The sequence below is a fragment of the Balaenoptera ricei genome, chromosome 3 (genome assembly GCF_028023285.1).
Source record: "Balaenoptera ricei isolate mBalRic1 chromosome 3, mBalRic1.hap2, whole genome shotgun sequence".
Lineage (NCBI taxonomy): Eukaryota > Metazoa > Chordata > Mammalia > Artiodactyla > Balaenopteridae > Balaenoptera > Balaenoptera ricei.
The window spans coordinates 39,006,217-39,294,574 of record NC_082641.1 but is presented as its reverse complement, the minus strand read 5'-3'; the positions used below and the strand labels follow the sequence as shown (position 1 = coordinate 39,294,574).

General features: G+C 37.9%; 2 protein-coding genes across 4 annotated transcripts; one reads left to right on the top strand and one right to left on the bottom strand.

Annotated features, from left to right (window-relative positions):
* The first annotated feature begins 84,166 nt into the window (after positions 1 to 84,166).
* Positions 84,167 to 85,248, top strand: LOC132363596 (RNA-binding protein 4B-like). The gene has a single exon (XM_059919274.1). The coding sequence runs from the start codon at positions 84,193 to 84,195 to the stop codon at positions 85,246 to 85,248; it is 1,056 nt and encodes a 351-aa protein (XP_059775257.1). The 5' UTR covers positions 84,167 to 84,192.
* A 20,315-nt stretch (positions 85,249 to 105,563) lies between these two features.
* On the bottom strand, positions 105,564 to 273,358 carry PARP8 (poly(ADP-ribose) polymerase family member 8). 3 transcript variants are annotated; one of them, XM_059916361.1, is made up of 27 exons: positions 273,232 to 273,358; positions 272,580 to 272,681; positions 271,552 to 271,606; positions 185,542 to 185,579; positions 181,348 to 181,437; positions 180,709 to 180,779; positions 179,135 to 179,212; positions 177,445 to 177,539; positions 167,990 to 168,050; positions 167,463 to 167,553; positions 155,602 to 155,668; positions 153,480 to 153,605; positions 152,388 to 152,952; positions 150,698 to 150,748; positions 150,497 to 150,592; positions 138,312 to 138,404; positions 131,807 to 131,932; positions 130,476 to 130,541; positions 127,604 to 127,671; positions 125,766 to 125,814; positions 124,533 to 124,645; positions 124,224 to 124,296; positions 122,524 to 122,593; positions 119,526 to 119,599; positions 118,324 to 118,393; positions 117,374 to 117,458; positions 105,568 to 105,900 (listed from the first exon to the last, which is right to left on the bottom strand). In XM_059916361.1, the coding sequence occupies exons 2-27, from the start codon at positions 272,668 to 272,670 to the stop codon at positions 105,798 to 105,800; spliced, it is 2,565 nt and encodes an 854-aa protein (XP_059772344.1). In that variant the 5' UTR covers positions 272,671 to 272,681; positions 273,232 to 273,358; the 3' UTR covers positions 105,568 to 105,797. The 3 variants fall into 3 exon arrangements, with proteins under 3 accessions (XP_059772343.1, XP_059772344.1, XP_059772342.1); XM_059916359.1 differs by lacking the exon at positions 273,232 to 273,358 and adding an exon at positions 272,768 to 273,095; XM_059916360.1 differs by lacking the exons at positions 272,580 to 272,681; positions 273,232 to 273,358 and adding an exon at positions 271,989 to 272,202 and having other exon boundaries at positions 105,564 to 105,900.
* Positions 273,359 to 288,358: the final 15,000 nt, after the last annotated feature.

Below are 288,358 nucleotides of genomic sequence, written 5' to 3'. Positions count from 1 at the left end.
CCCTGAAGTAAGGTTGTTACCTCAGGGCTTTCTTTTGTTTACCCACGGGCTTGTTGCCCTTAGCATCTCAGACAGCACCTGCCACCTCACCTTAGTGTCCGTAGTTACCGCCGAAAGCTTGGTATAAAGAGATACTACACCCAAGGATAACTTTATAAATGATAAACCAAATGGTCCAGGCAAAAATCAAATTTGTCTCCAAAATATATCTCATAACTAGTTCATTTTTATAAATTTCAAATGCCATGGAATCTGATATCTGCTGAAATAGACAAAACTCTTGATCCATTTTGAGATGCCCATTGTTTGACTGGTGGGTGAATTGTGATGAAGGTTTTTTACAAGATTTTCTTAAGTGGACAAGTGGTCATCTGGTCCAGTTTGCCAGCACCTGGCCTAGGGTAGTGTGGCCATGAAAACCTAAAATTGGCAGCCAAACATTTAAAGAGTAATTTTGAGAGCCTTACAATTTAAAGTTCATTTTGTGGAATAAAACAATAAATAAATAAAATTAAATTAAACTAGAGGATGCTTTCTGAGGAAGCCACCGTCACCAAACTACCTTTGAAATTTTTCTGTGTGAATTTTAATTGGGGTAATAATAGGATCATCCACAAACTCCACATCACTCAGCCATATTGAATCATGATTTAGTCTAGTGAAGAAATCAATAAATAAACCAGTGAGACCCAATAAGGAACCTGAGGCTATTCAAGACCAGAATTCAGGTAAGCATCATATGGCCAGGAGAACTGAAGTGACTACATATTATCTGTAGTCAGGGCAATGAAACGACACAGTATCTCTGGGCTGGGCGAGACGTATCTTGTAATGCCTGGAGGTAGAGGCTGGGCGACGTTAGGCACCCCCCACCCCCCTTCAACTATGGTAGTTTTTAAAAGTCCAACGAAGGCAGAGGGCTCTTTGAGTTAATTCAGAGGCTGCAGAGGGTCCGATCTGTCACAACAGCTTCCTTGTAGCGCCCTAATGCGGGCCGACCCTTTCTGCATCAGGTGGCTCCTCTAAACGTCCTGTCCTTTGAGTACTGGGCAATTAATTAATGCAGGAACGCAAATCATGAATCCTGGGCTGAAAACGTACAAACTGATTTGGTAAACAAATGATATGTAAAATCTATACACTGAGAGTGGCAAGTGACAAAGGAAATTGCAAATGCCCCTAAACACTCTTTCCCATCGATTGGCAGAGAGAATGTAACACATACACAAAGGAGATGGAGCGTAAAATTGGGCGGACTGATTCAGAGGTTTGTTTTGATTCTTTAAATCATTTATGAAAAATAAAAATGAGTGTGCGTACGTGTGGGGAGGGGGAAGCAAGATTCCCTAACACGAAGAGGCTGTCGGCAGACGATGTACAAACGAAAGCGTGCTCTCTAAATCTCCAAAGAACTAAATGTACAGAAATGCGCAATTATCGTGGAACTCGCCCGGAGAAGGCAGCTTCGGGAGTTGAAGGCGATCCCGTCCCTGCCAGAGGAAAGCTAACGACTGGGCTGGAACTTCCTGCGACCGCCTGAGGTGAGCTTCTGGAGGGGACCGGCCACGCAAAGTCGGAGACTGTTTTTAACAGGAGAACCCGCCCGTGCCCCGCGCTGGGTCGGCGGGCCGGCGTCCCGGCAAAGACACCCCGCAGGAGAACGGGGGAGCCCCCGGGGCTCTGCGGTAGCCACAGGCTGGACAATGAACTAAGATACTAGTAAGAAAAATAAAATGGTCTGCAGAGCAGGCAGAACCGGAGTTCGCCCTTTAATGCGGGGGTGCGGGGCGTTCAGGGTCCCAGGGAGGCGATCCTCCCCCACCCGCGGCGACGTCTCTTCTGAAGGCGCATCCTCCGGTCCTGGGGGGAAACAGAGGCAGAGACTCGGCACGGAGAAATCGAGCGCCACCTCTTTTCCCCAGGAGCCCCCTTGGCCCAGAAGCCCTTGGCACGTGCGCGCTCGCTGGGGACACGGCGAGTCCCAGGGCTCGCGGCTCCGCGGCGGGAAGGCTCCCGCTAGCACTCGCGTGGCCCCGGGGCTCTGTCCCCCGCTCCCGCAGGCCCGGGGATTGGCTGCATCTCGAAGCTGTGGTCCAGCTCCGGAGCAGCCGCGCTTCGTCTCATTCCTTCTGATGCTCTCCCTGATACTTTTTCCCCCTTTGCCAACTGGGCTTTATTAATTTTTACGTAGTCAGCTGTTGGGGGCAACAGTGAGGACCTCCCGTATCCGCTGATAATCAGCTAACCTCACTCCCGCCTTTGTATTCCTGCCTCCTCAGACCCCACAAATATTGGTGCCCCCTCACGGAGAAGGCGTTCCTAAGTCTACCGCAACCTGTCCTGAGCCAACCTCAGGCCAGATGGGGGTCTCTTGTGTCCCTGCAACAATTAAACAGAGACAACTAGGTTTGGGGTCGCTGGTTGCTTTCGTTTGAGGGATATGTGTATATTTTATGATTTTTTTTTTTTCTTTTATCGTGCAGCAAAGGAAAACTCTCAGTGTTTTAAGAAAGCTAATTATTCTCCTCCTCAGGGACACGACTTCCAGTCCTGGACACTTGACTTTCTTCCTCTGCTCTTTCCCTGCCTGTGTCCAGTTTCTTAACTATAGTTTGTCCTTGATCTTTTTCCAAATTGTCCCGCCCCTGGTTGCCCTAGCCCCTCCTACGATTTGCTCCTCTCTTTAATTTGTCTTGTATGTTAGCCCTGGGTCAACGAGCCTTTTGTGCTGTGGTCCTGGACCAGTGTGCATGTGTGTAGCGTGTTTCTTTTGTTATTTTCTCCCCTAACACTGCAGAAATGAAACACACATGCAGCTCTGTCACCTCATATTTTCAGATGTTTTTCACACTATTGTCTGCTCCAGCCCATTGAAAGTGCAAAGTGAAAACAGATGCATCCCCCCCAAAAATTTTTTTGAAAGGGGACAATCTTAGGATGGAGACTAACCCCTCAAATAAAGATAGGCAATAAATATAATATCAGGTTTATAATGTGCATCGAGCACTCTTGATTAGCACCAAGGTGAGCTTTTTATTTTTATCATTTCCATGTGTCTGGACTACAAGAAGAAATCAATGGGGGAAGAGCTTTATAAATCAGCATTTATGTCAAGACAAATCAAAATAATGCCTCTATTATTTCAATCAATAAACCATTTTTATTCCCAACATCTGATATACACGGTGCATGTCTGTCTGTTTGTGTTTAGAATTGGCAGCTTTGCCTTATACCAAAACAAACCTTTCAAAGATGTGTCAATAAGATTAAAAATTTAAAAAGAAGAGCCCAGTGGATCTCTCCTCTTTCAAGCCACTCTATTCTCCCCTTTTTAAACCTGGCACCCTAAGTCAGCAGGAGAGCTTTGCAAACTCTGTGAAGCATAGAACTGCTCAGAGAGAGGACAGAGAAAAGAGGTGGCAGGCATTGGTTGATAAGAGAAACTGAAAGTGGCCACGGGCAATGACTCAGGCAGAGGAAAGCCTGTCTGGTTTCTGGCTCCAACATATTCCTGAAGAGGATCCTACAGGGGTTATAGGCAGGTTTAACAGGGTGCCTCCACGCTCTGCTGAAAACCAAACCCACGACTTCCCTCCACCCCACCAAGATCCCCCCAGCAGGTGTAAGACTGACTTGCTGTTGGGGGCTAATTTGGGCAAGGCTAGAAAGATGGGAGAAGGGAGGGTGAGAGGGAGAGAGAGAGGAGAAGAGGGAAGAGAAAGAGGCGATCTGGCTGACTAGAGGGTTGCTTTGTTAGTTTCAGGCAGATGTGAAGCCTTATTTCTCAAGATGTCCTGCAGTTTTGGCTTCCTAGGCAGCTTGCTAGATGGGGCCACAATTCTTGATCCATGAGAGGAAGGTAGAGAAGGAAAGAGATAATTCATTTACGAGTCAACATTGTAAATATCTCCGGAGTGTTGGTATCTTTATCACTTCCTTAGTTATTTTGTTTGTTTCCAAATTTGTACACCTAGAAACCAAATCTCAATCATCCTTTTGTTGCTTAAGGTTCATTCTTTCCTGTTTCACCTGTCTGCCATAAACGCACAATTTTGAGGAGCCCATTCCTAATCCGTTTCTTTCCACTGCAATGGGAAGGAGAGGAAAAATCCTCCTAGATGGAACCCCAAACAGCGTGGAGTCCAGTATAGTCTTTGTTTGCATTCAACAGCTGTCTGCCCACCACGCCTTCTGTCCCCAAGACCAAAGCGCATTCTCGGGGTTTCATTTGGGAAAGAGGGAAAAAAGAAACAGTGTAAAAAAAAAAAAAATCGGTATATTTACAAGCAGGATTCCACAATCAATGGGAACTTTGAGACTTTAATAATCTCTCAGGCTAAATTATCACTCCAACAACTGTTTCCAAATAAGTCGATGCAAAAGGAAAAAAACATGTTGGTAATCTGGATGCGCAGGTTTATTTTTTTACCCTGAAAAGCTTGTTGGTTTTCTCTCCCTGACTCCCTCCTTCCCTCCCCTCTCAGCCACGGTGCTTTGTGCGTTGAAGGGGCGGGGGAGGGAGAGAGGGAGAAAGCTTAGGCGACGCGAACCTCGAGGCCGAGAGATTTCAAGGAAGGAGAAATAAACCAGGAGGGGAGGTGCGGGTTCTCTGTTCATTTCTCTCTCTAATGCATCTCTCCTCCGGGTCAGAGCGCTAATGATGACCTCGTTCCTACGATTTAGGACGCGGGTACCTTCAGACAAAGGATACGGGTCCTCTTGCTTTTCCTCGTTCGCTCCCCTAGCTTCTTTTTCCCTTCTCCTTTTCCTCCCTCCCTCCCCAAGGAACTCCCCCCCGCCCCAATACACACACACACGCACGCACACCCACACTCCTCAATCTAAAGCCCTTCCTTCCTCCTCCCTACGTGCCAGTCCTGTGCTATTTCCCACTCCTTGGCCGGCTACTTTCCAGACGGTATTTCTAAATGCATTATATTGCTGCCTGAAGGGCACGCTCCGATTTCCGGAGATCGTTTGCTGTTCCCGTTCTGGACTTGGATTCAGGAGTCCACGAAAAAATCTACAGCTTCTCTCCGGACCTTTCGGATTGGGCGCCTTTCAAGGGCCCCGCCTCAGTCCCACTCTTGCTTGCCTTGCCTACATCGGCTTAGAAACATTTCCCGGGGTCTTGTTCTTTAGATATTTTCTATTTCTGAACATGCCAAAGCGCACAAAGAACTCGAGACGCAGTGCAGGAACTGTTTTTCCTGGAGAAAAGTGATGGGGATGAGGGGTGCTCTCCTCACTGTGGGTTCTGAAGAGGGACAAAGAAGGATACACAGCCGAGATGACCCAACTGGCCTGCGACGACCTGCAGCTTGTTCCCAGTGGAGATCCAAGGTCCCAGCTCAGGCTTGGCCCGCTCCGCCCCTTTACCAGGCTCGTCCGCGGCTTTCCGCAACCCAGCCGGCTCCCGAGGAGACCCCCTCAAGCCCCCAAGAAGGAGGCTCCAAGAGCCCCCAGGATACCCGATCTATCTGGTTTTCTACCAAGATAGGGCCGAGCAACTGCAGCTCTCTCCAGAAATGAGTTTTAAGGGTCACTTGAAATTGAGGCTCTGAGAGCGCGGCGCTTTGGGGAGCAGGGTTAAAACAGAAATTCTCAAACCCCTGGGCCCTGCCCGGGTGCTAAGAGGCACCTTACGACCCCAAGACGGGAAGGGTTCTGAAGCACCCGATTCTGAGATGCAAGCCTGCTCCCCAAGTCCTGAACGCCTGCCTTGGAAAAGTACAAAGAGAAAACTGCTTTCAAATCCAAAAACTCTTTCCCCGTCAACGATTTTCGAAAACTCAACCATAGACCCTTCCCCCGCCTCGCCTACCAAAATCAAGAACTTTCATAGATTTTAAGTGAAAGAAAGATACAAATGATTTATTCCTTTTCCGTTTAAATATCTACATTCTCAAATTGCTCCAGGCAATTTCTGAAGGAAAAGGAGGAATTTTCTGGAGGGATATAGTTGGGATTGTTTGGGGGGGGGGGTGGAGTTTGATTTGGTCTTTATTTTTTTGGTTTGGCTTTAAATATTTTTCTTTTGGGTTTCTTTGTTATTCTGAGGTTCATTTGAAAGACTCGGGACTGCACTCTGAATAAAGCATTTTTTTGTTGTTTCAAAATTTTAAACTGACATAAGTGTTGGATCATCAGTTTTCCCTTTGTCTGCCCTGGTTGTAAATAATGGCTTTGAGATTAGCTAATTAAGGGGCATTAATCATTGATAGAAAGGGAATAAATCAAAGCCTTGTTCTACATTTCAAACTTGCCTGTATAGATGTGCATAGCTACTCTATCTGGAGCAGATAGGTGCTGTTTGAATTACTGTTTTTCAGAGTAAACCAAATCCACTTCACTTTTAAAAAGTGAGTATTGTATTTATACAGCCCGGTTGTGCCGTTAAATTACGGCCCCCTCCCATTCTTATTCCATTTCATAAACAAAGTGTAGACCGGACAGTTACTTCGGGTTAAAAGAGCAAAGTCTTAGCTTTTGCTTAGCATTGTGCTTACCTTTAGGTACGACGTTGGGGGGCTGGGGTCGGAAAAGGGAGGAATAAGCCCTAAGCGGATACAGATGGAAGGAGGATAAATAGATTTGTACTGAGGTTTGTTTTTAATCAGAATACAGTTTCTGTGGAAATTCTTCAACGCCTGCAGTATTTCAGGTGTAATTCTCCAGACCGCATTCCCTTCACCCTCTGCATAAGACATTAAAAAACATTAGGTTCTGGTTTGTGAAAAAGAAAAGCAAGCAGTGTGTGTGTGTGTGTGTGAGAGAGAGAGAGAGAGAGAGAGAAGAGAGTAAGGCTCGCCTCTCCACGGCGTTTTGCTGCACCACTGATGCTCATTGCGTTCCGGCTTGTTCCATGCTCATAGCCCTGCCATGTATTTGGGAGCTTGGACCATTTCAACACCGACAAAAGAGGCTTTAAATAAGTACATGCCATAAAACAACAAGTCAGTCCTTGGGAGCAAGTAAAAATTTATTCGTTTCACGTAAAGCCCTCCGAAACAGTAAACACAGAGCAGGTAATCCGGAGCCAAGCAGGGGGTCTGGCCGCCCTTGGCTCGGCGTCTGTGCGGGCGCGCGCGCGGCTGTGCGCGCATCTCGGCCTCTGTGCGCGCCGCTCCCCCTACATCCCCACAGCTGCAGGTAAAGACTTGTGTGTTGAGATTCCCCACACTCTCCTCCCCATTTTGGGGCCGTATCTCGTTTTCGCAACGACTCTCAGCCGAGGGCTCAGTTCCAGACTAATGCCTGCGAAATGTGCGCGTCTGGAGGGCAGAGTGGGATCCTTGGGGGTGAAATTGGTTAGCCGCTCCTTCCTGCCGAAAGAGCGCCCACCCTGGGTGTGCACCCCAAGAACAACTGGTTGGAGAAAATGCCTCCTCCCAACCCCTAATTCTCCCCACACAGCAGGTTCTGTCCTTAACTGGACAATACTGGCTGCCAAAAGCAGGTGCCAATTCCCTATAGGCTAAATCCTTCTAATAGCCTCGGCCTACACAAACCCCTCCCCTCCTTAGGTTGCTACTGATAATCCTTTTCATGTACTTTTATTTTTTAAAGTCAAGAACTTTATCATTAACTTTAAGGTATCTAGTGGACAGTGTCATTAAAAGGAGGCTCGCGGGCGCCAGAGCCAGAATTGAGAGGGTAGGGAGGGTAGCTGTGGGGAGAGGGACCCCGCTAGGCAGAGGGGCGGCAGGCGAGGGAAGGGACATTTGCATAAAGCTTTGTCTTTAGTGCTTCTTAGGCTGCTGAGGGTTATAACGCTAATTACACAAGATTAATGTGGAGATTGTTCTCCATTGCTCACCAAGATTTATTTAAACAGTGAACTGCTCAAGATCCAAAGTCGTAAACCATCCCGCCCCGCCGCCGGGCCGGATCTCTACCCCTGCGGGAAGTTAAGTTTTTCCAAGTCCAAAGGCTGAAAAGAAGGGGAGCTGCCGTTGGGTCAGATGTGCCGAAAAGCCAAATAGGTGGATATTGTTTAAACGACCACTTGCCGGCTCTCGGATATGTAAATACGTAAGGTGCAATTCCCTGTCTTCTCCCTCTCTGTTGGCTTCCCAATGAACGCCTTTTCTGCGGTGCTGTCATTTTACGGGGGGTGGGGGGATGAGGTGGCCAACGAGTAAACCCGGTGCCGGAGCGCCCCCTACTGCGCCCAAAGAGGAAGAGACGCCGTGGAGGAACGCCTGAGATTCAGCGGTCCGATGCTGTCCCTTAGCGGGCTAAAGTGGGATAGGGACGAGAGCTGAGGCTCATACTAGAAACACCTAGGGAGTTTAATATAGTCGAGCCTAAAATGTACACACACGCACGCACGCGCACACACACACACACACACGCCCCCGTCTACCTTCAGGGATCCTGATATTCTGATTCATTGATTTTAGGTGGGACTCAGGCACCTTTCCCCCACCCCAGATAAGTTAATGTGCAATCAGGGTAGAGAACCAATATTTGAGAATTTCTGTGTCTTCCCAAAATAATTACTGGTTAGAGTGCAAGTGGAAGAGTTCATTGGCTTAACACTAAACTTTTATATATATCCTATGATAATCGCTAATTCTACTTGGAAACCATGGCTCATCATTATCCCCAAACTACTTGGGAGATGTTATTTCAAAGATTTTTTTTTTTTTTTCAGATTATTGGAAAGCCTTGCTCAGAATTTTAATGTCAGATTGTATCTTGAAATAATTTAAGATTTTTGAGACTAGGTTCTTGTTTTCTTCCTTCCTTTCTTGGGATAAACATAGGTAGTGAGAGCTTCAATAATGATGAAAATAATGTTAATATAAAATTGTAATTGTGAGAAAGACTAGAAATAGCAGCTGGTTCAAAGCTAGAGACTGGATACCAGTGTCCACACTGCAGTAAGTTGCTGTCTCACATTGGGCAAATCTTTTAGTCAAGCTGTATCTCAATTTTCTCTTCAATAAATAGAGCAATCCCACTGGATAATTTTAAGGCACTTGCTAGACCTAGTGAATTTATAAACACACCAGAAAAAGCAGGATTCTGTCAATGAAAAAGTTCTATATATATATGTGTCACTATTTGTTGTATTCGTTCTCCTAAATGACAATTATTGTCAATGCAGATTCCTGAGATGTGGCCTTTTCAGTAGTCACAGTATAGTTAGAAATGTTTGCATTGTACCAAAAAAAAAAATCACATATATATGTTACGGAAAATATACCACTAACAATATACCAAAATAAAATTAGTCAACTTATTATTATCTCCATTCACCCAACCTAATCCCTAGTCCTGCAATCCAAGAATACTGTTTTTGACAGTTTTGTAATGATCTCCACAAACGAATTGATATAAAGGAGGGAATAAACAGCTGAATTTTGAGCCTCTGGCTAAGCGGTGAGCCAAGGTTTGTGATTGCCCTTTGAGGGGCCTCTGCATAAAATCTTTGAAGCTTTTTCTTAGCTTCCCTTCCTCAAAAATCAGATCAATGTCACTGATGGAAGCTTTAGCAGAAGAGCCTGACATTATTAGTAACAACAGAAGGGTGTGTTTGGAGGAAGCAACTAGAGATGAAGTATTTCTATTTCAAAAGAAATAGAAAAAAAATGTAAATAGCAACAGAATGGAGGTTCTCACTTCATCTATTCTCACCAAGAATCGTAACATAATTTTGCATTTAGGTGATCTGTAGTTACACTCACATTCATTTTGTTAAGATCTTTTAAGTAAAAAATAAAACATCAAGCATGTAAAATACAGATTTTTTTTTTTTAATCATAAGAGGCATTTTTTTAAGGTTACCATAAGAACGAACATTTCAAAGACACAGCACTGAAACTGTTCACACCCCATACCTCATTCATGATAGCAACTTCAGGACTGGCTTATCTGTATTATGCTTCCCAGCCTTGTGAATTTTTTCCTAGTAAATAAGCACCAGTTTGATCAAGGTGCTTGCTTTGAAGTTTTGTTGATATATAAGACTTTCACAGTATCCCTGGCAACTTGGTTAAAAAAATGTTGTTTTTCATGGTTCCTTTAAAAAAAAAGAACCTTTCATCTGTAATGTTTAAGCAAAATAACAAGCATCCATAATTTGCTTTCATTTTGTAATAATTTTTCAGATAACATAAGAGAAATATAGAAGAGAATGTGAGTGTGTATGAATGTGTGTGTGTGGCAATAGTAGTGGTAGTAATATACACATCTGGGGGTAAAATGACACCCACTCTGAGAACTCCACTTCCAGCCACAGACTTGAACCTGGGCAGCCATGTTTTCACTGCGGAAGCCAATCTGACTCCAAATACCCCTAACCCTCCACCTCCCCACAACTGACCAGAAAAGAATGAATCTCTTTTTCAAGGATGCGGAGAGAAATCAGAGTCTCTCTTTCAAGAATATGACACTGAATTCAGATAAATTTAACTAGATAGTCTTTGCAGCTAGAACAGAGAACTGTGGCCAACTGGGAGCTGCAGCATGACCATCTCTACTTCACCTTCTATGCTCTACTGTTGGCATCTGCCCATAGTCATACCTTGTTAATTCTCCAAGGGATTTTGCTCCATCTGAAGGCAGAATGTTGTAACTAGGAATTTTTGACACTGAGGCTGTCGGTGAGGGAGGTGTTTTGGAGACAGTCCTCAAAATACCTCAACATCTTTAGGAATGTTCCTGAAGAGAGAAAAGAAATAGAATTTATTAAGTAACTAATATGAGGCAAGTATTTTGATACATTGTCATATTTAATCCTCACACGGCCTGGTGAGACGGGGTATTCTTAAGTGCTCACTTCACATTCAAGAAACACTGACTCAGGGAATTTCATAACTTGGACAACATCACACAGTAATTCCAGGGCTGAAATGGCATTTGGAGCTCAGTGGGGATGAGGCCATGACCTAAAATCATTCTACTATGAGACTTTCCTTCTGTCAGTCATTTTAAATGTCTTGGGAAGCACTCAACTCTATCCATTACCCATCGGCCTATTGGACACCAACTGCAACAAATGATATGACAGCTGAAATGTAAAGAAATAAAGTCTAGTCTTTTGCAAAAACTGATCTACTAGGACCATCACTTTGGTTTTCTTGGGAACCTAGAAGCTGTTTCTTAATATTTGAGTCCCCCTGAGTTTTAGTTGTAAGTAGATCCCTTGTATTATAAATATTCACAGACTGTCACATTTCTTCCTTCCCCACTAACTTCAACAAATTGAGGCACATTTTTGTAGTATTTTCATCATTCCTATTTTTAGATACTTTAAGAAGATCCAGAGGCTCTGTGCTCTTTTTTCTCATGCCATTGTCACATTTTCAAAGAGCCCATCTATGCCTAATATTCTTTCATGTTTTCTTCACTTATATCCTTTCTTTGAACGATATTAATATCCTTCCATTATTATCTCTTCTGAGCCAAGAGACAAATCACCTACCAACTGGCACATTTCCACACTGGTCTGAATGATAATTTTTGTAATAAATATTGCATGTCATGTCTTATTACAAAAACCTCTCTTCAGCATAAATGTCCATTTTGTAAGAGGATTAGTTGGGCTTTGTTGTGGGATACTTGTATTTTCAGTAAGCATTTTCAATCCTTTCATTTAGTCAAAAGGTGATTAAAATGACACAAAATTATCTAAACTTAATTATCATGATCAACCTTCCCACATGCTTTCTTTTTTGTATCAGATGCTTTACTCAAAGGTAAGAAAGCAATCACAGTTGAGTGCCTTCTCTACCTGCAACCTGTCAAAATAAGTTTTTCAGAATTCTCCCAAATATACTTGCTGAAGTCACTTTCTCTTACAGCATCCTTTGCTGCCACCTGCTGATCATTCTGCATTTATGAACGTTGTAAATTCTATCTATGGTTGATGGTATATTTGCTAACCTAAGGGATGGGTGCAAAGAAAAAAGGCTGATTCATCCTGGACTCTTTCACATGATCACACTTCAAGATGCTCTTTGAACCTCTTACTGCGTTTAATATTTTCATTCATTGAATTCCTTTGTCACAGCCTTTCTTCCAAATTAATAGCAAGATAACACGAGAAACCCCATTTCTTTTTCTTTTCAAGTACATCAGACTGCTCATTCAGGCAATTAGTCTTTAAAATTTTTTGAGTATGTACGATGTGCAAGGCCATAACTATACGCTCAGACCACCATTTGTAATAGTAAACCACTAATTAGTAGCATTTCTTTTGTATCCCCTGCATCCAGCTACCCTATCTTGACTTGGTACTCAGTGGTTGCTTATACTCCTGGCTGTCAACTCTTTGACAGGAGATGTTGGGCTGCAGCAAATGTTGCTTCATTGCTGTCTCTTCTTCTCCCTTTGTGCTACTTTACTACTTAGTAAGTTCAGTTCTCGAACTCTGGAGTTATAAATTAGATTGAAAATAGAGACTAAGTATATGCCATCCCCAGATCCTTTTGTGGATGCTAGGTGGTTAGCAATATATAATGTTATTTTTTTCTTCTAACTATGCCCACCTCAGGTAATTCATTTAGCAGAAAGTCTCACCCTAACATTGCTGGAGCACCCACTAATATTTTTAGTGCGTCTTCAAGAGATAAAGCATTTGGGACAGAAGTTGCATGGGCTGATTTTCTTTTTAATTTTATTTATTTTTTTATACAGCAGGTTCTTATTAGTTATCCATTTTATACACATCAGTGTATACATGTCAATCCCAATTGCCCAATTCATCACACCACCATCCCCACCCCCCCACGGCTTTCCCCCCTTGGTGTCCATACGTTTGTTCTCTGCATCTGTGTCTCTATTTCTGCCCTGCAAACTGGTTCATCTGTACCATTTTTCTAGGTTCCACATATATGCGTTAATATATGATATTTATTTTTTTCTTTCTGACTTACTTCACTCTGTGTGACAGTCTCTAGATCCAGCCATGTCCCTACAAATGACCCAGTTTCGTTCCTTTATATGGCTGAGTAATACTCCATTGTATATACGTACCACATCTTCTTTATTCATTCATCTGTTAGTGGGCATTTAGGTTGCTTCCATGACCTGGCTATTGTAAATAGTGCTGCAATGAACATTGGGGTGCATGTGTCTTTTCGAATTATGGTTTTCTCTGGGTATATGCCCAGTAGTGGGACTGCTGGGCCATATGGTAATTCTATTGTTAGTTTTTTAAGGAACCTCCATAGTGGCTGTATCGATTTACATTCCCACCAACAGTGCAAGAGGGTTCCCTTTTCTCCACACCCTCTCCAGCATTTGTTGTCTGTAGATTTTCTGATGATGCCTATTCTAACTGGTGTGAGGTGATACCTCATTGTAATTTTGATTTGCATTTCTCTAATAATTAGTAATGTTGAGCAGCTTTTCATGTGCTTCTTCTGTATGTCTTCTTTGAAGAAATGTCTATTTAGGTCTTCTGACCATTTTTTGATTGGGTTGTTTGTTATTTTAATATTGAGCTGCCTGAGCTCTTTATATATTTTGGAGATTAATCCTTTGTCTGTTGATTCATTGGCAAATATTTTCTCCCATTCAGAGGGTTGTCTTTTCGTCTAATTGCAGTTTCTTTTGTTTTCCAAAAGCTTTTAAGTTTTATTAGGTCCCATTTGTTTATTTTTGTTTTTATTTCCATTACTCTAGGAGGTGGATCAAAAAAGATCCTGCTGTGATTTATGTCAAAGAGTGTTCTTCCTACATTTTCCTCTAAGAGTTTTACAGTGTCCAGGCTTACATTTAGGTCTCTAATCCATTTTGAGTTTATTTTTGTGTATGGTGTTAGGGAGTGTTCTAATTTCATTCTTTTACATGTAGCTGTCCAGTTTTCCCAGCACCACTTATTGAAGAGACTGTCTTTTCTCCATTGTATATCCTTGCCTCCTTTGCCATAGATTAGTCAACCATAGGTGCATGGGTTTATCTCTGGGCTTTCTATCCTGTTCCATTGATCTATAATTCTGTTTTTGTGCCAGTACCATATTGTCTTGATTACTGTAGCTTTGTAGTATAGTCTGAAGTCAGGGAGTCTGATTCCTCCAGCTCCTTTTTTTTTTTTCCCTCAAGACTGCTTTGGCTATTCCGGGTCTCCATACAAATTTTAAGATTTTTTGTTCTAGTTCTGTAAAAAATGCCATTGGTAATTTGATAGGGATTGCATTGAATCTGTAGATTGTTTTGGGCATGGGCTGATTTGATTGTGACACTCTACACGTTTAACTGGAAAGAAATTCAACATGGTACTGGGCTTAAAAATATATATAGGACATGATCTCTTGCTTTCTTCTTAGGTTCATCATCTGTCTTAGTCCATTCAGACTGCTATAAAAAATACCATAGACTGGGTGGCTTATAAACAGCAGATATTTATTTCTCACAGTCCTGTAGGCAGGAAAGTGCAAGATAATATGCTCCCAGATTCAGTGTGTGGTGAGGACTGGCTCCCTGGTCCATAGATGACAGTCTTCTTGTTGTAACCTCATGAAGCAGAAGGTCAAGGGAGTTCTCTTTTATAAAGGCACTAATCCTATTCATGAGGACTCCATCCTCATTACTTAGTCACCTTCCAAATGCCCCACCCCCTAATACCATCACCTTGAGGTTTCAAATTTCAATATATGAATTTTAGAGGGACACAAACATCCAGTCTAAGCACCATCCTTTTCTATCAAGCTCGTCAGCAGCAGCAAGTACCTTACAGTTACTTCTAGAACCCTGTGACTGATTCATCTTGTATAAATGTTCACTTTCCTCATGGAAAAGTCATTTTTTTCAATTGTTACTTTCAGGCCTAGATAAGTCACCCAATCCAACCAAGCATTTCAAAACCACCTGTTATCCTTAAATATTCCCGTGACCAGGCTTCCAAAATCCTGTAGGGCAAAAATCTAACAAAGAGAAGTCATCCACAAAGGTCACCGCTCCCAAGCTCATCTTTGGCAGGAGGCAACTATGTGCTGACATTGAAAACTGTTTCTAAAGTACAAGATACAGTTCTGTTTCATGCAAAATTTCCAAATCTGATTTGTCTTTCAAATTTATTGCAACATTTCAAGGAGTGGTTTTGGCGACGGCTCGGGGGGGTGATAACAGTCAAAAAGCTGTGGAAATGATTTAATGATCCAGGACTTTGAAGTGCCTGTTAAAGACATTTAACTAACTTCATATTTCTCCCTACATTTTCCCCAAAATGTGTATGTGTGGAAGTTTTCCAAATTGTTTTCCTTTAAAACACAGGGGCCATCATTTTTATGTTGGAGGGAGGAAATTTATTATTTTACAGGTTCCTTGCTTCCATGTGTTTTTCTTCAAAACTCACCGAAGTTACTCCTTTTCATCGTTTGCTAACAAATTAAAAGACTTTGTTTTCTTAATTTATTTTAGGATACATTATGAAGGTGACCCCCTTCCCCTATAAATCTTCTAGTTACTTCAAGTTCAGCAGCAGGCTATATGAGTCTAAGACAGGGAGTTGGGGAGTAAGGCAGGGAGGGAGAACTAAGATTTTAATTACTTATATGATGCTAAGCATGGAATGAGTGCTTTATTTCATCTAGATTTGCTCATTGCAGGCATGCATTCATTTGATAAACATTTATTGAGAATGGACATTATTCATGGGACTGAAATCTAGCCATCAATTTATCCTTGGTCTAGTAGGAAAAACATACAAGTAAAAAGTAAAAATCAATGCAATATCAAATGCCTTTGGAGAGACAGTTACAGTGGTGAGAGTATGGGCTTTCGAAAGCAGATTGTCTGGGTTTGAATCTGAGCTCTGCCATTGACTAGCTGTATAATCTTGTGCAAGTTACAATACTTCATTCACCTTTCCACATTGGTCTCCTCATCTGTAAAGTGGGAATAAGAAGAGTATCTACTTCAAGAGGTTGTTGTGAGAATAAAGGGCATTAATACACAGAGAGTGCTCGTAAGAGTATCTGTACTGAGTTTATATGTCTGACTACTTCACGATATTTAGATTTCAAAACTCAAATGCCATGTCCTTGACTAGGATTTCCCCATCTGCCCACAGGGTGTCCTCAAGAGTCACTCATTCTTATCAGGTTCTTTGGTTCCCTATAGCCCTTATCACTATGTGGAATTCTTTTTATCCTTTTGCTTGCTTGTTTGTTGCCTCTTTTGCTCCACTAGAGTATACAAAGCACCAGAGCAGAGATCACTCTGATTATATTCATGGCTGCATTTCCAGACCCCAGCACAGTCCCTGGCACATAATTATTTTTCAGTTAGAATTTGTGAAGTGCATTGTTGAATGTTAAGAGCTCTGACAGGGGTAAGCCCAGAGCTCTCTTTGGGAGTATGAAGGTGAGAGAGTTGACCCACTTTCTCATAGTATCACGGGGAGCTGACAACCTTCAGGGACCTGCAGACTGTCCATCACCAGTGACAGAGGCAAGGGTAGGGTACTTCAGAGAGGCCAGAGTAGTATCCCAGCAAGAATATGCATTTAATCCTCACATTGACTAAGATGGGCATTTTTATCCCTATTTCCTGAGGTGAGAAAAAGAAGTGGAGAGACAGCTATAGAAACATGCCCAGAGTCCCAGAGTTAGTAAGTGTCAGAGCCAGAATTAAATCATTCCACTGCACTTAGCTGCAAAGGATATTACTATAAGGGCCTTGAAATCAGAAATGGTATCTAATGCCTGAAATTGTTCTTCATGGACCTAATTCACTCAGAGACGTTGCTGTGATATTTTTCCTCTGCTGTAAAGAATATAACAACACGCCACTCCTCGCTTCGGATAAAGAGGAGCCTTCTCTGGTTCCACTTCACTGTCCGTTTGGTGATGTAACTTTAGAGCTGGCTGCCTTTGTACAAACACAGGTCATACATTCCACACTGCATGGAAAATAGAAGAGAGATTTTCGACACTCAGAGAATTCACACATAGAAAAACCCCTGACGGTACTTTAGAGGAAAGTGAAGCTGGGGCTGCTTAATGACGTGGCTGAAGCCCTGTCCAGGCCATGCTCCGGATAATCAGACTCGGACAGCCTTACCCCTGGGCGCTGTCTCCTGCCTAGTGGGTTCAGCAGCTCACCATCCTTCAGAAATTCTGTAAAGGGGCTTTTTCCTAATAGATTTAACGCTGCCTTTTCTCACTGTGCAGTAAGAATGGCGAAGATGGAAAAGAAAATTGAAGAAAGTCATTCTTAGAAAATCGTGCTCCACGTTTAGTCCCATCCTTGTTACTGTGGCATTTTTTTTTTAATGGCTGCAAATTCCTTGTGCCTCCTCCCATTGAGAGAAGGGGGTTTTTGTCTGTTCCCCGTGAATCTGGGTGGGCTTGTGACTGCTTCTACAAGTCACTATGGGATTCCAAGGCTAGGTCAGAAAAGGCCATGTTGCTTCTGCCTGGGTCACTTGACACGCTTGCTCTTGTGATGTTCTCTCTGGGACTCTGGCCCCCGTGCTGAGAGAAGTCCAGGCAACATGGGAAGGCCGTGGTTAGGTGTTCGAGCTGATCCCCCAGTTGAGCACAGCCCAGGCAGGACGCCTGGAATTTGAGTGAAGCAGCCTCCAAATGATTCCAGTCCCCCCGTGATGAAAGTCACCCCCAACCCTTTGCATAATCATACCAGCTGAGGCCCCAGACACCATGGAGCAGAGACGAACTATCTCCACTGTGCCCTGTCTGAATTACTGACCAACGCAATGCGTGAGCCTATACAAAAGTTACTGTTCTTACCACTAAGTCGGGGTAGTTTGTTACACAGCTGGAGTAACCAAAGCAGTTGTCCTCCATCTGCATTTACTAAGTATCTGTGTTATAAGGATCATTTGAAAGGAGGGTAGACTTCTTAGGCAGAGCTTCTTAAGTAAACTCCTTAGGAGTTTAAAAACTTCTTAAATTAGCTCAGTCAACATCCATTCCAACCCCCCTTCTCTTTTGTCTTCTCCAACAGGCTGGAGAGTAAAATTCTCAAATTCCAAGGCTCTCTTGTGGTTGGAGGTGGCCTTATGACACAGTTCTGGCCAATAAGATATAGAAAACAGTCCCTGCATAAAGCTGCCCTTCCCTAATAAAGGCTTAAGGGGGGGAAAATCCCTTATTTGCCCCCTTCCTCCCACCTGGAATGTGGATGTGTTACTTGGAAGTGTGACAGCCATCTTGAGACCATGAGGATGAAAGCCACATACTGTGGTAGAGCATGAAGAGAGAAGCAGCCTGGTTCCTTGATGACTTCCTGGAGCAGCTACACTCACCCTGTGTTGCAGGGGTTGCCTTCCTCCAGAATTATTGTTACATAGGAAAATAAACAACTTTTTTAAAGCCATTATTTGTCAGGTATTATATAACACATTGATGAATGTATCCTTCAATGATTCAGCTATGCATAATATTATATATTACATTACATATACCCAATATGTGATATTTATACATTTGAACTGAAGTAAGAGGAAAGACATTTATTTGCACCTAAACCAAAAAAAACAGAAAACCAAAAAAAAAAAAAGGAAGAGAGTATTCTTTAATCACATACCTAAAACCCAGACATAAGATTTACATGGAGGGAGAACATTTGATGACTGAGCTTCTTTTCCTAGACCAGCAGTATTGGTGCTACCATCAAGCTCATTCATAGCAAGGTTGTTTCTAGTATGATAAAATAGAAATAACCAAATATTTTATAGACTTAAATTCTCCAATATGATTGTCTTCCTTCAGCATATCTTAATTTCCTGTTACAATCATGGATAACATTTCAGTCAGTTTTGTATTTTTCTTTTTATTAAGACCTCATTTTTTAGAGCAGTTTTAAATTCACAGCAAAATTGAGAAGATACAGAGATTTTTCCCTGTGTCCCCTGACCTCACACGTGCATAGCCTCCCCCATTATCGACATTTACCACCAGAATAATACATTTTTAATTTTTCTTTTAAACAAGAGAAAACATCAATTCTCTTAATTCACTTTGTACTGATTCACTGATTTGTTTGAATCAGTTGTATTCCTCTTAAGCCTCCACTAAGGACAATTTCTATGTTGGTCTTATATTTATACACATACATATGCACTTCTGAATTATCATTTCTTTCATCCAACATAATTATAACCACTATAACCAAGTAGTGTGATGACTTAGGTATAGTAATTAATATTAGGCAAAATATGTCTAAAAATAAAATCTCCAGTGTTCTAAATCCTGCTAATTGCCATCTCTTTTGCTTCATAAAATAGTAAATGCATATAATTACTGGTTATTTTTGTGTGACAGTTATTAACCTTGCCATATAATATACAAGTTGAAAAGTGAAGCATAAAACAATAATTCCAAAGACAAAAGAAAAGAGTGATTACATATGAATGAGCAAAAAATCAAAGAACAAAGAGCATTTTGAATCTCTCCACTCCCCCTAGAGTACCATTTCAGGTTGTAATTTATTTTAAAAGTACTGTGCTTCAAATGCATTTACTCTCTCAAAGGCATTTGTCTCATAATTCTTTAAAATCTGCAAGTAGATCTTGTAGTGTACCCATTCAGGCTTATATTAGGTGGCTTGAATTATATATTGTGGGACAAAGTGATCTTCACAAGTCAGGAACACTATAAATCCTCTCCACATTCAATATTCTTTATTATAAAACTTTTCTGGAAAAGCTGTCCCAAAAAATCTTAACTCCTTTATGGGCACCTACTCTTCTTTGTTACATGCTGTGTTCTTCAAGACTGACTCCAAGCTTTGTTCATCTTTATTCCCCCAGCTTCTACTCTGCTTTGCTCATTCATTCATACATATTAGGCAGCAAGTACCCAGGATGTGTTAGGCACTGCATAATGAACAAAGTATAACTGATCCTCACCCTTTAGAACATGCGTTTTGATCAAGGAGGTAAACATAAAAATATAATTACACGAGTAATTATTTGATTTCAGAGCTGATAAATGCAACAAAGGAAGGAAGTAAAATAGAGAATTAACCAGATCTGGGTCGACAGAGGGCTGAGGTAGAAAAATTTAATTTGAAGCCTAAGGATAAAGCTTTCAAGCAGAGGAAATGCATGTGTATGTGCTGTGAGTTGGACAGATGTTGGTGCATGTTAAATATTTGGCTATTCCAATAATCACGGAGACTGAGAGTGGTACCTGACTACTTATCCTTGAGCATTCAATTTCAACTCATTTTTAAAATACCAGTTCAACCCCTTCTACACCATTCTTCTGGGATTTCTGGCATCCTTTAAATAATATTAAATGCAAAACACAGCCATTATTTCAGCATATTGTTTTCAACCATTTGTAATTTTCTGCATCAGTCTTCAGATTATATGTTCTTTGAGCACAAGAGCCATAGTTTAAAATCCTCCATGTCCCAGTCCAAGGTCTAACACATTGTTGAACAATATATACTTGCAACTTGGGTCTTTGATTGATTTTTTTTCCTTGCATTTGTTTGTAGTTTCCAATTATACTAGTTTGAAACTATCTCTGGAAGTTAAATAAATAGTAAAGTTTAATGTGTGAAAATTATATGTAGTTTCCAAATATGACTTGTGAAACTGTCTCATATCTATGAGAAAACTAAAAATATCATCATGGAATACAAAATCAACTTAGAAACTGGGACAAAAAGTGCTAAATCATTTCCAAGTGATCTCAGTAAACAATGGGGCACAGGCTTGTTCAGGGACCCCCAAGTGAGTTTTAGCAATCTTTCTTTTTTTAAAAAATTAATTCATTCATTCATTTATTTTTGGCTGTGCTGGGTCTTCCTTGCTGCACGCAGGGTTTCTCTAGTTGCGGCGAGCGGGGCTACTCTTCATTGCGGTACATGGGTTTCTCATTGCGTTGGCTTCTCTTGTTGCAGAGCACAGGCTCTAGGCACACCGACTTCAGTAGTTGTGGCACTCGGGCTCAGTAGTTGTGGCTCGTGGGCTCTAGAGTGCAGGCTTAGTAGTTGTGGCAACAGGCTTAGTTGTTTGGCGGCATGTGTGATCTTCCTGGACGAGGGCTCGAACCCATGTCCCCTGCATTGGCAGGCAGATTCTTAACCACCGTGCCACCAGGGAAGTCCCAAGTTTTAGCAATCTTGATGGTAATAAAACATACATAAAGAACTGTAATCGTGGGCTTCCCTGGTGGCGCAGTGGTTGAGAATCTGCCTGCCAATGCAGGGGACACGGGTTCGAGCCCTGGTCTGGGAAGATCCCACATGCCGCGGAGCAACTAGGCCCGTGAGTCACAACTACTGAGCCTGCGCGTCTGGAGCCTGTGCTCCGCAACAAGAGAGGCCGCGATAGTGAGAGGTCCACACACCGCGATGAAGAGTGGCCCCCACTCGCCGCAACTGGAGAAAGCCCTCGCACAGAAACGAAGACCCAACACAGCCAAAAATAAATAAATAAATAAATAAATTTATAAAAAAGTGAACTACATTTGAAATTTGTTTAAAAAAAAAAAAGAACTGTAATCGTGTGCATGAAGATAAAGTTAATACTTCTATTTCATTTACTATAAAACCAGTTTGAATAGTGGGGCAAAAGCAAAGGTGTATCTTGTCTCTGGCTAAAATAAACCATGCAAATCTATAGCCAGATCATTTGAGCTCTGTTTGATTTAAACTCAATTCTTTTCGTTGATAAAAGTCTATCACAATGAAATCTCTCCCCAGTCTGATAACTGTTCACATTCTCAAGATGAGGAATAAGAATAAGGTGGTCATGAAAGAGCACTTACTGCTGAATATTCAGGGACCAAACAACTTGAACAGTCTATGCATATACTAGATTCTTTCCTCAGAGGAGATAAGTTCACTAAAATCATCATTGATATACGAATATGCTTCCATTATCTGAGCAACTACTAAGTACAGCATCTTCTGTTAAACCCAAGAGATAACTTCAAGAAGCAACACACAGTGGTTCTGCCCTCAAAGATTGTACAGTCCTCTCCAAGAGAGGTCGTTTATATAGAATACAACATGAATGATGTCACCTCACGCTTTGCAGCTGGGTGGCCCTAGATAGGACGTGGTCAGAAAAATGACAAATAACTATATAACACATGCTAAGAGCCAAGAAATACTAATGAGGTGTGTGGCACACAGTAGGAGCTCAATAACCATCTGCTGAGTGAACTGTGAAACTGGAATTGTCAAAGAGACAGGTCAGCATGTGTTGGTGAGGTGAGGAGAGTCTTCAGAGAAAAACAGACTTCTATGTTCTTCAGCCAGGACACCTGACACCAACAATTAATGACGCAGTGAGACATCTTTGAGGAAGACTTGGGTATGAGAGCCTATGGCCAGGAGACTGAGTATCTCTTTGCTCTCTTATCCAGAAAAACTTTCTGCTATGAAGTCTCTTTCTTCCTATTCCTTCTCCGAATGAAGCACTTCCACTGATTGTATTAATTTTGAGGAGTCATTGATGCTAACCAAGAGGTCAGTAAATAGACTTTGAAATCTAGGTATCCTACAATTGACAGATGCTAAAAACAAAACAGTGGCCTCTGGGGAGTATTCATTCCCAACAGCACACTTCAGTGCTCAAGCTCTGAGATGGCTTGTATATATGTGTATTTTTCCCCTACAAAAAGACTGGGCCTTTTGTGGAACTAGGACACCCCAGCCGTGGGTTCAGCTCTGAAGGCACCACACGAGCAAAACCTTGACCTTTTTCTCCTCGCTTGCCCAGAAGAGTCTCCACAGCCACCATCAGACTTCACCTTGTGCAGCTGCTGTATTCTTCTTTAATTTTCTCTCTCAGCAGGCTGGCCCTGGCCGCTCGCCAGCCTGCACTGAGAGGCCAGTGTGCTGACTTGGTGCTACTGCACATTTGTTTTTGTAAAGAATCATCCATAGAAGATGGGTTTCAGTTTTCTTACATAAAGGCATTCTCTCCCACAGCTAGGCTGTATGTGTATTCAAACCAGAGCGGACATGCTTTAGCTGCTCCTGAGCGAAATAGTTCCCAGATTTTATTAGCTTGGAGTCACACGATTTCCACGTCAATTCCTTTGCATCCTTAACCAACTGAACTAAATAGATGTGTTTCTAATAAAATCTTTATTTTGATCTCATGTGCCATGGGCCTGAAAAAAATCAAAGTCTCTGCTCACAGATACATTATTTTCTTGTCCAATATCAATATATCAACATCTAAAATATCTGGAGTAAGAAGGCGGGGGGAAACTGGTATTTTTTGCATCAGTTTAAATATCAGATGATCTGGATCTTTAAAATATCAAAACAAATATCTCTTGTTGAAATAGCAAATAATAATAATAATAATAACAACTAACCTTCATGGTTATTTGTTGTTAGTTGCTTGGCCATATTTCCATTATCACTTAGTTATATTGCAAAAATTAATTTTAAATGAATATGTAAAAATTTTTAAAAATTAAAACTGAATATTTAAGAATTTATCATTGAATTAGTTTGGATTCCTCTCTGAATTATGTGTTGGTGCATCATGTAAGATAACTAGTTTTGCTTGTCTATAATAATAATGTCAATAAAATAATAATCATCTACATTAAGGAAGTTGGTTTCCCCTGTCAGTCAGATGCTGCAGGATATAAGAGCCCATTGAGTATTAAGGCTACTCATGTCCACCCCAGGTGACATACAGGCAGAAGTAGATGGGAGGTCAATAGCCCAGTAACGAGAATAGCTAAAGAGACTCCTTCTCCCAGATGACCTGTAACTTTGCTCCAAGGGAAATGAAAAAGCTTATTTTTGAAGAAAGAAAAACTCAACTTAGACTAGATCTTGCTTTTTGATTCTTTTATTTCAAGTTTATATATTATTCATTTTTGTTTATACTTGTCCTGGGGTCACTGTGGATAGCTCTGACTAGGTAGTAGACAGGGAAGGCACATAGATTATGTCAAGGTATAACACCTGCCACCCCCAGCAATGAACTTTTATATTCATGAAATGTACTTTCACTTTCATCCACATGTTTCATCTGACCATCCCTCAGCCCTTGAAATGGAGATGGGGATTGGGGAGGAAATCAGAATTCTGTCCAGAATTTATACCTCCAAGAGTTGCTCTGCATACCAGGGTACTTTTGGCTGTGAGACCCATACTATACTAGGTCCTCAAATGTGGACTAAGTGAGGTCATGGATATCAGATGACCTTTTCATTAATGTGGCCTCAGGGTCACTACTTGGTCCAAGGTTAACTGTGCAGTGAGGAGGTTCCTCTATACCTCATCTTCTTAACCCAACCAAAGTGGAACCCACGGCATTCCTGCCCAAACATCAAGAAAGAAGGAGAAAAAGCCAGTGCATCATTTCTTGTGAACTTTTTAGACATATGCTAGGAATGCTGCAAGTTGACTTCTCCATCATATGTTCTAATTAAAATTCCTCCAAAGTTTTTTTGAATTTTATTTTATACAGCAGTTTCTTTTTTCTTTTTTTTTTTAAATGGGAATTATTTATTTATTTATTTATTTATTTTTGGCTGTGTTGGGTCTTCGTTTCTGTGTGAGGGCTTTCTCTAGTTGCAGCAAGTGGGGGCCACTCTTCAACGTGGTGTGCGGGCCTCTCATTATCGCGGCCTCTCTTGTTGCGGAGCACAGGCTCCAGACGCGCACGCTCAGTAATTGTGGCTCACGGGCCTAGTTGCTCCGCGGCATGTGGGATCTTCCCAGACCAGGGCTCGAACCCGTGTCCCCTGCATTGGCAGGCAGATTCTCAACCACTGCGCCACCAGGGAAGCCCCAGCAGTTTCTTATTACTTATCTATTTTATACATATTAGTGTATATATGACAGTCCCAATCTCCCAATTCATCACACCACCCCCCGCTTTCCCCCCTTGGTGTCCATATGTTTGTTCTCTACATCTGTGTCTCTATTTCTGCCTTGCAAACTGGTTCATCTGTACCATTTTTCTAGATTTCACAATATATGCATTAATATACAATATTTTCTTTCTCTTTCTGACTTACTTCACTCTGTATGACAGTCTCTATGTTCATCCACGTCTCTACAAATGACCTAATTCCGTTCCTTTTTATGGCTGAGTAATATTCCATTGTACATATGTACCACATCTTCTTTATCCATTCGTCTGTCAGTGGGCATTTAGGTTGCTTCCATGACCTGGCTATTGTAAATAGTGCTGCAATGAACATTGGGGTGCATGTGTCTTTTTGAATTACAGTTTTCTCTGGGTACATGCCCAGCAGTGGGATTGCTGGGTCATATGATAATTCTATTTTTAGTTTTTTAAGGAACCTCCATACTGTTCTCCATAGTGGCTATATCAATTTACATTCCTTACAACAGTGCAAGAGGGTTCCCTTTTCTCCACACCCTGTCCAGCATTTGTTGTTTGTAGATTTTCTGATGATGCCCATTCTAACCGGTATGAGGTGATACCTCATTGTAGTTTTGATTTGCACTTCCCTAATAATTAGTGATGTTGAGCAACTTTTCATGTGCCTCTTGCCCATGTATGTCTTCTTTGAAGAAATGTCTATTTAAGTCTTCTGACCATTTTTTGATTGGGTTGTTTGTTTTTTTAATATTGAGCTGCCTGAGCTGTTTATATATTTTGGAGATTAATCCTTTGTCCGTTGATTCATTGGCAAATATTTTCTCCCATTCTGAGGGTTGTCTTTTCATCTTGTTTATAGTTTCCTTTGCTGTGCAAAAGCTTTTAAGTTTCATTAGGTCCCATTTGTTTATTTTTGTTCTTATTTCCATTACTCTAGGAGGTGGGTCAAAAAAGATCTTGCTGAGATTTATGTCAAAGAGTGTTCCTCCTATGTTTTCCTCTAAGAGTTTTATAGTGTCTGGTCTTACATTCAGGTCTTTAATCCATTTTGAGTTTATTTTTGTGTATGGTGTTAAGGAGTGTTCTAATTTCATTCTTTTACATGTAGCTGTCCAGTTTTCCCAGCACCACTTATTGAAGAAACTGTCTTCTCTCCATTGTATATCCTTGCCTCCTTTGTCATAGATTAGTTGACCATAGGTGCATGAGTTTAACTCTGGGCTTTCTATCCTGTTCCATTGATCTATATTTCTGTTTTGTTCCAGTACCATATTGTCTTGATTACTGTAGCTTGGTAGTATAGTCTGAAGTCAGGGAGTCTGATTCCTCCAGCTCCATTTTTCTCCCTCAAGGTTGCTTTGGCTATTCAGGATCTTTTGTGTCTCCAAACAAATTTTAAGATTTCTTGTTCTAGTTCTGTAAAATATGCCATTGGTAATTTGATAGGGATTACATTGAATCTGTAGACTACTTTGGGTAGTATAGTCATTTTCACAATATTGATTCTTCTAATCCAAGAACATGGTATATATTGCCATCTGTTTGTGTCATCTTTGATTACTTTCATCAGTGTCTCACAGTTTTCTGAGCACATGTCTTTTACCTCCTTAGGTAGGTTTATTCCTAGGTATTTTATTCTTTTTGTTGCAATGGTGAATGGGATTGCTTCCTTAATTTCTCTTTCTGATCTTTCGTTGTTAGTGTAGAGGAATGCAAGAGACTTCTGTGCATTAACTTTGTATCCTGCAACTTTACCAAATTCACTGATTAGCTCTAGTAGTTTTCTGGTGGCATCTTTAGGACTTTCTTTGTATAGTATCATGTCATCTGCAAACAGTGACAGTTTTACTTCTTCTTTTCCAATTTGTATTCCTTTTATTTCTTTTCCTTCTCTGATTGCCATGGCTAGGACTTCCAAAACTATGTTGAATAATAGTGGCGAGAGTGTGCAACATTGTCTTGTTCCTAATCTTAGAGGAAATGCTTTCAGTTTTTCACCATTGAGAATGATGTTTGCTGTGGGTTTGTCGTATATGGTCTTCATTATGTTGAGGTAGGTTCCCAAAATTCCTCCACATTTTTAGAAGCTCTTGTTAAATTTCTCTGTCGGTTAGCTCCTTGGACTTTTGCAAATAACCTAAAGGGAGTATTCCTGTAGCAGGTAGCTCTCAGAACTCCATCCCTGAGCTGAGTGTATTTTCACTAGGAAACCAAATGAGGTGCTCATTTGTCCACGTACTAAACAACTATATTTGACTTTGAATCTCAAGTGTATACATTTGAACATAAGGGAAAAAACCAATGAGGGTGAGTAGGGAAGAAAAAACTTAGTACCTGGGGAGAGGGCAGGGGACTGCAGAGTGGGTAAACTTGTCAAGATTGTTCTTTTAAAAAGATTTGTGTGCAGCAAAAATCTGCACTTTGGACTGATTTCACATCTATACTTAGTCATCTTGAGATCAGGACAGTAACTCTGCTTTAAAAAAAAAAAAATGTAATGCTCAGGTAGATACAAAATGGTCAGCTGAAGGCAGAAAGGGTAGGGCAATGAAAATTATCTTTAAGCTCTCTTCTTTGACTCAAGAGAGAGAAGCCAAATTCTACCAGTGAAAACTTGGGACATAAAATTGAGACCAGTAAAAATTTAAAGAGACTTCTTAGGTAAGCCAGAAAGAAAACCCACAGTTTTCTGAAGCCAAGGCCAGTACCATGTGGTCTAGAGGAGCCAGCTCAGTTCAATGGCTCCTCTCTTAATCCAGAGATTGAGAGGGAAAGGAGGGCCTGGCAGGAGCTAAGAGCCATACTACAGTTCCCGCTGTCTTCAGGCAGAGGGAGACGCCACTCACCTCCTCTGTTGGTGATTCCCAACCTTCCAGGAGATTTCTTCCAGACGCTGCAGTTGCGCAGCTGGAAGAGGAATGGTCCCAGTGCTGGGAGAGAACCAAGATCTTGGGATACAGGAATCCCTAAGAGAGGGAACAGGACTTGCCTCATGATGTCCAGGATCATCTGGTCAAATTTGGAGAACTCCAGGATGAATAGAGAAAAATATGACTCTGATACCTAACATCTACGTTCTTAGAAATTTAGTGTCGGAAATGGGAAGAGAGTACAAGGTTTAACAGGAAGAGAGTAAAACATGTATAGTATTTTAAAGTACCTCCAAATTTTGGTTCTCTTATCAGTAATTAAATCTCACTTTTATATCTACATCCAATCCAACATTAAACTTTAGTCATAAGGCTGAAGCTGAAGCTGTGACCAAGGAAGATAGGATCTAGAGGGATGAAAAAGAAGCCTATACTTTCTATCTTGGGAGATAACAGAGAGAAGGAAGACATGCAGGTGCTGATATCCCTTTTCTAGGTTTAAGCCCAGAAGTAATTTGACGGGGAGTGGGAGGGATCCAGAGTGCCAGTAACATCCAACAGAAGGCTGAGTCATTGGGATGCTTCACAGGGAACTAATGAAACCGAGAGAAAAACCAGTCAATGCCTGGACCTGAGCTGAGATGCCAGCAGGGCAAGCAGGGTAGAGAAAGTCATCACCATGGAGATGAGAGAAAAGTACAAGGATATCACATGGATCTCTGGATGCTTTCTTCCCTGATGCAGTGAGGACACAGTTAATTTCACCCACCCTTTGTATATCTGATGCCATCTTAGAGAGCTGCAGGGGAAGGGGGATGGAAATCTGGAAGACTGATTATTTTTATCTAAGAAGGCCAAGCATTACCTAAAGGGATTGTTTAAGTTGCAATGAACTAAAGTTACCAGGTTAGTTCCTGGGGTTCCTTTTTGGTTCATGAGGAAGACCAAAACAATTTTAGAAAGAAAAAAATCTATTTTTTCGCTACATCTGAGAGGAGTGTGGAAAAACTTACAACATTAAATTTTATGGACTGCTAACTGTGCATCAGGCATCCATAGCACCCATAAAAGATAGATGTAATTATCATCCTCATTTAACACACAAGGTTACTAGGACCTGGGAAAATAAGTCCCTTGCCCAGAGTTACATAATCAGTAAGTGGAAGAAGCAGGATTTTAGTACAGGCTATTTTAATGTCAGAGCTCATACTCAATAGCTACCATGCTATATGGTCTTCCTTGAAGTATACCGTGGGGTACCCAGAGCTATTCCTAAGCCATGCCTTGTATTATTATTGAGTGATGTGAAGTAGAGGCTCTTGAAGAGATAATACCTAAGTGTCCTCTATGTTGAGTTAGGTCACTACCTGTAAGTTGTATGGATTCTGCCTTTTGAAGAATATTAATGATTAAGAATACTTGCCCTGAGTAAATGAATTTTAGGGCACAAATAAATATAATAGAAAGGAAAATCAAGAGAGTGACTGTGTAGCAATAGTTGAAAACTTTTTTTCTCCCTAACTCTAGGTTGATTTAAAATAACTTGGAAAGGCTTTTTTTGAGAGAATGCAACCCTCAAAGCCACTTCAAGGGACGTCCCTGGTGGTGCAGTGGTTAAGAATCCGCCTGCCAATGCAGGGGACACGGGTTCAAACCCTGGTCCAGGAAGATCCAACATGCCGCGAAGCAACTAAGCCCGTGCACCACAACTACTGAGTCTGCACTGTAGAGCCTCCGAACCACAACTACTGAGCCCACGTGCCACAACTACTGAAGCCCGCGCGCCTAGAGCCCGTGCCCCGCAACAAGAGAAGCCACTGCAATGAGAAGCCGGCGCACCACAACAAAGAGTAGCCCCTGCTCGCTGCAACTAGAGAAAGCCTGCGCACAGCAACGAAGACCCAACGCAGCCAAAAAATAATTAATTAATTTTTTTAAAAAGCCACTTCAAGAGCTCCAGAAGGACCTTTTTGTAATCACCTTCAGATATGACTGAGAGTGATTCACAGTTACAGAACTGGTTAAGGATTTAGCTAAGAATTGCCAAGAAAAGAACAAGGGATGCTGGAGACTCTGCACAGGCTGGCAGTAAAGAGGGGCTTCTGGTCACAAGCCAAGAACAGTAAACATTATAGGTTTAAACAGTTCCCCCTCCTAAGAGCTGCAGGAAGACGCCAGGAGTCAGGGTCATTGAATCTCACTGCTGAGAGAAGCTGATTCTGAGAGTAGACTACTAATTTGAGAAATCACTAAAAGCAGGGCAGCCGCTGCCACAGAGAGTTGTCGAGAGGCTCCTCTGGAAATAGTGGGAGGAAAAACTGCTGAGAGTACATAGGAGGAAGATACCACTTATGGGCGGAATCGAGGGAGCTCCTGAGAGAGAGTGGAGACTCCCAGAAGTGGGCCTCTCTGTCCTCTCAACCAAAGCTTCTTGGAGAGAGACTAGCAATGGGACAGAGGGAGGGGCAAAAAGCAACTCCATTATTTGCTTGTTAATCATAAAGCATGTACACGATGTGATGTTAAAGTATTGCTCAGTCGGAAGACAGAGTAATCATTTACTTATAAGGCTACCGGATTGAGCTGGAGATCCAGAAATTCTGGGAGTAGTTTGAACCATCCATAGAAAGAACAGCTAAAATCCAACCATCTAACACTGTGAGAGAAATGCAACCTGGGAAAGAGGATTATAGACAATTACATTTTAAGAAAGACTGCACTGTTACAACAGTTTGTATCTGACAATCAATATATCCACAGAACTCTGTAAGGAGATCAGTGCAAGTAACACATTTTATAGGCAGGGAAATGACAGCACAGAGCACAGTGGGAGCCATATTGTGAATCAGGCCTTGAATCGGTTACAGAGCTAAGAATAGACCCCAGTGTTGTTTAGCAGTGAAAGACAATCTCTGACAACACCCTAAAGGCTATTAGGATTTTCCCAGCTTTAGATAAATTTATCATCAGAGAAGTATCTTGCACTTCTGAGGAACTGTAATTTAGTACGGTGACTTGAATTTGATTATGTCCCATTGGTTTCCCAGATTAAGGAAAGAGTGAAGATATTTGAAATCAGTCTTGAGATTACAATTCCAACATTGTGTGAATTGCTGTGGAGAGGAAGTTCAGGAAGCAGCCCAGCTAAAGAGATTTTTATGAAAAAAAGAAGAAAAGATATAAATATTTTCATTTTGATCTTTCAAAAGTTTTACACATTATTACACAAATTTGCACTGTATTTTTTCCAAAATTTTCCTAAATTTAGAAAACATTTTTAAGGGGCCAGGTGAAGTACAAATCTCATTATAAAATAATTTAGAAATGTATTTTTCCATGACAAAAATTGGAAGAATCTTACAGCTGAAAGGAACCTTAGAATTTATCTCACCCAACAACCTATCTCATATATGAATCCCCTCTGCCTCCCCCCAAGGTCATGCATGAACTACATGTCTCTAAACTCAGTAGACATTACAGAGTCTTGACTTCTCAGATGCATGCAACATTGTTGACTTCTTGCCACTTCTTAAAATACTCTTTTCTCTTGGTTTCTGGTAAATAATAGGTTTCCCCTTTGTCTCTGATGGCTTCTCTTCAGATTTCTTAGCAAGCTTATACTCTTTTGCCCAGCCACAAAATAGTGAAGCTTCTCAAGACTCGGTCCTCTTCTCACTCCATAGACTGTATAATTCATTCCCAATGCTGTGATTACAATCTATATGATTTGATTCATAAATGTTAGCTTTGGTCTGTATTACTCCTCTCAGTTCCAGATGAGTATAAACAAATCCCTGGTTTATATCTCTTCTTTACTCCTTTAAAGGCACCTCAAAGCCAAGGTATCTGCATCCAAACTCATGATCTTCTCTCCCCCCCACACCCTCACATTTCATCTAACAGTCCCTCTATCTGAGTTGCAAGCACCTCAGTCACCCTGAAGTTCTCCCACACTGACACCAGAGCCTCCTGGTTGACTTCTCAAGTACTTTTCAATTCTATCCCCTTCTGTCCATCTCCACTGCCACCAGCTAAATCCAAGTAGGCAACACCTCTCTCTTTGATTATTTTATTATTCAAAATATTGTATCCACTCCCCACATCCACTCTTGCTCCAGTCCAATAAATTCTCTACCTCATCATTCACAGAGTGATCTTTTCAAAACCCAAATCTAATCATAATACTCCCTTTAAAAAAAAAATTTTTTTTTAAGTCTGTCCCAGTGTTCTAGGGATAAAAAACAAAAACAAACACCAGATAATGCTTAACATAGCCTGCAAGATCATACCAAGTCTCACCACTGATTGCCCGCTTCACGCTGCACTCCCCCTCATTCTCCCTGCTCCTATATTGGCTTCTTTCAGTTTCTTGAATAGGCCATACTTGCTTCTACTTCTATTGCTTTGCCTCTATATCCAATATACCCAATTAGCTCTTTCTTAGCCTTGCATCTCAACTCAACTGTCACCTCCTTCCCTTGACATTCCAGACTAAGACGGCTCTTGCGTCACGTGCTCACCTGGTCCCACCTCTTTCTACTCCTGCAAAGCGGTAATTAGAACATCTATTCAATTTGGGTCTGTCTCCTCCACTAGCTTGGATGTTCCATGAGGGCAGATATTTCATCTGGATTTATTCACCGTTTTATTCCAGTGCCCACACAGCATCTGATGCACAGGTTAGAGGCAGGCAATAAATATTTGTTGAGTACATAAAGGAATTCCTTCCTGTTCTTGAATATTCCCAGTGAGAGAGATAAATCACAGCCTCCTGAGTCAGTTCATCTTCTTTCTTTTTTCCTTTGGGACAGTTTTGATGGAAAATTCTTTCCTATATTTAGGCTCAATCTATCAGTTCATTCTTTCCTCTGTGAACGTATAAAATTATTCTATTCCTTTCTCCATATGATAGTTTTCAAATATATGATTTCAAAATCATGATGCTATACCCTTCCCTTCTCACTCTTATTTTTTCCTCCACATTTGCCATCTTCTTTATGCTCTTTAACATATAACTTTAGTCTTCTATTAAGATAAATAAATAGGTAATTTTATTAAACACCTAATAATTGGCTTATTTTTATGTAGACAAACTGTCTTACCTCAATACTCAGAGGCAAAGTTATTGGCTAGATTTCTAAACACTGTCAGTATCGAGAGTGTTCCCTAAAAATTTAAGGATGATTTTGAAGTTAATTGCCATATTAGTATGAATATTTTCTATTTGAATTTTATTCAAAATAACTTAGAAGTATAGATTAAAATATAGTCCTTGAAAACACCCATTCAATTGACCATGTCAACATTTATTTGAATTAAAAATATTCCACTTTTTATGCTCTGGCAATGAAATGAGAGCATTACTGAAAGGCCAAGTGTCTTGGCAAAATTCAGTGCACATATTTTGGTTTATTTGTATTTTATATTATGAAAATGGAGGATTTTGGTTCATTGCCATAAAGACTGATTTTGGTGCTTAGTATAAGATCAGCATATCAATCCTCAGTGAATGCTTTTTGGAGGGAGGAATGCACAATACAAAGATAAGATGGCTTTTTACTGTTGGAAAAGTTGGTGTATCTGAGGAGTTGCTCTGAGAAGCTAAGGACCATCTTCTTATTTGTGAGTTTCATTTGTAAACAATATTTAGAAAATTATTGGGAAATAGTCATGACTTAATTTGTACGCAAACTGATCCTCTGTTATCAATTCCAGAGAATTTCATTTCTCAAGTTTAGAAAAAAATGGCATTGAAGACATATTCAAATTCTGCCTTTAATTCTCCTTTGCTCAAAAAATTATCCTAAGCTCTATGGGTTTACTCCCTTACATTATGAATTTATGCTCAACATAGATTAGAATTTGGCCAGATCCAGAAATTATATATTTAGGATTAAAACATTCAAATGGACTTTTAAGGGATCAATACTTTTCAGTTCTAAAACAACACAAAAAAATCATATACTTAGAAAAAAATTAAAGACCCCAAAATTTAGTTTTGCTGACTCCACTTCCTTCCTCAACTGATTCTCAAATCTAAGCTCCTTCCTTATCCCTACTTCCCACATATAAAAGTTCATGCTAGAAAAGAATTATTAGAAAGAAATATTAGTAAAGAAAGAAATACTATCTTTGTGTGTTTACCGGTTTGATTAAAATTGGAGTAAGAGTGTTCTCCATTTGTGAAATGTATGGTATTCATGAACAGAGAAAGTTGTGTGTTTGAGGGTGGGTCTGAAAGAAAGATTTCCAAGGAGGTGCTGACTTGAAATAATACAACTTATTCTGATTATGTGCTGAACATTGACTTTTAACAACAGCAAAAAAAAACTTTATTTATCTTAACTTTAAATTTATACTATTTTTGAAAATATAATTGCCATATTATCTTTTTTTCCCCATAAACTGTAGAAAACACAGCCATTAATATTCTCATGTATCTTTTTTTCTTAAAAAATCTTATTCAACACATTTAAATTGATAAGAATATAAGGAGACTAGATTTAGACTGAACAAGGATTACTGCTGAGGACAGTCAAAGCTACATCTGCCATGTTCACTGATGTCTGTTTTAAGAAAAAAACCCAAACCCTTTTATGCTTCAGCTTGAACTGTGGTTATCATGGTCCTAATCATAGTGCTTATAATCAAGCCTTTTTTCCTCTAATTTTCTCTTTCCTTCAGGAAAGCACCCTCACTTCAAGTCGAGTTCATTCCACAATCTCAGATTTCAGATGCCTTGGCTGGAGGATGTGTCATGTTGTGTTGGAGCTGAGAAGAGGCAGTGCTCGCCAATCAGCATTTTCCGTGTGCTAATCCTCACCCCAGTTAGTTGATTTGGTCCTCTGGATTGTGACCACTGCAATGGTCAATCACACAGCTGCTCTATTCAGCCTCATCATCTCCCTATTCTTATAGATTATTCCATCATGGCCACCAAGACAAAAAGAGAGAAAGGGCATCGAAAATCATCAAAATCATGTGTCCTGAAAGAAATACTCAACGTGACCAGAATTTTTTATCTAATTGACAGGATGTAGAAGATGATTTCTACCAAATACTTGGCAGTCAAATGCATATGATTATAAGAAGTCAGAAGTTGAATGTTGCTGTTGTGGTGGTGGTGATTTGCTGTTTGCTTTGGTTTTCATTCATAATAAATCCTAACCTCGCCTTTTTATTGTGAGGCCATTTCTCTAACCCTCAATAAATCCAGTATTTATTTAAACCTCATGCTAAGAAAGCAATGACTTCAGGAACAATCAGTGTTGCCCTACTTATAATATGCCCAACACATTTTTTCACTCTGAGGCTGACATTGATTTAATCATTCTGTGAAAAATTATTTATCACCTGCCAATTGATTTCTGCAGTAATGGGAATCATCTGGCATTTTGCTGTCTTATCAAATTGCAAAGAAATATAATGAGGAATCACTTATTATAAACATCTTCATTATATTTATGAAATATTTGTTAAACACTTTAATGTTTGTGACAATGTCAGGAGTAATTACTGCAAACATCTTACTGAACTGAGCTCATGACGATCAATTTTTATTACATAATATGTGAAACAGTATTTTCTGTGAAAGAATGGCAAAGTCTTTTGAAATAAGTTTCTATAAAGAGTTTACTTTTTATCTCCTTATCTTGATGAAAAGAAATTTCAGCACTAGGTAGAAGTATTTGCTAAATCTTTCTCCTTAGTGATAAAATGATCCTTACAAAGACGGTTTTCAAACAAAAACAAAATTTCATTTTCTACCTCTTAACTTCTCAGCAGTGCATTTCATCATAAATGCAAATGATGATAAGATGTGGAAATCCCTCTCCTATAAAGAATATTAAAATAAAATAGTGTCAATTAAGATTGTAATTTATTCACAACGAGTCTTATTTGGTCTTTTCTTTACATCACTTTCTCCTGGAAGTCCAACTCCATATTCCAAAGGATTTGCTATGAGCACAAGATTTATAGACATACTGAATCTGCAAATCGAATGTTTCTTTTCTTTTCTTTCTTTTCTTTAAACAGATTTAAAATAAGTGACATTCTCTTAAGTGCATGTTACTTGAGGGGGTGAATGGCACATAATTCCAGCTATGAAATTCTTAGTGATGTACAGAAGGTAGAAAACTACATTTGATCACATTTCCAACGACAACCCTCTGCCTTAGTAGAAAAGAACACATCAGATCTTCCTTGAGGATAAGGTTTGAAAGCTAATAAAATGGAGCAATCCAAAGGTCAGTCAGCACCTGTGGGGATGACATAGTTCACACTGGGAGAATATGTCTGTGGAATGAGTTAACTGCCGTTTCTAATTGTTACGTTTTTATACAAGGTGGACCATCCTAGGTGTTTCCTAAAATGGTGAAATTTGCTGACCTCTCTTTCAGTGTTTTCTCACTACGAATGATAACTCTGCTGCGGAATAGGCAGTGCTGTGTTCATTTACATCATTTCCTATGCCTGGGAGATACTTCCTCCTCCTCTTTGTAGTAAAGTAGACAGCGAGACTGAGTTCTGACCAACGGGATGTGCGTAGTGGTGGCGCACGCTGTGTCCTTTGGCAGAGATCATGGATGCCGCTTCTGAGAAGGCAAAACAAGGTGGAAGCAACCTGGATCCTTCTGTTACCACATGGACAAAAGGTGTCTCGAGAGTCACCTGATCTACATTGGCAATCTTGTGAGTGAGAAATAAACCTTGTTGTGTAAAACCATTGAGTTTTCCAGCTATATCATTTACTTCAGTAAATGGAGTAATGGACAGTATTATTTAGACTGTCCTTTTTAAAGTCATATTTGGTTTCCATGTTTCTATAGTTGCTTTCTCCTAGTCAGTAAAGTGCTATTTTAGCAGGGAAAAATAGAAGAAGAAAGAATATCTTTTTGTCCAAACATTTTGAACAGTTATAATTCTATCAAAAGAAAAGATTATAAAGTGATTTATTCTAACAGGTGCATGCACCAAATAACTTAGCTTCTTAAAATAGTTCACAATGAAATCATTTGGATAATAGGCATTGTGTGAGTTCACTATTGTGCTGAGAATCCTTTTGTGCTTCTCTCTATGATACCTAGGTTCTTACAAACAAATTTCAGACAGCAGGTCACAGTTTTTGAGTTGTTTTCTCTATAGCTCCATCCATTTCAACTGCATCCACGAATTCCCAAGTCTGTTTATTTTGTCATTAGGAACTGTAAGAAATATTGACTCTGACAGTGTGGCAGTTTGGAAAGAGCATGACTTTTAGCATCAAACCTTGGTTTAAATATCATTCTGTCATTTACTAGCCATATAAGTTTCATGGAGTAAACCTAGAGTTTCAATTTCTTTGTATGTTAAAATAAGGGGAAAAAAAACTATCCCATAAGGATTGTTAGATTTGTTTACAGATACTACTTATAAAGCCACTAGCACACTGCCTGGTAGATAATAGAAACTCAACATACAAGAATCCATTTGAGAATTATTCTCTATAGATAAATAATTAATGTCAAAAATGCACAGATTTTAAGATTGTGATAATCTATACATCCATGAAACCATCACCCAAAACAAGATCTAGAGCATTTCTATCACACCAGGATGTTCCTTCAAGGCCCTTTCCAGTCAGTCACATTCTCCTCCCTCCCTACCCCACCCCCATTTAGGCAACCACTTTCTGATTTCTGTCATCATACACTTGCCTGATTTTGGACTTCATATTAAGTTGAATCACAGAGTATATACTCTTCTGTGCCTGGAATCCTTTGCTTAATTTAATGCTTTTTGAGATTTAGTCATGCTGTTTCATGTAGTAGTTAGTGTTTTTCATTGCTGTATAGTGTTCCATTGCATTACTATACCACAATTTTTTTATCCCCTCATGTGTAATGGACATTTGAGTTTTCATGGACTTACATTTTCATTTCTCTTTAGTGAATACCTAGAAGTAAAACTGCTGGGTCATAGGGTAGATGTATGTTTAACTTTAAAATAAATTACCAAACAGCTCTCTAAAATGGTTGGACCATTTTATACTCCTACTCGCAATGTATGAGAGTTTCAGATACCCTACAGCTTTGCCAATATTTAGTGTTATCAATCTTTTTGATTGTATTCCTTCCAATGGTGTGAAATGGTATCTCATTGTAGTTTTACTTTGAATTTCCTTGATAACTGATAATAGTAAACACCTTCTTGTATGTTTATTGGCCTTTTGTATATTTTACTTTATGAAGTATTTATATTGCTATCTTTTTCCTGGGTTATTCATACTTTTGTTGTTGACTTTATATATTCCAGATGCAAGTCCTTTGTCATATATATACTTCAAATATTTTCCCCAATCTGTGGTTTGTATGTTTTCTTCATAAGATTTTTGATGAGTGCATTTAGTTTTGATGAAATCAAACTTGTCTTTTTTTTCTTCTATAGTTATTGATTTTAGTGTTCTGTTCAAGAAATCCCTATCTACCCAAATTTTTCCTCTACGTGTTATGCGTTATGGTGCTGGGATTTACATTTGTTTGTGATCCACCTTCACTTAACTTTTGGGTATGGATTAAGAGATCAAGTTTTATTTTTTTTCCACACAACTAAGGATGATAGTGATTTAATGCTGGGTTTACAAGCTTAGGTCTCTTTTTTGTGTGTTTTGACTCTAGATACAGCAAGGAACATAACATTGTCTTCAGAGTCCCTAAGGTAATGTTAAAAGATTTCAACAGTTTTTGAACAAAGTTTAATTGTATTAGTAAAATCTCTTCTCAGAAATGTTATAAAATAACCATATTTAAGCAAAATTGTCAAGTTAGTGATGATTTCCATGGAATTTGCATTAACTCCCTCTTCATTCCCCAATTTGGTTTTCTATCGCCAACCTTTAAAGTCTTCCTCTCAAACTCTTGCCCTGTGTGGTCATCTATGTGGATTAGGTCTCCACAGGCAGGTCCTTATTCCAGACATTTCACACAGTGTATCCTCTTCTCTCCTGGCTCTTCTCTGTTGCAGATGAGAGCAAACTGATCTGATAACTAATAGAAACAAATGTGCTGATGTTTATTACCCCATTTAGCTAACTTATCTCTAGCTAAACAAACCATATCTTCTGGATGTGATGTCAACTCAAAATGGGAATTTAATGGTAGAAATTTCAGATGCCGTGTAAGTTGATGGGAAGATAAGTTTGGGGTCAGTCAGCTCTGTGATAGTTCTGAAACCCTTCTTTTTGGGGGGTACCCATTGTTTGACTTTGCTTCAGCCTGGTCCTTGTGTTCTAATATAGAATGACCTTTACTTTCATCTGTACATTCACCACGAAAGGTACTTATTCTTGATTTGATCAGAATGATACTAGTTTGATTACATATTACATTATTTACAGTCATTTTTTGAAAGGCCACAGTCTTGCAAAATGAAATAGCTGTTACTTTGGCTGAGTCTTTAAAGTTAAAAGTGAATTCAAGGACTGTTAATTATCTCCTGATTGCTTATTATGTGGTGAATGTGAATACATAGAAAGTCAATCTGGATAATTTTGTACCTGTGCCAGAAAAGAAATTTCCAAGGTTAGTGAACTTCAAAAAGTCACTGTGATGGGAGTATTTTCTCTAAAATGTTCACATTTATTGCCTATACAGTGTTGACTCACCTCGTTATTCATGACCCTACATAAATTTGGTGCTGCTAAAAGTCACTAAAATCAGCAATTCAATCCAAATGTTAATATTTTAATACTTAATACACCCCTTGTTAAATTTCCAATTTATCTTTCATTTTAGTTCACAAGCAATTTTATAATTTGGTGACATTTTTGCTGAGAACATTTTCTTCATAAGCCTAAAGTTCTCAAATTCTTTCTTTTCATGCACATTTTCTATTGCATTTTTACTACCCAAAAGACTAATCAGGCAGCCATTTCTTATCAACAGCTTCTTTTCCTGTTACAGAAGAGTTGAATGACTACACCCATTTGTTTCACTGTTTCTGAGGGAAGACACTCTCCCTTGAGCATTGCCCCCTGAGGCATTCTGAGGACATTTTTTATAAATCAAAACCTGCCACTAATTCCCTGCCCAAACCTTCCTGGAGCTGTGTTTGCACCCAGGGAAAAACAGGGACAAGAACAGCAGCTTCAATATCTTCAGTAATTTGGATAAAACCCATTCTAACTTTAAAGTAGCCGCGTTCCTCTTTGACAATTCTCACATGTTTGCTTTGCCTCATATTCTGATTTTATTCTGCCTATAGATCTACTCTACTACTTTGGGACTCCAAATGCTCTTGAATATTACCACGTTCTTGCTACCAAGAAGGAAAATGACATGATAAATTGTTCTATATTATAATTAGCTTTGGGTATTATTATTCTTCAAATAAAGATGTTTACATATTTTAAACTCCCTTCCAATTTAAAGGTGATCCATTGGAGAGGAGATTTCTAAACTCAGAGTCTCATGGCGGGTTTTAGTCACGGGGAACTCTATGGGAAAGGTATCAAGCAAGCCTAAAATCACACTCCATCTACACAAAGCTAGCCACACTTAATGTAAACCAACTGTAAATGAACCTAGCTAGAATCTCACTTTACTACTCTCACATTAATGAATAATGCTGCTGATCATGTTAATACTACTGATGATAACGATGATGATGATGACGGTGATAGAAGTTCATATTTATTAATCACCTTGTGTCAAGCACTGTTCTGAGTGCTTTCAAAATATTCTTTTTTTAAAAATCTTCACAACAGCTCTCTGAATCAGATAATATAATTATCCCTTTTTACAAATAAAGAAATTGAGGCACAGGGTAGTTAAGTCAGTTGTCTAAGGTCACACAGTTAATGATGAAAATATTTTGCTCTTCTTGTCCACTTTCTACAGGCACTAATGTTAGTGCTTTCCATGTCTTTTGTATCATGTCTTTTGCTCTCACAAACCTGATCAGAAAGCACTGGAGACTTAGGGAGATTAAATCATTTGTCCAACATCACCTTGTAAGTAGAAAAGACTGAAAGCAGACACCAGCTCTGTTTGGTACCTAAATTTATCCTACTAATTACTATGCTGTTTCACAATAATGTACAAAATTATTGCAGATGATTTTTGCTGATATAAGAGCAGGAAATGGCAGTTTCATCTTGAGCTCACAGAGGAATATGTTATGGGGCTGATGTATGAATCACAGTCTTTCCATTTCTCAACACAAATAAGCTTTGTGGATCCCACTGCAATATGTTCCTGAAAATGTCAGTTGCCCCAGTGAGCAGTTTGCTTTGGGATAAGATAGCAATAGTACAACAAAGGAAGAGCCAGAGAGGAGGAGGACTGGAGCCCAGGAAAATGGCGCCTCCATGGCCACAGCTCTCTCCAGCTGCCTGACCTTTGAACTTTCCCCAGCCTAACAAAAAGACAAAGATCCTTTCTGACAAGACAGAATGAAATTCAGCTAAGGTTATGGTCAAGAACTTAGCCATGTGAGGCCAATATAAACAGGCTCTCTTGAAGAATTGGACAGTAGGGAAATTTATCCATCAAAGCTGGAGCCTGTTATCTGATCCAGTGTGTTATTTTTCAAAAATACTTTTCTTTCACTAAGCATTGATCCATGTAAGATGCAGAAGATAAGGCAAAATGGCAATAAGCTAAACATTAAAACATATATACAGGTATATGGGACTGGTAGAGAGCCACAGATACTTTCTCTGGTTTTTCCACTTATCATTTAACAAAATATTTTCTCTTATAATTATATTTATTTTTTTCTATTTTCTTCAAATCACAAGCCTCTGACTTTGTAACAAAAGTCACAATATATATTATCTTTCCTCCATGTTTTAGGGTATAATTATTTCCAGATATTCTACTTAAGCCTGTTAAAAATCATGGTTAGCTTACTCATTTTTCATTGTTTATGTTCATTTATTCTAATTTTGACACATTTTGCATTTTCTTACTTGAGATGATACATTATAGTAAAGAACTCTGTCAGGTTTTTGTTTTCTTTCTTTGCTTGTTTGAGGTAGGGGCAAATTACTTTTATTCCTTTGAGCAACCTTACCAGAAATTATGGCATCTTTTTAAAAAATTCTTATTTTGAGAGTCACATAGTTACTTTTTATGTTAGCATCTGTTCATACAAGCCATGCACCATGGAGCACTTATTTGATGGTTCTATTGGTTGAATCTCTTTATCTTGAAATATATAAACCATGAAGCAAAAATTCTCATGTGTTAAAAACTGAAGTGTTAGGAAATTACAAACACAGAAGCTACATATTTTTTTTCATCTTCATAATTTTCCCATGTGTTATGTTCTTTGTAGCTTAATGGAAGGAAGGCATATAACAGTGAGGAAGGGCTCAGATCTGACAGAATCATTATTCTAACACCTTTAAGCTGCTGACTCCCCATCTGTAAAATTCTGGCTATGATACCTATGTTGCAGAAAGGCTACTTTAGAGATTTGGGATAATGTAGGTAAAGTGTCACATAGTCAATGCTTAATAGTAGTAATACTATGGATACTTCGTTTTGCATACTCACCCATAGCTGCCCCATTGCTACATTTAAAAAAAAAATTTTTTTCAGAATGGAACCCAAACTCTAGGCAAGACTTTTAAAGTTATATTTTCTTACAGGTGTCCCCCACTTATCCACAGAGGATATGCTCCAGGACCCCAAGGGTATGACTGAAACCACAGATGGTATTGAATCCTATATACACTATGATTTTTCCTATGTATACATACCTATGATAAAGTTTAATTTATAAATTAGGCACAGTAAGAGAATATCCGGGGGCTTCCCTGCTGGCGCAGTGGTTGAGAATCTGCCTGCTAATGCAGGGAACACGGGTTCGAGCCCTGGTCTGGGAAGATCCCACATGCCACGGAGCAACTAGGCCCGTGAGCCACAATTACTGAGCCTGTGCGTCTGGAGCCTGTGCTCCTCAACAAGAGAGGCCGCGACAGTGAGAGGTCCGTGCACCGCGATGAAGAGTGGCCCCCGCTCGCCGCAACTAGAGAAAGCCCTCACACAGAAACGAAGACCCAACACAGCCAAAAATAAATAAATAAATAAAAGAGCCTTCCCTAAATTAAAAAAAAAAAAAAAAAAGAGAATATCCGAATTGCCAGCATCGCTTTTCTTGCTCTTTGGGGTCCTCAGTCTGATAACTAAGACGGCTGCTAAGTGACTAACATGACCAACAGGGGAATATACTGGACAAAGAGACGGTTCTCACATCCTGGGCAGGACAGAGCAGGATGGCTTGAGATTTCATCACCCTACTCAGAACAGCATGCAATTTAAAAGTTATGAATTGTTTATTTCTAGAATTTAATATTTTTGGACCGTGGTTGACCATAGGCAACTGAACCCACAGAAAGCAAAACCATGGAGAAGGGGGCAACTACTGTTTTGGGGAACAGACAGTGTGTTCATTTCCTAAGGCTGCCGTAACAGAACACCACAAACTGGGTGGCTTCAAACAACAGAAACTTACTGTCTCGCAGCTCTGGAGGCCAGAAGTCTGAAATCAAGGTGTCAGCAGAGCCATGATTCCTCTGAAACCTGGTGGGTGCCTGTAACCCTTGGTGCCCCTCGGCTTGTAACTGCAACACTTCGGTCTCCGCCTGTGTTGTCACATGGCTTTCTCCCCTTCGGTGTCTATGTTTCTGTGTCTCTTCTCCTCCTCTAAGGACACCATGTATAGAGGGTTAAGGGCCCAATCTACTCCATTAAGACTTCATCTTAAATAATTACCTCTGCAACAGCCTTATTTCCAAATAAGGTCACATTTTGAGATACTGGGAGTTATGATTTCACCGTATTTTGGGGGGAAATACAATTCAACCCATAATAGATAATAATAAACCCATTATATAAAATATTTAAGTTTTATGATACCTATCTCTTAAAGAATAATATACATATCCCTTTGTCCAATTCCTTCTGGAAAAACTTTCCTCCCATAAAGGGCATTATTTTCCCTAAAGTTCTAATTCCAATTTAAAGCAAAATCACATTATGACTTTGCAGTCTGTTGCCACTTCTCTTCTAATACAAAAGCCTCTTGCTAGTTGATTTTCTTATAAATTGTGTAGAATCACTTGACCCTTTCTGAGCACTATCAATTCATTACAATCAGTGCTTTTTCTTTACGCTCATAACATAGCTGGAAAAATCATGTTCACTGGCCAGGTGAGCCTCTTAGGTATGAAGTCTCTTCGGTAATTGTCTTCCCTTTTCTACATCCCACTCAAACTGTGACCTCTTTGAGGTGCTACTTTCTTTAAGTAACAGTTATAATATGAATTATATGAGATGCTGTAATCAAAATGATGTAATAAGAAGTTCAAAAACATACTTTTCAAATATTATTTATAGTCATTTTTATAGTTACATTTTATATCTTTATTTCCATCTCCAGCTACCATCTTTTTTTTTTTAATTAATTAATTAATTTATTTATTTATGGCTGTGTTGGGTCTTCGTTTCTGTGCGAGGGCTTTCTCTAGTTGCGGCAAGTGGGGGCCACTCTTCATCGTGGTGCACGGGCCTCTCACTATCGTGGCCTCTGTTGTTGCGGAGCACAGGCTCCAGACGTGCAGGCTCAGTAATTGTGGCTCACGGGCCTAGTCGCTCCGCGGCATGTGGGATCTTCCCAGACCAGGGCTCGAACCCGTGTCCCCTGCATTGGCAGGCAGATTCTCAACCACTGCGCCACCAGGGAAGCCCTCCAGCTACCATCTTATTTCTCCTTCCCTTTACAACGAAACTCCTTGGGGAGTTGTCTATACTCAGTGTCTGCAACTTCTCATGCCCTCCACTCTTTTGAACCCACTCTAGGTTTATCCCCATCAAATGACCTTATCCCATCTCATGGCATTAAATATCATCTGTATGCTAGTGATGCTCAACTACTTCATGAGCCTGAATCTTTCACCATATAGTCTAACATCTTCACTCAAATGCCCAAAGACATCTCAAATTTAACACATATGAAACTGAATTACTAAACTCACCACCACTCCTAGGCGTGGGACAGGGGAGGGGAATCTTTCCCTGCTTTAGTTAAATATTCCCTACTTTAGTTCAATGAAAACTGTTACTCCAACACAATTAACCCAAAACCTTGGGGTCATTCTTGATGCCTATATTTCTTACACACTCCATATATATATGGTCACACTATCTTGTTGACTCCAACTGCAAAAAAAGCTTGGCTGTTTACCACTTCACCAGCATCATACCTGACATATATCAGTCATTGGGACAGCCTCTCAACTAGTCTCCCTACACTTTCCCTTGCCATACTGCAGTATATTTTAAAGACAACAAACTGATCCTATTGAGACACAAGTCATGTCATCTTGCTGCTCAAAAAATTCCAGTGACTTTCCATGTCTTTTAGTGTAAAAGCCCAAATTCTTACAATGACCTATAAGGCCATGTAAAATCAATTGCAAAGGTAATAGATGCCTCATTGCCCCTCTAATCTCTTTTATTCACTCCATCTTGTTCTCTCCACAACAGTCATATTGACCTCCTTGTTATTCCTGGAACACTTCAAAAACAACCCTACCTCAGGGTCTTTGCATTTTCTATTGCTTTTGCTTAGGAGTCTACTTGTCAAGATATCAGCTATTTCCCAGATATAGTGGTCTGCTTTCTTCAGGTGCTTACTAAAATATCATGATCTCAGTTAATTTTACCCTGGCACCTTATCTAAAAGTTCACACACACTCCCCAACATTTCATACCCCCAATTCTGCTTTATTATACATCCTCTTAGCAATTATTGCTGTGTGGCATGCTATATATTTTATTTATCTTACATATTTCTGTCTTTATCAGCTAAAATGAGGACAAGGAATGTTTTCTTTTTAGTTCATTACCATTTCCCAGCTCCAGAAATAATGTCTGGGACATAATAGTGTTAAAAAATTATTTTGAATGGTCTGTTTTATTCACCAACATATCCCCAGAATTTAGAATAAAGCCTGACACATAGTAGATGCCCAATAAATATTTTTGAATGAATAAATGAATATCCTAAAATACCCATTGCATTGTCTTTTACCTGGTAATAATTTGATAAATATTTCTTGAGTTATTAAAGGTTTCCAAAAATAAAATTTTGATTTTATTTAATTAAATAATTATTTCCTTAAAAAGTTGTCTGAATATTTTTTTAAAATTATTCTAGGTGGTTTTCCTCTCTATTATTTTGATTTGTCTCCAAAATTAGAATGATGGTATTTCTTTTTTCTAAGCAATCAATACCTTCAGAATTTAGCTATCAAGAAAATTATTACAAAGTGAAGTAAGTCAGAGAAAGACAAATATCATATGATATCACTTATATGTGGAATCTAATTTAAAAAATGATACAAGTGAATTTATTTACACAACAGAAACCAACTCACAGGTCTCAAAATCAAACTTATGGTCACCAAAGGGGAAACGTGGGGGAAGTGATAAACTGGGAGACTGGATTAACATATACATACTACTATATATAGAATAGATGACTAATAAGGACCTACTGTATAGCACAGGAACTCTACCCAATATTCTGTAATAACCTATATGGGAAGAGACTCTGAAAAGGAATGGATATATATATATATATATACATATGTATAACTGATTCACTTGGCTGTGCACCTGAAACTAACACAACAATGTGAGTCAACTATACTCCAATAAAATTTTTTTTTAAAAAAGGATTATAAAAGCTAGAAGCTGTATTAAAATCACTTAGACATAGCAATGTTGTTATGTGAAATTAAAAGAAAAAATGCTTCTTTTGCTGAAAAAATCGGTGGTTCTAGGGCCATCATCTAAAATAAAATAAATGAGATTTCTACCAGAAGACTGTCTTGAAATAAATAATATCTTAAGTTCTTCAGCAACACTCACTTCACCATTTCTAGACTTTTATTCAGTATGGTGGTATTTCAGACACAAATTTATAGGAGCTGATTTAAAGACATACAATGGCAAAAACTAAGATTAAATTAATAAAATAAGTAATCATGTGTTTTCTTCCTTAACTAAAAATTCTATTTATACAGAGCAGTGAGTGCCTCAGGACATTCATATTCCATTTTATTGTATTTTTTATTATAGGAATCGTGAAAAGCGAAATAAGCATTGATTGGATTTGTCATACTGTATACAAAACATGAATGCACAATCATCACACTGCTGAAATGCCTATTCTGGAAACATACTGCTCTAAACATTTACCAAAACAAATCCACTCACTCTACTAAAATAAGTTTATTTGCAGATGATATATAGATAAGATACACATAATCTATGATTAATAGATGCTACTGAATGTCTACCTTGAGAATTTAGTGCCATGACTGATTTTTATTTAATCCCAGTGTTCTATTGATCTCATTTTACAAATCTTTTCCACAGGAAAGGAAGGGAAAAAAACAAAAGCGTTCTATAGTCTAGTCAGAGAGCTATCTCTTTTAGTGTGTTTTATATGCAAAACAGCAAACAGCCACAACCTAGAAAAGGGGAAAATGCATTCTAAAACCCAAAGTGAAGAATGTGCAAAAGAAGCCAGATGAGTTTCTCAAGGCACAGACATTTTTTCAATTACAAAGTTAATACCAGGTCATTGTTTAAAACCCAAAAAGAACAATACAGAATTATACATAGGAAAAATTAAAAATTTCCTTCTCAACCCCTGTCGCCATCCCCATCTCTGCCACTCAACTTCTTTCTCCAGAGCTAAGTACTATATACAGTTTCTGTATACCCTTCTAGAACCTTTTCTATATATTATATATAAATATATATATACCCTTCTAGAACCTTCTAGAACTTTTTCTATGTATTTATATATAACATCCTAGAATCTTCTAGAACTTTTTCTATATATATTTTTTAACAGATGATTTTATGCTATCTTACATGAAAGCTACTTCCAAACAATACTTAAGCCAAATAAAGAAAATGTTTTGGCAGACTTCAGAAACCAAGTCAGTCAAATAATTAAGCAACTTGTATATTATATCCATCATTTTTCAAAAGAAAGCAGCAGTAAATTATGAGCAATGCTACCTGATGGGATTAAATTACCAAAAATAACTTTTTTCCCCTACATGAACAAAATTTATCAAAATCTACACACTGAAGAATTACATAGAATAAGTTAATGCCACAGGAATCCATTCTAAGTGCTCATTACTTCAATAATCACAGAGGACATGGCTTGGCAATGCACCTTAAAACACATCAGGAACTCCCATTGCCCTGACAGTTTGAGGACATCAAGAGTCAAAAAAGACCTACTGGGCTTCCCTGGTGGCGCAGTGGTTGAGAATCTGCCTGCCAATGCAGGGGACACGGGTTCGAGCCCTGGTCTGGGAAGATCCCACATGCCGCGAAGCGACTGGGCCCGTGAGCCACAATTACTGAGCCTGCGCGTCTGGAGCCTGTGCTCCACAACAAGAGAGGCCGCGATAGTGAGAGGCCCGCGCACTGCGATGAAGAATGGCCCCCACTTGCTGCAACTGGAGAAAGCCCTCACACAGAAACGAAGACCCAACACAGCCATAAATACATAAATAAATAAATAAAATATTAAAAAAAAAAAAAAAAAAAAGACCTACTTTTGTCACTTGCCAAGTGAAATATCCACATAATGTTCTTAGATACATGTATGATGGAATAAACAAAAGAATTTTAAGGTAATTTGTACAAATTTTCAAAATCAGATTGGTTTTACAGATTGATAATTTGACAATAAGTAAGAGGATATAGGTGATCATCCACAATTGTTAATTTTATCCAACAATGATAGCCCCAGTCTTCCATCTCCTCTAATATGTTATCTGCACCATGCATGCTATTCTTTTTTAATTTAAAAAAAATGGCACTTTCTGGTAGAGGTGGGGTTTCTCATTTCAAGGTCACATGCAGAACCTCCTCTCACTAATTACGTTCTAACATCGGAGACAATGTGCAAATGAATTCTACTTTCTTTGGACAATACCCCGATCACCTTGTTTGGAGCCTACTTTTCAGGGTAACCACGAGAAGGTTTTCCTTGCACAATCAACGTTCAGTGCATCCTCGAATGGTCACTGAACCACGTACAAGCTGATGTGACTCCCACTGGGCTTCCTAGCATTGGCAAAGATGGTGCTTGACGCGGTAGCTCTTAGGCAGTCTCCCAGAACTGACTGGGGACCTTTGGATCTCTTCATATATTCTTCCTCTATGATATAAAGTTCAGACTTTTGGCACTCAAAATATCCAGGTTCATTTATTTGAAAGCTATAGGTTCTGTCGTCCTTGTCACTAGTTTATTTTGAGACTCACAGTGAGCAATTACTCAGTAGTTTTGCAATGTCAATAGTGCCCCGAGGGCAGGGCATATAACAAAGCCTTGGCTGTTTCCTGAATAGTCATAGGAAGTTCAGGAGGAAAATAGAAGCTTGGGAAAGTAAAGACTGGAACAAAAATGTATGACGGCTAAGGCTGACTTCATAATATTTGCTAATCAAAGAACAACGACTGCCATAACTTTCTTATAAATGTTGTGTGGCATGGATACAGCCTTATTTTAAGGATGGCGATGATGGAATTTTGGCTCACTCTTATGTGTATCAGAAAAACAAAACAAACAAGCAAACAAACAAACAAAAAACCCAACAACCTTGTAGAGACTTCTTCGAACAAGAATTTAATTTTAAAAGAAAGATTTAATAATACTACAGGAAATAGGAATTCTCCTCCAGTTTCTCCTCCTATTAGTATTCCACAAACCTTCCAGTGCTTTTATTTGTTCATCCATTAGATTTGGAGCTCCTGGTGAGTAACAGTACTCTTTTAGAGCCTGAATAATTATCACAGATGCTTAGACAGGATTCAGAAGACAGGGGCTGCTATTAAAGGTACTGCCTCATTAATTGATTAACCCAGGTCATAGAACAACTATAACAACAAACACTAAGCTCTGAATGAGCTCCTGTGTTTGCTTACTTATTGCACAAACTTCCTTTGGACTTCTTTGTAATTCAAATTTAAGCCAGGATCCTAAAGAAAAAGAACAGCTCTAAAGTCTTAGAAGACTACCTATGCTGTTAAATAAAAACTTTATCGTTTTCCATAGGACAAATAGTCACATTAAGTAATAAAAGCACAGCAGTAATAAATGACAGTGGTTCACTCCTTCACTGGATATTTCCTTCGGTATTTAAATCTTTCCTATTTTTAAACAAACAAGCAAAACAAATTTTAAAAATCTCATTGACCTCCTTTCTCCTGAAGCTAGAGTCCTTTCTTCATCCTCTTTTTCACAAACTTTCCAAAATGCTGTCTATATTACAATATTTCTATTTCCTCACCACCCTTATTATCTCACCCAAACAGTTCTTTGTAAGACCTTCAGAACACAGCTGACATCTTCAGAGCTCATATTTTTTGGCTTCTTAGTATTTATTTATACTGTGAACCATTCCCTTCTTTTCAAAATATTCTTTTCTTGGCCTCCTTGCCACACTTTTTTCTTTCAGTATCTCTGGCTACTAAAAGTCTTCTTTGCAATATTATCCTGCAGAACTAAGCACTGAAGAATCTGATATCTTAGATTGTTTCGTACATACCCATGGCTTCAATTACCTTCTACAGGTCAATGAGTCTGTCTCTGTGTAGACCTACATTTTTAGCTTCGAATCAGTACATGCAACTCTCTACCTGATATCTCCACGTGGTTGTCTAAGGCTTTTCCTAACTCAAATTTGTTCACTTTTGGCCTCCACTGCTAATACTCAACTGTGTACTGCCCACTTCTCTCTCCAGGATTACGGCATTGCATTCCTAACTGGTTTCCACATTCACTGTTGCCCTCTCCAAGCCCAGCCTCCAAATTGCAGGTTGAATAATCTTTCCAAAAAAGCAAATCTGATCACATCAGTCATTCCACCTCTTCTCCACCCTACAACACCTTAAAAACCCTTCCTGAGGTCTCAGTGCTCTTAACAAAAAGACCAAACATTTACAGGGCCTGGTTACCTCTCCAGGCTCATCTCAATTCATTCCCTTTCTGAATAGCTACACTCTAGGCAATCATATTCTTTCAGTTCCTTGAATCTTCCCCCTTTCCTTCCACCCCCAGGCATTTGAGAAGGATGCAACCTCTGTCAGCAATCTTCTTTCCTATTACCCCTGTAGCAGACTCTGATTTCTTCGTATGCTACTTCCTCACGGAAGCATTTCCTGACCTCTGCTATGTAACAAATTATGATAAACATAGAGGCTTAAAATAACCCAAACTTATTATCTCACTGTTCCCATGGGTCAGGAGTCTGGGTTCAGGTTAGCTGAGTCCTTTTTATAGAGTTTCTCTAGACTGAAATTAAAGTGTTGATATGTACAGCCTCACCTAAGGCTCAAGATCCTATTCCAAGATCATTCATGTTATTGGCAGAATTAATTTCCTTGTTGTTATAAGGCTGAGGTGCTCATTTTCTTGCTGGCTATCATCAATAAGTGAATGGGTAAACATATCATGGTGTATCTATACAGCTGAATACAATTCAGCAATAAAAGCAGTGAGCTATTAGTACACACAATAATATGAGTGAAACTCAAGCTATCTATTCTGAGAGAAAAAAAGCCAGACAAGTAAAGAATACATACTATACGATTTTATTTATATAAACATCTAGAAAATGTAGTCTATCATGGCAGAAAGCAGATTGGTGGTTGTTTGGGGATGGAGCTGGTGGAAATGGGAAGGAGAGTTACAGATGGACAAGAGGAAACGTTTGGGAGTAATGATAGGTTCGTGATGAAATTGTAAGCTTTAAATATGTGCTGTTTATTATGTGTCAAGTATTCCTCAATAAGGCTATAAAAAAGAGTCATCATCATCATCACCACCACCATAGGATGTCTTTTATGCCTTAAATCACTTTGCTTTCTCTCATTTGATCTTGGTCAGGAACCTAGGTCTTCTTTGAGTATCTTTTGAGACATGGTCTTGGGGGTACTTAAGGCTACCAGATGACCAACCATTATATGAATTCCCAATTAGAACGCTGGCAAGTATGGAGCCTGAGGACAATTTGAAGAAAGGAAGAACATGCTTTTAAACATGTCTGGCAAATTTTCATCCTTACCAAAGAGACCTTTTCATACCTCTAAGTCAAGAGGCACCTTGTGTAAAAATAGAGAGTATGCTATAAAGCTTTGCTGAAGGTAGCAGTGAAATCAAACTCAATTTCTAAAATTTATTTTATAGTGACCAATAAATCAATTCAAACTAAGCTAAGAGCTTTCTAAGTATATACCCAATAAATTAATTTTAATTGATATAAAAGTTATGTGTTTTCTGAAACCACTGAGAAGAGCAGAACTAGAAATGTTAAAATGTTACCACAATACTGAACTTGAACTTAAGTTTATTTAGCTCAAGTGGTCCAGGTTCCTGCCCCTGCCCTTGCTCCCCTTGTTACAGGTAAAACAATGCCCATGGTTTGTGGACATATCAGTGGAGCTCCAACTGGATGATATCTTGGTAGAGAAAAATTAGTATAATTCCCCAAGGTGCATGGAATAATTCCCTAATAACTACAACTGATTAAATTCTAGTTAGAGCCATACTGGGCTTCCAATAACCACAATTAGTAGAGTGCAGTTTCACCTCCCAAATCTGAAGAAAAATACCTGTATTGAAGAAAACTCTAGTTACTGTCAACTACATAAATGAAAGTACTTGAATACCACAGCATGTACACAATTAGCTAATAAACTTCAACTCAATAATTATCTGAAATTAGGAAAGCATAAAAGAAAGGAATGTGCTGCTTACCAACTCTACGTTTTCCCCTAAAAGCATTGCTCTCCAGTGGTGACAGTCACAACATGTTTGGGAAAATGTTATTGGACCTTGTGGAGTTAAAGATGTAGTGTGGCTTTCAGCTAGAAGGAGAGCTTTAGAGCAGAGTCATAAGAATATAGTGGTAATTGCGTTCAACACCAGGGAAAAGACGTAAAACAGCGAGATGCTGAGAATAATACGTTTTAATGGAAAGAAACATACAACAAACTTCACAATGGTGCCCTTTTAATATGCTCAAGATAGCTGTTAATTTTGAAAAGGTAAGTAGACTGTTTATAGCATATTCAGAAGTAGAAGGTAAATGTTAAGAAGGGCTATTCGGGGATAATAGAAAGTATGATACTAAATCTTAAAGTAGTAACTGCTTAAAATCTTGCCATTTTCCAAATTTAGTCTATGACCTAAAAAACTTTAACAGCCCAAAGCCTGTGAGCATCCTTAAGCAGATCGAAGAATCAGCCACGCATTTGGAATTTATAATCAGGATAATGAATTCTGCACAAATTAAAGATATCAAAAGGTGGAAACAAAGAATTATTAAAATATGGAATGAATGGAATCATTAAAGTTATAGAAGTTTAGAGCTAGGAAGACCTTTACAGGTAATATCATACAATTCCCTTTTCATACAAATAGAGAAAACGTGGCTCAAGACATTACATGCCATGCTCAAAAGCACATAGCAGAAAACCTTTACAATCATGACTTTCTACAAGTGATTTAAATGCCTGGAACTCAGGAGATCATTAATAAATATTTGCTGACTGAATATATACAAAAGTCCTTTAGCCTTGTATTAAATATTTAATTATGCATAGCCAAATAGTTAGCAAGTAATGCCAGTCTGCATATTAAGATTTTTTGAATACATAGTACTCTTTAATTATTAATTTCATAACACGGTATTTGTAACCATTATGGCCAAGATTAGGGTCTCTGACTCTGAGAGCAGCCACCTACCAGCTCTAAGATCACCAAGGGTTATACGCCCTGAGGATAAGGTGTTCTTTGGATTCAAACTCCACTGTAGTCTCCTTATGAAGTGTGCTGGGCCATGCCCAAGTCCTGAGCATCCCTCATCCCTCTGGCCTGTCCTGTGCCCTCTATTGTCGGTCTTCATCTTGATTTCCGCCAGTGAAATGCAAGAAGCCAAGAGCGGTATTCACAAAACAGGGACTACAGTCGGACAATGAAAATATAAGGAGGAAAAAGTGGAAAGGCTTCAGAGCGCACAGGATTGATAACTATTTGTGAGTAAATTGATGTCTGGTTTTTCTAAAAAGGGGTAGAGCCAGAAAAACACTGATATTCTACCTTAAAGTTCTTAATGCACAGTTGATATGGCCTAGAAAACATGGTGTGTTAGTTTGCTAGGCTTGTTGTAGCAAAGTACCATAAGCTGGGTGACTTAAAAACAGAAATTTGTCTCACAGTTCTGGAGGCTGGAACTCTAAATTCAAGGTGTTGGTTTCTTCTGAGATTTGTGAGGGAAAGATCTGTTTCAGGCCTCTCTCTTCGGCTTTTGATGACCATTTTCTCCTTTCGTCTCTTCCCATCATCTTCCCTCTCTATGTATCTGTGTCTGTGACCAAATTTCCTCTTTTTATTTAAGGACACCAGTCATTTGCATTAGGGCCCACACTAATAACCTCATTTTAATTTAATTACATCTGCAAAGACCCTGTCTCAAAATAAGGTCACATCTGAGGTACTGGGCATTTGGACTCCAACATACCATTTTGGGGGACATGATTCAACCCATAATACATGGGTTACATAAAAAGAAAGATTTAGCTTTTACATTTTTCACTTGAAAAGTACAAATGAAATTGTCAAGTGGCCATAACATCATTACTTTTGGAGCTAGATGTTACATTGAGTTAACAGTTTGCCTCATGAAAACTTGCTCACCTCTAACTTGCCATTGACTTTGGCAAGAAAGTCTTGTGTTAATTTTCTGCTTGTTTCACAAGATCTTGGATTTACATAAAGCCTAAGAAGCCTCCTCTATTGTTAACATTTTCATTTATGCGTAAATGACACTTATTTTTTGTAATGGTGAGAATCTTGCTCAGCAAAAAAAAAAAAAAGTGATTTCCAACATTTTAAAGACTGACTAGAAATTGGAGAAAATTAAATAAATGTAGCACATTTATTTGCTAAAATATTTATGAAGAATTATAAACAAGGTACCACAGTGACTAAGAGATGCCTTTGGAGTCTGATGGATCCAGATTTAAAAGTCTGTCATTTGCTAATTTATGACCTTGAACAATTATCCTACCTCACTAGGCTTCAGTTTACTGCTCAGTACATTTGTATTATTATGTATTATTATGATAATACTAACCTTATATGCATACTGTGAGAATTAAATTAGAAAATGTGTATAAAATGCTCATAATAAATACCTAGCTCCTAATAAGCCATCTGTCTGATAGCTCTTGTTATTAAGTAAAGGATGAGAGTTGGAAAATTAAATTACTATGTAAATATGAGCCCAATATTATGATATTAATAAAGAACTATAACATTCAAAACTTGTGATGTACTCAGAAAACAACAATTTGGAACTTTCATTTCACATTTCCTTCTGAATTAGAATAATTTGTTCAAGAAACACACACATCCTTTTTACCTAGATTATCAATTTGAAGCCAGTCACTTGTATTCACTCTTGAAGTAAAATTTCTCAACCTGTATTCTCTTATTTTTATTGGTAATTTTCTATCACAAAAATAGTAATTATAAAATTATATGTTCAAAAAAAAAAAAAAAGCAACAAAGAGTAGCCCACACTCACCGCAACTAGAGAAAGGAAGCATGCGGCAACGAAGACCCAACGCAGACAAAAAAAGGAAAAAAATCATATGTTTCTAGAAATTGATATTAGAGATAATTTTGTTCAGCCCTTTCAATTTGCTGATGAGAACACTGATATCCAGAAAGGTTAAGGGGCTTTCTTATTATTACATATTTAGTTCATAACGAACCAAGGCTTTTTGATTACAGGCTGATAGTCATTGAAGGCAGTAACCCTTCAAAATAATACTAACATGTATTATATTGAACCACATAGTGTTGAACTTCCAAATTTTTTTTACTTAATTCTACCAAGAAAGAATATTTCACTGAATTTACCAATTGACAATTAAGTACAGCTCTAGCACCTGATACCGTTTAATGTGTCCCCATATGGCAAGAGTTTATAAATCCCTACCTTTTGGGTACATAAGCAGGTATAACTAATCCTATCCAATTGAAATCTAAAATAAAACCATACTAACCTTGATTTATTTAAAAAGTAAAGACACTTCTAAACTGACAGTATAACGAAATGAAATTAAATTGGTGGTGCAGCCTTTGGCTAAATTCACCTGATGGATCAACATGAAAAACTCACTTAAAGATAAGAGACACTAGTTTTTAAGATAATCTGATCTGTGCACATTAACTCCTCTTGGAGACAGAAAACCCACAATGCTTTGCATTATTTGTTTGCTTCTTCACTGATCAAGAGATTAAAAGAAACTGATGTAATATCTATTGACAAGATTTCTAATCACTTTCACATCTCTGCTTTCCCAAGGGTTTCGAGAATAATAGCTAGAAGAACTAGATGAAAATTTAAGTAGTGGTGCCAATTTGGGGGAGAATTTGTCTGTCTTCTTTGGGGAAAAGGGAGTAGGAGAGAATAGTCTGGTTCTTGTCAAAGACATGCTCCTAAGGATGGGTAAATTGTTGACATTCCAGGTACTTTTCCCAGGGCTAGAGGAATTGCAGAGGGCACATTTTAACAGAGGGAGAGGTCAGTGGACACTAATAGTAGGAGGAGCAGGAGAGAGTCAGAGACAGGACTTCAATGGAGAGACCATGTAAGTATGTGCCAAAGACCCACTGGGGTCATGTCACAGCATTAACTATGGGCCTACAATTGTGGACTGGATACACAGGCAAACCTGTTAGGGGAAACAAACAAACACAGTCTCTATGTTGGACTGAGGAAACTTGTATTTGTAACATCACCAACCTATATTGTTTGTTTTTTTTCTTGTGTTTAGAGTTTGCAATTGGCCACATTTTATTTATAGATGTGTTCACAGCGAGTGGGTAGACTCAGCCTAGTTTACAAAGCAATAGAAATAGAAGCTGGTTCTAGTTGTATGCATTTCATCTTTAAAAGTAAATATAGCCAGATGCATATTGGTCTTTAAATTTAAGATCTTCCTAAATAACCTTCTCATTACTTTGGTCTGGTTGCCTGGAAGGCCTGCTGGAACTGTCCTTCTGAGACACTATTCCATGTTTCTTAGATCTATTTTTGTCTCATTTTGGTTTATTTCCTTATTTTGTTGGAGAAACTCTTCCAATAGCTACCCATGAGAAAGGATCTTAAAATTTATTTCTTTAAATTTATACCTGACTGATAATTTAGTTGATTTTAGAATTTTAGGTTGCAATTCATTTTCTTTCAAAATTTTGATTCCTTTGCCCCATTATATTCTAGCTTCTAGTGTTGCTGCTGAAAAGTCTATTATCATTTTGATTCTTTATCCTTTCTGTGGGGAATATTTTTATTTTCTTTCAAAGCTTTTAATATTTTTTTTATTCCCATTATCTGAAATGTCACCATAACATGAGTTGGTGTGGGTCTTTTCTCACTTATGATGCTGGGTTCATTCAAGTTGGAAACTCATGCCTTTCAAATAAGAAATAATGATATTATTATCATCACCATCATTATTAAATTTTCCTTATTCTCTTTTATTTTGGAACTCCTATTATTTGAGAGTTGAATATCTCATATTGATCCATCTCATATTGATCAAAGTTTCATTTATTTGGACTCTTCTATTTTCAATGTTTTTAGTTTTACTTTTTTGAAATATATCTTCAGTATTATATTCCAAAATTATATTCAATTTGTTTACATGAGGAATCATTTTTATTTTTCAAAAGTTCTTTTTTACTGTTATTTGCTAATTTGTAATAGTCTTCTATCATTCCACAGATATAATACTTTCTTTTGTCTCCAAGGAAACTGATCACAGTTCTGATGTTTCCTTATATTCCCAGCATTACCTCTGTTTCCTTCAAATTCCTTTTCCTCTCTGTGCTTGTTTTCATCCCTGTCTCTCAAGGAGGGACTTTCCTAAAATTAATAAAACACTAATTCAGAATCTCTTGTGCTTTGGCAAAACTTTGCAATTGGTAGACTTCAGCACAGAGGGACTGCGTAGAAATCTGACCATTTCATCAGGGCAATTTTCCAAATGCCAGTAGCATTCGATCTTTTTTTTCCTTTGAGAGTATTTGTTTTCTCCAGAGAAGAATCTTCCAGTCCTCTGGCTGGAATATGTGCCTGGTTCACAGTATTCTTGAAACTGAAGAGTGCAAGGTTGCTGAAGAGTTTCATTTCAGTTTGTAGAATTTCAATTAATTCTCCTCTTTCCAGGATAGTGTCTCTTCCTTCCCTTCAATGTCCCAGGTGTCCCCTCATGCTGAGCCCCTCTAGTTCGATTTTTCTGCAGAATCTCAAATACCCTGCTGGGGTGGGGGAAGAATCACCTGGCTTTACAGCATGGGACCCGCACGGAGCTCCAAGCAAACTGCCCAACAAGGTCCCTGTGTTCTGCCGCCTGCCTGGCTCTACCTTCAGCCAAGTGTGATGACACATCCTGAGCCTCTTCCTGAGTCTGCAGTGGGGATTGGCTTGCTTCTCTCTGTTAACTCCTTGCACAGTGTTTTCCTTCACTACCTACATGGGTTTAACACATCTGATAAGGTTTTATATAGGATGTGGGCCTTTAGCAAGACAGGAGCCTAAGTTCAACACTTAAAATAATGGAATGAGGAGAAAAAGAGCATTGCCTGCAGGGAAATATCTTGACTAGAGTCACAGAGCTGAAATGAACTGGGGTTATATGTATGCGTTGGGTGTGTAGGGGGCAGATGCAATGGGAAAACCAAAATGATGAAAAAGGAAGAGATCCTTTGAGGAACAGGGATGCAATGGGAGCCAGTTAATGGGGGCCTTGAAGGCTGAGCTGCAAGATTTGAAATAAGTACAAAAGGCAGGAAGGAGCCATTGTCAACTGATTTGGAGTGAATGTTTCATGTGATTGGACAGGCAGGCTAGAGGGAAGTGCCTTTTCTATAAACCATTTGAGAGCCAAAGTACAACTGGGAAATCCCAAATGAACTGGATATGAAAGGTGAAAGAATGCTATTGGGGGACGCTCTCAGGAACCCCAGTTCTAATTGCTACAGTGTAGGCATCACCCTGTTATTGTAAGGTCTCTTTAAAATGAAGAGTAAGATTGAAGGATCCAAGGTTTGGCTTTATGATTCTGGAATATTTGCATGAAAAGTAAAGTGTTATTCAGTTATTCAAATATATCTGGGAACAAACATCTAGGGAAGATCTGAAAGATGAACAAAAGATTACACACTTATGATAATAGTAGATTTATAAATATTTAAGCCAAAGTCCACGAGAAGAGAGAATACTTCATAGCTTTAGAAGAGAAATCTTTATAACCTAAAGGTCATCTTTCCATATGCAAAAAGAGTTCCTAAATGCATCCCATGTGCCTGGCATAGAAGTGATGCTGAAATGACTTTATTAGAAAAGTAGGTTTGGATGGCAAAGTTAATTCTTAAAATGCTACCTGATGTAAGAGGATTGATTGCTAGTACAGTTTTAGACATGTAGTTATTATTATAAAGCTTATTTGATTATGAATAAAATGAACTTGAGAATAATTATAGACTTATACTGGTTTTACAACAACAAAACAGATTTGAGGTTAGGCATATTCAAGTACAAAAAAGGGTGAACAACTATAGAGAAGATTTTGTCTTCGGTTTTGTGCATTTGGAGACATTCAGGCAAAAGTCCTATTTCAGGTATAAACTTATGCTTCTTAAAATACATTTTTGCTCTGGTCAAACAGAAGCTTTTCTCCTGAAATTACAATGGCCATTTAGACAGACACAGTGTAATCACTAAGTTAGCATTTGGTAGGAATATTCAGAACAACGCCATCCCCAGGGCAAATAACCGTCAGTTATTTATGGAGCTTAGTTCAGGTGCTCAATTTTTTTCTCATCTGAAGGCAGCCACCTCAGCAATTCAGTGTCTCTTGCCACCACAGCAGGACCTTGATTAGTTTGATACTGAAAAAGAAAATGCCACCCACGGAATAATCAGTTCTATTTCTTTATTGGTGGCAAGAGGTTATCTGCTCCTCACCTGGCTTCATGTGGAGAAGAAAGCCATCTGACAGTCTGTTCTTCCTGCTGGACGCACGTCACGCTCTTCCCCCACCTCCAGAAAGAACCAGTGGACTACAGCATCTGCTGCCTCCAGGGGGTCCTCACTGACCTCAGCTGCAGAGCCACTCGGAGTTTTATAGATGGGAGGGACCTGGGAGCAAGCTACGGGGAAGGCCAGTTCTGGGCAGACGTGTTGGGTAGAGAAGTCAGGTCTCAACATCCCCCCCAACTTCTTCGCCCACCAAACCTTCCTTCGTTAAATTAAAGATGTATCGGGTCACTTTTTACATCAACTTCAAAACCTTTTTTCCTGGGATTAATCCTTAAAAAAATAATCAATATAATCATTTCAGTTTTTAAAGCTTGTCATGATTGTCATTTTTTTAGATTAAAATTCAAAATTATTATTTTGGGCTAGAAGAGCCGCACAATCCAACCACTAAACCCCCGGGGCAGCCTCATCCCCCATCACTCCCCACGCTGGTCAGTCTGCTCTGGCCAGACCCCCGAGCTCCTGCCCACCCCGTTTCCACCTGGCTAATTCTGACTCACCTTTATATGCCAGCCTATGCCACTTCCCAGGGAGGATGCTTTTACTGCCAAGTTCGATTCAATTCTGCTAATATGCCCTCTATAACCTCTGTATTTTTCCTCCATGGCATTTAACAAAATTGTTGTGATACAGTGATTTGATATATAATTCTTTGTTTACTGTTTCTCTCTCCTACCTCATGTGAGCCCCATAAGAGCAGGAACAATATCTTCTCTGCCACACTGTACCCCCAAATCTCAGCACGGTGCTTCATACATAATCAAAGTGCACTAAGTATTTGGTGAATGTAGAATGGCACCAAATCTTTACATAGCCTAGTAGGTCCCCCCAAATAGAAATACTGTTAACATCCACACATCCTCTCCAAAGTAAGTACTGAGCTCCCTAGACCTTATTTCTAATGGCTATTATTCTCTGTCATTACAGGAGAGTGGAAAATTTAGACCGGACATTATTTAAATGGCATTCGTATTCTTCTTCTAACTTGCAGAATATATATGAGAAATTAAAGCAGTGTTATTTTGTAATCTTTTCACTGAGAATTTGAGCTGATGCTTTTTGTGTTGTTTAATTGTTCTTTTGGCCAAAAAAATCCAGATGTGAGAACGTCCACATTCTTGGTAGATTTTTCTACTCAATGTATAATTATGAAGTTTGTCAGGTCAACTCAGCCAACTCTGTTTTCAACCAGAATGACAGAAACTAATTCTAACTATATTCTGGTTGTTTATAACCACCTAACAAACCATCTAAAGCTTAGTGGCTTAAAACAACAAGTATTCATTTTGATAAAAAATATGTCTGTGGACCACTCATCTCTGATCTTCAAAGCATAAGCTGGAAGTGGCCTGACCAGGGGTGGAGTTTCCACCTCTGTGATGGCTCATCTGCACGGAGGCAGTTGTGCTGGCCGCCATCTGGGAACTCTGCTGGGGCTCTCAGCCAGGGGTCTTCACTCCTCTCCTGTGGGCCTCTCCGTGGGACTGCTTGAGCTTCTTCAAATAGGGTGGCTCAATCTCAGATGTGAATGTAAGAGGCAGTGGAAGCTGCCAGTCTCTTACAGCATCGGCCTGGAAAGTGGCACAGTGTTACTTCTGCTGGATTCCATTGGTCGGTGATAAAGACTGAATGTTTGTGTCTCCCAAAACTCATGTTGAAATCTGATCCCCCATGTGATGGTATTTGAAGGTGGGGCCCTTTGGAGATGATTAGGTCATAAGGGCAGAGTCCTCACCAATGAGATTAATGCCCTTATAAAAGAGACTCCAGAGAGCTCCCTCACTCCTGCCATGTGAGCACACAGAGAAAAAATGGCAGTCTATGAACCAGGATGTGGCCTTTACCAAACACCCAATCTGCTGTCACCTTGGTCTTGAACTCTGCAGCCTCCAGAACTGTGAGAAATAAATCTCTGTTGTTTAAGACCTATAAAATTTTTGTTATAGCAGCCCAAATGGACTAAGACATCAAGGCAGTTACAGCATCCCCTAGATACAAGGGGAGGGATGTGTCAAATAATTTGATACATTCCTGGCCTTGTCCCTGAAAGGAAGCAGTTGAGTAATCCATACCCATGTTGGTCTCCTAGGCACTGAAAGAAGCAGCAGAAGCCCAGCCATCACTTACTGCTGTTATTGCTTTTGCCTTATTTCCCACTCTCCTTGCTTAGGGTTTTGAAGAATCTTTTGAAGTAGTTGGGAAAAGAGTGTTGTCAGCAATTTGGAAATAGATCGTGACTCTATTTAGTCCATCATTTCATCATCTCTAGGTCTGATTTTTAAAATTATCAATTAAGATAAAATTATTCTGTATTTTTACTCTGCCCAACCTTTTGTCCCAAGTAATACAGATTTCAGCTGGACTTTAAGAAAAAGAGTCCAAAACACTTATTTAAATGGTAGGATTTACAAAGTTTGTAGCAAGACTGAAGTTCTGCCTTTAAAAGTCATCTATGACAGTATTGCAGTGCCAGAAGCAGAGTACAAAAACTAAAAGTTATTGATGTTGAGAGAAAACAAGGCTACTGAGTCTCCATCAGGCCATAACAGAGGCTGCTTGGAGAGGGTGAGGTTTTGATTCAACCTTTCAAGATGGCAACATTTGAGATGTGTGGAAAGGTAAGAAGGGCAGAGATTATTCTAAGCGGGGAAGATGTGTTGGGTTAAAGAATAAATTTAGCCTGAACAAAACGTTCCCATGAGGAGAGGTAGGCAAACAAGCCTGGAGGAGATTGGGGTCAGACTCTTGACCTTGGATGGCAGCCCAGGACTTCGAGCATTGTGACTGCGGCCCCAACAGGAAAAAGAAGTGAGCGCCTGAGGCAGCAGAGGCAGAAGCAATGGGAGTGGAGGCTGGAGAAGGGACCAGATGACTCTTGGCAGCAGAAGCTGCACCAGCATGAGGTGGTCTGCCCTTCAGTGGAAGACAGACACAGACCGGCAATAGGAAGGGATCAGAAGCCCAGGCTGATCTGTCAGATCATTGCACAGCCTCATGGAAGTGCCTAAAGAAAGAGTGGAGAAAAAAGAGTGCAAAAGACTTTGGCGTACAAAGTTGACGACCGCTGAGAGGCAGATGTTGAGTCTAAACAGTATCTATGACCTTGACCTTCAGACTACCTGTGTCAAGTAGTGGGAGCTATAGAAGGTTTTTGAGCAGGGACATGGCAAGCTAAGAGTGGTCCTTTAAGATTCACCCTGTGGGTAAGCCAGTGAGTGACATATATACTCTGAACCAATGAGATCTGTCATCACAAACTGCGCTGTGACCACCACGTACCAGAGATGTTGAAAGTAGTTTTCTATCTGGGTACAGTGCAGGGGGTGTAGGGGTGTCTTCACAACAATCTGATGAAATGATTAGAATCAATATTATTCTTCCCTCTTGGCCAAGGGGGAAAATGTGAAATTGACAGTGTAAGTAGCTTGTCTAGAGTAATAATTCAAATTAGTGTCAGAGCAGGGAGTAAAACTCTTTAGTTCTCAATCTCTTTTCATTAAGCTGATTATGGTTAAGTGTAGTCTGGGGCCTGTCAGTTTAAGGGGTGTCTCACAGGCTGCTCGTGGAGCCAGATGATCCTTGGTCAGAGGGACCCACCTTTCAGTCCTTGTGTGTTGTGGAGCCCACAGGTGCCCCTTTACCTGCAGAGACCTGAAACTTCAAGTAAAGACCAGAGGTTGCACCTGCAGCCAAGTCCACACACCTGTCATGATGATAATTCAACTTTTTATTTTAAAATACCTTTTGTGGAGAGTGGCCCCAGGAGCTCATAATTATAGCTGAAAAAAGATCTTATAGGCACATAATTTCTCACACATGGTAGCCCCATCATTTCATAAAAACTGAAGATCTGCGATCCAGAGAGGTCAAGTGACTCGTGTAAGAGTACACAGCCACTCGCTGGTGGATCCAAGACTAGAATCTGGGTCTTCTATTTTAAGTTGTGGCTTCAATAATGAGCCTTTAAAAATTCAGATTATCCTGTGAGAAGGTTTGAAAAGTCAGAAAATGAATCCGGAATCATTCTTTATTGATATCTTAAATTTCCCTCAGTCTAATAGCATTCTATGTGGCTGCAAGTTCTAATACAAACAAAAAACATTATCATTTTCTGACTGATTGGCTCAAATCAGTCTCGCAGAAGAAGAGCTAGTCACACAGAGCAACAAACAGTAATAGATGGCCGGAAACAATCAACTGTCCCCTGACCTGACCTGACCTTCCTTAGGGTACTCTCAAAAGTCCTTGAGGTCAAATCATGGCATTTTATGTTTCTCTATGACCTTAATGCTGAGTTTATAGGAGATACTCAGTAAACACGAACTTATCAATTGAGGAGGAGAAAACCACTCTGAGTAACCCAGTGCTGGAAAACAGTTATATAGAGTAATCCAGCCTGGTCCAAAGGCTGGCTTCCCAAAGCTATAAGCTGCAAGCTGACAACAGCGGCGGTAAATGCAGGAGGTTAACCATCTCTCCTGATGAATGTGTGGTTTGGTAAATAAACTTGTGAGTGGAACGTGAGGATGCATTATGAGGATGCAAAACTTGGGAGTTTTCAAGAACTTCCAAATTCACTTTGAATCATTGTAATAGCCTGAGACAAAGCAGGGCTGGTGGTCCTCTAATCGTTATCATGGGATAGTGTCCGAACATAAAGTTCCTCTCCAAGTCTCCTTGAGAGACAGCATTCACGCACAGGTGAGTTTGAATGGAGCCAGAAGAAGAGCTTTTATAACTTTAACATCTGTTAACAGATGTGTTTGAGGTGAGCTTTGAGTTGCTAGTGAGGCCACATCTTAGAGAAGGTCAGTTCTTAAAGACAGAACTTCAGGTAAAGAGCATTTAAATGGGACTCTGCTGATTTAATTAACTTGGGGGAGAAAGTCACTGTGTTTGTTTTTGTGTTACTGCTTTCAGTGACCCTTGAGAAGGGTCACTCATGGGCCATTACCAAGGGGACAGTCCTGATACACGTCGGCCCCATGAGGACAGTCAGACCTTAGAAGGGACGGTGAAGACAGGAGAGGTATAGCAGTGCCATGCCAATTTCATTCTGCTTCCTTGTGCTCTGGCTTCCCTGGTCAAAATCCCAGGTAAGTCAAAATGCTTTAGACTTGGAGTCATAAAGCCTGGGTTTGCTGCCACTGGCCAGCTTTGACTTTTGGGAAAAACTCCTAACCTTTCTGTCCATCAGGTACCTCCTCGGTAAAATGGGCATAATATCCATTTCAGATGTTAGTTGTAAGGATTAAATGAGATAACGGGTAAAGAATGCCTACTCGGGGAGCAGCAGTGTAGGAAAACTTAAGCATTTATTATCACTAATTGTCACTGTAACCCTTCGAGGGTGGGCTCACTTTGGAGATAAGGAAACTGACGCTTAGAACAGCTAGCAAATGCAGCATCTCGGATTCAAACCCACATCTCCCAGAATCCTACATCCATGTCCTTAACTGGTATATAATATTGTCTCCTTGACACTTGATACATTGTTTAAAACTCTCCATTCTTCCCCAGAGGAAGGACATTTATCCCACATGATTCTCAGCATTCAACATAGTCTCTTTCATGGTAAAAATTATATCACATTTATGAATATTCCAGCAGAGTGCCTGATATGTTTTGGCATTCTGAATTTTCCTTCCTTCCCCTTCTCTCTCCTTCTCTGTCTCCCCCTCTTTCTTCTTCTACTACTTTAATGCACCTAGCTCTTAAACTGTCATTATGTCTATGTATTTCTACAGAACACAGGGACATTGTGGCTCCAGCAAAGAGAGTAATTAAAAAATATGGAGGAACTCTCATCCCACAGTAGAGGTGGTGATTCTGCAATTCATTTTCAAGTCAAATCCATACATCTAGCTTGGTGCTTTAACACACACAGACACACACACACAAATTGTATCTTGGAAAAGAAGTCCTCTAGTTTTTAGAACAATGGAGCTATTCCCCAACACTCTTTGTCTCCTTCAAGGTTCTCCTAAGGCTAGTCCTAAGCTATCCTACTAATTCCATGTAAGGTAACCTTTTACACTATTTCTGATTCACTTTGTTTCTCCAGCGGAAATCTTTGGTTCTGCATCCTTGTGTCTCTGCCTTTTTCTTTTGACTCGTCTAGCAAGCTGGGATTTATGATCGACGTAACCTTGCACAGGCTATCAAAGATGTAGGTGTATTTACCATCCTCTCTCTCCCAGTGCTCCTACACACCTTTCATTTCTCTGTGAGGGCACTTCCACCACTGGTAAGAACTTCAAGAAAGTCTCCATTCAAGGGGCTCCTGGAACACTTCAGCAAACACAAATCAGATTTTCAACAGCTAAATTATGTCTTTCCAATGTTCAGTCACTGATATATACCAGAGGCAAGTTTATAATAGATTTTGGGTCCCATACCTAGAGGAAAGATTCATTTCAGCACACTGTCTTTTTTTTTTAAATCCATAGTAAAAAACCTACTGTTTTGAAATCCTGTCTTAAGAAAACTGCCCATTTGCACTTCAGCTGATAAGAAAGATTGTTAACGAATGTTGATTTATAATAAAAAACATACAGACAATAAATTCTATTCATAGGGGAAAACCAAAACAAATGAATTAGCTACCACAATTTTTTGTGTGTGAATGCTTTTCAAGAAGGAAGAGAACAAATGTAAGATATTTCTAGCTTCACAGAAATATGTTTCACACCCAGAAACATTGCATCTTGTCCAGATGCCTCATTTTACAAATGCAAGTGAGGTCCTGAGAAGGTAACAGATATGACAAAAGCCACCTAGCCATTGAGTGACACTTCTTATTCAAGTGGACAAGTCCACCTGGGATGAAAAATAAACACCGTGGTTTATCCTTTGGTTACTATTTGCAAAGCGATTGCTCTGGAAATAGAGCCCTTGCTCATATGGTTGCAAGTTTTCTTACACCTAACCAATCATGGGTACTAAAGGGGTCACTTTAATGCTATTTACCCAAAGTTCAGTGAGTCACTACTCATCTCATGGATGTCAATCTTACACGGTTGTAGTTTGAGGTCTCCAGATATTGCTCCTAAATTCATCTGCCTGCACCATTTTCCTTTTGGTAACTACTGACCTGACCCTCAAGGGTCAATTCCAAGTGTCCTTGCACTGCCATTGCTCACGGTCCCCTCCATCAGAGCCCTGTCTATGCCAAGGATGCTTCCATGTTAATGTGTACATGCCTTTCTCCTCTCTGAGCTGCCCTTTGTCACTGAGAACCACTGGAGCACAACTTGTGAACTCAAGTTTCTGGTACATCTACTTCACTCTTCAGCTCTTTTTGCTTCCCTTTCACAAGACAGACTATATTGTTGTGATTACAATGGTTTATATGATTCAGTCCTGTCGAGAGACTTCCTGGTCATCCTGGAATTTCAATTCCAGATTCTCAAGAAAGAAAATCAGACTGACCTATCTTGAGTAGAATGTCCTATCCAGGTCCAATCAGCCATGGCTGGGATTATAGAATACAAGTATATCTGCAGGGCATCAGCCCCTAGGGGATGGCAGTAAATCTGAAAGAAGGGGAAAAGACCGGTGGACTGAACAGATAGCCAATGGGTCCACTATGGAACCCCCTACCTGAGTCAGATACCATGATGCCCATCCCAGTTCTTTCCACTTTTTCTACACAAATATTTTTCTCCATGTGAATCAAAGAATGTGAGTGAATATATGTGTGCTGCCTATTTTACCAACTTATCAGACATTCCTCAACATTTCTGAATCCCAGGAATGAGCTGACCTTCGGCTCAAGCTTACATAAATTAGCCTCCCAATATTTAAAATAATAGCTGAATAGTTCACCCAGAAAGTCTCATCCAATATAATAACGGGTATTGGACTAACTTGCACTGTTTAGCTCTCTTGCTTATCAGAGAAAATATCCAAAGCCAATACACATTGTATGTTAGGTAATGAAAATTATCCTATAGTCATAATTTCTCCACTCTGCAAAATCTACCCTGAGATTCTTAGTCTTTGAACCATACATTTGAACCACAGCTTCTCCTTATATCCAAATACTTCAAAAATCCAAGTATAATTTTAAACATCAGAGTGTAATTATCTCCAAATTAATTCTCCTGTGTTTACTGGGAGAACATCTTAACTTGTTTTCATAGTGCCAGAGAAGAGGAAATCTTTTATCTCAAAATCCAGATGTCCATAATAACTGTATATTTCACTTTTTATTTGAGGCAGAACTTTTTCAGTCTACCCAACCCAGAGAGTGTGTGTGGGGCTGTGTAGCTCCAGAACAACAATGATTTTGCCGCGGGTGCTGGGTTCTGGCTTTCAATGTGGACTATGCAGGCCAAATCGACTCTCCAAGAGAAGAACAATTTGGAGAGAAATTCATCTCATTTATTGTAAAACATGAAAATGCAATTATGTAATTTGCAATTAAAATGAGGCTTTCAGTCTTTAAATTTAAATTGCTTAATCACTTAGCTTGGTGCTTACACATTGCCTTACACATTTTGTATTTCCTGTGATTGTGTCTCTTCTTCCCAGTGATGGCAAAGACCCTGCATTAAACTTTGCAAATCTTCCACAGCTATTTTTGTGGTACCTTATACATAGTAACATCTATTGCCTATCGACTGAAACACAAAGCACTTAACATTTTAATTGCATTTTTTAGATTAAATTGAATCTTCCAACCAAACACTGAAGGGCACAAGCACAATGCTATTTACCATTCCTTATTTTGTGGGAGTCTGGTTTGAATTTTGAAAGATCTTTATAAAATGCTAAACCTCCATCTTTCTACAACATTTAAAATATTTTAAGTAAAATAGAAGACAAAATTATGCCATGCCTCAGGTAAAATTTGCCGTCAGCAATCATAGGTTCTGTCACCAGCTTCACCTGAATTTATCCCTGCCTCTGAAACAATTTTCCCTAATCAGAACAATCTTCTAAGAGGATAAGTAGCATCTCCTGCTGAGAGATACTGATCAGGATTCTTCTGGTAAATGCTATTAAGGTAAACACTTGGTAGAGACTATGTCACTGAAACTCTCATTATCTGCTCAGGGACATTCTCGTCTTGGGTCTTTAATCATCACAGAGCAACCTGGACCAGGTCACAGTCTAAGGCAAGAGTCAGAAGGAAGAACCAGTGTCTTCCTGGTTGTACAACATCGTTGGAACATTCTTAGAAGTTACTGAGGATGCATCTACCTACTCAACTTCTCCCTTTTTTTTTTTCTTTTTTTTTTTCTGAGCAGAAGAATGAATGCCAGGGAAGAGCCCAGCGTTCTTCTGCGAAGCAGAGGTGGGAAAGATGAGAGGGCCATTGCTACCAGGGCATATTTTGCACTGAATGTACCCCTGATACGTGAAGTAGATGTCAGCACAAGTAACTGATCATTATTTGGGTCATCAATGACTGCAGCCTACGTCACTTAACAGAGACCTCTGAAACTTGCTGCCTTTCTTCATCTGTTACTAATCCTTTCCCAAGACAGCTATTTCTTTGTCCAGTCCTTCCTTATAGAATACTTTTAAAAAATATGCTTATAAAGAAATCTACCCTTCAAGCTCCAGTAAGCATCCCATCTTTTCCACAGCATTTTCATTAATTAAAAGAATTGAAAGAAATATGGAAACAAAGTGTCAGTCAACAGATGAATGGATTTTTTAAAATGTGGTATTTGTGTACAATGGAATATTATTTAGCCACGGAAAAGAAGGAAATCCTCCATTTGCAACCACGTGGATGAACTGGAGGACATTATGCCCCGTGAAATAAGCCAGACACAGAAAGACAAATTCTGCATGATCTCATACATAGAATCTAAAAAAAGATGAACTCAGAGAAGCAGAGAGTAGAATGGTGGTTTCCAGGGCCTGGCAGGGGGGTGAGGGAAATGGGAAGGTGTTGGTCAAAGGATACAAACTTTCAGACGTAATATGAGTTAGTTCTGGGGATCTAGTGTACAGCATGGTGACTATAGTTAGTAATCCTTGAAATTAGCTAAGAGAGTAGATCTTAGGTGTTCTCATCACACACACACACACACACACACACACAAAGGTAACTATGTGGGGGAATGGATGTGTTAATTAGCTTGATTGTGGTAATCACTTCACAATGCATACGTATATCAGAACATCATTTTGTACACCTTAAATATATGCGTTTTACTTGTCGATTAGGGTTTACTCTAGAGCTTTACCCCTAGTATTTAGGAAATAAATATTTACATACTTATAAAATGTCTAATTAATAGAGATACATACACATATGCTTTACTAAGACTAAAAACAATAAAACTAATAAAACACCTTAATACATAGAATGCAAATACATGTTCTCTCAAAATCTTTTTCTTGTGGTTACAGTGTACCTTTGCACAAATTTCCCATCATTTCCAGGAACCAAATAAAGTTTTTTTCCTAGAATTTTGGACCATTTTTAATACAGTGGAAAGTTAGAGATAAGATTCATTTTTAGAAAACTGAAATATTGCTTTGCCACAAGCAGACATCCCAAGAAGTCTTGCTCCTGTGTTGTTCATATGAACAACATTACTTACTGGGACTTCTATAAAGAGAAAAGCCAGGGTAGAATTTTTAGCACAAAAAAAACAGTTGCTCAAGAAATCTCTTACATATGGTAATTACTCAAATCTTTTCAGATTTGAAAAGATTTAAAATAGCCATGTTCTTAACAGGAAAAAGAAAGAGTGATTCAAGAAAAACAATCTGAAATCTTTATTTGTACTTGCAAAGTTAGGGAATTTAGAGTTATTTAGGGGAAAGGGGGGCTCTGCTTCCTTGTTTGTGTGTGTAAATTTGTCTTCAGCTGGTACACTGTTGAATCACTTTAAATTCCATCTACAGATGATGCAGGGGCCAAGGGCAAGGAGACCAGACTAGATGGAATGGCCAGCAGAGTAGAAAAGATCAAGCAGACCAATCCCAGATCCCAACCCACACATCTGGTAGAATGGAGGGTATCCTCCCATTCATTCATGCATTCACTCATTCATTTATTCCCAATTATCACTGAGTACACAACCAGAGACACTGCTAGGTACTAGGTCTACACCGATAAGTACAAAGACCACCAGCTACTCTAGAAGAGCTTCTAGTTTAGTGAGGCCAGTCAGGCAATAAAATAATCAACAGACAACTGCAAATAAAAACCATATTCAGTTCAGGCCATGAGAAGGTTTCTCCTTATGAGATTATGTAGAGAGGTTTAACTTAGGGCAGTGTGGTTAGAGAACATTTTGCAGAGAAAGTCACAGTTTTTACTGAAAAACGAAAGGAGTCAGTAATATCGGTGGTGACGGTTGGGAGCGTTCTGGGCAGAGAGAGGCAAGAAAGCCTTGCGTTGGAGAAGATGTTAGTGCCTGGGAAATGGAAAGAAGCCAGTGCACTGGGGCATGGAGTCTGACGGCATGACGTGGAGATGAGGTCAGAGAGGCAGAGGAGAGACAAATTATGTAGTATTTGTTTAAGTCATGTAAGGAGCTTTGATATTTTTTTTTCACAAAGTGAAATGAGAAGCTACTGAAGGTTTTAAGTAAGGGGGAATCATGATTCCATTTATATTTTCAAAAGATTATTGAAGCTCTTGTGTTGAGAACAGAGGGGAAGAGTGGATGCAGGAAGACCTGTTGAGAGCTGTTACCATCATCAAGGTCTATAGGGGGAAGGAGGGTGGTCTGCGCAAGCGGGTGGCAGTGAGGCCAGAGAGAAATGGATGGGCAGGAGCTATATGTCGAAGGTAGAAACAACAAAACTCAGTGATAAAGCCACTGTGGAGGGTAACCGAGAGGAAAGAATAAAGGATGCTGCTTAGGTTTCTGATTTGATGGTGACACCATTTTTGCCAAGGTGGGGCAAACTAGGTAAGGAATGGGCAGGAGATTTTTTTTTTTTTATTAATTAATTTATTTTTGGTTGCATTGGGTCTTCGTTGCTGTGCGTGGGCTTTCTCTAGTTGCAGCCAGCGAGGGCTACTCTTCGTTTGGGGTGCGTGGGCTTCTCATTACGGTGGCTTCTCTTGTTGCAGAGCACGGGCTCTGGGTGGGCGGGATTCAGTAGTTGTGGCTCGTGGGCTCATTAGTTGTGGCTCGCCGGCTCTAGAGCACAGGCTCAGTAGTTGTGGCACACTGGCTTAGTTGCTCCACGGCATGTGGAGTCTTCCCACACCAGGGCTCGAACTCCTGTCCTCTGCATTGGCAGGCAGATTCTTAACCACTGCGCCACCAGGGAAGTCCTGAGCAGGAGATTTTGAGGTGAGATTAAATGTCACAATGCTTTTTTTTTAATTAATTAATTAATTTATTTATTTATTGGCTGTGTTGGGTCGTTTCTGTGCGAGGGCTTTCTCTAGCTGCGGCGAGCGGGGGCCACTCTTCATTGCGGTGCGTGGGCCTCTCTTGTTGCGGAGCATAAGCTCCAGACGCGCAGGCTCAGTAGTTGTGGTTCACGGGCCTAGTTGCTCCGCGGCATGTGGGATCTTCCCAGACCAGGGCTCGAACCCGTGTCCCCTGCATTGGCAGGCAGATTCTCAACCACTGCGCCACCAGGGAAGCCCATAATGCTTTTTTTAAATGTTATTTTTATTTTATATTGGAGTATAGTTGATTTACAATGTTGTGTTAGGTTTAGGTGTATAGCAAAGTGATTCAGTTATACATATACACATACCCATTCTTTTTCAGGTTCTTTTCCCATATAGGTTATTACAGAATATTGAGTAGAGTTCCCTACAGTAGGTCCTTATTGATTATCTATTTTATATATAGTCCTTTTTTATAAACAGAAAAAGCGTAATACAGACAAAATTCATGTAAAACTCCTCTCTCTCTCCTTTCCCTCTCTCCCATGCACTTTCTTTCTTTCATACACAATTACCTGTGAAAAACTACACATTTAGAATATTTTGGAACCTGTTCTTCAATTGGTAGCAGGTACCAATGCAGCCATAATCTCTAGCATAAAGGTTTGCAAACTTTCTCAGTTCATTGTGCCCTTGGTGTAATTTTTTCATGGCAGCAACAAGGCCAAAAGAACTACCTAATAGTTTTTTAAGTAGCTTAGTCCAAACAAATTAGTAAGTATTTTTGTTCCAGCAACTTAATAGTCACTTAAGTACACACACACACACACACACACACACACACACACACACATAAATACACACAAACATATACACATAAACTGGAAGAAAAACTTTATTTCATCCTTAAATGACTAGAATTATATACTAATGCATTGGATGTATGTGCCTCTTGGGTACTGCACTGCTCCTTAAACCCTGGAATCAGACTGAACACTGCCACTTTTATATCCTCTTTTATATTCATTCCTGCATGCTACTTGCTTTTTATCACAGCAACCTCAGAACACTCAGCTTCTTAGATATGACATCATTAAAAGGAATGTAGTACAATTTAATGTTGAAACTGTGAAAGTCCTTAAGTTAATAATTTGCTTGTGTCTGACAGATAGTAAGCATTGCTGTGTTTTCCTTGAAAATTTAAAATATCCTGCTATGACCCTGTGAGTTCCCTGAGGTGCCCTGGGGCCCTGTAGTAAATAGTGTGGGAAATGTGGCTTTCATGGGTTGCAAGAAATTTTATGTAAACCTTAACCCAGGTTCTCAGATTAGGGCAGGCACTAGCTCGGTCCTGATCTTTCCACAGATTATTGTAAAATAGTCATGTAAATAAGTGCATTATTTAATCAGTATTCTCAGAGTTTTATGTAAATGAAGTTTTCTCAAAACTGACTTAAACCCATATGTATGCTGAAACTTAAAAAAAAAAGGAAATCAATCTATTTGGAAGTTTTCTAAAATATTCCTCTGAAGTATTTCTGAAATACTTTCTAAATATTTCTCTAAAATACTCCTCTGCTCTCTTAAAGAGAGGCTACCAAATATAAATTAAACTAGTTTGACTCAATATTACCAATACAGACACCACTCCCCACCTTTGTCTTGTCTGTCATTGTTTCTCCTTGGAACTCTCTCCCCTTAAATCACAGGGAGAAGACCTACAAGCTACCTAGTATATAGCCTCTCTTTTCAAGTAAGAGTCTGTTCGCCAACACAATATATTATGGCCTGAGAAGGCACATACGTGGGCTTAGTGAAGAGCAAAATAATAAATTAGGACAAATGAGGCCACACACAATGGCTGAAATCATAAAGCACCAGTTATAGGTCAGGGGATTTGCAATAGGTATCTCAAGTTATCAGAGAAAATATTAGCTTTTCTCATACTTTGGAGTGTATTCTGAAGATCTGATATCACCCATATGTGAACTACAGAGAAACAAGCCCTTTCCTTACACTTACAATAAGATGTAAAATCGGCACAGGTAGGGGCCAGTAGTGAAGAATCCACTTGCACCCACATACTGTTGTTACTCCATTTCATTGTTTATTTGTTTATGCTTCCAAATTTCATTTGAAGGAAGGGTTCAAGAAGCTCCCACCTCCAAAATGTGAATCCCTTCCATAAAATGGCATTGGGATAGAATCATACATGGTACACGATGGATTCAAAACACCAAACTAATGGCAAGAGGTCATGTGGTATGGTTCTGTGCCTCCAAGAAGGCAAACTTTCACAGTACATAGCCAGTCTCTGGGTGGCCTTCTTGCATGCGTTATATAGCTGGCACATGTGGAAGAGTTCATTATAACACGGACTATTCCCACATTAACATGGCTGTCTGGCAGATCAGCTGACAACACTACCTTCATTGGAGGCCTAAGAGTGGTTAACTTACAGCGAGAACATGAGCCATGCTCTTGGACATAGTGTCACAATGAGTTGTCACCACTGTATTTTAAAATCCACCTGTGATGGTTAATTCTATACATCAATTTAGTTAGGCTATGGTACATAGTTGTTTGGTCAAACACCAGTTTAGGTGTTGCTGTGAAGGTATTTTTGGATGTGATTAACATTTAAATCAGTAGACTTTGAGTAAAACAGATTACCCTCCATAATGTGGATGGGCCTCATCCAATAGGCTGAAGGCCTTAAGTGCAAAGACTGAGGTCCCTGCAAGAGAAAGTAATTCTGTCTTAGACTGTCTTTGGATGCAATACTGCAACATCAACTCTTCTCTGGGTCACCAGCCAGCCAGGCTGCCATGCAGATTTTGGACCTGCCAGCACCCACAATCACATGAGCCAATTCTTTAAAACAGATAGATGATAGATAGATGGCAGATAGATGATAGATAGATAGATAGATAGATAGATAGATAGATAGATAGATAATAGATAGATATAGAGATAGAGATACATTTCCTCTTGGTTCTGTTTCTCTGGAAGGCCCTGACTACTTCTAATCTAGCTTCTCTCTCTGGTTAAGTGTGGATCTTCCTTTTCAAGTATAGAAGCTAGATGACCACAAGTCTTTAAAACTTGACCTTTAGCAGTCCTACCTCCTGGGTAACTCCATTCCAAAATAGCATAGTATTTATTTAAAGTAAATAAAAAAAAATCAGAACAGTAACACTGCACCGACAGTGCCCTCTAGGATACATAAATATATTAATCCATCCTAAGACAAAGAAAAAAGCTCTTCCAATTTCCAATAATAATGCTACTCATTACATCTCAGATGTAATGAGAAGGCTAATGGACATTTTCATGTTTATGTGGATAGAAAACCAGATCATGCTAGAAAAGATCTACTGTGGCTACCTGAGGAGGGTTTTACCAAAATACAGGTGTTAGGGGCTGAACCGTGTTCCCCAAAAATTTATATATTGAAGCCATAACCCCCATTATTTCAGAATGTGACTGTATTTGGAGATAGGACCTTTAAAGAGGTGATTAAATTAAAAAGAGACCATTAGAAAGGGCCCTAATCTAATATGACTGATGTCCTTATAAGAGGAAATTTGGACACACAGAGAAACATTAGGGGCGCATGCACCCAGAGGTGAGACCATGCATGAACTCGTGAGAAGGAGGCCGTCTGCAAGTCAAGGAGAGAGGCCTCAGAACAAACCAAACCTGCCAGCACCTTGAGCTCAGACTTCTAGTCTCCAGAACAGTAAGAAAATAAATTTCTGTTGTTTAAGCTACCTGGTCTGTGGTGTTTTTTTATGGCAGCCCAAGCAAACTAATACAATGGAAAATCAAAAGTCCTATTTAAAACTCTACTTCTATAGAGCAAGAAATACTGCTCTTGCTTTTTTTTCCACACAAAGACTTACGATGTTTTTTCTGATAGAGTCCTGACAGTCTTTTCAGATGGTAGACTATTGAGTCAGATAAATCTGGTCTTTTCATTCTTTGATTACATTTCTTCAGAATAACGAGGAAGAAGAGGAATGTGGAAAGAAGGGGATAATGCCCAGTTCCAAAAAGTTTTGAAGTCACCCACAGAAATGTAGTACATGACACATAGTAGCAGATTGACCAAAGGGAGATGGGGATTATATGGATGAAGAGGATGGGTGGAAAGAAAAAGTAAAACTAAGAAATTAAGATAATGGTGGAAAAGGAAAGCAAAAACTCATCACCATTCTAAATCCAGAAGCCTATAAGCATTTGAAAACCTTGAAGTAATTTTGTTTGGTTTTGTGTCAGACCAAGCAGTTGAGGCCATATGTTTTCTTCCCAAAATATAACCATCAGTTTTGTTATGATCTTCAAACCATGCGAGTAAATGGTTGGGTGAAATTCATTTAATCATGTAAGAGTTTATGCTGAAATTTACTTCAGGCAGAAAAGTTAGAAGCACAAGGAATATGTCAAATTCTCCAGTGACTTATGATAAATTCTTAGAGTGTGAAACTACTCCTCTCTGTTGTTTGTAGATAAGGGCTGTTCAAAGTGGTCTGTGCATTTGATAAATAAAGTGAATGGAATACTTCTCTAAGTAGGGCATATTTCTGATGACTAAGATTAGTACATTATGTCTACTCCAAAGTAAGTCAATAATGGATTGTTCCCAGATAAGCACACAAAAATGGGTCATATGTAACTTAGAGCTGAAATAGCAGACATAAATTTACTAATTTAGCTCCCTACAGAACTGGTCCAAAGAAACACAAAAAACTCCCCAAAGACCCCCAAAATAACTGACTAAGATAGCATGACTTTCATCACGTGATCACATTAAGGTCATTTATAATTGCAGGAAATGACTAACCCATTCATAACTTTTGTGGAACAGCGAAGAGTATAGTATCAAAATTGAAAAATGCTGTTTAACTTTCAAGTTTTTTTTCATGATCCAAGTGAAAAATTAAGTACTCATCACATGAGAAGAAAATCAAGCTAGAGAATGTCACAAATTTATAGAGAGCTATATTGGAAGATACATCTTGAAAGTGACACAGCTATGACTAATGAGAAAAATCTCTTATGTTTAGAACAGTTCTTCATTAAAGATTTTAAACCTTGTGATTTTGTTTTAAACAAAAGTGCTACTGTGTTTTAAAAGGTCTCAGAGAAGTTTGAACAGCAATTTCCAAGTTCCAGAGAAATTGAATTCAAACACTATTTTATCTAGAATTGAAATGAGCATATTTTGCCTCCTTCCTAGGAGAACCTAAGACAGTAGGGCCATGCATTTCATTATGTTTTAAACTATAAACATTTGAAAATGCTAGAGCTTTTCTAAGTATATATAAAACTATAAGATGGAAGTTAAAAAAATCACAACCTCCCTTTCATGAAAATGATAATTATAGGTTACTTGAAACTCTTTCAATTAGAATGTATAAGATGCTTATACAGCAAAAGTTGGGGGTGGGCTAGATTCTTGGAGTGGAAGCTGGGCCAGAGATGAAAACAGAAGTTCTCTCTCCTCCCAAGAGAATTGTTCCTTCAGGAAATATTTTGTGTTGTAAAAACATATTCCTAGGGCACTTACTAGTATTGGTGTAGTCAGTAACAAAGAAGAAATCCATTCTCTGGAATGTAAACCCAAGAATTCAGGTGATGAATCAAAATCCTTGCATTGAAGCTCTGTCTCTTTTATTGTGCTCTTTGTTAGTATTCTCACACAGGTTGTTTCACACATCTATGCTTCAATATTTACATTGGCAAGGTAGAAAGTCTCTTGTCTAAATATTTATTAAGCTGAGAAAAAGAAAACCAGACATATAAGATCGCAAAGTTAAAACATGCTACTTTGTTGCAATATTTTAATGCTTTGATTCACCTATAAAATGTCCTCCACCTTATTTAGACCTTGCAGTTCTTCTTCTTTTTTTTTTTTTTTTCTTACCTCAATAGCAAGGCAAATGTTCCATAAACTCCGATGGAGTAAAGAAACTTCTCTGTCAGGTTCCTGGATTTTCTACTGAATCATGTTTTATCAGATCAAGGCAAACTTGCTTCTCTGGAGTTAGTGATCCCGTTAAAGAAAGTGTAACCAAGTGTTGGCTGGAGGGTTGTGTTCATATATCAAAGCCACAAGGACCACCCGGAGAACACAGGAAAATTCTCTTCACAACTTCTTCACTTAGGATAGGTGCACAGCTTTCATCTCAGATTCATTTGAGACAACCTCTTCAACTCATAAATTTTAGAACAAAAACCAAAATTATATTGTCTTAGTCGAAGTAGACATATTTTCCTGTCAGGATCCCTTTCTCTTCTGTCAAGTTAGGGCTGGAAAGGCCTTTAAATCATCTAGTCCAGTGGTTTCCAAACTTTTTCATGCAAAAGGGCTCTTTTATCAAATGAAGTCTTATCCCAAACTCTGATCTATAAGATGATCTAGAAGTGGCTCTGTCTTGGTTGAGACAGGGAAGGAGGAAGTCTACGCACCCTGTCTCTCATTCCACCTGGAACCACCGTCACGTCTTCAGAACCATAAAAGTCTGTGGAATGTATTTTGAAAACAACTGATCTCCTCTTTCATTTTCCAGACAAGGAACGTTAATTTGCTCCCATGGTGAGAAGATGAGAGCCCACATCTATTGAACACATCTATTAAACACCTGTGCTCTTTTTATTACACTATCCCTTTTGATTTTTTCCATTGTCCTCTAGTTTCTTATTTCCCACAGCATAATTGAGTTGGTTACCTCTGTGGGTCTGTTCCACACACTTGGGGAACCTGGGCGTAGGGGGAGAGTCACGGTTTGTGGACAAAGTAGAACAGAAAAATGTAAAGTGTAGCTTGTATATAAGAGTTAGCCACCCAAAGGTAAATTATAGAAAGAGGAGACTAAATTAGAGTAGAAGAAACTCAGAACAGCCGTTCTCAAACTTCTGGTTTCACTTCAAGATGTTCAAAGTCATTAAGGACTCCAAAAACTTGTAGTTCATGTAGTTAAACATCTCTTTGATGTTTACTGTTATAATAAGTAAAACTGAGAAGCGATAAATATCATTTCAAGTAAATAAGCAAAAACCAGGCAAAGAGGTAGAACTTACTGCCACCACTCTACTTGCAAAATACAAAAGAAGGTTGTTATTACATGAAAGAAAAACCAGCAGAAAGATTTCATAGCCTTTGCACATCTTAGTTCCCTAGAACAGGCAAAGTTTCTATGATTCCAACATGGAATTGCTGTGAACAAATACAGTATTGTAAGAAATCTATTTTACTTAGAGAGAAACTAAGCTCTTTAAAAGTTCTTGTAATTTGTTACAATCTGTGATTATTTGGGGTTCTAGGTACTTTCACCAGAAGCATCTTTGCGGTAGATATCTTTGCTGGGATCATTTTCACTGCATAACTAATTGCCATAAGGCAATTTTACTGTAAAAGATAAAATAACTGTATGACACTTTGGTTTCCTTCCTCCATTGACCCAGTGCTCCCATTTTTGTATTACATAGATCTGGGACCTCATAATGGTCTCTACAGTGATGAGTAAAGATGGTGGTCTTAAAATAGTAGATAACAACCACGTATGTCAACTTGATAGGAAACACGGTGATAAAACTTACTGGAAGTGCGAAATAAGAGGGTAAAGCCAGATTGCATACCTTACAAGAAAATGATAACATACCAGTTCGCAAATCCTTCAGCTGATTTGAAGGTGCAGAGTTGAACCCACATTTCCCATAGGACTTTGGAACATCCATCAACGGACAGGTGACAACATGCCAAGAACAAACAATATGTAGAGGCTCTCACAACGCAACACCTCAGTTACAAATGTGCATCCTGGTGTTTGGAAACTGATACCTCTCTTAACGAAGAACTTTTAACAACAAAGAAAAAGTGTGATGCTGAACAAGGAGATGAATCAACAGCAAAAAAAAAAAGTAGAAAATACTATAAATGAACAAAAAGACTTGGAAGACAAGTGCTTAGGTTCAACCCACAAAATAAAATCAGTTACTTGCACAGTATTGCCATGAGTCTACACACATTTTAAGTGTATTCAAATATTTTGTATTTTGCAGCAAAGTCTTTTTAACTTTGTTATTCACTTTTCATGTTCCAGTATGTCTTTTTTAATGTCCCTCTTTTATTTTTCGTTATTTTATCTTTTACAGCAAAAAATGTCTACAGCAAAGATGCTATGGCAAAAATAGCAGACCGGATCATTCTTATGTGCTCCATGCCAGGCATGTTAAATTCCATAGTCATCTTTAGAGTGACTTAGGAATCTGCCCACTGTAGTCTCTGAACGTCAAACCTTCTACCATTCTCTTTCCTTTCGAAAATGAGTTGCATGCTGAGCCGATCCACTTGCCACCATTCTCCTAATGTTTCCTTTGTGTGCTCCCCACAGCAAACTCTCAAAGCTGTACAAAGACAGGTGCCCGCAGAACAACCCAGGTCTCTGCAGGGCACAAGGATGAACAACTCAGCCCAGGAATGCTGGACCCATACACACACACACACACACACACACACACACACACACACTCACACACACCAGACTTAGCCTCAAGATGTTTTTGTTTTGTGAAAAGGATGCTTTCCAAAATTTCACTCTGTTCAGGAGAATAGCCGTAATGCATTTTAAAATCTGAAATGTAGCCATATTTTTTTCTGCACTAATGCCTAAGAAAATGATAAATATAAGGAATGACACTGTGTTAGAAATTCAACTCATACAACCCTAGGTAAGAAAAAATCAATCATGTGAAACCATACACATTTTTTCAAATTTTCCTTTTCAATGCACTGCAAATAATACATCTTCAGTATATTACAAATAATACCTTGTTAGGGGAAATAAAAAGAAGAGAAGAAAAATAAAAGTAGGAGTAGGAGAAACTGCATACATAAAAACTTTTTAAGAATACAATCATTTCTCTTGCTTCTACCCTCTCTTTGTAAAACCCAATCAGCCAATTAAAAAAAATGATCTTAAAGTTGAAAGAAAGTTATGAGAAGTATCTCTATGATTACTTTTGAAGTTTCCAGCCTCCAGTACTCATTTCTATGATTTGAATGTTACTGTGACAGATACAACATTAACATTTGCAGAATCTGATAGAGATACCAAGAGTGAAATAACGCAACTGTGCACAAATAGAATGTCCCCACAAGAGGAACGCGTCAGGTGAATAGTGACATATACCAGAATACTGCTGGCATTTCAGGACTCGTGTAATATGGAAAAACTAGTGAGGCATACAGGAAAAAAATAGGTTAGGTGAATGTGTCCTAGAGAAATGCTAGTCTGGAAAATTTACATTCCCCTTTTCACTTTTCTAAACTAACAATACACGGTGTGGTTGGACTGGAAAAATGTGTGTGCATATTTTTAATAGGAGGCACTGGTCTGCCATGTAAATGACCCATCAGGGAACACAGGAAAAAGGATCAGCTATAGAGTTAAAATGACCTCATGGAGGCTAACACAAGACAGAGGTGAGAATTGGCTGTGTTCTGTTATTGGTGCCCACTGAGTACTAGCAGAACCCTCTCCCCTCCCTGGTTAGTGCCCACAGCAACGGCCCCTAAATGGTCTTTCTGGGGGCTATTTAAGCAACTGAGAAAATGTGAGTATAAATACATTAAACCTGACGGGAGGGCAGGGAGGCAAAGAACTTGTGTGCTAATCTCAAACTGAGTAGTTCTAGCCATGTGGCCTTGGGCAAGTCTGTGAACCTCCTTATTTTATCTGTGATAATAATACACCCAGGAGCATCGAGATAAAGCACAGGATGTAAAGTCTTTCTTTCTGAGATGCCAATCTCCTAACGTCCCTTTCTTCTCTAAGGGCTATCTGGTCTTCTCTGGGCATCGATTCAGTGACAGGTTTGTTTGCACACCAAGTTTCACAGGTTTTTATAGAATTTTATTAGAATCCTTAACCAAGACTTATAACAAATAAAAGGATCTGCTTCATAAATATAAAGCTAACATAGAGTCCTCATATTTAAGATTCACTCTAGTACATTTTCATGGGCTACTAGAAAAGTCTGAGTGTTTAGCTGTTTTTCAGAGAGAATTGATCAATGTTCTCTCTCCGGAGTCATGGGGACATGACTGGGACCTAAGGACCTAATTTCTCTTGACTTCCCATTCTGTTTTCTTTTTAAATAGTTTTTCCCTCTTCTGGCTCCAGAGGGCTTTCCTCTTCTCTTTGACAAATACTTTTAACAGCACTCAGCCCTTGAGGGGTGTGTGTGTGTGTGTGTGTGTGTGTGTGTGTGTGTGTGTGTGTATGTGTGTGTGTGTGTTTGGGCCAGCAACTGTATTCTCTTTTATTTTTTCTGTATAGCTTATGAAGTTTCCATTTTTTGTCTTGTAACCATTTATGTGAGTTTCTGTTCTCAGCTTGCAAATAACTCTTGCGCTTGGCTCACCGTTTCTATTGTGAAGCATGAAACTCACTTGCCCTGGAGTTATACACACAGTCATAGATCTGCCTCAATCTGCACCAAAACCTGCCCTCTGGAGAATGGAATGCTTCTGGGGTTTTTTTCCCAAGTAATTCTTGGCAGAGCTGAAGGCTCTAGTTGTCCCTAAAGAAATTCTGTTGTCTAGGCTTCCTGGCAAAGGGCCTCTGTGTAAAGCACACCCTCCAGGAAACAAACTTGCTCTGCTGGAACTTTCTGGTTTCATTGGTTTCAAACATCCCTCTCACAGCTCAGAGACAGAAGCAATAGGGCTACTTTGGGAAGCTGCTCTTTTTATCTCATACTCTCTCCTATCTGGGCATTGTTTATAAAATAACGCTGAAATTTATAAAATGCTGTAATATTTGAGTTATTTTTAAACTACCATTGGTTGTGTAGCAATAAAAATACAGGCAGTGATGAGGCAACATTCAATAAAACAGCATTTTATTGCTATAAAACTAGCCAATGGGAGCCTTCCTCTGAAGTCTGTAACTCTAGGGAACCAACAACAAAGTACACCAAGGAAACTCCGGTTTTTACATAATTCCTCTTCCTTCATTAATTAAAATGTGATTTTTAGGCTGTCTGATAAATAGGCAACATTACGTAAGACTGAGGGGAAAAAAACACCTGGAAGCTACTACTACCATAATTTGTATTTATTCCCTAATATGGTGAGCATACTATTTCTGGTCTTGCTTTTTTTTCCACTTAATTTACCCCCCAAAATATTTTCCACGTTTCTATGAAGTCTTTACAATTGTCATGTTTAATAGTAACACAACTGTTTTCCTCACTTCAGGAATGGGATTCCCTTTTGTGACTCCATTTTTGAGTTACCCTAGTTAATATACAATTGTGAGTTCTCTCTCTGATGTATTAAGCAAAGAAGAATTGTTATTTTATTCAGTCTATAGCTTTGATGAAGACTTAGAAGCACAGACCAAAAAACAAACAAACAACAATGGAGCAATGGCAGAGAGCTCTAAAGGATTTATTTTAGCAGTATGCCCACTACCACAGAATCCCTTCCTGGTGTTTCAAGACGGCAATACCACACTGGCACATTTGTATGCTCAGAGATGATTACAGAGTTCCTGGCCTCCAAAAGAGTAGCAAAAAATGACCTTGGTTCAGCCCTAGAGTGCCTAACAAATACTAACACCTGTGAGGGAAACTGAAGGAGCCATAGTGCACACTTGTTTGTCTTTCAAAACTTACCTAAATTCGAATCAAGACGCTTGAAGTATTAACTTCATTGATATTTCAGCAGAGCTGATTTCTGTTGCTAAGCTTCCAATGGTGTGTTACATGATAGGAGACCTGGTAAGATGGTTCAACCAGTATCCTCTGACAGCCCAGTCGAGGAATCCATCGGTCCGGCTCCCGCGAGAGTGAGGGGCGGGGCAGCGCGCACTCGCGCGTGCGTGAGCCGGCGCGCGAGAAAGGGCCCGGTCTCGCTGAGGCTCGAGCGGCCGTCGCCATTTTGCAGGGCTCTCTCTGACGCGGGAGCCGCCGCCGCCGCCGCCGCCGCAGCCACCCGGAGGCTCTTGTCAGGATGGTGAAGCTTTTCGTTGGAAACCTGCCCTGGGAGGCCACAGAGCAGGAGATCCGCTCACTCTTCGAGCAGTATGGGAAGGTGCTGGAGTGTGACATCGTTAAGAACTACGGCTTTGTGCACATAGAGGACAAGACGGCGGCCGAGGATGCCATACGCAACCTGCACCACTACAAGCTGCACGGGGTGAACATCAACGTGGAAGTCAGCAAGAGTAAGAGCAAAGCTTCAACCAAGTTGCATGTAGGCAACATCAGTCCTACTTGTACCAACCAAGAGCTTCGGGCCAAGTTTGAGGAGTATGGTCCAGTCATCGAATGTGACATCGTGAAAGATTATGCTTTCGTACACATGGAGCGGGCAGAGGACGCAGTGGAGGCCATCAGGGGCCTTGACAACACAGAGTTTCAAGGCAAACGAATGCACGTGCAGTTGTCCACCAGCCGGCTTCGGACTGCCCCTGGGATGGGAGACCAGAGTGGCTGCTATCGGTGTGGGAAGGAGGGGCACTGGTCCAAAGAGTGTCCGGTAGATCGTACGGGTCGTGCGGCGGACTTGACCGAGCAGTATAACGAACAGTATGGAGCAGTGCGCACACCTTACACCATGGGCTACGGGGAATCCGCGTATTACGACGACGCGTATGGAGCGCTCGACTACTATAAGCCTTACCGAGTCCGTTCTTATGAGGCAGTGGCGGCAGCAGCAGCAGCTTCCGCGTACAACTACGCAGAGCAGACCGGGTCCCATCTGCCTCAAGTCCAGAGCACAGCTGTGACCAGTCACCTCAACTCCACTTCTGTTGATCCCTACGACAGACACCTGTGGCCAAACTCAGGCGCTGCTGCCGCTGCCACCACTTCCTCCTGTGACAGAAGGGACAGGAGCCCCCTGCGTCGTGCTGCAGCTGTGCTCCCCACAGTTGGAGAGGGCTACGGTTATGGGCCAGAGAGTGAGCTGTCTCAGGCTTCAGCAGCTGCGCGGAACTCTCTGCATGACGTGGCCCGGTATGAGCGGGAGCAGTATGTGCACCGAGCACGGTACTCAGCCTTTTAAAAACTGGAGGTAGGATAACTGCGGACTGAACCCTCGGGCTGCGGTCATATACGAGAACTTGCTCCGCGCGGTCCCCTTTACCGGGATGTTTCCATTGCTTCATGTTTCAGTAAACAAAGGAGTTTGTGACCAACTATGTTTTCTTTCTTAGTTCTTCTAAGTTGACTTTTCTTTGCTCCTGATACTAGTCCCTGTAGCCTTTCACTCTATTCCTTATGTTCTCAGCCTCTGAGCAGCCCTAGGTAAGGATTATGCTGGCATCCCCTTTTTCCTGTACAGTGGAATCCCTCTTATCTTGCTTTCCTTAGGAGTTGAACCCTTCTCCCTGTCTACCTGCAACATCACCTTTCCCTTTAAAATGACCGTGTAGTGGCAAGCAGCCTTTTACTCTTCTCTGTTAGCTCTGGACTCTAACATTGAAGCTAATCTTCTGAAATTGCTAGGACCGTTGGGGTTTTGGTGGTTGTTGTTTTGTTTGTTTTGTTTTTTTATGTCTGACCTGTGATCATGGTACAGCATTAGCTGAAATTTAGCCTTGTTTTACTCCACTTCTCCCCCTTTTTTTTTTTATTTAATATTTTGACAAATAAACGTTTCTAACACTTAAGTAAAAAAAAAAAAAGGAATCCATCATCACCCACATAAGTTTTTCAGCATGGCCATTTTCCTGGGTGTAACAGTGCAGGCAAAGTTCCCTTCCCATCATCCTCAACATGAACTGAGGTGAATGCAGACACATTGTTAGGAAGGCTGGTACTGCTAATCCATGGAGTAAATAAATGATACAGTCTGTCATTTTTGCCACAAGATTTTGTACTGGCTTAGAGAATATTTGGAAACATTTTCAAGTCTTCAACACAGTCAAGAATTCTTCCCCTAAAAACATAGTTCCAAAAATTTCTCCTCTAAGTCTATAGAAAAACATTAAATCTAAATATTAATATCTAAAATATGACACAAATGAACTTATCTACAAAACAGAAACAGACTCACAGACATAGAGAACAGACGTATGGTTGCCAAGGTGGAGGAGGGGAGGGAGAGGGATGGACTGGGAGTGTGGTGTTAGCTGATGCAAACTAGTATATACAGAATGGATGAACAACAAGGTCCTACTGTGTAGCACAGGGAACAATATTCAATATCCTGTGATAAACCATAATGGAAAAATAATTGAAAAGAATATATGTATATATATAACTGAATCACTTTGCTGTACAGCAAAAATTAACACAACATTGTAAATCAACTATACATCAATAATAAAAGAAAAATATTAATTTGAGGTGGCTAAAAGAGTTAAAAGTAAAATAAAATGATAAAGTCATTTAAAAAATCTAAAAGGAATTATGTACAAATGTTTACCTGATATTTGGATAGAGAAAGACTGTTTATGTTTTACGTAAGGGAAAAAATCATATGGAAAAACTATCAATGGATTTAACTCCATAAATATTAAAACTTTTATATTTCAACCTTGTGGACAAAACTAAAAGTCCATCAAAAAGCTGGTAAGATATTTGCAACCAAATGACATTGTTAATAACCTTAACTATAAATAGGTAATGAAATAAAAATAGCAATGATAATTCAATAATTGATTACATAAAGATAATAAACAGAAAATTTATGAAAGAATAGGACCAAAAATCTCACCAAAAAAATGAGGATCAAATCAACTTCTATTTCCCAGGAGATGGAGTAGATAATATTTTCCCTATTCCTCGACTAAGTACAATTGAAAACACTGAACATTCTATATGAGACAAATATAAGAAGTCTATGGAAGGTGAACAGAAGAAAGACTCACTAGAGACCTGAGGATCCAAGGGACAAAATAGTGGTGAGTTCTCTGGGGTTTTTTGTCTTTTTCCCTCATATATCACAGAGCTGAAGAAACTAGCAACCCAGAAGTGTCAACAGATGCAGACAAATGAAGCCCCAACAAAAGCCCTCTCTCCCTAGCCAAAGGACCAAGAAAAGGGCAGCCTAACAAAAAAGAGAAGTTTTAGATAATGATCGTTCCATCGTAAGCATCACAGAAAACACACACACACACACATACACACAAACATACAAAACCAAAAAAACAAAACCGTCTGGTTCCACCCTGCCCACACCAGCAAAGGCCTAGTGGAGAGTCTAGACTTCCATTCCCACCTGGCAGTCATGAAGTATCCCTTCCACTCCCCAGGTGGGGTGTTGTCTGAGGATACCCAGTTGTCAGAGCTTTCATCATTGCCCAGGGAGTGTGGACAGCCTCCCTGTGTGGGTTTAGTGGTGGTCTTATAAGGAGCAGTTGCAAGGCACTCCTACATCGGCCAGCCAGGGAGGCATTAGTGGAGGCCCAGTGTGGAGGCAGAACTCCCACTCCATCCAACAGCGAGGAGAAGTCCACTTGCTCAGGTGTCTATGAGGCTGAGTGGGGAACCTGCACTTCCACCCTCACCTGGTAGTAATGAGATGACAGTCCAACATTTTCATCACATTCTCAAGGGCCCCAGGACCCAAAGATGTTTAAACCATAGCAATATCTTCAATGATAAAATCACTCATATTAACCCCTTAAGCTGGCTTAACTTCTTCAAGGAGTTTCTTCTTCTGGTGGATAAACTCGAATAAAGAGGTAATCATTTAAGAAGACGAACATTTTATCATTTAAATTCCTTGTTAAGTATCCTGGTAAGAGAGCTGATATATAGTGGCTGGGTAGCTGGTGAAGAGCCAGTGAGAAAATCCCAATGACAAAGTGGCTGAAAGGATGGAAGAACTTGCTAATGTTGACATGGAAATCATTTGCATTGCAATGCAGCACCTGCCCCAATGCAAGTGTGGAAAATGAGGAAATGACTGAGTTCCATGTCTGAATGTAAGCATGTATGACACAGAAACAGTACATGTCAGGATCTAGGAGGTGAAGGTGACCTGCTCACATGAACAATCCACAGAAATCTTGAGTCAGGCTTTGGATTTCCATAAGGTTTTGACCTAGGCATTTAAGCCAATCATATTTAAAGTTCAAGGAGGGCTTCTCTGGTGGTGCAGTGGTTAAGAATCCGCCTGCCAATGCAGGGGACACGGGTTCGAGCCGTGGTCCGGGAAGATCCCACATGCCGCGGAGCTACTAAGCCTGTGCACCACAACTACTGAGCCTGAGTGCCACAACTACTGAAGCCCTCACTCCTAGAGCGCATGCTCCGCAACAAGAGAAGCCACCATGATGAGAAGCCCGCACACCGCAACGAAGAGTAGGGCCTGCTCGCTGCAACTAGAGAAAGCCCACGCGCAGCAATGAAGACCCAACGCAGCCAATAAATAAATAAATAAATAAATAAAATTAATTTTAAGAAAAAGTTCAACGAGTATAGAGGAAATAAGATATTTGTAAAAATCCTTTCAATGTAGGTGGGACCACAGAATCTTTGTGCTTCACAGACCCAAGTCATCATGATTTGCTTTTACTCTTCCAGATGCACAAGTAAAATGGCTCAGATGTTGCTTCCAGCAATTGGGGCTATAAGTATTAGTATTCCTAGCAAAGGTTCCAGATTAACATGGTTGTAAAACCACGGCTTCCTGATACCCTGCAGTTTCTTTTCCAATTTCTTTGTGATTCTAGTCTGTACATGACATTTTTTTGTGGAGTTTTAGGCAATTGGCACATTGCGGCCATCTGGCAGGCAGTGGAGAAGCACACTTTTGACATTATAAGATGATGCATCAGTGATTAATTGATTAAAAACAAACCAAAAGGTGGTTGATGTTTATTGTAATGGAGCAGCACAAACCCTGAGGGGATTAACTAATCCGTATTCACAAAGGCACCTTCAGACTGAAGCACCCACTGTTACTGAAAATCATTTTTAACTAGATGAAATATTTCAGCAACAGTTGCTTTTTGAAACAAAAATAAACAACAGACAAACAAAGAAGGTAGAAATTAAGTAATCATAAAATGCTCGCTTTGGTTTTGCAATAGGTATATCACAGGTAGCAAATTTGTGTGTGTGTTTATGTAATTTCCTTGCTTGTAATTTTTCAGTAATTCTGCAGGATAAATCCAATTCCTTAGTTTGGCCGTGAGGCCCTTTGTAGTCTAAATCTCACCATCTTTTAATTCAATTTCCACAATTCTCAGGCAGTAATCTTATGTCCAACCCATGAAGAAATACTAAGTAGGTCCCTAAGCACTCATATCTTTCTCTTATCTTCTTGTCTTTACTCACGTGGTTTCTGATTCTTGGAAAGCACATTACCTACTGTTGACCTGAAAATTTTGCCTTCAAAATTCAATTTCCCTAAACTCTCAGATACACCAAGAACTTCTTTGTCTTTTGTATTCCTGTGGTATATATCCATTTTATCACCCCTAATGTATATGTTATAATCATCCATATATTTGTTTGTCTCCCTTTATTAATTTATTTGTTCATTTAACAAATATTGAGCAATAAATATGTGTGAGACTCGTTCTATGCATAGGGAATACACATCTGTAGTCAGGGTCTGGAATAGAAAGCACTTTGAGTATTTACAACAGAGGGGATTCAGTGCAGGATATTGGTTACTCGGGTGATGGAGAAGATTAGAATCCAAACAGGGCATGAGGAAAGGGTCCAGAGGTTAATAATATCAGTTAGCGTGCAGTGCAGGAGCTAGCTGGAGCCACGAAGGAGAAACAACTTCTGCTGGAGAGGCCGCCAGAGGAACAAATGGAGGGAGGAATACCCCACCTTCTCCCTTCTCGTGTTTGCCAATCTCCTGTTCCGCTTCCCACTGTCCAAGTCCACCTGGAAGGCGGCTGACGCAGGAGCATGAGAAACGAAGTAGGCTCAGCTCCCCCTGCAACGCAGAGCAGTGGAAGAGTGCAGAATGGATCTGAAGGCCAAGATGCCCAGGACTGGCACAGAGGTAAACAAATAAAAAGACATTTCCCTGTCCTCTTGAACATATGAGCATTTCATTGTATTTCATCTCTGTATTCCTAACTCCTCACATAGTAACTGCACGTGATAGGTGGCCAATTTACATCTTGAATGCCTTAATTGATGAATGAAAAAATAATTCAGAACAAATCATCTTTATGATGCTATGGTTCCCTCCACAACTGACCAACAACTTCATGAGAAAATACTTTGGGTGGCAGCTTTATCTCTTGATACCAGATTTACTTCCCGCATGGGTATCTGTGATTCTTATTACAGACTATTTTCTGTGGTGTTTTGCTCTGGACCTCATAAATCTGATACATTCCAAGGCTTTAGAGTCCTGAGGATTATCAAGGTTACTGTATTCCAGGAGATGTGAATTGCTGTGACAATTCTTGGGGTTTGTTCTGTTGTATTTTGCAGGGCATAGTCTGTAACAACAGCTTTTCTGGCAGATACCGTACTCAACATTCTGTGAGTGGAGCAATTAGATTTACCTTCAGCAGCCTGGGCAGGGGATAGGGCATTGGAACTGACCTCAAGCGCTTCTGGAGCAGACATATCCAGGATTCTACTCAACTTGTTGGCAAAACTCTGTAAGTGTTGTGCAAAGTATTTGTATTAGCAGCTGTTCTTCTTACTCTATAAAGATCCTTTCAGTGGTGAAGGTCTTTTTCTGGGCCATTATAAATGCCAAAATTAGTTCAAAGGGCATAGGTTTCATAAACACTGTGTAGAAAGAGATTTAGTTCAGCAAACACTTTGGCATGTTGAGCCTGTGCTTGGAATTGTGCTTGCTGATCAGTGGGTGAGAGAGACAAAATCACAGAGCAGTTAAGCATCTGAGCTCAAGTTGGATGGCCTTGGTTCCACCATTCACTGAGATGTGACCTTGGCCAAATTCCTGTGCCTTTCTGCTTCAGTGTTCCAATATGTAAAATGCGGATAATAATGGTATCAACCTCAGAGGTTACTGTGAGTATTAAGTGAAGTGAGAACATTGCCTTGTATGTAGTGTTAGTAAACATCATCATCATCACCACTCTTACTAATAAGCACTCTTATTAATACATTCCTGCAGGACTGAGGCATCTTCCCCTTTGTATCCACCTAGTGCCCAGTGGAGAACCTGCAGCACGGTAGCTACTTAGCTTTTTTAGAGATATTAAAATGCAGTGAAATGCCTCAAGTTGCTTCCTCTATCCTATTAGAAATGCCCTAATTTCAACCCAGATTCATTCAATCGGGGAAAATCTGTACCATAGACAGCATCTCAGCCTCCAGGGTGTCTCCTAGCTCTCACTCTCTGTCCACCCTCACTTTGCATTTCAGGATAACAGGAGCTCAAAAGAAAGAGTGGAGAAGATAAGGGAGAAAACAGAGATAAGAAAGGGAAATTCAAAGTGGATGGAGCGTGGCCAAAGCAAGACACAGAGCAAGGCCCCCAAGGGGAATAAAATTAACAGAAAACTATACTCTTCTCCTGCTTATGCATTGTGCACTCTGTTTCCACTCTCATGGGGCCCTCACGAAGGTCCCCTTGCTTAGTAGAGGGCCTGCCTGCTCCTTCCTCCAGGCACTCAAATCTAACCATCTCTGTTGGTCCAAGGATGTGCTCCTCCTTGGGCCCATAGGAGAATTTTCAACACAGAACATAATTCCCTGAGAAGCTTGAGTAGGTATTGCTTAGAGGCCCAAATGTGATCTTGCTGTTTTCACTCATTAATTCATCCTGCACTGGGTAACTTGCTCGTTTACGGCATATTGAGTGTCTTACGCTGTAGCAGCCACTGGATTCAGGTGCACAGGACAGACGTATAAGTCTAGGGCTTTAGCGTCAGAAGACACAGAGAGACATCAGTTTAAATGAATAATTATGTTAGTGAGAGAACTTTAAACAAAAGTATATACGGGTGCCTTCCTCACACCCTAACTTTCTCATTCTCTTCTCTTCATGCTCAGTTAACTGGTCAATTCAGTTTGCCTATTCAGTAATTTTTTATTGAGTACTTTCTATATACTGAACGTTTCAGAAATTTGAAGTATAAATAATATTTTCTTTCTCCCTGGGTCTTTACAAAATATTAGGGAGACAAAAAAACCTTAAGAAGCCCCTCTTAACATACATTACAGTCTGGAAAGAGTTCATGGAGGAGGTGGAGCTTAACTTGAGCCTACAGGTAGTGGATTGGAGATTGGTTGGTACCTGGAAGTCAGAAGAAGAGAAACTTCTAAGCAAAGGGAGAAAGTTGGGGCCCTCAGGAGAGTGGACAGGCTCACGGTGCGTTGAAGGGACAACGGGAAAAAACTAATGGCTGAACTCAGGGTGTTGGGAGGGGGAGGTAGTGGGAGATAAGGTTGGATTGATGGGAGAGGTCAAATTATGCAGGACCTAGAAATCCCAGGAAAAAAAAGTCTAATTAATTAGGGTATGTAGTACATACTCTGCCCAAGACCCCATTCTCCACTTTGTGGGAAAACAAAGGGCTAATGAATGAATTACAGGTTTTCTTTGGCAAATTGAACACACTAGATAGTTCTGTTGTGAAGAGAAGTTGATATCTTGTAGCCTGGACTTAATATTTAACTTCTTGCCATGGCCATCTTTATCAAATGTCAGTCCCCACTGCTGCCTTTAAACCTGTTCACTTTGGTATCTCTGTCGTTGTGAGATCTCTTTGTGGCTGCATAGAACATCGTGGTTACCTGGATTCCTAAATTGTGCTCACGTTGCTGCCCTTTGTCTGCAAGTCCTAAGAGGATGACAGCTTGTCAACAATGTCACAACCCAATATGGGCCAACCTTTCACCTTCTCACCTTCCAGAATGAGGCTTTTGAAAATATGTCAACACATATGCATTGGAGTGTGATTGTGGAGATAGAGTGTGGGTAAAAGTGCAGTTTCAGTCACGCTGAGGAAAATGCTTATTTACGTGGATAAATATGAAAAATAGCAGATGAATAGAAACATACATTTTTTTGACTTGAGTAGCTACACAACCTGAAAGAAATAATAGCAGCAGAGCTACAGAGAAAAACCCAGTGAGTTACTAAGCATTTAAACAAAAGTTGAATTTTGTTTATAAAAAGTAGCATGAGAAATGTGTGGGATAGAGTCAGGATTAATATTATTTCTCTAGCTAGAGGGCTGAGAAACAAATTTCTCTTGGAATTCTTCTTGGTTTCAGAAGGCTCCCACATTATGCCAGAGACCTCCTTGCCTTCCCACTTTCCCTGTCGTTTTTCACCTGGGCTCATTTCCTTTGTTGGCTGCATAAGGAATGAAAGGCCTCATGCCCACCTCCTCACCCCACATTAATTAACAAAACAAAACAAAACAAAACACATGGCTAATCTTTCCAGGTTTTCTGAGGGCTTTCCCAATTGTGTAAAAGGACTTTAGCTTATTAAAACCCCCCTTTTCAACACTCTTTTTTGTTTGTTTGTTTGGCCTACAGAAAAAAAAAGCAGTCCCCTAAATACTCAAAGGAATGAAGCAACCTCATCTAATATGTCAAAGGAGATTTTTTGTGTCCTGTGAGTTTCCTGGGAATTTGATACCGAGGGCGAAACAGGAGGTTTATGGCTAAGGAGGAGGGGAGGCACCAGTGGAAACTGGAGGCTACACAGCTCTAAGGGAGAGACTCTTCAGGGTTTACTCCGCTTCTCGTTTCCTTCCTGTAGCCAACAACTACACTCATCCTGACCAGGCCTGGCCAGGCTTTGACATGAGCCCAGGAAATGCCTTTGGTGCGCTTAGGACCTGCCCTGCTGGCGCCTTCCCCCCACCTCCCGCCCCTCCTCTTTCCCCAGCCACCCCACTGCCTGCTGGTCCTCCGCACTCTGTGGCCCCTCATCAGCCCCCTCCTGTCACCCGGACGGTGCTGCTGGAATCCTCACTCTACCATCTGATGTGAGAAACAGGTTGTGAGAAAAACGTATCAAGGTAGGTATATTTTCAAGGCAAATTAGGAAATATAGAGAACAACCGGATCCCAAGTTGAGGTTCAACTATTTTCTCTTTTCCCAGAGGGGTTTTCTAATTGCTATTTTCGAACAGTCACCATTTTGTTATAGTGAATTTGCAAAACAAGATTTAGATATATGATTTTCCCTCAGTTTATAATTTGGTACCATTGGGGTAGAAGGGCAGAAATCACTGAAGGGAGTGTCTATAGCATACAGTAACACTGCTTTGCCTGCAGTATTCTCACATTATAGTTCTTAATTTATTCATCCAAAAATATTTGCTGCTCACTTACTCAGGGTGGTGGAGGATACCAAAAAACAAATATAAACAGGTTTTTATTTGGAGGCGGTTCCGTTCTAGTGGAAGAAAGGAGGCAAGCCTGGTGCTGTTACCTACAGCAGAATGTGATGGAAGCCACGAGAAATGTTCAAGTTAATGGCTATGAAATTGTACGGAAGAAAGAGATTGTATCTGGTGATGGACTTCGGGGAGGAGATAGGATTTCTTCTGAGATTTTTAAGAAAAGAGGATTAAGGCCAGCTGATCTGACAGTGGGAATGGGTAGAATGATTTGGATCAAAGAGAAACAGTGTGAGGAAGAACATAGAATTAACAATGTCCAAGGTTTAGTGGATTCAGGGATTAGTGGGGAAACTGGTTTGACAGAAAATAAGTCATGTGTAGTGATTTTATGATAAATAAAGACGGAAACTCTTTGGTTTCTTCATAGAGGGCTTGAATGCTGTGCTAGGATGTGTGGTTTATACAGTAATGAGAAACCACAGGATCGTTGAGCAGGATAGTACCCTGACAAAGAGGTCTTCAAGGCTCAGTGAGAGGTTTCCTTCCATGTACCCACCTATCACATCATGCAGCATCCTGGATTGTAACTACCTCTGTATGTACTCTCTTAAAGACTGTAGACACTTTTAAGGCAGGAACTACTTCTTGAAAGTGAAAGATGGGCATCTGGAGAACACCTGTCACAGAGTCTGGTACATACCATGGGTTAAAAAAAAAAAAAAAAAGTGTTTTGAAGAGATAAATGAAAATATTAGTGCTGACAAATACTGTAGTAGTCCAGGGAAAGCAGAGATTTTTTGGATGGAGACTTGACAGTTCTTGGAGACTGAGTGGATGCAGTGGGGAAGAGAGATGGTTTTCAACCTGGTGAGTTTGAGAATGAAGGTTGTCTTGAACAGAAATAAGGCTGTCAGTGAGCCCTCAGCACTGCTATTTCAATGGGAAATGTGCTGGTGCACACTTCCAAACCCTCATCCTTAGAATTATGCAAGCTGAAATAGCATTCCCAATCCCTGAAAACAGATGTCAGTCAGACATTACAAAAGAAAATCAGTATGTTTATGAAAGTTCTTGTTTGCTTACACATATTTTTTAGAACTTTTGTGTACTAAAAAAATGAATCATGTATTTGTTGATGCTTTTTGAATGTCTATATGCAGCTTAATATTTTGCCTTAGGTCCAATGTATGAACAGTCTCTTTCACTCTGAACAAATTAAGGAAACTTAAAGAGGATGGAAAGTGGTGGATCTCTTATTCATTGAATTGTTATATTACATATGGCAATAATTGTTATACTATTTATGGTAATAAATGATGACTCTGCCCTGTTACTTCCTCCAAATCATCCTGGTTGGGTAGCAGAAGTGGAGAAGGTATGAAAGAGGTGGAGAGAGACTGTGGTCACCTTCAGTCCAAAGTGGTTGTACTTACTCTTCATCACTTTTTTCAGTAATACTAATAAAAATTTAAATATTATTTAATTTCATGGTTTTAAAAAATTAAACACTTAAATGTTTAACAGGTTAAATTTATGAAATTAAGCACATTAGCAAAGAAAGATTATTGGTGGTGGTAGGTAGAGTGTAATTTTGAGGAATGCAATTTTTTATACAAAAAAACCCAGAAGTAGTGGTAACTATAAGTCAGTTCCCCAAAACCACAAAGTATTGCAGGAATTTGGAGCAGGGAGACATCATTTATGGCTGAGTGATCCAGAAAGTATTCATGTACTTGAGGGTATGAGAATTATGGCCTTGAGTTATAGATAGATTTACAATAGGCAGGAATGCAAGGAAAAAGATTCCAAATAATAAATTGCAGAAAGCTATGCTGTTCCACGGCTGCTGCAGATTAGAACTAGAAAACTGGTTATGCTCTAAGCCTATAACTATTAAGAAATATGTATCCCTCATGTATATGTACGGCCGAGTCGCTTTGCTGTGCACCTGAAACTATCACAACATTATTAATCAGCTATACTCCAATATAAAATAAAAAGTAAAAAAAAAAAAAGAAGAAATATGTATCCCAGAAGTTAACCAGGAAACACATAAAGATCATAATGTTCCCAATTACACAGCTGCAAAAATTAAGTTAGATGTCACAGAGTAGTAAGTATATATAATAAAATTCAGGTTCCTTGCAATTTATACCAAGTTAGAAGAATGTAGTTGCTTTGGAAAGAACCTTATTTCCTCACTGACATAATTATAGATGTACTTAATTCCATCACTGATTTATTTTTATTGGTAATGAATATTAGTACTTTAGCCTAAAATATCTTTCTTCCTTGTATGTCAAGTAGTTAACGACCTGTAAATTAACTCTTAAATATGCTAAGGAAGCTCATTATTTAAAGTAATTATTTAGCAAAGCAATGATACTTTGGTTTTGCAAATTACTGACATTAAATTATAAATTTGTAGGTATCCAGTTTTATGGTTCATTCTGGGCTCTCAAAATGACCTAACAATCCAGGTATTGCTTGCTCCAAAGTTAAGATAAATAATGGGAAGATGAAAATACATAATTCAAGGGTGACAGAGAAAATGTTACCCACATCTAGGGATTCCTCCATTTTCTGCAGGTGATAGAGCTGGAGCCCAGGGTGATGATGATGACGTTAGCTTTGGCTTGTTATATTCCCCCTGCTGGGTAGTTGTTTAGATTTATGAATACATTATGTGCCAATTATAAGACATATTTTTGGCTTTAATGTCACTTTATTTGAAGACCATTTTCATCAGATGGACATCTAAAATTTACTTTTTTTGTGTGCCTACTTAGTGTCAAACACTTACTAAGTACTGGAAACAATCTGTGCCTGGTGGCATGGAGGAGGGTGACCAGGAGAAAGAAGCAGGCAAATCAACACACCTTTTCACCGTGTGCTGAGACAGATGAGTGATGGTCAGATGCTCTGAGACTTAGAAGAAACATCTGGTCCAGACTGAGAGTACAAGAGGAGGTTTTGAAAGAAGTGAAAACAGGTTGAGGGCCAAGAGGAGTAAAAATTGGAGACTGGGAGTGGGGCTGTCTTAGGCAGAGAGAAAAAGCCTGTGAGAGGAGATGAGTAGCAACCGGCTGTCCTCTGGACTGCAAATCATTCAGGGTGGTTCCAAAGCTAAGTGTAAGGATCATTGTGGTGGTGGTGAACAACGAGGCTGGAGACGGAAGAGGGAAACAGGGGCCTGAAGTTTTTATTTTATTGAGTAATAAATTGGAAGACATTGAAGGATTTTAAGTAAGGGGTTTATAAAATGAGATTTGCATTTTAGGAAGATCACATTAGCTTCAGTATTATGTAAGGGGGTCAAGACAGTTGTGATATTAATGGATAAACAACAAGGTCCTACTGTATAGCACAGGGAACTATATTCAATATCCTGTAATAAACCATAATGGAAAAGATTATGAAAAAGAATATATATTATTAACTGAATCACTTGATGTACAGCAGAAATTAACACATTGTAAATCAACTATACTTCAATAAAATTAAAAAAAAAAAATCTAGTAGCTTATTTAGTGGGGACCAAAATGTAGGAGGGTCTGCTGTGTGCTGAGTTAACCCTTTAGTTGCTGCATCTGGGCATGTGGGACTGAGGCAGTGTCTCTTCACTAACATACAGAACTAACATTCAGAATCTTAACAGTCATAAGGCTGTACTCATATGTTCTAGCTGAATGTCTGTTTTGGGGAGAGGATCTCGGATTCAGTTAAGGAGAATCACGGGAAGATATTGATATAACCCACATAAAAGTTAACAAAAGAAGTCACAGGAGACATCAAGAAAATTGAACGCACTCAAGACACTCACACAGAGGAATTAAAATGACCTGGCTATTGATTGGTGGGGATTGAATGACAAGGAGGCACTAGGGGATGACTTGCCTCCTGGCTTGAGTAAACAGGTGGATGGTGTTCATTGGTTTTTTGAGAGGAGTGCAAGAGGAGAGTCAAATGGTGGGGGGTTGGGGGCACTGGTTAGAGTTGATTTGAGGTATCCTAGGAGCACCGAGGAAGAGATGCTTGTGTGGCAGTATTTGATCATACGAATTTGAAGCTCAGGGGAGAGATAGGAATAACAGCTGCAGGTTTAGGAGTCATCAAACTACAGGTGGGATCTGGAGCCATGGTGGACAGTGTCTTCCAAGCAGAAGAGCAAGATGCCACCATCCTGGGTGATGAGTCTTCAGTGTCACCCAGGCTACAGCACATCAAACACACACACACACACACACACACACAAGTTGACAATATGATGGATCTGGGAAATGATAAGTCACATCACAACAGACATGAAACTTACTAAACTACTACAACCATTCTCTTGCAGATCTCAGTACTGAGCAAGCCTGCTTTACAGGAGGAGGGTGAAGTGTGTTCACAAATGTCCCCTTAGGGTCCAGAACATCCCTCCTCTACCTTTCCCCTTCACTTGGCTAAATGTGTGCTTTTAGGCTTCTTGGTGTAGAGACAGCATTGTCAGGCCATCGTCTTCAGGTCGTCCTCTCTTTCCTGAATACTAAAAGGAATAGGAGAATTTTAATTGATCTCCAATACAAAGTCCAGGGGGAAATTCTCGATTTATATCAAGTTATCTCTAACACACAAATTGGGTCTCTTGTTTCCTAATTTACTGCTTTTTCCGAAATCCGCTCCATCTCTTCTATCCACTCTTTCTCAGTTCCTCCTCTCCAGGCCTTTGTACCCGTCAGAATTACTAAAACCAATTTCTAACGTCTCTTGCTTTCTGCCTCCTCTGAAATCCTTCTGAATACAGCTGTCAGCATGCTTCCAAAACTCCACTTTCATGATGTCACTCACCCAAGGGCTGACAACGATTTTTCCACTGCAGTCAAGTGCAGACTTCTTTCCTTCCAGATTCTCCAGAATAAAACCACACCCAGCGTGTGCAATGGTATTTAATGACTCCTTGATAGAACTCTTCAAGGCAACCAGACTAACTCTTCCCTGACTCTTCCCATCAGTCTGCTGTAATTCTTACACTCGTTACCCATTTTGCCAAGCTAGGATCTCAACAGTGATAAATACGGTTTATTAGAAAGAGCACAAAGATGAGATTCAGAAACACTGACCCTAGGTTTGGAGCCTAGAGATCCCTTTGGCAAGGTGTTTAACTTCTCCTCTGCAAGAGATAAAGATATCTGCTAACACATTCCACAGTTATGTGGATGGGAGAATGAGACAATCTGTGTGAAAGTGCTGTCTAAATTATCAAGAGCTCATAAAGCAAATCCTATCTAATTAAAAATTTCTCTTATCTGAAACTCAAGAATACCCGGTTTTTAAGCTATTGATATGTATATATATTTGGTATCTTTGAAAATTTCAGTCTTCTTAGATACAAGTTACAAATCACTATTATTTGAAATAATTTTAAAAAGGGACCCGGAATTTAGGAGCAGAAATAGAGGCCAGATACTCAGCAAATTCTCAACATTGGCTTTGCAAAAAAGCAGCCTGTGTAACTTTTAAGTTAACCTGGAATGTAGAACTATACTCTTGCCAGTTATATTCCTATGAGGAGAACTATCATTCCCCATGAGAGGGAATGACAGCTCCACAAGTCTGTAAGATTGAGCCATGAAGTCAAAAAGATAATTATCAAAAATTTGGTTGAGGAATCAAAAACTAAAAACTCAAAAAAAGTGCTTTCTAATATATGTGTTATCTACAACAAAGCAAAAGCAGATATACAAGCAAATAAAGCAAATCATTGTAACTTTGTTGCAAAAAGATTACGAAAAGTGCTAAATAAGTAAATGGAAATACTAGTAAGACACTACTCATTAACACTAATTTAAGGCTTAAATGCCTTTTTAATAAAGGATTAAAGGATCAAAATGTCATTTGGATTGCAGCTTTTGTTTCAACAAATATAAAAGTATGAGTTTTTGTAGGTTCACTCAAGATTCTTTCATCTGTAAGCCTACTTTCCATCCTATCTTTGTTTTAAAGACCTTGTCCTCAGACTGGGGACAGTCTATTAAGTGTTCTGCTAATGCCCAAGGATCTCACATGGTATTTCCCCCATTGCTATGATGTAGATGATCTGTTCCTTCCCTAAGAAGTGTTGTTGGTCTTTCCCATTCAGCATCACTGGCCTTGTGCTATTCATGAATTATTTATTTCCAAACGTGTGTGTTTTCCTTTCCCAAATAGATTGAAGGCTCCTTAAGGTCAACACAAAATCTAATACTCTCTATTCCTTATACTGAATGTCAAGATGCATATTAGACTCTAACAAGTATTTCTAGAGTAACTGAAATCAAGTCTAAAAACCAGAAGTTTGTTATCGATGGTTTTGCAGCTATAAATGTAACATGGGTAAAATATTTTATTTATTACAAGAATATAAATTTAGCTCCTCATAAATATTTACTATTAAAGTGTTTAGAGAACCATATTTATTTATGGACTAATATCTTATTCAGTTAATGAAATGTATTTTATAAAGTGGTGCTTTAACAATTATTTTCCAATTACTAACCAAGTCAGAAATGCTTAGAAAATTCAAGACAGTTCATTTGAAATGCTCCAGTTGATATTATGCCAAAGTGTTTATAAATAGAGCATATATATAAAATGTACAAAAATCTTTTGTTTCAATCCTGTATTTCTTGACAGAACTTGAAACTAAAATGGTACTCACATTACCAATTAAATCTACTGCAACTACTTGGGGAATACTGGCAAGAAGAGTTTTTTCTTTTATTCCCTCTTATTTTAAAAGTATTTTTCAGTGAAAAGGGCAGCATCATTTTTAGAGTTTATTGAGAACTTCAAATATCTAGTCCCCAGAAGCAAGATTCATCATGAGGAGTATCTAAGGCCTAACCGAGTTTTCAAAATAGTGCCCACATATACCGTACTTGTTGAACAAATTCAGATTTATTGAAAGTAAACATTTACATCGGCTACAATGTTAGAACTATTACAAAGCTGGATAAAAGAGGCTTAAGTAGCAATAGAAAGCAAGTGCAGTAAAAAGTGAATAGAGAAAATATTTGGCCTTAGTGATCTTTTGGCAGTATTTACATTATGTACATATTGTTAAATATTTATAATAACTCTAAGGCACCAAAGGCTAAAGAGCAGGTTGCAATACTATTTTGTGCACAAAAGTCAAGAAATTTATTGTCAAGAAGGCTGTAGAATTAAAGAAACATAGGCATATCTTAATGTTTACATAAAGGAGTGGCTGCGTTTTTTAAAATCTCAAATGACATAAATATCGGGCAGATTGAAGAAATTATTTTTAGAACATTAAATTATGTTGACTATGTAAATAAGCACTATTTTTTACTGACTTGCTGGTAAATGTGTAATGTAATCTATTCTTCAACACAGCTTCTTCACACTCATGGATATGATATGTTTTGTCTAAAAACTACTTGAAATTCCTTTGAACTATAAAAACTTATCCTAATATATCAGAGTGTATACAAAATCCCCAAGAAAAATTTACTGGGTAATAATATACATCAAATTTATATATAATCTGACAAAAATTTAGCAGGCATTCAAGAATATTTGAATATTCAGTCTGCCATTCTGGCACAGCAGTTGGGTATTTTAATCCTTTAACTGTTTAGGGTGGGCAATTCTTTGTGGCTTCAGGTGAAAGGACATAAAATTGGCCCACGTAGAAAACCAATCCTAAAGGGAACTAATTATTTTCAAATTTTGCAACTTGAAACCCCTTCACTTACTCATTGGGTGAGAACTATGTTATTCATCACTGGTGATTGAAATATCCATATCACTGTATTGTCAAGAGGTAATTGACAACATAGATGTAGCATGGTCTTGACTGTCATATTATTTGATGACTTCTATTTGTAAAATTTTATTTGATCCTTATACTGGAAACCCAAACTTATCTTGACAAACAGTCTATCATTTGTCTTGAGGTAGTGTAATAATGAAGAATTCAGCAGGACAATAGAATAACATCATAATATTTTAAAAATGTGCTTCAAGTGCCACCATGAAATCCATATATTTAGATGGTAGACAGTCCAAGGTTGAATGGCCCTTCATGACGTATTAAATCACTATCTGATGAAGTCATCCAGACTTTAACAAGGATGATGAGGTCTTCCTTAGAACTTTCTGAAACCCCATGCCCTAAGGCAAGTTATGGTATTATGGTACAAAGTACTGATAAAATTCTTTCAGTGATAATAAAGATTCATAGACTTACATATTAAAAGTTTCCTTTCTTTTAGCTAAGGGGAGAATAATTGAGGGATTTCTTCTCTAAACTCTTAAATTTTTCAATGAGATATATTCATAGCATTAACAATAGCTTGAGTAGGTTTCTTATATCACACAGTATTTGAGAGTGAATTTAAGGATGTGGCACTCTTATATTTAAATTTTAAATTTAGAAACCACCTTCAAATCCAACATTTGACTGAGATTTGCTGAGCAACAAAATAAAAATCATTTTAACATAATGCAATCTAAGGCACCAAAGTACCTTACCATAATGTATTCTACAGCGCTAGGTTATATGTATATTATTACTTTTTCTCTTCTCGAATGTTCAGTCATTTTCTTCTCTTTTTAAATACAGTGGACAATGAAAGAGGACAAATTATTCATAGTGAAATGTTTACAAAATCAGTAATGCAGGAAAAAAAGTAGAACTAATAAATTAAGGCTCTTCTTCTCCCACTTGAAGAATGAAAATAAATGATTGCCTTTGCTCAGTGGGTTAATATTAAGTAGTAATGACTACATAATTAGTATAACTATTACAAAGAATCAGTGAACAGACTTCGAATGATTATAGAAGTACAATACAATATCACATGTTTGGAATTATCAAATAAGTCAAACGATAATATCTTAACGAGGTAACTGAATCAAGGCATGATGATAATGTTTAAACTTCTAAATTTTAATGACCTGCTTGGATTCTGAAAGCATGATATTCGTCTACTAATGGGTATTGAAATTAGATTCTTTAGAAATAAACATCAGTTTACTATAGTATTCCCAATATCAAAAGTCCAATGAGAAGACTGGCTTTATTTTTAGAATACAGGCTTAAAAAGTTTTGACAGTTTTTCAAAACAAACTAAAATCTGTCATTCTGCATTGCAAAAGCATTCAATTATCATGAGAAGACATCTTACTATCATAAAAGATGTCTATTATCTGTAATATTTAGTGGACATTAAAACTATCAATTACTTTCCTTGCTCTGATAAATGAATCTACTTTTATTCTTGAGTTGACAGTAGAAGTTTGTATTATAATGTTTTGTCTCCCCTAAATAGTCTCCCTTGAGTCCTCCAAGCTACCCTTCCAGTTCAGATTCTAATACTATACTCCTTACAGGTCACTCAACTGTTGAGTAAATCCTTAGTGGATTAGTGGTTTTTAAATTATGCTTGGAGGCACTTTAAAGAGTTTTTGGAGGTGCCTCCGTGGTCCTAGGGGCCAAACACATGGGGTTTCAAGATTTCAATTTCCAAATCCTACTATTACATCCTCATATTTATGTCATATATACATGAATGCCCCACAAAATTAATTTGAAAATGTAATTTTGTTGCTTTAAAATATTTTTAAAACACAGTAAAGGGATTTGGGAGACTTGGGAGTCTTGGCAGAAAGAAGCAAGGAGTCCTCTTGTCCCATGTAAAGTCTTCAAATATTTGGTCACAGAACTGAATAAGATACTGTATCTTGGCCCTACCACACCAATATTATCCCTCAGTCTGGCCTTGAGTTCAGAGGCACAAGTCAAAACAGATCAATGTTTTAGGTGGATCCTATCACAATGATTAATATCCCTTTAAGTCTATTTTTGCAGAAATAAGTGGCATATCAATTATTTACAATATAAGAAAACAAACAATTAGTAAATGCTTCCTAGATAGCAATCCTTAACAATGTGTATGACCTTTGTTCTCACCTTTTATACCAAAGGGAACAAGCACAGAATTTATATTACACTTGCAAATGAGTACACATTTTTATTTTTTCTTTCTAAATAAATTAGAGTCAGATATGAGCCTTGATTCAGGGTTTGAATAGAGTGGCAGACTTGCTAATTAAACTGCTCTCATGAATGGCCTTATTCCAAAAACATCATGTAGGAAAAGAAACACTGTCAATTAAAACTTGTAATGAATAAGAACTTAGGTCCCAAAGAAATAATAATGATTTTGATGCGCACATGACTCTTGAAAAGAGAATGCTGAGAGCTGGTGTTATTGTTCTCTATATAAACTTATTCATGTTCTTTTAATATAAAAGAAACTTCAAAGTTTGTCTTCTTTCTCAATATGAAAAAAAAATAAGCAGAGGTATTAGATGAAAAATATAAAAATGCTGGTGTGGTACAAATAAATGTAAAAAACGTTCCACAGTAGGAAATAAAAATATATATACTGTTGTTTTAAATTCTGAGGCCTTTCTTTTAAACATATTGTCATTTGAATAAAGATGTTCCCCAAATTATAATATTATAAAGAGTTAAATTTTAACTGAAGGGAAAATTCTTTAAACAAATAGAAAACTTGTTTGCAAATATTTTCAGTGAATGAGCAGTGGTGAATTTGGCTCATATCTTGGTCTATGTCCAGAGAGAATATTATTTTCTTACTGAACATTATTTTCTTTCCATTGAATGAGAACAGAATTGTGGAGCTGTGCCATCTCTGTTGTTAAAATACATGTATGTGTACATACACACATATATGCACGATCATACATTTTGATGCATGAATCTATAAATATGTATATTACATACTTTTGGGCAACGCACTGTATCTAAGACCTAATTGTTTTTGTATATGGAAAAGTAACAGATTAGGAAACATCCCTCCCCAAAACATTCGAATGTTCATACCACTAATTATATAGCACATCAGAATGTGCAAACATTACACTTATTGCAAAGTATCTTATAGATTTAGATGCCATTATAAAATGCTTTCAATTCTATTTTTGTACCCTAAGATGTCGGTATATAATACCAAATTTCCAATTAAAGAGTTTAATATAAAAATATCAGCACGAAACTGTTTTTTCAATCTGTTTATTGTGTGAGGAACCCAAACTTCAGTTTAAGTGCTGTTGTAATTTTATTACTAGATTCCATAACCCTACAATTGATAAATTTTATACCATTTTAGGTATTTAATGAGAAACTTAGAAATACTAAGAAAAAAATCAGTATTCAAAGGGTTAATTTTGTTTATAATAACAATAAATTATTTTATCATCTTCTTCAGTTCAAAATCCAGCTTTGAACCCGAGGAAGGCTTTCAAATCATGTTAATTAAATGGTGGTCCTTTAACCAGTAGCAGTTTGATTACCAATTACTCGAAGGATCTCTTTGTGAATGCCTCCTTCTTGTGTGTTAATATTTGTGTCTCCCACTTGGCCATCTTCGTAGCTAAAACACAAGACACAGAAACATAAAACATTCGAAAAGAAGAAACATTCAAAAACATCCCCAAAGCATTTAAGACAGCTTAGAAATGCTGTCTGGTACCTAAAGTACAGCCCAAGGGAATCAAGAGCAAGAGACAGTTGCTTCTCAGTTGTGTTTAATAATGTGCTCACATTACTGAACACATGATTATTCTACGTCATGCCCTGATTTGACCCTTCCTTTTTAATTTTAACATTTTAACCCCACATAAAGCATTGCCTGAGATGCGGGAAGCACCCCAGTGTCTTTGGCTCTGCAAACATTTTTCACAGCAGTTGTTACAAGAAGCCTGCTGAGAAAGAACATACTGACTTCAGTTTTATGTTCCTTGGGTTCTGGACTTCTTAACTCCACTCCTACTTCAATCATTTCTTTATTTTCGGATCAGTGACACTCTCAGAAAAATCACTTCACTTTCCACCATTGCTCCTTTGCCATTCCTGCCTTCTAATTATTATTCTGTTGTAATCAGTGCTGCATGTTTTTTTATCACTGGTTGCTCTATTTAGTCCGACTACAACAATATTCTTATTTATTCTGGTACTACACACAAGAATGCCAGTCTGCTAAGTTTAGCTAAGCAACAGAAGTGAAAATATAACATTAAAGGACAGCAATTACTAAGTCCTTTAGAAAGAAGTAATTACATTTTAGATGATAATTCATTTCCTCAAATAAACTTACTTGGGCAATAAGAATTTCCCAAGAATGAATTTTTAAACTGCCATGATAATATTCAGAGTAGAATAGGTGATGAATTAATTTTACTTCATAAAAATGACTTCAAGACAGAAGCTTTAGAGAAGTGGTAATTACTTCAAAATAGATAACCAGGGGTGTAAGCATAGTGTCTCAAAGATTAATGTGTGCCACTGTCTTTTCCTCACCATGCTTAAATTCTCCTGAAATAGCACAATACAGAAAAATGAAATAGATGACATATAACAATGAGAACTTAGGTCCTTACATAATCAACTGCTTAAAAATCTAGTGACAGTTGCATCTATATCGAGTTTAAACTCCTAAGAAATGGCCCAAGGTTGCCTACTTGGTTAATTTTTACCGTGAGAATACACACACACATACGTATATATAAGGCACCCAATGGTGAGACATTATTGTAAAAAAAAGAATGGGATATGTGGTACAAAGCCCAGTTGTAATTATTTTCTCAGGAGTTCAAACAGTAAGTGCTCTGTTACAAACTAGAGAATGTGTAAAGTGAAATGCCTTAGACCTAGATCTAATCGGGTGTTTTGTAGCAAACTGTGTAAAGATATATTTTATTGGGCAAGTAAAATATGTTAGCCTGGTTTTTGTATAAATCCAGGCTACTCACTGGACCAAGGGTAAGCTAAGCCATCCATAATTCTGAGCCAAGGCTGGGGAGGCAACCTGGCTTGCAGGCTTGGCCCAAATGAGATAACGGTGTTTTATCAAACCAACTGGCCTAGCTCCTCTAGGATACAGATTATGGAAAACAAAAGAGACTGACATAAAGAGAATGAACCAGACACAAAGGAAACCATAGTGCTTTGAGAGAAGTGGGAAGAGTGGCAGGTCTTAGAACTGCTTTGGTTCTTGATGGCTTCCCAATTTCTGATAGCAGCCCACCATGTATCTCCATCCTAAGTTTCCTAATAGGTGTTTATATAAGATATTTTCAGCTTAATACCAGCCTACATATTACCATCTCTATTCTTTTCAATTTAAAGTTGACCTTGATTAAGGTTTGCCTGTAATACATTAAAACTTCTCATTTTTTCCTCAACCCACTGCAATCATTCTTCAGATCCTACTACTCTACTGAAAAGTACTGACAATGGTTGCCCATGGCCTCCTAGCTGATAAATTCAGGAGATTGTATCTACTATGTCTGCAGCATGTGATACAGCTGACTGCTCTTTTTCTTAAAGCTATATCATCTCTTCCCTCCCTAGTTGGCCCTTTGATTATTAATTCTCAGTCTCTTTCATTGCATTCTCTTCCCTGGCCTCCCATTTCAATGCTGGTTTTATCCACAATTCCCTCCTCAGTGTTCCCTCTTTTTATGATATGCAAACTCACTTTACTTTAGTCTGTCCCATTGCTGTAACTATCACCTACATGCTGATTCCTAAAACTGTATCTCCATTCCTTACATCTTTCCCTAACTATAAATTTCCTACAGAAATCACAGAGGTGGTATATTCAAAGCTGAACTTAACTTCTTAATTCAAAACTGACTGCTCTTTTCTACTCTGTCAGGATCTCAGTTTGAAGTACCATCATCTACCCACCCTACCAACAAGAAAACTTCAGTCATTCTTGGTTATTCCACGTGCCCAAATCCAATACATCATCAAGTTACGTTGCTTCCATTTCCCTAGTTATTCCCACTTGCATCTCCTCTCCATCTAATACCATCACCTTCGTTTAGGCATTCGTTATCATTCATCTAAACGGGTGATTTTCAAGTGGCAGGTTGTGTACAGTTAGCAGGCTTTGAAATTAGGTGGTCCAGGCTAGCATTTTCCAATGAAATTAGAATAAAGTAGGACATAGAGTATTGACTGCACCACACAAAGTAAGATTGTTCTTTCCCAAGTCACAATGTCAAATTCATTTCTTTCTGTAGTGAGAAACGCTGACCTAGACTATTGTAATAACATTACAACTGATCTTTCTATCTCTACACTTATCCCCCCATCCCTCCTACAAGACTATTCTCTGCCCTGCTAGAGTGATGCAAATGGCCTTCGCTTCACTTGCAGAACAAGATCCATCGTCACTGGCATGGCACACCTGGGTCCTTCATAATCCAAACCTAAACTTCTTCTCTAGTCATGACCCATCACTCCTCCCTCACTCTATTTCCCAAACGGAAGGGTTTGCTATATCCAAGTAGTACACATTCATTGACACTTAAAAAGCATTTGAAGTTAATGGAGAGGAAATGAGACTCACATTCTTAAAATAAACTATAATAATTTATAGAAAGAACATAGGAGGAGGAGAGAATACAGAGCAAGAGTGAGAGATTGAGATTGAAAGTATTAAGAAAAATGCTTATTTTTCCATTGTCTATGAAGCCCGCAAGGAAACACAACAGCTGCGGGCTGAAGGATAAAATCAGTCAAAGGCCAGCTACATGTAAAAGAATGAAATTAGAATACTCCCTAACACCATACACAAAAATAAACTCAAAATGGATTAGAGACCTAAATATAAGACTGGACACTATAAAACTCTTAGAGGAAAACATAGGAAGAACACTCTTTGACATAAATCACAGCAAGATCTTTTTTGATCCACCTCCTAGAGTAATGGAAATAAAAACAAAAATAAACAAGTGGGACCTAATGAAACTTCAAAGCTTTTGCACAGCAAAGGAAACCATAAACAAGACGAAAAGACAACCCTCAGAATGGGAGAAAATATTTGCAAATGAATCAACGGACAAAGGATTAATCTCCAAAATATATAAACAGCTCATTCAGCTCAATATCAAAGAAACAAACACCCCAATCCAAAAATGGGCAGAAGACCTAAATAGACATTTCTCCAAAGAAGACATACAGACGGCCACGAAGCACATGAAAAGATGCTCAACATCACTAATTATTAGAGAAATGCAAATCAAAACTACAATGAGGTATCACCTCACTCCTGTTAGAATGGGCATCATCAGAAAATCTACAAACAACAAATGCTGGAGAGGGTGTGGTGAAAAGGGAACCCTCTTGCACTGTTGGTGGGAATGTAAATTGATACAGCCACTATGGAGAACAATATGGAGGTTCCTTAAAAAACTAAAAATAGAATTACCATATGACCCAGCAATCCCACTACTGGGCATATACCCAGAGAAAACCGTAATTCAAAAAGACACATGCACCCGAATGTTCATTGCAGCACTATTTACAATAGCCAGGTCATGGAAGCAACCTAAATGCCCATCAACAGACAAATGGATAAAGAAGATGTGGTACATATATACAATGGAATATTACTCAGCCATAAAAAGGAACGAAATTGAGTCATTTGTTGAGACGTGGATGGATCTAGAGACTGTCATACAGAGTGAAGTAAGTCAGAAAGAGAAAAACAAATATCGTATATTAATGCATGTATGCGGAACCTAGAAAAATGGTACAGATGAGCCAGTTTGCAGGGCAGAAGTTGAGACACAGATGTAGAGAATGGACATATGGACACCAAGGGGGGAAAACTGCGGTGGGGTGGGGATGGTGGTGTGCTGAATTGGGCGATTGGGATTGACATGTATACACTGATGTGTATAAAACTGATGCCTAATAAGAACCTGCAGTATAAAAAAACAAACAAAACAACTAATACTAAACTTTCATTGGGTTATTTGTATGGAAACATGTTAATATAAATGTTTCAGACATTACATGAAATTTCTAAAAATCTTATATTTGTATTTGTATGGAAATATGTATGGAAATATGTTAATATAAATGTTTCAGACATTACATGAAATTTCTAAAAATCATATTTGTATTTGTATGGAAATATGTATGGAAATATGTTAATATAAATGTTTCAGACATTACATGAAAAAAAAAAAAAAAAAAATCAGTCAAAGGCATTCAGGTGTCTTAAATTATGAAGCATCTATAATAATAAAGGTAAAACCAACTACCATCTGAATTGGTCAACCAGCAGGGCTTAGATAAATGAATTACTAGTGGCATTAAGACATTTATTACAATATAGCATACAGACTATTTTGCAGCTATTTATTAGTATTGCAGACAAACACTAAGTTGTTAATATAACACTGAAGTTCACTTACGTCCAGACAGCAACAAAATTTAAAAAAAGAAATACAGCAAGAATGATATCAATAGGGAAATGATACACTTGACTGGGGTTTTCTACAGAAGGAAAAATGAAACCATCTAAAAGAAGACAAAAATTACTTATGTTCCTAGGAGTATAAAAAGATTACTAAAATTTTAATAAATAATAAACCAATTTGCTTTAAAAGCTATGAGAGGAAATAAGACAATAGATGGATATTGGCTATCTGGAACTCTCTTGGGTATGTTAGGAAATTTCATGGACAAAAACTTAAATGTATTGACAACCTTTATTTTCAAACTGATTATAGCAGCTCTGTGACAGTTTTAAGATTGGTTCACATACATTTGTTTTCTGACTCCCTAAATCTGGAAGCCAGAAATGATAGCACTGTTTTTCATTAGTCACAGAGAAGAGAAATTCACTGTGAACTGAATGATATCCAGAACTTCTCCAAAGTTCTTGTAAGAAATCTGATACTGTAGTGTACTGTCTGCTTCATAGCCCATGTATAAATCTCTCTATTAAGTTAGAACATTCAGTCTTTTGTCATTGCTTTCATTCAATATGTATTAAGGGTTTCTGCACAAGATGTAAGATTCCCAAACACGGACAGAATTTGCATTTTACTAGGGGAGATAATAGAGTTATGCAAATAACTGGAGGACAAGGCAGCCTGGGTGATACAAAGAAAGGGCAAGCAGAACTGAGAGTAGACAGATATCCTGTCTGAGTGGGACGCCGGGAGAGGCCCCACGGAAAAGACCATACAGTTAAGCCTGGAAAGATTGGCTAAAGGCTGAGCTGGTGAGAAAGCCGACCATTCCTACTGACTGAGCAAAGGCACATTCGTGGGGAAAAGAATTCCAAGTTTTTTTCAAGAAACAGCTTGGATAATAATTTTATTCAATCAGTGGTTTGTATGGGTAACTGAAGTCAAGTCAGATGGGCACTATATTGCAGAACGCCATGTTTTTATTTGTTAATAACTATCAGCCTGTATGAGCAAGGAATAATCAAACTCTCCTTTTGGAAAAACAATGTGGTATAAATTGTATGATCTTATTAACCATAGTTAACTCTAAGTGGGAATATGATGGGTGATTGTCTCTCTTTTTGCTTACCTTTGATTTCAGTTTCTGTACATTGAACAGGTATCACTGGCGTAATGATGGTAATGTTTAAAAAATCTGGCATTTTAAAAAACAGATTAGGAGCAATGAAGAAATTAGAAGCATGGAAAATAACTAGTAACCTTTTGGTGTACTCTAGGGGAGAGAACGATACACACAGAAACAAAGGTGTTTATAGAAGAAAACTGTGAAAAGATGTAATTGGGAACTGATGACTAGTGAGCAAGGAAAAAGAAATCGAAAACTACAGCAATAATGGGTTCCACTTTGTGCATATGATTTTAAGGTATTAGTGGACTTTGGGGGACAAAATATCCAGCAAGCAGTTATAAAATGGGCATTTCATTCATTCTTACGTATCTGCCAAGCACTATGCTAGGTAGGCAAACACAAATAAGCTGTATAGTCCCTGACCTCAAGAGGTATACAGAGTAATGAAGAAGACAATACATAAAGAAGAACAAGCCGGTAATAAACACATGCCCAGGGTATTACATAGTAACAAAAGGGAGCAGCACAAAGGCATCAAGGGAAGTTTCTGGGAGGAGGGAAGACATACATTAAGATTTAAAAGAGGAGTGGGAATTAGATAAACAATACGAGGGAAGAAAATGGAAGAGAGAATCCAAGATTAATGGACAAAGGCAAGAGCAAGAGCATGGAGTGTGGGAATCCCAGCACACAGCTCAGGTTGTGCAGCATAACATCCTGGGGTGAGAAACAGCGGGCAATGAAAAATGGCGGGCCATGCAGCTGGAGATTGGATCTCCTCCACCTTCAACGCAGTGGTATTGAAGGAAGAACAAAGCACCAAGGAATCAGTTGGTTCCCTTTGTAAAGGAGACTGGACTTCATCTTATAAGTAGTAAGCAGCTATCAAAGACTTTTAAGCAGGGGAGTGATGTGGCAGTTTCAATCTTGGAAAGAGATCTGGGTTAGAGACAGAGAAATTGGATTCATTATAGACTTGGGATAAAGCAAAGCTCCCAGATCCTATCAGCTTGATGTCACACAGTTTATGTCACTGAGCCATGACTGAATGTCCTATCTTTTAATTTCATAAATAAGCTGTCTCCTTGCTATGTTCCCATTCAAACCCTGTGTATCTTTTGCAAAATCATGATGCAAAGTATCTCTTATTTCATGTAACAGCCATGATACAATTATTTTATAAATTTTTCTTGTAGCTACCTTTTTAGATATATTTCAAACTTTGACCTAAAAGTAAAACAATACATATTCCAAAATATTTTCCTTTTTGCCTTCTTCTGTTCATTCATTAACAATTTGCTGACAAGCAGCTGTACATCAGGTACCGTGCAAGGTGATGCAGGGCACGCAGGACAGTAAAAAAACAAGAGTAGGGGCTTCCCTGGTGGCGCAGTGGTTGAGAATCTGCCTGCCAATGCAGGGGACACGGGTTCGAGCCCTGGGCTGGGAAGATCCCACGTGCCGCGGAGCGACTAGGCCCGTGAGCCACGGCTACTGAGCCTGTGCGTCTGGAGCCTGTGCTCCGCAACAAGAGAGGCCGCGACAGTGAGAGGCCCGCGCACCGCGATGAAGAGTGGCCCCCGCTCGCCGCAACTAGAGAAAACCCTCGCACAGAAACGAAGACCCAACACAGCCAAAAAATAAAACAAATAAAAAAAAAAAAACAAAAAACAAGAGGAGGAGTCTGCCTTTTAGGAGTTCACAGTCTTGTGGAAGAGTCAGATACAATGAATAAACTGAATTTTAAATTGAAGTTCTGCACTGAGTTGTAGGAATACCAGGAAGAGAGATTAATTTTGATTAGGAGCTTCATAGAAGAGGTGGTATTTGAGCTAGACCTTAAAAGATAGAACAGACTTTAGATAGGAATTCCTGAAATTTATTTAGCACCGACATCTGCTTGACTCAAGAACCTGAAAATACCCCGCATCACTTTTCTGCAGATAGTCTTGTTTTATTTGGTCCTTCCTGCTCCTAAATTCCTGAACTTCTTGAAATATTTTGAGAAATATATACCTTAAATCGACGTAATAGAGAAAATATGGAAACGATTCATTTGCAGATCTGCCTGCTCTAAATCAAAGAACCACTAAAGCATTAAACATGTAGGTTGTAACACCAGATAAGCAAGATACAAAAACCTGGCAGTTCTTAACCTTTCCTTGGTCCCAAACAGTTGAGGGAGAAGACACACTCCTATCTCTCTGAGTTTTCACTATGGCAGTGGTGGGGGCAGTGTAGCATGGGGTGCCCATGGCACTAGATACACCTAATCTGTTAACCTGCCAAATCATCAATTACCTTCTCTTGGATTTTATTATTTATTCCTATTTATGGAAAATACCAATAGTAAGTTTTCCTCTCTAGCTTTAAAATCCCCATTTCATAACATTTTTGTTGTATATGACTAGAGCACCATATGTCTATGTGGTTTTCACATCCCCTGTGAAACTTCTGGCCCTTTTTAAAATAGCTGCCTTATTTCTACATATTGACCTTAATGTCTTTGTACACATGTGTCTCAAGGTCAGCAACGAAATCAAGCTCTAGCAACAATTCCTAGACCCTCAGAACCGTCTGGAATCTGTTCTTAACATCTGAATTATTACCTTTTGCCTGAAGCACTTATGTTTGATTAAGTTGATTCATTTTTGGAGTTTTCCACCAAATTTTTTTCAAACTTCTTATTCTCTTATTTTTTCCTAACAGATATCTTCCCTTAAGTTTTACTTTTAATTTTTTCTGATACCCTGTTCTAAAGTTTCCCCCATTTTTCTCTCATTCTCTGTTATTGTTTCCTTATTGGGAAGAATGTGATTAGGATATTATATGACTGTTTAATTTATTTATTTAATTTTATACATTTTATTATCTCTACTCTGGAAATCAGATTAGCATAGAATTTATATAATTTTTAATATTTTCAGTTAGTAACAGATAAAAAGGAGGCCTCACCAATTTATATCCTAGTCATCAGGCAAAGCATCTAACTTTAGAGATCACATAATGTGTTAAAAAAAAGAAAGGATGAAATAAGAATAGAAATTGAGTTTCTGTCTGATTATGGTATATTTGTGATAACTCACTTCTTTCTCCTCAATTTATTCTTTTCCTAGATAGTGCCATTCACCAGGGAGGCACATCACTAGCAGAACTCTGTGATTACATCTTTTATAAAGAAGGAAAACTGATGGTTGTAATTAGAATGTACATTAGTGAATGGATTCTCCTTTTCATGTGTTTTGAATCTTATCAATTTTCCTTAATTAGTTCCTTCTCTCCTGACGGAGCAGGAAAAAATGATGAAGTCTCATTTGTGTTTATGAAGGAATGAAAATCATTACCTTAATAGAATTTTTTCCTTTGCATTATTTGGAAAGTGTCTGAGTGTACTGAAGGCTTTTTCTTCTCTTTTTTTCAGATGGTCTTTCCTCACTTTTTTCTTATGAAATATAGAAATCCTTCTCTCCAGTCAACACACACATACCCAGACATATACCTCCACTGATTTAGTTTACATATAATTTATGTAAAACTGCAAAGAAATAATACTAGAAATGTTTACTGCCTACTTCCATATCTAATGTTATTTAGCTCAACAACTATGAATTTTAGCAAAACGCTAAAAGGAGCAGATTAACTGATTAACGACAAGCTAAGGAAAGGCCTCTGGAGTTACTTTTCCATGAAAATCTCCAGCTCACACAATGAAATAACTTTGTGATTGGAGGTGTTTTTTGGAAGGCTGACCTTCTAACAATGGATAAGAGTCAAGATGAGCAAGAAAGAAGAGGGGAAATGATATTCAATGAGTGCCTTTCAGTGGAGACCTGCACTGTGCTATACCTTAATCTGAATCATAACCTTAAAAAGCAGACAGCTATCCTGGGAGCCTCCAGAGCTATGGTTGTACGCTTCTCTACCTTGCCTTCTGCCCCAGGAGGGCGACTTCTATGGACTTGGTAAATATGCTCCCTTGCCCCCTAGTTTCTGGTAGAGTTTGGCCAATGGGGAGGGCGAGGTCAAGGTTTTGCTTGGTTCCAGCCCCACAAGGTCACCTTGGGCTGCCTACGTCCCTGAACTGAAGGCCATGACTCCTGTCAAAGCTGATGAACTAGAAATGGCTCTCCTACCAGGTTCTGATAACTGCTTCTTATTCTTATCATTTTCGACCTGAGGATGTATAATAGCTCTGGTGCTACTAGATCCAGGTTACTGTACTAGACCTATGATTCCCCTATAATCACACTTTTGTAAGTGATCTAACTGTGAATGACAGAAATTATCACGTTTCTTAAGGGCCAGTGGTTTCCTGTTGGGATTCTCACTGATACCGGTATATTGTTCTACTGTATCTATTGATGATGTTATATTGCGTCTACTGAGGAAGCTTAGAGAGGTTATGCAGCTTGGCTAATGTCACCTCACTAATAACTGGTGAGCCTAGACACAAACTGTCTGATCAAAAGCAGCAGGGTTCTTTTTACTCTACTCATTGCTGTCTTGCCACTAAGAATGAAATCTATAGGTATGTATATGTCTCATACTATGTAATCTATATATTAATATGTATCATAAACACAAAAGATAGATAAATACATAATATATAAATCTGGATCATAAGAAAGTCACACTTTTCAGACCAACCAAAAGAAAACCAGGCAGTTCATAAAATTTTCATTGTGAACCGTCAGTCAATAAGCTCATAGACCAAATGCTGCAGATGTAGCATGCTCCAGCTATGCTATATATTGAAGTAATCATGATACAGTCATTTTGACATGGCTTATAAAACAAGTCAGTGCATTTTTCCAGCTTCCTTTTAGAAAGCTACATAAACGTACAAAACAGATATACTCAACTCTTCCTTGAGGTCCTTTCTGTGACAGGACCGTGGATAAGGAAGGCTCAGGCATGGGAAAAAGTTGAGAGTTAAGCAAGGTGGGTAAAAATCAGACAGATCTACTGCATTTACTTAGGGAAGAAAAATACCACTCTTGTATTTTAATGCAGCTCTTATGCTGTAGCTGTGTCAAAAAATCCACATTAACATGCCCTGCATTGGCAGCCTATATCATATGGAATGCAGATCAACTTTTTATAGGAAGAAGACTTTCTCATTATTGTTTTCCTCATTCCCAGTTCTAATATTTTTTTAAATCTATAAATAATATATGTGTATATTTATGTGTGTGTAGATATCTATCTAGATACATATAAGATCTGTATGTATGTATATATACACTTATATACACATGTATACATACACACACACAGATAGTGGTTAAAGAGACCATGTTTTTCTTCAATTCTTCTAAGTTAATAGCATTTAAACACCCCCATTTTTCACAGCTTATTAAAATAAAACAAAAACATTGAGTTGATGAGAAAATACCTGTCTGCTATATTTTGGCAGCTAAAGTGACCAGACAATAATGTAGTCACTACTACCTCATTTATGGAGAAGACAGTAACATAGGATTTTAAGTTTTTACACTTACACAAAAAAGAATCGTGTGCAGACATGATCAGTATTTGGGACGACCCATATCTCTCCATGTTTGTGCAGGTCAGGTGAGGTGATCACTGTGAATGGAAGAGAAAATTAAAGAACTATTTATTCTAAGTTACTATATCTCTTCTCTTAGAAATCTAAAAGCAAAAATGCATGCACAAATTAACATATGAAAAATGTTTCTTTCACCTTATTAAGCTATCCAGAAATGTAAATAAAAACAGTGAAATGCCAAGTAACAATTTTATGTCTGGAACACGATTAGCATAACAATAGGAAGGAAATCACTTTTGTGTCACAGTGGCAAATAGGTCCTGACTTGGGAACTATGTAGAAAGCAACTTAGCGTCCTCTATAACCATCAAACGTTGAAAACTTGAAAGACAGTAAACAGTGGCTACTGAAACTCCCAACACAAGAAGAAAAAAATGAACTTTTAGCCAAAGTCAGATTTTAAAGCAAGAACAAAGGAAAGTATATGATCTTGCAAATCGCCTATCAATTTTCTGTCCTAAGTTCAGAATCGAAGAATAATTTCAGTGTAGGAACGAGAAAGACCTACTGGGTTATCTACTCAGCACTTGGTTCATCTTTCAGATTTTTTACGGTATTATACATTCAGAAACCAACATAAAGAGGAAGGGGTATATTAACAAAAGAGATAAGCAATACTTGATCAGAAAGAGATAATTACCATTCTGAAATATCTGCCAAGAATAAAATATAGCACTATTTGAATTCTTGCCAATTCTGCTTTTTTGGTTTTAACCTTTATGGTCTCTGTTGTAAGTATTTTCCATTTGTGCCCTTAGAGATGGTCATAAGGAATAAAGCTTTCACTAGTCCATTGTGAGCATTTTGTAAACATACTTAAATTCTTAAATACAGATAAGAGAGAGAATTAACGCTATGAGAATTGTAAAACTTTCAACTTACCTTCACATAAGGCTATGCATTTTAAGTTACGGCTTTGCAGGAACTGGGATTGCTGTCCTTTTTTCTGTGACTAAAGTCCAAAAGAATTTAAAAATTAGAGTAAAAATGGGACAGTCACTCAAGTGAAAAAAAAGAATCATCATTAAAAAGTAATAGTCACTAAGATAGCTCCAGAGGTTTAAAAAAAGGCCTATCTCGACCAGCAGCAATATCCTTGAATTCTCTCTTAATGTCAATCTATATTTGTTATATCACTTAATTTCTGTACATAATCATAATTAAATCACTCTCAAAAATAAGCAAATTAAAAAATACTAAATTAAAGTTCAATAGCCTCACAACATAGAATTAGAACTCAAATTTATTTTTACCAGAAGTCTAGCATCTCTATTTAGAGGGAAACAAAATTAAAGTTGCATAATCATTTCAAACATTAAAATCAATTATTCTAGATCATCTAACTACCCAAAACCAACCCATTTTCATAGCATCATTAAGCCACAGAGGTTTCAGAAACATTTCATGTAGAAAATCTGGGGTTTTGTTTTTGTTTTCAGACACTAGACTAGCTATACTCTTTTTTTAAAAATATAAAGTCACATTATTCATCAGATGGATTTTAATTTGTCCAGAATGCTTGTTTTCTCTGAAACAACAAGGGATTTGTGCTTGCCCTTCTCTATGCCTGGAATGTTCTTTCTCCCAGAGAGCCATATGGCTCGTGCACCCACCACCTATAGGTCTTTACTCAAATAGAACCCTCTCAGAGCATCCTTTCCTGATCACCCCATTTAAAATTCATTCGAGTTCCATCTGGCATCTCATAGCATTCAACATCCCTTTCCCCTGATTTTTCTCTGTAAGATTTACCGCCATCTAGCATTCTTTCTATCTAAATATATATTTAATTTATTTATATCCACTCAGTAGAATGCAGGCACCAAGAGGATTTGTCTATCGCTGATGATCACTGTAGCCCAATATCTAGGAGATGTCCAGCACTCTCGTAGAAGAAGCGCAATACATACTTATTGAATATTTATTGAATAAAGGCATTTTAGGGTGAGTTTCATTCCTGTAGGAGTAATGGCCACTTAAAATAATTCTGCAGACTTAAAAAGCCTGAGTATTTATCGAAGTCCTGCCAGCTAAGGGAGCTAGAGTTCACTCATCAGAGGCAGTCACCCGATTCGCTACAACACCTGTGATGCGTTGCTGTTTTTACTGCTTGAAGCTGCCTCATCCTTGGCTGACACCTTCTGCTTCTTGTTCATCCCTAAAAACATCAGCAAAATAATAATTTAGGGACAAAGCTGTATGATGCAGCTCAAAATACAATCCATCTACACTGCAAAGTTCCACTCTAGGCAAAGGTTTGACAGCATCAGGACACAGACCATCACAAAGGGCTCCTGAAGGAGCAGCGGCTGTGCCCTGAGCAAGCAGGGTGGAAAGCTGGCAGCTTCTGGAAGTCCTGGTCAGGATACAAAGTAGAAAATACAGTTTGTTTTTCTTTGCATTGAAAAGAAGGCTAGAGGGGCTTCCTGGTGGCGCAGTGGTTGAGAATCTGCCTGCCAATGCAGGGGACACGGGTTCGAGCCCTGGTCTGGGAAGATCCCACACGCCGCGGAGCAACTAGGTCCGTGAGCCACAACTACTGAGCCTGCGCGTCTGGAGCCTGTGCTCCGCAACAAGAGAGGCCGCAACAGTGAGAGGCCCACGCACCGCGATGAAGAGTGGCCCCCGCTCGCCGCAACTAGAGAAAGCCCTCGCACAGAAACGAAGACCCAACACAGCCAAAAATAAAAAATTAATTAATTAATTAATTAAAAAAAAAAAGAGGTATCTCTAAAAAAAAAAAAAAAGAAAAGAAGGCCAGGACCTTCCCTTGCATAAAATTGATATCATCAGAAAATTCTTAAAACTTGATTTTAAAAGGCGTTTAGGACCTAAATTTCATTCTTACCATCTGGTGACTAGAAGAAGATAAGGGGTGTAAAATATGAACAATTTCAGACAAATATATTTATACTGCAACTTAACTTCATGCTCAATTCCTGTAGAATTTACTATTCCTCCTAATAAAGGAAAACTATTTAAGTCCTTTTGTCTATGATACTCACAAGTCTTACCTTACCCTGTTAATGCCATGGCTTTTTACTGTGAAATATTTCAGACAAAACATAACTAAAATTCCTGTCTGTTTTAGAATAGGTAGATTTGTAGCTATAGTGTGTTTAAAAATGCTCATCTACTATCCTAAAGTTGAGAAGCCTGTTTTTTTGTTGCTGTTTCAATAAAAGGCTTAATGAAAATGGGCAAAGCCTATGGACCAAACTGCAAATGGTGCAGATGCAGGCATTTTCCAAGGCAGACATTCCCGCAAAGGGGCAGAAGTGGGTGCATTCAAGCTGAGGAACAGGCGAAGGCTATTACGTGCAGAAAGACTGTTCTGCTCTCTAACTCGTAGACCTGAAGCCCTCCAAACCAAGTATGAAGCTACTTCAACGTACTGTAGAGGTTCTTACACTTTTTCTTTCAGATCAAGGACACTGAAAGAATTGGATGAAAGCTATCGACCCTCTTTCCAGACAAACATTCACACAGACAAATTTTACATTCATCTGAATCCCTCACAAACCTTTCCACGAACCCATCTAAGGAGTCAGTACACCCGTATAAGAAGCAGAAAATCACAGGACTTGATGTGTTGTGTTGTCCTTATCTATGCTGAGATTGTATTTATTTATTAAAACTGGTTTGATATTACTTTTTTACTGTGTTCTGTTTTAATAAGATTTAGAGTCTGATTTAAGCTGATTCTGATCATCTTTCCCATTGAACTACATTATTTTATTTCCTATACTACTTATTCTTCTGATATTTATTTTCCTAGCTTTATTTTAGCATATTGTATTTTAAAAGATCACTGCAACAATATTTCTCAACAGTATGTTTTTCTACAATGCGACTGTACCACTCTTTCATCAGGAGATGGAGTCTAATTCCCCAGCCCCTGGATATGGAGGGGCTTGTGACTGCTTTGACCAATACTGTACATGGGAAGTGGCGCCACGTGAGTTTTGAGGCTGGGTCAGAAGAGGCGTACAGAGCCCACCTGGTCCTCTTAGGACATGTGCTCTGGAAAAGGTCAGGGTGGAACACTGAGAAACCACTTGCTGTGGCTGAAAGAGCGTGAACTTGGGCAAAAGAATCAGACAGGTAAGCCTGCTCAATGTTCTCCTAGTTATTAGATCTCTCTAAGTCTCCTTTTCTATAATATATGGATCTTAAGACTTACTATCCAGGCACCATGTGAGCAACATCTCCTAAAGTTGTTTAATGGAATCATGTAACCCCACACAACACAAGCACATAAGCAAAACCAACTATATATGCAGGTATACGAATATAAAAGCCTTTAAGTCTAAAGGGGAACTCACCAAACCCTGAGGTTGTTAGGAAAGGAGGAAAATTTTTCATTTGTTATTTTATACGATTCTGTGTAGTTTCAATTTCTTTACAATGGGCATAATTATTTTATATTTAAACAGAATAAGTTTCTGTTCTAAGAAAAAAATCACACGGATCATTGTGAAATATTCCAAAAAATTTTTAAAGTGCAAAGAAAAAATCACCCTGAATTTTACTACCTCAGGATTACAAATGCTAACAATTTGGTAATCGTTCTTTCCATATTTTGAATTTATGAGGCTCCTCCTCGGCACATGGTTTCAGTTTATTCCAATATATTTTTCTCAAATAACCTCACCAAAATATTAACAAGAAGTTGTCAATAAGTAGGATGGTTCTGAGGGTGTTTTTCTAATCCTAAATTTTCCATACTGCTTAAAACTTCTTTAATATAATATATACATAAACTTTTTTCAGTGCTCTACATAATATTTTGTACATGCTATATTTTCAATGTTTACTGTAGACGGAATAAATGTAGAAACTATTGAAACAAAATTAAAATTAATTTTGAAACTGACAAAACATATGCTCCATCTTATATGCTAGGGGAAGTATTATAAATTCATCTTGACACGTGAGCTTTGTTTTTACTTCTGACATTTATCAAATGAATTTAATACAAATACATCAAATAAGCTTCATTTACTCAATAAAAAATTGTGCCTAGAATATACAACAACAAAAACCTAATATATTTGAGGTTGAAATGAAATACAAGCTTACCTGAGTAACCAAATGATATGCTTGACATTGGACTAAGATAGATTCCACTTCCATACATTGCACCGTGGAGCTAGAATGAGAGGAGGTGGGAAAGGAAACGGTCAGTTTATGGTTTCAAATGTTAATATTTCACAAAAGAAGACCATTGGTCTTATGCTGGAACATTAGCTCTTAATAAAATGATAAAGCTCTGATTTCAAGGTCTAATTTGAAAAGAGTACTAATATCCTTGTTCTTAAAATTCAGAGTGCATTGATATATGGAAAATGACAGCCAGAAAAAATCCTTAGTAAAGATTTTCCACCCTGCTGATGACAAAGAGTCACTTAGTATCAAGTACTGGAGTAGGCTTTTTTTTTTTTTAATAAATTTATTTATTTTTGGCTGCACTGGGTCTTCGTTGCTGTGCGCGGCTTTCTCTAGTTGTGGCGAGCAGGGGCTACTCCTCGTTGCGGTGCGTGGGCTTCTCATTGCGGTGGCTTCTCTTGTTGTGGAGCACGGGCTCTAGGCGCGTGGGCTCAGTAGTTGTGGCTCACGGGCTCTAGAGCACAGGCTCAGTAGTTATGGCACACAGGCTTGGTTGCTCTGCAGCATGTGGGATCTTTCCTGGACCAGTGATGGAACCTGTCTCCTGCATTGGCAGGCGGATTCTTAACCACTGTGCCACCAGGGAAGCCCTGGAGTAGGCTTTTATGTTAATGACTCTAAAATACTGAAAACAAACGTGGTTGAAACACATGTGACAGAAGGTTGATCAGGACTCATCTGCTAGTATATCAACAAAATATCTTATTCAGATTTTCATTATACGGCACTGTCATCCCATTCCTTACTTCCTCTAAATTTTTCAAGATACGGAGAGTTTCATTAACTGAAACTCTTCGACTAGTCTACTACTCAGAACAACTAAAATTCTCTCTTATTATCTCCGTGTTCTAGGGCCCTCATACCGTATTTAGTATGCACCAAATATTAATTCAATAAATGTGTATTTATGGACATTTATATTTATGGACATTTTATATTTATGGCCATTTATATTTATATTAAATGTGTATTTATGAACATTTATATTTAGTTGTGTCATCCCAATTGTCATCAGAATATGAGATCTAGCACAGGTGACTGGGTTGAGGATTTCATCTCCCGACCTCCTTACATCATCAGATGAAAATCAGCTGAATGAGAGTGAGGTGGGATGCTGGAGATGAAGGGCATAAACAAAGATGAGGACCACACCCACAATATCCTGCCCGTGTGCTGCCCTGCGGGCTGAAAAGCAGGAAGCCGATGGCTCTTGGGTGTCCAATCTCCATTTTGCTTATTCTTAGCCCTATCTTTTCTTCTGTTAAAGTATTCACACCGAGGTAGTGCTCAAAAAACTTGAGTTGGAGTAGCAGAGAGAATTTGTGTAAGGTTTTACCTCTTTTGTGATCATTTTTTTCTAATAAGTTTAAAGTGGTTTCACTATTTTCTCATAGGGGAACTCAGTTTTCTTTTTCTTTTCATCCCTATGTTGTGTATAGATCAATTCTGCTTGACTTATTTTGTGAAAATTACATATGCCTATTAGAAAAGTCCACGTAATTTTTTAAAGCACACATGCATCCCCTTTTGCAAGTGAAAACAACACCAGGACTGCTTACTGAACTCCAATACTGAAGAATAACGAGTCTCGTAAAAGCATGCAGAAAATTTACCTGCAGTCGTGTATTAGAAGCAACAACCAGACCATTTCTCAGGATGGAGTGCCAGTTTTCAATGTGCGAGCCACTAAAACACAGGGGAGGGGAAGGAAAAAGCAAAATCAAAAATCAATGACCTTTTTACAGGGTCTCAATATAACAAGTCATGGTGCCTTCTCAGAGTTCTGGGTTTCCTAGTCAAGTATCGTGTAGTGAACTGTCCAGTGCTAACAGCCAACTACTAAAAGAGGATGCCTTCCTCCCCACACATTTCTGGAAGACTAAGTGGGGGACACAGCCCCCTAAACACTAAGCCATACTCACTGAAATGCAAAGGTGCTTCCGAAGAGTTTTTTAGCAGCTCTAAAATTGGATTCTTTGGCTGGTGGACTGCTGAGAAGAAGGAATTGATGGGGAGTGTGCATGAACTTCAGTTGCTGCCATTTAAAATAAGGATGCAGGAAAACATGTCAAATTTAACATACAATCAGGCTGATGACAATTTCAAACTTTACTGGTTTAAGAATTATCTAGTTTCAAACCATAATAATTTATATTAACAGGGTCATTCATTTAACAAAAACCCTGAATAAATGATAAATCACGTGGAATTGCTGATATGAAGGATAATTCTTTAGGCTAATGGAAAAGGAATAGGAGACAGACAATCCAAAGTCGTTTATATTTAGCTTTGGAATATGCTATGTAATCACATTCAAGCAGATCTGCCTTCCTAATTACATTTCTTTTTGAGACTTTTATTATTGAATTCCCTAAGTATCCACCAGCTATTCAACTGGGGAAATATCTGAATTTGCTAAGCAGAAAAGTTAGTTCAAGATTTTAAAATTGCAAAAATTATCATCATCATGCTTTATTTACATATATTTGTAAAATTAGAAATTGCCTACATTCAAATTACAGTTTCCCACTTTGCTCATGGAAAAAATTGAAACAAAATCTTTTGAATCAGTCGCTTAACAAAATTTTCTAATTGCTGCCCTTTCACCTAAGAATATATGTACTTATACAGGAATCCAATATATAGGAATCTCATAGTTTAGAGATTCATAGATGGGAGAGCTGAGATTTTAGATACTGCTCCCAGGTGACGATCAGAACTGAAATCAGAGTCCATTAGCTTTTTCTTTATTTTGTAAGCATATTAGGCCGATAAGTAAGATATCTGGAGGCAATATCTTCTCCAATATAGAAAAGTAAAGCTGTGCCAATATTAAACTGACAATGATAAAAAAGCACACTACCTTTTCCTGGTCAATCTCTAGATAATGTTCTCTCTATCACATGTGGAATAACTAAATGATTTCACATTGACTCGTTTACTTAAAAGTTCAGGGCAGCAGCCTGAAATTGAATTTGATATCTTGGAGAAACTTAGAGCTGGGGCACATATGGTCATTTCTAACTGAAGAATTAGGCTTGGCCTGAGTTAACTTCAATTTCCTGGAGAGGCTGCCTAAAAATCACAGGGGTCAGTTCTCCCAACTAGTAAGTATTCCTCACATTTCTGTATGTATATGTGAAAAAACAACTTACCCTGTTAACTGGCAGTTTCACAATATGTGACCTATTACTTGAAATAACCCTGAAATTAATTAAAATAAGCCATCAGTCACAAATATATGCCACATATATTTAAAGTCTTTTTCCCCTCAGTTGGCAAGTGATTAAAACTTATTTTTGCTGTGACATAAACTAAATTGAGTAATAATTTTATTTAATTACATCATTTTGCTTTGCTTTGCTTCCTGAAACAACTTAAAGAGCTATATAATAAAAAAGATACTTTAATCTGAGAAAACACAGAAGTAGCTCTTGAAAACTTAAGAGATATAATTTTTAATAACCACAACCTCAGATATCAGCAAAGTGAACATTTATGAATATGCTTTCAAATAATGGTAATCTAAACACAAAATTTAGAAGCTGATTTATACATCTGCTTCCTCTGCTTCTCCCTACACTGTCTAACTAAGAATGAGTTTTTATGAAGATATTTTTCCTTTCTTTAAATATTTGAGGATCTTTGTGCTGATACATACAATGGTTTATATACGAACTGTTGTTCACCATATGTAGACAATGAAGTTGAAAAAAAATCAAAACCTCAGGTATCTGAAAGGACTAAGTGTTTTATGCTTTTCAGTATAGAAAATAATAACTAAAAAAATTGTAAAACATGTTGGTAAATTTTCTTCTCCTTGAAGAAAGAGTGACTAACAAGCTGAAGGAAATGATCACAAATAATTAAAAGTGAACAATCAGGCTAACTTCAGGGAAAAAAAGAAAGAGATTAGATATTTGAAATTTTTACCTTCATTTTGAATACAACTTAATATGAGAATTTTAAAAGTTAAAATAAAAACTATGTGTTATTTTACTCAATTCGTCAGAATTTTAAAAATAGATTATAAAAGATACAAAGAAGAAAGACTTCTAAAACCTAACTTTTGTCATGGTTTTACTAGACTAAATTAAATGTGTTTTGTAAGGTTCTACCTAAGTGAAAGTTAAGTAATTAGAGTCATGAGGTGGCCAGATTCTTCCTCCTTTGCCCATCTTTACATATTTTTTTAAAAAACTTCCTGGTTGTAGCATGGAATAAGTACTCATTCAGACCAATCTCTTATAATCTTTACATTTGTATTACTGCCTGATAATCGTGGTAAGTTCCAGTCTTTGAGTTGTCAGTGATTTCAAAGAGACGCACCTAAAACCCCCATAGGTACGGTGAGTAGGTGAGTAGATACTACTGTTTTCTTTTTGCAGATGAGAAACCAGAGGGCAAATTATTTGAAGTAAGTGTTGTAGAGCAAGGGGAGCTCTCCATCCACCCCTCAACTATAGCCTAACCCTTCTTTTCTAGGGTTAGGCTGGACTAACGTTGTGTCCCTTACCAGACTTTCTCGGAAACAGTGCCTCATCTGCAGTCATCAAACACAGAGTTTATCAAATTTACACTATCTTTGTTAAGGGAGTAAATTATACAAAACACACATTATAGAGAGGTTTTCAGTAAGCGTTTGAAACAGTTTTATCACACAGTTAACTAGAAAATTAAATGAGCCAAAATGGCTTCACCATGTAATCTAACCAATTAAATTTTTAAAAATGATAGATAACAAACTGCTGTCGACTGCACTGTATATCCCTGTAGTGCATATGACAGCACTTTCTTCCCCTTGTGATGTCCAAATTTTAATTAAAGTGAGAGTCATTAAGGACTCTTGGACTGTAAAATCACCAGGCCTCATAGGCTTGTAGAACTGTAGCATTGCAGGTCTTGCAAAATAGGGTTTTGTTTTTTTTTTTTCCTTAAAGCAGGCAGTAGGAAATGATGCTGTTTTCATTAAGAGGAAAACTAAATTTTATACCATTGCAGTAAGGGATGAGCAAGGGGGTCTTGTTTATCCATCTGCTTCTTGATTTCCAGATACGGTGCCTGAAAAAAAAGTCATTATACGTTTTGATTTTTCTTAAAAATTCCTTTTTTTCTTTTTTTGCAAAAGGAAAATCAGATTGAACAGGTATGCCTAATCCAGTTAAACGTGAAGACCTGTGGTTGTGACATGATAATGGCAGCCATTACCCTAGTTGCTTCTCCCCAAGATGATATGAACTCTGACCTTCCATGCAGGACAAAGGACTTGCCGGAACATTCTGATAAGAGGCTCAATCAAATTTTAGCCTGGCTTCCATGCACTAGGCTAAGTCCCTGGACCACTGCTGAGTCTTTGCTCAAGAAAACCCAATGTTGCTAAAACACAAAAGGTACCAACCCATACAGTTAACCTTTCAGTAATTCTCTTATCCCCACTGGAATTTCCATTTCCCCAGAGCCCCCCTATTTTCACTTCTCTGTAGCCCCTTTTTGTTCCCTCTCTGTTTTCACTTTAAAAACCTCAGTCACCTTGCCTTACTCGGAGGTGATCTCAGCTCACACTGCAAGTTTCTCTCCCCTACTGCAGTACTTGAATAAATCTGTCTTGTCACCTTTATCAAGTATCTGGTTTCTCTTTGACATTTTTAACATTTAACTAACATTAAAGCGAAACTTGTAATAGCTACTACTCATGCTCATATCTGAGGGTACTGGCTTCGGCTAGATCTTTACATGAGAAAATTGGACAAAATTTACATAAGATGACGACCCCTTCTTTTAAAAGTATTGATGGAATTCACCCAGACAATTAACCTTTTCCTAGAATGAAAGGCAATCTGTCTGTGACAATTTAGGCCAGTATAATGTTATATTTATTTGGAGAGGTTTAAAGAATTTGACAGGATAAAACCTAACAGCATCCCTATGAAGTGTACGCTGAGGGAGAAGGCGGCATTACTATTTACCATCTTGGCAATGAAGAAACTGAGGCATCAAGCAATTAAGCAACTTGCCCAAGGTTGCAGGCTACGTCACTGATGAGCAAATTATAACACATGGGCCTCCAACTTCCCAAGCTGACAATCATTTCCATTGCCTCCTATTAACATAGCTTACACATGACCCAGAATAAAGGAAGCAATTCTTGGCACAGAGCTGATCCCAGAGTCAGAGTTTGTAGCTATTTTTAGATGCAAGAATGGTCTGGATCTACAGTACAGTATAAATATCCTATACCAAAATCTTCGGTCACCAAAAATGTTTAATTGTATGTAAGGTACTGCAATAGGTTCTTTTTTCCCCCTAAGTGGAAATGCATTTATTGTTTTCTTTTCCTTATACAAATAATAAATGTTTGCTTGAAAAGGAATTCTGATAATGTAGAAAGGGCATAGAAAAACAGGTGGAAAGAATGACGGCTATTAAGCAAATAATATAACTTGTGAATTAAAGGATCTCTTGTTTACCACTGTCTGACACATACCATTTGTTGAATGGATGAATGAGTATTTGACCTCATAAATAAATAACTATCAAAAGAACCAAGAATCAAATTTGGGAATGTAAAAATGTACTTTGCGCTTCCCTGGTGGTGCAGTGGTTAAGAATCTGCCTGCCAATGCAGGAAACATGGGTTCGAGCCCTGGTCTGGGAAGATCCCACATGCTGCGGAGCAACTAAGCCCGTGCGCCACAACTACTGAGCCTGCACACTAGAGCCCACGAGCCACAACTACTGAGCCCGTGTGATGCAACTACTGAAGCCTGCGTGCCTAGAGCCCGTGCTCTGCAACAAGAGAAGCCACCATGATGAGAAGCCCACGCACCGCAACGAAGAGTAGCCCCCGCTCGCGACAACTAGAGAAAAGCCCACGCACAGCGATGAAGACCCAATGCAGCCAAAAAATAAATAAATAAAATAAACAAATTTTAAAAAAGAATAAATCTTTAAAAAAACATGTACTTTGGATGCACATCTGCAAATGGAGTAGATGGGGTAGTGGGGGAGGGGGAGTGGCACAGAAGCTTTGTGGGCCCCGAGACTGGAGAAATCACTATTCCCTTCCTCCCCAGAGAAAGGCAATGACTCAGAGTAATACCATAAACTTGCAAGGGCCTCTAGGGGCAGTGCAAGCCTTGAAACCACCATATGCAAACTCAACCCATAATGTGTGGTATTGTCAATTAGATTATTAATTTCTACTTATAATGATGAGCTTTAAACCTTTCTCCAAGTGTTTGGCAGTGGAAAGGCCTCAATAATTCAATAAGATGTGCTTTTCCAAGTGCTGGATTCCAGCCCAGGGATATATTGGACTTTCATAATAAACCCTGATCCTTGCTCATCAAACTCTTCCACCAAAACCTCCCTAATGGCCAAAAATATAAACTCATGCTCTCAAGGAGTCTGGTGTCTTCCAAAGTTCTTTTGAGATTCTGTGTTACATCTGAACTATTTAGGTGTAATTTACATTTGAAAGAATATTAGTTTTGATTTCAACATTAAAATGTTTTGAAATTACTACCATTAATTAAAATTGGCAGTCGAGGAAGATGGTACCAGATTTAACTTTTGCCTTAAGATATTCCAACAAATTCTTAGTCTGAGTTTGAGAGCCGAGCATTCGGATTATGATTATGCAATTACCCTCCAAAGTCACAGTGGTAGCATGCCAAAACACTGATGTAATTTAATTAAAACATCCTAGTACAAAACAATTTTCATTTTTTTATGATTTTAATTATACTCTCATATAATAGAAAAGTCTACACTTCACCACATGGCCAGTACTCTCAGATATTTTAAAAATATCATTTCACTCAAGCAAAACTGAACTGTACAAGACCACAAGATGATATACTTACTTGTGTCATTTCTCTAATAGAAGTTATGCTGTCCAATGCTTTCATTACTCGATCATAGTTCTTCTTCTGTTTGAATGGGGGAAAAAATAGTATTCACCATAAGCCTTTGCAAGTCTGCACATTACTGGAGAGACGTATTATTTATGTACCTGAGTTTTCCGTCAGGGTCAATTTGAAAGCAATGACTGTGTTGTGTACACAAAAGGGAAGACTTTAATAAGATGGCTCAAGGACATAGGATTTATAACTGAGCCAGAGGGAAGAAAAAAGAAAATAATGCCAGTTTTAGTGTAAATACATAAAATGATGTTCAGCTTACAGGGGAAAAGCTATAAATACAAAAAAGATATTAGGCTCCTGATTCTTGTTGTCACCACTAAAAAATTAAGCCATGATGAATAAAGCAAGCACAGAATCCTTCTAAAACACAAAAATCCACTTTAAATCTTACAGTTTCATTTTGCTTTTAGTTTCTTTTGATTGGAAGATTGTTACCAAACAAGTATGATTAATAAGTGTGTAAATGACAGCATACACTCAACTGATAACTCATTTTTAAGCACACTGAAAATATGTGCACTGTTGCCACTTATGAAGGAGGGAAAGTTTTTCCAAGAGAATTTTATATAGTCATTGTTTCCATAAAATGATTTCAAGATGAATAGTAATAGAAACTAAGGCAATTTTGGCTCTCATGTAATTTGAAAATCATGTTATTTCAGAAGAATTCTGCCAAACTTCCCTGAATATTTATAAAATTGTTTTCTCAAGAAATGTCAGTTGATCAACAATACGTAATAAACTTTCACTAACCTTCAGATAACTGGGGAGGGAGAGAGGGGAGGGCAAGAGAGGATGAAATAAAAATACAAAAGAAAAGGGAAAATTTGTCCCTTTACCCATGATCCTTAAAATTAAAATGAGATTACATAAGTTAGAATCTCAAAAAATATATGATGAAATTAAAATAATCATATTGACCATTATAAACCAATTTATTACAGTTATTTACCTACCTTCCATGCAGATGGGATGTGTAAAGATCAGAATTTGAGGGGATTAAATGGGTCTAGTTTCATGAAGGCAAAGTTAGGAAAATGATTTTAAAGGAGAAAAGGAGAGGAGAAGTAACAGGATACATGAAAGACAAGGTGGAAGTAAATCAAATTGGTGGAAAAAGAATCATATTTGCTAAATGGATACAGAGTTCGTGACAGGTCATCGATATGATGAGACAGTAATTTAGCTAACACAGAAGAAAGCTAATGAGACTAAAATCTCAATTATTGTTAAAGGAAACTTGTGATTGATGTGCCAGGATAACTACTTACCCTTGGGTTGAAGGCCAGCATCTGAGGATCGTTAGGATCTACCACAGAAGGATATGGCTCGAAAATGACAACTTTTCTAGGAGATTCCAATGCAGACCTACACATGGATACTAGTAGATCTACCACCTTGAAATACATACATAAGATAGTTACTATCCTTCAGGTTTTATCAAATGCTTTGCCATTGTCTCTCCCTCTCATGGTAGTTAATTAGGAAAGATTCAGGATGGCTAGCAATCTCTGAAATCTGTCATTTGTGGCTTTAGATCAAATTTGACCAAACCTGACTATTAATGTAAAGTAACTAATATTTAAAGTTACTTTAATATGTGTTATTTAAAGTAACACATATTAAAGTAACTAATATGTGTTGCTTCCAACTACTCACGTCTTCATATCTGTCTTTAACATGTCTTTGTCATTAACACATACTACGTGCTAACATTGTTGTAGGTTCTGTGGAAAGACAATGAACAAGACAGGTCCTTGAAAAGGTCTCGTGAAATTTTCCTTTCAATGGAGAAGATGTGCTGAAAAATCAGTTAAATATATGTTTAAAGACATATAGTGTCTGGTACTGTTAAATGCTATAAAAATAATGCTGGCATTAGAGACTTAGGCAGTAGGGGGGACTATTTTAGCGTGGCCAGGAAACGTGGTGACGTTTCAACAGAGACCTGAACGAAGTGGGAGATGGAGACGTGACTATCTGGGGAGAAACCATTCTGGGTGAAGGAAACTGCAGAAAGTGAATCTGACATGCCCCAAGGACAGTAAATCTCCTGACACCATCTTACTTCTTCCTACTCTCCTCTGACAAAGGCTATTAATGTCCTCTGATTTGTTAAATAAGATGGCTTTATTCCTACGTGCGTCTATGACTCCTTCGCACAATTCACTAAGAGGCAAGGCGACATAGCAGTTAAGAGCGTGGCTCCCCTCCCTAGTTCCCAAAAACAACACGCTCTAGCAACTGAATCAAGAAAGCCGATACCGTTTAAACGGAGAGAGCTCATCAGAACGGACCTACCTATAGCGTAAAGACAAGATACTTCATAAGGAAGCAGCTGACTTAATCTTTATAGGGGAAGATATTTCCAGAAAGTTTTGAAACAGGCATTTAAAAAATGCACAGTAAGAGTAGGACAATTTTTGATTCTTATGGTTAACGAGGGGGTATTGTGACCTAATGACTGTAGGGCTCACTATGTTGTGTGTATACTCACAAAACACATCCACCCAATCACAGCATCCAGAATTTCCAGTGACCTAAAATAATTAGCAACACTCAAGCCATCGGGTATAGGATCTATAAATAACACATTCCAAAGTACACAGACATAGATACCCACAGGACTTACTCAGAAAACAGCAGAACTGAAACAGCTAATATGATTCTACCACACTATTCCATTTATGTGTGTGTGTGTGTGTGTGTGTTTGCAATAAATTGGATTCAAAGCAACAGATAATAATAATAAAGACAAATTAAAACCCTCCTTTTTGTTTTCCTCTCCCATACTCATACTCCTTCTACCCCAGAAAGATGCACCATAACCCAGATACAAATTGTTTTCAGCATTATCTGGTCTCCTAATATAGTAAAACCCAAGCAAGAATTTCTGAGAAAGAATCATCAGTAACATAAAAGAGCCTTTTTTGAAACTTTTGGGGCCATGAATTGGTACAATCTTATAAATACCTTAAAAAATTATATGTCATAGTATGCACTTGAAGCTTTGTAAAAATACATACCCTTCATGTATGTATGATCAAATGATCTTTGACAAGGGTGCCAAGACCACTCAGTGGGGAAAAGACAGTCTTTTCTACAAATGAGGGTGGGAAAACTGGATATACGCATGCAGAAGAATGAAGCTGGACCCTTATCTTATACCACACACAAAAATTAAATCAAAATAGAATAAAAATCTAAACATAAAACCTTAAACTGTAAAATTCCTACAAGAAAACAGGGGGAAGCTTTATGACATTGGATCTGGCAGTGATTTTTTAGATATAGCACCAAAGCCATGGGCAAACAAAAACAAAAATTGGCAATAGGACTATATCAAACTTTTACGCATCAAAGGACAAAAATCAAGAGAGTGAAAAAACAACATGGAATGGGAGAAAATATTTGCAAATAATTTATCTGATAAGAGGTTAATAACCAGAATACATAAAGAACTCCTATAACTCAACAATAAAAAATCATATAACTTAATTTTAAAATGGGCAAAAGAACTGAATAGACATTTCTTTTAAGAAGCCATACATACAAATGGCCAAAAAGCATATGAAAAGATACTCAACATCACTAGTCATCAGAGAAATGCAAATAAAAACCACAATGAGATATCACCTCACAACCATTAGGATGGCTACTATCAAAAAAACAGAAAATAAAAAGTGTTGGTGAGCACATGGAGAAATTTGTACCCTTGTGCATTGTTGATGGGATTGTAAATTGGTGTAACCACTATGGAAAACAGTATGGAGGTTCCTCTAAAAACCTAAAAATAGAAATTCCATATGATCCTGCTGTAAGTGACAATCCCACTTCCGGGTATATATCCAAAAGAATTGAAAGAAGGATCTTGAAGAGATGTTTGCACACCCATGTTCACAACAGCATTATCCACAACAGCCAAGAGGTGAAAACAACCAAAATATCCATAGATGGGTGAATGGATAAACAAAATGTGGTACACACATATAATGAAATACTATTCACCCTAAAGAAGGAAAAGTCTGTCACCTGTTACAAAATGGACATTGAGGACATTATGCTAAGTGAAATAAGCCAGTCACAAAAAGTCAAATACTATATGCCTACACTTGTGAAGAATCTAAAGTAATCAAATTCACAGAAACAGAAAGTAGAATGGTGGGTAGGGAGAAAATGGGAGTTTTTCAACAGGTATAGAGTTTCAGTTCTGCAAATGGAAAAGTTATGGAAATCTGTTTCACAACAATGTGAATATACTCAACACTACTGAACTGTGCACTTAAAAATGATTAATATAGTAAATTTTACGTTATGTGTTTTTTACCACAACAAGAAAGGCACAAATGGATACAAAATAACCTGAACAATGTTCCCCTTTCAATCAAATACTTTAATTAAAAATCTTGTGCCCAAAGCTTCAAAGCAATCAAAACTACCCAAAAAAGCAAATGCATTGTTTTGCCAATAATTTCACTAGTGGACTTAAGTAAATTATAATGAAAATAATGGATGGAGGGGTAAAGAAGTTAATTAACAGAATATTTTTGTTAATGTATGTCTTAACCTAACTGAAAAGAAACAGTGTAACCATGCTGGCAAAATTCCTTGCTGTCCTCCGAAGTTTCATACTCCTTGCTTTCAAGGTATAGGGCTACTACTGCCTGGAAGCAACGGCACTGCAGGGGACATTTCTACCCCTTTTGTTTAAGTCAGGCCGTAAGACTAGTTTTAACCAATGGACAGAAAGTGGAAAGAGGCTGAGCTGATGAAAAAACAGGCGCTCCTTCTCGCTTTTTCTCCCTTCCCCTCTACTATATGCCAGTATTGAAGACAGCGGACTCACGTGATGGACGGAATCCGGTTCCCTCAGTGATCACACAGTTGCCCAACAAACATTCTAACCGAACAGTCGTGTGAGTTAGAAATAAAAGCCTACCATCTTAAGTCACTTTAATTTTATGGTTTATCTGTTATAGGAGTTAGCATTCAGAATCTTTGAACAAAGAAAGGTTTATGTTACACTGTTTGGATTTGTACTCTATTTACATATGCTAATTTTTCCACAGAGTAAAATGATGTACAATGTATTCTGGAAAAGAAGCGAATTTAAAATTGTAGACTAATGGCCTTCAAATATTTCAAGAGTAATTCCTTTTATCTTTTCTTTTTTTAAATGAAAATTGTATATGAGAGCCCCAAAACATAAAAGAATAAAATGGAGCTGCTGTTCTGGTTACAGCAGTACTCGGAGGCCCTGAATCCCGGCCGCTGAGACACTCTGATCGCAGCCCAGCCTCCTGCAGATCCCTCTAAAGAATGTTCTTGCAACCTCCAGAGCTCCACAGAGCACCACTAAAAATGCAGGAGTCAACTGATGCAACAAGGCTACAGAGATACAGTTTTTATTTAGAAAAGGAATCCATTTCCATGTAATCTCTAGGATTATAACCAGAATATTGGGGTATCTCCTTTAAAGTGGTGAAAAGAATATTCTGCATTGACTTTGGAGTAGAATCACTAAACTCTCTGAGTTTTTTGGATACTGATCTTTAGAGCTGAATCACTGAATTGATCTGATCGAGTATTTGTGCTTTGTTACTATCATTATATAATCCAAAAGTAATTTCACTTTAAGAACCATTATTTTTAGAGATGTATCTATAATAAGAAGGAAAAAAGCACCTATTATTCTTTCAACCTAGCCTACTGTTAATATGTTAGTTTTCCTTCTAATCAATTATTCCTTATTTCTAGGCTTTACTTCCTTCCCTTTTCAAATTGTACGAGGGATACTTTACTTCCAGTAAAATGTATAAATATTAACTATACTACTTGAAAAATTATACATATATATATACACACATACATATCCATGTAAATATACACGTATGTGCGTATGTACACACACCTGTGTAAAGTTTATTTTTACATAGCTATAAATAGCATATATTAAAGTACCTTTCTTTGAGCAATATTAGTTTCAAGGGATGAGAAAAACGTTACCATTTTTAAAAAGAGATAAAGACTCACCATGGATAGATACATTTGAGAAACCCTCTAAGTATAGGCTAGTCATTTTCTTCAGTTTTAGGCATTCTCAGAGCTTTTAGTATGCAAATTTGTACACATTGGGTATGGGGCAATATGAAGCTGCATTTTTGGAATTTATTTTAATCATGGAATCATTTTTCACATCGCATATGATCAATGTTCTGTTTGTGTTATTTTCATTTGTAACTCATTACATCACAAATATGGTCCTTAAAATTTCATCAAGTGGATGCATCTCAGTTTAGTTAATCAGTGAAATAACGACGTTAAGGGAGTCTAAATCCATGAGGCATGGGTCGTCTGTGTTAACTGTTGTACCTTAGTCTAGTGTACGGCCTGTTTCATAACAGGCATTTGATACTTACTGTAAGAATGACCAGATGTCTGTTGCATGATCATTCTTCCCACCCATCTTTGTGAATTTTATACAATTCTTTTACATTTAGCTTCCTTTGATTTTTAGTGAGGCTAAGTATTTTCTCATGTTTCTTTACTAACTATAGGTCCATATTTGTGAATTGTGCATTCATTTCCTCTATGAATTTGTGATGATCTTCATGTTTTTTGTCTTAATTTTCATGAGTTTCTATGTAATTAAGTTTGTAGCAAAACATACTTTTTCATAAGTGTGTTAGCTCTTATTTTTTCAAGTAAAAAATGTGAAGTATGTATGGACTCAGATCTGTTGATATTTTTCTTTATGATTTTTTGTATCTGCATAAATGCATGAATCTGAGGCCCTACCTAGGCTGTGCATGCTCTAGTGTGGGTATAATACTTTTAAACAAAACTATTCTTTAAGCCATTTGGAATTTGTTTTTGCACACAGCATAAAGAGCTAACCTGTTTTCCCCTCCATGTTGCAGGTCATTTGTTCCCACCTTCACTAAACCATTTTTATTTTACAACATGATGTGATACCTCCTTTAATATGTATTAAATGTATTTATAACTTGATCTATTTTGGGGATAATCTGACTTTCTACTCTTTGCCAGTACTATATTTTTTCAAAATATCATAGGATTACATAATATGGTTTTGTATTTGGTTGGTCTAGCCTCACTTAATTAACACTCATTATTTTTTGTTTTCTGTAATTTTTTTCTCATCTATTTATTAGTATTTCAGTCAGGTTCCATAAATGAACAAAACTAGTTGAAATTTTAATGACATTGCATGAAGTAATAAATTTTGGCATCTTTACAACTGATTTTTTTCCTTTCCAGAAACATGGGATTCTTCTCTACTTTCAAGTTGTTTCTTTGTTTTTATATTTTTCTTCCTATGTCATAAACATTGCTATTGTAAAATTGAATGCTCTCTTTTTATTACATGTTCTGTCCATTATCTTTTCACCTAAGTTTTAAAAGTAAATTGGCTTCCATTTTATGGCACTATAACTTTACAAATAAACATTACATAATGCAAGTGCAAGGGTTTCAGTATCTCAATTTCACCATATAAGAAAGGAACGTATTACTTTTCAAACAATTAAAGTCGGTTTAACTTCTCCTCTTGGCAATTGCAAAAGGACAAAAAACACACATTAGATAAAGCTGGCAAAATTTAGTTTCTATCTAGAAATATCAAATGCTGGTTTGCTTTCTTAATCTATCAAGAAACTATCAAAAATTCATCCCAAAGAAGGGTAAAGTTAGCTAGTGGATCAGAATAAACTTTTCAAATCAAAATATAGAATAGTTAGTATCATGTGTTACTACCTGAGCTCCAGTTGCTATTTCATCAGCAGCTTCATTCATTACTCCCAGGGTTTGAAAAGCAAATACACACAGCTCTCGTTCACACACAGTAGGCTACAAAAGAAAGGGGAATCAATTCAACATTTTTTCCCCATCCTCCAATTCCTAAATTAAATGTATGACATTCTTTATAATAAATAGAAAATGCAAAGTTTTAGAATATTAAAAAGAAAGAAATATTATTTACAATAGCCTAGATGTGGAAGCTACCTAAGTGCCCATTGACAGATGAATGGACAAAGATGTGGTATATGTATAAATACAATGGAATATTACTCAGCCATAAAAAAGAACAAAATATTGCCATTTTCAAGAACATGGATGGACCTCGAGGGCATTATGCTAACTGAAATAAATCAAACAGAGAAAGACAAATGCTGTATGATTTCACTTACATGCATCTAAAAAAAGAAACAAATGAACAAACATAACAAAATATAAACAGTCATAGATACAGAGAACAAACAGGTGGTTGCCAGAAGGGAGGTAGGTGGTAGGATGAGAGAAATAGGTGAGAGAGATTAGGAGGTACAAACTTCCAGTTACCAAATAAATGAGTCACAGGAATGAAATGTAGAGTGTGGGGAAGGTAGTCAATAATAATGCAGTATCTTTGTGTGGTGACAGATGGTAACTAGACTTACCATGGTGATCATTTTGTAATGTATAGAAATTTCAAATCACTATGTTGTGCACAAGGAACTAACGAAGTGTTGTATGTAGGTCAATTATACTTCAAAAACAAACAAATTCATAGTAAAAGAAATCAGATTTGCCATTACCAGAGATGGAGGGGTGGGGGGAAGGGGAATTGGAGGAAGGTGGTCAAAAGGTACAAACTTCCAATTATAAGATAAATAACTACTAGGAATATAATGTATAACATAATTAATATAATTAACACTGGTGTATGTGAAAGTTAAGAGAGTAAATCGTAAGAGTTCTCATCACAAGGAAAAAATATTTTTCTCTTGTTATTTTATTTTCCATTAATATGAGATGATGGGGCTTCCCTGGTGGCGCAGCGGTTGAGAGTCTGCCTGCCAATGCAGGGGACACGGGTTCGAGCCCTGGTCTGGGAGGATCCCACATGCCGCAGAGCAGCTAAGCCCGAGAGCCACAATTACTGAGCCTGCGCGTCTGGAGCCTGTGCTCCGCAACAAGAGAGGCCGCGACAGTGAGAGGCCCGCGCACTGCGATGAAGAGTGGCCTCCGCTCGCCGCAACTAGAGAAAGCCCTCGCACAGAAACGAAGACCCAACACAACCACAAAAAAAAAGATGTTTAAAAAAAAAAAAATGAGATGATGCATATTCACTAACTTATTGTAGTAATCATTTCATGATGCATGTAAGACAAATCATTGTGCTGTACACCTTAAACTTATACAGTGCTGTATGTCACTTATATCTCAATAAAACTGGACGGGGGAAAAGGGAAGAAATATCACTTTAAAGAATTAAATTTCTAAATTTAGGTAACAATTAGTAAATAATCATTTACTGATACAGAGTCACAAATATGATTTAAAAATTCATTTTAGTTAGTTTTAGGCACTTGGAATGATTTAGCAATGGATGAAAATATCCTTTAATTGGAAAATCCATCTCGCCTGCTTAATACACATTTACACATGAGATGCACTAAAAAAAAACAGATACCTAAGCTGGTGATATACTAATTAAACCACAAAGCTGTGTAAAACAGATATAAAAAGGAGAATTCCATTTCTTCCTAGGTAATTTTCTCTGGAAGAAATAGCATGACTCTGCTTACTTGCTACCCAGCTTTTGAAAGATTGGTTTTGTTGCAAAGACTTTTGACTTCAATAACCTCCTAGAGTCAACAGCACTGAAATATACACTCTGCAATTGCTTTGGAAGAGCTCTCATCTTTCAAATCTGATACAGTGTCATCTGTCTGATTTATCTTATCTCCCAAGTTACATTGCATTAGGTAGCTGATGAGGCCTAACACGATGCAGCCTGTGGTGCCCGGCACAGCAGACAGACGCATTTGTTAGTGCCAGTGCTCCTATGTTCACGCATTTCAGAGGACAGTTTCATCTACTGCTTAACTAGTGGGGAAGGATGGCCCCATTCTGAGCATCCTTTATGATCAGAATAGGCCCACATGGTCGCTTTGCAGACGAAAAGCATGACCAATCACACAAAGATTTCTGATTGACATTCCCCAAAGAGAATTTTCGAAACAAATAAATTGATATATTTCCTTTGTCAGCCTTAAAAGGACAGTTTGATTCTATTTCAGAAACATCAGGAAAAACTACCTATGGTAGGAAACTCATTGGAAAAAGTTCTTCATCCAGCCTCAAGCGATATATACTGCTGCATATATTTGGATATACTTAGAGCAGACTGTTCAATTTCTACCACTTTTTCTTCTACTTTACCATTTAACCTATTCTTAATCTATTTTTTCATGTGTATGTGCATGTATGTTTCTTCCTCAACTTCCCCCGCTGACATTGGGTTGTTTCTTTTGTTTACTTTAGGGGAGCATGGTATGGTCTGAAATAATAACATGAACCGTTTTATTGCATATTTACTATAGTGTCAAACACTGTATTGGTGTCTGAGGATAGTGAAACTATACACAAACAAGAACCTGGGGAACATAAACCTTGGAAATCATAAAGGGCCATAGGAATTAATACGTGTACTCTACCAGACACCCAAAGTTCACTGAGGAAGTAAACAGAGACACAGAAGGTACTTTGTTTTTGAGAATACTACTGCCAAATAACCATACACTTTTTTATGACTAAAATCCATCAATCCCAAAGCTGAATATCAGGATAAGGCTCATTTAGTATATACGAGTAATGATTGGTTTTTATTTTTTTATTTGAACCCTGGATAATTAATTATACTTACTTTGTGATCATCCTAAAATATATGTATGTATGTATGTGTGTTCACATACATATTCAGGGAATATAAGTAGAAACCACCATTTTGGTACCAAATTGTTGCCTTAAGCAATATAAATGAAAATGAAATAAAATACTCTGCTAAACTAGATTGGAAGATAATTTTTTTGGAAGATAATTTTTTGAAATTTGAATATTCTATCACCACACTTTGTAGCCAATCCTAGGTATTCATGTGCCACCCTGACTTTGTCTCAAATGATTTTTTACCAATTTCACCCAGACCTCGTGGTCTTTATCTTGGGTAACAAATGCGCAACAACAGTTCAATGTTTTCTCCTGAATTACTATTTCATGCCCCTCCCACATCTGTTTATACTCAAACCTCTAAATCTCCAAATTACATGGACTTACCAGCTGACCCATTATTTTAAATAATAAACCTACGTTCCTAATGTAAAGCTATGGATTAATTACTTTATAGACACTCCTTTTCTTTTCCGCATTTTTTTTTCACTGAAAAGTGGCCTTTCTTCCCATACTCAAATTTGTAAGGCTGATTTCTAGGAATATCCTGTTACTGCAACTGTTTGAAGAAGGAAATCAGGTATGATAGAAAACTTGCTTTTGGGGGGGAGAAAAGAAAGTTTGCTATCATACTGAAAAATTTGAAGTAGAACTACGCATTACATTCTTATAAAAATAATTTTCTCTTCCTTTTTTTTTTTGGTAAGGAAAGTGCTTTATTATGAATTTCTTTGATTATTCGTGGAATAACCTTTTTAGACATGTTCATTAGCATTTGGAATTTCCTCTTATAACGGTTCTTTTTTTTAAAATATATTTATTGGAGTATAACTGCTTTACAATGGTGTGTTACTTTCTGCCTTATAACAGAGTGAATCAGCTATACATATACATATATCCCCATATCTCCTCCCTCTTGCATCTCCCTCCCACCCTCCCTATCCCACCCCTCTAGGTGGTCACAAAGCACAGAGCTGATCTCCCTGTGCTATGCGGTTGCTTCCCACTAGCTACCTATTTTACATTTGGTAGTGTATATATGTCCATGCCACTCTCTCACTTCATCCCAGCTTACTCTTCCCCCTCCCCGTGTCCTCAGGTCCATTCTCTACGACTGCGTCTTTATTCCTGTCCTGCCCCTAGGTTCTTTAGAACCATTTTTTTTTTTTTTTTAGATTCCATATATATGTGTTAGCATACTGTATTTGTTTTTCTCTTTCTGATTTACTTCACTCTGTATGACAGACTCTAGGTCCATCCACCTCACTGCCAATAACTCAATTTCGTTTCTTTTAATGGCTGAGTAATATTCCATTGTATATATGTGCCACATCTTCTTTATCCATTTGTCTGTCGATGGACACTTAGGTTGCTTCCGTGTCCTGGCTATTGTAAATAGAGCTGCAGTGAACATTGTGGTACATGACTCTTTTGGAATTATGGTCTTCTCAGGGTATATGCCCAGTAGTGGGATTGCTGGGTCATATGGTAGTTCTATTTTTAGTTTTTTAAGGAACCTCCATACTGTTCTCCATAGTGGCTGTATCAATTTACATTCCCACCAACAGTGCAAGAGGGTTCCCTTTTCTCCACACCCTCTCCAGCATTTCTTGTTTGTAGATTTTTTGATGATGGCCATTCTGACTGGTATGAGGTGATACCTCACTGTAGTTTTGACTTGCATTTCTCTAATGATTAGTGATGTTGAGCATCCTTTCATGTGTTTGTTGGCAATCTGTATACCTTCTTTGGAGAAATGTCTATTTAGGTCTTCTGCCCATTTCTGGATTGGGTTGTTTGTTTTTTTGATATTGAGCTGCATGAGCTGCTTGTAAATTTTGGAGATTAATCCTTTGTCAGTTGCTTCATTTGCAAATATTTTCTCCCATTCTGAGGGCTGTCTTTTCATCTTGTTTATGTTTTCCTTTTCATTAGGTCCCATTTGTTTACTTTCGTTTTTATTTCCATTTCTCTAGGAGGTGCGTCAAAAAGGATCTTGCTGTGATTCATGTCATAGAGTGTTCTGCCTATGTTTCTTCCTTTCTTTTTAAAATAGCGACTATGGAGGTAGTAATATTGTGAATAATTTATGTACTATACTAACACCATACTAAGTAAATGCCAGTGAATTTTTAAAGTAACAATGTTATATCTATCAATCATTTTTTATTAGAACATTCTATAGAGTATTCAAGATATAAATGAGTTTAATTTTGAGATAACAATTTGTCAACTAGTTTTTGTAGAGCACTGATCCTCTCCCAGATCCTCTCCCATGTTTATCCACATTTTATTTGAAAGGAGTTCAAAACGTCAACACAAGATGGCGTACTAAAAGAAAGTTCTCAAATTGTAAGTAATCAAGATTAGATGTCTCACAGAAAGGACATCCTATTCAAGGAAAGAAACTGATTCATTTTTCCTTAATAAAATATGCAGTTATACTGTAATTAGCATTCTCCCGCCTTGAGCCGACTGCCAGCCAATACCGTGCTCCCAACAAATTCTGCTATAACTATATCATTTGCACAGAAAACTCCAGCATCAATTCAAAATAAAATGTAGTCATTGAATAGCTATCGCTGGATAAGTGAAATTGTGTGTTTTATTAAACATACTTTAATACAAAGTATGTATGCCTAAATATCACCCAAAATGTACATTATTTACTAATTCGAGTTTACAATAAATCTATTAGTTTCAATTTATAAAATATTATCTATTCTTAATGTTATACTATTATATTGCCTTCAAACAATTAGTCCCTATAACGTAAACTGCAAAACCATGGCAAGTCCCTCCTGCCATTACACGTAACATACATAATATATCTGCAATATAATATTCATTATGCACCATTTAAAAACATGGGGAACTTTATATGTCCCTAAGTTAAGATTCATTTTAGAAATTTTTAAGCTAAGATGAATACATTTTTAATTTTATTTGAATCAAAGCAATTTAAATGTGAGCAGTAAAAACATGTTTCCAAAAAATGGCTTTAAGCCCTAAAGAATATTTTAGAACCTAACTGCACTTTAGAAACTTTGTGTTTTCAATGAATTTAAATTACTTCCTACTGAAAATAGAAATGACATAACTCAAGAGAATCTAGCTATGTATTTATATATAGCACAGTGTAGGTGAGTGGTTTTCAAACCTTTTTTTGCCATGGTCTTTTTTTTCAAACAAAATATTTCATGTAAGCCCAATATATAAAACAGATAAAAGTGGATACTGTTCCAGTTGGAGCATATGTGCACAGTTCAGTTCTCCTAGCTATAAAACAGGGATAAAATCAGATCTAGTTCACCAGGTTGCTAAAAGGACTAAGTGAGAAAGAGAACCAAGTGAGATATGTTTTATAAAATCTCCTTGAGGTATAGAGAGCTGTTTAAATATTAACAGTATTAGGTAACCTGGATAAGCTGTCTCTTCTACTTGTTTCAACCCAATGTATATACAAAAATTAGTGTTTAATAAGAATTTTCATTGAGGCATATCATGAAGTGGTATTTTTTTTTCATACCCGTGGTTTATCAAAACTCTTAATTTGTTGCTACACTATTTCTTGCTAAAAAAGAAATGAACAATGTAAATACAACTTCATAATTTAAAAACAAGTGTTGAAAACATATGAGAATAATTAAGAGTATCTAGTGGAAACACAAAACCTACATGACTTTAATTCTCTGTGTTTCCAGTTTTATAGTCAGTACTTTGGGTGCTTTTCATGGTTTGGAAGAGAGACACATTTGGGGTAGGGAAAGATTTACTGTCCATTAAGAAAGACAGGAATCCCACAGAGGTCAAGACAGATCCACAATAAGATAGGATCAGGCCTGGTTAGGCCCCAATATACATGGTGATCCCTATTGTCCTATAAAACTAAAGTTGTTTGAACATTAAAACCAATTTCTGCTCAATTTGGATGTAAAAATAATTATATTTTTGAACTGAAAGTTTTTTGGCATAATTATTTAGTTTAGCCTGTATTTCAGAACTTGAAATGTTAACTTCTATGAAATGCATTGAGGGGGAGCAGGGAGAAAATAGGCTATGCTTTTTCATCCATTTTTTAACATCAGACCTAAATACAAGAAGACCTACCTGTTTTCCTCAAGGTAAAATGGGACATATCCAGGTTGACCCACACACTCAGTTTCCCAAAAAGTGGTCATGGGAGTGCCTTATACTATGACCAAATTATAGCTGGGTATTGTTAATTTTCACTCTGAAAATAAGAACCTTAGTTACAAACATTTGTCTATGGTCCACAGCAAGGTTTCTCTGACCTTGCTTTAGTAGGAAAGAGCATTATTCTCAAGAGGTGACAGTAGAATCTCAGGCCTGATAATCCAGAGCAAGTAATGTGGGACATTTTCACACAGCAGGAGAAGAAAATGAAATCATAATTCCCACATCACATATTGATGCGAGAAACAGGAAAGTCTGTTAACCAGGGACACAGAGAATGAGCCTCCAGTATCACTGACAAAGTTCCAACTTTGTAGGGATTCTAAGCCACACAACCACATGAGTGGTTTTATCCAACAGGATTCAGCAGCTCATGTACAGGGTTCAAAGAAGAAGACAAACACCTGCATTGATCCAAGAATTGGGTGTTTAAGGTGACTCTAACAAAAAGACAAGGGCACTAGGAATTTATAGGCTGATGAAAGCAGTGGTGATTTTGGCAGTAAATCCTTGTTTTCTTGTTTTGCGAACACACTTGAAGACCAAAATCAACATTTTAAAGCATCTCCAAAACAGTCTAGTGCATTAACACTCTAGCTGATTCCAAAACAGAGAACCAGTGGTTTGGTTTTCTGATCACAATGCAGACTGTACTGCCGAACTGAAATTCTGGGACTCTGAACAACCCTCCTGATAATGTGAGTTTTATGCAGATCCACAGTATTACATGTCAGGACTCACACCTGAGAGTGATATTTATAACCTTTATAAACAAAAGACAAAATCAGAGCATTGTGGTATTTCTAAATAAGTAGTTTAGTTCTTCATGTTGCGAAAGTGTGACATGCTTACCTAGACCTCTGAGTAAAGTGGCAGAACAGGAAAGCAGTGAGTAAAATTTTAGGACTTTTGGGAAATAGGAGTAAAAGGGGACTTACGTCATTTAAAAAACAATCAGGCTTGAAGAAAAGAGACAAAACATAAGAAACAATTTGAATTTTGACAGAGAAAGATCTAACAAACGTAATAAACATTAGGCAGAGAAATCTATAGAAATAGAGTTTTATCTAACCTATTTAATCATCCTATGGGGCTATGACTTATCCTCTTTATAGCTCGAGGATTTATTGCAGTTTTTAATGTGTTATATGGGCTGAATATTATATTTGTAATAATTGTTACACCTTATTGAAATTATATACTATGTACATTATTGAAATTATAGTAAAACATATTGTGATGTAAATATAAGAGAGAGAGAGAAAAAATGAATATATACCTGATTTAGGCGAAATATCTGTTTAACAGAACCAGGAGGTAGTTTTGTTTACTTTTCTTCCTTTGAATATGAGATGTTTCTCTATTTTCATTTCCTGATCTGATTTCATAGGTCACTTATCTTACTATTTAAGAAACCAAAGTAAGTTTTCTGATTTCCTTAGATATCAGTCTGAACTGAAGCAACATAAAACCACCTGATAACTAGATATATTTATTTAGAAAACGTTTTCTCTCTTGTTTACAAAAGCATTTCCATTTCTAGAAAGAGACAGCAAACTTCACTGGTGCAGAAAGATAAAGTAAAACAGAACTTGAAGCAAGGTAAAGAGAATACTAACATCAACTATGATATTTCTATCACCTATTATAGGAATGAACTGCCAGTAATTAAACCGTAAAGAGCAAACTCCCAACAGCATGTGTGGTAAATTTCCAGGACATAAAAGTAGTCAATTCAAGCACATGAGTCAAGAGTAGCATCATGATTAAGAACCGTGGCCTTGGTGCCATTCTGCCAGGGTTTGAATCCTGTCCCTATTACCTACTAGCGGTGTGACATAAAAAAAATTACTGTTTTCCTCATCTATAGAGCAGGGACAGTATTAATACCTGTCTAATAGGGTTATTATGAGGATTAAATAAGATAATCCATATAAGGCACTTCAAAAACATGATTACATAAAAAGCACTCAAAAAGCTTATGCCATTAATAACATTACTATTATCTACGGCAAGGAAAATGTCATTGCCATGGATCAAGAAATAAATCAAGATCCACAGATGCACAATGACAAAGTAACAATAGGCCTCCTTAATGGGATAAATTGACATGGTTAAAGGATCCTCTCTCCTCTCATCATAACTATACCTTTCCCTGTATTGACTAAAAAATAACAATCTTGCACAAATATTTAGTAAATTCTGATTTAGTTAAGTTGGGTTTCAGAATAATAATATATCTCTTTGAGAGGAAGAACTGACTGTCAAAAAACAGCATATGGGTGGCAAGAAAAATCTCTTTTATATGTTTCCCATAAACAAATAAAATGAAACAAATATATCATAAAGCCTGACAGTGGTTATGGCCATAAATGGATATTACATATGTTTTTTAAAGTATAAGTCTTGAAATACAAAAAAGTTCTAATAAAATTACCTGTTTCTAGGCTTTGCAATTCATCTTTTCAAACATATATTTCTAAGGACAGGACAAATCTCTCTTAAAAAGTGCAACAGATTCTAGTATGGTGCGTTATACTCATAAAGCCTTCAATAAATGTTTGTGATGCAGTTTTGAAGTCAGACAAAATCAGGTTCAAAGTTCAGCTTCCACTCATACAGCTGGGTGATGCTAAATAAATTACCTAACTTCTTTGAATCTTAACCCCCTTATTTGCACCATGGGCACAAAAATACCTAAACCACAGAGTTTTGTGAAAATCAAACAAGGAAGCAGTATGCAAAATGTCTACACAGGGTGCCTGGCACACAGTGCTCAAGTCATCTGCAAACAGATTGCTTCAGTTTTTCCTGTCCAATACGGATACATTCTATTATTCTTCTCTTCTTAATTGCCTGGCTAGAACCTCCGGTACAATGTTGATTAGAAGTGGCAACAGCATCAAAAAGAATAAACTACTTAAAGATAAATTTATCCAGGGATGTGCAAGACTTGAACACTGAAACTAAAAAACAGTGTAAAAAGAAATTTTAAAAGATCTAGATAAATGGAAGGATACTCTGCATTCGTGGATTGGAAGGATTAATATTAAGATGGCAATACTTCCCAAACTGACCTACAGACCCAAAGCAAACCCTGTCAAAATTCCATCTGCCTTTTTGGCAGATAAGCTGACCCTAGAATTCATATGGAAATGCAAGGGATCCAAACAGTGAAAGCAATATTATAAAAAAAAAAGTTGGAGGACTCACACTTCTTGATTTCAAACTCACTACAAAGCTACAGTTAATCAAGACAGTATAGTACAGGTATAAGGACTGACATACGAATCAGTGGAGTCAAATTAAGAGTTGACCAGTAAATCAAAACATCTATGGTCAAATCATTTTCAACAAGAGAGAGACAAGATCATTTAATTGGGGAAGAAGAGTCTTTTCAACAAATGGTGCTTAGACAACTAGATATCTACATGCAAGAGAATGAATTTGGACAACAACCTCACACCATAAGCAAAAATTAACTCAAAAAGGATCAATGTCTTAAATGTAAGATATAAACTATAAACTCTTAGAAGGAAACATAGGTGCAAATTTTTGTGACCTTGGCTTAGGCAATGGTTCAACTGAAATTTGAATTCCATTAGAATTAAAAATTTGTGTGTCACAGGACACTATCAAGAAAAAGAAAATAGGAGAAAATATTTGCAAATCATATCTCTAACAATGATCTAGTATTCAGAATATATAAAGAACTCTTACAACTCACTAAAGACAAATAACCCAAATAAAAAATGGGCAAAGGATTTACACAGACATTTCTCCAAAGAAGATATACAAATAGCCAATAAGCACATGAAGAGATGCTCAAATCAATAGTCATTAGGGAAGGGCAAATCAAAATCACAATGAGATACCACTTCATGAATGCTAGGATGGCTATAACTGGGGGAAAAAAAGAGGCAAATAACAAGCGCTGGTGAAGATGTGGACAAACTGGAACCATCATACACTGCTGGTAGGAATATACAGTGGTAGAGCCACTGTCAAAAATAGTTCGGTAGTTCCTGAAACAGTTAAGTAGCGTTAACATATGTCCCAGCGATTCCATTAACTGAAGAATGGATGAACAAAAGTCACATATCCATACAATGTAGTCTTATTCCACCATAAAAAGGAATAAAGTTCTGAGACATGTTACACAGATGAACCTCGAAAACATTTTACTAAGTGAAAGAAGCCAGAAACAAATGGCCGCATAATGTATAACTTAGATTTAATGTCCCTTTATATGAAATGTCTAAAACGGCAAATTCACAGAGACAGAAAATATATTAGTGGTTGCCAGGAGATGAGGTGAGGGGAAAATTGGGAGTGATTACTAACATGCATAGGGTTTCTTTTTTGGGGTAATAGAAATGTTCTAGAATTAGGAGTAACATTTGCACAACACTGTGAATGTAATAAAAACCACTGAATTGTACACATTCAAATAGTGAATTGTATATTTATACAAATTTTATCTCAATAAAAAAATTGCAAAAAAAACTTTTGAATTGGATAATTCTCCCCCAAAATACCACTTATACTTTGATTCTTATTTCCCTTAATAATGTCACAAATGTGTCAGTGAGCTGGCATTTTTTTGAAATCTTTACTCTAATTCTCCAGATTCTACTATATACCTCTTCTAACTGGAACAAGGACTAACTTCTACTCTCTGTATTAACTATCTTTAAATTGTGCTGTTTTGAAAAAATAGTGTTTACAAGTTTACATATATATATATACATATTGATATGGATGGATATAGAGATAGATGAATAGACACTGAAGTGATAAATAAGCACAGGTGAGAAATAAGAAACATTTTGCTAATATGAAACAGCTTGATCTTTCACAGACTCCTTCAGAAATAGTGACTCATTTGTCAAAATTATATGACTTTGTGTATTTCGTAATTGGCTCAATAGAGAGTATTTACTGTAAATGCAGTTATTTACTTATTTATTTTTATATCTTAACCCTCTTCATTTATATTCTAAACTGACATTCCACCAATGAGAACTTACCCTAAGCATGGGGCCATTTTGAAACACATGTGGCTCGTCACAAACCACACAGTATTCATTCAACACAGGGATCCGCTGTTCAGCAAACTCAATTGTCTGAATAAGACAATAAAGAGAAAGAATTAAGTCAAGTTCATGCAGGATTTGAAAACCCACTAAAGGCTAAACTATTTCTACAACGGATGGAGGCTTGGCTCATACCTGCACTAGGAAGCCACGGTCTCGTATTGGAATACATTTGGCACCATTTGGCTATAAAAAGCAAAGTAGAAGAAAATAATTTTTTCATTAGGAAAATATGTAAATTATAGCCTTTTACTTTTGCAACAGTGAATACAGATGTGATCTAAGATCACCTGTAATGTAAATTAAATCACTGATTATGACATCGAGATTTTAGAATTTCTTATAATGCCCTTTCCTCCATTACTATTGCAATCTTTGTTTAAACTAAATGAGCAGCATTCTTAATTTCTGATCTTCTAATAAAAATGAGTGGCATCTTTAAACGATCACAAAAACTCGTTGCCTCTATTACTCATCACTGATTGCTCCCACTTCCTCATTTAGATGATTTCAATCTCATTTTACAATCAGATAGAATTATTTCTCCAAGGACATACTAGACAGCTGCTTGCTGTAAGGGGTACAATACTAAACTACTGTATTAGGCTTAACCATACAGGAGGACATTAAGACATTTTCTTTTACAGAATATCCGAAATTACCTTTCTTAGGTGAAACTAACCATGGGTAACTTTCTACTATGTAACTCTGACATAATTACTTTTCTATATGTCTTTAATACTTAGTTTTGAGAAGAAATGGGCTTTGGGGATATCCACCTAAAATTACCAACATACTCATATACATTTTCTTAACACAAATAAAATTTCATGGTATAATTTACAATGTTATTTTAGAAATAAATCTATATAAGAACACCACAACTTTCTGAAAATGTATCCTCTTATTTTTTTTCAGTTTCATCTATTGCTTGGTATATCTGTATTAATAGTTAAAGAGTTAAATACGTTCCTCCCTAACACACACACACACACAAATTTACTAAAAGCAAACAAAACTTTTGGTCAATTATTTTATGTAATTAATATACATAAGATAGGTCTGTTTCTTTATCTGAAACTGGCTATAATGCTGATTACTCTAGAGGTAAACTTTGTGTAAGACTGACTCCCAATAAATACCACCCAAAGTACTTAAGCTTTAATACAGTCACCTCCCAGGCCCATCTCCCCACGCAAAACAGCTTCAGGACAAAGTGACTTCAGTTTCATAAAGTAGACACTGAGAGCAGCTTTAAGTGAGGCTCTGGGATACAGCTGTAACTGTCACTTCTCTCCACAAGTTCACGGGCAAAGTTGTCCTCTTATATACAACAGGAAGGACACCACTCTTAATTATTAGAAATAAATAAATAAATAAAATAAAACATCAACAATTTTTATTCTAAAAAAAAATTATTAGACAAACTCTGAGCTCCACTACTCTTGTGAGAAAACTAGAGATTAGATAAACCTACTTAATAAAACATTAAAAATGCTATGCTTGCTTAAAAGGACAGGCTTTGTGAATCCAATGGACTTCCTTCCACTTTTAGTAGCATTCATTCCCGTGATAGGACTCTGGACTAGACCTCAAATTGACGGCCACATTTATTTCTTCAGAATCAAAACGAACATTCCAGTACCAGTTGCAAACGTCTGGTATGCAAAATAACATCCAAAAGAAGAAAATTGTAAATTTTAAAAAACAAAAACAAAATTGTGCTTCTTTCCTTTACCAGATCTTACAAAACAAACAAACTAACGAAACCCTCTACTGCCCCTTAGCTGACATTTAAGAACTCAAGATGAAAATGTGTACGCACAGCAGGCTGGGAAGATGAAGATGATGATGGTGTTAAGATACCAATGAGCCCTGAGGTAAGAGAGAGCCTCCGGCCCTCTGCGTTGGGTTCCTTGAAAAGCTCCGTTTTGGATGACTTGGGGGCGCTGGAGTAAGACTTGCTGAGCAACTTGTGATTCTTGAGTCCATATAATTCTTCCATTCTGAGGTTACTGGAATAAGACCTGCTTAACAGTTTGTGAGGCTTCAGGCTGGCGTTGTGCTCACAGCGCGGGTCTCCAGAACAAGAGCGAGTCAAGAGTTTGTGCGACTTGAGAGCGAGGCAGTCCTCCTGCTTGACGGCTGCAGGGCAGGGACGGTTCAAGAGTTTGTGCGACTTAATGGTCGTCACCGCCTGCTCAGCCCGGGGGTCGCTGGACAGCGAGCGACCGAAGGTCCTGTGTGGTTTCGGGGCGCACACGTCCTCCGTCTTGACTGTGCTGGAGCAAGTCCTCCGCAGCAGCTTATGCGTCTTGGAGATCCCGTCTTGCTCCGATTTCAGTTTGGATTTGCTTTTTCCACAACCAGGGGGGGGATAACTTGGCGACCTTCAAAATGCAACAATGAACAGGGCAAATCGTGAGCGCAACAGACCATGCAGAAACACTTGTCGGGCTCAATCAACTCAACTCTGCTGCAAATACCATGTCTTTTTAATTCAGCTTATCCAGCCAAAATTGAAACCAAATATGTATGGAAAGATCACAGGGACTGAATGCTATGTTTCCTGGAAAGCAAAGAAGGTTTGTCCAGTTTGTTTGTGTTTTTTTTCCCCCTCCTACCTATCCCAGAGCCCTATAAACGACTAATTTTGGTAGGGAAAACTCTATGTGATTAGAAACCAAAAAATGTAATTTTAGTAAATTTATCCCATGTAAAGGAAACACAAACTCAAAACACAGAAATGAGTATCTGTGTTTTTTGATGGAATGGATGTAACTTGGTCTGTTCTTTAAAGTCATAAAGAAAATAAACAGATGCCAACACTGTAGCAGGAATGCTTTGAATTAAATAACCATGGAATATCACAGGTGCAGCGTTTAGTAAGATGATGGAAAGACGTCTGGTTACCCACCTGCGCAAGGTAGAAAATAGATGCAGGGGAGACTTCACTTTCTTCTCTGACAGCTTCTTATTGTGCAGGCAACTGGATTTTTCTTTGCTCTGTTTCCACTGCTGTGTAACAAATGTCTGCATGATTCTGTCAAACCAGAGGTAAGTTTGTTATCACAGTTCCAAGGTAATTTAATATCAGATTTCTGTATGGATTATGTAGAGAATGCATTTATCAAAGGAAAATAAATGCATGGTAATTAGGCGGAGTTTAATTTTGAACCATACAAGATGTCTTCTTGTGTAGGAAAGCATCCTATAGAAAATTTCTATGATTTTACTGTTACAATTAATAATTAATTAATTACTGTGACATAATTAAAAATACAAACGATTAAGAAGTTGATAAAAGAATAAGGATATAAAGAGATTTATAAGGACGGCCTTTAGGATCAATACCTTTAGCTGAGGTGGCAAAAGAAAAGTCTGAATTATTTTGTTGGTGCCAGCAACACAGGTTTTAAAAAAATGTTTTGTTAGTAATTATGATTTATTAAGATTCAAGTAAAGTTCTTTTCCTTCTCCTTAATTTGCTTAGTATTTTTCTTCATGAAAAAGAAAACAAAATGAAACTACAAAATCGTAAACAAAAATAAGCCATGCAAAATTGACTCTATGGAGAATTAGGAGGTCAGCAAGTTTTACATTCAGCACAGCCGCCATTCACTTTAAAATGTGCTGGTTTTTTAAAAGATGGTGAGCCTCTAAGAAGTTTTAGTTCCTTTCCTAAGGCAGGAATTTGGTAACTTCTGATCTCAATATTTTCTAAGTCAAGACCATGGCATCACTGTTTTGTGATAAAGAATTCTAGAATGTCAACTATGGATTTAAGACACAGCCTTGTTTTCTGAGAAGGGTCTCAGGCTGTGACAGCTTCTCTGAATCCCATCCCTCCGGTGACAATGGAGGAGAGTCCCCTAAGGCTGATATTTAAGCAGAGGCAAAATTTTACAATTAAACATTGTACGCAATAAATTAAACATTTTGATTTTCTTTCCCATGTCAATTCAGCAGGTCCTGCTTTCCTGCTCTTCTCAGTTGTTTCTAACATAGACTGCTTTTGGACCGGGAAGATGGTACCAATATCTACTATTTACAATACAGCAGGGTGTGAAAGAGGAACTTTATATACAGATTTTTTTTCTCCTTCCACACATTTCACAAATAAGGTAAGGAAATGAAATCTCTCCAAGTTAGCCTGGATAGTAAGCAGCAGAGCTGTAACACCTATGTTATGAAAAAAATCATAGGGGGAAAAAAAAATCATAGGGGGAAAAAAAATCATAGGGGGAAAAAAATCATAGGGGGAAAAAAAAAAGATGTGCTAAGATGAGGTGGTGGCCAACTTGAATGGCTTAACATAGAAGGCAGGCTCCATGCTTAGTTCCAAGACCTGTAAGATACTGGCTTGAAAAACAAAATCCAATTGAAAAAACAAAGCCAATTGCACTGGAAAAGGATACCTAATCCAGTACAGGAAACTGAGAAAATTTCCCGTGATTTTTTTCCCTCACCCAATTTTCTCCCTCATTTAAAAAATTATTTTTAATGTAATGACTTTATTTTTTTAGAGCATTTTTAGGTGCACAGCAAAATTGAGAGGAAGGTACTGAGATTTCGCATATGCCCCCTGCCCATAGCTTCCCTATTACCAACATCTCCTGACAGAGCCGTGCATTTGCTACAACTGATGAATCTATATTGAGCCCTTAAAAAGAAAACACCGCATAATATCATGTGCTAAATATATGTTGCAAATTGAATTTAGTTTCAAAGATGTGGAATTCTAAACATTAAGGGTTTATTTTCTAATTTTTATATGCCCACCTCCTCAGGTGGAAGGCAGGATGTTAGAGGGAGGAGAGTGAATCCAGGGGGGCAGATGGAAGGAATCTGGCTCAGTTCTAAAGTGAGCTCTGCCAACTAAATTATTGATGCAGCTCTTAGCATCAGGATGACTTCCGCTCCTGAGGCATTTACTTCAAAAAGCTTTGTTGAATAAAAATGGGGCGGGGAGTGGTGAGCAAAATGAGAACTCAGTTCTCTTTAATAGAAATTTGTTTTTTATTCATTGGAAAACTTACTTTTTCAGCTGATGTCCCAGTCCAAATCTCTCTTTTGTGGAAATCTGAAAGACATCAACAGTGGGCACTGCAAAGGAAAAACAATCAGCCTAAATGTTGAGTTGAAACTCAACCATCAGCCAGGAAAAAGTCTGAAAAGTAATATATATATTACTATGTATATGTAATATATATGTATATACATACATACACGTTTTAAAATAGTCTACACACAAACCTACACATGGCTATTTATGCTTTATAGAGAGATTTTGGAGATCATTCTAGGTTAGTATATATTATATATACTAATGTATAATATATGCATATGTAAATGCACAATATATATGATAATGAAGAATGATCTCCAAAAATATATGTTAAGTGTAAATAGCAATGTGTAGGATAGTTTACACACTATTCCTTAGGTGGAAGAGAGACACGTTTGTATACACATAGACCTTTTTTTAAGAATAAAACAATGGAGGATGACAGTAGGCATAGGATACTCACTTTGCACTGCACACCCTCTTGTGGGCTTCATATTTGTATCAGATACATATATTTCTATAAGTTAATAACTATGCTGCTTATGAAATTGATAACCTCCAAAAGAGTCACTCACCATTCATTATTCACTGGTTTAAAGGGTATTTATTGTTTTCTCACTGTGCCAGCCACTATAGACAGAGTAGCAAAAAACACGCACAAATATCCCTGCCCTCATGAGCCTTAGGAAAGAGAAGGAGACAGACAGAAAATAGATAAAATGTCACGTGGTGATAAAGGCTCTGGATAAAAATAAAGACGGAAAAGGGTGGGGGTGGGTGCTGAAGGTTATGTGAGCATAAACAGACTTCAACATTAGATAATATGGCAGGAAGAAAAGGGTCCCAGCCAGAGGAAACACAGGGCAGTGCCCCTGAGGTAGAAATGTGCTTCAATATTCTAGGACCAGCAGGGAGAGCTGGAGAGAAGTGAACAAGGTATCCCGTTAGGAGATGAGATGAGAGAAGGACCACAAACAGTGTAGGTTCCATGTAAAGAGCAAGGATAGAAATAGGAAAATCAGTCTGGAACTCATTACAGTAATTAAGGGAAGAGTATAGTGGCTTGGATGAGCAGAGGTGGTGAACATTTTGGATTCACACTCTCTGGGAGAGCTGACAGATTTTGCTGATGGACTGAATTTAAAGTGTCAGAAAAAGAAAGGAGTCAGGGATGAATCAAAGGATTTTTGGCCTGAGCAACCAGAAGGATGAAACTTACCAATTCCTGGTACGTGAAAGACTGCAAGAGAATCAGGTTTGGAGCAGTGGGGAAGACTGGCAACTTGACTCTGGCTATTGTAAATTTGAGATGCTTATTTGTCACTCAAGTGGAAAAGTTAAGTAGGCAACTGGATAAAGAAATCTGGTGTTTATGCATTCGGATGAGAGGAATGTGCTAAAGACATAAATGTGGGGGGAATTCCCTGGCGGTCCAGTGGTTAGGACTCCGAGCTCTCACTGCCGAGGGTCCGGGTTCAACCCCAGGTCGGGAAACTAAGATCCCACCAGTCCCACGGCACAGCCAAAAAAAAAAAAAAAAGACTTCTATGTGGAAGAGCAAAAATACATATGTACTTAAAGGTACGAGGCTGGATGAGAAACTATGAGTGAGTGTAGATGGCGGAGAGAAGTCTAAGGATTCAGCCTGAGCCATTCAGTATCTAGAGGCTCAGCAAACAAGGCTGAAGAGGAATGGCTGGGAGGACGGAAAATTCCAGAATGCTGTTAATCTGGACAAATATTCAAAAAAAGTTTCCAAGGAGGGGGTAAACAACTGTTATCAAATGCTGCTAAGTTAATTAAGATGAGGATTCAAAATTGGTCATGGGGTCATTAAGCAATATTCTAGTCACTGCTGACATTGACAAGAGCAGCGTTTGTGAAATGATGCATCCAAAACACATCTACAGCGTATTCAAGGAGAAAAAAAGAGGAAAGAAAATGAAGGAAGCTAGAGGGCAGACAGCAGAAGCAAGAACTACAATCCTGCAGCCTGTGGAATGAAAACGACATTCACAGAAAGATAGACCAAATGAAAAGGCAGAGGACTCGGTACCAGAAGAAGGAACAAGATAAAACCCCAGAAAAACAACTAAATATATATGCTGTCTACAAGAGACCCATTTCAGACCTAGGGACACATACAGACTGAAAGTGAGGGGATGGAAAAAGATATTCCATGCAAATGGAAATCAAAAGAAAGCTGGAGTAGCAATACTCATAACAGATAAAATAGACTTCAAAATAAAGAATGTTACAGGAGACAAGGAAGGACACTACATAATAATCAAGGGATCAATCCAAGAAGAAGATACAACAATTATAAATATATCTGCACCCAACATAGGAGCACCTCAATGCATAAGGCAAATGCAAAAAGCTATAAAAGAGGAAATCGACAGTAACACAATAATAGTGGGGGACTTTAACACCTCACTTACACCAATGGACAGATCATCCAGAAAGAAAATTAAGAAGGAAACACAAGCTTTAAATGACACAATAGACCAGACAGATTTAATTGATATTTATAGGACATTCCATCCAAAACCAGCAGATTACACTTTCTTCTCAAGGGCACATGGAACATTCTCCAGGAGAGATCACATCTTGGGTCACAAATCAAGCCTTGGTAAACTTAAGAAAACTGAAATCATATCAAGCATCTTTTCCGACCACAACGCTATGAGATTAGAAATAAATTACAGGGAAAAAACCGCAAAAAACACAAACACATGAAGGCTAAACAATACGTTACTAACCAAAAGATCACTGAAGAAATCAAAGAGGAAATCAAAAAACCTAGAGAAAAATGACAACAAAACACGATGATCCAAAATCTATGGGATGCAGAAAAGCAGTTCTAAGAGGGAAGTTTATAGCAATACAAGCCTACCTCAAGACTCAAACAAACAATCTAACCTTGCCCCTAAAGGAACTAGAGAAAGAAGAACAAACAAAACCCAAAGTTAGTAGAAGGAAAGAAATCATAAAGATCAGAGCAGAAATAAATGAAATAGAAACAAAGAAAATAATAGCAAAGATCAATAAAACTAAAAGCTGGTTCTTTGAGAAGATGAACAAAACTGATAACCCATTAGCCAGACTCATCAAGAAAAAGAGGGAGAGGACTCAAATCAATAAAATTTGAAATGAAAAAGGAGAAGTTACAACAGACACCACAGAAATACAAAGCTCATAAAAGGCTATTACAAGCAACTCTATTCCAATAAAATGGACAACCTGCAAGAAACAGACAAATTCTTAAAAGGTATAACCTTCCAAGACTGAACCAGGAAGAAATAGATAATATGAACAGACCAATCACAAGTAATGAAATTGAAACTGTGATTAAAAATCTTCCAACAAACAAAAGTCCAGGACCAGATGGCTTCACAGGTGAATTCTATAAACATTTAGAGAAGAGCTAACACCCATCCTTCTCTAACTCTTCCAAAAAATTGCAGAGGAAGGAACACTCCCAAACTCATTCTATGAGGCTACCATCACCCTGATACCAAAACCAGACAAAGATACTATAAAAAAAGAAAATTACAGACCAGTATCACTGATGAATATAGATGCAAAAATCCTCAACAAAATACTAGCAAACAGAATCCAACAACACATTAAAAGGATCATACACCATGATCAAGTGGGATTTATCCCAGGGATGCAAGGATTCTTCAATATACACAAATCAATCAATGTGATACACTATACTAACAAACTGAAGAATAAAAACCATATGATCATCTCAATAGATGCAGAAACATCTTTTGACAAAATTCAACACCATTTATGATAAAAATTCTCCAGAAAGTGGGCATAGAGGGAACCTACCTCAACATAATAAAGGCCATATACGACAAATCCACAGCAAACATCATTCTCAATGGTGAAAACCTGAAAGCATTTCCTCTAAGATCAGGAACAAGACAAGGTTGCCCACTCTTGCCACTATTATTCAACATAGTTTTGGAAGTCCTAGCCATGGCAATCAGAGAAGAAAAAGAAATAAAAGGAATACAAATTGGAAAAGAAGACATAAAACTGTCCCTGTTTGCAGATGACATGCTACTATATATAGATAATCCTAAAGATGCTACCAGAAAACTGCTAGAGCTAATCAATGAATTTGGTAAAGTTGCAGGATACAAAATTGATGCACAGAAGTCTCTTGGATTCCTATACACTAACAATGAAAGATCAGAAAGAGAAATTAAGGAAACAATCCCATTCACCACTGCAACAAAAAGAATAAAATACCTAGGAATAAACCTATCTAAGGAGGTAAAAGACCTCTACTCAGAAAACTATAAGACACTGATGAAAGAAATCAAAGATGACACAACCAGATGAAGAGGTATACCATGTTCTTGGATTGGAAGAATCAATATCGTGAAAATGACTAAATTACCCAAAGCACTCTACAGATTCAGTGCAATCCCTATTAAATTACCAATGGCATTCTTTAAAGAACTAGAACAAAAATCTTAAAATTTGTATGGAACCACAAAGACCCCAAATAGCCAAAGCAATCTTGAGGGGAAAAAAAGGAGCTGGAGAAATCAGGCTCCCCGACTTCAGACTATACTACAAAGCTACAGTAATCAAGACAATATGGTACTGGCACAAAAACAGAAATACAGATCAATGGAACAGGATAGAAAGCCTAGAGTTAAACCCATGCACCTATGGTCAACTAATCTATGACAAAGGAGGCAAGGATATACAATGGAGATAAGACAGTCTCTTCAATAAGTGGTGCTGGGAAAACTGGACAGCTACATGTAAAAGAGTAAAATTAGAACACTCCCTAACACCATACACAAAAATAAACTCAAAATGGATTAGAGACCTAAATGTAAAAGCAGACACTATAAAACTCTTAGAGGAAAACATAAGAAGAACACTCTTTGACATAAATCACAGCATGATCTTTTTTGATCCACCTCCTAGAGTAATGGAAATAAAAACAAAAATAAACAAATGGGACTGAATGAAACTTCAAAGCTTTTGCACAGCAAAGGAAACCATAAACAAGACGAAAAGACAACCCTCAGAATGGGAGAAAATATTTGCAAACGAATCAACAGACAAAGGATTAATCTCCAAAATATATAAGGAACTCATGCAGCTCAATATTAAAAAAACAAACAACCCAATCCAAAAATGGGCAGAAGACCTAAATAGACATTTCTCCAAAGAAGACATACAGATGGCCAAGAAGCACATGAAAAGCTGCTCAACATCACTAATTATTAGAGAAATGCAAATCAAAACTACAATGAGGTATCACCTCACACCAGTTAGAATGGGCATCATCAGAAAATCTACAAACAACAAATGCTGGAGAGGGTGGGTGTGGAGAAAAGGGAACCCTCTTGCACTGTTGGTGGGAATGTAAATTGATACAACCACTATGGAGAATAGTATGGAGGTTCCTTAGAAAACTAAAAATAGAATTACCATATGACCCAGCAATCCCTCTACTGGGCATATACCCAGAGAAAAACATAATTCAAAAAGACACATGCACCCCAATGTTCACTGCAGCACTATTTACAGTAGCCAGGTCATGGAAGCAACCTAAATGCCCATCGACAGATGAACGGATAAAGAAGATGTGGTACATATATACAATGGAATATTACACAGCCATAAAAAGGAACGAATTTGGGTCATTTGTAGAGATGTGGATGGACCTAGAGACTGTCATACAGAGTGAAGTAAGTCAGAAAGAGAAAAACAATATCATCTATTAATGCATATATGTGGAATCTAGAAAAATGGTACAGATGAACCGGTTTGCAAGGCAGAAATAGAGACACAGACGTAGGGAACAAAGGTATGGACACCAAGGGGGGGAAAGCAGGGGGGAGGTGGTGGTGGTGGGATGAATTGGGAGATTGGGATTGACATATATACACTAATATGTATAAAACGGATAACTAATAAGAACCTGCTGTAGAAAAAATAAATAGAATTTCAAAAAAAAACTGAAGTAATAAGCTAATAGAGACAAATCTAATGAAGATATTTAACAGTCATGGGAAGCAGAGTGTTAGGGACTAAGTTAAGAATGATTTGAGGTCTAAAGGTGTTTGTTTTAAAGATGAGAGGAATTTTTTTTTTTTCCTGAAGGAAATCTTTTAGAAGAAAGAGACATGAACAGTACAAGAAGGAGAGAGAGAATTGCTGAAGGGTATCTTAATTAGGTGAAAGGAGATGGAAGCTAGCATGCAAATGCAAGGATGATATTGCACAGGAGCATGGATAGCACCATTCATACTAACAGTTGGGATAACTGTTAGTTATTAATAAGACAGAGCAAAGACTGTCTTATTAATAGGACATTCTCAGACCACACATGCTCCACATAGTAAACCAGGCTGGTATCCCCAGTTGCCTCACCATCTTGGCCATTAGTCTGAGATACAAACACTCCACTGATCAAAGAAAATGAGTGTTATATCACCCATCAGTTTCTTTCCTGAAAACATTCTAATCCTTAACATAGAGAGTACATCACTCCAATCCCACGTGTCCCAAACCCAAGGCTATAGAAAAGTGAATAAAAAATCCTAACTTGAAAACTCAGGGGAATTATTTTTTAAAGAAAAAGATGACAAAACTAGAACACAGTGTGTTCTCTCTAAGATTTAAGAAGACACAGTCTCTTCTCAGGCAGATGGAAAAAGTAACTGGGAAGATGGAGGCAAAGAAACAAAAGGGACCTGGTTTAAAAAAATGCAGAAAAATCCAAAACACACTAGAACTGAAATCTTCACTGAAGAAAATTGTATAAGACACATAGAGAGAGAAAGAAGAGATATAATAGACACAACTGTTTATCCAGAATATATTAATTATCCTATAAATTAATAATACAAGGGCCAAAACTTATTCATACTATGAATGGCTAGAAAATAAATGTCACCAACATTGACTCAATTAGTAGTATAAAATCTGAATGACCCCAAATTTTGGAATACACTGAAAGAGCTAACAAGATGTTACTTCTAAAAATATTCCAAAATTCAAGTGACAAAATTCTTATTACTATTAAAATTAATGCAATTAATTATTGTAATTTATTATATTTAATGTATTCATATAAGATGTTAGTAATCAGTGAAATTGGATGTAGAGTGTATGAGGACTCTGCACTACCTCTGCAGTTTTCTGTAAACCTAAAAATGTTTTAGATTAATTTTTTTAAATGTTTGTAAAGGTAATAGATTTTTTTTTTAAGTACAGCAATTTATTAAACAGATACCTTTTATTTTTCTGATTTTTGTCCTGGAACAGGAAGAAATACCAAAAACATTTCAATGCTGAGGACTAAAACTCCAAATTGCAACGTACAAGATGGTTGGTGAGAAGTAAACAAAAGTAATTGTATGCCATCATATGAAAAGCAAGTCACATACAGAATAAAATTTGTTCCTGTACTATATCTACTAATTTAAATCATGATGCTAATAATTATCAAATTACTACTAAGTATTTTCTAAGGATATATTATATGCATAGGACTATATTCTAGTTCCTGATTGGGTTCACAAGAAATATAAAACCTAGGTCTACCATATATTCTTTTCTTCCTTCGAAGTGAGAGAGTGCCATGGACATATATACACTACCAAATGCAAAACAGATAGTGGGAAGCAGCCGCATAGCACAGGGAGATCAGCTTGGTGCTTTGTGACCACCTAGAGGGGTGGGATAGGGAGGGTGGGAGGGAGACACAAGGGGGAGGGGATATGGGGATATATGTATATGTATAGCTGATGCACTTTGTTATACAGCAGAAACTAACACAACACTGTAAAGCAATTATACTCCAATGAAGATGTTAAACAAACAAAAAAAAGAACACATGGTGCTATGGGGATGGATGGTGGTGATGGCTGCACAACAATGTGAAAGTATTTAATACCACTGAACTGTCCACTTAAAAATGGTACATTTTATATTATGTTTACCACAATTTAAAAAAGGAAGGTAATAGATTTTTGATAGCCAAAGCAATCAGTTAGAAAATAAACTGGAATATAAAAGTGCCATTAAGCAAACAAGTAAGTAGTACACAAATATTCAGGAATAAATTTAGCTAAAATCAGTCATATAAGGCAAAAACAAAACCAAAAACCAAAAACACAGAACTGTACAACATTTAAAAGTAGAATCTACAAATAAATGCTCCTTTATAGGAAAAGTAATAAATATTATAGAAATGTCTATTCTTCCAAAATTAAAAGTTTACCTCAACCAAATTCCCCACAGCATTCAGTTTTGGGGGCAATAGAATGAGAAAGATATACTAGTAAAATATTTTCTGTTTTACAAAAGGTAAAAGTTCAATTTTTCCTTGTCTCATAATTTAGGTTGGCAATAAGTGAGGGTCGCTCAAGATACGTGAAAATTAGTCCCACACTGTGGTCATGTAAACGTAGAGGTATCAATAATGAGATGATCTGCACAGGCAAACATTTTTAATAACATCAGCTATTTATCACTTTAAACTAAAAGCAGGCCTGTCCTTGAGATCATAAACTAGACTTATATACCAGCAATTCTGGAAAAAATATATAGTACCATAAGAATCATAACAACCTTGTCTTTTTAAAGTATATTTCCCCATGTACAATAAAAATAATCTTTATTTTTAACTTCAAATTGGATAAGGAGGTGTATTTCTTCAATTCTTATCAGAACTAACTCTAGAGTACAGTAAATGAGTAAATGTGGAATTCTCTTTTTGTTTTAAAGAAGTTTTAATATTTTTTTATTTTTTATTTTTTTGGCCGCGTACCATGTGGGATCTTAGTTCCCCGACCAGGGATCGAACCCGCACCCCCTGCACTGGAAGCGCGGAGTCTTAACCACTGGGTGGCCAGGGAAGTCCCTGGAATACTCTTTCTTTACTATCCTTTTTTTTTCCCCCACACTGTCTCTGTATTTCCTGTTTTCATTATAAAGAGTCTTTACTCTTCTTATCGGAAGAAATTATACACAAATCACACTAATTTCTGAAAGAAGTGCATTTCGACACTGCTTGAATTCTGAGGAAAACAGAACTCACATCTATAGGAACAAAATTATAATTCTTGGACGATTATTGATTTTGTGAACAAAATTCAAAATGATGCATAAATAAAATGAAAGCAATTGATAATAAAGAGGGGAAAATATGGTATCAGCAGAGATTGTAGTAAAATTAAAAATAGAAGGGGAACATTATATCAAAGCCTAAATTATGAAAAAAATTCACTCAATGGAGTAGAAGACAAATGAAAAAAACTTGGAAAATCAGAGGTGACAGATGAAAGACTAAGAGAAATGATAAACAGCATGGAGGATATGGGAATTAGATCCAATCTACATATATTGGGGCAAGCAGATAAAGAAGGTAAGCATACCAATCAAAAACAAATATATAAAGAGTAATATCAAGGAGAAAGAGAAAAAAATACCTCGATAAGTACACATAACAAAACATAAACAAAACCAAGATAGATTTCTTACAAATGAACAAAGTTAAACATTTCAGACACAGACTAGCAGAAGTTTTTAAAGCACTTTTGCCTTTTTGGGGGGAACTGTTATGAGCCCATAAATTTATAGTTGGTCAAGTTTGTCTCGTTCACAAAACAAAGAGTTCATTCTTAGGTATGAACAATGACGCATAACCCTCACGTTTCTTTGGTTAACAAACTATTAAATATGTAAATCAACTAACAAAGATGGAAAAATAACGAATTACAGATGAATTGCGATACTAAATAAATAGTATTGAGCAATAAAATGATCTAAACGTGAACTAAAATATAATTGTTGAAATATTTATAAAACCATGCAAATGTGACAAATCTTTAAAGAGATACTGTGAATGGAAAATCTCTGCCTAAATTTCAAGATTACATAAACACATGAGTAACAGTGGTAAGATTACATAAAAGCATGCCACATAGTCATCTGGCACAGATGGAACTGGGGTGAGTAGAGATTAAATGACCCAATTTTCTTCCTAACCCCATTAATTAAAAAAAAGTCCAGACATGAGGGCTTCTTTTGCTTTTAACCACCATCAGAATAAAATAGAATAAGTACATTTCAAATCACTAAAGAAAGAAAAATATTAGCGATACAGCAGAATACGTGGGAAAACAGCAAGAACACATACACCTATAGGCTGGAATATTGTGCAGATATTACAAATCATTCCATTTTAGAATATTTAACGACTGGAGGACAGGCTCATGACATAACATTAAAGCACACAGATATCTATACAATTTGATGTCAACTTTATAAAAATAAACCACATGTGCACAGAAAACAGAAACAACACCAAGCGATTTACAGGTTTCTCAGGATAGAGGGATTATGAGGAATTATTTTTCTTCTTTATTACATTTCTGTATATTTGAAGTAATCAAAATAAAGATATGTAACATCTATTTGTCTTTGCCTAGCATTAAATCACATCAGTTACTATGTGTTACTGTATGTTGATTATTTAAGTAGAATACATTATCCAAAAATTTAAAAATGGTGACAACAGAGACATTTTCAAAATGAGAGACTTTCCTATATATTTCATAAACTTGAAAGGGCAAATATTCTTCTTATGTGAAAACTAAGAGTAGATATAAGTTCCCTGATATGCCTAAAGAAAAATGTGCAGAGACCACGGTAATGTGTGCACAGCAGATTAAAAATGGCCACAATTTCGAGAGGTGCCGTCTATGTCCTGATCCCTTGATTCTGGGTGGGTTCATTGACAATTTTGATCAACAGAATACAATGAAAGAGCCGTTGAGTCTTTTAGCACACCCTGTCTCCTGGAACACTTGCTTTCAGATCCCTGCCACCATACTACAAGAAGCCCAAAGCACACGAAGAAGCCGTGTGTAAGGAGACACTCTAGTTAATAGCCCCAGCTGAGCCCTGCGTGGTCCCGAAATGACACCTGTATCAATTGCTAGCCATCTGAAGTCCAACCATCTTGAGCATCCAACCTAGTGGAGCCATTAATGACATAAACCCCACCCACCATCTGACTGCAAAGGCACGGGAGACCCCAAGCAGGAGCTGCCCAGTTGAGCCCCAAAGAATGGTGAGAGAGAAGTTGTTTTAAGCCACTTCGTTTTGAAGTGGTTTGTTCTGCAGCAGTAGATAACTGCAATAATATGAGTAGATGCAGTTGTGTGTGTGTGTGTGTGTGTGTGTGTGTGTGAGAGAGAGAGAAAGAGAGAGAGTGTGTGTTAGTAGGCAGAGAAAACATTTAAACCCAATAAGTCTTAGCAAGATTTATAACAGGGTCCTGTGTTATAAACAACTATTCCTTGAGATAAAGCAAAATCATCCCTTCAGGTATTGGAAATCAAAAATATTATTATGATCTCCATTTTCAAAAACAGAAATATGTTACACTTAGGCTAAATTCATCAGTAATTAAAGGTGAGATAAGTAAACATTAAAATTAAATCTCAGGTTCAGAGACACAAATAATTAAACTTAAGGGCAACCCTAAGTATACTTACTGAGAATCTATTATATGCAAAATTCTCTTTTAGGTTTTATTATGTTTGTTTCACAGCAACTTGTCAACTTCTGAAAACTATAAAACTAAATGTTATATGTTTCTGCTTCCAATAGTTATATTGGTCATAAAGCACCTCTGTTAGGATGCAAGGATATTTAAGTATCATTATGAAGATGGCTGCATTTATGCTCAGAATTACCAAATGAACAGTCATTTTACTTAATGCACAATGCACAACTAATGAACATTCAAAATAATAGAGAAATAAAACTAACCTGGGCCATTTAAATACTGTGTAAGTGAACAGTGTAGTCGGACAATTATAGGTTCTGTTCGAATCACTTCCCATGCCACAGCAATCTCCTCCTGTGCAAATATTTGAAAGATGAATTAGTCATCTTTTAGAGTCTTGATTTTTTTTCCAGATAAAATTTTTTAAACTTATTTTAAATCATTAAGGCCTATAAGTTATTTCAAAACATATTCGCTTGTGAAAAGAAAGCCAAAGTACTCTTAACTTTTGCCTTCTAAATCTGAAAATTAAAGTGAAAACTTAAGAAATAATGATATACTACAAGCCCATAGGTTTCAGAATATATTACAAGAACTGATGGAAAAAATATACATGTATATAAAATCTCTGCTTTTTTGACAACTCATAGCATTTCTTCATAAATCACTTTAACAAAGTCATTATGTTACTTATAGTATTATGTACAAGAGAAACTAAAATTAAATTTCTTCCAAGAATAAAAGTGTGTTTTTTAAATGTACCAATCATATTGCTTCAACTGATACTTACATCAAGAAAGCTAACATCAATATGCAGATCAATATCTACATCATCAATGGCTCCATATTCCCTGAAAGCAAAGATTAACATTATTTTTTTCATTTTCCTTAAAAGATAGGGTGTCCTAGCTTATTTTAAATTAAAATTTAATCATGAATTTTCATCTCTGATTTCCACAGATAGCTCAGAAATGACTGTGGACGTGAATTAACTAACTCAATTTAGTTGGATTGTGGTCTTATGTGACCTCTTTATACCATACAGATATCTTTCCATCTTCATGTTCAGGCAAATGCATACATAAATTCAAGAGTTATTTGGTTCATAGTTTCAAACATTCCCAGTTCTCTGTGACAAATTAAACAATCTTCTTATGTGACCACTCACTTTTCACTGTAGTCTCTGAAGATGAAGAGCTGCCTCTAAGGGCAAGAAAGGAGTTTCTGACACGAGGAAGGGGTGGAGGGATAAGTGACTGCCACAATAATGTGCCCATAAATTTTCCTGTCACGTTAGATGGTGGTTCTGAAACTGGTCCAGGTGCTCTGCCACTTAAATGTCACTATTTTTTGACAGGCAGCTCTAAAGGTCTGATGTATCAAAATTAAAACAAGTAACAACAGTATATTCCACATAAAGACATTATGGAGACCAACTTTTCTCCAGCCAACACAGTGCCACAAACTAGCATACAGTTAACAAAGATAATAAAAACAGCAATTTTTGTATTCTCCATACACACATCCCTATTTTTGATATTTTAATAAATTTCTTAAGTTACAAATACAAATCATAGTGAAGGAGAAAACTATAGAGATAACAGAAATTACAAAAGTTAATGGCCAATATTTATTGAGCACTTTCATGCCAGAAATCGTTCTAAGGATTTTGCATACATGCGATCATAGTGCACTATAGGTACTACTACCATTTATATTTATATAAATACAATTTATATGTCCATTAACTGAGGCTCAGAGTAATAAAGTAACTCACCTGTCATCACTTTGTAGCAGAGCTGGGATGTGAATACACGTATCCTATTTACTTATGCAAGTGCTTAGCCGATTCAATATTCAATAAACTATCACTTTGTGTTGGAAACCAGGTCAAACATTAATGGATGATCTCATTAGGTCCTCATCATAGTCTTCTGACAGGGATACTATAATTATCCTCATTAGCAAATGAGGAAACTGAGGTTTAGGAAAGCGAAACAAGTTGTCAAAGGGCAGATAAGAAGTCAGTGGGAAGCCAGGCGTTGAACTCATATTCAACTTCAAAATTGTACAGTACAGTATCTGGCACATAGTAAGTACTCAATGAAAATTTCTGTGTATGATATATGAAAATAATGCTAACAGAGTACAAAACTATGGCACTTTTATAGGGTTTAGAGAAGGCATTTTTAATGATTAAATGGCTTTATGTAATTTGACGAATAAAGGAATCTAGAGGGTCCTTTTGCTTTTTGATATCAATGACCAAAAAAATGCAGCACGTTAGAAAATAATAACTCAGCCTCTATGCTTTCTCCATCCTCTCCTTAAAAATATATCAAAACACTGAGCACATTTTCACTATTTATGAAATTACTTTTTGTTTTTTCATGGTCATATTTTTAAAGGTTACATAAAGAAGAAAAGGGATAAAATTATTCACATAGGAATTCTTTAATTGCCTGCATCAAAACATCTGTGCTATTCATAAAGGATAAAAACCTGTATAACCCTTTACAAATTTAGACATATATGCAAATTTAGATACAAAAGTATGCCAACTTAGTTACGAAATTATACAGAAACTAAGACAAGAAGAAGGACCAAGCACAAGAACCATTTCTTTTATGCCTCTACTTCAGGGTTCAGAAAACTTTTCCTATAAAGGTCAAAAGAGTAAATATTTTAGGTTTTTCAGGCCACATAGAGTCTCTGTTGCATATTTCTCTTTCTTTGGGTTTTTTTTTTTTTTTTAACAACCCTTTAAAAAAGCAAACACCATGAGCTGTTCAAAACAGGCCCCATGGCCCAGTGGTCATAATTTGCTGACCCTGAACACCAGCAAATTATTCATAATATAAGAAGTCAAATACCTACAGCCAGGCATGTTAAAAGAGAGCCATTAAATACAATGATGAGGATAGATCACTAATGATGTGCAAAAGACATTTTGGTGAGGCACAGAGGCCTTGACAACAACCATTCCCAAGAAAATTATAACAAATACGTGCAAACTTTTACCTAGAAGGATGTATGTAAGAGTAGAAATTAGAAAAAAAAAGAATATTGAATAATAAGGAAATACTTAAACGATGGCACATTGATATAATTTTTTTAAATTACCATTATTATAAATATTGATATAAAAACATTTAGTATCCTGAGGGAAATGTTCCAAATATACTGTTCACTGAGCAAGCATATCACCAAAACACTATGGAAACTAAAACACTTTATTTAGATAAAATAGAAATAGGAAAACCAAAAAAGTAGAAAGAGTACTTTTATATTAACTATAGGTTGTGGATAAAATTTATTTTATTAAAAAATGTTATGTATTTCCTAAAAAAATCTACTTTTTCTGATTACAATGGTAATATAGACTCATTATATAAAATGTGAGAAAAAGAAAAACGGACAATAGATAACTTGTAACACAGTCACTCAGAAACAATTCTTCTTGCTTATACCTCACTCCAGTCTCTTTCATATATTAATATATCATGTAATACACATGATTATTATTAAGGATAATAAGGTATGCAAAGATTTTTGTTCTGCTCTTTCACTTTTTCTATAATGAGTATTTTTTTATATTGTGGAATACTCTTCAAAACCATAAATTTAAATGTCTGTATTTATATGAATAAAATTATGTAATACAACATTAGGTTGCTTTCAATTTTTTTACACTATAAATATTGATAAATAGCTCTCTGGATAAAAATCAATGTGCAGCTGTCTTCCCAGAGAATAATTTCTAGAATTACTGAGTAAAATAAATAGTATAACTATATTTGGGAGTCTTAATATATACTGTTTAGTTACTATTTTAAAAGGTTAAAACAACTTATAATCGCACCAGCAAGGATCCCCCAGTGACCATTTTCCACATCCTCATCATCACCAGGCATTTTTTTCTCCCATCTTTGCCAATTTCAGAGGGGAGAATAATTTTGGATTTATTTATGATGGCAAGACTTTGGTATGTTTAGAGGCAGAGAAAAAGGAATCAGAGATAACAAAAGTCAGCACAAACCTTACCCACAGCTGTTTTCTTCAAAAATAGATTTCCAGATCATTTCAAAAGAATTTATCATAACGTTATGATCAGAATGTGATATACGTTCCTTATAAAACCTTTAATATGTGAATTCTGAAGTATTCTTTATATGATTTTTTTCAACATTTTTTTTGGTTAAAAGTTAGTATTTTCCCAGTTCCCAATACTATCAATTTCTTTGAAAAAAAAAGTAACTAAAGGGTTACAAGTGTTCTTCTTCACCATAGCAGAGCATATATACAGAATTTTAAGGAGGCAGAGGCATTAAAGGTTTGCAATTAACTGGATTCTGCAGGTGTAGATCTGTAAATAGTTACACTTTTGTTTTTATGCCACACTTCAAAGAACTCACAACAACACTGTGTATATGCAAACCAGTTTCCCTTGTGATGCCCTTTTTATACAATGCCAGTAATTTCACGTTTCCTACTGCGAGATTACAAAGCGTGATTACAGTCCGTCCAGATGCAGCGGCCCAGTCATCAGGATTGCTTCTGTATCTGAGTATCTTTCAGTAGCTCTGGATCTCATGATTAGCAAATGCAGAATCAAGGCGAATGCTTGAAATACGAATGCAACTTGAACTGTGAATCTTGATATCTGATTATGTACTGAATGCTGTATCGGGTTTATAATAATTCAAAACAATTCCGTGCACTGCCTATATTTATTCACTATGAAAAGATCACATCAAATTGAACTTGAATACTTTTTTAAGAGAAGGGAGACTACACAGAAATGATCTGATGCAGTTGTTTCACTCTGGGACTGAGGGTTTGAGAAGAACTGCTCCACAAATTTCTTTCCAGCATCTGAGTTATTAGTCTTTGAATTGACATATCTTGAAATCCAGCCATCTGATTTGGACTACTTACATGTGACCTAGTTCATTTAAGAACATATGTGTGAAATATATTTTTCTATGAACATGCATTTTTGAGGGCACTATGTGTTAGCATTCTTAGCAATTTATTTCCTGTTTTTTAGTGGAACTAATCAAGACAACATCCTCATTAATGATACCACATACATACTTACAATATATTAAATGTTAGACCATCTATGTTGGTCTTCCTTTCTCTATAAAACCACAGCTTATTTATTATACTGTTGTGATGTTTTATAATACTATCTGATCAAAATTAGCAGGACTGTGCTGGTTATAAAAATATATTTTAGATAGATAGCCTTCGCTTATCAACTGTCAAGGAAATTATATGCGTACACACACACATACATGAAACTCTATCACAAGTTCTTGGGAAATAAACCTCTATTGCTATTTAGTTATTTCTGCTTTCAACAATTAGTCAGTTACATTTTGAGAAGAAATATATTTTGTGAAGAAACATACACCTTCCTATGACATCTGGAACTCAACAGCTTGTGTGTCTATCTCTGCATGCCTACTCAGTGTGTGTTTCATGCTCAGTGTGGGAGAGATGTTTGTGAATGGGCCAAGAAATATGCAAACTCAGTAGTTGGGAAGAAGTCTTGGCAGATTAAAGCATTTGCAAGACTGTATTCATGGTAGCTATAAATTTCGCTAAAGGACAACGGGGCTAAGAAGAATTTAAAAATTAGATCCAGATAAGAAAGGAAACCCATATAAAATAACAGTGTATAAGAGGTACAGTGTAAACACTTGCTACAACTCTGCCCTCCGTTTAAAAGTCCTTGGTTTTGCTTGAGGAAAGCACAGGCATTGGAAGTAGAGGTGACTGTCTGGGATCTCACATTCTGAAGCTTGCATCTAGATTTTATGCCAGTGTTTTTGAAAAATAGTCTCCTCTTTGTTTCTTTCTTCTGTGTGCCTCCTGCCATCACCTTCCCCTGGTTTTCAATTCAGACTGCTTTTCCGTAGGCTCCAGAGGCAGAAGCGGGAGAATCAGTATGCTGCAAAGGACATTACAAACATCCAACGCAAGATCTTTTGACGAATGACATACTTCAGTGTAGGTTAAGTTATGCTGTAGTAACAAACATCCTCAAAATCTCACTGGTTTAACACACAAAAAAAGGATTTATATCTCACTCACACTTCCTGCTTACTATGAAATCAGAGGACTAGAAAGAATGCTATTCATTGTAGTCGCCAAGGGGCCCAGAGTGGTGGAGTACTGAAGATGTGGGAACTCACACACTAGCACTTTGGTTCACAGTTCACTGGCCAACACTAGTTGTGTGTCCACTGCTGATATTATAAGAGGTAAGGACGGGACTTCCCTGGTGGTGCAGCGGTTAAGAATCCGCCTGCCAATGCAGGGGACACGGGTTCGAGCCCTGCTCCAGGAAGATCCCACATGCTGCGGAGCAACTAAGCCCGTGCGAAGCCACAGCTGCTGAGCTTGCGCTCTAGAGCCCGTGAGCCACAACTACTGAGCCTGTGCGCCACAACTACCAAAGCCCATGCACCTAGAGCCCGTGCTCCGCAACAAAAGAAGCCACTGCAAGGAGAAGCCCGCACACCGCAATGCAGAGTAGCCCCCGCTCGCCGCAAAAGCCCACGCACATCAATGAAGACCCAACGCAGCGAAAAAATTAATAAATTAATTAATTAAAAAAAAAAAAAAAGAGGTAGGGTAATACAATCCTGCCATCTGCCAGAAGAGGAGAACCAGAGATTTGTTAAGTAGTTCTACTGGCCCACTACTAATGGAAATCCAGAGAAATTAAAGTGGTCCACCCTGATTTATGTGGCTTTTTCATTCCTTTTCTTTCTCTCTCTCTCTCAACCTCTCTCTCTCTCTCTCTCTTTTCCATGAGATATATGTTTGGATGGTGGGCCTGAATATAGTGGTATAGCTTCCTCAAACCTTAAAAAAATCCTCTGCATGCCCTGTCCTCCAAAACATCAACTCCAAAATTACAATCATCCAACCACAAAAAGTGATCAAAATGCAGAATAGTCACGATCTTGCAATCTTCCAACCTACTTTAAGATTAGCCACAATAAAAAGATTAGAATATTACTCAGATGCCTTCAGTTCTTTAAATGAATGATGGATGATCATAAAGCAAAGGATATTTTATTTGAGGTAAAAGTTTGAAACACCATCAGCAAATTATCAGAATCATTTCATTCCCAATCAAATAAGAATTTTGTGATTTGTAATTCCCTGCTTTCTAAAAATATTAATCTCAAATTGTTTTCAATAGCACTGATCATTTTTTAAATGAATACATGACTATACGAGTAAATTTATAATAAAAACATAAAATAACCTCATTTTGTTGCATGATTCAAGAGGAGACACATGCAGACTGATCGGGGGGGGCTAACCATGCTTCCCCAGAGACCTAACTCACTTCCTGAGCAAGAGCCTGTCAATCAGAATGGTCATCAATGTTTCCAAGCACGGTTCAACTCAGCCAGACTGCTGCTTTTGAATGATTTGGCCAGGTAGAGCTAAAATTCCCTACTTAAGTAATAAATTCATCATCGGTCACTTTTTCTATAGCCTCCCTCAACCTACTAAAAGAGAGTTTTGCCTCAATTGAGGCAATCTCTGTTATTTTCATCTCTTAAAGAGAACTTAGATGTGGTTAGCTGCCTTTCTCATTAGATGTCACATTAAAAAAAATGACAGCAAATAGCATATTATGCATATTGAGGTACTTTTGCTCTTCAAACTCCATTAAGTTCTTATAAACCTCAATTAAGTAAAAGAACAGCTAATTAGAACAGTCTGTTTTCAACAGACTTAAAACTTTGCAAAGAAGGTGACTCCAAGATCTTAGGCCTAACTACTCCTTTCTCCCATGTGTCCAAGCCACAGTATTTGAGACCAGACAGTACATTCATTCTTATTTATTTTAAGTAAATCAGACTAGTCCTGCTGTGGTTTCCCTTTATATCATGAGGCCTCTGGGAGGTTATTTATTCTGGAAACATCCTCTGTAGTTAGAGAAAATCTAGAGCAGGCAAGAACATGGCTTACGTTCATTGAGAGTTAAATGGGATCAAAACTCGTAAGTGAAAGAGGCAAGGGGAAAATAATCGAAACCATTTATGACTTTAGATACTTCACTTGAATGAAATTCCAGATATTTATCTAATTTCAACAGTCCATAAATTATCAATATTTTACTAATAATGGAAGATACTAATAGAAATTATAAGTATTTATCTTATGATAGTGATATCATAAGAAATTATCAAATGCTTGCTGAAGAAACAAAAATAGTCATATGTATATACAAATATATATATGATATGATTGAGGCCTAGATAGCATGGAAATATATGTAAAAAAACTTTATAAACGCAATCAATGTGTGGAAGTGATTCTCTAAACAAAAATACATATTTCAAATGAAAAGCAGCTAAGTTCTATGTTGTGTTGAATTAATCATACACAGATGTTTTCCTTTTGTGGGGGAGAGGGTTAAACTACTGCGATTAAAGTTTTAAGCTTTCAACCAAAGTTTGACTAAAGTTAAAAGATTAGTCATTGTTTTGGACAATTTATTTATTTATTTAGGCCGAGCCACACAGCTTGGGGGATCTTACTTCCCCTACCAGGGATCGAACCCAGGTTCTCGGCAGTGAGAGCACGGAGTCTTAACCACTGGACCGCCAGGGAATCCCTGGACAATTTATTGATAGTCTCTGTTGCCTTCTTCATTTATTCATTCTATAATACTTATTGAATCTCCATATTCCTTATCCTGGAGCCAGAGCATAGATCAATTGTGAAATGATCACAGCTAATTTGCTAAAACTTTGGAAATTGCAAAGATTTGTTTTTCCAAGTATAATTCCAATCATTCTCACTCAGTTGTAGCCTAATATCCCTCCATGAGCAGGAGGGAGAGGGTCCGGGTGTACAATCCCAGCTTATTTAGGCCACAGGTGGTTGTGAGTTTCTGCAGGTAAAATGAAACAGTTAGCAATTATAAATTACAGCTGTGTTATACTCCCTTAAGTATTCATCTGCTCTCTCAAAATCTGCGTATGTTCACTGAAAAGAATATAACCAGATAATATGAACATTTTTCACAGACGTTCCACTGAAAACAGTCAAGAAGCCCCCAGCTTATATTTCATATATGCCCTGCGCTAGGCTAAGTACTGGAGTACAAGCAGGACTGAAAACCAAACCAACACAAAATAAAGGCAAATAACAAAAAACTGTGCTGCCCCAGCACTCACAGAATTCAGAGTCTAGAGGGGGAGAAGTAAACCCATAATGACAAGACGTGAAGAGACTAATAAGTGAGATTAAGAGCCAAATGTGATGGGAGTGCAGACGGCAGAATGACCAATCTGCATCAGAGATTCAAGGAAGGCTCAAAGAAAAGCTGACCTTTAGGCTGGGGCTTGAATAAAGAGAGCAATGGGGTTTGAGAGGGAAGCACTGCTTGGGCAAATGGACAAAGTCAAGGGGAAATATAGCATGTTTCGAGAACAGAAACAATCCTGGTTTGGGTGGATGAGGCTGGAACTGAGGTCGGGCTGTGAGAGGAGTCTGGAGACTTGGAGAAGATAGGAAGACATGGAGACTTTAGGAAGATAACAAAAATCTGAAAAATCAGATCTGACTCATGGAAGGAAACAAGTATGATGGCAGAAAAGGGTTTTTCTTAAATTAAGGAGAGAAAAGAAAGTCTAAATAGGGATGGTGGGGGTCTTCTGAATGATTAAAGTAAAAGAAAATGCCCTGGAAATTTATCACCAAATAATATATTAAGTAACTGCAACAAAAAGAATAATTATCATTCAAACACACATTGCACAAGCTTATGTCTTTTTTTCCTTTCTTTTTTTAGGGGCCAGATTACATATCACAATGTGACTTGGATACCAGCGGTTATGCATTATTTATTTTTATTGTTCACACAAATACGTCCTTAATTTATGATAACAACATGGGTTCAGCTGGCCAAATCTATTACAGGAATTGATTATGATGCCACTCAAGACTGATATTTTATCAGACTAACTCTCCAAAAATAACTAGTTTTTTTAATGAAATCAATGTGATCTTATTAAACCATGTGTGCACACAAAAAAATCATAGCCATAAATATGCCATTTTGTATAAGCAGAAACATAATAGACTCTCTCATGTACTTTCAAATATAATTAAGCCCAAGAAAATTTCCACTTAACTCCAACAGAAAATTCCAATGACTTTCCAAATAATTTTAAGTTGTATTCACCAGAGGTATTTATTTACCTGAGAGAAACTGCGTGTGGCCCATATATCTCTCTCACTGCCGACAAATCAGCTTCGAGTTGGGGGTGCTTGTGCAGCTCCCCGTCATAGTTCACCTGATGAAAAGGGATAACTTAGAAATGACTTAGGGTAAAGAGAATCCAAAAAATCAAAATACAAACAATCGCTTGGACAGGTGACCCTGTAGTTCTGCCATGGGCATTCTCTCGGTCGCCTTCATGAAAAAAGTATAGACAGTTCAGCAATATATTCACTAAAGTTCTTAGGTTCACATACATCTAGTATAATTTATTATGCTTAAAAAGTAATATATGACAACTTTGATACGAAGACAATGCCAATGTTAAAAGGAGTGAAGTGGCAGATAATCTGAAAAACTTCTAGACTGAAAAAAAAACATTTACTTCCCCCTGTAAGAATTAGCAGTGTAAACAAAAATCGAAACAGGAAGAATTATTTTGCAGAATGTTAGAGTGTTATATCGGTTAAAGAATCATTAGGAAAAGTACCCCATTCCTAGTAAGTCATTCCTGGAGAAAGGAAACCTAGTTTTACTTATGTCCGTCCATATGTCTACTGCCTTGCATACACTTGATTGACAAATTACTAATTTCTGATTCTGAATGAATAAATTGACTTGCATTCTTTACATAATAATAACTGGCTTTAAAGCATCTCTTTAACATATTACCTTTCCCTTAAACTATCCAAGTTACAAAGCATATTGGATTAAGAAGTTTACAGAAACAGAACAAGACACCTTATATAGCCATATCCTAAAATCAAATGCTCAGTTTAAAATTTTAACATTATTCTGGAAAAATATAATGAATTCTTTCATATATATGCATATGTGGCTATGCCATTTTCATATATATAAATTACGATGTTTCTTCATAACAATTTTTCAACAAACACTTTAGTATAGAAGGAAAAGGAAGACAATGAATACAAATAATGAAGATGCTCGATAATTAGGGCCCATCAGTTTTTATAAAGGTTAATCACCTTCCATTTAAAACTAACAATTTGGGCTTCCCTGGTGGTGCAGTGGTTGAGAATCTGTCTGCTACTGCAGGGGACACGGGTTCGAGCCCTGGTCTGGGAAGATCCCACATGCCGCGGAGCAACTGGGCCCGTGAGCCACAACTACTGAGCCTGCGCGTCTGGAGCCTGTGCTCCGCAACAAGAGAGGCCGCGATAGTGAGAGGCCCGCACACCGTGATGAAGAGTGGCCCCCGCTTGCCGCAACTAGAGAAAGCCCTTGCGCAGAAACGGAGACCCAACACAGCCAAAAATAAATAAATAAATAAGTTTTTAAAAAATAAAATAAAACTAACAATTCATGCTTTTATTAGTGTCACCGTTTCAAAATATTGACTGAGCACAATATGTTTAATAAATGTAAAAGTTAAAAGCATAATAAGATGCTGTCTGCAAAACATCTGTAATGAAGTTAAGACAACTTCAATGTAAATAAATGATTACAGTCAAATAATTGCAAAAGTAACCTTAATTTCTGAAAATATATAGAAAATGAGCGACAGACAAATTATAGGAATTTCCTTGTTAGTTACAGAACCCTGAACAACACACAGGTCTTTTAGATGACAAGCACAGATTTCCACTAGAACACATATGGCTATTGCTACCTTTGAGAGTGGCTATTTGGAGGAGCTGGTGTGCTTACCTGTCCTCCATAATAAAATTCTTCAGAATCATTATCTCCTTCAGAGTCTTCTTCCACCGTACTATTTTGTCTTGACTCCTTAAAATAATAGTAAGAAGACAATTTTAATGGTCAAACTAGTTTTCCTCCTTCTGAAACGAAAGTAACAAATGGCCATAATAGGTAGGTCTTATGCGTATCACATGGATTTTAAATAAAAGAATTCTTGGTGCAGTACAAACCAAAACCAAAAAGGTAGTAAGAGACAATTTTGTGGGTGCATTAAGCTCTATGTACATTTCACTGGTCTTGAGTTGTACAATTTAATATTTGATGTATATACAAAGCTATGTTCATCAATTACAATTTTGGGTTTGTTCTGATAAAAACATCTGAGCAGCTCACACTCGTTCAATTTTTTTATTAAAAAATTCCTCAGCGTTATTTATCCCAGACTGTTCTCACTTCCACTGCCAACTCCACATAATGGTATGAAAGAAAAGGCACTTTGAATCTAATAATATAAAACTCAAATTATGAAAATAAATACAAATCACATAATGAAGAGAACTTTGGAGAAATTATTTTAGATTTCAGATTTCAAAAGAATATTTAATTAAATATGCTTGAACTTGAAGTTTGAGCTTCTAATTAACTGAACCATATCTGTTATATGTCTAAAGTACAAACAACAAAAATTCATCTAAAGTAACTATTCCTATCCCTGACCTTGTTAAAATAATTAAGAGAAAGGTAGCTGCTTTTAGATACAGGAATCTATTAATTCAATGTTTTGTAATTATCCCTAAATTTCTAGATCAAATTTCAAATTACTAAGGCAAACAAAAAACCGAGAAAAGGGAATTTGGGTTTTATAAAATACAAACAGTTTTTGGTTTTAGCAGCAATAATGCTAAATCAGTGATTCTCAGTTTGGCTAAGAAGAGCAGGATGAATGGTACAACACTGAGAGGAAGCCAGGGTTGCATTCAGTGCATAGTTTTAAAACCAAAGAATTGTCGGGTCCCACCACATTCATTTTGTTTGTTTTATGTCCCAGTATTTACTTAAGAGATTGAAGTAAATTTCTTGAAGGTGAGGAAAGGGGATAAGTTTGTTGTTGTTGTTTTAACACTGGCCAAAAATAATAAGACTATACCCAAGTTCTGTGTTCCTTTAGCTAGAAAGATCATCTTTTACAGATGAAATTTTAAGGGTCTGGTCAAAACTATGTATACCACATACAGTTATTCTAAACATACAGTTTAGAATAACATACGGTTATTCTAAATATGTTACGTAAGTGCTCTTCAATCAACTACATTATTTGATGAAAACACAGAGAACAAGTTAGGTTTTGTATGCACTTTATTTAGATTTTAAACCAGATGTTCTTTCTATTACTTTAAAGGTAGCTAATTTTAGGCCACCATCTTTCCCATATGTAAGTCCCTAAGCCAGGAGCGTGTACTTCATTCACTATATGCAATTTTAACCTAAATAATGATGATATTAACTACAGATACACAGTAAATTTCAAATATATCTATACTGTTTGAAGAAATATAATAAAACATAAAATGTAATTTACATACCTCCCCATTTTCCTTCTGTAATTTGGATTTTATGGATAAGCAACAGTTAATGTCATTTGTCTTTCTTAATTCTGAAAGTTATAATTAAAGAATCATTTTAGTTTTCAGTATACTATTTACCAAATATTCATAAGTTTCAGTATAAAAACACCCCATAGATGATTCTTTCCTTTGCAAGAGAAATTAAGGGATAATTTGAAATTATATTATGTTGGAGAATTATATTACATACAAACTATTCTGATTTTTCATTGCCCATAAAAATGTGCTCAAACTGAAGTGGCCACAGTACAAATTCCTTCAGCTCTCACTATATAGTTCATGGGATCTACATTGCCTTCAGTATGTTTTTTAAATATTCAGTTTGTCTGGCAGTATCATTATGAATGAAAATATTTTCACAAAAGCAAATATCTGCATAAGGCATTTAAATGGGACTTTTTAAATGTACTAATTTATGCATTTAAAAAACTGCTGAAAAACAAATTAATGCCTTTAAATAGAAAATCTGTATGGAAAACCAGATTTATAGATGCCAAGGAAAAATATTATATGGGTTAAAAGAAACCAAAAAACAAAGCTACCTACAATCAAGAAAATATTAACCTGGAATTTAAGAAAATAGTGTATTCCTATTACCTGTTGCTATTCGATGAAAAATTACTGGAATTGGCTCTGTAGTAACTAATACATCTTCATCATTTTCTGAACTTGACACATATGTATTATCTGCAAAAGAAATACAGACAACTAAAGGCATAGTAACTTGAAAAAGTACAACCTTTATTAAAAAAAATTAAGGTATAGCCACATCACTTCCAACACTCATAAGGCACACACTACTGTTCTGATTAATCTCAGAAAAAAAATGAAGTAAATTGCAGGTTTATGTGCGAATTAATTGTAAATGGCTTCTTTAAAGATGTTTGCATCTCCTAGAGAAATATGGACTTTGGGTAGAGACTATCCAAACACATCTCTAACATCCCATGCAGTGATGGATCATTTGGACGCAACTGGTTGCCGCAACTCAGTGAAGAGCATCCTTCCCAATATCAGTACCAAGTATATGGTAATATTGACACACGACTGTTATTTTTTTTGCTCATTGATGATTACAGGGCATCTGCGACACAGCTATTCAACAAATATTTAACCAATTTTTAAATAATGGTCCTATAATACACTCATCAATGATGTATAAAAAATGTAAAAATAGATATAAAAAATAAAAGTATAAAATATACCTAACCCACAATAGAAGCCTGTATCAATTTCTGCTAGGAGAAATGAGTGTTCAGATGATTTACTGAACACATGATAAAAGATCTTGAGCCCAGTTTTCATAATATTGTGTCAGTACAGTGAGAACATGATTTTTAACTGATAGACAGCTAAGTCATTACTTTATTGCCGAAGAAACATCTGTACTGTTTTTAGACCTTGAGTAGTGAGTAAATGACAGTGATATGTATTCACAACGTAGCCACAAAACACTCTCAAAGTCACAAGGCTGTAAGTTATTCAGGAATCTGAGAGGAGATGGGGGTGGATTAGACTTGAAACAAAACAGGTTTGCCCCATTACTTTGATTTGTTCTAATTACAAATTTTGCCTTATTTCCTTTTCAAGTAGCATCTAGGAGGGTGTGAGGATTTTTGTGTTTACCAAGTGAGACCCCGGATTAAGAAACAGACTTAATATAACTTTTTAATTACTGTCTCATCATATTAGGTGAGCCTTTGACTGCTTATCTGGGGTCTCTTCTGTCAGTAAACTCATACCTTCAGGTGAGGGTCAACAGCTGCTCTGTTAAAACAGAGTTTTAAAATTTCTTAACCCTCATTCCGAGGGTTCAGTCCATTTTTAAACTTCTTAAACCCTCATTCAGAGCCTTACTGATTCACTGTGCATAGTTAGGTTTTCCCTATGAACAATGGATTCCTTGACGCAAACTTGAGAAGAAAAAGAGCAATGGAAGCAATAGCTGACCACCAACTAGAAGGGAAGATCCAGAAAAATCTGTAAGTGGACTCCTTATCATGGAATATCTCAGCGTCATGGAATGAGGAGGATTCTACTAAAGCATCAAGAGGCAAATAAATTAGAACTTTCTGTTTAAGAAAACAGGAAAATGAATAACCCAATTTAAAGGATCAAATGGGGGGGCTTCCCTGGTGGCGCAGTGGTTGAGAATCTGCCTGCCAATGCAGGGGACACGGGTTCGAGCCCTGGTCTGGGAGGATCCCACGTGCCGCGGAGCAACTAGGCCCGTGAGCCACAACTACTGAGCCTGCGCGTCTGGAGCCTGTGCTCCGCAACAAGAGAGGCCGCGATGGTGAGAGGCCCGCGCACCGCGATGAAGAGTGGCCCCCGCTTGCCGCAACTAGAGAAAGCCCTCGCACAGAAACGAAGACCCAACACAGCCAAAACTAAATAAATAAATAAATAAATTTATTAAAAAAAAAAAAAAAGCACTAATGATAACCAATACTTTATTTTTTAATTTCAATTTTTGTATACTGTAGTTCCAGTGGGGCTCCCGTATGGCGAGAAAAACCAGAGTAATACTTCTTGGCCACAAGAGGGAGCTAAACATTTGGTTCACTTGGTTTATTAAAGGCATCTACCATTATTTCTTGCGCTACAGAATAATTCACTTACTGTCTTCAGGGGGCTTTCATTTGTGGCATTATTTCTATCACCCTGACTTAAATGTCCTGCATCTCTCTTGGCTGACATCTCTAGGAGCTGCCTCAGATGAGAAGCATAATAATCATAATATTTACAATAAATAGTGGGGCTTTTATTTTCCTAACATACTTAAGCAAACATTCAGCATCAAAAACATACTATATCGTAATAAGGGAGAGGGCTGATTGCAAAACCAGCTAAGAAAATTTTTTTCTTTATACATTTCATGTCTTGGTTCTTCCAATAATATCTGCCTAGAATACTTTTTATACTACTATTAAAAATAGGCATATTTTTAATAACGAATAACTCTCCTTGTAAAATTGCACAATAGTTTTATAGAATGCTATGTTTAAAACATATGGAGATCATAGCAAAACAACTGTAAGGGAACTTATGATATGTGAAAATTATTTTAAAATGTAACATTTGATCTTACAAAAAGGTTAAATGCATAATGCAAATTGCCACTGGAAATACTTAGCTTAAAGGCTAAAAAAATATTTTACAATATCCTCATACCACATTATTAACTAATTATTTTTAAAAAAATACTCAAAGTATATGTAATCAAAGTTACTTATAGCAATCTACTCATTTTATACAGAAAATTATGATCCCAATCATGCATAGTAAGTGAATAAAATGGCTAGATTTGAATAGGAATTGGAATTATGATTTCAATTTATGACCCTGACAGATCAGAACAGTTAGGTTGGTAACCATCAGATTTTATTAAGTAAGAATGCTGGAGTAAAAAAAATATATATGAAACATAGGCAGTTAAAATTTGCTAATCTTTGCCACAGAATATGATAAAAAATAGATTCTTGCATTATACTTTTTTCTTTGGGGTAAACTAATCAAGTCATATTTGATCTACACTAAGTCTACAGTGCTCATGCTCTACTCAAGATAAAATTACAGACATCATTAGTGAGAAAAATACTGAAGATAAAGTCCAAATTATCATGACTTAAATGTTGGCATACACATCCTGGGCTCTGGTGAGATTACAGTGAAGAAAGTAAGACTGAACATGGCCTAGAAGAAAGATACTGGTTTGATCTATAGAAAATCAGATCTGTAGTGACCTTACATTCAGTTTTCTATGGACAAGTGTGTGTGGATCTAGTGATCTACTTCAGGACACACAGTGAGGACAGCTGTGCATATGCAAGAAGCCTAGTACAGTCTAGCGGTATGGTCCATGGGCTCTGGACTATTGGGTTCAAATTGCAGTTCTTCCTCGTACTAGTAGTGTCATCGTTCATCTGTAAAATGAGGATTATAGTAACAACCTCAGAGAGTTGTTGTGAGATGTGTTCAATTATGTATAAATTTAGAGAAATTAAGAAAGGCCTATTGGGGCTTCCCCGGTGGCGCAGTGGTTGAGAATCCGCCTGCCAATGCAGGGGACACGGGTTCGAGCCCTGGTCTGGGAGGATCCCACGTGCCATGGAGCAACTAAGCTCGTGTGCCACAACTACTGAGCCTGTGCTCTAGAGCCCGTGAGCCACAACTACTGAGCCCGCGTGCCACAACTACTGAAGCCCACGTGCCTAGAGCCCGTGCTCCACAATGAGAGAAGCCACTGCAATGAGAAGCCCACGCACTGCAACGAAGAGTAGCCCCCGCTCGCCGCAACTAGAGAAAGCCCGTGTGCAGCAACGAAGACCCAACACAGCCAAAAATAAATAAATAAAATAAATCTAAAAAAAAAAAAAAAAAGGCCTATTATTTTCAAATATTACTAATATGTTTAGCTATTATTTTAGCTGTTACTCCTACCCATTATTTTTAGAGTATGAAAAGCTAAATAATGTTCCAAAGCCAACAACTAAACCACTTTAGAGAATCTTTATTTTAATTGTAATGAGGTAAATATACAGGATGAAGCTATCATATGGACTCAAGGAAACTGGTTTCATGGGAAAACTATTTTGATTCTGTACTGTGTCTCAGGGTGAGACATGTAACTCACAGGCAATCAACAGAATTCTTTTATATCTTTAAGTCTTCCCCTGCCAACCCTTCACCCCTAGATATATTTATATACATTTTACATCTCCAGAAGAATAAAATATTCAAAGAATCATGGCATGAATATTTGTAATAAAAAGAAAAAGAAAAACATACCTGGGTAATCTTCAGATACATGTACTGAATAGGACACACTGTCAAAACAGGGAGAAAAAAAAAAGAGAGAGAGAGAAAAGAAAGGCTCAAGTTACTGCTAGGGCAAACATGCTTTTACACAATAAACACCAACCCCGTGTTACCCATTACTTTATATAGATATAAGTATAGATACCAAAATGGATTAGAAAACGTCTTTGATATTTGACACAGGAAACTTACAGATTTTTAAGATATAGGACATAGTAAGATATACCTTTTGTGATACTTTTTTTAGTATAGCTAGGCCTTTTATCTCAGCAACGTCTAACATTCAGTTATTTATGATCATGTGCATTGTTTGCTCAGGTTTTATCAAATCATCTTTTCTTACCAAAAATGAAGTATTTCTCCTGTTTAGTACGGCACTCAAGAATTTAAACATTTATAAATTTAAACATTTATTTTTAACATTGCTTCCTCACAATATGCTGTGCTTTTGAAACACTTCCTTTTCTTCAAAGAATTAACAAAAGTATGACAGTGTAACTAACAGCTATTCATCAGCCAATCTTTCATCATTACTATATACAATAAATAAAATACCTCCTGGTCTCAGAAGGATTGAGTGGTTTCAAAAATCATTTTTAACAACTCCTTTTTCAGTAACTCCACTGTCTCTATGTACCTATCTCATATGACATATGGGGATTTGTCATACTTTGCTTACTCTCCTCTCTGTGTCAAGTAGATTGCAAGGCTCTTGAGGTTAAGGTCCATGTCTATTCGTATTTTCAGCACAGTTACCTATGGTAGACACAGAAGCATGATGCACAGCACGTATTCAATACTAGCTTTTTGGATGGATCAGTGGAGCTGCCACTTGTCACAGAAAAGTCAAAATTGAGCTCGAGTTCAGCCAAAATAACTGCCTGTTAAGACCGAAAAAATATCAATTCTCTTTGAAGAAACGTACAGAATACAGAGCCTATGTAACGTATCGTTCACAAAGTGAAAACAGTCCAAATTACTTGACATATGAACAAACAGGAACCTTGAACCAACATTCGAGAGAAAATTTGACCCAAGTGTTGGGATTAGCCCTCAATGATGTTAAAACAGTTAATAAGTATGGTTAAGGATGTAAAGGAAAATCCAATCTCAAGAAGAAACAAACAAACACAAAGACATCATCAGGGTCTTGTGGGACACTAGCAAAACAGCAAATAATTTATATAATTAGAGTTTTAGAAGGTGAAAAGAGAGAATAATGCAGGGGAAAAAAAGCTGAAAATCTCCTCATTTGGGTGAAAGACATAATGCATAGATTGAAGAAGCTCAGAAAATCCCAAACAGGATAAGTGCAAAGAAAATTAATTCTAGGTACACACAGTCAAACTGCTGAAAACCAAATATAAAGAAAAAAAATTTAGGGCTTCCCTAATGGCGCAGTGGTTGAGAGTCTGCCTGCCAATGCAGGGGACACGGGTTCGGGCCCTGGTCTGGGAAGATCCCACATGCCGCGGAGCAACTGGGCCCGTGAGCCACAACTGCTGAGCTTGCACGTCTGGAGCCTGTGTTCCGCAACAAGAGAGGCCGCGATAGTGAGAGGCCCGCGCACCGCGATGAAGAGCGGTCCCCGCTTGCCACAACTAGAGAAAGCCCTCGCACAGAAACGAAGACCCAACACAGCCAAAAATAATAAATAAATAAATTTTTTAAAAAACGTTCAAGTACAATTGGTGTCTTTAAAAAAAAAAAAGAAAAAAAATTTAAAGAAGAGAAAAAAATGGCACATTACATATAGGGAAACAAGAATCAGTGTTAAGTTTTCATAAGAAACTATGGAGGACACGGGACAGTTGAACAGTAAAGAGCTGGGGTGGGAGTGGAACAGGGGGGAAACAAACAACTATGAAACCAGAATTCTTTATCCAGGCTATATATCTGTCAAGAATGAAGGCAAATAAAGAAGCTTTCAGATACAAGGAAATTGTGGAAACATGTCCCAGCAGACCTAAAGTACAAGAAATCCCACATGAAGTTCTTCAAGCTGAATGATATCAGAAATTCAAATACCCAGAAGGAATGAAGAGCACCAAAAATTGTAAACATAAAAGACTATTTTTCTCTTAATGTTTTTAAAATACACATAGCTGTTTAAAGTAAAAATTCTAACACTTCATTGTGTGATTTATAACATATGTAAATGTAGTACACATGACAGTTACAGCATAATGTCAGGGAGGGGTTAAATGGTCACATACAGTTTCAAGGTCCTTAATCTTATGGGAAATGGTATAATATTAACCCTAAATAATAACTCTAAGAAAACTTAAGAATATATATTGTAATTCCTAGAGCAAGCACAAAATAAGATTAAAAACAATAATAAATTAAATGGAATTCTAAAAGCATTTTGGAACCTTTAATCCAAAAGAAAGCAGGAACAGAGGAACAGAAAACAAGGGACAAATAGAAACAAAATAATAAATGGTGCCTGAATCCTACCATAGCAAGAATTGCCTTAAATGCTAATGGACTAAACACATTGAATAAAAGGCAAAGGTGGACAGATGGATTAAAAAAAAAGCTAGATCCAATTCTATGCTGTCTTTTAAGAGATCCACATTAAGTAAAAAGACACAAGTAGTTTGAAAATTTTTAAATGGAAAAGATATACCATGCAAAGGTAAGCATAAGAAGACTGAAGTGTTAAACAAAGACCCCAAGACAAAGATACAAAGAGATCATTCATAATATAAAAGGGTCAATTCATCAGGATGAAGGCACAATAATCATGAATGTGCATGTACCTAATAATAGAGCTTCAAAAACCATGAGACAAAACCTGATAGAATTAAAGGGAATAACAGAGAACTCCACAGTCATAGTATGAGAAATTGACAGATCCAATCCCCCCTCCCCCCAAAAAACTCATTAAAGACACAGATGATCTAAACTAGATTTTCACTGAAAACTATAACCACAAAAGATATTCAAAAGAATATCTTTTTTCTTTTCAGGTACATATGGATACAATATTCACCAAGATAAATCATATACTGGTCTGTAAAACTAGTCTTAATAAATGTGAATGGATGGATGATCAGGGTTCAGTAGTTTATATCCTGGGTTTCCTGGTTCATCTTGTCCTACGACACTAAATCGTTAAGTCCTCAAGAAGCCACTGCCTTTTAGAATTTGTGACTGGGCTTTGTGACTGTGGCCACAGGCGATGCAACCCTCCCAGGCAAGCCCAAGTCTCCAGACTCCACCAGCCAAACCCCTGGCACGTTGCTTAGTCCTTGGAAAGAGATTAGGCAGAGACAAGAAAGACTAAATAAAGAAAAGAGTAGGAAAGAAAGATGGTTAGTAATGAGACCAAGTACTGATATACTGTTCTTTCATAAAGCATATTTAATTGTTCAATTAATTCAAGAAGCATTTCTTGGTAACCTGGTAGAAGCCAAACACTGTGTTAATGCCAAATAAGATTTAGGTAGAAAAAAAAAATCAGGAGATAACTGAATGATTAATTCAGAGGGAAACAAAGAATATGAAACATAATGAATATGCTAGACAAAGGAACTTGAATATTTTAAAGCACAACAGTCCTTTTTTTTTTCCACACACACACACACTGTATTTTATTTTTACAAGAGATAAATAGACTGACAGTCCTTTTTTTTTTTAATAATTATCGATTCACATGAAGTTACACGGTTAGTGCAGAGAGGTCTCATGGATGTTCACCAAGTTTCCCCCACTGATTATATCTTCTGTTCCTCCAGCACAACATCAAAAGCAGGAAATCAACATTAGTGTAAAATCTGGGTACAGTTCTATGTCATTTGTTCACATTTGCTTTGTGTGCCCACTATCACAAATCCAGATACAGAACTATCTGATCACTCAGAGAGTTCCCTCATGCTGCCCTCTTCAGGGTCAAGGCTGTCTCCCTTCACTCCAGCATTCCTAAACCCAGGCAGCCACTAATCAATTCTCTACCTCTGTAATTCTGTCATTTCAAGAGTATTATATAAGTGAATCAGACTGTGAAGCATAATAGAATTTTAAGACAAAATAAGTATCTTGAAAAAATTACTGTGATTGGAAACATTTAGGATAGACTCAAGAGGAGAGAGATTGAATTAAGTAATAAAATATGAGCAAATATCAGTGAGGAGGTGCCTATTGGGAAGGAGAAGGAGGAACAAATGGCAGATGTTGAACCCCAGCCAAGAGCCCAGCTTTGGGCCCTGAATCAAATGCCAAAACTTAGAAGATAAAATAACTATGCCAGTGGAGCCTCAAACAAGCTGGGGGAAATATACACCATGATCCCATGTGAATTTATTTTCCCACAATTCATTCCCTTCTACAATGGAACTGTACTATGCAGAAATGAAATCACTGATGATCAAGGCAACCCTTTATCTGGCAGTACTATGTGACAGAACCTGGGACCTTGCCAGAGATTATACTCAGTACTAAATGGGGTTAATTCTCAACCATCTCAACCAAAGCACTTGGCTTCATTTTTCATCCGAATCAATGTTTAAATCCAAAGCGAAGCTTTAATACATTCCCATGTCTAACTCCAATTAGGGAGACTGCTGTGATTAGGGCTAAACAAACAGTATCAAATTCCAGCTTTGAGCTGGGTGGCATAAGAAAAGTCACTTCTATACACTCAGCTTCCATCCCTTTTCAGTAAAATGGGGGAATCCAGACCTACCCTACAAGCCTGCTGTGATGATTTGGCTTAACAGCTGTAAAGCCCCCAGGACAATGCCAGACACATAGCAGCAGGTGCCAAGTAATTTCAGGCAGCTTCCAGTACAAGCAATGAAAATTTACAGAAGTGAAATTTTACATGAATGAATGTTCTCTGGGGAACTCGATTTGCTCAAAATCACAATATATTACATTTTTTCAGAGACCAAAGCTAACATGGATGATTTTATTTTATGATTGTATTATCCTCATGATATTAAGAGACGTTCCCATGTTCATGATCATACCTAATTTTTCAAATACAAAATAGAAAACAAAAACCCTACAAAATAATTCATCAGCCCCTGTGATATATAGCATCTTCTTGGTGTACACCAGAAGGAAAATCACCAGAGCTGTAAAATCCAAATCAGTTTCACTAACAGAGTCCTTAGGGAAACAATCTAGTATCAATAGAAGCAGACATGGATGACTAAGCTAAAGAACCTAAAAGGTAGGGCCAAAAAAAGAGCAAAGGACCAAGCTTAAATAGATATGAGAGTAAGGGCAGCATATGCTGTACATAATAAATACTAAAGCAGGCAAAAATACTGAGAAGTGAAAGTGAAAGAGGGTGAACATGACAAGGACAAAAAACCTGGAGCAAACTCTAAAATTCTGATTAAAAAAAAAAATGCCTTCAGATATTTGGAATTCGCTAAATTACAATTACACTGAGGTGCTTTGCCAGAGAAATTAAGGTCCGTCTATGTGTGTTTGGCATATACTGTATGCACCGCACAGTACTAGGTTCTTAATATCACAAGTTTAAAATTAGAATCTGTAAGTTATTTCATAACCTCAATAATTTTTTAGATAAAATGGCTGCTTCCACCTCTTATTCCTCTGAAAGCATCTATCCCAGTTAAAGATACCTCCCGATAGCCAAGAGCCTCTGGAGAAGTTCCTGGGAGAGCCCTTAGATGTTCAGTATCTGCCTAATCTTGTATTTTGTTTATATATTTGTTTAGTCCTATAATTAAAATCATTCATAAGGTCATTCTTGTATCAATTCACCATTTGCTCCATTACCATCCTCTTCCTTTTGAAATGTCTGCAGAGAGCTGAAAGTAGATCGAGTTTAGATCTAGTTCTCAAGCTCACAGATCTAAGAAAATTCTTTAAGAACAGGAAGGAGCTAAAGGAAGATGGCAGTTTTAACACAACAGAGAAGGGAACTCAGACTTGAAAGAGTTTTAGACCAAGAACACCTGTCAGTGGTACTGAATTCAATATCAGTATTCTACAAGTGGGCCCCCAAATGCTGTGACTTTCTGCCATCTCTAACTCAAAACTCCCGGATCCTGAACTCATACTTCACCCAGGGGTTTTGACAGAGCAAGCAAAAACCAGTATTTTATTGAGTAATACCTTTTACCTTACTATCTAAAATCTAAAGCAATTTCTTCGATAAACCAAATCTTTTCCTATCTTTTCTCTCCCAGTTAGATCACTTTTAGAATTTACATGAGGCAAAGCAAAATGCAGAAACTAACACAAAATTGCAGGTAATGGCAAGCAGTCCTCCACCCTCCTTGCATCCAGAAAGAAGGAAATGTGTCTTTTTATCTAAGACTACTATCATCTACTTGATTTATAGATCCCATAAACCCACACTCCATTTGGTACCTTTTTCTATTAATTTAATCTAACAATGCCACCATTTCAAATTAATCAAAAATGTGCTATTATGCAAATGAGAAAAGATTTGCCCACAAAGATATTAATGGTAGCACTATTTAAAATGAAAAAGTACCCCCCCCGAAACCAAGAGTGCCAATAATAGGATTATACAAACTATTATATACACACCATGTGATGCTAGGCAACTGTGAAAAAGTAATGGTGTAAAATAATACATAATGAAAGAGATAATTGGGCTTCCCTGCTGGCGCAGTCATTAAGAATCCGCCTGCCAATGCAGAGGACACCAGCTCTAGCCCTGGTCCGGGAAGATCCCACATGCCTCGAAGCAACTAAGTCCGTGTGCCACAACTACTGAGACTGCGCTCTAGAGCCCACGAGCCACAACTACTGAGCCCACGTGCCACAACTACTGAAGCCCGCGCGCCTAGAGCTCGTGCTCCGCAACAAGAGAAGCCACCACAATGAGAAGCCTGTGCACCACAACAAAGAGTAGCCCCCGCTCACCACAACTAGAGAAAGTCCATGTGCAGCAACGAAGACCCAATGCAGCCAAAAATAAATAAATAAAATTAAAAAATTTATACAAAAAAAAGAGATAAGTGTTTCTAATACAATAAGGTACACACAAAAATGTAGACTGCTGTAACATATTTTCATTTAAAATGTGTAAATGCATATCTACTACAAACATATACAGATAGAAACATGGCTTGAAAAATAACGACAAACTTCAACAGTTGTTATCTTTTAGTTATTGGATGAAACGGAACTCTATTCTTTGTTTATATCTGTATTGTTTCAATCCTTATAATAAATGTGAACTGTGTAAAAAGTAAAAAAGCTAGTAATGTTTAAGCTCTCCCTTTACCCTGTAGCCTTTTTTATCACCATACTTTTCTTCTTAAAGTTAAATTTTTACAAAGAATAATCTCACCTGTTCTCACTAGCCACCCACTTTACATGCACATTACAATCCGGCTTCCACTCCTAGTACTACTCCCCCAAAATTCTGCTTCTTCAGGTCACCATTGACCTTTTTTTTCTTTCTAGTTCCTTTCTTACGCAAGTTCTCAGATGCATTTAATAAAAACGAAGACGTCATGAAACCCTCCTTCCTTGTTTCCTGAACTCCACCTCTCCCTGGGTCCCGCTTGCTTTTGATGTCTTCTTAATCCCTTTCAATATTTCACGTTTCATGTTGTTTTCATATTTCAATGCTTTCCAGCCATGCTGACTGCTCTATTTTTTCACATGAGTAATCTCAACTATATCCATAAGTGTCTCCAACCAGCTATAAGCAGAAGACTCAAAAATTCCCTATCTCTAAATCAAGCAGGCAGCTTCTTTTTTTCCCTCACATTTCCCATCGGATATTCTGAAAGCATATTAAACCCAACACATACAAAACAGAACTCATAGCCTTCTTTATGTTAATTTTCAACGCAGCAAATTAAATACCAAGAAATTCGGTACAAATAAGAGCAGCGGCTGCTGTTAGGAGCTAGGGATCAACTTGCCACCTGACCACTCAGGGCACAAGCCCCTTGGCCACTTTCTGGAGCAGGGGAATTCTGATACAGTAGATCTGTATACAGTAGGGAGTATGCATCTCTAAAAAGCACCCCAAGTGATACCAATGAAGGTAAGCTCTGGATCTTGTTTTCAAAAACATATAAATACTGACCCTGTAGAATAAAATTCTAACTCTTTAGCATGTCTTCCAATGCTCTTCACGATCTGACCCTTAAGTACCTGACCAGCCAAAACCCTGATAAATACCCACAGACCTTAACTTCCAACCATTTCAGGTTCTACCATTCCCGAAACAGGCCAGCTTTTTCACACAGAGGAATGTGGCGGCGTCAGACTGTTGGGCTTTGAATTTGACTCTGCCATTATTAACTGTGCGAACGAGGGCTAGATAACTAACTGTTCTCTGCCTCAGTTTCCTCGTCTGTAGTACCTATCTTTTGGGGTTGTTGTGAGGAGTAAACAAGTTAATACGGGTAAAGCACTGAGAAGAAAAAAAATGACACCAAAGTAGTCAATAAACATTAGCTGCTTCATTAATAATATTATTAATTGACTATTACTTCTGCACGTAGACTTACTTTCCTAGAACACACGCCCCTCCACCCTCAAGATTCAGTCTGAAGAACAACTTCCTATGAAACTCCAATAACCCAGGCAGACTTGGGTGTTCTTTCCTTCATGTCCCACTTCACCTTGACCTTAACTGTCCTTAGACTGAAGGTACAGACCAAACATTTTCATCTTCAAATTCCCAGGGCTCTGACAGAGTAACTTATCAATAAAATAACTTCTGAATAAATGAACAGATCATATCTTTTTCTTAAACTACCTGAAGATATACCATGACACTCCTGGACAGAATACCTACCAAGTAGTAGGCAAGTGCTCAAATATTTGATAAAAATCAATCAGCAAATGCAGGTACCCAGCAGTTCTCCCTGTGGGTACACACCACTGTTCACGTGAGTGTCGGGCCCTTTCATCACATTCTCTTCACAGGCTTTTTGTGATATACAGAAGTAGAATTGGTTCTGAACACCCAGGTCATGTGTGTTCTCTGTCTTTTTCATTTTCAAATCAACATAATGAGGATGATACTTGAATTACTACCAGATCTGATAGCATGAGCTGAAATTCAACGACACGATATACAGGAAGATCTCTGAGATGCTCTAAAAAATGGAAGCACCAGTTATTTTCACAAAAAATAGACATGTTAGCATTTCAAACTGATCAGTAGTTTAATTAATTTACTTGTCAGGAGAGCAGTACACATGGAAGTCTTTATTTAATCTACTCCTATCCTGAAAGTATAGAAGAAAGAATGTCAGTTCTCCTAGACAGAAGAGGCAGTGGTATGCAAAATGTTTGAGCAGGAATTTGTTGCAACATCATATATTCCATGCAAGGAATAAGCATGCTTTGCTCAAGGCCTCCAGTGAAAACCCTGCGCATGTATCTGCCTCCCTTCCTCTGTTCCTCTCAACATGAAGACAAGAGCAGGAAGCTCTCACTCCAGAACAGAAAGTTCATCTCTCCTACCAAGGAAATAAATTGTTGACACAAGGCAATTTATACCACCCCTGACAAAGGTAAAGGGTGAAGACTCTTGCCCAATAAACACTGTTTCTCAGTAAGATACATGTTCCCATTTTCAAAGCTTATTTTGATAATTTTTAAAGTTATACTTGCAGCACGTGAAGTAATGGAATCAAAAGCCATGATGTTCTTTTGTTTGATTTTAGGGAAGTGGCTGAGTCAGCAACTTTCTATGCTTAAATATTACACTATAGGTCGAATGTTTAGACTTCTAAGTAAACCCTCTTCTCAAAAAGGATGAACTCTAAAAACCTCAGCCCAACTTTAATTAGTAACCTAGATGCATGCTTTATTTATGGTATTAATATACCATATGGTACGAGCAAAATCGTTCTTTTATACTGACTTAGTCAAATGCAAAAGCCAACAGTATATTTAAATAACGTTCTGCTTCTCTCTCTTTCTTTAATCATAACCAGAAATAAGAGGAGGTCACAAGTGCAACTCCAACAGGACATGAATAGTGGACAACATGTCAAGTCACCACCATTAAGTTAACTGTATATAAATATTACCCAAAACCTACATTAAATTTATAGATATATAAATATGTATAATATATATATATAATTTCCATATTTCTTCCCTCTAAGTTTAATGTCTGGAGTTTTCTGCACAGTTTGCAACTATAACTAATTCAGTACTCTTTTGGTAAATATTCACTAAAATGTAGACGCCTTTGCCTTCACCATTTTACATCTAAGTTCAAGTTATAAGTGATTATAAAAAGTCTAAAGCTACTACAAATGATTTGAACAGCATGTCAAGGCTGAAATGCCGAATATGATGCAATCATTCTGTAACTGAAGTAAGGCTTTGTAGAGGCAAGAAAACATGTATTAAGAAAACATTATAAATATTCAGAGAGATAACTGCAATAAATACTCAGATATTATCTCACCAACTTTCTCCAATAGTTAAGGTACAATTTCTTGTGGAATACCAAGCACAATTCTTAATACTACCCGAAGACCCTGCAGGATCCAGCCTATCTCCTCGTCTCATCCTCTTGCTTCACTCTCTATGCTCTGACAAAAAGGACGCTTTCAATTCTTAGCCATGCCTTGTTCCCGCTGCCTGGAATTCTCTCCCCCCTCCTCCCGCTCCTTTTCGTCTTGTGAATTCATTCTCATCCTTCAGATCTCAACTCAAATGTCACCTCCCAGGAAAAAGCTTTCAGATCAACCTTCCCAGACTTGGACAGATCTTACGACAGGGCAGTCACACAGTTTGTAATTTTAAACTTAACTGCGTGACATTAACATTTGCTTCTCCCACGAAATCTGTGAGGTTAGAAGGCACCTATTTTCTTCACCACAGTATGCCAGCACCTACCATACACTCAGCACATCGTAGGAACATTGTCATTATTTGCAGAATGAATGTTTATTTAAAATGTATGCATCCTTTGATCTTCCAACTTGGAATAACCTTCCTCACAAAATTACTTAGCAAATATGATCTAGTCTACAACCTGAAGAGTGCAGAAGAAAGAGCATGGGCTTTAGAATATGCCTTTATGAACCACGTGAACCTGAGAACATTAAATTGGCTAACTTTCTCCCGCTTATTTGTTAGGTGAGATAACATCTACTTCCTCATCTTGTAGAGAGTATTACACGGAGGATGTCATGTGGAAGAAAGCAGCTTGTGGCATGGGAGGCAATGATCAACGAAAACGATTTCTCAACTTTCTCCCCTCCCCAAATAGTCAAGCACGAGAAGATGTAAAATAATTCTGTAATGGACATCCACAAGGCCTCCTCACTCTCCATTCCCCTCCTTCCTCTCCCCGCTGTAGGAAAAAGCCCTTGAATTTGGGGGAGGAGAATCCCTTCTCTCAGGTGGAGACATAAGCCAATCAGAATTGCCGATCCCTCTCCTAAAGTAGGAAAGAGAAGTCACCTAGCCTATACCTTGGCATCATCGGTAGTTGGTTCAGAGTGATTCGTTCAGAGTAAAGCTTGGAACTTTTATTTAATGGTTTTGGGAAATGACACTTGCTCCTCCTGTTTGTGGATGAGGAAGCATATAGCCACAGCTTCTGCTGGTAGCCTTCTAATACCCATGGTGAGCAGAGAAAGGCAGAACTTAGAAAATTTCAGAGACAGAGACAGAGGCAGAGCCCTGACCAAAATAAACCTACATCGCTTTATCAATGAAGTTTTCATGGCAGGAACAAATAACTTTGCTTTTACAGCTTAAGTCAGCATAAAATATTTTTGTTTCTTAGAACCAAAATCATCCTAATTTGGACACGGACCTATTAAACTGCTTGAGTTATTTTAACGTAAACATCTACAAGCTATTTAAATTAAATACTAATAGACAACAAACAATAAGTGCTGGAGAGGGTGTGGAGAAAAGGGAACCCTCTTGCACTGTTGGTGAGAATGTAATTGATACAGCCACTGTGGAGAACAGTATGGAGGTTCCTTAAAAAACTAAAAATAGAACTAACATACGACCCAGCAATTCCACTACTGGGCATATATCCTGAGAAAACCATAATTCAAAAAGAGTCATGTACCACAGTGTTCATTGCAGCTCTATTTACAATAGCCAGGACATGGAAGCAACCTAAGTGCCCATCGACAGATGAATGGATAAAGAAGACGTGGCACATATATACAATGGAATATTACTCAGCCATAAAAAGAAACGGAATTGAGTTATTTGTAGTGAGGTGGATGGACCTAGAGTCTGTCATACAGAGTGAAGGCAGAAAGAGAAAAACAAATACCGTATGCTAACACATATATATGGAATCTAAAAAAAAAAATGGTTTTGAAGAGCCTAGGGGCAGGACAGGAATAAAGACACAGACGTAGAGAATAGACTTGAGGACACGGGACGTGGGAAGGGTAAGCTGGGATGAAGTGAGAGAGTGGCATGGACATATATACACTACCAAATGTAAAATAGATAGCTAGTGGGAAGCAGCCGCATAGCATAGGGAGATCAGCTTGGTGCTTTGTGACCACCTAGAGGGCTGGGATAGCGAGGGTGGGAGGGAGACGCAAGAGGGAGGAGATATGGGGATATATGTATATGTATAGCTGATTCACTTTGTTATAAAGCAGAAACTAACACACTATTGTAAAGCAATTATACTCCAATAAAGATGTTAAAAAAACAAACAAAAAAATTAATAGACATTTACCCATGGTTTAATTTCATGATTTTTGCCTAATTATTTGAAAGTAGAGAATACACTAGTGATTTGGGGTTTTAAGTACTATTCATAACTTTTACAGAACTCATGACCTGAAAGCAACTGTAATACATTAGATATTACACAATAAAAGTTGCAAGTTATTTATTATTTTTCTGTTTGTCAAAGATAAAGTTCATTTTCTTTAGGGTATAACATTTTTTTCCTTGTGGTGAAATGATTTTTGTTAGTCCTTCATGGGCATTCGATTTACCATTTTATTTCAATACTGTATGTATGTAAAATTGGATTTGGAAAGCTGTAGTCCTATCTGCTGATTTTCTTGATTCTTTCTTTCTGGACTACAGCCTTTTGGGAGGTCAGCAATGAAACAGGAGACTTTCAGACTGTAGAATAGTATTTCCTAGTGCTTACTAAAATCAATTAGCCTTTCACTCATCATTAAGCTTTTGAAAACTGATTTGTTCTCACAAGATTAATGTGGAAAGTATAATTATTTGAAAACAAGGGTAATGTACTTAAATCTGACATATTTTGACCACAAAGTTAACTGATTACTAGATATTCAATTAGCAAATGCAATTCATTCTTAAGCCAGTGAATATGTAACTAAAAGACAGCCTCAAAGTAACAAATATTTAACACAAAGAGAGCCATGTGGATGGTTTAACCAAGGAAAGGTGGCAGTTTAATGGTATGCTAACACATATATATGGAATCTAAAAAAAAAAAAAAAAAGGTTCTGAAGAACTTAGGGGCAGGACAGGAATAAAGACGCAGACGTACAGAATGTACTTGAGGACACGGGGAGGGGGAAGGGTAAGCTGGGATGAAGTGAGAGAGTGGCATGGACATATATACACTACCAAATATAAAATAGATAGCTAGTGGGAAGCAGCTGCATAGCACAGGGAGATCAGCTCAGTGATTTGTGACCACCTACAGGGGTGGGATAGGGAGGGTGGGAGGGAGACACAAGAGGGAGGAGATATGGGGATATATGTGTATGTATAACTGATTCACTTTGTTATAAAGCAGAAACTAACACACCATTGTAAAGCAATTATACTCCAAAAATGATGTTAAAAAAAAAAGAATTACATATAATTGAGTTAACTGATCAGCTATTTGTTGAGATACTGTTGTTCCTGTTTTAATATTGTATTTTCTAACAGACAGATGAGGAAGACTTTCATCTTTTTTCTTTATTTTTGAGCTGTAACTAACTTCAATTTTGTAGACACTGCTTTTGTAAACTAAAATGAAACATTTAGAAAGAGCATCTGATTCTTACTGATCCCTCCAAAATTCAGAAACTCCTAATGAGGCTCCTTATGTTTTATGGCCCTATAGTTATTTTCCCAGGTTCAGTAAGAATCTGCCCTCTCTTTTTTACCAGTATATTATTGGACAAAGCAATTGTGTAACCAAAGCTATCCCTAGAATATATTTCAAAATGATTTTCATTTAATCAGAAATGACAAGCAACTACTGGGAAACAAGAATTGACTTTTATGTGGAACTAATGCCTACAAATCCCTGCCAGGAAAATTGTCAGGCTGGTCGGTTCCCAGGGTTACAGCAGGTGAGAAAGGTTGCTTTCTGGCAGGACTCAACCAAACAGCTATTCATCCAATTACATAGGTATTCAAGGTGAAATCTGTTGTAGAGTGTGTCTTGGTTTTGTTTTCCTAGCCTCAGAGAAGCAAATAATAGAGGCTTTTAAAACTCCAATCTAAGATTTCTAACGAAAAATTCTGGAGAGAAGTTAAATTCTATCACCTCAATAGGTCATGATTCTAGATTTGCAAACTCAAGGAGGCCTCTATAGCCAATTAACACTCTTGCTGAAGCTTTTTGTGATGAAGAATTACCTTTGGAAATTACTTATGATCACAGGAGGAAGACTACAAGGAAAAACTGTCAAAAACATGAAAATGGGCAAAAAGGATTCTGAGGGTTTTCTGTTGGAACAATGGGCCCCTGCAAATGAGTATCTGATTGTAAAGGGATTTCTGATCACCTCAGCTATTTTTATACTCTATAGGGATAAAAGCTAAGTTGTAAAAAAACTGATCATAATGCAAATGATTTCTGTTCATGGCATTACAAATGAGTTTTTTCTGATAAAGAATATGTATCTCAGTAAGTTAAATATCTGTATTCCCTATTCTCATTTGAATCATGCAAACATAAATAAAGAAGCTTTGGAATTTATAAATGAATGCTTCCTTATTTCAGATTAATTTTGGTGCTAAAATGATAAAGTCAACTTCATAAATACTGTGCACTTTGCCTAAAATACTTTTGGGTTGTTGAAAAGTTAGAAGTAACTGAAAAGTTCACAAATAGGGAATGGTTAAATAAATAATGGTGCATCTATTACAAGGATGGTGCAGACAATAAAAGGATGTAAAACTGTAATCTAATGATGCTGTGACTCCATTTTTGTTAAAAATTCCAATTTTTATATATACTTATTAAAATATTGATTTATAGTTGTATAGGGCATTTTGGTGGGGAAGAAGGATCTAAGGTATCCTTTTTGGGAGAAGGTTTCCTGAATCATTGATTGTTGTTATTACTGATGATGTCTGCTTTTCTCTTCTTCCTAACTTTTCTGGAATAAACTTTATAATAGTAATCAAGTATATTTATAGAGAAAAACTACTAGAATTTTAAAGTTATATTTCACAAATCAAATACTTGTGAGATACATTCATTAATAAAATGGGGCAAACTCCTCTATATCTCCTGGTTAGATCCTATGTGTCCTTTAGGAATTAGTTTACATTTTTACTTTCTCAGGTCCTCCCTCTCGGGTTCAACCCCGCTCTGTCCAACCTGACCCAGACAGGATTGTCCCTTTAATAAACACTTTCATAGGGCCCTATCCTAACGCCTCCTAAAACTTTCACAGCTATAATTTGGGTGAAAATCAGATCAATGCTTCTTTCCCACACTAGATCTAATGTATCTTATTCTACTAGATGTCTATGTAGCTCATTCACTGTTGTGTCCCAGAAACTCAATATTATGCATATTGTATCCTAAGAGGCACTCAAAATATACATATAGCTCTCTTCCCATGTACACTGAACGACTCTTAAAATACGGTAGAATAAGTATTTTATGTCTTATCAAAGATAAACAACCTAAATCCAATTAAATTAAGTCTGTTAATAAGTCTAATTTTAGGAGAGATGAATAATGCTGTCTTTCACTCATGGAACAGATTTTTCTTTACATATGAAATATTTTAAGGGATATAATTTGGCCTATAATGTGTCTGCATGAAACAAATCATTGTGATGGAATTTTACTGTACTGTGTAATGTCCTGAATGAGAGAAGACAGGAGTCACGTTGCCTGTGTTTATATATTATGTGCAGAGGTTTCAAGTACATTCATCTATAATTCAACATGCTCAAAATCATGAAAACATTATACTTGATATTTGCAATATTGATTATAAAATCTGAACAAACAGCAAAAGGCACTTGAAGGTCTTGAAATTTCAGTATCTACAAGCCATGCAAATATGTTTAAATAAATTACAGAAACTATTCTGCTCGGCCAGCTCCCCAGGAGCCATACAAATGTACACTGGAATCCTATTATAGCACTACCAAATGAGAGAAGCAACCATCAATCTGACTTATAAAAATGTTCTTCCAATCACTACAAACCCTCCTGCTCATGATGGATTTCTATTATAGTAATAGTAATGATATTGAGACTCTAGAATATAGTTTGTCTCATACGTGGTTCTGCATACCCAACCTTCTTTGGGTTTGAATTTAGGGTGGGGAAAAAGACCCCGATCTCTTAACTTCCCTTTCTAGGCAATGCATGGTTACAGAATAAATCCGTGTCTTGGCATCCTTGATTTTGGCACTGTGAATTCACTGAAGAAAATGGGAAAACTCCAGCACCCATGGAAAGTCACTTCTCTATTTATAAAAACTGATAAACCTCTTAACCCCAGATAAGTCAATGTAGAAATTTCTCAGGGCAAAGAATGCAGAGAAAAGCAAAGCAGAGAGGGAGAGAGAATAAGAGAAAGCGCATTAACTGTCTTTGTTCAGTCAATTTGAGATAGAAAATGTACACTAGCCATCCTGGGGACATTTGCGATTTGGTTGGGAAATATATAGTTCTAAGGACGTGAAATAGGAAAGGAGAATCAATGTTATATAACAGTAAATACATTAGTGACAAATTGACTTGTTTGAAATGATTGTGATTACTTCTGCAAACAGTTCACCTACATGCCTCCCTCTGTTATCACGTAGAACTGACTATGTATAATTATGATTATTATGATAACTTTACTCATCCAGTGACAGCCCAAAGCAAATGAAGAACTGGATACTCTACTTCTGCACCATCACAAAGGTCTTTTCTTCTCTTTCTTTCCTTTCCTTTTCTTAAGAGGGCCAGAGAAAAAGGAAAATGATGAAATTTCCTTTATGAGATTTCCCAAGCCCCAACTCTACTCTCAAGAGATCCTTCATAAATTATTATAAAGTTCACATATACTAATAGAAAAAAAGATAAATGTCCATATGGGATCTGAAATAAAACCTCCATAAAAGAGAAAGATAAAGTTCAATGTTAAAAATTTCTGTACCACTCTTATCCATATGTTTGCATTTAACATCATTAGATCATAGACTCCCACAAGATTTTCCAACATTATTTTTCATAACAAAGTATGTCACTTAAGTTCCCCTTCCTCATTAGAAAAGTTATCAGTTACTGTACAGAGTGTGAGCAAAGTAAGGAAATGCTCTATATGGCACAAGGCCACTTATGGAAGGCTTTTGGAGGTAACTGTAATACCGGAGAATACACCGGAAATTGATGAGTCCTACAGATTTAAGGAAAAGATGAACAAGTGTGAGAACCAGATATGTAGGGAATTGTAGAGAATCTGACTTAGTAGGAAAATAAGTAATCATACTGAATATTAAAATGAAGCCTCACATGATAAGAGATTGAAAAAGATAATAAAGGCATTAGATTCTACTGTATTGACAAAAAGCCCCTTTTTATGTACAACAAATTGTGAGGTAGTGAGTCAATAATTGATAAGCCATTTCCTAAATTATTTTACAACTACCTTTTCTGACCCTGAGTATAGTTTAATTGAAACCTAAACATATATATATAGCTATTACAGCTTAATATAATTTTTCAAAAAAGTCATAAAATAAGAATATTAAGTTAAAGTCAATCAATCAGGGAAACATTTTAAAGCTTTTTAAAAACTATTTCATAAAGAATTTTAAAATATAAAGCTTTTTAAGCAAAATAAAAATTTCAAAAAGTATTGGTACCACAACAAACCGGTGAACATAATGAAAAAGAAGCAGACTCACAGATGTAGAGAAAAAACTAGTGGTTACCAGGAGGGAGAGCAAGGTGGGAGGGGCAACAAAGAGGTAGAGGATTAAAAGGTATAAACTATTAGGTATAAAATAAGCTACAAGGATATATTGTACAATATGGGGAATATAGCCAATATTTTATAATAACTATAAATGGAGTATAACCCTTAAAAATTGTGAATCACTGTACTGTACACCTGTAAGTTATATAATGTTATACATCAACTATACTTCAATTTAAAAAAAAATGTTGGTACTAGCAACTGAATTTTCAATTTTTTTTTTAAAGTCAAGTTGCCCATCAGACAGCCCAACAGACACCATCTGTTATGTCAGGAGCAAGTTTTTCATCAATTTTGAATGTCATCTATGAGCACAGATCAGAAGTTTAAAAGCACTATTATGTGAAAATTATTCACAATTTCATTCCTATAGTTACTGAAAGAAATACAATCTGCTGAGTCAAAACTATTGTATGTCATTTGCATTTGTCATTTAAGAAAACAATTTTTACTATTTTGTTTTCAAAGCCAAATTACTCAACAAAATATTGAATGTTTCCAAAGCAGTCCATTAATTAGCTTTTATGCAAATATCAGTCTGCATATCAACTATTTCTATTCAGAATTTCTTTTAACCATTTAGCAAATCTGTACAAAACACTATTTACATTTATAGAAAACAACACTGGTTTTAAAAATCACAATTTTGATACATAAGTACTATCATATGTTCTGTGTTCTTTAAGATTCTCCCGCATATTGCATTTATTTTATTTTTCCAGATTCTAATTCCAACCTTTCTTAGGCACAAGAACTAAATTATTGCATTGTATTTCCACTACCAGCAATAGTGAGTAAGAAACCAATATTCTTATGCTCACATGCTAATCTTTTGGGAAAATTAATAATGATAAAGATATCAGTCTCTTATCTGAATCCCCAGTGGCCAGATGTGTTTTGAAATTCAGAGTTTTTCATATATTAGAAAGGTAACAGAGTGCATATTTTACACCTTACCATCAAAAACAATAATATATATGGAGGGAGATGCATGAATGTTGCCACCATAAATAATCTCATGTCAGTTCAGGTCAGTTTGCCGCTAAACATGGGCCAAATTTACAAAATAATTCTGCTTCAATTCTCAGAGCATTTTAGATTTATAAATTCTGGATAATGAATTTGGATAATTGAAATATTTCAACTTTTAATATTTAAAAGGATGATTCATAGGCCACATTCTATAATTAAGCAAATACATAACTGATTATAATAAGAAATCTACACATAAATACCTAAGCATTGAGTCCTATACCTTATGCTTTCCCAATAACTGTATCAAAAAAAAAAGAAAAATATCTGAAAGAGATAATGAACATTTCCCTTCACAGTAAGATCAGGATGAATATATCTTCATAATGGAAAGGACAAAAAGCTGTCTAGCAGTCCTTTATTCAAAGTTCAACAAGTACATCTTTCTTCTTTAGCATATAGATAAATTTAAGATATCTACCAGACTTACCAGATTTACATGAGCCAGACCTGTACAAGCAAATGCACAATGCTGTGAATTTTCTATTTTACATTTTCATTTGACTCAAGTCCAACAGACGAACATGCTCATTCTTTTGGACAGAAGAGCGAAAGAGAAATCAATTGAACAAAGAAATTCAAAATGGAGAGAGGTTGTTTTGATTTCACTCTCTGAAGGCCAACCAAAGGATAAAAAAGGCTTTGGAAATGGAAAAAAAAAAATGTTCACAATATGATCTGGATTTCACAGTGTGTTCAAGTACAACAGAAGTCAGTAATAACCTCATGCACACCCTCATTTTACAGATGAAGAAACATAAATTTAAAGGGATTCATTCAATTCCATGTGGAACCAGAACAGAGCTAGGTTTTCTGACATTTTCCTGTAAGTCTTTTGGCCTCTTGTGAATTTTGCACACTGAGCTTTGTTACGGCAAGAAACTTCTGATTATTTTGTGACAAGATCTAACCTTCTTCTTCCTCAAAGTATTTCTGAACACAGAGTCAAAACAATAAAGTTTCTGTCCCAAAGTAAGCCCAACCCCACCAGGTACCCTTTCCCTCACAGGTCACACCTTGGCTTCTAATCAACATGACTAAGTTTATGCAGTTATTTCTTCACCTGTTATATTTCACCTTTGATCATCATAACAAAAGAACTTATTGATATTCTAGAAGTATAAATTATTTCCAAAAGAAATCATTTAAAATGTAACAAAAAATCTCAATGATTTTTGGCAATGAATAAATATTTCAACAGCTAATGTACTGGTTAATAATCCACACACAACTCAGTTCTGTCATATCAGCTTTTTCAAGACATAAAAGTAGGTTTGACATTTATAAAATGACAGAGACTAACAAAGAAAAAATTGATAAAACTAAGACTAAACAAAAGCCAGTTAAAATCCATCTACAATCTGTGCTGATGACTCCTATGTTTTTAAAAAACCTATTCCAATTTTAAAAGAGGAAATATAGCCAGGTGCTTGCCCTAATTAGGAGGAGACAAGCTAAAACACTTCTTCATACCTTAGTTAATACATTTCCATATGTGTTCGCTTTAAGAAAGTACTTGAAATGTTTATTTTACTATAAGTGCATTCTCAAATGCATCTAGCTCCTTTCTTCTCCCATTTTACATTCTAAAATAAATTCTGTTCAGGTAACGAATATTTTTTAAAAAGGTAGGAAATTTTGGGGACTTCCCTGGTGGTCCAGTGGTAAAGAATCCGCCTTACAATGCAGGGGACGCGGGTTCAATCCCTGGTCAGGGAACTAAGATCCCACATGCCACGGGGCAACTAAACCCGCGCGTCTGAACAAGAGAAGAGAAAACCCGCACGCCACAACTAGAGAGAAGCCCACACACGGCAACAAAGAGCCTGCGTGTTGCAACTAAAGACCCGACGCAGCCAAAAATAAATTAAATAAATAAATAAACAAAAATCTTAAAAAAAAAAAAAAGACAATATTAAAAAAAAAGAAAGGTATTTGATATTAAATTGTTAAAAATATTAAAATATTAGTTTTACTACTTTTTTAGAACTATTTCTGTATCAGGCATTCTCGGGAAAGAAAAGGCAACTAATAATGGAAGGGGTGTAACCAAAAGTCCCATATGGGTGCCAAAAAAAAAAAAAAGAAAGAAAAATAAAAAAACAAATCAATCTGTGTATTTCTTTACAAACTGAGGAAACCGTAGGACCTTAACTCTGAAAGTGTGATTCCTAAGAAAACAAGGGCCTAACATATAAACAGATAGTTTGACAAATAGCAAAAGCGAAGCTGAGATAACCACCAATTAAATTTCACTCAGAATAACAGAGAGGAAAAAGAATACAAGAATAAGGTCAATTTTAAAAGATTGTATGAAAAAAATATATCAAAATGACAAAAGTTGATCAGAACTCAAAATGTTAAGATCAATAGAATCACTTTTACCATTTTAAATGAGTTGTTTCCTAGATAATTTAACATTCTGATCACTCTTTTACGTCACCCTAATTCAATAGCATCCACTCGTCACCTACACCCACTCTGTTTTCTAAAATTGCAAGTATCAATGCAGTGTCTTCACTGGATGTTGTCATTTAACAAAGGAAACAAAATAATGGCTTAGAAATACTCATTAGAATTTAAAGGAAAATACTTAAGCCTTAACTTCCTTCCACCTAGAAAAATGGCACAGAACTAATGAATGCAGGCGATGATCATGTCTACCCAGCTCCAGTCCCAAAACTTTCCTTCTCAAATATGCACCCACTTAAATATAAGGCACTCAAATATCTTAACACATCCACCAATCACAAACGTGACTCTGAGGAAGCAATTCAAAGTGATTATCCCATTATGACTAAAAATACTACAAAACAAAAGAGAGCTTTTAAAAGCACACATGAGAGTCTTTACCAAAACACTAGAAATATTAAGCCCTTGAGAGAAATGACATTCACATTCAGAGTGAAAAGAATGTAACAAGAAACTGAATTCAACAATCAGTTCTCACCAGTCCTTAATAGTCAGAACTCAGTATTCATTCAACCAAGTATGGAGTAAATGGTTGTTGAAGACCTACTCTGTGCCAACAGAGTTGAATTAAAATAGATAGGACCCCTGAACTCAAGAACTTCCTAGTCCATCGAAGGAAAACACAATGAAAATATCACCCGAACAAATGAAAATTACAGTTATGACAAATGCTCTGAAGGAAAGACTACACCATAAACTGGAGCACAAAACAAGGGCATGTGACTTTCCCACGGTGCGAGGGAAGGAAAGTTTCCCAGACAAAGTGATAATTGGGCAGAAATTTGCAGATGAGCAAAGGAGAAAGACTGGAGGAGTTTAAATGCACCATCTTCATTCTTCAAATTTTTCATTTTCTAGCCTTTATCTTCCAAACTAAGTGTAGAACCCAGACCCCTTCATGGGCAGAAACTGCATTTTTATTCCTCTGTATACCTGTAGTACCTATAGCCTGCAGCACAGCAGAAGGTGCAAATCATAATCAACCTTAAAACGTTTTGTTGAAAAGAACTGCACGCAAGCCTACAAGTAATGTAGATTACCTGATATATTTTACTTTTTAAAAATATTGTCCACATCTACCACTGCAATACATTCAATCAAAGCACTCGACACAGTACCTACACAAAGAAAAACAACACAAAAAGAGAGACACAGCTTGAGTGGATCAGTGTCCACGTTTTCCAGAGGAAGCCAAGCCCGGGGAGAGGCAGAAACACTAGGCGCAGCAACTGGGCAAACTTCAGCAGAAGCGGGTGTTTGGCACGTGAGAGCCAGGGCTGACTCACGTCGTGTCCACATGGGCCTACAGCTCTTTGTGCAAGGAAGTAGCTCAAATGTTCATTACAAAAGCGGGAAGTGGTCATAGAAATACTAGAGCCCTGCTGATAGGGAGCTAAGGATAAAATGATTACCAAAACCATTAACAGGGCAATGCCCTGTCACTCACAAAACACTACCACAAACGAAGTGCCTGTGTTTCTCTTACAAACATCAAAGGCCCTGAGATATACGAGATGGTTTTGATTTATGACTATATATGTCACCATAGCATGGGATTACCCTGTCCTTTTTTTTTTTTCCACATGAACATATATCCACATTCTTTTTCAGATTCTTTTCCAATATAGGTTATTACAGAATATTGAGTAGAGCTCCCTGTGCTATAGAGTAGGTCCTTGTTGATTATCTGTTGTACATGAGTACTGTGTATATGTTAATCCCAAATTCCGAATTTATCCCCCCCCCCAACTTCTCCCCTTTGGGGATTACCTTGTCCTTAAACTACCCATAGGAGAGGAGTTTCCAATGGCACACGCTTCTGTTTGCTTCCACAAGAAGAAATAATAAAGGAAACAGGGATGTATTTATTCTAAGGTGTGAATTCCCTCCCCAGTGCACCTCCACCCTTTCCCTCTAAATAAAGGAGTCTTGCCCTTTGGGCAAATAGAGTGGCTTGGCTTCTGCCTTTTGGGACAGGTCTACAGCATGGGGACAGACATGATCCAAGCACTGATCAGTGCCTCTTGCATTTGCCTGTGACCAGCCTGAACTGCCCTTCTCGGAGAATATTCAGGAGCCAGCAAGTCTCCAAGAGACCAGCATGCAAACAGCTCCCTTGTGGGTTTTCCTGCACTGGGCAAAGGGAACTTTCTCAACCATCACTGTGCCCAAGCCAACTTTATTAAATGGAGCTTTGTTCCCAGGGGATTTTTTAATTGGGACATCATTGGCAATACAAAATGTGCTCTAGAGTAGTTAGTGATGCTAATTAATGTGCTTAAATGAGAAAAAGCAGCCTGCCCTCTCAGACTTTGAAATCAAATCTGAGGTACTCATATCAGGAAAAACATATTTATAAAATGGGAAAAGAAATAAAGCTTGGGGAGAGACCTTCACGATGGCTGAGGAGTAAGACGTGGAGATCACCTTCCTCCCCACAAATACATCAGAAATACATCTACATGTGGAACAACTCCTACAGAACACCTACTGAACGCTGGCAGAAGACCTCAGACCTCCCAAAAGGCAAGAAACTCCCCATGTACCTGGGTAGGGCAAAAGAAGAAAGAAAAAACAGAGACAAAAGAATAGGGACGGGACCTGCACCAGTGGGAGGGAGCTGTGAAGGAGGAAAAGTTTCCACACACTAGGAAGGCCCTTCACTGGTGGAGACGGTGGGTGGCGGAGGGGGGAAGCTTCAGAGCCACGGAGGAGAGCACAGCAACAGGGGTGCGGAGGGCAAAGTGGAGAGATTCCCACACAGAGGATCGGTGCCGACCAGCACTCACCAGCCTGAGAGGCTTGTCTGCTCACCCGCTGGGGTGGGCGGGGGCTGGGAGCTGAGGCTCGGGCTTCGGTCGGATCCCAGGGAGAGGACTGGGGTTTGCTGCATGATCACAGCCTGAAGGGACTAGTGCACCACAGCTAGCCGGGAGGGAGTCCGGGAAAAGGTCTGGAGCTGCCGAAGAGACAAGAGACTTTTTCTTGCCTCTTTGTTTCCTGGCGCGCGAGGAGAGGGGATTCAGAGCGCCGCCTAAACAAGCTCCAGAGACGGGTGCGAGCCGCGGCTATCAGCGTGAACCCCAGAGATGGGCATGAGGCGCTAAGGCTGCTGCTGCTGCAGCCACCAAGAAGCCTGTGTGCAGCACAGGTCACTATCCACACCTCCCCTCCCGGGAGCCTGTGCAGCCCGCCACGGTCAGGGTCCAGTGATCCAGGGACAGCTTCCCCAGAACGCACGGCGTGTCTCAGGCTGGTGCAACGTCACGCCGGCCTCTGCCGCCACAGGCTCGCTCCGCATCCGTACCCCTCCCACTCTCTGGCCTGAGTGAGCCAGAGCCCACTAATCAGCTGCTACTTTAACTCCGTCCTGTTGGATCGGGAACAGACGCCCTCAGGTGACCTACACCCAGAGGCAGGGTCAAATCCAAAGCTGAACCACAGGAGCTGTGTGAACAAAGAAGACAAAGGGAAATTTCTCCCAGCAGCCTCAGGAGCAGTGGATTAAATCTCCAAAATCAACTTGATGTACCTTGCATCTGTGGAATACCTGAATAGACAACGAATCATCCCCAAATTGAGGCAGTGGACTTTGGGAGCAACTGTAGACTTGGGGTTTCCTTTCTGCATCTGATTTGTTTCTGGTTTTATGTTTATCTTAGTTTAGTATTTAGAGTTTATTATCAATGGTAGATTTGTTTATCGATTTGGTTGCTCTCTTCCTTTTTTTTTTTTTAAACAAATTAATGTGTTTTTTTTTTTTTTTTTTTAGAGAGTATTAGTCATTTTTAAATTTTTATTTATTTATTTATTTATGGCTGTTTTGGGTCTTTGTTTCTGTGCGAGGGCTTTCTCTAGTTGTGGCGAGCGAGGGCCACTCTTCATCGCGGTGTGCGGGCCTCTCACTGTCGCGGCCTCTCCTGTTGCAGAGCACAGGCTCCAGACGCACAGGCTCAGTAACTGTGGCTCACGGGCCCAGTTGCTCCGCGGCATGTGGGATCTTCCCAGACCAGGGCTCGAACCCGTGTCCCCTGCATTGGCAGGCAGACTCTCAACCACTGCGCCACCAGGGAAGCCCCTCTCTTCCTTTTTTTAAAAATATAGATATATATATATATTTTCCGTTTTCTCTTTTTGTGAGTATGTGTAGGCTTCTTTGTGTGATTTTGTCTGTATAGCTTTGCTTTGACCATTTGTCCTAGGGTTCTGTCCGTTATTTTTTTTTTTTTTACTATAGTTTTTAATACTTGTTATAATTCGTGGATTTGTTTTTTGGTCTGGTTGCTCTCTTCTTTCATCATGTTTTTTTTACTATTTTTAAATTTTTTTTAATTTTTAATAATTAAAAAAAATTTTATTTTAATAACTTTATTTTATTTTATTTTTCTTTCTTTCCTTTTTTTTCTCCCTTTTCTTCTGAGCCATGTGGCTGACAGGGTCTTGGTGCTCTGGCCAGGTGTCAGGCCTGTGCCTCTGAGGTGGGAGAGGCAACTTCTGGACATTGGTCCACCACAGACCTCCCAGCTCCACATAATATCAAACAGCAAAAGCTCTCCCAAACAACACCATCTCAATGCTAAGACCCAGCCCCACTCAACGACCAGCAAGCTACAGTGCTGGACACCCTATGCCAAACAACTAGCAAGACAGGAACACAAACCCACCCATTAGCAGAGAGGCTGCCTAAGATCATAATAAGGTCACAGACACCCCAAAACACACCACGGGATGCAGTCCTGCCCACCAGAAAGACAAGATCCAGTCTCATCCACAGAACACAGGTACTAGTCCCCTCCACCAGGAAGCCTACACAACCCATTGAACAAACCTTACCCACTGGGGGCAGACACCAAACACAAGGGGAACTACAAACTTGTAGCCTGTGAAAGAAGATGCCAAACACAGTAAGTTAAGCAAATTGAGAAGACAGAGAAACACAAAGCAGTTGAAGGAGCAAAGTAAAAACTTACCAGCCAAAACAAATGAAGAAGAAATAGGCAGTCTACCTGAAAAAGAATTCAGAGTAATAATAGTAAAGATGATCCAAAATCTTGGAAATAGAATGGAGAAAATACAAGAAACGTTTAACAAGGACCTAGAAGAACTAAATTGCAAACAAACAATGATGAACAACACAATAAATGAAATTAAAAATTCTCTAAAAGGAATCAATAGCAGAATAACAAAGGCAGAAGAACGGATAAGTGACCTGGAAGATAAAACAGTGGAAATAACTACTGCAGAGCAGAATAAAGAAAAAAGAAGGGAAAGAATTTAGGACAGTCTCAGAGGCCTCTGGGACAACATTAAACGCACCAACATTTAAATTATAGGGATCCCAGAAGAAGAAGAGAAAAAGAATGGGCCTGAGAAAACATTTGAAGAGATTATACTTGAAAATTTCCCTAATAGGGGAAAGGAAATAGTCATCAAGTCCAGGAAGCACAGAGAGTCCCATACAGGATAAATCCAACGAGAAACACGCCAAGACACATATTAATCAAACTATCAAAAATTAAATACAAAGAAAAACTATTAAAAGCAGCAAGGGAAAAACAACAAATAACATACAAGGGAATCCCCATAAGGTCAACAGCTGATCTTTCAGCAGAAACTCTGCAAGCCAGAAGGGAGTGGCAGGACATATTTAAACTGATGAAAGGGAAAAACCTACAACCAAGATTACTCTATCCAGCAAAGATCTCATTCAGATTCGATGGAGAAATTAAAACCTTTACAGACAAGCAAAAGCTAAGAGAATTCAGCACCACCAAACCAGCTTTACAACAAATGCTAAAGGAACTTCTCTAGGCAGGAAACACAGGAGAAGGAAAAGACCTACAATAACAAACCCAAAACAATTAAGAAAATGGTAATAGGAACAAACATATCGATAATTACCTTAAATGTAAATGGATTAAATTCTCCAACCAAAAGAAAAAGACTGGTTGAATGGATACAAAAACAAGACCCATATATATGCTGTCTACAAGAGACTCACTTCAGACCTAGAGACCCACTTCAGACTGAAAGCGAAGGGATGGAAAAAGATATTCCATGCAAATGGAAGTCAAAAGAAAGCTGGAGTAGCAATTCTCATATCAGACAAAATAGACTTTAGAATAAAGACTATTACAAGAGACAAAGAAGGACACTATATAATGATCAAGGGATCGATCCAAGAAGAAGATATAACAATTGTAAATATTTATGCACCCAACATAGGAGCACCTCAATACATAAGGCAAATGCTAAAAGCCATAAAAGGGGAAACTGACAGTAATACAATCATAGTAGGGGACTTTAACACCCCGCTTTCACCAATGGACAGATCATCCAAAAAGAAAATAAATAAGGAAACACAAGCTTTAAATGATACATTAAAGATGGACTTAATTGATATTTATACGACATTCCATCCTAAAACAACAGAATACACTTTCTTCTCAAGTGTTCATGGAACATCCTCCAGGAGAGATCATATTTTGGGTCACAATCAAGCCGTGGTAAATTTAACAAAATTGAAATCGTATCAAGTATCTTTTCCAACCACAATGCTATGAGACTAGATATCAATTACAGGAGAGAAATCTGTAAAAAAAAATACAAACATGGAGGCTAAACAATATGCTACTAAATAACCAAGAGGTCACTGAAGAAATCAAAGAGGAAATTAAAAAATTCCTAGAAACAAATGACAATGAAAACACGACGACCCAAAACCTATGGGATGCAGCAAAAGCAGTTCTAAGAGGGAAGTGTATAGCAATAGAATCCTACCACAAGAAACAAGAAACATCTCAAATAAACAACCTAACCTTACACCTAAAGCAATTAGAGGAAGAACAACAAAAAAAACCCCAAGGTAGCAGAAGGAAAGAAATCATAAAGATCAGATCAGAAATAAATGAAAAAGAAGTGAAGGAAACAATAGCACAGATCAATAAAACTAAAAGCTGGTTCTTTGAGAAGATAAACAAAATTGATAAACCATTAGCCAGACTCATCCAGAAAAAAAGGGAGAAGACTCAAATCAACAGAATTAGAAATGAAAAAGGAGAAGTAACAACTGACACTACAGAAATACAGAAAGGATCATGAGAGATTACTACAAGCAACTCTATGTCAATAAAATGGACAACCTGGAAGAAATGGACACATTCTTAGAAAAGCACAACCTTCTGAGACTGAACCAGGAAGAAATAGAAAATATAAACAGACTGATCACAAGCACTGAAATTGAGACTGTGATTAAAAATCTTCCAACAAACAAAAGCCCAGGACCAGAGGGCTTCACAGACAAATTCTATCAAACATTTAGAGAAGAGATAACACCTATCCTTCTCAAACTCTTCCAAAATATAGCAGAGGGAGGAACACTCTCAAACTCATTCTATGAGGCCACCATCACCCTGATACCAAAACCAGACAAAGATGTCACAAAAAAAGAAAACTACAGGCCAATATCACTGATGAACATAGATGCAAAAATCCTCTACAAAATACTAGCAAACAGAATCCAACAGCACATTAAAAGGATCATACACCATGATCAAGTGGGGTTTATCCCAGGAATGCAAGGATTCTTCAATATATGCAAATCAATCAATGTGATACATCATATTAACAAATTGAAGGAGAAAAACCATATGATCACCTCAATAGATGCAGAAAAAGCTTCTGACAAAATTCAACACCGATTTATGATAAAAACCCTCCAGAAAGTAGGCATAGAGGGAACTTACCTCAACATAATAAAGGCCGTATATGACAAACCCACAGCCAACATCGTTCTCAATGGTGAAAAACTGAAACCATGTCCACTAAGGTCAGGAACAAGACAAGGTTGCCCACTCTCACCATTATTATTCAACACAGTATTGGAAGTTTTAGCCACAGCAATCAGAGAAGAAAAAGAAATAAAAGGAATCCAAATCAGAAAGGAAGAAGTACAGCTGTCACTGTTTGCAGATGACATGATACTGTACACAGAGAATCCTAAAGATGCTACCAGAAAACTACTAGAGCTAATCAACAAATTTGGTAAAGTAGCAGGATACAAAATTAATGCACAGAAATCACTCACATTCCTATATACTACTGATGAAAAATCTGAGAGACAAATTAAGGAAACACTCCTTAATGGAAACATTTACCATTGCAACAAAAAGAATAAAATACCTAGGAATAAACCTACCTAAGGAGACAAAAGACCTGTATGCAGAAAACTATAAGACACTGATGAAAGAAATTAAAGATCATACAAACAGATGGAGAGATATACCATGTTCTTGGATTGGAAGAATCAACATTGTGAAAATGACTATACTACCCAAAGTAATCGACAGATTCAATGTAATCCCTATCAAACTACCAATGGCATTTTTCACAGAACTAGTATGAAAAACTTCACAATTTGTATGGAAACACAAAAGACCCCGAATAGCCAAAGCAATCTTGAGAAAGAAAAATGGAGTTGGAGGAATCAGGCTCCTGGACTTCAGACTATACTACAAAGCCACAGTAATCAAGACAGTATGGTACTGGCACAAAAACAGAAATATAGATCAATGGAACAGGATAGAAAGCCCAGAGATAAACCCACGCACATATGGTCACCTTATTTTTGATAAAGGAGGCAGGAATATACAATGGAGAAAAGACAGCATCTTCAGTAAGTGGTGCTGGGAAAACTGGACAGCTACATGTAAAAGAATGAAATTAGAACACTCCCTTACACCATACACAAAAATAACTCAAAATGGATTAAAGACCTAAATGTAAGGCTAGACACTATAAAACTCTTAGAGGAAAACATAGGCAGAGCACTCTATGACAGCAATCACAGCAAGATCCTGTTTGACCCACCTCTTAGAGAAATGGATATAAAAACAAAAATAAACAAATGGGTCCTAATGAAACTTAAAAGCTTCTGCACAGCAAAGGAAACCATAAACAAGACAAAAAGATAACCCTCAGAATGGGAGAAAATATTTGCAAATGAAGCAACTGACAAAGGATTAATCTCCAAAATTTACAAGCAGCTCACGCAGCTCAATATCAAAAAAAAACCACCCAATCCAAAAATGGGCAGAAGACCTAAAGACAGACTACAGATATACAGACTGCCAACAAACAAATGAAAGGATGCTCAACATCACTAATCATTAGAGAAATGCAAATCAAAACTACAATGAGATATCATCTCACACCAGTCAGAATGGCCATCATCAAAAAATCTACAAACAATAAATGCTGGAGAGGGTGTGGAGAAAAGGGAACCCTCTTGCACTGTTGGTGGGAATGTAAGTTGATACAGCCACTATGGAGAACAGTATGGAGGTTCCTTAAAAAACTAAAAACAGAACTACCATATGACCCAGCAATCCCACTACTGGGCATATTATACCTTGAGAAAACCATAATTCAAAAAGAGTCATGTACCACAGTGTTCACTGCAGCTCTATTTACAATAGCCAGGACATGGAAGCAACTTAAGTGTCCATCAACAGATGAATGCAGAAAGAAGATGTGGCACATATATACAATGGAATATTACTCAGCCATAAAAAGAAACGGAAGTGAGTTTTTTGTAGTGAGGTGGAGGGACCTAGAGTCTGTCATACAGAGTGAAGTAAGTCAGAAAGAGAAAAACAAATACCATTGCTAACACATATTTATGGAATGTAAGAAAAAAAAAAGTTTCTGAAGAACCTAGGGGCAGTATAGGAATAAAGATGCAGACGTAGAGAATGGATTGAGGACATGGGGAGGGGGAAGGGTAAGCTGGGACGAAGTGAGAGAGTGGCATGGAAATATATACAGTACCAAATGTAAAATAGCTAGCTATTTTGGAAAGCAGCCACATAGCACAGGGAGATCAGCTCGGTGATTTGTGACCACCTAGAGGGGTGGGATAGGGAGGGTTGGAGGGAGATGCAAGAGGGAGGAGATGTGGGGATATATGTATATGTATAGCTGATTCCCTTTGTTATAAAGCAGAAACTAACACACCATTGTAAAGCAATTATACTCCAATAAAGATGTTAAAAAAAAAAAGAAAGAAAGAAAGCTTGGAAGACAGCTAATGAAACAGTTTACACATACTTCTTTCATTCAATGTATTTTCACTGAATATGTTTTATATGCTAAGCACTTAAATATGTCATTTAATAAAACACCCTAAATTCACTATTATTGTACAGTTTAGACCCCTAAGTTTAAAAACTTTCCCAAGGAGGCTTCCCTGGTGGCGCAGTGCTTAAGAATCCGCCTGCCAATGCAGGGGACATGGGTTCATGCCCTGGTCCGCGAAGATCCCACATGCCGCGAAGCAACTAAGCCTGTGAGCCACAGCTACTGATCCTGCGCTCTAGAGCCCGCGAGCCACAACTACTGAGCTTGCATGCCGCAACTACTGAAGCCCGCGTGCCTAGATGCTCTGCAACAAGAGAAGCCACCGCAATGAGAAGCCTGCGCACCACAAAAAAGAGTAGCCCCCACTCGCCACAACTAGATAAAGCCCGCGTGCAGCAACAAAGACCCAATGCAGCCAAAAATAAATAAATTTTTAAAAAAAACAAACAAAAACATTCCCAGGGACTTCCCTGGTGGTCCAGTGGTTAAGACTCCGTGTTCCCAATGCAGGGGCCTGGGTTCGATCCCTGGTCAGGGAACTAGATCCTGCATGCCACAACTAAGAGTCCACATGCAGCAACTGAAGGAGCCCGCATGCTGCAGCGCAAATCCTGCATGCCACAACTAAGGCCCGGTGCAACCAAATAAATAAATATATGTGTGTGTGTATGTGTGTGTGTGTATATACACACACATGCACACACAAACTCCCAAAGTCACATCCTACTAAGGGAAAAAGTGAAGCTTCAAACCCAGATCTAACACACAGCTAAGTAACAGAATTTTTTTTTTTTTAAGTTGGGAAGAGGACAACTTGAATCAACATGGTACAGCTGTGGAATAACCACATATAAAGCAAACAAATTGTCAGCTTTCTTAAAAGAGGCATGGAAATACCGGAGGAGTAGGTGCCATAGCCATAAACAGCTCAGGCTCTGAGGGAGGCTTCTACAGTCATGATTTGAAGGAAATCTCACTTACATGAACAGAATTAGAAAAACTAAGCAGAATTGCTTACAAACTGATAAGGCCAACATTAGCACTGCCATATTGAAATACAAACACCAATAGAAAAGAACATACTGATTATATTTTAGAAAGACTGGCTTAGGACCTAACAGATCTTCTACTGCTATGGCAACGTAACTAAACTGTAAATACTTCTTTTAGCACCAGTGTGGTGTACTGCATAAACAACTGAAAATGTCTGCCATGGAAAAAACAACTAGTAAATTGACGCATTACCCTTTAATTTATGTTATTTAGCCCACTCATTTTGCTTTAGTTAACAGCCATTACTAGCAGTAAACTCAGGAAATTATGTTTGAATTTCACAGACACGCCCTGATTGAACATGTACTTATGTTAGGAAGCAATAGTTAGCCAATACTTTCTCGGATTAACTGTAATGATTAACAGTGAAATCAAATATAAGTTGGTTTTTTTTTGGCTGTGTTGGGTCTTCATTGCTGCGCACGGGCTTTCTCTAGTTGTGGCGAGCAGGGGCTACTCTTTGTTGTGGTGCATGGGCTTCTCATTATGGTGGCTTCTCTTGTTGCGGAGCACGGGCTCTAGGCATGCGGGCTTCAGTAGTTGTGGCACGTGGGCTCTAGGGCACGCAGGCTCAGTAGTTGTGGCTCACGGTCTTAGTTGTTTTGCCGCGTGTGGGATCTTCCCGGACCAGGGATCGAACCCATGTTCCCTGCATTGGCGGGTGGATTCTTAACCACAGCGCCACCAGAGAAGTCCCCAAATACAAGATTTTTATTTGAACCTATGTATAAATATTTTATTAAAAGTATAAATAGGTAAATAATTTCTTAATTGTTTTTCTTACTTTAGATGTTAGTCAACATTCACTTCTAGCTAATACACACATACACAGGCATTAAGTAAAACGCTTTATGGAAAACAACTAAATTCATTTAACTGGTATTAGACTACTACTCCAATCAAAAAAGTTCAGACATTTTAACTCCAATTATACAAATAAAAATATAAAATAAAAGAGTATCATATACAGCCAAAATTGTATTGTATTATGTATTGCTTTCACAAAAAATTTTTAAAACAAATAACATAAATACATTATTTTCCACTAATAAACTACACACAGATGGGTAGAAGAGGGAAGAATTATCTAACATTTCACCATATATTCATGAGCAATCGTTTGTTTTTGAAAAACTGTGATTCCTACTCATCTACACATCAATTCATAAATATCAATTCATGTAGCTGCAAATTCATTTCTGAACCAATCAACTTCTGTCTTCAGTAAAGGATAACCAAACTGATTTCTTTCCTTTGCTGTGCTGGCACGTACACTGTGTCATTTAGAAGGAAACAAAGCGACACATTTGATTAGCTATGATCTATTTTAAATTCATCTACTGAAACGTAGGCAATTTGCATGCTTAAGGTAGGTAAGAGTAAAGAATCAATTTCCACACATAATATAATTTCACTGAGCTATATATTTGTCTGTCCATTCCAAAAGCAGAAAGGAAAGGCATGTAATCTGAATAGACAATCATATTTTTAAGAATTTCTACAGCTGATCCTGAAGAATATTTATATGAATGTCACTGCACAGATGTACGTGGACCCAAACAGAATAATTTCTCCTGGAGGATTTCAAATTCTCTACTTAAACTGTAAAACAAAACTAAATTTCTCATAAATAAGTGTTAGAAAAGTTTCAATGTTTCTAGGACATAACACTTTAAGAAGAACTTTTTAAAAATCTCCCTCCCCATTTCCTGAAAGATTTTTTTTTTCAATCTAATAAGGAATAGAAATGAACATCTTTGGGGAAATCTGAAAATAGTCCTCACTGATGTACATATATTTTTTATTTTTCTCATTCAGTTTTCTCTTTTGTTATTATCCTTCTTCAAGAACTTATTCTTACCTCTAGGATTACAATCACCAAGGATAATGGTACTACCTGCCACGTGTAAATCATAAATTCAATGGATCACACTATCACAGAGTTTTAAAGGGCTTCCTAACTTTTCCTGTTAAAACAAATAACATAATTACATTATTTTCCACTAATAAACTACACACAGAGAATGAATGAATGAGAAAGCATTGATATTGTATAGCAAGAAAGTTATAGAATTAGGCCCAGAATCTGGTATTCAAGCAAACCCAAACCACCTAAATGAAATTAAATGTAAACCAGCCCAAACCAAAAAACCAATTCTTTCAGAAAACATAGGCCACTGGCCTTTGATATCCAAACACTTAATCATATTATCATCATCTTCACCAAAGCCATAAGAAGGCAACTGTTTCATCCAGGAACTGAGAAAGAATGATCTATTCTGGTAGAAAATGTACTAGTTAAGCACTTGGGCAAGAGTATAAGAAGGAGAAATTTAATGTCCTTCCATTGCTTCCTGAGACGGCACAGACAGAACTTCACTCCAGGGGAAGTGAGTGAGTTTTTAAAGCAAATCTAACTCTAAAACAAACATCTGTGAACCAAATGATAACATTTTTGAAAAAGTATCATCCATTAAAAGCATCTGAAAGTTGATTCTCAAGGGAAAGGAATTTTTAGTTTATAACAATTATTTGCATGTCAAGGAAAAACTACTACCGTATTTAAGAGGCAAAACTCTGCTTTAGCATTCATTGAGTAGAAAAGCTGGGCACGAATTAAGAACTTATCTCTAATCAGTAAATTATTTCAAATGGCTTCTGATAGCTGTTGACAGTCGCCAAGCTGCATTACAGATCATTCCAGTAAGCTGGCTATGAAAAGGTGCAATTACCAATGTTAATTATTTGCTGCAGAAATATTCACGATTTAGACTGAACTGAAATGCCTTCTTGATGCTAGACTATCCCAAACATTCCTAGTGAGTATAAAACTCATGTCACTTTGCAAGGTTAGGAAACATCTGAGATAATATAAGATGCATAGAATCTTTAAGCACATAAAACATCCATGCCTGAAAATTTTGGCAAGTTATCTGTGGCAAAGACAATGTCTTGTCTTCACTAAATCCTATTTCCTCCAGAGTACACAGCTTGATTCCATGGTCCCAAGAGGGCTGAGAAGCATATACTTTTTGGTATCAATTTTTACATGTGTTTTCAGCAGTTTAACACTGCAGACGTTGACTTCTCATCCATATCGCAGTACGTGGATAAGAGGGGTAATTCTGCTCCGCACAGTCATTGAGGGCTCCAGGCTTATTGTCTGTCGTGTCCAACCATCTGCTAAGGCTTCATCCGCCTCAGCATTAAATCACATGCTCAGGAAACAAAACACGGAAGCCGTGGAGAAGAGTTTCACCGGCAAAGCCTTGAAATGTTATACATCATTTCCATCCATACTCCATTCCCTGGAACTCAAATGCATGATCATGATGAACTGCCAGGGAGGCTGGAAAATGTAGTCTGGCTGTGTCCTCAGGAAGAAAGGGAGCTGGTGAATACAAAGAAGTTTGTACCACAGCTTTTTGTACCACAGTTTTCCAGTGCTCTTAGTTAGAAATTAACAGCAGGGAAAAACAAATATAGGTAATTTTAAAGCAGATTTTAGTAATCTCCCAAAACTTTCACAAAAAAAACAACTGTTTCAGTCCAGCTGTCCCTCATCCTTCAAATATTACACTGAAACATTCACTATGAAAACTGTAACATATTTTAATTGGACACATTGAAAAAGGAAACAGCTTGGGCATGAAAAATAAAATCTGATTCATCTACTCAGTCACGTTCTTAATACTATTACAAAGCTACAACATTTTTAGAGCATGATATAGATACACAGAAAACAAAATACATGAAAAAGAAAAGACTATATTATAAAAACTATCTGAAAAAAATCAGAATACAGTTCTAGTAGTTTTTTTAACTCATTTCATGTTGCATACAAAGGCATGATTTCTTACCAACCAAGAAGAACTTTTTGTTTTTCACTAAGGAGAAAACATTTCTATGAACTCACTCACACTTTCATGCTAAATAAGACACTATTTCAGATGGTGTTCAAAAAACCATCTAAAAGTTACAGGAGAAAAAGATAGTTTCAGCCACACAATATTATTAAACTCATTCCCAAATTAGTACTGACTGTTTCAGCTATAATCCACCCATGTGAACTAATCAACCACGGTCAGTGGTAAGCACAGAGCAATACAACTGGTTATTTAAGTCGCAAGTACTTGACTTGGAATTCAGAGAAGATGGGAGGAGAGATCCAGTGAATTGAATATTCTGTCTCAACAATGTCAGCTCTGTATTCTGAGATAAATTACTGAATTGGTGAACTACAACACAAACAAAATTAGCTTCATGTTTCTTAAACAACTGGCCAATTTTCTTCTTCCAATAAATCATCTACGGTATGACTGCATTACAAAAGCTAATGCTACCTCTAGAAAACAAACAAACAACTTAGAGTCTCCTGTACACACTGGTATTTAAATTGCATGTTTTCTGAAACACAGAGGCCAGCCACTGCTGCAACCTCTTAACTCCTATACTAAGTGAGACAGACTTCTCTTCAGAACAGGGAGACTGCTATTGGAAAGTTTTGCACACAGGGATATTAAAGGGCTGAAAGGGTTTTATCCCAACTCAAAAATATTTCATAATAACCCCTGTTGGAAGGTTAAAAAAAATTATTTTTACCTCCTGTGAATCACTTTAATTAGATAATTAGATTGCTCTTCTCCCCCAAAGTAGCAGAGGACACAGGAGAAAAAGATCTTAGAGCAGGGAAACAGCGCTGCCACGTACAGCTGTGCAAAGTGTGCACCACACAAGGGCTCCAGGCTGAGAGCTCCCAAGAGAATGCTATCCAGCCTCCACTCTGCTCAGTAAGACTTGAACCCTAGGGCAGCATGGCTGGGAGGAAGGGCTGCCATTTTCTCATCGTCAAAGACCCATGGAAGGGAAGAAGAAAGATGATCAAGAGCATGTATATTTCAAGGAAATGCAGACCTCTGTGACGTCAGATAATGAGCAAGTAATAATAATCCAGGATAATCTCCCCATCATGAAATGTTAACTTAACCCCATCTGCAAATTTCTCTGTGTCATTCAAGGGAACATATTCACAGGCTCTGGGATTAGAATGTGGACACTGCAGTGCCATTATTCTGTTTCCCACCTTACCTTGTCAGACTATTAAAAAGATGATACGATGTTGTCAAAAGAATAACAATAACAGCTGAAGCTTATTGATCACTCTATATATGCCAAGCACTCTTCTAAATCCCTTGGAGATTTAACTCACTGAAACCTCACAGTAGCCCTGTGACATACAGACCACTATCATACCCATTTTACAGATGAGGAAAATATAGCTCAATAACTATGCCTAAAGTCACACAGCAAGTACTTGACAGAAGGGGGATTAAAAATCTCCTCTCCACTCCTTAACCACCAGGGTAAACACTGAGTAAATTTTAGTTATTATTATTATATTTAGTTGTTATATTATATTTAGTTATTATATCTCTGCATTGAGTTTATTATATAAATCTCATGCCACAAACATAAAAACATGATAAAGATCAAGTCCAATATTAGCATTTAGAACTTTTTAAAATTAAAAACATTTTAAGTGCCTCCCACTTCCCTACATTAAATACTCCCTGTACCAAAACACCTCTCCTCTCCTCCCTACAGATCTGTATTTGGTTCCCAACCTATTATGCTCCCATAGCTCACAGCACTTGTCTGTACTGCCACTTACAACATTAGAATGTACTGTAATGTCTGACTTTTTATCTGTCCCCTGGCCTGTGAGTGTCACGAGGACAGGGACTTTTCTATACTCAGGGTGGCCTGTAGAGGCTGGTCCTCTGTGCTTACTGAATGAATGAGTGCAGAAGTAATAAACTGCAGTAATTTAAAAACCTGGTAGGTTGTTTTGCCAAGAATCTTTACCAATTGCTACCATTTTGTACCTTTCTTAGAATAAAACATTTCCTTATATTAACATAAAATCAATATGAAACTGAATAGATTCTAAAATGTTCCTGTTTCTTTTGTTTCTGCAATCAACAATACAGTGATTAAAACATAAAAAACATGAACATTCTGTAGCTTTATAGGTGCTTCACAAAACAGTATATATTCACTGTGGAGAAACAGAAAACCTTTTCCAGAAGTTTCTTTTTTTTTTAAATAAAATGCTAAATACCTATTTCTAAACATATAGCCCTGGGATAAATATACAAAATGGTAATCAATAACCAAAGGTCAGCATACACTGTTTGTTATCATTTTGGACATAATAAGTGTCATTCCACTTTGTAATCTATTTCAAACCATCTTGAATAAAGTGACAATTAATAAAACTTTAAATTGATAAAGAAGAAAATCACATTGTACCATAAATATTTCTCAGAGATAGAAGAAGTAATAAGATCCTTTGGGAAACAGGTAAATCAATTTTGCAGAAAAATCCTTTAGATTTTTGTTTCTCTGAAGGCTTATCATTATGGCAATAATACCAGACAAATAACCTGGCCTATCATTTACTCCACTGGCTTAAAAACAAAAAGAGGGTTAACAGGTGTATTAATAATCACCATGGAAAACGGAAGTAAAAGGTAAAGCAGTGATATGTTTCATTCATGATGTTTTTGGCTCAAGCTGACTTGACTTTCCAAAAAGACCTCAATTATCTCATATAAGAAAAAGCACAGAAATGTATGTTGGAGGGAGGGGCATGTGTGGAGGGGGAGTATGTGTGTGGGAGGGGCGGGGGGTACTCCATGGTTGTTTAATTGTTTAACTCAGCAGTTCAACAATGCCATCAAGGACTCAAGTTTCTTCCATCTTTCCTTTCTGTCTCAGTTTATCATTTCACCTGTGGGTTAACTTCCTATGTGGCCAAAAAGATGGTTGCTACAGTCCCAACATCACACCCAGACATGAGCATGTCCAAAGCAGAAGAGGCTTCCTGTGTCTATTTCCTTCTTAAGAGCAACTCTAACAGGAGTCAGGTCCAGAAGCTTCGCGGTAGGGAACTCCTCATATCTGAGAGGCCAGATGTGAGTCCTATAGCCACAGCCCTGAATCAATCAGGGTGGGAAGGTGGGCAAGAGAGGCCAGGCACATGACTGGATTAAACTACCTCCCTTTTACCCCTGACTGGAGAGAAGGTCACTCATTTTCACTATGGGTGATTTCCTGAATGAAGCAGGTTTTCCCTTTGCAGAGAAAAAGGTAGGAACTGATGTCTGATAGATGATAATGTTTGAAACTTGGGAAATGAATGGTGTCGTAAGAGTTAGCTCTACAACAGGCCAAACTGCCAAGTTCCGAGGATGCAGGGTGAGGGAGGTAGGTTCCGTTTACCAGAGGAGGAATCAAGATGCCATTTTACAGATGGCCAGTAACAAGAAACCATTCACTTTCTAAAAAGTACTTAAACATACTACTATATGCTAAGGCTAGGAAAGCATTCAAATATATATATATTTGAGTGCATATACATACACATGTATGTATGTACACATACCCACCTTCCATACCTTCTCAATCTATCAATTAAAATGAGGATCAGATCAAGATATTTGAGACATGCCCATCTGTGTGTATAAATATATAATATATAGATAGAAATAGAGGTAGAGACAGAGATAGATACATGGAGGCTAGGTTAAGTCATTCAAACCAGAACCTCTTAGATGTAATAATTTTTCATCATATATGTAGGTTGCAGACATGGAAACAATATTATGTTCTTTTTCAGAAGTCAGTAGTAGAGTTACACTGCTCATCTGTCACACTTACATATTGCTATTTTAAAAAAGGAGAATGAAATTCAAGAAAATCCACACTATGAAGGAGCAAACACACACACACACACACACACACACACACACACACTGTTCTTTAGAGAAATCTAAAAGGTTCCTACCAGAACAAAGGAGTGGTACAAAAATGAGAATTAGCAGAATTCAGTGAGATTGGGTACCACTGGGTGTTCAACCCATTCTAGTCTCCGATTCTTCTAAATAGAAAGATTTCCTTTTGAAAAGGATATAGTTAAGAAGCATGTGAGTACTTCTCTACTACTATTGCTGATAAAGTTCTAAGGCAACAGCAACCACTGCCTCATAAATCATCCCAAAATAAAGATAAAAATCATTAGAAGATAGCATCTAAGCAAAGACCCATGAAATTACAAAAAAACTCAATTTATACTTCAGGTTGAATCAGACATGCAAATAGATCTGAATAAATAATAAGCTGATGGAAGGTGCTCACTTTATCACCTTTAGATAACTGAGAAAGGACTATTTCAGGAGTAATCATGTAATAAAATAAAAACGTAATGATTAACCCCAGAAACTTATCAATGTGAATTTTCTCTTGTCATTTTTTTTCTGGCCAAAGTTAACACAAAGCTTCTCTCTATTGAAGGGTCATTAAGTTCACTTCACAAACATCTCTGAATATATATTCTCACTATCATTTATTCTCTCTTTTTTCTCCCTTCTCCCTTCCTCCTGCATTCAGCCTTATCTATCCATCTACCCATCTTTGACTCTTAGTCCCTCTACAACTTTTTCTGTCTCTCTGTCTCTGTCTTTCTCTCTCTGGGGCTCTGGGTCTTTCCATTGCTCTTATTTTTCCGTTTCTTTTATGCTTTGCAACAGTAGCAGGTTTTAATGACACTGGGTACTTTTTGTGGGAGGAGTAAATTTCTGGATGAATCCTGAAATGAAACAGTCCTCTAAACCACATGGCTACTGCACTCTAGAGTTTCATTGATTACTGCCCCCTACTATAATGCTTACACATATTATTACTATATTTTACCCACTGCCTCACTCTTGAACATAAATAGGCAGTGAACGATCACTAGACATTTGAGAAAAGCCTCCAACATGAATGTGAGAGACCAAAACAAACAGAAAAGGAAACCTGGAGAAAACAGAAACAATGAAGGAAGTAGAAGGAACTTAAGTTGATACAGAGAGACACAGATAGCCAGAAGATATTAAGTACATAAAATAGGGCTTCCCTGGTGGCGCAATGGTTGAGAATCTGCCTGCTAATGCAGGGGACACGGGTTCGAGCCCTGGTCTGGGAAGATCCCACATGCCACGGAGCAGCTGGGCCCGTGAGCCACAACTACTGAGCCTGCGCGTCTGGAGCCTGTGCCCCGCGACAGGAGGGGCCGCGATAGTGAAAGGCCCGTGCACCGCGATGAAGAGCGGTCCCCACACCGCGATGAAGAGTGGCCCCCACTTGCCTCAACTAGAGAAAGCCCTCGCATGAACCGAAGACCCAACACAGCCAAAAATAAAATAAAATAAATAAATAAAGTAGCTATAAAAAAGAAAAGTGCTTTAAAAAAAAAAAAAAAGTACATAAAATAAAACAAAATGTTTTAACAAAGTATTTTCAAAAGGAAAAAAATTAGGAAAAAAAAATAAAAGAACTAAGAAAGAGCCCTGGAAATAAAGAATATATATATATATATACTGACAATTAAAAATTCAAAAGAAAGGGTTGGAAGATAAAATTGAAGAAATCTTGAAAAAGCAGAATAAAGATAAAGACACAGAAAATATGAAAATAAACATAAGAAACATAGAGGATCATTTTAGGAAGTTCAAAAATAGACTCAAAAAAAAAAAAAAAGGAGTTGAAGGAGGTGAAGAAATATTATCAAAGATATAGTACAAGAAAATTTCTTAGAAGGACAGAAGCCTCTATATCAGAAGGCCTTCCTGTGAATGTCAAGTCTAATAGACTTTTTAAAAAATCTACTCTAAAAAAAAAAAAAAAAAAAAAAAAAAATCTACTCTAAACCACCTCATTGTGAAATGTCAAAACTTCAAGGATAAAGAAAGCTCTAAAATCAAGCTTCCAGACAAAGACAGGTTAAGTATATAGGAATCAGAATCAGCAAGGTACTGTATACTCAATAGCACCAGATAGTAGAAGACTGTCAAGCAATGTCTTCAAAATTATGAGGGACAATGAGTGCTAACCCAGATTTCCATACCTTCTCAATTTGTCAGTTAAAATGAGGGTTAAATAAAAATATTTTAGACATCCCCAGACTCAAAAACATGACTTCCAACATCACTTTTCTTTCACAGCTAAAAGAGTACACTTTTCAACAAAAACGGGAAAGCATGGCATCCAGTAAACAGAGGATACAACACAAGGCTATGTTGAAGGATAACACATGTGCATCAGACGTACACAGAAAATGGGTCAGACTCAAGGAAAAAAAAAAGAACTCAGGGAAGGTCACCAGGATGGTTAAGGAGTGGAGAGAGATGCGTCACTGATAATTTATTTTGATGTGTTTGACCATTTGGGAAAATTATTGAGAGCCATGGCAAATGTTCTGAAATAATTGAAAAAAAAATAGATATATAATCAAATAAAAGCTAATGAAAAAAATTCATAGACAATCTTTAATCCTAGGAAAAGTTACATAAGAAAAAATATACAGTTATAATACAATGATATAGTCAATGTAAATGTAATGCTGATTTACTGATGCAACCAAAAATGCATCAATGCATTGAAATGTCTATATGGAGATATTATGGGCTAAGGAGATGCAAGAGGGGATAAATACTACTATAACAGGCATTCAATAGAAGCTGTCTAAAATTGGCAAATCAATAAAGAGCAGTTAAAGCATATTATTCTAAATTATGGTAAATACAGTTGATATAAGCCCATACTGTCTGATTTTGCACTTATATATATGTTTATGTCATGAATATATAATTTTTTTTTAACTCTCCATTGATAACAAGAGGAGATCACAGCAAGCAGAAGCAGGAAAATACCAGCAGGCATTCAAATCCAAAAGAAGCAGTCAATATCATCAGCTTTTAAAAGACAATGTTGGCAAGTAGTATGGTCTCTACACCTGGCTACTATTCCCTGAAAAGCAGCAGAACATGTCCCCTAATCAATGAATGAGTGAATCTCTCTCAGATACTCTCTGGAGTATCTCTTTGGAGATTTTTGATTTTGCCTCAAAATCAAACATTATATTCAAATATTAAGAGGTTAGTTTTAATGGCCTAAGGATTTTAATCAAACCTTTAGAATTTGCCATATTGTTTTTGAGAAAAAGATTATTCATTCTATACCTGTCAAGTCTATTTAATTTTTATTCTGAAATGAGTTTTTAAAAAAATCTAAATTTAAATATCTGCAAAACACAAAAGCACCCTAGTAGAATCATCAAATGAGAAACAATTATAATTTCTATGTATCTAAGAAAGTTCCCTTCCTGCAGGATTTGGGCCATGGGAGGTAAATACTGACTGATCATGTATTTATGCTAATTGAATGATGAATTACGTACTCTGTCTAAAGAACTATGCCCACACTATATACAAACAACAATTTACACTGATGCATGGTTGACAAGTGTCTGATTTATTAAATCAATACATGCTCTTATAACTGTATAAAAAGATTTTACGTCAGTTTACAAAGAACATATTGATTTAATGAACTACATAATTATATGCAAATCTAACACTTACTTAGACAAGACTACCCAATAAAAAAGTAGCTATATCGATTTCTGTGTAAATTATGAAGCCCTTGAGTGGTGATTTCATAAGCAAGATATATGTGTCTCAGTATATGAAAATGGCAGAAATCAATCACCCGATGCCACCAGCATCACAATGGACTATTAAAATATGAATTAGGAAATGCTCAGACAACCAAGTTTTATTTAAGTAAAAGCACTCTGAAAGCATAAGCTATTTGGTGAAATGAAAATTGTCAGTGCTATTCTTTTCCTTATTAATAATAATAACGATAGTATTATTCCTTCCATTTATTGTGGGTATAGTTTTGAGCTCTGAGTTAAACATTTGTGTTTGTGTGTGTTTATTATCGCAAGTTATTATTCCTATGTAGAAATTAGAGAGATGAAGTAACTACCCAAAATCATGAAGAGCCTGGATTCAAACTGAAGCTTCTGGATTCAAAACCCTGATCTTAACTATTAAAATTATTAAGTAGGCTTGTTTCTGACATTGACCATCACAGGAAGTATACAATCAAAAGGTTCCAGATACAGTGAAATGGGACAGGAAGAGGATTACATGATTTCTCAGATAAAAGAAAATTAATAACACATTAAAAGTTTTGCCTCCCACAAACCAACTATTCAGAATATATAAAGAATGCCTAAAAGTAACTAAGAAAAGTATTTAAGACCCAATAAAATATATGCAAAAGAATATAAAACCTCACAGAAATAAAGTTCCAAACTTTCAAGAAACTCAAAAAATACTCCAACTCGCTAATAATCAGTAGATGCAAATTAAAATAATGATGGGATATGATTTAACACCCTAATATTGATACGAATTTTAAAATGTAACATCAATTACAGCCAAGAATGGGGGGAAATGGTGATTTTCATGCATTTCTGCCTGCAGTCTAAATTGATACAACCAATTCAGAAAGTAATTTCTGAGCATGAGCCTATCTTAATCCAACAATTCCACTTTTAAAATATATCCAAGAGAGAATCTAGTTCAAGTAAATAAAGAGACATACAAAGATGCTCAATAAAATTAGTACCTACACTACCTTGAAACAACCACATAGTGGAGTATGATAATTCCACTACAATGAAATTGATATAAGGGAATCCCCTCACTCTTTCTGTTGAATCTGAACAAGGAAGTAAGCAAAGTGCTGATTATTAATGGCAGCCATCTTGGAAACAGGAGGAAAACCAGCCTTAGGATGAAGCCTAAATAACCAGTTCCTTAATGACATAACTTAGTCCCTGATGTATGCCCTGACTTCATCTTACTACAGCTCTGGTCTTTCAGTCATATGAGATAATAAATTTCCTTCATATTTAAGCCATTTTGAGTCCAGGCATTTTGTTATTTGCTGTCAAAATACCATAACCAAAGTAGAAGTAGTGTTTATGGTATTTATAACATAGGTACTTGGCTGAGACAAGGATACCATCCCTGATGTAATCGCAGCAGAACAACCCTGCCCCCCACTTAAAAGCACACTTTGTTTAGGCTTAATTCCCTATGTGCTGTCCACAACGTTGCAATTATAAAATGCCAACAAAGGACTTGTTTCCCCCTCCCTCCCCAAGAATTGGGAAATAAGGTCACTGACATCTTACTACTGATACAGAAATGACTGGTCCCCAATCACCACTATCAAAAAGCACTTTGTAAATCCCAATATTATGCTGTTCAGGGCTGGCTAGAATTGTATATTATATCAATACCAATGAATTTATAGTGCACATTCATTTTAGTTACTGCTGAGATACTTCACATGACATGAAAATTTTCACCAAATATACTCTGACATCTCAAAGAGATTCTCACACTTTAATGTGCTCAAGATTCCACTGGGGGTATATATATACAATGAAACATTACTCAGCCATAAAGAATAAAATACTACTATTTGCAGCAACCTGGATTGAACTAGAAAATATTATGCTTAGTGAAATAAGACAGGAAAAGACAAATACTGTACGATACCACTTATATGTGGAATCTAAAAAATAATACAAATGAATGTATATGCAAAACAAAAACAGACCCACAGATATAGAAAACAAAGTTATCTTTAGCAAATGAGAGTAGAAAGGGAGGAGGGACAAACTAGGGGTATGGGAGTAACAGATACAAACTACTATGTGTAAAAAATAGATAAGCAACAAGGATATACTGTATAGCACAGGGAATTATACCCATTAACTTGTAATAACCTACAATGGAGAATAATCTGCAAAAATACTGAATCACTATGCTGTACACCTGAAACTAACATAATTTTGTAAACCAATTAAACTTCAATTTAAAAGATTCCACTGAGATTCAAGTTAAAACACGGATTTCCAGGCATCACACTCAGAAAAACTGATACAATTATTCTGGGACTTAGGAATCTGCATTTTACATGCACTCCAATAATTCTGATGCAGAATTCTGAACCACATTTTAAGAAATACTGCCCGAGACAAATTAAAAATACATATTAAAGAAATGCAGACAAATGGCAACAAATTAAATGGTACATGCAGCTAGCTTATGATGAAAATCAAGTCCTAGTCCCATCCCACCAATTCCTTTTAAACACATGAATTTTTAATTCCTAGACTGGTTATCTCCATGTTACTTATACCTTATTTTACCTCCTTTACAATGTTTACATTGTATCTATAAGAACTCTGCTATTATTTTTAGTTTTTCAGTTGGACCTTGGTGCTTTGAAATAATATACCTTATTATTCCATAATAAGCCTTATTATTCCATTCTCTACCCTTCATAATTAAGCAGGTATTATAGAAAATAGTTCCTAGATATGTGACCAAAAGGCATCACCAATGTTCTTTTCATCTTTTACTTCTGAAATCACACATTCTCCTGAGCCATGATGCCTGAGATAGAGCAACTGTCTGAATCAGTGAACTATTTTTGAAAGTAATAAAAGTAACTGGCTTTAAAAACTTCGTTTTCAATAATTTATCTCATACAAGTAATTACATTTCCAATTTTTATATCTTATATTGCAGCCTTCTGATTTTAAAAGAAAATGAGCCCAGTTAACTAAAATTAAGTCAGACATCTTTATCAAATTAGTATTTTTCTTTCCTCACCTGTGTGACACATTAGGCAGTGGCAATTAAAAAAGAAGCAAGCTAATTAGCTACTGTGGTTGTTCTCCTATAATCAAGTGACGCACATAAAACTCACATGAAGAAAACCCCTTGATTTACTTTGGTGTCTGGAAGCTCTACAAAGCATAACACAAACCCAAAGCCAATCTCTGACTAGTACTGCCTACAGTACTACTCAGGTCAATAATCTCAATTTTAAAATAATACACTTTAAAAATCTGAAACAACAATTTCCACCAAAACATTTTTCCTTGTGTACATGAGTCTCAATCTATATTGAGAAGAGAATCAAGATGGCAACGAAGACACTGCTGTGGCAGTTTGTAGTTTGTCTGTTTGTAAATGTCGCATCCATCCCATATGCAACATTAAAGCTCTCACTTGCTTTACAAGGAAGCAAATTATTGACCATGAAGTGGTTCTAAATTTAAAAATTACACTGCTCTAGACTGATTTTGCATCTCTGCAAATAGATTAACGAATCCAGCTTTCCAAAACCATTTTGAAACATTCTTCATGCTGATGAATGAAATATACTGCAAGCCACAGATGTAATTTTAAATTGTTACATTGAAAAGGTAAAAAGAAATAGATGAAATCTATTTCAAAGACGGTAGAAAAATAAGCAACATTTTCTGATTATGACTTGAAAAGAAGACAGATAAATGGCCTTTGGATGGTCAGTTGGTGATCAGGATCTACATACGCCAAGGAGAGTTACCAGGATATCCAGAATGATAAGGACTTTGAGGCACCGCGAGTCTCAAAGGCTAAAAGTAGGAAAAGTAGGCCAGACTCTCCAGCCTGAGGCAGATTTGGCACCAGATTCCCTATAGAACGCACAGAGAAGACAACTTCGAACTACAGGGAAAGATTTAATATGAGGGCAAGCTAAACAAATGTTAAATACAGCTCAAAAATAACAGCAACAACAGCAAAGTCAATCATTTCAATATGTTATCAATTAAATCTTAAATTTTGCTTTATACAGCAGGTACTTTCCCCTATAATTCATGTCTAAATATGGAAAATTAATGTTCAAAGAATGAATGTTCAGACTGTTATAAAACTGAGGGGCCTGGAGGACCCTTAAGTATCTAATACAGAACCTTTCATATAAGAAAAGCATAAGTTGTGAGATATTGAGGCATTAACCCATGGACATCAACAGACGTACTACAAAGCTGTTATTTGTTGCAAATTCATTGCAAATGTACTGCAAATTTACTCCTATCGTGACTGGATTCTTGTTTCTCACAGAGCTACATCCCTGGCACTGAGGCAGGGGCTGAAAAGCTTCAGTGTTGTCACCATGCCCACCTTCAGGTATACATCATCATAGCGAGCACTGTAATGTACATGGCAACATCCACCCAACCAAACAGGCTGAGTACCTAAAAGTTAACATACCCACTGCTGGAGAGCACTGCAAATGTGACCCTTTTTATCTGAGTACCAGTGGATATGATACCTTCTTTCCTCTTCTTCAGTACTCGCATTTTACTCAAAAACTAAACTAATTCAAATGGCTTGACCTAGATTTTTCTCAAATGTTAGTATTTTAATAGGTCTGAGTAAGATATGGAGAGAAAAAATAAGAATCATAATAAAACTACTCATTTTTTTAAAAAAACTGGGGAGTATGTGTGCAGGCAGAATCAAGACAATGCCATGGACAAGGTCAGACTCTCTAAATAGACAAATGGTGCTGAAAAACACAGAATTCCAAAGACGATGTCAAAGGCAACAGTGTGTGCAACTGGGAGGGCCATGGAAGAGAAGCTATAAATATAAGGTTAGGGCAGTTCACAGGCTTTTGGAGAAGCTGAAACCAAGTACAATATTAATTGGGAAGAAATTTTCTGAGCTGAAATAAAAAACCAAAATACAAGCTCTTCCTTATTTTATTTGTCAAGTGGTCCCTTAAGCAAAGCCTAAGCCCTCTGCGCAATCCTGCCACAGTGAGTTCTACCTTCACCAAGTTCACCAATATGAGAAAGCAGACTACAATTTTAGTTGACTCCCACCTTTTAATGGTCTCCAAGATGACAGATTAATTATGAAACCTAAGTTCATGTATTCAGAGTTGTTTTCTTACAATAAGCAAACAGCTTGGTTTCTAAAACTTAAAAGAGGGGATAGGAGGGCTCGATTTTTAGATTTGTTTTCTCCAAGAAAAGTCACGTGTCGTGGAAAAAGTCCTGAAGTAAGAAAGTGTGGCTTTGCAGGCCATGCTGGGATGGCTGTGTGACCTGGGAGTAGTCATTCTCTCGCTCAATCTCGGGTTCCTCACCATCTAACACAGAGGACTGTTCCAGGTCAAATGCTGAATCTAGGAGATTTCTGCCTTCTCCTTAAGAATAAAAACTGAAATGAAAAAGGCAATAAATGTCTCACTTCCTTAGCATTGCAAACTTTCAAGGAGAAGTGAAAAGTCAAAGCAGCACTTGGAACAATTAATAATTTAGGGGTTATCTAAAGTCAACGATCTTAAAATATCTACCAGGCGGACTTCCGTGGTGGCGCAGTGGTTAAGAATCCGCCTGCCAATGCAGGGGACATGGGTTCGAGCCCTGGTCCGGGAAGATCCCACATGCCGCGGAGCAACTAAGCCTGTGCGCCGCAACTGCTGAAGCCCGCGCGCCTAGAGCCCATGCTCCGCAATAAGAGAAGCCACCGCAATGAGTAGCCGTGCACCGCAACGAAGAGTGGCTCCCGCTCACCTCAACTAGAGAAAAGCCCGCGCGCAGCAACAAAAACCCAACGCAGCCAAAAATAAATAAATAGATAAATAAATTTATTTTAAATTATCTATCTATCTATCTATCTATCTATCTATCTATCTATCTATCTATCATCTATCTACCAGGGCTTCCCTGGTGGCGCAGTGGTTAAGAATCTGCCTGCCAACGCAGGGGACATGGGTTCGAGCCCTGGTCCGGGAAGATCCCACATGCCTCGGAGCAACTAAGCCCATGCTCCAAAACTACTGAGCCTGTGCTCTAGAGCCTGCGAGCTCCAACTACTAAAGCCTGTGCGCCTAGAGCCCATGCTCCGCAACAGAAGCCACTGCAATGAGAAGCCCGCGCACCGCAAGAAGAGTAGCCCCCGCTCGCCGCATCTAGAGAAAGCCCGTGCGTGGCAACGAAGACCCAACGCTGCCAAAAAAGGAAAAAAAATCTACCAAAGGTTTTTTAAAAAGTTCATTCTTCTAAAGTCATTTTCTCTTTACTAACCACTATTAAATTGGAATGTCCTTGTATTACACTAATTACACAAAAATTTCCTACAACAAGGCTTTGTCATATTTATGTCATATATTTTCCTCTCTCATTTTCATTACATTTCTGATATAATTGAGGTGATAAGATAAAGGAAGAAAATATTCCCTACAAAGTTTTCAGTACTTAAACAATAACAATTTATTTAAAGAAGTTAAACCTCCAAAACTGAAAATGTCAACTCAAAGTATATGACAGGTTGTGTGTTCGTGTATGTGTGTGTAAAACTGTATGGATCACGTGAGTGCCCAATAAATGTAAACCAATTTTAATGTCACTGTTATCTTTCTTGATACTCTTTTGAATTATACTTATCTTTAAGAACCCAGTGCCTCACTCAAGGCAATGCAGTTGCTCCTTCCTTTGAACTACAACCATATACAGGTGTGTCGTCAGTATCATATGACACCTTACTTTAATAAAATTTCTTCACCAAATTAAATTTTATGAACTCTGCCCCATTACAGTTTTCTTGAAAACAGGGATCTTGCTAAATGATTATCACATCACATTTTGTACAACAGTACTGAAAATATTTCATTGAGTATTTTTGCCTGATTGCATAATGAAATCAAGCACATTCACTGTGTCCGTCATCATATTCCCAGCAGCCAGCAAAGTGCCTGCCACATAGTGGATCCTAATAAAAACTTATAGAATCAATACATTTTGTAGTCCATTATTCTTTTCTAGTAAGCTCCCCCAAATGACATTTTTCTTACCTAAAATGTAAATTTAAAACAAACCTCCATCCCTACATTTTAAGAATATTTTGAAAGTTCAAGCTCTTAAGACTAAAAATAAATAAAAGCACTTTTTAAAGCATGAAAAAGTCTCAAGGCAAATATAAATTAATTAGGCAAATGTAAAAACAGAAATTTATTAATGGCCTTCCATATTTGACATAAAATCTCCAAAAGAAAATTCCATAAGGTCTCCAGATGAGTCTCTCTTTAATGAAGAGAGACTTGTTGAAGAAGGCTCTATTGTTCAAACCCTAGTGTCCGGCACATAGATAAAGGCCCTCAGAAGTCTGGAACACATACACATACACCACTAGATCAGTGGTGTGAACACACAGGAAGTCAGTCATTAATATTCACCAGCATCTCACCTGTGAAAAGCAGTATGTGAGGTGCTACGAAAACAACTACCACTAAAAGGAAAGAGATAAGACAAGCATGATTAATTCCAAAATCTAACCCTCTGACTACATCTGTTTCACTTTCCCAAGCCTAATGGAGGGTACAAATGGAAAAGCAAGTTCCCTGGTGTGTCTTCCCCTTGAAACTTTCTTCGGAGAGGAAAGAGACTTCCAGTTGCTCCCAAGGTGGGTTATATCAAAGCAGAGAACAAATGGCAAGCTCATTGAGATCAGGGAATTTGACAGTTTTGTTCCCAAAGGCCAGACCAGGGCCTGAAATACAACAGGCACTCAATCAATATTGGTGGCTTGACGCATAAGCAGTGGCAGTGATAATACCATGACTCCTTCAAGGGCCAAATCAAACCCCCAAGTAAACCTCTGGAGAAATGAACTGACTTAGCTGGATAGTTCGAGTATCATACCTCGTCTCTACATAGAGGAAATAATTTAAAAAAGAAATTTTTTCCTTAATCAGAAATAGCATTTCCCAGGGATTATCACATCATCACATAAAGCAAACTTTATCTCTTTAACCACTTATACAGACTTCCAGATTTCAAAAGAGCCAATCTTGTTAACCAAAGTCACTTCAAACATGACTATTCAAAATGGAAAGGTAATTACTTAATCTGAATGTCATATATATTATATGCTACTTTTGAAAATTATGTGGAGAGCAAACTGATATTTATAAAAAGGATTCAGGTAAAAAGCATATTCTTTTCATTAGAAGAATTAAATAAAGGCTTTATCCCCAGGTAAACAAATTCACTATGCTTTGAAATTCATTTTAATGAATTCCCCCAATTCATACCCCACATATGCAATCAACACACCCCACCCTACACATCCAATCAACACCAAATTCTGCCATTTAATATCAATTCATCCACTTGTCCCCATCCTTATAGCCATACTATGTCTCCTCTTATTAAAGATAATTATATACAACGCTTTCGTTTTATCACTCTACTAAGAAAAAATGAGTGAGAAGGGGGGCAATGACTTAGGCTGTCAAATCTTTAATCTGTGTTAGGTTAACTGAGCTCCAAAAATTAAAATCGGTGTTGATTTAATTTGTTGATTTAATTGATTGAATTCATGTCAGTCATCAAAAATAAATCACATTTAAAATTAGAATTTGAGTATTCAAACAATGTGAGACTTAATATAAATTCTAATATAAAAAATTCTCCATAGCATAACCTGAGGAATTTCTATTGTCTCAGAGATACAGAAATTCAGAAACTCCGATACCAACAATAAATGTTTTAATGAGTATGCAGATAGATCAGGAGTACTACTTGGAAGATTATCTATCAAGTATAATGATTATCTTGAGAGAAAGCTTTTGCCAGATTAAAAAAAAGACATGGAAGTTTATGGAACAGTAGCTGAATTATTAGCATTACCACCTTACCACATTAATTTAACATTGCATCCATAGGGGGAAAATATAATTTTGAGAAATGATGCCTGACACAAACATTCAGTTATTAAGTATAAGCAATAGTCAAGAGACTAAAATAAGTCTAAAGAGACTAAAATAAAATAGTTAAGAGAAAACCAAACATATACTCCAAGAATTTAAATACTTGCCTTAAAGCATTGTTTAGTAAATTTAGGTCATATTATGTTTATTTCCTTGTAGTTGATCAAATTGAGTCTCCATTTCAGTTCATTACAGAAAAGCAAAACAAAAACTTATGACAGAAACCACAGGCTACTTAAGAAGTTTTTATGTGCAAACTTATTATTTTTTCTCCCAACTGTGAATGAAGTTATCTACAGAATAATCAATAGTTAGTTGGAACTTAGTTTTTTCTCTGCAGAGCTTTATCCTCTCAGAGAATTTTAAAGAGGAAAATCATATAAAGATAAGTTCTTTTTTCAGCAAAGTGGCAACAGGTTAAAAAGACCAGCTCCTTTCACCCCTAAACCAGTGCAGTTCTTTTTTCTAGAAGCTGATTCTGGCACATCTGGCCCTTGGTATAGTAGGAGAAGGACAAATGTTGATGATTTAAGACTTAAGTCCAATATTTTCTTGACCTTAAACCAGTAACACCACCTGCAAGCCTCATTTTTCTCACCAGAATGCCTCCAGTTGGCCTTTTAAAAATGGATATGTATTTAGTCTGGCTTAATTCACTAATTTCAATGAAGACAGGTTCCATGAGTCATGTTGTCTGTCCTTTTGTGTGTTAATGGGACTTTTATCTAACCAATGGGTGATGTTATCCTATCAACAATGTATCAGCCAGAGAAAAACAATGGGAGACCTTAGCTGCACCCAAAGACCTCTAATGTCCTAGCAACTTGCTACTACTCAGAATATGGTCCACAGTCCAGCAGCATCAGCTTATCTAGGAGCTTATTAGAAACAGTGCAACCTGGCCCATCTCAGACCCACTGAATTTGAATCTACATTTCAACAGATGCTCAAGTGATCCCTATTACATTCAAGGCTGACATTCAGCACACTTGTTTTTTTCATCATATTGAATAATAGAGATGGCACTATAAATAATTTGGCTGATTCACAAGAGTCTCTCTAGGACCATTTTGGTAGGAATCCTAACCAGGTGATGATGGCTTACTGAAGATGGCTGAGTAAACGTACATTTCCTCTGATCCAACTACCTCTACACAGTGATGTGCTCTCAAGACGACTGAGAAACTGAGGCAGCTCTGGAAATGAGATTACATGGAAATGTATGTACAAAACACTTTGTAACCGGTAAGGTCTTAAATAACTGTTGGTCCTGTGATTTTTTTCTGAAGATCCCAATTCTGCCAAAGATCCATGTTCTTTAGATCATGGACTTGGCAAGGGAGGAATTGAAAGGGTCAACAAACCCAGCAATCCTTTCCACGTTCCAGTGTGGGAGGCCCTTCACAATCTTGCATTCACTTGGTCAGTCATTTAACACTCACTCACGCAACATTACCTGTGTCCTGCCACGTTAAGGATAAGAATTACAGTCAGTGGAGAGTAAAACAGACACAGCTCTGTCTGTATGGGAACAACATTATCATGGTTCTAGGTATCATCCTCTTCCAACCAGACACACAAGATCCAATGACACCACAGTGCCCTCATTTCCTGAACAGAGGCATGTGGAGAAGTATCTTTCCACTATAGTTCCAAGGAGGCAAAGTTGAACTTTTTCCAAAGATTTTTTTTGCCTGTGAAACTAAGCAAAATCCTGTTCTAAGTCTTCCCAGTGGGGGAACGACATGTCTTGAATAGATTTACTTGGTACATTTTTAACTTACCGGTTAGAAGCTACAGATCATCTTGGCCAGCACATCTTATATAACACCTAATCTTCTAATCCTTTTCCTTCCCTGAACCCTTTTCAAGGAACCCCTGGCACCAGAGCCTCTTTTGAGATTTTTTTTGGTTTCCTGTTTATTTCCTTCAATGGTTTTTCCTTCCATTCAGAGACAGGGTAAAGCAAAAATCTCATCAGGATAAGAGATTGATTATTCTTTGACTGAGTATGGTCTCCGGCCTTTTTCCTGCTCTTCAATGTGCTAGGGGCAGGGGTAGGGGCGGGGTTCTCATTTCCATTGAGATTCTGCTGCCTATCAAACTCAGGTATAATTTCTGGCTTCATATAAGGCATTTGACAACGTGATAAGAAGTGAAAAGATGCTAAGGCATAAGAGGGGAATATGAAGAACCTGCTAGAAGGTATCATTTGAGAGTACTGCAATTACAACACTCATAGATGTTCTAGGATTCTCAGGAAGCCCTGGGAATAGGGATAGTTTTGGATTAATATGGACACCTGCAGTGCGAGGGGTCACATCGAGTTCATCTTTGTTTCCCTGATGCCTAAGTCTGCTGGAATGATAGGTGAGTAAACCAATTAGTAAATATTTTACGAATTTTGTTCTCAGAGGTTTTCTTATCTATACCTTTAATTTAATCATGAAGCACCAACTCATTCATTTACTTACTTATGCACTCAATTGAGAAATAGTCATTGAGTGCCTATTGTGTACCAGGCATTGTGCTAGGCCCTGGACAACATTAACACCAAAAGCCCTTGTGGAGTTCACAGTCCAGACAGAAATTAAACTTTGATCAAGTAATCATATATGAATGTGTAAAATTTCAGTTGCAATGCTAGGAGAGATGTCCAATGGGAGGATTTAACCTAATGAAAGAGAGGCTTTCCTGTGACACTTCAGCGGTGAAAGCTACAAAGGAGGTACAAAAGGGAAGTAGTGTTACTGATGCAACACAGTGATTATTTTCATTATTAGTGAAATTGGTTATAGTAAACAAATAGTTTATAAGCCACATGCTAAATTACATTATGGATGACAAATGAGAATATTATTTGCTTAAAAGATACAGCTTTGCCAACATCTATCTGTTACCAACAACACATTTATCAAGAAAATGATACAAATAATTGTTTTTTTATTTTTTATAGAATCAATAAGTCTTTTTAATTTATGTCTTGATTTAAGCACCAATTTTCTTCTTTCAAACACTGTTGGCCAGGATTTCAAATAAAAGAGACAGGATTTCCAGATAAGATTCTGGCAGCCTGTTCAATAACTTTCCGAAACCCTAGAGCTTTTGACTCAGAATGGTATGAGCATGGTTTCAGACCCATTCTTTTTAATGTCCTGAGTGACACATGTGGCAGCAAGCCTGTGTCTCACTATCCTCAGTGAGAATGAGAACACCCAAGGCAAGCGCAGTAAGTCCAAGGGCACAGAGAGAGATAAGACAGGTGAGTCCTCAGGGTCTGACAGCAAGAGCTAAGTATGCAAAAGCATAAGAAATTCCAAAAGCTACAGAGTCAATTAAGAAAGGGGCAAGGAGATTAAGGGGCAAGCAGGCAGATAAAAAAGTAGAAATGTGGAAATGTCAAAGCCTGAGAAGCGATGAGAGAAAGGAAAAGAAACAAAACAAACAAACAAACAAAACTAGGAGTGATGTTAGTAAAGTCAAAGGGAAAAAGACATCACAGAAAGAAGACACCAAGTAGAAGGTGATCAATCAGAACAGCAAGGGCAGAGGGCACATAGTGGGTAATCAGTAAATGGAAAATAAAGAGCGTAGAACATTTTTGAAGGGAGAAAGAGAAAGGGAAGTAGCTGATGAGTAAAACAGGACTGCTACTTTGTTTTTAGATAATATAATCCTGGCTGCCTTACAGTTTTCATCCTTTTATATTGAAGATTATGGGCTAATTATTCAAGAAATTTAATGGATGTTTTCCACACACATGAAAATATGGTACCTTGGATGCCCGAATTTAATTTAAAATTTCGGACAATTTTTCAGTTACCCAAGTTTAAGTTGATCTTAAAACTTTTAGCTTTCACCCAGAAAGTTTTAAAAAATTCTAATTTTTAAAAAAGTCAGGACTTCCCTGGTGGCGCAGTGGTTAAGAATCCTGCCAGTAAAAAAAAAAAAAAGAATCCTGCCAGTGCAGGGGACACGGGTTCGAGCCCTGGTCCAGGAAGAAGATCCCACATGCCACAGAGGAATTAAGCCCGTGCACCACAACTACTGAGCCTGTGCTCTAGAGCCCGGGAGCCACAACTACTGAGCCCACATGCCACAACTACTGAAGCCCACGTGCCTAGAGCCCGTGCTCTGCAACAAGAGAAGCCACCACAATGAGAAGCCCACACACCACAACAAAGAACAGCCCCTGCTCGCCACAACTAGAGAAAGCCTGCACGCAGCAACAAAGACCCAACGCAGCCAAAAATAATAAATAAATAAATAAATAAATAAATAAATAAAATTAAAAAAAAAAATTATTTCTGTAAGGCAGCCCAAACACTCTAAAAAGTGACTATAGATTAACCCACAGAAGCAGCTAAGGTATAGTTTGATTCTCCTCAATCTTTTGCTACATTGTCTATTTGAAATTAATTTGAAGTAATTGTTTTTCTTTTCCTCATTTAAAACAAAATCTTTTATCTCTCCTGTATAAGCATTAAATTATGTCCTCTAAGTACTGATGTACAGGTTTAATTTATAAGATTTACATAATCCCTGATAATGAAGAACAAGTATTTCTTTCAACTAAATCATGCCTTTGGGCTTCCCTGGTGGCGCAGTGGTTAGGAATCCGCCTGCCAATGCAGGGGACACGGGTTCGTGCCCCGGTCCGGGAAGATCCCACATGCCGCGGAGCGGCTAGGCCCGTGAGCCACAACTACTGAGCCTGTGCGTCTGGAACCTGTGCTCCGCAACGGGAGAGGCCGCGACAGTGAGAGGCCCGCGCACCGCGATGAAGAGTGGCCCCCGCTCGCCGCAACTGGAGAAAGCCCTCGCGCAGAAGCGAAGACCCAACACAACCAAAAATAAATAAATAAATAAATAAATAAATTTACAAAAAAACGTCCTTATTAAAAAAAAAAAAATCATGCCTTTGTTCAAAAATAAACAGTAAATTCAACTGAAATATATCAAGATGCCATAGTGGAGAATGATTTTTAATTCACCCAAGTGAAAATTTTTGAAATTTATAAATCCCACAGCAACTCTAAATCACAAAAACATTGCTCAAGTACACTAAAGCTTCTATTTTGCATATTCAAAAGTAAATCAACTTGTAGTGCTTCTGGAAGTAATAATGCCTTATCTGCTGAGTTATTTTTAAATCAAAATAATGTATTATTGGGGGAAAAGTTTAGAAATAATCCGTTACTGTATTATACAATGAAGCAAGGATATAGATATTAAAAAGAAGAAAACTGAACACTAACCAAAAGAAAAAAATGATTCACATTTATCTTTAAAAAGAGCCATAAAAGAAAGACATAAAAATATTTTGCTCTTTTATTGACAATAATAATAATTAATTAATTGGTACACATTATTAGTGCAGATTACAGAACCTACCCATCTGCTTTTATGAAGTGTGTCTAATAAATATTCAATTAGCTAAACTGCTCAGACTCCAACAATCATTAACAACCTAGTTCACTGCTTTAGGAAGTCTGGGTGACTAAGCAGGAACCTGGATTAGGCTGTTACTTTTTTCATTTTCTAAGCATCCTGGGTGCTGCATCAGGTCATGGTCCCACCTAAAGCTCAGTGCTACCTGAGCACTGACAATTCAGCATGATTGTCAAGGCACTCTGTTTCTATACTTGGAAGCAGATTATTCCATAGAGGATATAAAGCCAGGTACACATGGCCCCAGTTTCTAGAAGCTGTACTGTCAGGTTCATAGTTAGAACCAAGGTTCCTGAAGCCACCGTAAAAAAATGCCTCAAGAACACCAAATTTATGTAAGCAGAGATGAAACCCGCTCTGCAGGAAATGTGGTACCAAAACCCTCCAAGGGTATTTTGATCAAATCTAGGAGAATAAACTAAACATGAAAGCATATTCAAACTGACTACCAATTAAATAAATGCAAATTAAAACTATAATGAGATTCAACTTTGTGTACATGGAACTGGCAAAAATTTAAAAGAATTCTAACATCCTGCATGAGCTAAGTCATGAGAGTGCTGGCAGGAGTGTAAGTAAATCGGTGTCACTTTCATAAGGGCAATTTCACAACATGTGTCAAAAGACTCAGAATTTTCACTCTAGGAATACATTATGAGTTAATAGACAAGTGCAAGAAAATATAAGTACAAGGATCCTTGTTCACTGCAGGATACTGAAAGCAACAAAAATATTCACAAATAGTTGCTTCAAGCATAAAGTATGGTACTGTAGACAATTATTTATTGCTATTGTTATGTGAAAAAAAGGCTACTTACAAAACACCATTTAGGAATTTAGGATTATCTTACTTTACACATAATAAAAAAAAATATGAAAGAGCAAGAGAGAGAGCACAAATGTGTGTGTATAGAAAAATACACTGAAGATATCAAACTGTTAATCCATTATCTTTGGGTGCTGAAATTATAAGCAGCTTTCTTTCTTCTTCATACCCTTCTGCATTGTCAGGATTATAAGAACAAGTATGCGTAACTCTAAAGTCATGGGCAGTGTAGATGTGAATATAACAAACCAAATAAGCTTAGAATTCTATAATGCTACCCTAGACTCTGAACATGTTCTTCTATAAAGTAGTTACGTTCTATCCTGAGGTAGGTTCTGACCTCCTAAGAAAATAACACAGTCAGCAACACCTGGACAGGCTTAATTTCCTAATGGCTGCAGAACATGGCTCAGATTCAAAATGCTGGCTAAATGTAATCCATCCTATGCCCGGGGATGCTTTCAACTGTAGTGTTAAATGAATGAATAAAGGGTAAGAAAACACCAGGCCAAGATAGCTACTTCCCATGCTTATTCAAATTTTATTTGAGACAGGCCATTTAACAATCAGTGGGGGGGCTTCCCTAGTGGCACAGTGGTTGAGAATCTGCCTGCCAATGCAGGGGACACGGGTTCGAGCCCTGGTCTGGGAAGATCCCACATGCCGCGGAGCAGCTAAGCCCGAGAGCCACAATTACTGAGCCTGCGCGTCTGGAGCCTGTGCTCCGCAACAAGAGAGGCCGCGATAGTGAGAGGCCCGCGCACCGCGATGAAGAGTGGCCCCCGCTCGCCACAACTAGAGAAAGCCCTCGCACAGAAATGAAGACCCAACACAGCCATAAATAAATAAATTAATTAATTAAAAAAAAAATCAGTGGGGGAAATCTATGGTCAGTTGTAATAAATACTGAAAAGTAAGGGAAAACAGCATTTAAAATATCCCTTTCATTTACTGTCAACTGATAATTTCGCTTGAAATCTACCAATGGCATTTGAGTTTGGTAATCATCTGGAGAACTCCTATGTTTAACGTATATAAAGAATTCCTAAGGGCAGTCCCCAACATCCTTATAATAAAAATTTTAAGAGCTCCTCTTTTCCTGGGTCAGTCATCTAGAGACACAGGTAAGAACAATATACATTCTTGCTTTGAAGAATTTAAAGTCAAGAAGTAAACACAAGCAGGAAAGCCAATAATTGTACATCATTGCTTTAAGTGCTATAACAAACAAGCATGAGGTGTCATGGGGTTGCAAATTAAGTGCCTCTAAGACAAGGTAATGACTGACCAAGTGTGACTACTTAAGCTGAATCTTAGATGTTGATAGTAAGATCTAGTCAAATGGATTAGAGAGGTAAAGGTAATTTTTACCATCCTATGGAAGTAACAAAACGCAATCATGGGGGGGCTTCCCGGGGCTTCCTTGGTGGCGCAGTGGTTGAGAGTCTGCCTGCCAATGCAGGGGACACGGGTTCGAGCCCTGGTCTGGGAGGATCCCACATGCCGCGGAGCAGCTGGGCCCGTGAGCCACAACTACTGAGCCTGCGCGTCTGGAGCCTGTGCTCCGCAACAAGGTAAGTCACGACAGTGAGAGGCCCGCGCACCACGATGAAGAGTAACCCCTGCTCGCCACAACTAGAGAAAGCCCTCGCACAGAAACGAAGACCCAACACAGCCAAAAAATAAATAAATAAATGTATTAAAAAAACAAAACAAAACCAAAAAACGCAATCATGGGGACAAAGAGAACTTCTCATCAATAGGTCTAATTAGGTCTCAATAGCATTCACTCCTTCATTCAAAAGTTCTGATTATCTACTTTCACACAGGCACCATGCTAAGAGAAAAAGAACTTTTTTTGCTTTTAAGGAGTGTAAAAGACAGAGTCATAAATAGGGAATTTTAATTATGAGGTTACTATACATATAGCCAAGTATTAGGGGCCACAGTAGCACCTGAGAGAGACATATACTCTAACCTTGAGGGTTTCAGGGAAAACTTAGAGGAAATGACATCTAAACTGAAATCAAAACAAACAGTAATAAAATAAAACACAACATAAAAATAAAATATCAAAAATAAATAAAGTGGTGAGGATTAATGATTAGCTAGGAAGATCAAGAGATGCCTGATCACAAGGCGGCTTTTGAATAACACGATGAAGATTTTTAGATTCACTCTGTAGTCAGTGGGTAAACTAGAATGGGCTTTAAGAGGAGGAAGTAATATGATCAGATTTATACTTAAGATTATTTTGCTATGGTGGAATGGAATGGAATGAAGCAAGATGGGAAGAAGAAAGACCAATCTGGAAAATTAGAATAATCAAAGAAAGAAATGGTGGTGGTGGTCAGAACTAAGGTAGAGGGAGTTGGGATGGAAAGTAGCCACCATTCAATATCAGTCATTTGACTGATATTAAGGAGTCAAACAATCAAGAAGAATGTGGTGGTTAATTATAAATAGGGAGTGTGGGAGACAAAGGCATCTTGGATGCCACCCAAGTTTTTCACATGGGTAAATATGTGTGAGCAGTGGAGTCATTCAATGGCACAGGAACTTGGGAGGGCACAGAAGCTGAGTTTCATTTTTGACATATTTAGTTTGAAGATTCTTTAAATGTCCAAGTTGGGGTGCCTAGTAGATAGGCAGATATACAGAACATCGATTGGGGCTGAAGAAAACAAGGGGGTCAGGAATTGGGGAGATCTGGGACATGACAATAATGAAATTAACTCAACACAAGGGAGTTGATGGAGATTTCCCCGGATGTTTGGAGTAGGTAAAAATGAGGGAACAGAAGAGAATGTTAAGTTACACTGACATTTCCGAGACTGGAATAGGGAGTGGAGTCCATAAAAAGGATGTAGCAGTCAGAGATGTGGGGCAGAACCAGGAGTCCATCACAGAGGCCAAGGGAGAAGAGCATTTCCAAAAGGAAGCCTGATTAATCCTGTCAAAGGCTACATTCAAGCAAGTCAAGCAAAATAAGAGCTGTGTCAATGGAGCACAGGGGGAAACTACTGGACAGGATTGCTGTTCAGCTGAAGAGAAAAGCTGAGGATGTAAAGAAAAGAACACAAACACTTCTGTCAGAATTTGGCTTTGGAGGGGAGTAAAGCAGGAACAAAAGAATGAGGAAACAAGGGAGTTTTTATTTGTAAGCTTGTTTGCTTTTTTTTTTCTTTTTTAAGACAAAGGAACTAGTGAGAAGAAGGTGTGTGAAAGGGGAATAAATCATGGAATAGATGTGTTCCAGAGCACAAAGGGGGATGTTAACACATTAGCCACGGGCTCCTTTCCAACGAGACTGAATGACGGAAGAAAGGATCATCAAAAACAGGGTTGTGGGTACCTGGCAAAAAGTGAAAAGAGTTGCTACCTTTTGGTTACTGATTTTAATGAGAATTTTGATGGAATGTCATCTGGAAGAAAGTGGAGGAATAAGAGGTTTGAGCAGGGTGGAGAAGGGAGGTAGAGAAAGAGCAACTACTGTGGAAAACAGGAGAGAGAGCTGAACAGGGAAGAGACTGTACTGGTGTCTCTCTATTCGGTATTCTTTCAACAGCTGATGTAGTACCTGGTATGTGAGGGCCCAGTTGAGGCTGGAGATCATACACTTAGGAACATTAATTGTCACTTCTGAGTTTCTACCTGCAGAAATGTGAATCAGCCTAGGAGTGGAGTAGGTAGGTAGACAAATCTCAAATGTAGTTTAGCTAAATGGGTCCAACAGAAAGCTAAAAGGACAAGTTTAGAGGATACTACCAAATGGGTCTCTGAGATGATAGAACAGGCTAAAAGGGGAAGGAGTAAAATTAGGAAGAAGTTAACAAAGAAAGTAAATGGGCCATGAGATCAAAGGTCTCAATGAAGTGGTAATAATAATGTGAGAATTGGAAAGATGGCACATTGACAATGTCAGAGAGTCAGGTTATATGGGCTTAATATGCCAGAGTTTAAGCAGTTCCAGGAGAAGGTAAGTTCCAGAGAGTGACTAAGAGATGGGTGGTTAAAATGGCTGGACTGGGAAAATGCTTAAGACATTTAGCCAAAGAATTAAAGGCCTGCGCATGACAAGAAAGTCATCGATGTGGCTGGATGTAGGGTTGACTGGAAAACTGCAAACCGGGTGTCAAAGTCCTCAGTCAGTGAGGGAGAATGACCTGGAGTTTGATACAGACAGCAAGAGGGAAGGGCAGGAGGTATAGTAAAATAGTCTGAGCTTTACAACAGCAGAGGATTTTGCATAGGATGGAAAAGAAAGTACTGGGGATCTCTCCTCCCTACTCCACATCTCTTCACAGTGGCTATTCCAACTTTCTTAATCTCTCTATTCGTCTACCTTCCTTAAGAAAGAAATGAAGGTCATCAAATGGGAATCCTTTTATCTACTTGCCATTTTACCTAAGAGCAGCTTTCTTAAGAGAGTTGCAGGAAGATGACCTCAGGGAAGGCCCAATCTCCACCTAAGGCTAGAAACTGACAAGCCTCAGTGTGATAGCAGCTAGAAGGATAAATAATGTTTCCAAAATAATCTTCCAATAGAAAGTGCCTGCAATAATCCAGGTACAAGGTGAGACATATGCCTCATTTAGGAATTGTCTAGATCTATGAATTCCAAGAGACCATTCTACCAAGTTAGGTAGGTGAGGGAATGAGTTAGTCCCCTGAGACCTCCCCAAGTGTTCAGAAATTGCAAGCTTTTCCAGGACAGAGAAGTATAGCAGGTGTAACCCTGTTCACCGACATTCCTTTTGCCCCCTTTCGCTGTAACCCTCATAGTTGGGCAGGTCTACATCAGCGGTCCCCAACCTTTTTGGCACCAGGGACTGGTTTCGTGGAAGCCAATTTTTCCACGGACTGGTGGTTGGGGGGTGGTTCAGGCGGTAATGCCAGCGATGCGGGGGCGGCAGATGAAGCTTCGCGCGCTCGCCCACCACTCACCTCCTGCTGCACAGCCCGGTTCCTAACAGGTCGCGGCCCGGTACCGGTCCACGGCCTGGGGTTGGGGACCCCTGGTCTACGTGACTGATGTGAGCCTGTGATACGGGAGAGGAAGTGCTGTGTGTCACGTCTGGACTGAGGTAATGAAAGACCCATGTAGAATTCTCTATCATCTTTCTTTCCCTGAAATAGAGACTGAGCAGGGTGTGTTTCCAGATAATGAGCATACAAGATAGAGGCTCTCCAATCCTACTCCTTGAGAGATTATATAGAGCCCCCCATCAGCCAAGGATGGATGTAGACAGTAAGAGAGAACTAAGCCTTAGTATCAATAGAATGAAGTGGCTTGGATTTCAGAGTTACTTGGTTACTGCAGCATAACTAAGCTATACTCACTAAACATAGAAAACGTCCATGTTGGCCAAGAAAATCAAAAGCTGTGATCGCTGACAAGAGTGGATGGTGTGGAAAAAATTACAGAGTAGTCGGTTTAAAGGTTCAGGCAGCCCAGCCTCCTGGAAAATCACATCTCGATAATTGGTGGACTAAAGTGTCTCTTCCTCGGAAGGCCAGAGGGTCAAACGGCAGCTTAAGAACCCCAAGGAACAGTGTAGCACCCCCTGGAGAACTCAGCAAGAAAAATTATTCATATTTAAACACCTTCCCCCAGCCTACCCGATTCCTTCGGCACAAACAAGGAAGTCGTTGTGAATGATGATATTTGTCCAAGATCACCAAAGCGATCATTTTCCTGTTTGAGTGCCTTGAGCCACAGCTCAACCCATAATATATCAAGATGCTCTTAATTTTCTGAATTGACAAAGCTATATAATAAAAGGAGTAAAATAACATAATGACCCATCTCATATTTTCTTTCAGTAAAGAATTTAAATGCTACTTGAAGAACACTTGAAGAGTCAAGCTAGAATTAACTTCTAGGCACTATACAAATATTAAGTTAGAACTTTCATAACTAGATTTTATACAGAAATGAGAATTATCTGATTTTTATTTCCCATCGTTATTAAAGTACTAATAATTTATGTCACACATGTGAGTTTGAAACTACATCAATAATATAAATTCAAATGAACTGTAGAATATTATCCAAAACAATAAAATATTTACCAATCATTACCTCCACTATCTGCACTGGAAGGGCGCGGTTCATGATGACATATTCTGATCTATTTCCCAATGAATCTCGATTTCCTGTGAATTTTCTTCTGCAATGCCTGCTCACCAGGGATCTTTGAGGTTCGTGGCAAAAATTATGATAGTGGTTATAGAAGTCTGACCCGAGCACACTCAAACCAGGAGTGTATTTTGTTTGTTAGTGTGTCAGAGTGAACTACTCTCACATGGCACAGTACAATTATTTGCTTAAGATAAATCCAATTGTTCTGTAGCTTTTCCAAGGCCAAACAGAAAAATACACTATGTAATGGAAATGGAAAAACTCTCTCTCTCTGGTGGACTTTGTGGTTGTCACGCCAACATCATCTATTCCCTTTTTCTTAGAAATGTTCCTACTGTCCATGACTATATCATATCTTCCGCAGGGTAGCTAATTTGAGGACATCTAATTTTACCCCCGACTCTAGCAATGGGACATGGAATGTAGGCCTGAAATAATCAGCTTCTGAAAGCATCTCCCCTGTTTGGATATGGGAAAGGAAAGACCACTGGAGTTGTCTGTAGCTATCTTGCAGTCCCTGGAGAAAGTGATACATACTAGCTGACATGGCAGGCAAGAGCCTACTTTTGGAAAGAAACTAAGTAGTTGAAGACATTTTTAAACTCTGAACTCATCAACCCAGAAACTCAATTTATCACCGAATCCAGAATTAGATAACCAAGAAAATCCTCTTTTATTCCAGCCAACTGAGTTGGGTATTCCGTCATTCTCAAATGAAGGCATCCTGACATACACAAATGTCAAGACACACAGCTTGTGTGTGTTCCATGCTCTGAGAATGATCTGCACATTCCAGAAATCCTGCTTGCTTCTCCGCATTCTCTAATCAACTACAAATAACACTTTAAACTAAATGCAAAAAAGATTAGAAATACCGTAAAATCTGCACTCTGTAAAAGGAGCTTACAGTCGAGAGCAATTGTTGTAAGTGGGACAGCTGAAGCCACAGAGATGTTGAATGATTTGATCTTCATGGGAATGGAGCTGCAGTAGAACCACAGGTCCCCTGATTGCCCTGCGAGCACAACACCTACAAAGAGACTTCACCCATATCCCGCTTCTGGGAAAGGAACAGGAGGCAGGAATAGAAAAATATGCCATTTGTGACACTTACTAAACTCCCTGCTTTCAAAGTAGCCAAACTGAAAAGATCATTTTTAAAAATCCATGTTATAAATATGGAAGTCAAGTGAGTCCTGGAAATCACTCCTGACACTGGTTCCGAATAACATTAGGTTAGCCCCAAAATATCATCATTAAGGTTTCTGATAGGTTCACGTAATTTAAGCAGAAGTTGGATGCTGGCGCTCTATCAAGACTACATTTAGGCACTTTATCATTTTTATAACATTACATAAGATGAAGAGAAATAGAGCATATGAATATATATAAAACTTTAGCTGTCACTTATCATTATTCTTAATCCAGTATTTTTTCAGCCCAGTCCAGGACAGCGACACATCTGTTATTTGGCAGTGACAAAGGCTACTGATTCCAGCACTATTTTCCTTCTCCAAAAACACAAACCTAAATTGAGAAATAATCAAGGAGAGAAATTCTCCTCTTTTCTATACTAATTTAGGAAGGAGAGTCTTTATTTCTTCTCAAATGCAAAGGAGAGAACCAGGCACACATTACAAATTTATCTACTTTCACTTGCTCAGACTGAAATGAATGATTAACATTTTCAGGCTGGTAGTCAAAATTGTTCACTCATTATTCAATGAACTTCAAGAACCAACGAGCTATAAAAGTCATCTAAGCTAGGAAACCTTCGCCAGCCTCTTTGGAAGATAGTGTGCATTTTTCTACTACAATAGATTACAAATGCTTACTGGAAATGTCTAAGTTTATGTCTTCGATAATTAACACATATTTTAATTCAAACTGTGGATTAATTTATGCTTCTTTAATGCTAATTAAAGAATATGAATATTAGATACCTTTTTTTAAAATTCTACTTCATATTTTCACAAATAAGAATGCAAGATTAAAATTATTCTCAGTGTGGCATCTAAAATAATACCTATGTATTTTAATGGAAGAAGTAATGTGTAAGGGGTTTATTTTGGTTTACTATTATAATTTGTGTTTATTTTTTTAGTAAGAAAAAATAGTTCATATAGCGCTGATTATAATATAGAACAAAATGAAGTTATGTTGTGCCTCTCTTACAGTAGAAGGTAGAGCAGTTCTAAATTTAGAAGAGAAAAATGAATTTACAGAAAAAAATGAATTTACAAAGTAAAAATATGTGTCAGTGATGTTAGCCAAAGATCAACTATTGCTGACACTGGCAATGTTATATCCCTGCACAATTACTCATATTATAATGGAAATTTTTAAAATAAAATATGAACACAATACATAATGAGGGCAGAAGCCACCCTAATTATTCATCTTTGTATTCCCAGTTAGAGCACCTGGAATAGTGTCTTCATTGTAATTGATATTCAACAAATATTTGTAAAATGAATGAATAAGGAATGAATGATGAGAAAATAATAAATAGCTCCTCTGTCTCCTGGGAGTTCAATGCACTACTTTCTTTTAAATTTAATTAATCCTCAACGTCCTTGTAAAACAGCCAAAGGGAAAATGTATTTGCATTACATCTGAAATTGATGGAATCTATAAGAAGGGTCAAAACATCTTCCTCAAAGTAAATAAAGTATTCACACTCTGGATAGGACCAGGGTATTTAAATCATTTCCTAGGTGGAAGGCTTTCAACTTGTTCCCCTGCTGCATTAATCACAGGAACTCTCCTCGGTCTCTTCAGGATAAATCCTTGGGATCCCCGAGATTGCTGCTAATCCATTCTCTTTACCATTCATTCTGTTGCTTTTAAAGTTCCTTTTCACTACCTCCCCCTCCTAATCCACAAATTTCCAGGTCAGCCCTAATTTGAAGCATTCTCTCTTGCCTTCCCCAAATGTACTCACACTTACCAGGCCATATGTTCCAGTGTTCAGGAACGAAAAAAAAAGTCATCACACTTGTATATAAGAGATCAAGAAAAACAGTTTACCAACATTTGAAAGTACCATTAGTGTTCTCTATTCACCTCTACTGATCCACAGCTAAGCAAGTAGTAGGATATAAATATATCCTATCTTCACTATTCATGAGGGTATTACTTATGAATTAGAAGTCTGACACAACGTTTACGTGACCTAATTTTGAAAATTTTAAATCGTATAAGGCCTCTAGGCTTAATTTTATAACAGAAAGATTAAAGGGACATAAGCAAGCATAGATTATGCTGTGGGACACTGGCAAGTTTTCTTTAACTTAAAACATCTGATATAAAAAATGCCAAATTTCTACATGTCTGCAGTAACGAGGTGGTCATCACATTGAATACCATTTCTGTACTTTCTCTCCAGCAAGTAGAATTAATATGAACACATGAACTGAAAATGTTAAGTGACTATAAATAAGCCCAAATGATTTCATTAAAATTAAGCTTAGCCAAATGTTACTTTCATATTCTTGGTAGAAAACCTTTCCATTCATATTCAAATGCAATGAACAATACATAAGCAAAGGAAGTGGCATCAAATGTTATTCCCTGCTCTTGCTTGGTATGTATTCAATTATGCTTAGTTCAGATCTGGGTTTCTCCACTCAGAGAAGTAGAGAATGTACTGATACTTGGGAAAACAAGTTTTTAATGACATAGCCTTGCCCAAACAGCAAAATTCCAACCATCTATCTATACACTGCCATCTGCCAATACGACAAATGGTAGTATGTGCAACATTTACACTGCTTTGTAGCCAAAGCTCTAAGTCAGAGGATATGAAACAATAATAGCCATTAAATTAAGCACAGAAGAAAACAAAACATATAAAATGGTGTTAAACCATCAAAAAATATGTCACAGGCCCTGTCCTCATGTTCCCTCTGGTCCCTGCACAAAGTCTGTGCCATTTTAGACACGATTCTAACAAGCATGGTTATTTGGTTTCCAATCACATTATATTACAGGTAAATTGAAAAAGAAGAATGGGGTGTGGGGAGACAGAGGACAGAAAGTGGGAGATTCAAGGCTGGAATGTTCCTCAACCGGGTCCCAGTAACTACAGGAATAGTTCCCCCTTAATAATCACACTACATAGTTTGCTTTTTTACTTATTAGTCCTTGAACTCACAGACTTCCAACTTCAGGTTGAAAGAAACTCTGTTCTGATTCTTGCGTCTCCTCCATAACTTCAAAACCAGGGCTTTAATTTTACTTTAAATAAACTGCTTCACAAGTAGCTGAAATTGGAATTAAATTTTATATGAAGCTCTCAATCTGACCTGTGAGAATAATGAATCTGTAAACTTGTTGCTCTAGGTATCAAAGAGGAATATTCACCCTCCTTTTCAGCTGCCCAATGCGAATCCCTCTCATTTTAAGTAAACAGGATCTAAAAAATGCTTATAAGTGACTATCCACATCCAGGATGATTAAATGACTTTTGCCTCATAGGTCAGTGATCCAACAGCCCTTAAAGAATAAATGAACTGGATTTAAAGCCAAACTCACTTAATTTTTAGCCAAAAAATATCATAGGTATTGGGAAAACAAATCTCAATTGCTCAACTGTATTTTACTGAAAACATTTTTTAAAATGAAACAAGAAAAAAAATAAATAAATAAATAAAATGAAACAAGAGGTGACTTACATATGTCATTAAATTCCTGTCATTTAAAATTTCAAGAAAAAGTAATATTTTCTAATGGGATCGGATATATTTGATTCTTCTGTTCTTATATCTCTGGTAATATATATTCTTTTAAGTTGGAACTAAAACTCACTCATGCCCTATTAGTAGGGAAATTATCTATGCTAATTAATTAATTAATTAATTACTATCTATAATTACATAGATATTATCTATGTGAATTAATTAATTATTTTTTTAGAAAACTAGGGTCTATCTTTCGGATTCATGAAAAAAGATAAAACTCAGCATTTTATAAAATTTCAACCATTTGCAAAATTTCTAATACACTTAAGTTATTCATGTGCTTTTCAGTAGGGTATCAAAAATAATTTTTGCTTGTTTATTTGAATGGCAATGAATGGCTTTTATGAAAATCAGGCATGCCCTCAGGTCCTAACAAAGGACATAGAACTGATGGATTTGTGCCAAATATATCAAGATTTTACTTTTTAATTTAAATATGATTTTGTAATTCTGTCCTCTTACCACATACATGGCTTCCAACATCACTTAGAAACTAACCCTTAGAAAGGGGAAGTCTGAGTTACTGGAATATGGAAGGCATATGAAAGCGAAACATACTTTATGAGACAGTGATGTTTTTCTTTACTGAGTGTGTTTCATCAATACACTTAAGCAAGTTTCAGGGGGAAAAAAATCAATTGATTTATTTGCCTATTGGTATTTCCTTAAAAAAAATCAATTTCCCCCGGTTTTAACTGTGATAATAGTTGCCCTTTAAAAACTGTAGATGTGTGCATGAAAAATACATATTGTAATAGACATGGCACACAGACAGAGGCAGAGAGACAGAGTGAATGGAGGAGCAGTAAGAACACAGATGGTTTGCAAATGATCTCTATGTTCATTCACCCCTCCTGTTTCCCACCTTGCCTGGTGCAGCAGCTCCAATAGCCTTGAGAGTCACTGTCAAAAAAGAAAACGCATAGGGTATGAGAAGCAGGAGGGAGGGCGCTGTGAAAAATAAGAACGAGGGGCACTGATCCACGGTAATGGAAGAGGCAGAAGTAGTAAGCCTAGCGATAAATACCTGGTCCCAAAATAGCCTCTCTCACAAAATCTGAAGAGCTTTCCCTTCATTATATTGCTTCAAATTAATTTAAATTATCAAACAGATACTTTAATTAAACATGTAAATGTTGAGGCAATCCAGGCTATCAGAATGTATAAAATTATTCCAGTCACCTGTTCCATCAGCTTCTCTAGCATGTAAAGGACATGGAATAAATGAGAAATCTGCTTGGGACCAAAATGTGAGGGGTAATTTAGAAGCAGAAATTAGGAATTATTTGCCTATCTCATATTACTAGCTCAGTAAGCCTTTGCTTGGTTATTGAATTTTCTTGATTATAAAACTCATGTTTTTAACTTGTTATCTCTAAAATATATATCAAAAGAAACTTCTTGACTACTATGCAGGAAGAAGTCGTGACATTTACCTACCAGTGTTAGCAAAAGTGATAGCTTAACCTCAACAGAGTATCTCACCTCATTTGATTGTCATTTGCGTTGGAATCACCACTTGTCTGTTGCATAAAGCTATGATACAACCCTGAAATAAAAGATTTTTTTTCCTACGGAGAGGGTCGTTACATGTCAGACAACGTAAGAAACGTCAGGAGGAACTGCCAAATGTATCAGAATAACATGAAGACTTTCTAAGGATGGGGGGAGGCTGGTACAATAGGAGGGACCTGCCAAGAGAAGGGCTTTTATGGTGGCCTTAAAACACATTTTAGCTGATTTTCCAGAGAAACTACTTAATTTTCACTAATACATAATTCAGTGAAAGAAAGGGAAAAAATACAAGGTTAAGCAAATAAGAAATGCAGACAAAAACCTATAACTGTTCAAATTTTTTTTTTAAAAAAGGAGGCTTAACTATTCTAAAATTATAGGTGAAGATCAGGAACCCAGAACTTGGGGAAGGAAAATTAGTATCACTGGAATGCTGAGGTGACCTGATAGTGGCCAAAAGTGAGTCTGAAGGATCTTTAGACTCTAAAAATGACGAAGGTTTAGACTTAGACTTTGTGACACTGAGAAAAAAAAAGAATAGCATGCAATGATACAAATGAACATATGCTATTGCTATCTTTTTAACGTTTGTGTACACTTACTATAGTTTTTATTAGAAGTTGTTATTCAATGACAGTGCATCTTGCAAATTTATGCCTTTTTAAATCGAGAAAATTTTGCATTTCCAAATCAATCAGAGCAATTGTCCTACCCAAAAAAGGGCATTTTCCCCCCTTATTCTGCTTGCTCCTGGGGCCCAGACTCCAGGAATTAGTCAGGCTAGTGCTATGAATAATTATATCAAGTATTGCCTTCTCTATTGTCCAGCACAAGTACTGTCCTGTGCAGGACACTGCAGAAAAGGATTAACTCAGGCCTTGGATGTTCAAACCCTGCACATTCCCAAGAAAGGTCTGTCTTTAAGACTGGCCCTTGGACAGTTCCTAGGAAATGAGCTCTGAGCCCTTGGAATATTCTGCCTGATAAGGGTGTTTTTCTAGGCCTATGGTCTTGGATTTGCTCAGATAGTTGTGCTAACAACTGTGATTTATGGTAAACACCTGTTTGTTTGTTCTGTGGCTGGAGTCTGAGTAGCTGAGGTCAGTCATAAAGGTGCAGTACGGCTGTGACTGACCCCTAATGAAAGCCCTGGACACCAAGGAGCTTCCCTGGTTGGCAACACTCTGCACATGTTATCACCAATCACTGCAGGGAAAATGAAGTGTGTCCATGTGACTCTACTGACCAGACACTTGGAAACTTGTGCTAGTGTCTCCTGGACTTTGCCCAATGAGCCTTTGCCCTTTGCTGATTTTAATCTGTATTTTTTGGTTATGATAAAATGTAACAGTGAGTTTAACAGCTTTCTGAGTCCTGTGACTCCTTCAGTCTTCAAGACCCCTTCCAAACATGTTACCTAGTTCAGTCCTGAAAACCCTGCAATATGACTACTGCCATTTCACAGACGGCAGAATTCAGACTCAGAGAGGTTAAGCCATTTGACTGGTTGGTTAAAAGAATCCGAATCAATTCTGCTATACCATGCTGTAATGTTACGGGCTATAAAGAACTGTTAAAATAATCTTATATATTTTCTTTGGAAAATATAAAATACAATTTCATAATCCTTGAAAAATATTTAGACTATAATTAATTTGTAAACACTGTCCAACTTACATTCATTAAGAATTTTATATATGTCTGTGGTGGTTCTAAAAGCAGTAATATGGTACCAGCACTTTTAAAAATTATATGATGTTCCTCGCCTACCTATCCCTCCACCCTAAAAAATTTTTTTCAGGGTAATTCTCAGTGCTTCCCATCTTTGAAAACCATATGGGTATGTGTGTGTGTGAGGGAAAGAAATAGATACATTATTTTCTTAACATCTACAAATGTACTTTAGAACGTTATCTTTGTATGTTGAGGGGGGAAAGCATAAAATGCATTGTCATTTCAATGTTTTGCAGGTTTGTGCATATGCGTGTACGTGTGTGTACAAGAGAGAAATATTTCAAATATATTTTATGTTTAAGTTCAGTATTCAGCCACAGAAATATCTGATAGCACGAAGTCCTACTTGGTTTTATTTGAGCAGCGCACTGGCATTACTAAATATTGTGTTTCCGTGGTGACTAAAATTCTGGAGGCACAGAATTTTTGTATAGTTACTGATACTTCTTGGAATACGAAATACTTATTGTTTAGTACAGTTTTATGATCTATATTTGAATAAAATTTATAAATTTCTAATTTAAAATTGTGATTTTTCTTTTACATAATTAGCTAAATGCTAAAATCATAATACAGATTACCCATTTTAGTTTTGTGCCAAGACACTTTTATTTAATAAAACAAAATAGCTAATGTTATCCTTTCCTGATTTAAATTTATATGCCTGTGTAATGTGAAAAGAAATCCTGAAACTTTCTATAGATATGAATCTTAAGTTGGAAAAGCCTTGGCAAGCACCTGCCTTTTTTTTCTGGCTAATTTTTTAAATGGACTTTATCTTTTAGAGTGGTTTTAGGCTCGCAGCAAAATTGAGCAGAATATAGAGATTTCCCGTTTGTTCCCTCTACCCTCCCCACAAGCGTAGCCTCCCCTATCACCAATTTTCCCCACCAGAGTGGTACATTTATTACTAATGATGAACCTACACCGACACATCATTATCACCCAGAGTCTGTAGTTTACTTTAAAGTTCACTCTTGGTGTTGTACATTTTATGGATTTACACAAATGTAAAATGACATGTATCTACCATTATAGTATCACACAGAACAGTTTCAATACCCTAAAAATTTTCTGTTCTGCCTATTTAGCCCTTCCTCCCCCGTTAACCCCTGACAACCCCTGATCTTTTCACAGCCTCCGTAGTTGTGCCATTTCCAGAATTCATATAGTTGGAACCATAGAGTGTGTAGCCCTTCAGATTGGCTTCTTTTACTTAGTAACATGCATTTAAGGTTCCTCCATGTCTTTTCATGGCCTGATAGCTAGTTCCTTTTTAGCGCTGAAAAATATTCCACTATTGTCTGGATGTACCACAGTTGATTTATCCATCCACCAACCTGAAGGACATGTTGGTGGCATCCAGGTTTTGGCAATTTTGAGTAAAACCGCTATAAACATCATGTGCAGGTTTCTGTGTGGACATTCAGTTTTCAACTCTTTTGTGTAACTACCAAGGAGTGTGATTGCTGGATCACAGGTAAGAGTAGGTTTAGTGGGCTTCCCTGGTGGCTCAGTGGTTAAGAATCCGCCTGCCAATGCAGGGGACACGGGTTTGAGCCCTGGTCCAGGAAGGTCCCACATGCCTCAGAGCAGCTAAGCCTGTGCGTCACAACTACTGAGCCCGCGTGCCTAGAGTCCATGCTCTGCAACAAGAGAAGCCACCGCAATGAGAAGCCCGTGCACTGCAGCAAAGAGTAGGCCCCGCTCGCCACAACTAGATAAAGCCCGTGTGCAGCAAGGAAGACGCAAGGCAGCCAAAAATAAATAAATAAAAATAAATAAATTTATTTAAAAAAAAAAGAGTAGGTTTAGCTTTATCAGAAAGTGTCCAAACTGTCTTCCAAAGTGACTGGACCTACATCTTGCCTTCCCACCAGGAACTCCTGTTGCTCCACATCCCCGCCAGCATCTGGTGTTTCCAGTGTTCTGGAATTTGGCCATTCTAATAGCTGTGTAGTGTTAAGCACCTGAATTCTGATTTCAAAGTACTTTTGAAATGTAACATTTCCCAGAATATAACTCAAAGGCTGAAAATGTCAACATGTCTCTGTTTTGAAAAAAACCCCTTTAGGAAACTATTGCCCTAAGTAGATTTTTCCCCACCAATTACTTTTGGCTAGAAAGAATTTTGTACATATTGGACATCAAGAATTGAGAATACTGGACTTCCCTGGTGGCGCAGTGGTTAAGAATCCGCCTGCCAATGCAGGGGACAAAGGTTCGATCGAGCCCTGGTCCGGGAAGATCCCACATGCCGCGGAGCAACTAAGCCTGTGCGCCACAACTAATGAACCTGAGCTCTAGAGCCCGCGAGCCACAGCTACTGAGCCCGCCTGCCATGACTACTGAAGCCTGCACGCCTAGAGCCCCGTGCTCCACAATGAGAAGCCACTGCAGTGAGAAGCCCAGGCACCGCAAGGAAGAGTAGCCCCCGCTCGCCGCAACTAGAGAAAGCCCGCATGCAGCAACGAAGACCCAATGTGGCCAAAAATAAATAAATAAATTTATTTAAAAAAAAAAAAAGAATTGAGAATACTGGAAATTTTAAATTAATGACATAGGAAGTCAACACAGAAAGCTCATATGAAATCAAACTAGTATGATTTCAAAAAATTAAGTTTAAAATCTTTCTTGACCAAAGTTTCATCAATGGAGGGTCAAATTCAGCCAAGAATATGCAACTCTGATTGAAATCGCTTAACCGAAATTCACTGAAATCACCATTCTAGGCTGGTTTTCCCATACGGATGGAGTGATCCAAAAAGAATCAAGAAAGAATGTGGCTTGCAGTGAATTATTCAAACTTCTTTCTTAGTTAGCTAAAAATGAATATGACCAATCACTAGAGAAATCATATCAAATTCTGTAGTAGTAATAAAGCAATGACTGCTTTTCAGCTGGAGGGCCTTTTTTTTTGCTGCTGCGTATCTAGCTGTGGTGCATTTTAATGAGAAAGGATGACTGCATCAGCTTATATCCATGAAGCAGATTTTAGCCTTCTGCTTAGGTCTCCCGCATGCCAATATCGAAGACTTTGTTCTGAAGAAGATCAATGACAAGAGTACATGTAGATGGACAAATGTATTATCACAATCACAAATTCACTGTTAAGATTTTGCACATTGACTACCAAATGAGAAACCTAGAACTAAGCAGATCTCGGTACGTGTGAGGTTCCACTGGTTCCCCTGAATCACAAAAATGTTCATATAGACAAAACATCAACTGTTAACATGAATCCTTTTAAATATAAACCTGACCCTGTGTCCCCAGGAGTGCACTGTAAAGCAGATGATTCATCCTCTATTCACGTGTTACCAAAAGAAACGTGTGGCTGCCTAAAGTTTAACGACTGACACTGTCTAAAGAGGGAGTTTGCTTCCTGACTAATGTTGAAAACATTCTGAGAAATGCTGTAAAACTCCTTCAAGTAATTTTCTCTTGTGGTCACTGGGAGGAAAATGAGTTTACAAAATAGATGACCTCATTGATTTTTTAAATGTAGTTTGTCAAAGAAATGAAACATTTAGATAAATTCTACATTTCTCTCGCCACCAACTTCTCCCAAAGTATATACTCCAACAAAGATGGCTCACTAAGAAACTCTACTGCAGTTACAGTGGCAGAATTTAAGAGGACATAATGAATCCTTCTGCTACACAGAATCATTATCTCTAATACTTCCTTATGAAGCTGACTTCTAATCATGTGCCAAACAGGGTCCTGCTAACTTGAGTGCTTTGATAAAGAAGAATAGTTGAGAACCCTCATCATAAGTGACTTCAATACAACTGAGGAGGGAGTGAGAGACCCAGAAAGATAAATCCTCATGTAGAAATGTTGGTGGCATGAAATGCCAAGTGCCTTTAACTGTCATAAAGCAAGGTCTGTAAAAATTACTGAAAATAAATTCTTCTGGGCTCAATGTGAATCGGCAATTTCCATTTATATTATACTGTTGTTTACTCAAAAACTATTTTTAGTGAATAAGACAGAGTCTACCAAAGTGTTTTCCACAAAATGACTCTCTCGAGATGTTCCAGATCTGTAATCAAATAAGTCTGAAAAACCCTGAATACTTCATTCACCTCTTGGGTATGCATAATGCACACTAACATATAAAACTCTCTAAAAAGACAACCCTTAAAATTGTTTAATATTATTTAACTAATCATTTCCCAGACATTATTTGGCCACATACCTAACATCTAATTAAACAGTTTGGGAAATGCTATCACATAGGAAAAATATTACTATCATTTAAGAAATATTCGGAAATACTATATTCTGGACACTCTGCTAAAATAGTTCTAGTCTTTAAACAGACTACTGATTTTTTGTGTGTGACACTTTATTTGACTTATCATTGTTTCTTTTACACAGCTCTATCCTTAATAGTATTTTTGGTTTGTTGTTTTCCAATTTTGCCTGAACTTTTTTCTGCACAGATGTGAAAGCCTAACAAATGTAAAGTAGTTCTATTAGTCTCTGGCTCAATTCTATACTTCAAACACAGTAAATATTCTACAAACGATTCTTGGATAATAAAAACCCGTATTTGCTTTTTAAACAAAACAATGATGAAAATCCAAATAACTAACTACAGCACTTCAGGGTTGGTTGACAAATCCTAAGAACATTTTCAGGCCATTGGGAAGGTCTTTCCAACCTACATTTCAAAATGTTCAGAAAGAAACCATCTTGGTTGCTAATTTCGGTATATGGAAAATTGATCTGACTGCACAAAGACTTAAGTGGATGTCTCCCTTTTAAATTTAACACTGGAAAATTTGCATCCTCCATTTAATACTAAGAAGGTGTCAGCCACAAACAGGATGTCACCGATATGCAAATAAACTACACTTGAGACCTGCTGTTGTTGTTATTATGTAATGGATTGGGACTAATCTGTTTATAGTCTCATCCCACCCTCCTCAGATTTCATTTTGTCTTCTCAGTCTCACCTTGTTCCACTCAGGGCCTCACTCTATCCTCTTGTTGTACGTGAATACATTATACATTTTCACGGAGATGCTACTTGGGGTCAAAGAAAGATTAAATGAACCAGTCTTCGTGATAATAAAAAACATGATCTGGATAGCCAAACCAAGATTATTAGGCGACACGTTACAATCGATAAACCTTGAACAGCTGCTGTATATGCTTAATGCACTAAGTTAATACAAACTGCTGTTGAGTGGAGAGATAAGGTCAATAAACAAATAGTAGTGAGTCAGTGTTTAGAAGGCTGAGAAACATATGAATGGATGGGGAAGCTGGCTCTTGAAAGCCAAGAATGGGGATTAAATTTGATACGGAATAAACTTTGGTAGCGTTTGAAAGCTTCTGAGCATGTAAATGCTATGATTAAATTCACGCTTAAAGAATTCAAGTATAGGGCTTCCCTGGTGGCACAGTGGTTGAGAATCTGCCTGCCAATGCAGGAGACACGGGTTCGGGCCCTGGTTTGGGAAGATCCCACATGCCCCAGAGCAACTAAGCCCGTGAGCCACAACTACTGAGCCTGCGCGTCTGGAGCCTGTGCTCCGCAGCAAAAGAGGCCGCGATAGTGAGAGGCCGCGACAGTGAAAGGCCCGCGCACCGCGATTTAGAGTGGCCCCCGCTCGCCGCAACTAGAGAAAGCCCTCGCACAGAAACGAAGACCGAACACAGCCATAAATAAATAAATAAATAAATAAATAAAAATTAAAAAAAAAAAAAAAAGAATTCAATTATAAATGACCTGGATTGGTGAGTAGCTGTTAATCAAGTATTTTAAAGCACTTGGTTAAAGTGATTGACCTAAGTCAAGGTGATCAGGGCCCAGACCAAGTGTAAACAGGGGGAGGGATGAAGGTGCCAACCATGATTGCAGAGGAAGAGCTGGTGGAGCTTAGGAGGCAAAGAGGACGGTGGGACACATGAAACCTGAGACTGTGGTTCCCCACGCGAGGCTCAACTGATGTGATACCGCCCAGGGAAGGGCTGAGAAGAGAAGTTTATCTTAAGGAGAAAATGATGGGTTGTTTCCTGTGTTGGGTTGAAGTACCCAGCATTTAAGTGAGATGACTGAACAGAAAACCTAAAGTATGACACAATAAAATAGGAATGACAAGGCTTATTAAGAAAAACATATTCCTGATTAGTCTTTCCTGGGGGTACATGGAAAGTAGGATTTCAGAAATTCAGAGGATGAAAAAAAGAAAGATTACATATCAATAACTTGATTAAAATTCCATACAAAGTCAGTGGCAGCTGTCTTAAAGCAATACTTATCTACTATAGCACAATATCCATCCAAAAGCCAACGTGTGCAGAGAATTACAAAATATCTTTAAGGCTGATGGAATTTCACTTTTATTCATTTTTTTCCCCCAATGCTGCAGAAAGAAATGATGGGGAATTTAAATGGGTCGGCCGGATACCTGCATAAGGATTCCACAGCCAATGTACGTAAGTTTCCTACTATTAATGCTTAGCACTGGGCTCGGGCACTTCCCCTGCCAAGCAGTAGATTTTCAGTACTGCTCCTGGCAGACATTCACTAGCAATAGTGATCCCTTCCCAGGCTCAAACATTCCCTACTATTCTAGTCTTGCCAGTTCAATCAATGCCCCTTAAAACCTCACTAAAACACTGACTTACTCTGCAATATATCCCTACTCTGCTTCTTACTAACTCTGTTATTTAAACTATCCAAGCCTCAGTTTCTTTAGCTATAAAATGTAAAACAGCTGACAAAATACCTACTGGTTCTTCCTTGTTGCAAATACAGGATGTAAGGTAGGCAAAAAGCATAGCAGAGGCTATGCCCATAAATACGATTAGTAGTATTATTTTAATCCATGAAATAAATGGAGTTTAAATATGTTTTTAATATATAAGCTTCAATAACGTTACACTTGTATTAAATTGGTGGTTATTTTAGGTCAGTGATTTTAAAACTCATTTACCAATGGAACGTTTTTCAAAGAAAATGTTATACGGAACAGAAAAGAGCTAGAGCAGCTGTGATTTACAAAGGGATGTGAAAGCCTGGCTCTCACACATTCAGCTTCCTTCACACTCCCTTCCACCGGTCACCCCAAACTTCTAAGGTAGGTTCCCAGGGCTCCAGGGCACACACTTTTAAAAAAAATCATCATTTTGGATAATAATTGGTAAAACCAAAAACTATGGAAAACAGGTCCCCATTTCTAACAGGAGCATCCTAATTATTTATTTAAAAAAAAAAAGATCATTCTTTTCATTCTGACACCTTCAGGGGCACTTGATGGTTTCAAAATAATTACATATTTCAAGATTTTAGAATGAGCATGTACTTCTTTCATAATGAAAACTGATGAATCTTTTGGAGATGATGGAATTACTTCTCCACCCTCCCAATTCCCCAACTCCTGCACGCACGTACATGCCTCCTTTCTAAGAAAATCAAAAGAGAACAAATGCACTTTGGCAATCAAGTAGATTGTCTCTTTCCATAGTATTCCATGAGTAAGGAATTATACACTGGGAGTCCAGGTGGGTTAGGGTCCCCAGAAGATGTGCTTGATCACCAGAGTGGTGTCGATTTTTTTAACTGAATTAAATACTTTTAGAAACCAAACTCTCCAGTGTACCACAGTCCTTATAACTCTCTATTATCCTAAGCAATTGCACTATCTGTCTCCTGAAAGCATTTGAACAGGGCAGAGAATGGGGCTTATAACTTGGGTAAGCAACTTCTGGATTCATAAGAAATTCCATTCCAAGTGACGTCACCAGATTGGGGGCTTTTTGAACTATTTGAGTATCTCTATACCTGGTCATTTGGGTTAGGAAATTGTTTTTCACCTGCCAGAAGACCTTTTAGCATTCATTTAGTGATTCATTCAACATCTACTTACTGAGAAAATATATAGTACTAGGCAGTGCACGAGGGGCTGGGCAAATGGCAATGAATAAGACAGACCCTGCCTCAGAGAGGCTTATGGCCAGACAGATGATCAAGTAAACAGGAGCTAACAATACAATGTGACATGATTTTAGAAACACCTAACAAAATCAGACAGGGTAGAGGATGCCAGGAAAGGCTTCTCAGAGGGGAATTTGGGTTAGCAAAGATCTCGACAAGGAAAGCTGACTAGGGTTGAGAAGTAGGAGAGGTGGGAGGGCAGGATGTGGATGGATGTGCAAAGGCCCAGGAGAAAGAGGAGGTAGCACGTGATTTGAGAGATTGTGGAGTACTATTGCTAGTGTCACACAGAATGCTCCAAAACAGTTATGTGGACAGAAACTCCTAAAAGAGAAGAGTGCACTTCAAAGATGTCAATCTACCCATGACCACATGAAAAAGTGTCTATTCATTCAATACAGGGTGTACATTTACAGGCAACTCTGAACATTCCACTAAATATTAAATTTCTAATTTATTAATAATTTCTAATATAAATTTTAGATTTCTTATCATGCACACTCCTTGACTGGAAAACTCCTAATTCAATAAACATTTCTTTATTTTCATATTCTTTCTAAAGGAAAGACATTAATGTCATATTCTTAGGTGAAAAACTCTTCAGGTCTCAAGAGTATAATACAGTCTTTGGATGCATACATTTTATATGCATATAGACATAAAAATTCTGAAAGAATAAATTCTAGTATGTTAATAGAAGATGGAGAAGTCATGTTTTTTTTATTTTCTTCTTTTTGGCTTATCTTTTTTTCCTTTTTTTCCTTTTTTTTTTTAACAATCAACACTTGAAACTTCAATTATATCTTCACAATACTTTTCTTGCTAGAAGCTCACAATCAGGGAATCCTACAGGGGTCCATGGCCAGGCTCATGTGGGGCTCTCTCCCTGCTCTCTCTTTGTCGTTGTTAACCTCTGGCCCCAGACACTCAGCCTGCTTCCCCAGCCTCTCAGTAGCTGTCACCACCCACTTTATCCCTTCTGTTTCTTCTACCACTAACTGCACAACTGACTGCAAGTGAGATGAAGGACCATAATCCCAAACCTTAGTGGCCTTGAGGAGTTTACTGCCAACCAAAAAAGGAGAAAGAAAGAGGCAGGAGATCACAGCATGACAAAGTACAAGGAAGGAATGACTTTTGCATAAACTTACAAATTGTATACAGTTGAGGCTTCCGGTTTTATAGTTCTTAGCACACCCCTGAAATGGGGGGCAGCATTCGGTAGGAGCCTACAGCAGGCCCTGGACCACTGATGACTGTGGAGTTCTTCCAAGAAGCCCAGGAGTCAGAAGCATTATAAGGACCATTGCTACAGTGAGTCAATCTTGCCCTATGTATACCACAAGTTTTCAAGCATATGTAGATGGTATTATCAATTCTTAACATTTAACACTTTTCTCATTATTTCTCAGTCAAATGACACTAACACTACAACTCTCAAGTAAACATCTGCATAATGTTTTCGATGTTCAAGTGTCTCAAAGAGGTCTCAAAGAGGTTGGGAACACTAGTGTAGAGAAAGGAGCACAGGTCTGTGAAGTGTGACATATGGCAGCTTCATCAGTAACTGAGTACATCTGAGCATGTTTTCTAAACTCTCTGAGCCTCAGTTTGCAAATCCAATCCAAAGCTGAGGATAATAATAATTCCATGAACCTTCCCATGAGGGAGAACTAAGTGAACCCACTCTTCCAGCTGACCGTCTGCTCCCCCTCAATCCTCACCTGAAGTCCACCCAGGCAGAAGAGCAAATGGTAAAAGGAACTCTGCCCCTCTCACAGCCTCTGAATGACAGGCCTATTTACTAGGACAGCAGCCAGTCCTGACACAGTGGCCTCTTGGCATTTCCTCTTAGCCACAGAAACACAAAAAAATTTACATGTAAAAAAAATTCTCAATATTATTTCTTTTTTTGAAGGGTAACATGTAAGATCAACTTTTGTCCTAGAACAAAGTGTAATTGTTCTTGGAGAGTGTCAGAGACAAAACAGCAGATTGTTTTATCTACGACGTGAGTTGAAAATTATTCTTGAAATCATTTCTCGAAACTAAATGTTTTCAATGGTTTAGATGAAATGATAGTACAATATAATTCATGATAAACATGTACTATCTCTCCATAAGATCCCCACCTTCCTTTAATCGAGAAATCAGTCTAGTTTTCCCGACATGACACTATTAATTGAATATTACAAGTTGATAAGCATATTAAATCAAAACAGAGGAGGATTATTTGATTTTTAAATGCCCGACTGACACACAGCAATGAGAAATACATAATAAATATCAGATTCTAATGTAGATAATGTAGTTCATGAAAGCAATATTTTTTCTTCCGGAAAATTTATTTTCTGCCATTAGCTACAAACCCATAAAGGGATAATCATTAAGGGTACTATTATTACTGTACCAAAACAATCTTTTATATATTGGTTTATAGAATAAGCTTTTGGGAAGACAAAGCAATCACATCAACAATTCACAACACATCTTTAAAAAGCAGGCTGTTCCACATTAGATATGCAAGTTCCCCATTATTTAAATCAGGAACCAAAGGAAAAAACTATCTCTTAGTAGGATAACATAGAAAAGGAAACTTCTCTTACTTTAAGAGCAGCCATGGTGTTTGTTCCTACAGTGAAAACTGACGTTATCTCAATTAGTTAATTATTCATCCCAACCTGCAGGCCTTGCTCCTGGAGGCGTTCATACCTTCACCTCTTGCAGTGTTGAAACTAGTTCAGTAATTTGCTGATAAACAATCTTAGTGCAGTATCTAACAGATCTTAGAGATTAAGTGTAAGGTTCACCCCCTCCTTGTACAGATAAGTAAACTGAGGCCAAAACAACTCTACTATCTTATTGGAAATAGTAAAGCTAGTTAGTTAAAAAGCCTACCCAGGGCTTTCCCAGTCCGCACCTCTCATGAGATGAACCACAATTGTGAAACAGACAACTCAAGCAGGTATCAACCTGACTGCATGGGGAATGTTTTCAGTGGGCTACACGGCATATTTTAACTATAAAACAACTCAAGAGGTTATTAGTCATACACCAACATTCTCTGGATAGCAAGGGTAGGAGCAGCGTTAACTTAGTTGAATCTCTTCTAATTTATTCTTTTTATTCAAAAATGATGGTACTATAGGAAATTGAGAAATACTGTAATTTTATTCTCCCCCAATAAGTCCATATTACGTATGTTATATTTTCAACCAGTAAATCAAATCAATATACCAATCCTGACACATAGGTATACTGTGCATATGGGAAACCTGAATAACTATTTCAATGAAAGCTTTTTTGAGATGTACATTGCAACACAGATCCTAAGCATTTTTAAGATTCGTATCAATTCCAAGCTTGTAAAAAATGTATTTACAGAAGAGAGCTTCTTTTGCAATTTATATGTTCATAAATGTTTCCACTAGCTAAGACATATTTTGGAATATGATCAAATGGTAGTGAATGTCAAGTCCGAACAGCAAGGCTAAAACTCTGACAGTTCTCATATGTGGCCACTGCTCTTTTAAACCACTGTGTCCCCAAAGGGCTAACAGGGAGAAAATTCTACCTCCACAAGTGAAGACAGCGAGGCATATTTTAATGATTACTTTTCATTTCATCTCTAACTCTTAAACACAAAATTGGATTTGGGCTTCTTTCATACTGTTAACAACTTAGTATTAATATATGCACCTCTCATTCTTCCTCTTCAAGGAAGAAGTTATACACTCCAGCTACATATAACTCCCAAATTCTTTCCAACTATGAACACCAAAATAGGACTCCTTAAAAAAAAAAAAAAAGTATGGAGAATTGGCACACTGCATGTTTATGTCAACCTTCAGAAAACATGGAAACATGCAGCCCCAGCTCACCAGAAAAATCACCACATGTGATCAAGCTATTCTGTGACATGTTATGTCTTATGCCCAGTATTCAGATTTTGCACTCGCCTATGTCAACCCCTAAAGCCTCAAGAGCTGGCTACTACTGTAGAACCAGCTTTAACACGAAGAGTGTGAGAGCTCTGTTCATGGCCCGCGGCGTGATCTTAGAAACACTTGAATCAAACATATTTCCTTCCCCTCTGCTATTTAAAATCGAGGGACCTCAGGCTTGGCACGTGGCTAAAAGACAACAACAAGAGAAGAAGAAGAAGAAGAAATACCGGAACACGGAACACGCTAAGAACAAAGGAAACACAAGCCTGTGAACAGGAAATGAAGCAACTCTATACACATAAGTACCTTTTGGGGCCGCCAACGTAGGTGAAAGTAAAGGTGGAGTCTGAGTATCTGAAATCTGAAACGAAAAGTCTTGTTAAAAGCTACCCCTGGAGTGGATTTTTCGCCCTGGTCATGGCTCGGGCCCCCCATTTGATGGAGCCGAAGGGAAGCCTGGCGGGGCGGGGCGGGGCGGGGCGGGGCGGGAGGCCAGGGCTGGAGAGCCCCGAGGTCCGCTCTCCGAGTGGTGCGGGAGGGGATGCCGCGAACCCCGTGCCGGCTGCCGCGGGAGGCCGCCCCCCGCAACAAGTGCCGGGTGCCATGGCAACGGCGGGAATTTCCCGGTCCGGGCAGCCGGAAGCGGCCCCAGCCGAGGTCGCGGCTGCAAAAGCAAAATCCAGTCGCTTTCCCGGGGTAGCAAAATGGACGAAAGGCGACCCCCAGGCAGGGGCGGCGCGCGCCTCGGAACCTCGGGAATCCCTTCTCTTTCCGGGGCATCGCATTGCCAGTCGGAGGTACTAGAGGGAGCAGAAGGGGCGGGAGATCGGCCCAGCGCTGCCCCCCGGGGGGCCTCGGTGCCGGGCGCAGCCGGTCAGCGCCGCGCAGCGCAGCGCAGCGGGCTGCATTCCCGCCCGCCGCCGCCGCTGCTCTGCCCATTGCGCAAACCCGGCGGATCCAAGCCGCCGCCTGGGTCGCTGCTGCTGAAACCCCGGAGGCGGGCTCGGACGCTCCGGGCGTTCACCGGGGACTAAAAATACAATGCAAGGCTCCCCCGCCTAGACCCCCGCTCGGGCCATCAGGGTTCTGCCCCCAAAGCTAGTGGCCGCCCCAGACGGGGGGAGGGGAGAAGGGGAGAGGCTGGCACCCCCTCCCCCTTTTGGCTCCCGCTACCGCTGCAGCAGCTGTTGCCAAATGAACCCGGGAATGGGGACGTGCAACCCACCCCCTATCCCCAGCCACACACGTCGCGGCCAGAAAACTAGGAAAGGGGGTGACGGGCAGGCAGAGGAAGCTGGCGCTGGGTCCGAGGCTCTGGAAAGGCGAGAACTCACCTGCAAACAGGCAGTCCTTCTCAGCTCTGGACTTCTGGATCACGACGTCGATATCCTTCTGAATTCGCTCTTGCCTTGAACACATCCCCATTAAATAAATCCCTGGAAAAGAAGCAGCCGCTATTTCCACCCCACCCCACCCCCTCGCACGCTTCCAGCTTTCGTAAATATTCAGTTAAAAATGAAACCTCTGGCCGAGGCAGGGGCTGAAGGCGAAGTGGTTTCGGAAGTGATCCTGGGTGAGAGAGGAGGAGGTGGTGGAGGAGGAGGAGGAGGAGGGGTAGGTCGGCTTTGCATTCCCAGATGTGACCGCCCAGCTGCTGCTCGCCGCTGCTGGATTCCAGTTTCTTCCCCTCCTGACAATGGATGCTGATGACACCGAGTCTCACTTTCTCCCTCCCCCGCCCGGACCAAAGGCCGTGCGGGTCCGGGGGTCCCGGAGACGGCCGGAGAGCGATCGCCCGCGGGGCGGCGGGCGCCGGCGAGGGGCGAGCCCCGCTCCGCCTCACGCGCGCACACCCCTCGCGGCCCGCATGCCGGCCTTCCACACCCGCGCACACTCGCGCCCGGGGGCGCGGCGACCGTGCCGAGGCTGCTGCAGCGCCGCCCGCCGCAGACCCTCCCGCGCCCGCCGCGCCCGCCGCTCAGTCACCCGGTCCCGGCCGCCGGGGCTCTGATAGTATCCGCCATCCGAGCGCAGGCTGGATTCCCCAGCCCTGCCGCCGCTCGCGCCGGGGGCTGGGAATGTCGGTAGTGAAGACTCCCTGGGGCTCCCAGCCCGTCCCCCACCCCGCGCACCACCACTTTTATGAATTCGACTCCACGTTCGGAAGGCATTATGAGTCATATGGAAAACCCAAACCTGAGTGGCTGGGAGGGGGGAAGAAGGGAAAAGCAAAAGCGTTCAAAATGGAAAATAAATAAATAAAACGAACAAATCTTTCCTTGTTGCCACATCAGGCAAGATGGAAAAAGCCTTGAAATGCCTCCAGACGTACACCCTCCCGTGCCCTGACTGCCAGAGTCTTTTCTCCCGGATGGAAGTAGTTCAGCCCCTTTGGAGCGCCGTTTAGGAAACACAGCTCCTTTTGAGGGACTTCTTCTACTTGCAGAGACTCACCACTTCTTCCCTCCTCGGTGTTTCCGTCCATGAAAAATTGGCAGAATCATCTGGCACGTGCCAGGGTCTCCCTAAAGGATGGATATCTGTTTGGCTTGTTTTAAAAAGCCACTTTTTTGCCAATCAAGGGAAAGCTTCTACAATCCTGTTGTCTTGTTTAGAAATGAGATACTGCTCTGAGCCTCACTTTCTGTTCTGCCTAAGGACACCTTGGGCTGATGTAGCTGCCCTGCCTCTATACTGCCATATGCCCTAGGACAGGCCTCTAACAGCGCTTTGCTTGTTGATCTTTTCTGCACTGAGACTGCTTCCCTGAGCAGACCACGTCTCACTTGGTTCTGCATCCCCAGTGCCTAGTGCAGTGCCTGGAATATAGGAGCGAGGCTGAAATGTTGGCTGAATGCATGAATGGTCGTCCCTTCAACCTCTTTATGGATACTCCAGCTTCAGTCTGCTTCCTTATAAGTACCCAAGAGTTGTCAAACTGGCTCAGACCCTTAATCTGTCCAGTTCTAATACTGACAGTGACAATGTCTTTAGGAGAATTAGGAATGACTGTGAACTCCGATGGATTCTTAAGATTCTAGAGAGACAAAAGCAATGAGAAATCATATGCTCCAACTCCTCTATCTTGCAGAAAGAAAACACGAAATGATTTGTGGTATGCCCTGGAATACATCACATTCGTTGTGAATTATAGGAGGAAACATACCTCTGCATTACCTGGACCACTGCAGTCTTTGATGTAGTAGAGGCACAGTCACGGTACATCTGCTCACATCCTTCCTGAGATGCTTCTTGACTAGGGCAGGACGGGTTCAAGTCCTTCCTGAATATGCTGCTTTGTATAGGCCCCCTGGCTACCAAAAACACTTTCTTCTCTTCCACATAACACTGGGTATCATGCGTACTTCCTCCTTCCATTCTATGCCCTAACGTCTCTAAAAACTTAAAATCTGTTAACTCACAAGAATTTATTTTATAGTTGTCTATCCATCAAGCTTGCATTCCCAAAGTAAATCTGAAATAGTTTTAAAGGTACCAAATGTTTTTGGTCTGGCTCACCTCCTGGTTTACCACTCACTCCATAAAATAGGCCTTGTGATTTGTCCTACATCTGATTTTTTCTTCAAGCTTCACAGGCTGCCCTGTTTTGGTTAAACAAAGCTAACCTCACTCTGTTCATGCCCTTAAGGTGTGATATATTTAAATATTTTTAAATTTTAAGCGATAAGAAAAAAATTAAAAACTAACTTTTCTATCTAGTATGCATTTCTACAAGATAAGTTTCTCTAATAAAAACTACCAAGGCATCAGTGTTCCTATGCGAGATCTTTATGGCATGATGCTTTCAAACTCTGCTCATAGCCAGCATCCCGTTTACCTTGACTCATCTCAGACTCTTATTTAAACGTTTAGATTATTCGTGGTCTTATTAAAAACTATATGTACCTTTGAGATGAGGAGGTTCTGTCCCTGCCTTAAACACTTCTGTGCAAACACACACACTCGCATGCATTCAGGAACATAGTGCATACAGGCCCTTAATCACTTTGTTAAAAAAAAATCATTATTCTTGATGAGAGAGAACTTTTGTGGTATGCCGTAGTAATTGGAAATAATACTCTATGTGTTGGAATGATAGAGTCTAGCCAAAAAAAGTCCCACTGGTTTAGAAAAATGATCCCAAGCCAACAGGATTTACTAGAAAAAAAAAAGTAAATTCCTCACCTATGCTAAAAGACTCAGCTGCAGAAGTGTAAGGTAATGGAAATGTGGCATTAAGTTCAACGGTGTGATGTGGGTATTAATAACTCACACTTACCCAGAACTTAGAAGTGCAGCCTGACACTGCTCTAAATGCTTTACATATATTAACTCATTTAATTCACAATAACCCTATATGGAAGCTGTCCTATTATTCTTCACACTTTGCGAAAGAGGAGACTGAGGCACAAAAGGGTTAATTAGCTTGTCTAAGGTGGGACTACATGGGAATGAACATTTTCCTCTCTCCAGACCTTTCAGCAGTTGAACTGAACTTTAAGGAAGATAAATGTTCAGAAGTCTCACTGCTGAGTAAACTGGCCCCGCTAATGGCAGCAGGCCAGGACTCAAGCCAACAAGAAGCCCCATAATGGATTCTGAGGGACGCCTGGAGCCTACAGGCTCTCAAAATAGCCTCTTCTAGTGGCAGTTATATTTCTCTTTCCTGCACTGAACTTCCTTTCCCAAATGAATCCCAGCCCTCAGTAAAGTCTTAGTAAAAGCCTGACCTCTGCTATTCCATGGGGATTAAGAAAAGAGGGTGGGAGACAGGATTAGCAAAGAGAGCAGCCCTCTTTCCCCAATACGTGATGGTGTTATCAGTAGCCAATGCCATGGGAATGCCCAGCAGGCTTGATCGACCTTGGAAACAGCGCTGTGGTAATTTGTGGTAGAATCAGAGTGAAAAAGGGAGAGGTTGTGTCCGAAGGGTTGCTATGGGAAGGGGTCACCAAGGGCCTTTAAGCCAGAGTGAGGAAGTGAAATTTAATTTGAGAGAAATGGGAAGCCACTGGAAGGAAGGCAATCTCAAAGCTCTTGTCAATTATTAGATTTATGTAACTTCTTCTTGCAAATGTTCTGTAATGGAAAGGAATCCACACAATTCAAAATCTCTGCTAGCCCCAGCTGGCCTCTTCTAAAACAAGTGGATTTGGGCAGTTTGTCCTAAAGCACCTAGTAGTTTTGCTTTGAGAGATACTAATCCTGCTATCTTGACCTCATCTGATTGGCCTAGCAATCAAAGTAGGGGCAAACCAAAGTCAACCTTGAAAATGGAGAATTTTAGGTGGTTTGATATGAAATTCATCTGAATTTGATCCTTACCACACCCCTAACCTAAGGTCAGATGGGGCAGCACAGTGGTTGTGGAGGTTTTACGGCACTTTCTAGCAATCTTAATGAACTTAACTAATATCAAAGCTATAGTGTGAAACCTGAACTGCTCTTTCTAGTTCCAAGTTTCTCTTTAATTTAGTCCCATTTGTCTCTCATTAAACTTTCATCCTCGTTTCTACCATAGATGAATCCTCGGCCCTAGTTAGATGAGATGCGTCACCATCCCATGCAAACAAACTCATTAAATTTCTCAGTTTGCACTCAATCATATTAATTCTACTTTCTTTTAAATACCTCTCCTTTGTTTATTTTTTAAAGTGCATAAATACTGCATGAATATATTCTCAGTGCAAACCATTTAAGACATGTATTTGTACAGAGAGTAAAATGTGAAAATTCCCATCTATCATAACCCCTAATTCCACTCCTCCTTCCAAAGGTAACTGGTATTAATAGTTATAAGAGAATCCTCCCGTTCTTGGTTCTTGCATTCATCTATCCACACACAAATGTACATATATTCATAGGTTTATACATATACATTCTAATTTAAAAGGAACCATGTAATACACATTGTTTTGCAGTTTGATTTTTCCACTGTCTTGGAGAACTTTCTCAGTCAGTACAAAGAGATCTAGCGCATTTCTTTTAGCTACTGCAGAGAATTTTATTGAATGAAACAAAATATATTTTATAGAATATATTTTAACCATGCCTCTGCAGTCATGATGGGCTTTTCAAAATGTTTTGTGATTAAAACAATTTGCAATAAATGCACACTTTATGCAAAGTTTCAACTGTTTCTTTGGGATAGATTGTTAGAAGTGGATTGTCTGAATCACAGGGAACTGGCAATTTAAAAATTTGATAGGTACAAGCAAGTTGCTCTCAAAATTATTTTATATTCTGCCAACTGTTTTTTGCAAATACCTAATTCTCTGCAACATTTCCAACAATAGGCACTATCAATCTTTAAATCTTTTTCTAATTGGTTGGATGAAAAATATTTGCCTTGTTTTTATTTGTACTTCCCTGATTGTTAGTGAGGTTGGGCAATTTTTCAAGTGTTTATTGGCAATTTGTAGTCTTTTGAGTATACAAGTATAATTGAGTATGACTGCCTGTCATAGGCTTTCTCTATTTTCCTATTGGTTCTTCTGGATTTGTATTATTTTTTCCTAGGAGGTTTTATATCTTCTGGATAGCAATACCTTTCCTTTCATAGATACTCTAGTCAGATAGAAGTTTTAAGTCTTTATTAAAAATAATAAAAAAAAAAATTTAAACTAACTCCTTTAGACCACATACTCTTTTCTTCAAAAAAATCTGTCCTGATTTTTCCAACTCACTAATATCTCCTCTTCTCCAAGCTCCCCATTTCTAGACTGTAAGTTCCTTGAAGGCAGGAACTAGTTTTACTCATTTCAGTAACCACCGCAGAGCTTACAAAACAGCCTGTTTTAATATAATGCACAGTAGTTTAATGGATAATTGTTGGATTGACTTGAAGCCTTGATTATTGTCTTTTATTGCTTTGTTTTAAATTCCTTGAAATTTAGATTTCCTCTGTTACTTACTCTGTTTCCACTGCCCATAAATAGCTCCTGGCACATTACTGAGTATATTGGAGGTACTCAGTACATATGTATTGATTAATTGATTTCACTTTGTTATGACCTTCGACATTTCATGCTTTCTTCTGAAAGAGAGAAGCATTTCCCCAAGAGCGTCCCATGGGATATTAATTTTATATTATATAATGAGATTTCCCCCAAAAGTGGTTCCAGATTCAAGTAAGTTTGAGGGAAAGTGGATTAAGTAAAGTTAAATAGGCTTGTCTCTAATTAATGTTGAGACTGTAATACACCTAACTAAGAGGGATACGTGGCATATTCAAACAGCTTTAGATGACTGAGCACTTGGGGTTTGCGTTTGTTGGCCATGAATTGTGTTCCATGTAATTTCAATATTTTCTTAATTCAGGTTAAAAACTTCCATTATATGTTCTTTTTCTTCTTTATGATATTAACTGTGGAACAACTTTAACCTTCATCCCACTGGGCTTTGGAGTAAAAGAGTCAGGATCAAATTCTGACTCTCCAACTTACTAGAATTGGAAACTTGGGCAAGGTATCCAATATCAATTTGTCATTACATAAAATCTCAGTTTTCTTATCTGAAAAATGGGAAGAACAATGGCCCTTAGCCATTAACAGTTGAAGAGGTTTAAATGAGATAAGCCCATGTAAAGAGAAATATAGGAGTTGCTTAGTAAGAATTAATTGTTATTAAGGAACCACTTTTAAAAAATTCTCTCCCTCACCCCTATCTACAATTGACTAATTCCTTCTTGGCTTCCCCAGTTTGGTGGGTTTCTGTCATATTGTCTGGATGCATTTGTTATAAGTAAGTGGTAAGTCCCTGCACAGGGACTTCCTCTTATTCATATTTGTAGGCCCTGCCCACGTACTTGGTGCCATCTGGGAGCCCATACAGATTCTAGGTAGAGGAAGGAGCTCTAGGAACGTGGAACAAGTGCCTCCCTGGAGGTGCAGTTTTTATAACCCAGTCTTGCCCCCTTGAGGTCACATCCAGGGTCACTATATTTGTCAGGAAATGTTTTGTTGTATCACAGAACTCTAACTCAAACCAGCAAAAGCAACACTTGATTTGTTGGTTCTGACAACTGGGAAGGATGTTTGGGTGGCGTAGCAGACCAAAGCAAGAGCTGGTAGACCTAGCAGCTCAGGGAATTGAACTGAGGACTCAACTCAACCCATTGTCTCTCTCTTCCCATTTCCATTTCTGCATGGCATTTTCATACTTTCAAATACCAGAGAAAATGGCCCTCTGGTAATCCCCTATAACATTCCAGCTTATTAAGCCCAGGCAGGGGGGAAAAGATAGCTTCTTTTCCCCACTCTGTATGAATCCCAGGATAAAAATAAAAAGATTAGCCACCAACCTCCAGTCAAGGGTCTATCTTTGGACAATCACTGTGGTCAAGTGCATGAAGTATTCTGATTTGTTAGGCCCAAGTCAGTTACTCATTCCACGTCTAGGGGCAGCATGTGAGAAAGAATGAAGGCAATATCTCTTACTGGTCTGATAAAAAATCATTTACTACACCACCAGTTTACTGCATTTCTCTAGACTGGGTCTGGGGTGTTCACTAATATTTGGGGGGTTGAAATATCTCAAAAAATGTATTATTTTATTCCTCCCAGTTTGGATTTCTTCTCATTTTATTCTTACAGTGAAGTAATGAGAATACTTGCATGCTATGCTCCATATTGGTGCCCCTCCTGTGCGCTTACCCCAGTAACAGCACATACCACACATACTTGTTTGTCCTCCTCTCTTACAAGGCTGAGCGAATGTGCCCAGAGCCTGAGTAATTTGCTCTGTTCAACAGTATTTCTCTTATACTTAAGCTAACGTGTGAAACACAGAAAACAATAAATTGTTTAAAGAAAGAAGGAGAGTGTGAAACACTCATTGGGCACATTGGGCGCATAACTCAGATGACCTGTGGGGGAAGCGGGTATCAGTGATGCTGAGTATTGAAGGCAGAGTAGGAGTAAAGAAAGTGAAGAACATTCTCGGCTGTGGGAAGGTCTGGAGTCAGTGGTGTGCCCAAGCTGGCTCCCATAAGGTTGCAAGACAAATTGTACACAGCTCTTCCCCACTCCACATTCACTGATTTCACACTGGCAGCTTGAGATCAGCTAAAATGGGAATATTTACCACAGAAATCAGAATCACTGCAAAGCAGAGCCTCAACTTCCTTCTCCAGAGAGCTGACAGTTAAACATTTACCATGCCACTGCATGAAGCATGAGGAGGACAGAATATTACTACAGATGAAGCTAGAAAGCTACTCAAAAATCAAATCATGAAGGAAATTATGTGTGAAGCACAGACATCTGCATTTCTGAGCCACTGAAAGATTCTGAAAGGGAAAACACATGACATGACTTGCTCAGTATCTGCTGGCTAGAGTTCTTCAACAATAGCGTTGTATGGCAAACTGGGCAGAAGGTGACATAAACAGTCGCCCTATATAAATGCTTGCAGTTCTAGGGAAGTTATTGCCTGTCCTAGCAAATCAATCTTAGCCAACAGTTTAGCCTAGAGCTACGCCAGGCCCAACCTAAGCTTGATTCCGTCAAGACCAAGCCACGATAGCAGCACTACTTTGTCAGTGCCAGTAGCTCATATCTCCCATATAATACAAGTTCTATTTCCTCCTGCCACCTGGCACACCAGCCTCCTGAAACGTTGACATTAGCAAACTTCCAACTAAAAGGTTGCCAACTCTCACCAAGTTTTTCTTTTCTGTCCAGATTATTTTAGGTGTGGTCCAGTCTTAATAGCAGAGGTATACACTAAATGGGTTTTCATGTTGCTTTCAACTTTATGAATATGTATAGAAAAAAGTTTATTTAAGAGAGAAAGAGACTGAGAACGAGAGGGAGGGAGGGAGTGGGGGGAGAGAGAGGAAGGAAGGAAGGAAGGAAGGCAGGCAAAGAGGGAGGGAGGAAGGAAAAAGGAATAGTGTTCTTTCCAGGGCTGTTGAGATGGAAACTTATAGTGAAAGCAGCAGCTGCACGTGGGATTTGGATGAAATGAGGAGCTACCTTGGAGCACTCTTTTCAGAGTCACTTTGTTGGTTTTCATTTAGGGTTTTGCTTTTATGAAAGCATGAGATGTCATCAGTGGACAGGCTCTCAAAAACTTCTTACTTGACTTCACGGCAGTCAAAGAGCCTTCTTCCCTTTCCCCTAGTTTCTGATCCCTAAAAGCAGTTTATAGGGTCTTAGTTCCTGAATCTGACCCTCTCTTCTCTTGGGGTCTTTAGCCTTTCTACTGCCCTGTGTAGGGAATACTTTGTGTTTAAAATGATTGTTCCACCTGTTTAAACTTCTAGTTTAACAAGGGAAATTTAAAATAGAATCAGGAATTAGAATTAATATTGCTATTACTGGTTACTGTCATGGAAAAGTGGTTACAAAACAACCTAGTAATGATAAAGTCAATAAAAATGTATGTTTCTTCTCCTATCCATGGAAAGTTGTCATAAGAGAAATTTTTGTAAATCAAAATGTAAGTACCATTGACCTTAACAGCATACAATCACTTCAAGTATTGGCAAAGCAAACTTATGATACTCAATGTTTGTATTGAAATTTAATGGAATAGATTCCATTATTACTCAATAATTTTCCTGCCCTCTAATCCACATGAGCAAAGTCTACTAGTTGTTGCTGGATGTGTGACTCTCTTTGGTCTCCTGCCAGGTATAGTGTACATTGCTGCCCTTGCCTTTGGGCTGGTCCATCGACTTGTTTCGGCCCACAGGTTGTTCACAGGTGTGAAACAAGTAGAAGGTTGAAATGTGCGAGTGTGGTTAGACTTGCTCTCTTGCACCTGTGCCATCACCATGAGAAGAGCATAACCTAGGTAATCTGTTGGTTCCCAGAAGGATGACAGACATGTAGGGCAGATCTAGATTCAGTTTGCAACTTGGAGCCAAGCCCAGTCTACTCCAGCTTAGATCAGGCACAGACACATTAATAAGAATAAATGATTGCTGCTTTAAGCCACAGAGTTTGGAGTGGATTTGTTACTCAGCATTGTTGTGGTAATTGTTGACCGACACAAACAGTAAAGAAAAAATAAATCAATAAAAACAATGCAAACAGTCCACCAGACTATTGCTGGTATACACCAGAAAACTGTGAGTTTCTTGAAAAGAAAACTTACTACAAAAGTCATGAACTTTATACCTACAAAGATGCCTTCATGCCCTCATGGTGGCTCCCATTTTGTCACGCTCAACATATGCCTTGTAAGATGAAAAAACAGTGTGTAATCAAACTTTTACAAAGTAAGATTCTTTACATCTGAATGGTTACATCTCATAGTGTCTTGGAAATTATACCAAAATGTTAAAAGTATTTATCTCTGAATGTTGGTATTATGAATGTTTTAATTTTTTTCTCCTTATTTTTATATTTTCAATAATTATGAGGTTTACTGGCATTTTAAAACATTTTATTTTAAACAAATTTAGCCTGATGTTCAAATTATAGATTTTGAAGTGATCATTTGTTTTCCCGTGGAAAGTTCAGAACTAACAACAACAAAAAGATGGAAAGCGAACATTGTTACACTTCCATAAATGAGGTGTTTATTTTACTTTTACTTTATTTTTCTCAACTCTAAAAGATTTCTTTTTAAAATGAACTTCTTCAGTAAACCCTACTTCTAGGGGCCATTTAGATACTGCTTATCTGACATTGGTGGAAGGCTCTGTAGTAGGGGTATATCTTACTAAAACTGAGCAGGTCCCTTTGGGGCCTTCCCAGGGACAGACCACCCCCCCCCCCCACAAAGTCCCCCACCTCTTATCTATAGAAAACTTTTAGCCTCCTAGGCCTTTCCTGAGTTCCAAAGAGCAAATTTAATTTTAAAAAGTGAGAAAATGCAGAAACAAAGAAAAGCAGTCAAGCAACATAAAATATTTTAGCCATAAAACAAAGTCAAAAGACATTTAGTTCCTCCTCAAGGGCTATAGATAATATCCTGAGCCATATCTTTCAGTTGTTTTGCAGATATGAAAGCCCCCATCAGGTGGAAGAAGTTAACTGCTGACCACCAGCATGTAGACCCCAGACTGGTTGGAACCAGAAAGCTGACAATGTTGACTCCTGATTACCTCACCATCAACCAATCAGAAGAGTGTTCACAAGCTGATCAGGCACCCTGCCACCCTCTCCCTCATCTTACCTTTAAAAACCCTTCCCTGAAATCCACCAGGGAGTTCAGATCTTTTGAGCATGAGCTGCCCATTCTCCTTGCTTGGCCCTACAATAAACACTGTACTTTCCTTCACCACAGCCTGGTGTCAATAAATTGTCTCTGCTGTGAATCAGGTGAAGGGACATAAGTTTGGTTCGGTAACATTACCAGGGTTCAGGAACAAGAACTTTCTCATCCATATAAAACTCCCCACCCCCTTTCATCCAATGGCATTTTAGGGCTGTTGTTATCTACCACTGTGGGCACTGACAGGGGTCACTTGTGATCCTCAGGCACAATGCTATGGAGGAGGAATCTACACAAGGTTACAGAGGGGAAATTCAGTTAGCATTACCCCTTTGATGAGGCAGCACATTCTGCTTATACAAGTGCAAGCTTGTCAGCTCACTCAGGTCCAGCTCCTTGGACTCCCAGTTACACCTGTGGCTGCAGGTCTTTGCTGTTGCAACTTTCCTCCTTCCTTTCAGGGTGACTCTAAGGGTGGCTCTCTCTCCAGGTCTTACTTCTTCCCAAGTTCATCATCCTCTCTTCTCTCTCTTCTAATCTGAACCCAAAGTATTTTGGATTTTGTCTCATTTTGGTTTTGGTTTCGGTTTAATGAGAAGGTGGGGGAAAATTCTGCTCTGCCTCGAAATACCTTGGTAAGTCTAGAATCCTCTCTAGTTCCCTAAGGCTTAGAACCTTAGAAACCAAAGCCTGAAAAACATTTTCCTCTGCTTTATCTTTTCACATCCCTCCCCAGAGACAATGCATACTCAGTGGTCTGAAAAGTACTTGAAAATGTTGGGTGGGAAAGAGAGAGGAAAAAAAGTAAAATAAATTAATGGTGCTATAGATAGAGAAGCAGATCGAGCTATCTCTCTACATTTAATAAATTAATGGGCATATTATCCCCCATAATTATTATTTTTCTGTACTAGTTTTTAAAAGACAGCGTTTTGCTTTCTTCTTCTAGAAAGGTCTAAACTTCATCCACTAGGCTGCTATTTCCTCAGCCAGGAAGGGTCAAGGGACTGCTGGAATTAACTATTTTAGAAAATGTGCAGCCAACACATTCCATCAAGCCTCACACCCTTACCTTTTACTGCAGCCTTAACTGGTCAAAGCATCCACCTTCTTGTGTACTATCATTTCTTCATGACTCACAGGTTTTCTTTCCAGATCCCTCCTCTCACAGCTCTCCTCCCTCTGAAACAGTGGCCTCCCTCTCCCCTTTCTATGATAAAGAAATCCCCTTTTACTTTAATTTCTCCACTGAAGGAGACCTTCAGTGGAAAAGGACTTATCTCTTCACTGAGATTATCTTATCTTATTTTAACCCAATTCCAGCTTTCCTGGAAAGACACCACAGCCTTTCTGCAGCACCTAAAAATCTCCTCACACTCCAAGCCCAAATCCTCTTCCTTTTCCTGTTGCTTTTAGATCCACATTGATTAACACTCATCTAGAAAGCCCAGTTTCTTTGACTTGTTCTGTCTCTTCATATAATGTGAAACACTCATCTAGAAAGCCCAGTTTCTTTGACTTGTTCTGTCTCTTCATATAATGTGACTTTTACTTTTATTTAATAAATTATTGCAACTGTGTCAGACACTCTGAGGAAAAGAAACCCTTATGATGTCCTACCCATTACCCAGTCAGGAATTCTTTTTTTTTTTTTTTAATAAATTTATTTATTTATTTATTTTTGGCTGCATTGGGTCTTCGTTGCTGCAGGCAGGCTTTTTCTCTGGTTGTGGTGAGCGGGGGCTACTCTTCATTGCAGTGCGTGGGCTTCTCATTGCGGTGGCTTCTCTTGTTGCAGAGCACGGGCTCTAGGCGTGCGGGCTTCAGCAGTGTGGCTCGCGGGCTCTAGAGTGCAGGCTCAGTAGTTGTGGTGCACGGGCTTTGTTGCTCTGCAGCATGTGGGATCTTCCTGGACCAGGGCTCGAACCCGTGTCCCCTGCATTGGCAGGCAGATTCTCAACCACTGCGCCACCAGGGAAGCTCCCAGTCACAAATTCTTAACAAACAGATTTGAATATAAGATGTACCTATGTTCAAGCTTTTGTTACATACTTCCTCACACTTCACACATCTCTCTTTCCCAACACCGATTTTTAAGAAATAATCATTTTTCCCCTGAATATTGTTTGTCTTTTGTGGGCTAAATCATATACCATTTGAAAGCATGATCAAAATAGTTACATTTATGAATACTTTTATTTGGGCTTGTTTGTTTGCTGAAGGAGTAATTAACAGTACATCTCTAAGTGTCCAATAACTGCCAAAGAAAACATTTTCCTAGTTGAATTCATCTAGAGTTCTCCATCTAGCATAAACTATTTTATAAAGAAATGTGCCAACAAAATACTGGTCATGTAGTCAATACAGTTAACCAAGGTGACTTACCATAACTCTATATGCTTGGGGTGTATATAATGAATTTTGAAAGAGATGGTCTCTGGAATTAAACAACTAAAAGAGAAATACTTGTGTCATACAAGTATGTGTACACGTAAGCAGGGAATAAAGACCAAGAATCAAACTGAAAGAGAAGTTCTTACATTTGGGGTGGTGAAATTGCAGCAATTTCTTTGGAGTGGAAGCAGGAGGACCTTGCACAGCAAGTGCAAAGCTCCGTGTGTTCAGTAAGGACACATGACCTAAGCTTTGAAGAGCTCTTCATTAATCATCAGTAAGCTTATCACATGTCCACTTACCGCCATCTCAGCAAGCAAACTTACAGTGACATCTGTGAGTTAAATTTCTCTATATACATCTGGTAATATCTTTTTTAAAAAATTAATTAATTAATTAATTTTTGGCTGCGTTGGGTCTTCATTGATGCGCACGGGCTTTCTCTAGTTGCGTTGAGCATGGGCTACTCTTTGTTGCAGTGTGCGGGCTTCTCACTGCGGTGGCTTCTCTTGTTGTGGAGCACGGGCTCTAGGCACGCAGGCTTCAGCAGTTGTGGAGCGCAGACTCAGTAGTTGTGGTGCACGGGCTTAGTTGCTCTGCAGCATGTGGGATCTTCCCCGACCAGGGATCGAACCTGTTTCCCCTGCATTGGCAGGCAGACTCTTAATCACTGCGCCACCAAGGAAGTCCTGGTAATATCTTTAATCCCTGTCCATTGAATGATGGTTTATTAGGCTGTAGAATTCTAGTTTGAGGGTTGTCAACTTGGAAGATGTTATTTCTCTCTTGCCTGTTCTCATGGCAGATGAAGAAAAGTCTGCAATAATCTAGTTGCCTTTCATTGCAGGTTATGTGCTTTTCCTCTCTGGTGGATTCCAAGATATTCTTTGTGTCTTTAGTATCTCACAGTTTCACTGTGGTATACGTAGGTATGCGTTTATTCTTATGGAGTTTGCTCAGCGTTTGGAGTACTTCCTGTATCTGAAAAGCCTAGGTGTGAAAATGTTACCCAAAAATATCTTTCTGTTTTTTAACTTAAAGATTTATTTGGAAACAATTCAAACTTAAGTTTGAAATTGAGCAAATGAAAAAAACAGTAGCACCCATAATACCCACACACCCTTTACCCTGATTGTTAATATTGTTATTATTTTATGAAATTTGCATTATCATTTTTTCTTTCTCTCAATATATATCCTAACTTTCAGTCCTTAGACCTAGGTCTTAAAGCAACCTGCAATGTGATGCTTGGCTCTGTGCTTGGTGGGGGCAGGGAATTACTTTCTATTATTCTAATTCAGCTGTGTATTTTAAAAGAATCCTCTATCATATTTTATCTATTATTTCTGTATGTTTGGAATAGGAGTGAGTTCTTCCACGTTAATAAAACTTTAAACATCAACTTCTCAATGTAAATAAAAAACATTGCAGTAATTTTAGAAAAGATTGCACAGGGGTCAAAAATAGTATTATTTTCCTTTCTGTTTACTTTGTTAGCATTATTACTTTTTGTATTTATGAGAGGAGAGTCTGCAATCCAAAAAGAGCAGAAAGGAAGAGAGATGTGAGATTCTTTTCCCTCTTGTTCTCCACATACCAGGAAAGAATGTTTATATATATATATATATATATAAATATAAAAATCTATCTATCTATCTATCTATCTATCTATCTATCTATCTATCTATCTATACTATCTATCTGTACCCTGTATTAGTTCTTTAAGTTTACTAAAACAAACACCATAGACTGGGCAGCTTAAACAACAGAATTTATTTTCTCACAGTTCTGGAGGCTAGAAGTCCGAGATCAAGGCATCAGCAGGATTGATTTCATTCTGAGGCCTCTCTCCTTGACTTGTAGATGACCATCTTCTCCCTCTGTCCTCATGGGGTCTTTTCTCTGTGTGCATGCATAGCTGTGTCCAACTTTCCTCTTCGAATAGGAACGTCGGTCCTATTAGTTCAGGTACCACCCATATGAGCTCATTTTCCTTAATTACATCTTTAATTAAAGTCCCTATCTCCAAATACAGTCACATTCTGAGGTTCTGGGGGTTAGCATTTCAACACATGAATTGGGGAGGAGGGACATAATCCAGCCTATAACATACCCTATATATCCTACAACCTATCCATATTATTTATCTGATATATATAAATATACATAATCCCTTGATTAACTTTCTCACTCTAGTGATAACTGAAGGAAAAGCTTCAGGTGACTATCCCTTTTGTATGAGTAAGAATTCTGTCTGCCCTTAACATAAGAATGAAATAGAGAGAAATCCATTTAGGGAGCAATATGAAAAAATTCTAAGTCAAGATTTCAGTGTGATACCATCCTTTTTTCCAGGGGTCAAATGTTAGCATATGTGGCATGCCATAATGAGACAGAATTTTTCAAAGATGTATTTCAAAGCCAATTATCCTGGCTCACCTTCTCACACCTCCAGCACTCACCTGGCACTCAGTTGGAGAACTGAGCTAAAAATCAGGCTTTTCTGTTTCAGCAGCATTGCATAGAATCTGACCTTAATCCTGAATTTCTA

Coding starts and splice junctions, on each gene's coding strand:
- LOC132363596 (XM_059919274.1), top strand. CDS start 84,193: ATGGTGAAGCTTTTCGTTGGAAACCTGCCCTGGGAGGCCACAGAGCAG.
- PARP8 (XM_059916359.1), bottom strand. CDS start 272,876: ATGCAAAGCCGACCTACCCCTCCTCCTCCTCCTCCTCCACCACCTCCT. Junction 150,593..150,697: donor ACCGTGGCTTCCTAGTGCAG/GTATGAGCCAAG, acceptor TGTCTTATTCAG/ACAATTGAGTTTGCTGAACA. Junction 130,542..131,806: donor TGCTGGCCTTCAACCCAAGG/GTAAGTAGTTAT, acceptor CCATTCAAACAG/AAGAAGAACTATGATCGAGT.